Here is a 245,819-nt window from a genome sequence, read left to right on the forward strand (position 1 = left end):
CCTATTTTCTTGGCCTTGTAACAATTTTTACATCTCTTTTCTGGACACTTTCCAAACTTTCCTCTACTTGCTTAAGTTACTGAATCCAAAATTGGACACAATTCTAAGAGAACTCTGAGAACAATGAACTAAAGCATAGTCCTATGTTTGCTCTACCTGCTTATCTGGTCCCCACTTATGCTGTAGCACTACTGAGTCATTTTCCTCACTGTGAAGAAATGCCAGCTTTGGGAAAAAAAGTGGGGGAAACCAGGGATTTTTAACAGTGTCTAATATATTGTTACTCCTACAGTACTGGTCAATTCCTATATGGATGTATTTTGGTTCTAAGAGAGAACATAAAAATGAATGATTTTTTCCCCCTACTAATATCAAGAATTTACAGAGGGGGGGGTCAAACAAATGAATCAATAGCACCTTTTGACTATTCTTGGCCCATGCAGAGTAATATCCTCAGTTAATAAAAAGTTGGGGAGGGACCCATAGGAAATAAGCAAATGAGCTAACATAAAAACTTTACAGCACAAGTTGTTTTTAAAGTTTTTTTAAAAAGTACCTAGCTTTCAGATTTTTTTATTTTTAACTTTGGAGGGATTTAAAGGGGAATACTTGGAATAAAGAAAGAAGATGCTTGTTACTTTAAAAAATACTCTCTTACATCTTTTAGCCTCAGGGAAAAATGTTCATAATTTGCTATTTGAAGGTTCGGTATTTGGTTTGGTTAATGACTTTGAGAGTTATTATCATCATTTCACCAAAATTTTGTTTCAGTTCAGTTTGGGGATTAAAAGAACTTTCAGAATACTTATAGGTGATATTTTATAGCATCTTTGATCAGTATTGTTTTCTTTTGGAAATTTATTTTCTAGTTTCATGGAGTCAGTGAAAAAAATCCAATGCTTCAATTTACATAAATTCATTATCTACTAAATTGATCAAAATAAGCTGACAGATCTGGCTACAGATCCTGTCTCCCACATTGATCAGCAGTGTGACCTTGATAAGATGACTAAAACTCTCTGTGGCTTATGTTTTTTTTTTTTGTGAAGATAAATGTACATGGAGTTCTTAAAACAGGCCTGGAACATGTAGTAATAATAATAATGTTCTTGTATTTGTTCAGTTAATTTGAATTCTAATCCATTCCTTCAAACTATTAGTCATCCCACTATTTTAATAATCATGTCATTGATATAAACATAAAATATCAAATTAATAACCCTTAGAAAATCCAGTTAAAATATTGCTTCTTACGAAACCAAACTATTTTCTTGATTCTTTTCTAACTATACCCAAGAAGTCTTTATTATTTCTTCATGAACCTTTATTGACTGGTGACATTTCCACCTCTTATGACAGTTATTTGTGCCTTGTGCCATGTTTTTTTGCCAAACAGCTTGCCATGATTTTCATCTGTAACATAATTATCCCCCACATGTGCGCTTCTTCCTTCCCTGTGGTTCCAGGATAGTTTTTGTTTGTTTGTTTGTTTGTTTGTTTGTTTTTTAAATAAGAACTTTGATTTTCCTGATTGAGTTACCCATAACATTTTTTTTTTTTTTTTTTGTCTGTTACAGCTTTTTTACTGAGAATTTTCCTAGGTCAATTGAAAACTTGGGAAACATGGGTATTAAGTTTCTTGCTAGTAAAAAATGTAGAAGTGAGCCGTTAACACCAATTTTCCATTTTTCTCTACTAATGGAAACGAAAATGCTCAGACTTTGTAATACACTGTCACTTTGGTGGCCAACAGGGAACCACAACTCTGGTTCTGGACTTGGTCATGGAACCAGCCACACTGACTCTGGACTTGGTCATGGAACTGTCTTTGGACAATGGGACATTAGTAATTATAATGCAAGTGGAAGCTTGATAAGCGCTTTCCTACTGGGCTTGTTTTCTTGGAAACTTGCTCTTGGAACCTAGCTGCCATATTGTGGAAAAGCCCAAGAAGCCACATGGACAGGCCTTGGGAGGGGAGGAATGAGGCCTCTGGCCAACAGCCCTCTCTGAGGTCCCAGCTGACAGCCAGCACTAACTTAACAGCCATGTGAGTGAGTCATCTTGGAAATGAGTAGACCTCCAGCCCCAGCTGAGCTACCCCAGCTGACACTATAGGAAATAGAGACACTGGGTACTGACCAAATTACAGATTATGGGCAAATCTGTATTATGCTATTCTTTTAAACTTCTATGTTTCTGGATGACTTATATGTAGCAATAGATAACTGAAGCATACACTCACTCTCATTCCTGACCTCAAATACATAATCAAAAGAAACTGGCAGCAAACTAACTCAAAGCCACATTGAAGCTCAACAAATGTAAATCTCTCCCGAGAAAGGCACAATTAGATCTTAAGAACAAGCTCCAGTGTGCATTAAATGGCACTTTTATAGTGGGAGCAATAGTTTCATCTCTCTCTCCCTCCTCCTCCTTTTTCCTTTTTTGACACATATTCATGGAACACTGACAGTCAACAAGACACAAAGTTCCTGCTCTGACCAGGCATGTTTCTCCTCCTACCATTCTAATTTTTTCTCAGGCTGTCATAATCATTGATGGATTGGAGTCTGACTTACTTTCTCAGCCTATGCACTGTCCTAAACTGTTGACAAATGATCGAAAGATGGCCGGCCAGCGAGAAGGAGCACATCATTAGCTCATCTTCAAAGACAGTGACTGACACGGATGACAGAAGAATTGAGACCTTAGGTGTGCTCCATTCATACTTAACAGATGATTCTTCCACATGTATATTACATGAAGGTGGAACAGCTCTGCACTTTCCTTGGTGGGGGGCGTGTCTCTCAATGGTCCCATGACTCCAGACTTCCCCGTGGAATGTTTTCTGGCAGCTCTTTGCTGCAGGGCATGGTTGTCTCCAGAGACGGCACACAGCTGCCTCGCTGTGCGAGAGAGTAGGTGGATTTTTGTAGCTGGGGAAGGCTTGAAGGGGTCAAGCAGCTTTTGTCTCCAGCTGGAGAGAAAATAAAATAGGTGGTAGGTTCCAGGCTCCTCTTATGCTGAGCAGCTGACAGGAGGGCAAGTTCTGGAAATCCTGGAGAGGAAGGAGAGCATGTTGTGCTATATATTATTGACACCAGAGCAGGGGAATCACCTGTCACTTCATCAGACAATGGAAGATTAAGGTTTTTCCTTTTTAATCTATAGGGAAACAGTGGAATGTAATACTTGGAAGAACAGGTAGGCACTAGGGTCAGACTCCAGGTTCTTAGTTGTCTTCAACCACTGATAAATCCCATGACCTAGGTCAAGTTGTTTAATATCACCAAACCTCAATTTCCATAACCTATGAAATGGGGAAAATAATAACACCAACTTCATGGGTTTTTGGGAAGAGCAAATGTGCATGATAAATGCTCAATAAACATTACCTATTAGTATTAGCTACTAGGACTGTCCTCAAAAACTTAGCATTTTCCTTCCATTGATTGAACATATTCTGTTTAAAAAACTTTTATTCAGAGTTCCCATCATGGTGCAGCAGAAACAAATCCAACTAGGAACCACAAGGTTGCAAGTTTGATCCCTGGCCTTGCTCAGCGGATTAATGATCTGGCATTGCTGTGGCTGTGGTGTAGGCTGGCAGCTGTAGCTCCAATTAGACCCCTAGCCTGGGAACCTCCATGTGCTGTGGGTGAGGCCCTAAAAAGACAAAAAACAAAACAAAACAAAACACCCAAAAAACAACTATTCTATGGACAATTTTTTTTTTTTGTCTTTTTGCATTTTCTAGAGCTGCTCCCGTGGCATATGGAGGTTCCCAGGCTAGGGGTCCAGTTGGAGCTGCAGCTGCCAGCCTACACCAGAGCCACAACAATGCAGGATCCAAGCTGTGTCTGCAACCTACACCACAGCTCACGGCAACGTCGGATCCTTAACCCACTGAGCAAGGACAGGGATCAAACCTGCGACCCCATGGTTTCTAGTCGGATTCGTTAACGACTGTGCCACGATGGGAACTCCCAGACAAATTTTTTGGATGTGTTCTGTTTCAGTTTTCTCATAAGAAATCTTTTATTTGCAAGTTTGAAAACTTCTAGCTTCAGAAAACCCTATTTCATCTAAAAGTACATATTTTCAAGCCAAATCTCACAAGTCCTTCCATTTGTAAGTATTTAAATGATCTGTATACTCAAGAATCTAAAGCAAAGCATGTTCCTCATAAATCATTACATTGTATAAGTGAGGTTTGTGAGGCAGCTTTGAGTCTCTGGCTGTGGGAAGTTTGGGGTCATGCATCCTTTTTGGAAAAGTCCCAATGTCCAGGGAGCTCTAGGAGCACTACTCTATGGAGAATCTTCAAAGAAGTTCCATGTTAGAATCTTTATTGTCAAGCCAGCCAAGTTCATCTATATGCACACAGGCCAGTTTATTGACAGAGCTCAACAATCACTGTATTCCCCTCCCCTCCTAAAACTCTCTCCCCTCCTTGCCCCCCCTATCTTCTTCTCCTTCCTTCTTCTCACCCCTTTCTCCCTCCCTACATCTTCCTTTTTCTTTTCCTCTTTCTCCCCCTCTCCTTCCCCTTCTCTCTTTCATCATGTTAAGACTTGCATTATTTTCCTTCTTACATAATTGGGGCTGTTGGGTTTTTTGTTTTGTTTTTGTTTTTTACTCATAGAGCACATGGCAATGAAAGTCATCCATGGAATTTTTAACTTTATCCTGTAAAAGGGGAACTTAACTCAATTTACTCTCCATTCCAACTGTGTGGTAAAGACTGGGGTGGAACTTTCTGAGTGTGTCAATCCCCCTTTCCTTTGGTGACTGAGACATGGGAAGCATGCCTTCAAGCTCTCTACATGTGTACGTGAGACCTGGGGACCCTCTAATTAAAGAAAACTAATTAGAGTTCTTCAGTTACTTCCACTCCCGGTATCCACACAGTGAGGATTTGCCAGTTGGTCCCTTGTCTTGATGTTTTCCAGTCCTGTTACTTCTAGGAATGGGCCCAGCTTGGGTGCCAGACAAAGGCAGAGTCGGAATTTCAAGTACTTGTTTTGACCAGATACCTAAAGAGCCCAAATCTTTCTGTTTATTCATAGGTTTGCCTGAGTAGTCACCGAGGGACTGGATCTTTCTGGCTTCCTAGACTTGAGGTGTTCTGTTATTAGCAATGAGTCTGAGCCCTGGAATCTGGAAAAGTGCTGTATGCCTTTACTGAACAGGTGAGAAATGGCCAATTGATAGCCCAAGATGGTGAGGAAGTTTAATTATTTTCATGATCGTTTAACAGCAAAATGCTATGGCTCATTTGGTATAAGAAGCATGGTAAAATGATGGACCTTTTGGTTTTTTGTTTTTTTGTTTTTAAAACAGTGTGATATCCTCTGAATATTCCCCCAAGAAAGAGCTGTGTCTTGTTCCTGCCCATGGGCACCCTAGCACTTAGCACAGTGTGTTGGCAGCAAGCAGACACAGGGTGAGCGCTGATTGCCTGAATGAATGCGTGTTGTGTCCAAAGCCTCATCAGTTGTCATCTAATAAATGTAATCATTTTTGTGAGTAAGGCTCTTAAGTTTGATGTTGACAGAGAGTTTATTGCCAGAGTAAACCTCTGGGTAACAAAATATCTAACTCGTCCAAGTTCTTTCACTCTCCTAGGACCCAGGTGAATAGTGCCTGGGGATGTGGAAATTGCCCAGCTTCTGGGATATCAGAAAGTTTAGAGGGGAGACTCAAATGAAGATCATTGGAGAGGGATTCAAGGGGGCTACACCATCATCCTAAGGTCACTGCTTAGGGTGGCCTAGAAAAGTTCTCATCTTACTCATCATGGTACCTGTGACAGGGATGGGAATTTGATAGAATAGAATAAAAAAGGAAAGTAGAAATTCATGCTTACTTTTCCTTTGTGACTCTGAAGTTATCTGTGATGGACATCTGTGGAAGGGAAAAGCAAAGTCCTTTCTTTTTCAAAGGACCACTTTGAGAAAAAAATTGAGGTAATTTTCAGCTCCCTCTTCCTCTACTTTCTTTTGTATGTGGTCCAGCCTACTTATTGTACAGATAGGAAACTGAGGATTAGAGTGGCTAAGTGACTTCTCAAAGTTATCTAATCAGCTGCAGAGATGGAACCAAAGTCTGGCTCTCAGTGCTCCTGACCACCCTTGCTTCTGTCACCTTCCTATTCTCTCTTTCACCCAGTCCCCCTTTCAGAAGCCTCCTCTCCTGGTCCCTCTCACCATTATCATAACTACAATCCATGGAGAACTCACCATATCCCACGTACTCTGTACTTTCCATGTATTTTATTTAATCCTAACGACTTCATAAAGTGAGCAAAATTAAAATCTCCATCTCGTGGATGAGCCAGCTGAGGTTGAGAGAGGGTAAGTCACTTACCTGGGGTTCCACCTCTAGTGTTGATTCCAAAGCTCTTGCTTTATACACTGTGCCCAGCACCCCTGCATGGGGTTTTTGTTCCTGTGGAATCAACGGGGCTTGCTTTTTTCCTACTATCAGTAATTCATACTTGAGTGTAAATAGCCTGTGTATTTGTTTTCCAGGTATGCCATAAAAAAGTTCCACAAACTGAGTGACTTCAATAACAGAAAATTAATTTTCTCATCATTCTGGAGGTTAGAAATTTAAAATTCGAGATCAAGGTGTCATTAGGTTTTGTTTCTTCTGAGGACTCCCTTCTCAGCTTGTAGATGGCTGTTTTTTTCCAAGGTCTTCTGTCTGTACATGCCTGGGTCCTAATTTTCTCTTCTTGTTTTTTTTTTTTTTTTGCTTTTTAGGGCTGCACTCATGGCATATGGAGGTTCCCAGGCTAGGAGTTGAATCAGAACTACCGTTGCCGGCCTACGCCACAGCCATAGCAATGTGGGATCAGAGATGCATCTGTGACCTATACCACAGCTCATGGCAACGCCTTAACCCACTGACTGAGGCCAGGGGTTGAACCCTCAACCTCCCCCACTGCTGCGCCACAATGGGAACTCCTAATTTCCTCTTCTAATGACACCAGTTGGATTAGGGCCCACCTTGGTGATCTTTTTTTAACTGAATCACCACTTTAAAGACCCAGTCTCAGAGTTCCTGTCATAGTGCAGTGGAAATGAATTGACTAGGAACCATGAGGTTGTGGGTTCGATCCCTGACCTTGCTCAGTGGGTTAAAGATCCAGCGTTGCCTTGAGCTATGGTGTAGGCTGCAGATGTGGCTAGGATCTGGCATTGCTGTGGCTGTGGTGTAGATGGGCAGCTGTAGCTCCAACTGGACCCCTAGCCTTGGAACCTCCATATGCCATGGGTGTGGCTCTACAAGCAAAAATAAATAAATAAATTAATTAAAAAGACCCAGACCCAAGACAGTCACATTCTGAAGTATTGGGGGTTGGGACTCAACATATGGATTTTGAAGCGGCACGATTCAGCCCAAGACACCTGGAATGTTGTCCTTTCCCAGGATATTTTCATCTTGAAGGAAGTCTCTTGGATACAAAAATGTTTAAGCGCAAAGCAATAGCCAGCTTATGCCCAAAGCAAGCACTAGACCAAAGCAGTGTGCACACCGTTTCAGGGGAGGTGGGAAGAATACAGGTTTTACCATCACTTCCCACAGTATTAGCCTGCATGTATGAATTCTCTGATCATTTTAAGGGACTTGGATTATATAAAAAACAATTTAAATGGGTGGTGCCTGTTCACCAGAACCTCAGTGGACACCACACATTTCAACTGATCTTTCCTTCTAGAAGAATCTGTAACCCTCAGAATTTAATGTGATTAGCAGCAATTTTCAAATTCTAGAGGTATCTCAGGTGAATTCCCAGGGTCAATTAATGACACGTCCCCAGAGCCATTTACTGTTTGCTTGAGAGCTATTTGCTGAGTGCAAATAATCCCTGGCCCCTGACTGCAGAGAGGCCAGTTCCTCTTCCTTAGGAAGGCCCTTGAGTTCTGCTTATAAATCCTCTTTTGTCATAAAATCCAGACACAGAGAGCTTCCAGGTACCCTCTGACTTCTTCCTGCAACAAAGGAAAATCAGTGGCGGGATGGATGGACGGTTAATGTCACTGGACTCCAAGCGTTGTCTACCTGGAGCCCCTGGAATCAGGAGTCAATGAGGAGGAAGCAGTGCAGCTTGCAAAGCCGGGGGCCTCCAGGCTTCTCCTCCCTGAGTGATATGGGCACACAGTGGCTCTATTGTCTGAAAAAGAGCTCAGTGCCAGTCTCCTGTCCTGAGGAGTAGAAACCCCTCCCCCTCTCTTCCTGTGCCCACCTCTCTCCAGCCACCTTGGCACCTGAACTTGTTGTTCTGGTCAAGCGGGTTGGTGCAGATGGCATGGTATTTTATTGGACATGTCAAACCTGTGTCCAAAAAGTGTCTGTTTGGTGACATCAGTGCTGACTGATAGGTCCCCTCTCCTCACTCACATTCTCTACCACCCCCAAAGCCCTGGCTTTATTTCCTCTTGAAGACTTCCTGGGTTAAGGTTGTTACCTCTAATTTAAAACAATCCACATGATGGCAAAACATTAACAATAAAATCCCCATCCTCTTATCTAATCCCAACCCTTCTGCAGCTCAGTGTGTGACCAGCATGAGTTGTTTGCCCTTCACAAGTCTTCCTTCTGTGAAATCATCTTGAAGTTCCTGTCTAGCTCTCTCTCTAATAAGAAGCCAACCAAACAGCGTGTGGTTTACCTCCAAGCTGAAGGCTCTATGAGACCCTGTGCCATCACCCCCGCTGTTTGCCAGGGACTGCAGGCTGATTCATCCTGCCTCTGGGCGCAGCGAGGGGGCAGAGGTGCCACTTACTGTGTGCATGGCTGGGACAAGTCTGGGCTTCACCCCCAGTGCTCGTGAAAGCAGGGCAGAGCTTGAGAGATTGGGTGGGCACAGGACAGGGAGTCTCCCACCTTTGTTTTTGATCCTCAGAACACAACAGATGGGCTTAGGATAACGTGGGATCTGCAAGTGAACATTCTTGTCAAGAGGCCAAAGAGGACAATGCCAGGACCGCTCTGTGCCAGATCCTGCTGAAGGCTGACGCTTCCCCTTGGAGGCTATGAGCTGTGGGCCTGTGCTCTGCTCCAGGCAGAGGCAGATGTGCAGAAAGCTCCAGTATTTCCTGGTTTTGTCCACAGCTTCTAGGCACCTTGGCTAGCAAAGAACCATCTAGTCTTCCCCCACCCCTTTTCTCTTTCAGAAAAGCATTCATTTTCTCTTTTCAAAGCCATGACAAAAATGTTTATTGTTGTTTCTAAGAGGGTGAAACCAGAGTGAAGAAGTTTAACTGGTTTCATGGAACATTCTTTCTCCAGCATAGTCTAGCATTTGAATACCCAATAACCTTTGTTGCATCATCAATAAATGTTTGATAAACCTTACTCTGATAACCTGGGAAGGTAAAGATTTGAATGTTATATATTTTTCCATATACATGAGAAAGATATTCCCTGGCTGAGATGTTTCTTATGCCTTTACATTGTCACCAATGCACTCCTAGTCTGTAAATAACATGAGATATTTGTTCATAGAGGTGGAAGGGATTTTTACATGATTCATAGCCATCTGGTTATATAGCAGGAAATGGGATGTTTGGCAGAATTTTTTCTATCCCTTTTTTTTGCCAGTAGATTTTTTTGTTTTCCTGAAGAAATTCAACATGTGTTCCATGGCCTACGACCTGCAAGAGGTCTTGTGCTATTTCTCCATACAACCCGTGGGCTTGTGGCCAAGTGTTGCCGGGGAGCTCGGTGGCCGCTGAACACAGCTGCCTGGAGTTAATGATTCAGGAGCCACCATCTGTGCTGAGTTCTGCCTCCATGTTTGCCACGCAGACAGGTCCGGAGGCCAAGGCCGAGCTCTGGCTCACAAATTAACACCCTGCTCATCCCAAAGCTTTCCAGGTAGAAGGTCCAGCCTTCTGAATGTTAAAGCTTCAGGTGAGTCAATCGAGTCTCATATTTGGGGAGTCTGTCAGCCAAGTTAGTCAGCCAGACAGCATGACACGCTGGTCACTAATATGTGAACGTGGCAAGCCACAGGGCCCTGACGAATCAGCTCCAACAACCTTTTGTCTTGTCTGCATATCCAATCTTCTCTCTATAGTCGTGCGGAAGAGGCTATGATGTGTTTCCATAGTTAAGAATCAGTGTTAACACATCATGTGTGGAGCAGGAAGCATTTGTCCTTGGCTGTGTCTGCCTTTGACTCACTCTGTGGGAATCCCCTTCTAGAAGGGGCCTGACTGGGGGCCCATCTTGAACTGGGAAGATCTGGCCTTTGGGTTGGTCGGTGAGGAGCAGAGAAGGATCTGAGAGATGGCATCTTATGTGCAAGAGGAGATGGCAACAAAGATCCAGGCAGGCTGCCCTGTGAGTTATCCACCCCAAAGAATCTTGGCACATTCTAGGTGTATGACACCAGAAAGGAAAGTAAGGCAAAAAGAAAGAGTTTCAGGCTGAGGGTGAGATTACACGTCCTGGGTAGAGTTCCCCCAACCCATGGCGCAGCTGTGGGTCCCTTTTTATAGGGTGTCTGTGGCTTATGCTGTAGGCAGGAAGGAAGTACCACGATCAACACTTGCCTCAGTTACCTCGCATCATCATGTCTACCAACACACAACATATACTTGGACTGTATTTCAGAATTTCTGAAAACGTCACAGCCCTGGTCTCAAGCTCTGGGTCTGAACCTACGTACCATCTTATGGGGTCAGAAGGGAGGTAACTGAGGCATGTGTTGATCCTAATACTTGCCTCCTGCCTTTCTTCAAGGGGAGGGGCAAAAGTGTGTTATACGTTGTAACTTGCTTTGGTAGTAAATTGGTTATATTTCATAGATTTAAAAGTGTGAAGTGCTGGGAGAAAGTTTGGAAACATTTGGGCATGGTATTTTTTTTTTTTTTTCTAGAATTAAAAAGGGGAGATGTCTTTCTTCCAGGACAATGTGGCTAACGTGCCACCTCCTCCAGGCAGTCTTCCTCAGCTCCCCCGCCAGCAGAATGACCCTTCTGCTGACCTCCATCAACCTTTGTTTGAATCCCTCTATTGTCCTTTGTATGCTTCACCCCCTGGAATTCGGGGTAGATGTCTAAGTTTTCTATTAGGCCACTGCATCACTGAGGCAAAGACTAAATTTTATATTTTATCTCCCATGGTACTTCATTCAGTCCCTATGTGAGGCAGCACTACCTTCGTAACCTGGCTCTACCACCTACTAGCTGTGTGACTTCAGGCAGTTTCCTCAACCTTTCTGTGCCTGTTACTTCATCTCTAAAACAAAATGATAGTTTTATCATGTCTCCTAAATTCTACAGAAGTTAAAATACTTCATAGAATTGAGGTAATAAATATAAAATACTTAGAATAGTGCTTACCACATAGTAAGCATTCATTAAATGTTAGTTATTATTAGTTATATAGGTACCAGCACTTACAAAATACAGACATCTGTTTTATATATTCCATATAAGCTGGCTTCTGCAGATAATTAAACTCTGGCCACTAATTCAAATGGGAAAAGGATAAATAACAAAATAGCTATTCATCTATACCGTAACTCTAAATTATCACATTTTTTAACTTTACTTATTAGATATATCGTTACTATCTGAAACTATCATAAAACTGCAAGCCTTTATGATATCTGTTCGAATTACTAATGATCTGCAATCAAGAAATAATAGATAACTCAATGAACCAATATTCCCTGAACACTTGAAGCGCAAGAATAAAAAACAAATTCAAAATTTTCAATTTCTTACTCCCTTGCATTTTGCCTTATACAATAAAACATCTCATTTCTACCTAAATTGATTTAATAATTTCATTAATTTTGACAAGAGCGAGACTAAAGTTTGTTCTGAGACTAAAATCAATAATATAGATAGAAGTGGAATGAAAATTCTAAGAAAACAGTTCTCTTAGGAAGATAAACACTTTGGAATCATCTACCTAAGTATCAATAATTTGACTGAACTTCTTCAAATAATAAATGCTGGACAGGGTGTGGAGAAAAGGGAACCCTCCTACACTATTGGTAAGAATGTAAATTTGTGCAGTCACTATGGAGAATAGTATGGAGCTTCCTTAAAACAAACAAACAAACTAAAAATAGAGTTACTATATGATCCAGCAATCCCACTCCTGGGCATGTATCTGGAGAAAACTCTAATTCAAAAAGGTAAATACACCTCAAGATTCATAATAGCACAATTTACAACAGTCAAGACAGGGAAGTGACCAACTGATGAATGGATAAAAAAGATGTTAGATATATATACATCTATGTATATAGCACACACACATACGAGAAATAATACCATTTGCAGCAACATGGATGGACCTAGAGATTGTCATAATAAGTGAAGTAAATATGACAAATATCACATGATATCACTTATATGTGGAATCTAAAAGAATCTTTTTTTTTTTTTTTTTTTTTTTTTAATTTTATTTTCCCACTGTACAGCAAGGGGGTCAGGTTATCCTTACATGTATACATTACAATTACAGTTTTTCCCCCACCATTTCTTCTGTTGCAACATGAGTATCTAGACATAGTTCTCAATGCTATTCAGCGGGATCTCCTTGTAAATCTATTCTACGTTGTGACTGATAAGCCCAAGCTCCCGATCCCTCCCACTCCCTCCCCCTCCCATCAGGCAACCACAAGTCTCTTCTCCAAGTCCATGATTGATTTTCTTTTAAAAGAATCTTTTTTTAGATTCTTTTCCATTATAGTTTAATACAAGATGTTAAATATAGTTCCTTGTGCTAAACAGTAGGACCTGGGATTGTTTATCTATGTTATGTATAATAGTGTGTCCCTGCTAATCCCAAACTCCTAATATATCCCTCCCTGCCCTTTCCCCTTTGGTAACCGTAAGTTTGTTTTCTATGTCTGTGAGTCTTTTTATGTAAATGAACTGTAAATAAGTTCATTTGTATCATTTTTTAGATTCCACATATAAGTGATATCATGTGATATTTGTCATATTTACTTCACTTATTATGACAATCTCTAGGTCCATCCATGTTGCTGCAAATGGTATTATTTCTCGTATGTGTGTGTGCTATATACATAGATGTATATATATCTAACATCTTTTTTATCCATTCATCAGTTGGTCACTTCCCTGTCTTGACTGTTGTAAATTGTGCTATTATGAATCTTGAGGTGTATTTACCTTTTTGAATTAGAGTTTTCTCCAGATACATGCCCAGGAGTGGGATTGCTGGATCATATAGTAACTCTATTTTTAGTTTGTTTGTTTGTTTTAAGGAAGCTCCATACTATTCTCCATAGTGACTGCACAAATTTACATTCTTACCAATAGTGTAGGAGGGTTCCCTTTTCTCCACACCCTGTCCAGCATTTATTATTTGAAGAAGTTCAGTCAAATTATTGATACTTAGGTAGATGATTCCAAAGTGTTTATCTTCCTAAGAGAACTGTTTTCTTAGAATTTTCATTCCACTTCTATCTATATTATTGATTTTAGTCTCAGAACAAACTTTAGTCTCGCTCTTGTCAAAATTAATGAAATTATTAAATCAATTTAGGTAGAAATGAGATGTTTTATTGTATAAGGCAAAATGCAAGGGAGTAAGAAATTGAAAATTTTGAATTTGTTTTTTATTCTTGCGCTTCAAGTGTTCAGGGAATATTGGTTCATTGAGTTATCTATTATTTCTTGATTGCAGATCATTAGTAATTCGAACAGATATCATAAAGGCTTGCAGTTTTATGATAGTTTCAGATAGTAACGATATATCTAATAAGTAAAGTTAAAAAATGTGATAATTTAGAGTTACGGTATAGATGAATAGCTATTTTGTTATTTATCCTTTTCCCATTTGAATTAGTGGCCAGAGTTTAATTATCTGCAGAAGCCAGCTTATATGGAATATATAAAACAGATGTCTGTATTTTGTAAGTGCTGGTACCTATATAACTAATAATAACTAACATTTAATGAATGCTTACTATGTGGTAAGCACTATTCTAAGTATTTTATATTTATTACCTCAATTCTATGAAGTATTTTAACTTCTGTAGAATTTAGGAGACATGATAAAACTATCATTTTGTTTTAGAGATGAAGTAACAGGCACAGAAAGGTTGAGGAAACTGCCTGAAGTCACACAGCTAGTAGGTGGTAGAGCCAGGTTACGAAGGTAGTGCTGCCTCACATAGGGACTGAATGAAGTACCATGGGAGATAAAATATAAAATTTAGTCTTTGCCTCAGTGATGCAGTGGCCTAATAGAAAACTTAGACATCTACCCCGAATTCCAGGGGGTGAAGCATACAAAGGACAATAGAGGGATTCAAACAAAGGTTGATGGAGGTCAGCAGAAGGGTCATTCTGCTGGCGGGGGAGCTGAGGAAGACTGCCTGGAGGAGGTGGCACGTTAGCCACATTGTCCTGGAAGAAAGGGCTTTATCATGTAGAGATGGTAGATGTGGGGAAGGGAACAAAGAGAACAATGGCCTCGCATCAGAAGAGTCTGAAGCAAGCCCTAAGACTCCAAAGTGAAACCCTGGCTACCTGAGATTCAGGTTAGAAAGGGCTTTGGGTCCACACTGTGGAAAGCATTACAAATAGGTACATTCCTGGGGAGGAAATGGGGAGCTATGAGGGATGTTGGAGCAGGGAAGCAATACGCTAAAGTAATTCTTTTTTTTTTTTTAATTTTTTTGCTTTTTAGGGCCACTCCTTCCACATATGGAAGTTCCTAGGCTAGGAGTTGAATGGGAGCTGCACCTGCTGGTTTATGCCACAGCCACAGCAACACCAGATCCGAGTCCTAGCTGCGTCATAGCTATAACACAGCTCAGATCCTTAACCCACTGAGTGAGGCCAGGGATCAAACATGCATCCTCATGGATACCAGTTAGGTTCGGAAACCCACTGAGCCACAGTGGGAACTACCTAAAATAGTTCTTCAGAAAGAGAACTCTGCCTGCTACTTTTAGAGTGAATAGAAACACAAAAAGGCCAAAAGCTGGGACAGGTGCTAGGAAGCACCACAGAGCTCTGGGAGAAAGTGCGGATGGAGTGTGGGGGCGGGTGAAGGAGCAGCAGGAAGACATGGGTGCGGGGGTAGGGGGAACCAGGGGCTGAGACCAGCTGTGCTTGGTACTAGTATCCTCACTATCTAGCTGTGTATCCTTTGGCAACTTCTTTCTCTGAGGTGAACAGGGGGATAATAATCCCTAGCTGGCTGCATGGTTATAAGATCATGTGTGTTGGGCCCCTGACCCCGTGTGTGCACACGGAAGAACCTCAACACAGCACCAAGGAGGACTGTCGTCATTGCGGTCATTCTTGTCCTTGTTGCTGGTACTTGAGGAAGGAGAGGCCCTCAAAGCTGCTTCTAAGATCTCAGATTTTTCTGAAAAGGAGGATGGGTGCTTTTGATAGAAAGAAGAAGCACAGAAGCTGGAACAAGCTTGAGGAGGGAAAGAAGAGCTCAGCTGAGCACAGGTTGTCCTTCGCTTTAGACGGAGCTCTGGAGGGTGTCGGGACAGAAGCCCAAGATCAGGGAGTCACCTCTAAAGGGGCACGGTTAACCCTATTAGGAGGGTAGGTTGGGGGAGACCCCAGCCAGAAGCACAGCTCCGTAGGCACATGTGCACAGTCTCTGAAGCTGGAGGTGGGGGCACAGATTTTTTTTTAGCCTGAACTGGCATCTTGAAGCAGAGTTGGAGTCCCACCTCACTGGCATAAATCAATGTGTGTGGAGAGAGAACTGGATGGGCGAATGTAACAAGACTCCTCCCTACACACTTGTCTCAGGAGGCTTGAGAGGGTGCCCTTGGATGGGGAATGTTGCAAATTCTTCTCTCCCTCTTCCTTGGACATTGTTTACTCCAGGGAACAGCAGAAGTTTTAAAGTTTGAAAGCCCCAAGTTCCTGGGAAAAGTCTGGTGGCCCTGGAACTAGGCCTGGGATGGTGACAGGAGGGGCCCTGGACAAGAAGCCAGGAGGACAGAGTTCTGGCGTTGCAGTTCGGCTCCAGCTAGAGGGGTGACTGTAGGCGGACCAGTTATTTACTTCTCCGGGTATCGGTTTTTTTCAACCTATAATTTCTAGGTTGGACTGGAATCATAATAACTAAATCATATAATTCCTTTTAATAATAATACAAAAATCATACAATTCCTTCCCACGCCTGACCCTGGACATCATGGTAGCTCACTTAGGAAGTGGTTTCCAAACCAGGGTGAAAAATCCTAATGTCATTCTTTTATCTCCCTTCAAATCCTCTGGTAGAAAATTGCCAGATCTCTTCTTGTACAAATGATTTAATGGTTTATGAGGAATTAGAAGGACTCTGCCTTTTTGTACAGAGAACAGAAACTCTGAAATTCTGCAATGATATTATTAACTCTGTTATTTTCAAAGTCTGCTATGTACTATATACTTCAATGCGTGCCTCTTAGCAATCAGTTTAACAGTACTTAAAGCCCACTGTAAGCCTGAAATGACTTTAAACATATTTCAAATAAAAAAGAATCCATTACAACATAGAAACTGAAATTCTTCACTCTGCAGAGGATTTTAGAGATTATCTACTCTTCAGCCCCATTCAGTTACAAATAGTGAACGAAAGTCCAGGGAGGTTACGTGTTTTGCCTAAGATCATAGAGCAAACTGAAATCAGAAGCAGCACTCTGTTCAATGATGTATGACTTAGAGTCATAGCTCAGAGGAGATAAGGCAGCATTCACGTCATGCTTATGCAATGGTTGGACAGCAGTTCTCAGACTTTAGTGAATGCCAGAATCCCATGATGTGCTTGGAAAAGTGCAGCTTCTCAAGCTTCCTCCCCAGAGAGTTAATTCCATAGGGCTGGAGCAAGGTCCAAGAATGGGCATTTAACAGGCTCCCCAGCTCATCTGATATAGGATCCTCAAGGGTAACTTTCAAGAAAAATATTGCATTCAGTTAGCATATTATGTCATATATAGTGAAGTTCAAACAGGTCAATTACATCCAACTGATGCTGACCATAGCGGGCCCCAACCAAAGGCACGGGACATCACTTCTGTCTCCTGTAATGCTGATGAACTATGGTACCAAACAGGGACCCTTGGCATTGGTCAGGACCCTTGTCTAGCCTTGGCAAGCCATAGACCCAGATTTCAGGTTGCTGGGGATATATGTGCTGGCTTTTCAAGTCCCTGAGATGGGCTCTCACACTTTCTTAGGTTTGTTCCTCTTTGGATTAAAGATGAACACCCAAGAGAGAACGAACTTTTCCATTTATGTATAACACAGCTTCAGTGCCACTGAAGGTAAGTAATGAACACTCAGACTCTTTTTTTTTTTTTTTTTTTTTTGGAACACGTGCATCAAGGGAACCTGAATTTTAGGTAAGTGTGTGCACTTTGCTACTTATTATCTGTTCGGATCTATTTATTAGCTGTTTGTGTTAGTTAATTTTTTTGTCACTGTTAACAGAAAACAAGGTTAGGAAACCTAGCTCAAGCAAAATTAATTGAATGGGTGTCTTGGAGAACCACAGCCAGGAATGTTCCCAAGCCTCAGAAAAAAATACTGAAACCAGTTACCAGGCAATGAAAATGTAAGCAGAAAGCTGATGGTAATCCCTTACATCTCTTGCCCTGTCAGCCTTCTCTGTTTTGTTCACCTCCCTATGTAGACTGCTAACCATGATCCACATGACATTCCCCAGCCGAGCCACAGTGTCTCCTAATGCTCACCCAGAGGTAACCACTGACAGCATTTTAGAATATATCCCTTTAGGGGTTTTCTTATACATGAATGTATACTCTTAAGCAAAATCAGGATTGCACACTATATATTCTTCTATAACTGATTTGTTGTACCAATCAATAAATGTACAGCAGGAGTTCCCATGGTGGCTCAGAAGTTAACGAACCTGAATAGTATGCATGAAGACACGGGTTCGATCCCTGGCATTGCTCAGTGGGTTAGGGATCTGGCGTTGCCGTGAGCTGTGGTGGAAGTCACAGACACAGATTGGATCCCACGTTGCTGTGGCTGTGGTATAGACTGGCAGCAGCAGCTCCGATTTGACCCCTAGCCTGGGAACTTCCATGTGTCATGGGTGCAGCCCTAAAAATAAAAATTTTTTAAGCTTATTTCCATGTCATCATCTATTTTTCTGTATGTTCATTTTTAATAACTGACTAGTATTCTACCATATAGATGGTCAATAAAATCTCTTATATCCAACTTGATCAGAGTAATACAAAGCTTTTATTTTAATTGACAACATACCCCAGACCAATTATTTCAGATTAAGATGCATTACCAATCTAGAGCAATTTTCTCCCTTAATATTTTACAGGTGCCCACCATCTCCTAACTCAACAACAATTTTTTGTTTTGGTAGTTCAACTTGATCCAGTCTTTCTAAAATATTCAATGCAGGGGTTTTGTTTTTGTTTTTGTTTTTGAGAACGAGAGCGAGAGATAAAAACCTCTCTTTGGTCACTGCATTGATGTACATATTATTTAGTTAAATTACATAATTACAATAAAAACCTGTAGCAATATAAACAGGTTTGGGAACAATCACAACTGATTCCTGGTAAGCATACAAATCACCTGGTAGGAGTCTAAGTGCTGGGTTAGCTGAAGAGAGTTACCAGCAGTATGCACTCAGCATGCTGGGGCATTCGTAACAATACATTTTTGTGAAAAATTGAGACTGATTGTTAATCCAGGGAGCTATGAAGATTTTAAAGACTACTTCTACTGTATAGTCATTTATTTAACTAATTTCCTATGTTAGATATCTAAAATTTTTTTCTCATTGTTAAAAATAATGCAGCATTAAATATCCATGCAGATACTTCTTTGGGGCACTTTCATAATTATTCCTGGAAATGGACCTACTGGGTAAAATTATACACATTTTAAAGAATTTAAATATACATTTTTGAATTGTTCCCCAGAAAGGTTTCCCTGGAGTTGATATTTTAAAATACAATTTAAAATAAAAGAGACCTTTTAGCAGGGAGTCTAATTAAGCGACCAACTCCATTTTTTTGCATGTGACAGGAATTTGAACCTGAGACTTTCTCCTCAAACAATGACTTCACCTCTCCCAAGACGTGGCATAAAAACACCTTCCCTTTGTTTTCTGTGACAATAGCAACAGTTCCCACGAATGAAATTTATTTTTCATCTTGTAATTCAACCCATTTGGTTTTAGGATGTGGCCAGGCAAAATGAGCCAAAACTGCAAGATTAAGGCAACTTGATTTTTAGGCTGTGTATATAGTTGAGCTTTGGGTTTGGCTGACACAAATAGTTTCCATGGTTTGGGAGTTTTTGTTGTAGCAACAAGTTCATCGGGCAGCAGTCTGTAAAATGCAAGGTCCCTCTGCGAGGAACATTTTGAACTCAGAGAGTAAAAGGACCAGATCAGGTGGTGTCTTGGATGGGTTTTCTGGAATGCCCGTCCACCCCAAGCTTTAGGCCAGAATTAAACAGTCATCAATCTCTCTGAAGAGGTTTTTTCCATTGTTTGGAACTTCCCAGTGGGGGAATTTAAGTTGCTAATGCAGGGCTGGAAGGGGGGACACTGGCAGAGGCACATGACTCGGATGAAAGGATATTATCATATTATGGTGAATTAGAAGAAACTGCTCTCTTCTGTATTTGGGACAGGGAGGTGAGTGTCTGAGTGGGGCAGACTTGTTCCCCCCAAGGGTGTTTCTCAGTGGAAAACCTGGGTGCACGAGGCTTGGGAGTGGCTGTAGGGAAATGGGCTGAAGAGAGGGAGGTTAGACAGTGCTGGAGCTGAGGCATAAACATGTGGCCCAACTACGTCAGCTATCACAAGAGCTGAGCAGATGGCGAGAACCAAGGAACTGGGTCAGGGAGTTCCCCTTGGGGCGCAGCAGAAATGAATCTGACTAGCATCCATGAGGATGCGAGTTTGATCCCTGGCCTTGCTCAGGGATCCAGCGCTGCCATGAGCTGTGTTGTAGGTTGCAGATGTGGCTCGGATCCCCACTTGCTGTGGCTGTGGTATAGACAGGCAGCTGTAGCTCCTTTCAAGCCCTAGCCTGGGAACTTCCATATGCCTTGGGTGCGGCCCTAAAAAGCAAAGAAAGAAAAAAGGGGAGGGGGCAGAACTGGGTCAAAATGAGGGCATTTGAATAATGAGGAAAGTCAGGGGTCCAGTGGGATGAAGTCTGGGCATATTCTGGTGAGGTGAGATGGTACTGCCCACTGAGGGCAAACCTTTTCTATAGATTTGGCGAACACTAGGTGGGTAATTGTGCTCATTTACAAAGACCGCAGTGAAATGGGCCTTGATGACCTTGGAGAAAATGCCTGCAAATGGCAGTAGGAGAGTTGGGGAGTTTTTTGAATTCTAGGTTTTGAAAAATGTGAGAGAACAGGAGAGTCAGAGGGACCTATTTCTGGGGAGGTCAGTTATTCCTCATACCCACAGGTCGCAGGGACGAGAAGGTTCTGACTCCCTCTTCAGTCTCTTTCCCAAATGCTCAGAAATGCTGGAAACATCCTAATATTAGAAATTTACTGTTTTGAGGAATGTATAATATCTGAAAGAAATTTGAAAATGAAAGATACAAAATAGGAATATAAAACATGTGTGAGGCAGGGAACTATATCTAGCACTTGTGATGGAACATGATGGAGGATAATGTGAGAAAAAATGTATATGTGTGTATGACTGGGTCAGTTTGCCATGCAGCATAAATTGACAGAACATTGTAAATCAACTATAATTAAAAATAAAATAAAATTTAAAAAGTATGAGATAAGATGGATAATGGAAAAAGAGTTTATCATTATCTTTGAAGTTTTTTGCAGGCTCTTCCTGCTCGGAGAGACTGTTATCCTGATTTTCATGTTGATCATCACCTTGGTTTTGCTTAAGAGGTTGCCTTTATATTTATTTCTCTATAAAATATATTGTTTGGTTTTACCTATTATTTGAACTTTATTTAAGTGGAATCATACTATGTTTTGCAACTTTAAAAAATCAGTGGAGGACCTCTCTGGTGCCACAGCAGGTTAAGGATCTGGTGTTGTCACTGAGTGGCTTGGGTCACTGCTGTGGCACAGATTAGATGCCTAGGCCAGGAACTTCCACGTGCTGCAAGTGTGGCCCCCCCAAAAAATTCTTTTTTAAAATCAATGAAATATCTTGGGATTCTTCCATTTTTTGGGTGTGTCTGTAGTTCATATGTCTCTCTGCCAAATGTCATTGTATGGAATGATTATGCCATGATATAAATTTTATTCTACAATTGATGGACATTTATGCTGTTTCTAGATTTTTCACTATCACTTAATAGTGCTACTGTGAATATTTTTGCATGGGTCTTCTGGTGCATATGTGCAAGAGTTTCTTTAGGTTTATTCCTAGGAGAGATATAGAATCATAGGGCTTGTGCCTCTTCAAATTTAGTGGAAAATGCCAAATTATTTTGCAAAGTGGTCACACCTATTTCAGTTCCCATCAGTAGTGAATAAGGGTTAAACTCATCACCAATACTTGCTATTTTCTGAATTTAAAATTTTTGCTTTTCTAGTAGGCATGAAATTCTATTATAATTGTAGTATTAATTTGCATTTCCTTGCTACTACGAAGTTGATATTTTCAAGTTTATTGGTATATTTTCCTCTTTTATAATGTCTGTTCAAGCTTTGAACTTTCTTCTTTTATTTTTTTATTTGTAGAATTTCTTTATATATTCTGACTATTGAACTTTGGCCAGTTGGGTATGTTGCAAATGTCTTCTCCCAGTTGGTGTATCATTTTACTCTCTTTATGATGTCCTTCAATATACAGAAGTACTTATTATTTTATTTTAGGCTTAAACAACACAGATTTATTTTCTCACAGTTCTAGAAGCTCACGTTCTAGAAGTTCAAGTTCCAGGTGTTGGCAGTGTTGATTTCTTCTGAAGGCTGCAAGGAAGAATATGGTCCATGCCTCTCCCTTGGCTTCTGTTAAGTTGGTGGCAATCTTGGATGTTCCCTGGCTTGTAGAACTGTCATGCATTTATTTTTCACATGGTTTCTCCCCATGTGTCTGTGTCCAAATATCCCATTAAAATGACAACAGTCATATTGGATTTAGACGTCCTCCCCCGTGACACCCAATGATCTTATGTTAATTTGATTATGCTGAAAGACCTTATCTCCAAATAAAATCTCATTCTGAGATATTGGGGGTGAGGACTTCAACATATGACTTGGGAGGAAACAGTTCAACCCATTATAAGGCCTATTACATTTTCTTCCAAAAGTACTTAATTTTAACATAGCTGATGTTTGCCAAGTCTTTCCTTTATAGTTGCTCTTTTAAGTCTTATTTTTTAAATCAAATTTATTTTTTATTAGGATATAGTTGATTTACACTGTTGAGTCAATACCTGCTGTACAGTATAGTGACCCAGTTATACATATACATACATTCTTTTTCTCATATTTTTAAAATGTTTCCTAGTTCATGGTCATAAAGTTATTCCATCTTTTCCCCTACAAATGCTAAAGTGTTGTCTTTCTCTCGTAAGTCTCTAACTCACCTGGACTTAATTTTCCTATAAGCTGTGAGGAAGAGATTCAATTTGATTTATTTTCCTTATGGATAACCACTTGTTCCAGTACCATCTAAAAAAAAAGCTCATCCTTCCTTTACTGTTTTACAGTCTCTCTGCCATAAACCACATGTGTGCTTCATTCTCTTTTACCCCTTATTCATACTCTATTGTATTAATTGTGGTATCTTTATAATAATCCTTGATATGTAATTAGGTAAATGTTTTCACTCTCAGCCTATTTTTTACCGAGACAATCCTCACTACTTTCAGTTCTTTGTAGTTCCCTATGCATTTTAAACACAGCTTGTGTAGTTACACACCTATCCACATACATACAAAAGAGAAAATTAAAAATAACTCTCTTGGGATTTTGATTTACCTTGAATTAACCTATTTTAGGAGAACAGACATCTTTACAATATTGAGTTAACCAATTCATAACATGATCTAATGCTATATTTTTTTATTTTTTCTCTTTGAAATAATATTTTGTAATTTTCTCTGCTAAGGCCTTGAACATTTTTGTTAGATAGTTAGCTCTGCATTTTTAGTGCCATTATAAAACAGCACTTTTAAGATGCTTTAGAATTCTTTTTTCATATATTACATATCTAAAATTGTGAACCTGAACATACAGTATGTCTATTAAAGATTAAGTCATCAGGATTTGCTGATACAGTAATACAGTGAGCTGCTGACATCTTCCATAAATTTGTATGTATACGGGGAATTTTTTTGTAAGAGCTCATATTCTGAAAACCTTATCTTTGGCAATATTTTAACCTGGGTCAGAATTTTCTCTTGCATCTGCCGGGTTTCTGGGCAACTGACTCCAAAACACTTTAAACCAAATATTCCTGTTGAGGAGTTTGGGATGGTCTAGGTAGCATGAAGCCACATGAAATCTGGCTTGTGGCTAAGAATATTTAAGGGAGACTTTTCTCCCTCCCACCCTCCCCACAGTTTGAGAGAGGTACTTTTCATTACACCATCCAGGGGTGGGGACAAGCTTATTTCTAGTCCACTGCTAACTGGACATGTAGCCTTGGGAACCCCAGCTTTGATGGGGATCTCTTACTAGACTCCCCACCATCTGTGAACCCTTTACAGCATGAAAACTGATACTCAGTTTTATGGGGGTTTGGCAAATCTCTGTGAGCAAAAGCCAACCTAAGTGCTCTGCTTACTCTTCTGGCTTCTTGCTTTACATTTAGGTTTTTGGCCTTAGAGAATGCCTTCCTTTCCAGACAGCTCACCAACACACATTTGAAAGATGATAAAAGACATTTTATCCAGGACTTTTGTTGATTTCAGTGGTAGAATCGATCAGGGTGTCTTACCCCCTGTGCTGTCAGAAATGGCTATTTTCTTCACTCCTTTAAGTTGAGGCTTTTGTTCTACTTAAAATGCAAATGTCCATGCTTGAGATAGTATGTGAAAGCAGTATTTCTCGCGGTGTCATCTTGAAACTAATTCCATAAAAGTCATCTGGTATGCTTTCTAAAATACTGATCATGGGTCACATTTCTAACTTCTTGATACAAAAATTGGGATGAAAGGAGGAAGAATTTTTGTTAAGTGTCCCAAGGAAGAATCACGTAGTTATCAGTTGCACCTTGGTAAAAATTAGTTTCAAGAATACCTGATATCTGGAGGGAAAAATGCTTCCTGATATTGATGTGAAAAAAAAAAAAGGCTCTTCTCTGTAAGGATTCCAGTATTCACTGATTTCATTTCCCCGATTGCTGTAGTGGGGGTGATGCCAACCATTCTCACCTACACCTACAGGTTATTTAGTCTTGAAGACAGTGGTTGACTTGTTTTACTGGATTTTCTTGAGACTGCCCAAGGAAATGTGGAGTCTCATTTTTCAGTTATATTTATAGAGAAACCATGAAGCCTCAGAAAGGTTAAATAGCTTGTCCTCCTGGAAATAGGGAAAATAAAAAAACTTTATACTTTCTTATAAAAATGTGTTTGAACATAACTCTAATTATTCTCTTAGGAGAAATTCTTTGAAATGGATTTACTAGGATACAAGGCATACATATTTTAAGACTCCCCATCCCCTCATAAAAAGAGCTTTATTATCCTGATTATAAAAAATTACTGGAATAAGCTCTATGTTAGATATCTGCAGGCCCTTCAGAAAGATTTAAGAAGATATTAAGATTACCCCACTGTTGGAGTTCCTGTCAAGGCTCTGTGGTAACGAAACCAACTTGTATTCATGAAGATGCAGGTTCGATCCCTGGCCCTGCTCAGTAGGTTAAGGATCTGGTGTTGCTGTGAGCTGTGGTGTGGGTCTCAGAAACGGCTTGGATCTATTGTTGCTGTGGCTGTGGTGTAGGCTGGTGGCTGCAGCTCTGATTCAACCCCTATCCTGGGAACTTCCATATGCCACAGGTGTGGCCCCAAAATAACAAAAAGAAAAAAGAAAAAAGAAAAAAAATACTCCACTGTCACCCAGAGAAAACCATGGCTGAACATTTTCATATATTATATGTCTCATTAGATTTTTCTCTTATGCCTACATTTATTTTTCAAAAATAGAATTATCCTGGGAATGCCCATCGTGGGGCAGGGGAAACAAATCTGACCAGGAACCATGGGGTTGTGGGTTCAATCCCTGGCCTCGCTCAGTGGGTTAAGGATCTGGCATTGCCGTGAGCTGTGGTGTGGGTTGCAGATGCAGCTTGGATCTGATGTTGCTTTGGCTATAGTGTAGGCTTGCAGCTGTAGCTCCCATTTGACCTCTAGCCTGGGAACATCCATATGCTACAGGTGAGGCCCTTAAAAAAAAAAAGAATTATCCTGTTTGTGATCTGATTTTTCAAGTCAATATTATATTGTGAATCTCTTTCCATATCTATAAATGTGAGGCTCAGAAAACTGCATCATACTTTGTAGGTGTCATACACAACGTGCTTAGTGTCTAGCAGGACCCCTGATGCTAGCAGCTTCTTCATTTGTTCTTTCAACAAACACTTGTGATCCAGCTTGCCATGCTGGTAACTCCTCCTGGGCAATTGATTCCTATCTTTACAGGAAGGGCAGCCATTAAGCATCCACATTTCATACCATTTGTTCCTTTCTCTCCTTAGTCTTTGCCGGTTGGTTGAAAGATAGAGGCCCAGAGAATCCACAGGCTGAGGCCAAAGATCTAAGGTGTGGTCTCATAAGCTAAGAAGAGTCCATTTCTTAAGAGTTTAAGTTCAGACATACTCAGAAGAAGAGACAGCATAGCAGGAGAAGAATTGAAATGTGATCTTATGGTGTAAGAATGGAGAGGTCATAAAGGACCAGATTTAGGGCACATTTAACCAAAAAAAAAAAAAAAAAAAAAAAGCAGAAACTTTGAGGTAAAGACAAGATATGGAGATGGAGGAATTGAGGAACAAGCAGTCAGGGGAGGGTAGCTGAGTTTTTCATGGTGGAGCACTAGAGAAAAATCCACATCCTCAGCCTGCTGATCCCTCCCTTGGGTCACCTCCCACTTAGGCTAGGGGTGGGCCACCTCTATAGTAGTTCCTACTGTTAGATTTCTTTTCTTTTTTTTTTCTTTTTGCTCTTTAGGGCTGAACCTGTGGCATATTGAAGTTCCCAGGCTAGGGGTTGAATCAGAACTGCAGCCACCAGCCTACACCATAGCCACAGCAACACAAGATCCTTAACCCACTGAACGGGGCCAGGGATCAAACCCACATCCTCATGGATACTAGTCCAATTCATTACCACTGAACTACAATGGGAACAACCTATTGTTAGATTTCTGTTAGATCCCAACTCCCTAGAACTCCATGTTTCCTTATAAAGCCATCCACTAATCTATCCATCCATAGATTGATAGTTTAAATAAGTCTTTGTTCCCTGAAACCTAAAAAAAATAAATAACACAATTATTTTGATCATTTAGACAAAGAGTTACTTAAGGGAGTGGATTTTTAGGTTTATAGTCTTATGTGTATATGTGTGTGTGTAATTTTTTGTTTAAATATATTTATTTCTAATTTTATTGCAATATGATTAGGAGGTTTTCTTTGTGGCTGAGAACAGTAAACATTTCTGCATATGCTAAAGGAACATGCATTCTCAATTTGAAGGTATAGCACTTTAGCTTAATGACACATATTGTTTACTCTGTATCTTTATTTTTTGGTTTATTAATCTGTCAGGAACTAAAAAGCAATCTGTCAAAGTCTTCATTACTGTACTGTTTCTGACCCCCTTTTCTTCTTATACTCCAATTTTCACTTTATATAGTTTGATATAGTATTTTATTTCCTTAAGTGCTTTTTCTATTTAATGTCAGTTTGATGTTACTATGACCACCTTGCTTTCTTTTGTGTGTATTTTTTGGTATGTCTTTGGTCATCCTTCTATTTTTAACTTTTCTGTATCACATTTTTTTCTTTAAGTTTCTCTTGTTGCAGTGATAGGGATTTTATTGCTATTTTTATTGGGACCTATGAAAAAGTCTATGGAATTAATAGAATGAGTTTAGACACTATTTTGGTTTTCTTTGGGCCCAGGGCTTCCCTGGTGTTAAATGTCAGTCTATGACTGAGTTCTAGCTAACAGAAAGTGGTGAAGATCAAGTACATGATCCCTTTGCTCTTTCTGGTCTACGTGGTAATGCTCAGAGCCACCTTTAAACCACAAGTGAAATAGTGGAGCCTCTGTTAACCTAGGACCTCAAGTAACTGCAAGGGGCAGGGCCCCTCTACTGCCAAGTGGACTCTATGTAAAAGAGACCCAAACTTCTATTATGTAAATCCACTCAGCTGCTAATATCATGGCAGCTAGTGTGAACTAATGCTAGAAATGGTAAAGAAAGTGGGTGCTACCATAAGAACAAAACTAAAACATAGAATACTGTCTTAATCATTGGGGAGTGGGCAGCAAGCAAACTGATATTGAAAGCTGGAGCCTGTTATGGCCCAGTGGGTTAAGAACACAGCTAGTATCCATGAGGATGCAGGTTCGATCCCTGGCCTTGCTCAGTGGGTTAAGGATCTGGCATTGCCCTGAGCTGTGGTGTAGGTTGCAGATGCAGTTTGGATCTGGCATTGCTGTGGCTGTGGTGTAGGCTGGCAGCTGCAGCTCTGATTCAACCCCTAGCCTGGGAACTTCTTCTACTTTTTAAAGTAGAAGAAAAAAAAAAACCCTGTACAATAGATAAAATGCCTAATGAGCCCATAGTTCTATGGGAAGAAATTAAATGAAAGAATGCAAGTTCTGTGTGCTAGCTGACAGGGGCTACATTTTGCAAGGTTTTAGGAGCAAGAGCTCAAGTAAGAACTGCCTCGTTTGAAAGAAAAAAAAATAAGAGTCCAGAAATTTGGGACTTTTCAAGTAAGAGAAGTTGACTCTCTTTATAGCCCAAAGGGCAGGGAGTTTGGTTTAAAGAAGATTTTGAGGAATTAAAGCCCTTCAAGACTTAGTCTCAAGGCAAAGAATTCATCAAAGGTGTGGTATTCCCTCCACATAATGAAATTGAGAAAAAGTGGAAATGAGTTGAGTGAGAAAAAAAAATAAATTAGACTTGAGAGTTATGTCTAGGAAATAAGTTTGGGTGTAGTTACTGACATACAGAACTTCCTGGAAGCAAATCAGAAGCTATTAAAGGTTTGGAGAGAATTATATAGCTGAAGAACTGTAAGAACCTGGATGTCTTAGAAACCTCTCTGATCATAAACTAGAGAGGATGATGGATGAAGGTGACACATCTGTGTCACTATATAGCAGTCAAAGAAGGCTTTACAGTGGCCAAAGTGGTCAGTCCCAGTTAGGACTCTTTGCAGGAAGTTTCTGCTGTTTCATAAAGCTGCTTATTCAAGAGGCCAAGTTCTGAATATCATTTGCCCTTCTGCCCTGCCTCTCATCCACAGGTCAGAAAGCGTCCCAGAGCACTAGGAAGGCAGCCCAGGTCTTCAGGCTCTTTGCTCTGACTGCACTTGGCCCAGGCCTTCTGGGTAGCTCCTGTAGAATGCTGCTGATTTGCACCAGAAAAGAGGTTTCAAGGGAGCTGGCCTCATCCATCCTACAGCTGTCTTTCACCTCTAGCCAAATTTAGGAGTGTGACTAAAGTGTCCCAAGGCTCCGTTCACTTCTTTCTTTCTTTTACTTTTTAATTTTTAACAGCTTTCTTGAGCTCTAACTCACACACTATGCAATTCACCTATTTCAAGTACACAATTCAATGATCTTTTGTATATTTGCAGATATGGGCAATTATCCTCACAGATTTTAGAATACTTACATCACCTCAAAAAGAAACATGTACCCTTTAGTTCTCACTCCTTATTCCCTCCTCCCTGCCCTCCAACCCTTAAGCAAGCAGTAATCTATTTTCTATGGATTTCCTTATTCTGGACTTTCATATGAATGGAATCACATAGTATGTCTTCTTTCACTTAGTATAATGTTTTTAAGGTTCATCCATGCCCGGCATGTATCAATACTTTATTTCTTTTATGGTATTCCATCTTATGACTATACCACATCTTGTTTGTCCATATATCTGCTGGTGGGCACCTGAGTTGTTTCTATCTTTTGATTATTATGAATATTGCCTCTGTGAACATTTGGGTACAAGTTCCCTTCATTTATTTCTCAAAAAATCCTTTTCTTCTCAAGGAAGAAGTTTCCACATTACCATCTAGGGCTTTCCTTTAATTTATTTTCATTTTCAATCCATTAGGAATTCCCTGAAGTCCTGGCATACTGATGGTACTCTTTCCTGGTTTCCAGGGCTGCTGTGCATTTTCCCCCACTTTAATATTCTTCTGTAAGAATATTACATAATCTCTAAGGGAAAGATTTTCCTGGATTTGCTTTAAGTACCTATATTTCCAAAGTCTATTGTTGCACCCTTAACAAGAAGATATTGAATATAAGTTACCTGCTTTTTTGTGTCTTTTTTTTTTTTTTGTCTTTTTAGGGCCACACCTGTAGCATATGGAGGTTCCTAGGCTAGGGGTCCAAATGGAGCTGTAGCTGCAGGCCTATGCCAGAACCACAAGAATGCCGGTTCTGAGCGTCGTCTGTGACCTACACCACAGCTCATGGCAACACCGGATCCTTAACCCACTGAGCGAGGCCAGGGATGCAACCGGAAACCTCATGGTTACCAGTCAGGTTCGATAACCACTGAGCTACGACAGGAACTCCTAAGTTACCTGTTTTTTATGACCCAGAGTCATCAACATAAGGCTGAATTATTCACTTAATTAATTAAGGGTCTACTGATATAATCTGTTTATTTCATGAAATGGCCTTAGAAAACATATATTCCCCACCCATACTTACTATAATTGGCAGCAGCTGCGGTACTAATAATTGGAGCACTCAGTATGTAATGAGCCAAGGATGGCAAATGGTAGAGAATAAAACCTATACATTTTAAATCTTCTGTGTTCTAGTTAGGACAAAAATCACACCAATGTATTCTATTGAAAAACTTGAACAAGTACATAGAAAAACGATAAGAGCAAATAATGATAAATTCTCTGAGGGAATTAGCTTGAAAAGAAAGGGGACCAGTGGGAGGAAACTACTGTTAGACGGATCTGGGAAGAATTAGCCAAGGAGAATTTACTATTTAACCACTTATTGCAATAAAATTGACTAGTAAGTTTTAGAAGTGTTTTAAATCTGAACCTTTTCATTTAATATTTGGGCAATAGTTCAATGATGACGTGAAATCAAGCAAGCAGTTTTCAGTCAGTTCTGCATTTCTGGAGAAAAGGTTTTTCTTAATGCTAAATTCGGTAGATCCTGTCCTCCAGCTAAGCATGTTTCCTGCGGGGCAGGTGGCGGTCGTTGGTGCTGTTACAAACCTTTCCCTCCGGGAACTGGTGGGATTGTGCCTCACTGCCCTTTGGAAGTTAGGTGTACCGCATGATTTGCCTTGACCAATAAGATCTGAGTAGGAGTGATTTGCGTCACTTCCGGGAGGAAGCTTTAATAGCCAGCAACCAATTCCTGGTTGCCATAGTTGCCCTCCCAGCACAGGAGGAGAGTGGAGACGTGGACCCTTCATCATCCTGGCTCCCGAGTAAGTATGGCAAGCAGAGCCATCTGCCAGCCTGCGTCTGAGTTGCCTGGCGAGTGAGCTAGAAACCCTTATTGTGCCTGGCCACTGGGATTCTGGAGTTGTTTAGCTTATTCTGACTGATTCAGAACATGAAGCTCAGGATATGGTTACTTTATAAAATCAAGATAAGCCGGACCTTTCTAGGAGTTGCTTCCTCCTCATCTTCACAAGTCTCCAAGCTCCTGGTCCGCATCAGAGCCTCACTGGCTCTTTACCTGGGTGCACCACATGGCCACTGCCCTGCGAAGGAGCCATGGGCCACAGCCCTCCTGGCTTCCAAATCTACCTGCCATAGAGGGGGCTCCTTTTCACCTTTGGTGTATCTCTTCTTACAGGTGGACCTTGAGTCTTGGCCTCTTTATTGTCAGGATTGTCAGGGTTACTAGGACCAGCAGCATTTGCCCTGGAACAGGAACTGAGTTCTTGAGATGGCCACTGTCTTTTTCACTTCAGAGCAACTTTCCATCTTTGCCTCCTTACCCTTTACTGGAGACCCCTCCCAGGTAGTTAAACCCCTGTCCCAGACTCTTAGAGGGGATCTCATCCTGCTGAATCCCTGGTCTCTTTTGAAGGTCCTATAGTTTGTTCCCACCGTTGTAATTAATTAGAGAATGATTCAGGGCTACTCTTTCTTTTCTTCTGTATCAGCAGTGGGGGAGGGGAGGCAGTTTCACCAGTTTCACCTGTTCTTTGTCCTTCCTTTTCTTACTAACTTGTTTTTAGGGTTTAGTAATAAGCTTACTCACATCTGGAGAACTGAGCTGTTAACTCTATGTAAAAAATATCGAGCACTCTCCCGTGGCTTGATATAGGAAACATTTAAAAATAAAAAGCATAATCCTTGAGTACAAAATACTTACAAACTTGTTAAGAGAATGAACTTGTATGTGTGAATGAAAGAATATTACATTTTAGCATTATGTAATCTATCCATAAATTCTATGTCTTATTGTCTAGACAGTTGAAAATCTGGGCAGTAGTTGATTGTGTGCAAACTGCACAGTGTCAGTTTTATTAAGAAGGTAAATAAGCCTTGCTGAGATGTTGATGGAGAAGAAACTACTGCATTTTCTTTTTCATTCTCCAGGGATGTGAAAGAACTATAGTTAAAGCTACTGATTAGATTTCAGAAAAAAAGAAAAAAAGGAAATAGCACAGATCCTGTCACTCCATTGAGTGACAGGAGCTGTACTGAGACACATCAGCCAAGTCCACATGTGGCTACACACAGACTAAGTACTTTAGTGAATGTGCTTTCTCCAATTTCTGTAAGAATTACTAAGAGCACAGTGAAAGTGGAAAACATGGCAAAGTCAATCATTTAAGTTCAAATTCTTGACCTGCATTGTATGGAAATTACAGGCTCTACATCAGGGGCTTTAGTGGAAAGGCAAAGGCAGCCATTTTTGTTAGCCTCCTGTGGATACCCAGTATATTCCAGAAGATGTCCTCTCTTCTAAGGGTATGTGACTTTTGGTACATGATCCCCTTCAGAGAGTCCCGCAGCATCATGCTGTTAAACTCCTTCCTCCTCCTGGCTTTGTTGTGATCGAAAATAGTGTTCCAAAGAGGAATTTATCATTTTTGAAGATTTAAAAGTTTGCATGTGTTGTGTTGCCCTTTGGCAACAATCAGCAAAGCTTATGGGAAAAGAAAGTGTCTCCAAGAAGAGGAAAGAAAAGTGTGAGAAAAATCGGCTGTCATCACACTCCTAGACTTTCTGAGCCATTAATTTAGTTGTAGATTTCTCCAGAACAACTCCCATCTCTAACCCTGCTCTACTCACTCATGGGAGAACAAAAGGTCGGCATTTTCTGTGAACACATCATGCACTGTGACTTGGGCATGGCTAGCTTTCATAGAAAACGGCTGAAAGAGGTAATTCCAGTCCCTGTTCTCCGCCAGGGTCGTCTATATTCACTTCAGCCTGGGCGGCATCTGACCCAGCCCCTTCCTTTTTTTTCATTTAATTTTTTTATTACTTAATTTTATTACATTTATAGGTGTACAACAATCATAACAACTAAATTTTACAGCATATCCATCCCAAACCCTCACCGTCCTTGGCTCTGGCTGGTCCCAAGCAGCACTGCCCATACTTTTGTGCACTGGACACAATTTTAGGTGCACTGGATCCTGCTACCTGGTCTCATCTGTCCCAGCCTGTCCTAATCATCTCCCTGATTATCTTTGCCCTTAAAATCCCTGCACGACTGTTACCAGCTCTCTCTCCTCCACCACCTCAATTCTGCTTTTCAACTCACAGGCTTGACTTGTGACCTCTGAGAATTCCCAGGACTGACCCTTAACACCCCAGTTTGTTTTGGGTCCAGTTCCCATGTCTTATGTTCCTGTGTAACTTTACTCCTTCCCCCTGGCCACCTCCTCCAAAGCACTGCCTCCCTGTCACCTCCATGCACTCGATCTTCTCTTCTGAGCTCAACTCCTGTGTTTCCAGCCAATACTTTGCTGTCTTCTTCTGGGTGCCCATTGGCCCCTTATCTATAGTATTTGCCAACTCACCTTCCCTTTTCTAATTCTCATGTTCCATTTCATCATCACCCCCTCTTCTGTCCACATAACTCCCTCTTCCTAGAGTGCATCCCCTCCCCCTAGGAATGGCTTCTCATCCTCTAGGCTCAGAGTAATACACCTGCACAGAAAATCTGCCCCAGAGCACCCTGAGTAGGGCCCTCCTCTTGTCATCCCACGTCACCCTGATAACTTCCATCATAGCACTTGTCACCACTTGAGATTGTTTTATCTTTTACTTGCCTGTGGTCTGATCTCCTGACTAGATTATAAGCTTCCTAAAGCAGGACCCGAGTCTGTTTTATTTAGCACTAAATACTCCAAGAGCAATGCCTGACCCATAGCAAGAGCATAGTAATTATGTGGTGATGGGATGGATGGATTTTCCTGCCCCTAGGCCCTGAACTTGAGAGATGCATTGACTTTCTCTTCTCCTTTGCTCTCTGCATTGAATCTTAAGCCTGCTAACTCTCTTACTCAAAACCAGGCCCTCATTTCTGGATTATTATCATAGTCTTCTACCTAGTGATCATTTTACCTGTTCCCTCTGCTGTCTTTGTTGCCCATTACTGCCTGATGGGTGTTCTTGAAATATCTGTCATTGCTATTTCTTGTCATTTTCAAAACTCTTCACTTCTTTTGCACCTTAGCCTGACATCGATGATGCCCCAATGTTGTTTTCATCACGTCTTCACTCATGCTCTCTAGCTAATCAAGCTGCGTTTCAGCTGCACTGTTCACACCTGGTCAACACACCTGTGCCCATGTGTTTCCATCACTTGTACCCTCCTCCACCTTCCCCTATCCATCTCTAAGTCCCTACCCCCACCTAGAGTTGTATCTTGCTCCCTCAGAGTTCTCAAAAGATTTTTATCTGGTTCTTAGTGTTGCATCACTTTCCACCTTGTACTGTGGCTATGTATATACACGCTGTTTCCCCTAGGGGACTGCAAACTCCTCCAAAAAAGGACTGTGTATATTTTTTGCACTTGATTTTCTCAGTGCCTAAAAATTTTGATTTCAGTAAATATTTGGTGAATTGGTGCCCAAATTATACCACAATCTCTATGGCATATAAACTACACAAGTAGGATAAGAGATGCCAGGTATTATGACATGTGAGAACGAAAACTGCAGAACAAATAAAGTTCTGTCATTTAGAGCCATTGTGGCTCTCATTTCAAAGAGAGTTCATCTATGGTGGAGACCTTTCTTCTGAGGTCCAAGGTTTCTTCTTTCCTTCCTCTTTCGGGCTTGAACTGGCAGTGAGTACCCTAGCTCACAGACCAGTGTCAGGGATGGGGTCTGGTGGTTGACTTCACGTCTTCGTGTTTCACCCAACTGTCTTAGCTTAGAGTCATCAGAGCAATGTTAAGCTGAGATCAAAATGACCACAAGACATTTAGATATGCCCTGGAATTAGCCTGATGGAAATTGGAAAAGTTACCAATTTTTCATCATCTTCCTTTTCCTCTCTCCTTATCAGACCTTAAGGTCTAAGTCCTATTCAAATTTTAAAATAGACTTTTGTTTTTAATTAGAAAAGTTAAAATAGTTGGTTTCTGAGATCTGGTTGGTCTTTTTTTTCCCCTTGAGGTTCAGGATCATCTTTTAGCAGATCTTTTAGCAGGATGAGAACTAGATTTGTCTCAAGTGCTAGTTCCAGTTGGTTGGTAGAGGCTTCCTGGAGTGCTCTTTTTCCTCCCATGATTTATTGTCTTGTATCTAAGTGTCATGGCATTAATATTTGCCATGAGTGCAATAGGAGGGAGAGGGCACATATGTTCTCTTTGGTCAACATGTGATTACTGAGCCCTTGCTATATGCCAGGCACTGATTTGATTATTGACCACTGGGGATATGGGGACAAGAGAGAAAGGAGTGATTCTGCTTCATGTAGCTCACAGGTTTGTGAGGAAGGCAGACAATTGAATTATGCAAGTGTGAAGAGTCTTGAAATAGGAGAAATACATAGTGCTTTGACAGTACGTGATTGAAGAAGCTTAGCCTTATAAAATGGTGTTATTAACATTCACATTTTACTTATGAATACTAACATGTCCTGCGTCACATAGCCAATAAGTTGCAGAATTAGAATTTTTACCCAGGACAGCCTTTCTTCAAAGCTCCTGTTCCTGCTTTGTTACTGTGGTTTTTAACTTCATATGAAATGTTACAAAAGTGGTATACTAGAGTTGGGCTGTTCAGTCTCAGGAGAGGCAGATTGTATATTTTCAGAAATGTTGCAAGTTTTTTGGAGCTTCTGTTGTGCACAGTGGAAGTGAATCTGACTAGTACCCATGAGGATGTGGGTTCGATCCCTGGCCTCTCTCAGTGGGTTGGGGATACGGCCTTGCTGTGAGCTGTGGTGTAGGTTGAAGACATGGCTCGGATCCTGTGTTGCTGTGGCTGTGGTGTAGGCTGACAGTTGTAGTTCCTATTTGACCCTTAACCTGGTAACTTCCATATGCTGTGGGTGTGGCCCTAAAAGGCAAAAAAAAAAAAAAAAAGTTTTTGTATGTCATGTTGAGCTTGAAATTGATCAGTGTGGGATATTTACATCATAGAAATTGGCATCAAACCAAACTTTTCTTCCCCAAAGAGCTGGTGGTTAAACATTTGCCAGTGTACCACTGGATGTGCAATACTACCAGATTCTTTAGAATTTCACAAAATGTAGTTGGATTTTTATGAAGATCTGGTGTATCCGAACTTATAATGGTGTAGGAATAATTTGGGAGTGTTTGTTAAAAGGGGTTTGGGTTCAGTAAGCCTAGGCTGAGAGCAGAAATTTGTATCACTGCCCGCCCCCACCCCCCAAAAAAACCGAAAAACAAAAACAAGGAAAACAAGATCAGATGCTGCCAAATATGGGAACACTCTTTAGGAAATACTTGAACTTTTCAAGTAAGTAGTTTTCCTTATTTTCCACATTAAAGGAGTGGGTGAACTCCCTAGGTCAGTGTTTCCGATTTAGAACCACCTGGGAGCCAGTATAAAATACCAGTGCCAGGGCTCCACCCCAGATCCAATTAAATCAGGACCCTAGTCAAGGAATGAATGTATTTTGTATAAAAGAGGACTAGAAATAATTAGTGTTTGAAGGACGGATGGTGGTAGATTAAAAGATGGCCACAAAGTCTTTGGTATTCCTCCTACTGAGATGTGGAGTCTATTTTTACTTTCTGTGTGTCTTGTATTACCCAACATTTGCTTCATTTTCCACCCAAGAAAAATGACTTTTATGTAGCAAAGAGAAGAATGTATATTTTGATTTTTTTGGATGTAATGTCCTGAAAATGTCGATTAAGTCTAACTTTTCTATTGTGTCCTTTAGGATCTCTGTTGCCTTATTGATTTTCTGTCTAGAGGATCTGTCCATTGATGTGAGTGGGGTGTTAAAGACTCCAACTATGACTGTATTCCCATCGATTTCTCCCTTTATGTCTGTTAGTATTTGTTGTAGGTGTCTGGGTGCTCCTGTATTAGGGGCATATGTATTGATGATTGTAATATCCTCTTCTTAAATGGATCCTTTAACCATTAAATAGTGTCCTTCATTGTCTTTCTTTATGGGCTTCATTTTAAAGTCTATTTTGTCTGATATGAGTGTTGCAACTTCTGCTTTCCTGTCTTGTCCACTGGCATGAAATATCTTTTTCCACCCCCTCACTTTCAATCTATATGTGTCCTTTGCCCTAAGGTGAGTTTCTTGTAGACAGCAGATTGAAGGTTTTTGCTTTTTTATCCAACTGCAACTCTGTATCTTTTGATTGGAGCATTCAGTCCACTGACATATAAGGTGATTATTGATAGATATGTATTTATTGCCATTTTAAACCTTGTTTTCCAGTTGATTATTTCTCTTTTCCTCTTTTCTTTTTTGGGTCGGATGGTTTCTATTTGTGGTTTCCCTGTTTTTTAAGTATGTTAACCCCTTCCTATATCTGCTTTCTTTAGCCTGATAAACATATAGGCCCAAACACATCATTAAAATAAAAAAAGAATCTATATTTTCTTACTTTCCTTTCCCAAATTGTATGATTTCAATTTTTTTTTAAACATCTTCATGTTTAGATCTGTATACTGGCTTATTTAAGTGATTGCTTTCCAATTGTGGTTTCCTCCATCCTATTTCTTCTTACTTTTTTTTTTTTTATTAATTTAGAGAAGCCCTTTCAGTATTTCTTTTAGAATGGTTTTAGTATTGCTGTACTCTTTTAGCTCTTGTTCATTGGAGAAATTCTTTCTTTCTCCTTCTATTTTAAATGATACTCTTGCTGGATAGAGTATTCTATGCTGCAAATTTTTTCCTTTCAGCACTTTGAATATATCTTGCCACTCCCTTCTGGCCTGTAGTATTTCTGTAGAGAAATCAGCTGATAACTGTATGGGGGTTCCCTTATAATTAATGCTTTGCTTTTCTCTTGCTGCCTTCAGAATCCTCTCTTTAATCTTTAACTTTTGCCATTTTTATTATAATATGTCTTGGTGTGGGCCTGTTTGGGTTCAACTTGTTTGGGGCCCTCTGTGCTTCCTGTATCTTGATATTAGTATCCTTCAGATTTGGAAAGTTTTCAGCCATAATTTCTTCAAATATATTTTCAATCCCCTTTTCTTTTTCTTCTCCTTCTGGAACTTCTATTATGTATAGATTGGCCCACTTTATATTGTCCCATAGGTCTCTTATATTGCTTTCATGTTTTTTCATTTAGATTTCTGTCTGCTCTCCTGACTGGGTGATTTCCATTATTCTATCTTCCACGTCACTAATTCGTTCCTCTGCATTATTCATTCTGTTCATTATTGCCTTTAGCTCAGTTTGTATCTCTGCTAATGAATTTTCTAGTTTTTCTTGGCTCCTCCTTATATTTTCTAGTTCCTTTCTAAAGGAATCTGCACTATGGTTCATATCCTCTCTTAATTCCTTCAGTATTTTCACTATCTTCCTTTTGAACTCAAAAGTCTGTCAGACTGCAGAAGTCTGTTTCATTGTTGACTGTTTTAGGTGAATTCTCCTGTTCTTTTAACTGGGAATGGTTTCTGTGCTTCTTCATCTTACTTGTGTTTTCTTTTTCTGTGAGTTTGGGGAAGCCAAACTGTAGTCTTGTAAGGCTGCTTTGCATTTTTGGAGGGACTATTTTATTTTTGGTGTGGAAATTTGAATATTTTCTGTCTTTCTTCGGCATGAGCAGGCTGTTATCCCCAGGATGCTCAGTGCATTTTCAGGGAGAAGGAGGCAATGGGTAGGGCCAGCAGTCAGTGCCTGGTCATTGGGCTCTCAACAGCAGCAAGGGCCTGCAGGAAGGTGGCACAAGCTACTCCTACTTGCAGGTCCCTGAGAAGTAGTAATGAGCTCTAGGCAGATCTTCAAGGTGACCAGAGCCTTTGGCAGTAGCAGCAGCAGGGTGTGTGAGTTCCCAGGGGAGTGAGAGCAACAACAGTTTGTGTTTGATTGCAATGCCCTCCTCTGAGGTGATTGGAACAGCAGGTGGTGCCTATTCAGGGACCCCTATTGGTATCAGGCCATGACAGCCTCTGGAGTTAGTAATAACTGCAGTGGTTTGCCCCTGCCGCCTGTAGACCTTGCATGAAGCAAGATAGCAAAGCCCACATAGTAGCAAAGAGATGTCTCACATTTTGGGGGGAAGTAATCCATAACATTCAATAAAATGTCATGGACTTTTAAAGAGACCAAACATGGGAACATGAGTCAGGAAACCTTGACTTAATTCCCAGCCTGGATATCACTAGCCCTTATGACATTAGGCAAGTTGTATGTTTTTTCCCAGTCTTATTTTTGATGTTTGTAAAATGAGGACGTTAGACCACATTGTCTCTAAATTCCCTTTCACCTGTGGGATTTTTTGAGGTTGTAACAATGGGTGGAGTTGTAACTATCAACGGGAAGGGATTATTTTCACACACACAAAAATGCACTCATCAATCTTCTCTTCATCACCACTGACTCAGTCTAGATTTATACCCGCTATCCAGGGGTGAAGAACTTCGTGTCTACATCACTAGAACTTAGGGCATTTAGTTTCCCGAGTGTGCCCATTTTAAATGCACAAAGTTCAAGAAGAAAGAAAACAAAATGAAGCACAACATCCATTCTTTCATCCCATAAAGTTCTATAGACGCTTTGTGCTCCCAGTGATTATGTCAGGCCAAAGAGCCCTGAGCCATGGGCTTTTCCAGTGCAATGAGAGATACAGTAGTGAAATTCATGACATCTAAGTTCAGATTTACAATTTGGCAACAAATCCCTCTAAGTCTTCAGAACTCATTCACCTCGCCTTAGTGACATGTTAAGAGCAGAAAGAAAGCATTCTTTGTGTGGAAGCTGAAATATGCTCCATCCTAGATCTGTAAATATAGTCACTCACTTCCTCCAGCTCCAGTTAAGCCTCGCTGACCTTTCCCAAAGTGTTCTTTTTTGGCCTCCATTAATAGCAGAGGATCTAACCCATTTCTGCTAACAATACACATTACAGTTGTCTGGAAAGTTGAAAAGTGGTAGCTCCATGCAAATTGAAATCATTTCTTTAATTCCTTTTTAAAATTCAGACATAACCTCATGTAGAAGTTCATGTATTCCTGGTAAAGTTAAAATCAAACTTTTTACATATCCCAGGGAATTATCAAATGAACTTCCGGCCCCACTAATAAATCAAACCAAATGGACTCCCCAGTAAGAATATTTCTCTCATCTTTCCCTCTGCACAAAAAAGCAGCAGTACAAAAACGAGCTGTATGATGCTTGCTCCCCTTGGGTGGCAGCTGCTAGAAGGCAACATAGCCATTTGTATTCAAGGGACCTTTTATTCCCAGCTGCGTGTGCCAAGCCACAGGACTTGCAAGAATGCTTGGGATGCTTCCTGTGAACTTGGGACACAAAGACTCTGGTGTGGCTGTGAAATAGGAACCACTAAAGAGGGAAGAGCTTAAAGGGACTTTTATGCTTGTAAGATCATTGCTGTTCACATATGGAGTGTGTGTGCATGTAGAAGACAGCTAATGTGTGTGTTTTTGAGGATATAAATAAACACATAGGCATTTATATAAAATATTTTTGAGACAATTGAAGTTATTGTTTTCAATATCTAACCCAGAAGAGTTATCTGTCAGAATGACTCAGTGGGCACTAAGCCATTATTCCTGTGACTGACCAAGCTCGACAAGGGAATTGCAGAATTAAAGGAGCCTGTGTTTTTCTTATTAATAGTTAAACCATGATTCCTGATAAGAGATTTTCAAAGTTTACAAATAGGAAAGTGGTCACTCAAGCTGGAAATTATCCCCAAATAGACTCCCTGTTTCACTCAGTATTGAGCAATTTTGGTAGGCCAGCAGCTCTAGTAGAAGCTGTTTTCTATGCAACATTCAAATTGATATGCTTCCAAACACATCCTATCTCTTTTCAAAGGGCTGTGGAAAGGTCACCAATAATACCACCTGGTACAGAAAGTGAAAGGTCTGAGACATTTTCGTTTACATCAAAGTCAGAGAAACCATCACATATGACAGAGGTCTTGGAGATGATTAATGACTGCATTTATAGTCTCTCTTAATGAAGGCTGTAGTGAAAAGTGAACTTGAGTTTATAGTTCATGGTCCTTAACTGAAACATCATAGATTTAGGCGTTTAGAAATATAGCTATAATACAAACAAGACCTTGGATTTCACCTGAAGTCATTGATAGACTCTGTTAGCTATTTTCCCCTTTATCTATTTTTCCAAATTATAGATAGATTTATGAGCAGTTTGGGGTAAAAGGGACCCTGAGGATAGATTGATTTTCCTCAATGTCATCTAACTGAAAAATAGAGGTTGTATGCAAGTAGAATAGTTTTTAGGTGTCAGGGTAGAGTTCTTGGTGAGATTGCTTATGTGGAGAGGAAATGCCTTTTATTTTATTTTATTTGTCTTTTTGCCCTTTTTTAGGACTGCTCCTGTGGCATATGGAGGTTCCCAGACTAGGGGTCTCATCCGAGCTGTAGCCACTGGCCTCCGCCACAGCCACAGCAATGCAGGATCCAAGCCTCGTCTGCAACCTGCACCACAGCTCATGGCAACACTGAATCCTTAACCCACTGAGCAAGGCCACGGATCAAACCCGCAACCTCATGGTTCCTAGTCGGATTCGTTAACCACTGTACCATGACAGGAACTCCGGAAATGCCTTTTAAATGTGCCCATTTTGTGAAGGTGCCTTTAAGCTGTGTGATCTAAATAAGGCTTGTACTGCACTGTTCCACTTCCAGCCCTGAAGACTGTCAGCACAGTAAGATATTTCCTTGTTTAATTTTCTAATAGTGCTAAATGAGAACAACAACAATAACAATAGTCCTTTTGATTTACAGAATCAAAGAAGACAAGAAAGGATTTAAATTGAGATGTAGTAATGGCATTATTTTTGGGGGGAGGGGTGCTGCACCCAAGGCATGCAGAAGTTCTGGGGCCAGGGGTTGAACCCATGCCAGAGCAGTGACAATGCTGGATCCTTAACCCACTGAACCACCAGGGAACTCCTGTAATGGCACTATTATTTAAATTGATCCAGTTCTTAATGATCCAGCATCGAAAAGAGAGTGGCAGAATTGCTGCCTTTGGTCAAGGTTTAGCTTCAGTGGCTGAAACCCAATTCCCTTTCTAGCCTGACCACAAACATATAGATGATGACTCAGGTGTGGATTCCCAGCCAGCTAAAGGAAACCCTTGATTTAAGATTTTTTTTCCTGAAGGGCTTTTAAATGTGATTAATTCAAATGAAATGCAGGAAAATTCCCTTTTCCTTTCACAAGCAGAAAGGTAGAGGAATTCACAGTGATCTGGAACACGAAATCCTCAGTCATGAGGTCATTCCCCGCTTAGACCTTTGCGAATGATGAGTTGAATGACCTTTCCCAGAATGAAACATGAGAACTAAAGCCTGAAACTCAAACTCAAAGACACCTAAGGCTCATGTTAATTGTTAACTTCATGATTTCCACACCAAACACAGGGCTTACTCTTAAGCATCTCCAAAAAACAATTTTTATTGACAAAAGAAATGTAATAATATCCACAGCCTTGAATACTGAGCCTGGTCAGGGCACCAACTGAGCTGCAGAATCAAGGACTCAGTTGTCTTGGGAGGAATTGTGTCCTGTCTTCCCAGTATTCTGGGGTATGGTGAATGCCAAGGACGCAGGCAAGTCAGAAGTCTCCATGTCTGGAGCTCAACCCAGAGGCCAGGGCCCAGTCTAGCACCCAGATCTAGGTCTTGTGGTCATTTCTTCTGATGGCTTTTGCATTCATGAACAGATAAGTCACAAAAAAAAGGATAAAAAATAGAATCTAAACACATGAAAGTGTTCATAGTCACTCATAATTAGAGGAATACAATGAAAATAACACTGAATTACCATTTCCACCTATTACATTAGCTAAAATTAATAAATTTGTGGCATATTCTGTTGGTGAAGCTGTGGGGAAATAGGCATTCATAGGTATGGGAATTTTCCTGAGTTTCATTTCAATTAATCACATTTAAAAGCCCTTCAGGAAAAAAACAAAACAAAACAAAAAACCAATTTTTTTTTTTTGTCTTTTTAGGGCTACACCTGAGGCATATGAAAATTCCCAGGCTAGGAGTCAAATTGGAGCTGCAGTTACAAGCCTACACCACAGCACCTCGGGATCTGAGCCTACATCACAGCTCACTGCAGTGCTGGATCCTTAACCCACTGAGCAAGGCCAAGGATTGAACCTGCATCCTCATGGAAACTAGCTGCGTTCATTTACCACTGAGCCACAATGGGAACTCCAAAAAAAGGTAATCTTAAATCATGTGTTTCCTTTAACTGCCTGGGAATCCACACCTGAGTCATCATCTGTGTATTTGTGGTCAGGCTGGAAAGGGAGCTAGGTTTCAGCCACTGAAGCTAAACCTTGACCAAAGGCAGCAATTCTGCCACTCTCTTTTCAATACTGGATTTTTAAGAACTGTATAAATTTATTTATTTTATTTTTTTTAGGGTTGCACCCACAGCATATGGAAGTTCTCATGCTAGGGGTTGAATTGGAGTTGCTGCTACTGCTGGCCTTCACCACAGCCACAGCAACATGGGATCCAAGCTATGACCACTGTGACCTACACCACAGCTCATGGCAATGCCAGATCCTTAACTCACTGAGTGAGGCCAGGGATAGAACCCACATCCTCATGGATACTAGTCAGATGCATTTCTGCTGGGCCATGATAGGAACTCCATGTAACAATGTAAATAATAGTGACATTATAGGAGTTCCCTGGTGGCTCAGTTGGTTAAGAATCTGGCATTGTCACTGTTATGGTGCGGGTTCAGTCCCTGGCCTGGGAACTTGTGCATGTTGCAGGTGCAGCCAAAAACTAAACACATAAATAAATACATTCTGAGTAATGAGAACTACATTTCTCATAGTAAGAGAAAGAAGCTATAAATAAAGAAGGGGAGAAGCTAGAATAAATCCTGTGTTGTTAGAACAGAAGGTATCAGCATAAGCTGATGAATACACACACACACACACACACACACACACACACACACACACGTACACACACGTACACACAGATAAAGAAGTAAATAGTTGTATGTGTGTGTGTAATATAGATGCACATTTTTTTCTACTTGATATTTCCTATGCATGATGTCCCAGTAGCAGTGAGCACATTAGCAGCTGAATTTTGGTTTCTAAATACCATTCTTCAAAAAAGGAACCAGGATTTCTTCTAGAAATATTTGACTCCAAGATTAAGCCAGGGAAAATGTAAGAAGCATGGGACATCTAATGGGGCCAGAAAGTAACGAAGTACTCAAAAACTGATGGAGACATGTCAGAAGGATACAGAAACCAACTTGAAAGAGTTCTATATGATAAAAATTGGAACAATTTCAGCAGTAACATAATGATAGTAATGGGTTACTCCCCATAGAATAAAATATCTATGAGTCCAAATTGATATAAATAATAGAATAATTAAGTGGGTGAGAGAGAATCACTCTTCCTTATAATAGGATCCTAATTAATAAATGTAGAAGAAACGATGGAAATAAAAATCACTTTGGCAAACAAGAATAATTGCTGCAGGCCAGAACCATTACTGAAATTGTTGGGTAAAAATATGATAAGAAATAAGAATTATTTTCATAGTTTCAAAGTGTCTCTCCTTAAGATTCCGAAGGGAAAAATGATGTCTTTATGGTGGGAAATTTGACAGACATTATAATAACCAAATCACCAAAAGTAACATCACCAGTAATAAGACATATGGTTATTGTGTATCCCTTGATATAGTAACACTGAGGAGGGCACAGCATAACCTCTATGGTATGCTTGCCAAAAAAAAAAAAGGTATATAATTATATATATATATAATTAAATATGTGTGTGTGTATATGTATATATATAAAAATCATTAGGCAGACCAAAATTGAGGGGCTTGCTACAAAATAAATGGCTAGTACACTTCAAAGTGTCAAGATGGTGGAAGACCAACAAAGACAAGGAACTGTCACAAATTAGAGGAGACTTGGAAGTAGTGACAACCAAATGCAATACGTGCATAATCCTGGATTGGATGCTGAGCCAGATCTTATTTGGATTTTTCCAGTTTCCCACTGGTTTATAGATTAGTATTGTTATGGATATTAATTTCCTGGTTTGGATAGCTGTAGTATGTTTGTGTGTGTGTGTCTTTTTAGGCCGCACCCATGGCATATGGAGGTTCCCGTGGCATATGGACGTTCTCAGTTGAATCAGAGCTGCAGCTGCCAGCCTATGCCACAGCAACACCAGGTCCAAGCCACATCTGTGACCTACACCACAGCTCATGGCAATGCCAGATCCTTAACCCATTGAACAAAGCCAGGGATCGAATCTGTGTCCTCATGGATAATAGTCAGATTCGTTCTGCTGAGACATAACAGGAACTCCCGATAGTTGTAGTATGTTTATATAAGATGTTAATATCAGGAAAGCTGGGTGAAGGATATTAGTAAACTCAATAATTTTTGCAGCTTTTCTGTAAATCTAAAATTATTTAAAAATAAAAACTAAAAAGAAACTACTGGTAATGAAGAACAAAGGGAGACACAAACAACTGGTTTTGCCTTTTATTAGAAACCTTAAGAGGCCAAGTCTTGAATTTTTAACAACTGAAAAGAGTACCCAACCACATATAGTCATGTTTATCTTAATGTAAATCATATTCAAAACTATGCATTCTAAGGGAATGCTCTTAAAAAGGGACCCGAACAGATCCACTAGTTTTTTCCTCACTGGGAGAAACACACAAATAAGATAAACTGGAGAGCTTTTATGCTTATGTCTCAAATTCTGTGGACAGAAATCATATGTGCTATTTCAAGGAGATGCTCTCAGGGTTTATTCAGAGGCCGTTCATTCTCACTTTGTACAGAGCTCTGTCAAGGTTGGCATTCTGGTTTTCTAGCTCTTGATCGGTGAGAAGGGTGTAGTCTTATATCAGACCACTATTGAGGCAGATCCATAGTAAGAAACCTCCATAACGTGTTTACCATATCATGAGGTTTCTAAAATTTGCAAAGGTAAGATGTTTTAGCCTCAGGTAGTTAGGACTGCCTGTTGCCCCTCTGACTTGTGCTCCAGCACACTTCACCTCCTGTAAGATGGCACTGGAGTGGCTGCAGGTATTTTTGGATTCCAGCTAAGTGAAGGAGATTAGGGTTTATTGGCATATATTTGTCTATTTTACAGCCACTTCTGTGCATTGTTAAGTCACTATTAGCTGACCCAGAGTGGGAGTGTCTTTCAGAAAAACCCACATTGTCCAATTTGCTATCTAATTTTGTGTCTGTCATTTTGTGTTCTTAAAGAGCTTCTCCCTTCCCCCTGCTCAATAGTATAGGTTTCAGGCACCTAATCATTTGAATCCCCCCTTGGCAATGACATTAATGTTTGAGAGAAGAGCTAGTTAGAGATGTTACAACAAGGAATTGAGTAGAGGGAAAAACCCTATTCATTTAATGTAAATGAAAGGTCAAAAAACAAAGTTGCTTTGGGGCTGTTTAGTGTGAATTAAGAACCAACAAATTCAGTAGATCCTAAGGCCGTTATTGTATTGAAGCATATGATAATTGGTGTTGGTTATAATGGTCCTGAGTCATGAAGTAAAATTTAAACTATTGACTATGTGATGTTTAAAAAACGTAAGTATGTAATTCATTTAGGGAACATTTCTTTTTTAAATGTTTAAAATGTTGATGCTTATGCATCTCAATCTTCAATGATCCAGAAGACATACCTAAAAATAATTGTTTATCCAAGGATTTGGATGGCCAGGGTTTCTGTAACTTGGTTAGATAAAACTGGAATGTTGGATTACGAACCTTATTCTAAAAATCAAATAGTGCGTTAGACCAGTCAGTTGGATCAGAAATCCCATGATCATGACCTGAATCTTTCCTGCATGCATTTTTAGCATTTTTCTCATAGAAGGGTTGTAATCAAGATAGGCCATCCTTAGCCCTGGAAAACTAAGATTTTGCTAAGGTGCTTTGTGGAGAACAGACTCAAGTAGCCAAAGAGTCCTACTGGCTTAAAAAAAAAAAAAAGAAAGAAAGAAAGAAAAAGCTGAACATGATAGGACACTTATAATTGCACTTATTATGATAATGAACACAATTTCACCTATATGAAGTACCTAGAGTAATCAAATTCGTAGAGAGAGGAAGAAGACTGGTTGTGTTGGTTGCCAGGGTCTGGGAGTTACTGTTTCATGGGCACAGAGTTTCACTTGGAGAAGATGAAAAAGTTCTGGATGTAGGTGGTGATCATAGTTTTGCACAAGTGTGAGCATTCTTAACGCCACAGAACTATACACTTAAAAATGGTTGACTGGTAAATTTTATGTTATATATATTTTACCACAATAAAAAAAAGTAAATTAAAGCAACAATCAATTGCCAATACAAATCGACTGCATACAATGCGTCAAACATTATGTTAAGTGTTACTTCACATGTTACATATGTTGGATTTAGCCAGCACAGTAACTCAATAAAATAGGTATTAACTAGGCCCATCCTCCAGGTGAGGAAACTATGGCCCAGAAAGGTCAAGGTCAGAGAGGGAGTAAAGCAACAGGTCCAGGACTCAACCCCAGGCAGAACAGTGCCATATTCTGGAACTTCAAAATTGGACAGACCTAAGTTTGATCACTAGCTCTATACTTGCCTTGCATATATCTAATAAATGTTTTTATTTTTATTTTTTTTTGTCTTTTTTTGCTATTTCTTGGGCCGCTCCCGCGGCATATGGAGGTTCCCAGGCTAGGGGTCCAATCAGAGCTGTAGCCGCCAGCCTACGCCAAAGCCACAGCAACGCGGGATCCGAGCCGCGTCTGCAACCTACACCGCAGCTCACGGCATTGCTGGATCGTTAAACCACTGAACAAGGGCAGGGATTGAACCCGCAACCTCATGGTTCCTAGTCAGATTCGTTAACCACTGTGCCACGACGGGAACTCCTAATAAATGTTTTTAAAAACTAATCATCATTTTTATGTAAACCGTGTGTGAGAATTTGGCTTTTTCTTTGCCAACTCTTACTTAAAATGCAGCGATTTTTCCTCCAGTGTAATTGAGGTGCAAAAGCCGTGGTAAAGAATTAACATGGAGTTTAGGCAACATAGGAAAGAGCTGGGTTTTGGTGACAACTCAAGTGAAAAAGGCAGCTCCTCTTTTCTTTCCCCTGCAGTGAGCTGATGTTAGGACTGGAGTCACCTGAATTGGCTCTTAGGGCCTTTTGAGCTGGGGCTCAGCCAGGCCTCCACACATATTTGGACTGCTTTTCGATGACTCAGGTTTACTGGAAAGTTCTTCGGGCCATTTAAAAGGGACCCTCTTGAACCACAGAGTTGATTTAAAGCATTCCAGAGCAGACAAGCACAGTAGTAAGGCCAGCTAGCTACGGAGTCCTGCCCTATTTTGCTATCGCCAAAGTTGGGGAGACAGTCCCCTCAGATCCCTGACGTGGAGGAGGCTCGACCTGACAAACTACAGGTTCAGCCAACCTCACCAGAGCCAGGAGCTCATCGAACACCTGCCCTTGCTGAAAATGTGTTTTCCTTGGCCAGCCCACGAGGATTACCTCTCATTCGGCTAAACCTTAGACCAAAAGCTACCCATTTTCTCGATGGCTGCTAGGAAGACCTTTTAAGTATTTCAACCCAAAGCTTTCACATTCGAAACCTCATGCTCTAAACCAATAGCCTTCGACTTTTTTTGCAAATCGACTTCCTTCTGATTACATCTAAATTCTGAATTACATCTAATGTTTCAAAAGTCTTTCCCATTCAAATTCCTGAGTCATGAGAACATCCCCAGGGCTAGGTCTCTGCTTTGCAATCCAAATCGCCTGCCACTTCCCATATGAAGAACTCTGTATCCTGTCCAAGATTTTGGGGGTTCTGCATCTGTTCTTCTGCCTTCCCTCACTTAGGCCCCACTTTCATTCTACTTGGCATCCATTCCTCAGAGACTAAGGTTTGGAGTTACGGCTCTCTCCTAATTTCATTAAGGATAGTGGGTTTTTTTTTTTTCTTTCTATTTCTTATTCTTTTAAAATTTTATTTGCATTTAGGGAAGGGTGTTGAACTGCAATATCTTTCTTCTGTGATCTCCACCTGGAGCTTCTGATCTAGTTTTACTTCCTGTGTCATAATGGTATGAGAGATTGAGAGAGAGAGAGAGAAGAATGTTTAGATATGAACACGTAGAGGTTCGATATTATCTGCCCCTCCTCCTGCGTTGAGGATAGAAGGTACACTGAGGTCCTCCTAGAACTACTGGAATTCAGAAAAACATGTAAAAATCTTAGTTGGAATAATGTGAGATAATGATGTAAAATTGCTTTAGAAAATTGCCATAAATATACAGTGTATTAAATGTGCCCGATAATTATATGCTACTTAATGACATAATTAATCTTTTCTATCTCTATCCACTCCAGTGAATACTGAAACAAACTCTTTTCTCCATCTGAGCACCTGAAATGTCGAGGTTCCTAAGGACCTGCCCGGCAGCAGACTGGCGGTCCTCTATTTGTGTGTGTGCTCAAAACTTCCCACCAGCAGACAGCCCATGAGGAGTCCCATGGGTTCAGGGGCCATTTTCCTTTAGTTTTTTCTGTGAAGCAAGCACATTAAATGCTTCTCATACATTTTGAGAACTTGAAAGCATTTGAGGGTGACAGTGACTATAATAATTGTGATATTGGTAGAAAGAGCTTAGTGTTTTTTGAGGGGATGACCTAAGTTGGGGATCCCTTTCTCCCTCAGTGTCTTTCTCCCTTCTTGGGTCTCTCTTGTCCTTTCTTTTCCTCCCTGGTTTTCCTCTCCTCCTCTTCTGGGCTTTCCTTTCTTTTCTTCCTCCCCCGCTCCCTCCTCTCTTCTCTCCCTCCCCTGCACTCCCCATCTCTGGTACACACGTGTTCCTACCCCTCTTTTTGCTAAACCCTATCATGAATTTCCATACCCTGAGAAATAATACCTTTAGTAACTGTCCATTGTAGTACTAATTAGATGTCCAGGAAGAAGACTAATCTTGAGACTTGCACCTAATAGACTAAATGGTCTTAAAAGTTTCTTCTCTCTCTAATTTCACTCTGGCAAATGCCTGGAGAGCCTCTGGTTTTGCCTGCCTCATGTTTTACTATGTTCTAATTGCTAAATATTTATCTCTTGCCTTTCCCTCCCACCCCAACAAATATTATAAGCTCCTCAGGGCAAGAACTATGCCTTGTAAATTTATGCTATTCTAGTGGCTGCTTAAGAAATATTTGTTTGCATGCTTAACATGTTGACTCTCCCAGGGCACTTAATTTCTATGGCTTGGAAGTAAACATTTCTGGTCGGTTCTCCCTCCTCTGAGGCAGCCTCCTTCAGGGTGACTCTGCCAGGTTCTTTAGTATAATCACTTTGGTATAAAGCATGTTGAAACTCTGTGCTTCACTTCAGAAGAGGAGCAAGAAAACCAACAAAGCGATGCATCCTTTTGTCAGGAAGCCACAGAGTGCAAGACAGAAGAATTCAACAGTGTCTGACCTTGTGCTCTGATGTTTTCCAAGCTCTGATTCCTGGTGTAGGAATCACTGTATGATTCTGACTTCACTGTGCTTAATGAGGCCGTGAAGGCACCAGAATGGGATTAGCCCCTTGGACTTCAGTCTGATGCCCATTGTGTCTCTCACTTCTCCCCTCCCTTGGCCTAGGGAACACACATTCTATCTTGTTCCAAGAAGTAAAGAATGTTTGTTCTCTTTCAACCAATCTCACGCAATCTAATGTATCAAAGATATTCAGAAGTTTGAGCAAAGGCCCTTCTTCCTCTAACTTTATCACAGCCAGGACTGCTAAGGAAAACAGCATATCCCATCAAGATCTTGAAAAGCCCAAGATACAGCTTTTGTATTTCTCCCTGCTGCCAAATCTTTATATTCTCCAAGTGTCAGAATGGATGTGACTCAGCTGTGATACAGCGAAAGATTAGGCAGCATGTAATTCTACCCTCACTCTCTCTCAGCATATGGCAGGATTTGTGGCTGCCAAAATCTAGGCGGGCTCTTGCCTCCAAAAGTGCATGAACAAAACCCCCTGTGTTTCATGAAGGCTGTACCCGCACCAGCTTCAACTGTGTCTGTAGTCCTTCTGGGCGCTATCAGGCCGAAGCTCCAAATGATTGCTCCAGGAATCAAATTAAACTCCAGGACCAATGATTGCTTTTCCCATGTGGGCTTTGAGCCACGGCTTTTGCTCTGACTCTCTACAGCCTCTGTCTCTAGCTTTCAAGAAAAAAGGTACAAAAGGGGACTTCTCTCCCCAAGTTCCTTTGCAACTCACCCCTTACAAAATAAGCAGGGAAGTGTCTCCTCAGCATTTGCCAGAAGCTAGAGCCTGGCTTATCTCCCACTAGCAGAGAAGGAGCAAAGATGATTGCTTTTGTGGAGAAAACTTTTGTGGAGAAATGTTTGGGGGGGAGAGGGGAATCCCCCTCATGTTGTGAGGTCTTTTTTTTAAGTTGTGAATTTTTGTCTGATGGAATGTTTTTCCTGGTAAAAGCCAGACCCCACGCCCCCCCACCCCCAGAGATTTAATGATTAGACCCTCTTGAGCATCCCTTTGAGGGTGGAAGAACGTCCCTACGTTGGCTCCCCAAGACTTATTTGCACAAGGTGAACATAAGATGAAATGGGGATTATGCTTCCCTTCAGTGTTTCCTCTCCTGTTTTTCCTGGACTTGGAAGTCTGTCACAATTCAGTTGTTAGTAATACCTGTGGTCAGTCATTTCGTGAAATGCCAGCCCACACATGTGGGGCTGATGACAATGAAAGAGAGCGAGGGAGTTTAGACTCCTGGCGCATCTGTGTTAAGCACTCAGAAGGCCCTCTCTGCCCTGCATGATGATGGCACAGGCCAGGAGGAAAGCCAGCTCTTTCTTGGCCCTGGCAAGGGTCCCTGACACCTCTTCTCCCTTAGGGTTTTGTTCTTCAGCTTTCTAAATGGCCTTCTAAGTTACTTTAGCGAACAACGCCTGTGTAAATGCCAGAGTGCAGAGGCATCAGTGTGCCTGACAGATCTGGGGTGTCAGTGTTGGCTTTCAGGGAACCCATAGCCTGGGGTAAAGCAGTTCCTCAGAGATATTCCTTTTAAGTGTTCTTTTTTTCCCCCAAATATGCAATGTGCTTAAATATTTCAGAGATGATATAAAGACCATTGAAATGCCTCAGGAGCCTGAAGATGGCTCAACTTTGATTGACTGTCTACTTTTCTATTTGTTTAATGGACTCAGTAAGACAGTAAGGGTCTCTGGCCATCCAGCTGACCATCCGAGCCTCAGTGAATTGCTGCCTAGCTTTACTCCCTGCTGGGAGAAGCTGGAATATTCTGTAAGACAGTGAGAGGCTGAATGGTCCTTCCTTAGGTCCCAACCTGAAAGCATCTCTTTGCTCCTGATCTAATTTATGTGTCCCCATGGCCAGACTGATGTGTGTGTGGGGCCTGAAGCTGAGCCTGCACAGAGCTCAGGCCCACCAGCCTCCTGGAGAGTCATGTGACCACTTCTTAAGTCTGCAGAGAACTCTCCTCCTTCTGCCCTGTTGTCCTCAAAACCATGATTGGGTCTGAGTTGAGAGGTCTGAGTTCTTCCTCTTTTGTGACCTTGAAAGTGGGCTTTCCTGGTCCATGAGAAGGAGAGTAGGGAAAAAACTCCTGAAAGAGAAATGAGAGTTTTTACAAACAGCCAAATCCCCATGACTCTAAAACCATACACTGCTAGTACTAGAAGGAGCCTTAAAGGCCAAACCATCTGGATTCGAAATAGAGGAAACCGAGACCCAAAAGAATTAAGGGACTTAATTAAAGAAGATTTTTTTTTGATACCTGCTAACACCTTATTAGAGACACCATACAGAAACAAATACTACAGGGAAAAGGCAAGTAAAGAATATTTTCCCCCAAAACATCATCTCAGATGCTTTTCATGTTTGTACTCTCAGCTGCATGCACAGAGAAGGCTCTGAAAAAGTACATACCTACCAAAGGATTGTCCAGTACTGTGATTTTGAATTTGCCACTAGTTAACTCATTGAATATTTATGAAGTAATGATTATTATGCTAGTTAGCTGTTCTTAGATTTACAACATACCAGATATTTTTAATATACTGTCTCATTTTTTTTTTTTGTCAGTGCAATAACCAGCTGGCCTTTTTTTAATGGTTATGTACCCCCCCCAAATATATACATGTGTTTTTGTTTTGTTTTTTTTTTTGCTCTCATTTTTAATATATTGTCTCATTGCTACCTCCTCTTGAGAGGTGACATGGCAAACGCATTGAGAGGGTTGGACCTCACCCACTGCCACAGAGCTGAGGAGTAGTGGAGCTAAGATCCCAGCCCAGGGTGATGAGTGGCAGAGCCCATCCTTAACTTTCATGCTGCCTTGAAGAAATGAGTTGTGTGCCTAGCACTGTGCTGGGAGTAGCGGAAGACTGTCAGTCTTCTTGAGAAGTTTATGTTTTCTGGGGCAGCGCAGGATCTGCGTGGCAGCAGAGATTTGAGTGGAGGCAGTGGTTGAGGAAGGGACCAGCCATCACTAGGATGGTTTTCCCAGTGCTCTTGCTTCTCATTTCCATCTTTGGGAAAATTCACTCTTTTTATAAGAGAAAGTAGAGACAGGCTTGAAAGTGGTAAGAGGCTGCTGCCACCCAAAGGGAGAATGTGAGGGAGCAAAGACTGGAAATGCTCTAGCCACCGAGTGGAACAGTGCTTCTCTCTTGTGTACACGGGTACCTGGAAGTTGGAGCTACCTGTATGGGTTCTGAATTTCATACTTTTTGCAGTCTGTAATCCATTCAAAGAACGATGATCTGAGTGGTCTGGAAACCATGCAATATGGTTATAACATTACTTATTCTTTCAGAAATAGTTTAGTGGGCCTCTCCCAGACATCCACTGGTGCTCCAGGCCCTGAGCCTATTGTCCATGACTGATAAGCAGTGTTCTTCACCTTCAAAGGAAGGCTCTAGTGAAGGGGATTAGAGTACAGTAGAGGGAGATTGGGGTGATTATAGGCACTCTGCTAAATCCTAACACTATTCAGATGGCTGTGGAGTGTTCTTTTCCTTAAGGAAAAGATGGAGACTTTCAGCCTGAGAAAGGATAGACATAGGGAGGAAAAGATAGTTGACATCTTGAAGAGAAGGGTCATCATGGGGTAGCAAGCCTTGCGTGTCTTGTTCCTGGAAGAGCTGGGGCAGAGGGGAGGTGGGCAGTGGTCATTGATGTTGTACAGGAGCTTCCACGCTGGCTGTGAGGAGGTATTGAAAAAAGTTATTGGTTCTTCCAATATTTGATAATACCCTGTCCTCATATGAGAGACAAATGGGGCCAGAGATCCAGAACTTACAAGGAGGGTGGAAAGGAATCCTTTGAAGCTTCTGACTCCTTGCATTTGCCATGGTGTGGAGTGGAGAAGCGTAAATGAACAGAGGGCCCACAGGGGCTATAGGGACCAACAGCAAGGCTACATTTGGGCATGGGGAGAAGCAGGGGAACTTGGATAACCATGGTTGACCTCTTAGATTTGGAATTTTAATAGGGCCCTTGGAAAGCATATAGATTGTATTCTAGAAGGGCCTCATCAACCTTGAAGTTCCTAATAAACCTCCTCATTTTGCTGCCTCTCCTGCTCATAGAAATGAGGGTTCTTCTGCATAGTCCAGTGCATGAGCTTAAACTCTAGGAAGAAGATGTACCTATTGGATGTGGATCCAGGATACTTTCCATTGTTTTCTATTGCTTGAGCATATCAGAACGTCCACAGTACCTCAAGGCCTTGAGAATTCTCTGTCTGGAGCACCTCTGTGCAGAGCAGCAAAATACCTACATGCATGTGGTGCCCTGTGTAAGGTCTCCAAGCTGAAGAATCAAAGGAGGGCTGGCATCTCACTTAGAGCCTACACTCTGGGCACCCTGGATAGAGCCGTACTGACTTAGAGGATGGGCTTTTCCTCTTTTGAACAAAGGCTCCAAGAGCTAGCTGCTTCCCCTGCCCCCCTTAAATCCTGCCATCTGTCAGGATCCACATCTAGTTCTGGGTCACTTGTGCCATTCAGCCCCTCCCCCCAAAGCACACACACACACACACAGACACAGACACACACACTACCATCATGCAGAATCAATGGTTCCTTCCTTAGCTTTCTCAGACCTCCTTATTTACAGCTCGATTACAATTCTTATCACAGCCTAAATTGTCTTATATGCTTTGAGAGTATATAACACTAGGTTGACAGTTACATACTACTTGAGGATATCATTTCCCTGTCTTTTCTGGCTTCTAATATTGTTGTGGAGAGGCTTGCATCATTCTTTTTTTATAGCATTTTTTTATTACTCAATCACATTTATAGTTGTACAATTATCATCACACCCAAGTTTTATAGCATTTACATCCCAAACCCCCAACCCACCCCCCAACCTCTCTCATTTAGAAACCGTAAGTTTTTCAAAGTCTGTGAATCAGTGTCTGTTCTGCAAAGAAGTTCATTGTGTCCTTTTTTAAAATTCCACATGTAAGTGATAGCATTTGGTGTTGGTGTCTCACTGTCTGACTGACTTCACTTAGCATGATAATTTCTAGGTCTATCTATGTTGCTACAGATGCCATTATTTCTTTCCTTTTAATGGCCGAGTAATATTCCATTGTGTATATGTATCACATTTTCTTTATCTACTCTGTCAATGGACATTTTGGTCGTTTCCATGTCTTGGCTGTTGTATATAGTCACATAAGTCTAATTGCTGTTTCTTCACAGGTAGTGTGTCTTTTAAGATTCTCTCCATTTTGGTATTTGTAGTTTCATTTTAATGGGATTATTTGTAGATTTCCTTTTATTTATTCTATTTTTTTTCTTTTAGTGCCACACCCACAGCATATGGAAGTTCCCAGGCTAGGGGCCAAATCAGAGCTGTAGCTGCCAGCCTATACCACAGCCTCAGCAATGCCAAATCTGAGCCATGTCTGTGACCTACACCACAGCTCACAGCAATGCCAGATCCTTAACCCACCGAGTGAGGCCAGGGATCGAACCTGTGTCCTCATTGGTATTAGTTGTGCTTGTTACTGCTGAGCCACTATGGGAACTCCCTATTTATTCTATTTTTTAAAAAATTCCTGATGTTTGGAAAATCCTTAGCTGCTATCTCTTTGAGCATTGCTCTTTCTCCATTCCCTCTATAATATCCTTCTAGATTTCCAAATAAATATGTGTTAGACATTCTTACTTTACTCCCCATATGTCTTTCACCATTAAAAAATATTTCCATTGCTTTATATCTCTTGGTTGCCTTTGGAATATTTAACTACATACTCTAGTTCTCTAGTCTGTTCTTAGGTGTTTCTATGCCTAAGTCTGCACATTGAATCTCTAAACTCTTGGAGGTGAGGAACAATATATTTCATCTTATTTGAATGTCTGGGACATAGCCTGTGATTGTAAGCCTTTGCTAAATTGAATTGGTTGGCATGTCTGAGGATAACTATTGGCATGATCTTCATGTTCAATCTAAAGTATAAACCCATGCTGAAATGCAAGTTGGTTATCTGTTGACAAAGAAAGAGGGACCATGGGGGCTCACTGCTTGTGATCATGACATACAGAACTGGTTGGACTGTAATGCTCCATCTGTGATTAAAGGGCAGGTTCAACCAGGCAAAAGAGCGTGGCAGGCTTGCTTACCAACTGTGGCTAAGCCAGGCTCTCTTTTTCAAACAAAACTCCCAAATATCATACTGTTTACACAGGAAATGAGACCTCATGCCAAGCTGCAGACTTAGGGAAAAGCCACTTTTGAATCAGGTTACCTCGTGAAGTTTGATGTAGGTTTGATCTTGACATTCTCTCTCACTTAGAAGTACATGAAGGAAGCTTACTGTCAAGACAAACGAGTTCAGTAAGTCTCAGAAAGCTTGTTCAGACTAGTTGTGGTGTCTCATACCAGGCCCCAGGTAAATGGGGAAGGTAGGCAAGGAGTATATTCAGTCTACCCTTGGAAACACCTGCTGCTCTTGCTAATCGCAGCTGTCCGTCTTTTAGGTCTCATTAAAGTGACGATTCGCCCCTGCTGTCTTATGGAACAGATGTCTGCCCCTCGGTTTCTGTGCCCAGCTGCTGGTTGCCACAGTCATGCAGAGTCAGAGTCTCAGTCCAGAAAAGATATGCATGACTTCAGAGGGAGTTTCCCAGAGTGTTTTTGGCAAGAGGGGGTAGGGCCGGTGGGAAGGGTGAGCCTCTCCCTGTGGCATTCAGTGTCTGGCCCTTGGCCATCCTTCAGTGGGAGGTTCTTGGGGAGAAGCACGAAAATCAGTCTTCGGGGCAGTTCTACAAAAGGACATGTGGTGTCTGCTATTGGTTTTGAGATTCCATCCAATGAAAAAGGAATTTCAGAATACAGTAAATTTTTTCCTCATGGCGTAGGTGATTCTCAGGCTAAGCCACATCTTCTCTTTGTCAGTGCTGGTATAGAATGTGTCAGAGCCACAAAGAAATCGCTGGCCCATTGTTCCAGAGCAGGCCAACTAAAGCCTTGTAGTCCCTAATCTGAAATCCTGTCTTTCACGAGCTTGGTAGTATTCACAGTGATCCCAAAGAATGTCATCAAATGATCATAATTAGACTACACTGAGTTAACTTTATTCTTCTTAATAAATATGTATTAAAAAGCATACAGTAGAGGTATCGGATAGAAGCAATGAGGGTCAAAGCCTGGACGTCAGGAACATTGACTGAATTCAATCCCAATAAAACATAATCCCACAGCTGGATGATTCCTTAGGTCCCCCAGGAGCCACCAGCTCTTAGGTCAGTGGGGAAGAACAGATGGCATCACTGGTAGGTCCCATTCTGATTTCCTCTGCCTGGAAATCTGCTTCATCTCAGCTGGAGATTTCAGCTTTTTCTGATGGCAGTGATTTCCATCTGGGCCTGTGGTAAAGAATAAACCTCTGAACCATTAAAATTCATAAAGCCATTAGCAGTTAATATGTAAAAATCTCTTGAGGTGTTTTTGTGCACATGACTGTGGTCTGTTTTGTGTGAAAACAGTCACACCTGTGGAGAAAATTCAATATACTTATAAAATTTGAGCTCTTATGCCAAGACCCTTTGACTCATTGTCCCAGAGATGAGGTAAGAATTATATGAGACATCAATGGTGAAAATGCTAGTTTGAAGATGATAAATGTCTCTAGCATCTTCTTATGCAGCTCTCTCTAGGGAAATGTGTGGAAGGAAATCTGTGTTAAGATTCTTTGAGTTTCAAAAATTTAGCTAGGAATTACAATACAGTCGTTTCAGTATTAGATAGAAATCTAGAAAGAGGGAAGACCAGAGCAAAGGTCATTGACAGGGTAGACTTCTTGCTCACCCTAAATGTCTTATGACCAGGAGGGTGGTCTCTGACCATTTCTTTTCTCTCTGAGGAAAAGCAACCACCCACTGCTTTGGACAGCATCTGGCATCTTCCCCAAATGAAGGCCAACCAAAATATCCCTCCAAACATTTCTTTGAGAACAGAGTAGAGCAGACATGAGGAACCTACTTCCTTCCAGGATGCAGGAGTGATGTAGGCTAAGAGTGACGTGGGAAGATGGTGAGCAGGTACCCTTTCTAATGAGGTCAGTACCACAGAAAAATATGAATCTGGTATTTTCAGATATTTAGACTTCTCAAGAGATTCTAAGATTTTAGATTTTTATTTTTTATTTTTAAAAATTTTAGTCTATTTATAGCCACACCCCTGCATGTGGAAGTCCCCAGGCTAGGGGTCAAATCGAAGCTGTAGCTGCCGGCCTACACCACAGCCTCAGCAATGCCAGATCCAAGCCACATCTGCAATCTACACCACTGCTCATGGCAATGCTGGATCCTTAACCCACTGAGCCAAGGCCAGGGATCAAACCTTTGTCCTCATGGGTACTAGTCAGATTCATTTCCACTGAGCTGTGACAGGAGCTCCAGATTTTAGATTTTTAGTTGAGATTTCTTGATTTTTAAACATTGATTTTTTTTTCCCATGTAGGCCAAATAAACCATGTCTTTGGGCTGGATCTGACCTGCTCGCTACCAGTTTTCAATACAAATGGATATGTTCCATGAATTTTAGTTGAGGTCACCTAGTGCCATGCATTTTCCTAGATGCCATCTAAGAGTCACCTGCATCTGCTCCTGGGAAGTTCACAATCCAGAGGGGAAGAAAGACTGACTGGCAAGTGGATCATCTGAATACACCGTGGGCTGTGGGCAGCGTACCTGAGGGACATGTCAGAGTACCTGTAGAGCAGACGTGTCGTGGAAGGCCATCTAGAGGCAGTGAGGCTGGAGGATTTGCGTCTTTAACCTTGAATGTTGAGTGTTAACCAGTGAAAAAGGTATGGGGGTAAAGAGATAAGAACACAGTAGGAAGAATTCACAGCTGGAGCTGGGGATGAGCAGTCTGGACTGTGGAAATACGTACATAGCTCAGTGACTGACACAATGTGAGACTGGGCCTGGAGGGTCCAAAGAGGACTTTTCCATGTTAACTTGTTTGGGCTTTATCCCAAGAACAATGGGGAGACTGTGTAATGTTTTAAGCAGGGCAGAGATATGGCGAGATTTCTGTTTGAAAATTCTCTTCAGCATCTGTGTGAAGCCTGAATCTAAGGGAGAAGAGTGGCATCAGAGATTTAGGAGCTAGGATATGACAACAGGCAAGAGATAGGGTATGAGCTGGGGGTGGAGAGGAAAGTAGGGGTTTGATAACTGTTTAGGAAACTAAATTGGAAGGACACGGAGATTGAAGGAGAAAAAAAAGGGGACAGAGCCAAAGATGAATCCCAGATTCTGGACCCGATGATGAGTGGATGGTGGTTAGGGTTACATCTCTGTTTGCCTAGGACTGTCCTATTAATACAGGGAGTCCCACATGCTAGGAAGCCCCATAGTTAGTGAAAATAGTGATGATTTGCTACTCTGGTGATGGTTCTCCAACTAACAGGGGGAATAGTAGAAGATATAAGTTTGGGAGGTTGGGGAGATAATGAGTTGATTTGGAGCATGCTGAATTTGAAGTGCCACTGGACATCCCAATGAGGGGGGGGGGGGTCCCTGTAGAATAAAAAGAGAAGTAGGTCTAGAATGAAACTCTGGAAAATGAAACACAAAAATCCTGATGTCTAAGGGGCACATGGAGAAAGAAAAACCTACAAAAGAGATTCAGTCAGGGGGTGCAGGGAGAACAGACTGAACATGGACTCTTGGAGCAAAGTGAGTAGAGTGTTTTTCAAGGGATGAGCAGACATCAGGGTCAAAGGCAAGACAGATGTCTAGTACCATGAGGAGACAGGACTGTGCCTCTATACCAGTGAACTTAAGGGAAACTCCCACAGTGGTTTGATGGGTAGAAGCCCTGTTGCTCCCAGGGAGGGGAGTGGATGTGAGTTAAGAAAGTGGAGACAGTGGCTACAGTCTAATGACTTGAGAAACTTGAGGAAGAGGGACAAGTGAAGTGAAGCAGAAGGTGGAAGACCATGTGTGGTCAAAGGGGAATTATATTCTTTAAGGTGAATGAGAATTAAACATGCTTATAAACTGAGAGAGGGAAATTGGTAAGAAGAGGAAAATTAATAAAGTGGCCAGGAGAGGTAGTTAATGGATCAGGGCCCGTGGGTGATATGGGTTGGACTCAAAGGCGCAAAGGAAGATACTGGCCTTAAAAAGTGGAGACAGGACATGATACACTCTGGGACGCCGAGAGAGAGGGAGAGGGAGAGAGAGGAGAGAGAGGGAGAGAGAGGGAGAGAGGGCAGGCTAAGCTGATGCTAAAGGAAAGGAGGAATGACTGCCTGAAATGGAGAGGCCCACGATGAAGGGTTAGTGTCACGGAGAAAAGAGTAAGAAGTGAAGACATATTGAAGCAAAGGATGGACCTATTGGAAAAGTACCTCAGCCACTACTTTTAAGAAGAATGAGTATGGAATGAGTATCTAGAGATTCAGAATATTTTCAGATCACAGTGGACAATTTTTAGAGAACCCCTATAAAAAGATGTTGCAGAACTGACTAAAACCACACTAACCGCACTATTTGATTGAGAGGATTATCCATTTATTCTCTTTGGCATTAAAGGATCTGACTCAGATTGAAATAGCATGTATGCACACTGCTATAGACTGAATGTTTGTATCTGCCCAAAATTCATATGTTGAAACCTACTGCCTGGTGAGATGGTATCAGGAGATGCAGCCTTTGGGGAGTGTTTAAGTCATGAGGATGAGCTCCTTATGAATGGGAGTAGTGCCCTTATAGAAATAGACACCAGAGAACTCCCTTGCTCCTTCCTTCATGTAAGGTCCCAGCAAAAACATAGCTGTCTAGGAAGTGGGCCCTCACCAGACACCAAGTCTGTTTGAATGATCTTAGATTTCCAGGTCTATGAGGAACAAACTTCTGTTGTTTATAGGCTACCCAATCCATGGTATTTTTGTTATAGCAGCAGTAAAAGAGAGACACACACACACACACATAAATAATTTACCACTTTCTAAAATAGGGATTAAATCTATAAAAGTATTGTTTTCAGACATGGGCTGAAGAGAAGTTTTTACTAGAGTAGGAGGCCAATGCATAACTACAGAAAGGCAAAGTAAAAAAAAAAAAAATTTCCATTTAAACGTGTGTTCAGTTAGGTTCAGTTTAGAAATTATTGAGGAGCCATTCAAAGCTAATCTTGAGATACACACTTTAAGAGGAAATTACCGCAGTCAATGAAGCAGGGCTCTGCTCCTTGCCAGTCTGTGGGTGAAGCCACAGCAGCATGAAGCCATCAGCAGGAGCCAGTGCCCCGCCAGCAGCCAGCAGGGAGGTCTCCTTGCTGCCCCAGTGAGTCATCTTTGCTCACAGCTGGATGCCTCTCCTGACACAGGGAAATGCCATGGCATTTCACTAGTTCTGCTTATTCTGATCAACGACTAGAAGCCCCATGGATGATGCTTTTCAGGGTATGGGCTTAACCTTCTGCTGCTGCTCTTTTTTTTTTTTTTAATTTTTAAAATTTTTCTCTGCCATAAAAGCAATAATTGCCCTTTGTAGACATTTTGGTCAATCAGAAAAATAGAACTAAGACCAAAAATATTGCCTCTTGGAGTTCTCGCTGTAGCACAGTGGGTTAAGAATCCAACTGCAGCAGCTGGGGTTGCTGCAGAGGCACTGGTTTGATCCCCTGGCCCCACGTAGTAGGTTAAAGGATCTGGTGTTATCTCACCTGTGGCGTAGGTCACAGATGTGGTTCAGATTCAATCCCTGGCCCGGGAACTTCCATATGCTGTGGCTTCAGGCATTTAAAGAAAAATTGCCACTATGTCAAGCAGTGTTCACATTTTGGCACATTTCCTTCTCATCTTTCCATCGTGGTTTTCAAAATGAAGAGGACTAGGCCCTTCCTTTCGGAGAAGATCAGTTAATTCCAGGACAGGAAAATCCTGGCAGAGGCACCAAAAGATCTGTGTTCCAATCCCAGTTCTACCTCTGTGGAGCTTGTGGCCTTGACATCTGGCTACCCTCCCGAAGCTGCTAACCAGAGTCATGAGACAGTGGCGCTGGTTCGCAACCTCCAGAGCCTACTCCAGCCCTCAATGTCATGGGCCTATGATGTTTTAACTCCCCAGAAAAGTGTGCTTTGGGATTTGAATTCTTATTGAGCAGTTGTAGCTCCCACTCTGAAATCCAGTCTGCTGAAGCTGTGACTGATTGATTTCAAAGGAAAGCATTTTGAAATGATGGGACTTCTCTACCATCCTTTTATTAAATCCTGGAAATTTGGGAGAGGGTGAAGCACTGAATGAGGGTGCATCTCAGTGCATGGCACATATCAGAGAATCTGTAATGACACGAGGCTTATGATCATCCAGTGAACTGTATAAACCCAGTGGCTTCATTCTAGCTAATAATTGAATTAAAAATCAGGAGTTACACATTCTTTTTCTCAGACTATCTTCCATTATGTTCTGTCCCAAGAGATTGGATATAGTTCTCTGGGCTTTACAGTAGAACCTCATTGCTTATCCATTCTAAAGGTCGTAGTTTACATTAACTGTACTTAAATTCAATAAAATAAAAAACTGGTCTAAAAATTGGGAGTTAAACCTACTAAATCTGGCTTAGAATTTCACAAACTGTGTTCTCAGAACAAAGAGGTATTCTCTAGAAAAAGAGAGTCATAATCAAGTAAGTTTAGGAAAGATTAGGATAAATCAAAAGTAATGGGCTTCTTTACTGTACAACTTCTTAGGACTTGAAATATGTTTAGATGCATTGGCACTGCCAATGGGCAGATGGAGTCTGCATCCTAAGCTCACCTGATGATGGGAGCACTTAGTCAAGACACACCTATTCACAGCCCAAGAATATAGTCTCCCATACAACACAGTTGGAGCAATACTGTTCTAGCTCCTTCTTCATGTTCCCAAAGAAGTGCCTTTTTAAGGCACCATTTTTGATCTTTCAATAATCATATTATGGCTGCTCTGGTCATTGAGGTAATATCCTGAGCTAAATTTTTCTCTCTCTTTCTTTCCTTCTTTCTTTCTTTCTTCCTTTCTTTCTTTCTTTCTTTCTTTCTTTCTTTCTATCTATCTATCTATCTATCTATCTATCTATCTATCTATCTATCTATCTAACTATCTATCTATCAATCATCTATCTATGTTTGCTTTTTAGGGCCACATCCACAGCATATGAAAGTTCCAAGGTTAGGGGTCCAGTGGGAGCTGCAGCTGCTGGCCTATGCCACAGCTACAGCAATGCCAGATCCGAGCTGTGTCTCCAACCTTCACCATATCTCATGGCAATACCGGGTCCTTAACCCACTGAGTGAGGCCAGGGATCAAACCCACATCCTCATGGATACTAGTCAGGTTCATTACCACCAAGCCACAATGGAAGCTGCTCTGAACTAAATTTTTACAACTCATAACTTCCTTGATATCTTTCTCTCTTTTTAATGATCACACCTTTAGTGTATGGAAGTTCCTGGGCTACGGACTGAATCTGAACCAAAGCTGCAACCTACACCACAGCTGTGGTAACTAACACCTGATACTTTAACTCACTGTGGCCGGGCCGGGGATTAAACCCACACCTCTGCAGCAACCTGAGCCACTGCAGTGGATTTTTAACCAACTGCACCACAGCAGGAACTCCCTTCTTTGACTTTTATACTGTATTTTATAAGTTTTATAGGTTTATATTTGTTGGACTCTTTAAATTTTCTCAAATGTATATTTATCAACTGAGTGCTAATCTCTGCCTGACTCTATATCAGCCTTTCAAGCTCTGAGTTTTGCCCTCTACCCATCTGTATAATCTTGGATGAGTCATTTAACTTCTTTAAATAAGGTCTGGTGACTTGAGGTGATGTCCAGGCACAGAGAACCCTGGCCTAGGGAACAGCTTCAAGAATTGGTAAGCTCAGCATTAAAATGCCCAAGATTTAGGGGAGTTAGAGGAAAAGTAAAGGTCTGGGAATCCTGGTGGGGAAGGGGGTGTGGGACTGTAAAGGGAGAGAGAGAGGAATCTGAGCTCTCCAAGGGCAAGGGCAAGGAAGCAGACCTCCTTCTCAGAGCCAGGTCAGTGCAAAAATGTGAAAGGTCATGTTCAGGATCCATAGACTCTTCATCTTCAAGGGGGAAGATTAGGGCTCAGAATTCAGGAGTGGTCTTGGACCTGGTCACTTTCTAGTACAGCAGGAAACGTGTGTAATGGTCAGGCTTACCTGCAGATGTGTGAGCTAAGCAGGAGGAAGGCAGTTCCTTGATAGAAAGTCTTTGGAAGCCCTGGATTTGTGGAGACTCTGGGTGGGTGTTTCAGCCCAGCTCATCATCCTATGGGAATATTAGTAGATTGCATAAGCCATTTCGAGATAAGCTCTGAGGCCAGCCTGACGTGGAATAATGCTACTACTAATGTGATGCACTTAACAACAATGTGTATATATATATTTTTAATCAAAAGTGTCTTAACTGTTTTGTGAAATAGGTGGTAGAAAAAGGAGACTTCTGCAGACAATTAGTAAAAATAAAAAATTATTCTTGTTCTCCCTCTACCTCCTCCAGACTCTCTTCCTGTCCTGTGGCCTCCTTCCCACCTTTGACTGTGAATTTGCATCCCACTTTTCTAACTCTGGGGAGGAGTATGTGCTGTTTACCAGGGATCTTGACTCACTTTCCTGCCATTTTTGCTGTTATCTGACTTTTTGATCATAGCCCCTAAATAACCAGACTCTCTGGCTTGGTTTCCCGAACTTCCTCCATCCCTTTCATCCTTCCCCCAGTGTTGGCTGACCTGCTGTAAGCTGGTCTCAGGGGCAGAGGGCAAGCAGGGCAGACCCACCCCTGACTTCAGACCTAGAACCTCCTGCCTCCCCAGGCTCTTCAAGTCATGGGATGTGACCCAGGTAGCCTGACCCCCTGCACTCTGGCCTCTTGCTGCCTTGATTCAGCCAGTTTGTCCTGTCTTTCCCTCTTTATTTCACTCCTGACTCTGCCCCAGATCCTCTGCCTTAGGGCACCTGGTACTTCATTCCCTCGCCATGGGGTCCTTCCCATCTCCTTGGCCTCCCACCTACTCTCAGCTTCTCAGCCTGCTGACTGCATTCTGGATTTCCAGCCCATCCTGCTCTTCCTCACCTGCTGGGCCTCTGCTAATCTCACCTGTCTTGATGCTGAGGACTTGTGGTGGGGACCTCATTCCTGGCAGGGAGGGGCACTTTCTGCCAAGAGGGATGTCCATTATGCTGTCTGTTTCACTCTGAGCAGCAGCATAGCGACTCACGGACTGCCTTTATCAAAGAAAGTCAGTTTCCAGGGGGCCCACAGATTTGGATATAAATGTACAGAAAGCTTCACTGATTCCAAAAAAAAAAAAAAATGAACTGAGGCATCAAAATGCTTCAATTATAAAATATTTGTAAATAAACTATATATAAATGTAATTCAAACTTAAGACAATACAAATACTATAAATAGAGTAGAAACAGTAGACAATCTGGACATGAGATCTGGAGAGCTGACTTCCTAGGCTTCACTCTGCCTCTAACAAGCTGGGTGATCTGAGGCAAGTCGCTTTGTTTCTCTGGACTTCTATTCTCCAGCTTTCTCTCCCTGTGATGAAAAGATCCATTCAGTCTATGTATAATGTTCTTCCACTTTAACATAGTAAGTTGCCTCTCAAAACTGCAAAAATGGACTAGCTAAACCCCTTTGGAAACTTCACAGACAAATAAAGGTGCCATATTTCAGAGTTTTTACTGTAATAATAATTGAAAACCTAAGAGGCAATTTAAAAAAATAGGCTACAAATCTTCAAGTGTATGATGACTAGGAAAAACATGATAGAAGAGTAGGTGCTGTGGTTGACAAAGCAGGCAGATTTGATGAGCTTCAAGTCTCTGTGACTTCAGGGGCTTGCTTTGTGCTACATTTCGTAAAGCACTCTGGGAAACTCATATTTTCTATTTGAAACTAATGATGTGTCAGAGAGAAAAAAAAAGTGTTCTTCACTTTCTATCCTGAGCATCCATCATCCTTAAATGTCACAACTGAACTGTGCCTTATCAGATGCCCTGGTCATACTGTAGGTTCCAGGTGTTAGGAATTGGGTGGGTTATGCCATAGCCCCTCACTGTGATCAGAGGAAGGCCCTTGTAGGTAGGTAAAACAATATCCCTTTTGGGAGCTTTCAGTAGGGCAAAATGGCTGATTTATAAAAAGAATGAATGCTTTAACATAGAACAGATGTTTATTAATGTGGAACAATGGGTGAAATTGGGACTATTTAGGAAATCATGGATTTATGTATGAGAAGAGGACCTTGGGAGTTCGGTCTGGGGTTGCTCTGAGATATGCTTGGGTTCTGACAGGATTGTTTGTTTATTAACCTTTGTAAGGTGCCTTGGAATGTAGGCCAGATAAAGTGGGTAAAAAGCAGACTGGCTGCACTTGATATGAGTAATCTGACTCCTTTGTTTCCAAAATTCAGTTGTTCACTCTGTGACCTATTTGGCTTCCTATGTTGTAATTTTTAATAATCTTTTAAGGGTGGAAGAGAGTTGTGTTGATATGAGAGATCAATACCAGCATAATTGTCCTTCTTTCTTGCACGGCCCCTTTTTCATTGCCTCACCCCTGCTCTACCTGCTCTGTTCTCTTATCTGCCCAGGGAAATGTTTGTCAAATGACTGATTAGATTTTCACAGTAAATTGCATTTTCTGGAGATGATCCTGATAGCATTTTCACAGCTTCCATGGAAGGTTCTGAGATTATGTATCTTATCATCAAGCTTTTGGTGTCTTTAGTCTAAACTGCCTGGTATCTCCAGGGCTTAAAAGATTTTAGTGTGTTTTAAATGGACAAGTCCTTTGAAGTAAGGGAGACGGTATTTCCTTGGTCTTTCTAAACTCAATCAATACCACAATATTATCTTTCCAAACCATTAGTGATGCAATTCCAGAACCAATTAGATGATTGATTATCATTAGGAAAACTAGAAGATAAGCAATGTGAAAACAAAGAATTGAAAGGGAACCTGGATTGTGTTCTAGTCTGCATCCTGATTTTTTTTAAATTGGTGTTGAGGTAAGCAAAGGGTGAGTCACACAGTGTCCAGTTGTTGCCAGAACAACCATCCCTCTGGTAGGGAGTTTGACTCACAAGCTATGCTCTATGCTCATTCTCTTTCTTGAGATGTCTGCAGCTGTCTTAGGTTACACAGAGGGCTGGTGGTAGAAAGGAAGAGGTGTGTTACTGAAACACTTAAGCTCCCTTGTGCTGAGAACATAGATGTGACTTTGTAACTTGGGCTGTCAGAGAGATTGAGAGAGCGCCCTTGAATCTACAAGGATGGTAGAGGTCTTCTGGGTAAACACCTCAGCCCCAGCCCTCCTCCATCATCTCTGCAGGTCACAGCATCGGAGGTGCACAAGGCATTGAAGGGACGTATTGAATGGTGCTAGTAACCAGGTAACTACTTTCTCCCATTGACACTTGTGGCTATTTACCCATCACTGCTATCCATTGGTTTTACTTAGGTTCTCTATAGCAACAAAGAGCAAGCATTACTTTCTCTGACAAGCTCTTACCCTCCTCAGCCTTCTCTTGTTGTTATTTTTCTTCTCATAATCTCTCAAAGATGACTGGCAGGTGTTCTGAAATTCCTTGAGGTCCTGGAATCCATCTGATATAGGCCTGGGTACTTGAAGTGACCAGAACCTTTCTCACTAGCTCACTAGGCAAGGGTCTGTCTGGAGCTGAAATTCCCTCTTTGAATTGTTGGTTCTGCCATTTGTAGGCTGCCTGCTGGACTCCCTTGTTGAATCACAAAGAAATGAGAAAGTCCCTGGGCACTTCTGCTTTCTTTCTTCCCCCCTTTATCACTCCAGCAACTTTCCCAGCAAAGTTCTCTGCTTTTCTCCTTATTTCAGATATACCTTAAAAAAAGAAATTGCTGTGAGTTCCTGTTGTGTTTCAGTGCTAATGAACCCGAGTAGTATCCATGAGGGTGCAGGTTTGATTCCTGGTTTCACTCAGTGGGTTAGGATCCAGTGTTGCTGTGAGCTGTGCTGTAGGTTGCAGACATGCCTTGGATCTGCCATTGCTGTAGCGGTGGTGTGGGCCAGTAGTGCAGCTCTGACAGGACCCCTAGCCTGGGACCTTCCCTATGCCATGGGTGTGGCCCTAAAAAGCCAAAAAAAAAAAAAAAAAAGAAAAAAAGAAAAAAAAAAGAAGAAAAAAAAGAAAGCAATTGCTGACTGATTTTGTTGTTGTTTTGTTTGCTTGCTGGTTTTTATGAGTCTCAGATAGTGCTAATCTCTAGCTTTTCTGACACTATTCCAACGAGTTCTTGCTAAATAGCATAAAATGGTACCTAGGACCCTCAGGTAGCTTAAATACTCTTGTTGTTTTGTTAAGACAATTTGGCATCCTAACTTTTTCAGTCAATGTTATAGCATGAGAATCCCTCCTAGTCATCAGAGTTCACTCATTCAATAAACATGTATTTAGCAGCTACTATGTGCCGGAAACAATAATAAGTGTAGGGGTTGTGTTGGAGAAAACAATAGAAACAGGGCTCAGCATTAGAAACTAAATAATTACACAGCTATTTAATTAATCATCATAGTGCCACAAGGGAAATACATGTGGATCATGAGCGGGAATACAGAGGGGATCTTGACCCAGAGAAGACTGGCATGTAGAGAAGATTCCCTGGGCAGCGTGAAGCATAATTTGCTCCACAATCCCCCATCTGGGGATTTATGCTATTTCAAATCTTGGCTGTTTTCAACAAACCTGTAGATAACACCTCTCTGCATAAGTGATATTCTTTCCTTAGGATAGACTCATAGATGTACAATTACTGGGTTAAGAATGTGAATATTTTGTGGATCTTGACTCATTAAAAAGCTTTCTAGAAAAAGCAATGCAGAGTTTTAAAGCTGGTAAAGGATCTTGGATAACTACCTTCATAGAAACAATGGGTTGATATCAAGAAATCAGTAAAATCAGTAAAAGCAATGTCATGAACCTGTCCCCAAGGATGCTATTCAGGGTATTGTTCTCCACCTGATAGAGGTCTTCAAGATGTTGATTAGCAGGCTATAATAAATATGGAAATTAAACATTTAAAAATGATAGGATTTCCCTGGTGTCCTAGCCGGTTAAGAACCTGGCGTTATCACTGCTGTGACTCTGGTCACTGCTGTGGCTTGGGTTTGATCCCTGGCCCTGGAATTTCTGCATGCCAAGGCATGGCCAAAAAATAAAAAATAAAAACCTTATGTCTGTATGATGAAGTGATTTTATGTTAAAAAATTGGGGGGTATGTATACTGTTTGTTACTTTTTCATTTTATTTTTTCTAGTAATACTTTTTTTTTTTTTTAACAGCAAAAGTATTTGTTTATGATACATTGGAAGGAAAAAGCAAGCCCATCCCCAAACGCAGTTTGCGTGACAGCTAGTGGAACCTCCTTGGTCAAATTTTCTTTAATAGACCCAAAGTCCCTTAAGGCTATGTAATGATATTTTCCCCCCTTTCTCATGGGAAACCAATGGGATTAGCAAATTTTAACAACAAACATGTACTTAAGCTATGTGAGATCTATGTGTTCCTTTCCCAGAAAGATAAAACACACCTATTGCAACAATTGGGGCGCATATTGTTTAAAGAATTTCTGTGAGAAATTTCTTGGTCTTGGAATTACAATTGCTTGCTGTTTTATTTTTTGCTCTTTGAATATAGCAAGGTACTTGACCATTGAACCTGCCTGCACTGAGACAACAGGGTTATTATCAGATAAATTATTAGATGCTGCCACTGCTTGTTATTTTTCCCCCAGAGGAAGTAATAAAAGATGTCAAAAAACTTCCCACCTCTGAAACCTTTTGCCAGTTATGTCCATGGAGTTCAGCTGTGGGTCAAAGGCTGCTTCCTTTGTGTTCATATCCCTAATAACAGAGACCAGAACTGTTCAGACATTTGATACAATGAAGAAAGCTCACCAGTCAAGCCCTGACACCAATGTGGAAAATACCTGCATGGCCTTTAGCACTGTACTGGATGGAACATAATGATTTTTGCTGATTTTTCTTAAAAAAAAATGAAAATAGGTTTAGCTCAGAGAAAAGGCTCACCTGTAATATTGGTGAAGGTGTCAACTGAGGGAAACTGTGTTTTCCTAAAAACTTTGTCTACCATCAATTTGCTGGTCAATATAAATATCAAAATTCTTTTTTTTTTTTCTCATTTCGTGTTAAAGGAAAGAAAGGTAGTGATGAATTGAAGGGTGTCAATTATTCTGAAGTCAGACTGCCTGGATTTAAATCCCAGACCCTATATCTTCCTAAGTGATGACCTGGTTCGAGTTACTTTCTTCTCAGTTCCTCAGTTTTCTCACTGATATATTGGAGATAATAACAGGAAAGAGCAAATCCATGTATGGTTCCTAACATGCACAGTTTCTGAACATTGAAGGCAACTCAGTAAATGGTAGCTGTTCTTATGATAAAGCTCATCAGATGAAAGTCTTTTAAAAAGACTGGAAGGAACGAAGGGAGGGAGGGAAGGAGAGAGGGAAGAAATATCACAAAACAATGGGGCTCTTGTCATGGACTTCTTCTCATGTTGGAGAAGAGATTGGGATTTGGATCCAGATACTCAGGCTCTGGGCCTGGCCTTGCCATTCACCAAGTGTGTGATCCAAACAGTCATGTGACATCATTCAGCCTCAGGGTCTTCTCTGCTGTAAATGGAACGGTGTCAGTAATACCTACCTAATGAGGTTGTTGGGATAGCAGATGAGCTAGTGTATGAGGAGAACCCTTGCGAGAATATTAAGAATGATAAGGGTGTGGGTTATTTTGCTCAGCAATTCTTCCTTTGGGGTGGATTTCTTAAGCCTGTGCCTACCTGAACTGGCTTGTGGAGGAGGTGGATCCTTCCTGAGTTTGGGGCTTTGGACTGGAGCTTTCCCCTTCTTCTGGGCTTCTGTGCATCAATTGCTCATTAAGATCAAATGAATAGACCCCACCTACCTGGTTCCTGGTAACTGAGAGGTGAGAGTTACTGCTGGATATCAGCGTGTATGTTTTCTGAGTTGCTTCATCAGAACAATATGCCTATGGATGAGGAAAATCTTGATCTCGGGCCATTCTGCCTTTGGTTTATCAGCGTAAACTTCTTGGGAAGTAGAATTGGAAATTGGCCTATAAGTCATATCTCTTTAAAAAAAAAAGTTGAAAGGGTTTACTCATAGATGAAGAAACAAGCTAAAAACCCAGAGGCCAAGAGTTCCAGTCCCATCTGTGCCATGACTTGTGTGACATTGGGCAAGTAGCTTAATCACTTGGTGGCTTCATTTCCTTGTTCACAATATGTGGTATGACAGTATTAACCTACCTTGCTGGAATTTTATAAAAATAAAATTACTATTTGCCATGTCTATATATTTCAGCTGCAGACTGCTTCCGGGACTACCTAGTTTGGGGTAAGTTGAAAGCATGAAAAGGGCAGCTTTTCCGAATGCGTTTCAACTGCATTCACTAGAATATTTTGCTCTTTTCTCCACGAATTTTCTCAATTCCATTCTGTTAGCTGTTTACTAAATAACAGTACCCTATTGACTGAAAGTTTTTCTTCCGCTTCTAAGGCCATGCTGTTTCCACATTAAAAATAAATACCCAGAACAAATCCATAGGAAAGATCTTGGGAGGCTCTAGGGAAACACTGAAACAGGACATGATGTTGACAGTGCCAGAAACTCTTAAAAATGGCCTTAAAACAGGTGAGGAGTCCCAGTGAGCACGCTGCATATAGACAAGCTTCTGGGCTCCTGATACCTCGCTCTCCACCTGACACAGGGGAAGCCTTCATGTGGGATGTATTGCGTTATTGCTGCAATAACCTTTTGTACTTCAGTATGAAAATACACTCATTTTTTTCCTTGCGGTTTTAATAGAGGACAGTTGTACTACTCATATTTATCTCTGCTCTAACCAAAATCTCAACTTTAATGAGGTGAAGGAGTAAAATATTTGTAAACCCAACACATTGAGAATGGGAGAATAAACAATAGCAGAGAAGATACATTTTTGGAAGATGGGAAACAGATGAAGTGGTATGTAGCTTGAAACAGAGAAAACAGAATGTGTGTGAAAGCCAGCTAACTTGTGCTGGAGAACCTCAGAAAGACTAGAGAATTAGAGTCAGGATTTTCTTTTCTTTCTTTTCTTGTTTTTTAAATTGAAGTTTAGTTGATTTATACTCTTGTGTGATTTTCAGGTGTACAGAAAAGTGGTTCACTTATACATACATATATATCTTTTTTTCTTATTCTTTTCCCATAAAGGTTATTATAAAATATTAAATATAGTTCCCTGTGCTATACAGTGGATCCTTGTTGATTATTTTATATACAGTAGTGTGTATATGTTAATCCCAACTTCCTAATTTATCCCTCTCCTCATTCCCCTTTTGGTAACTAAGTTTGTTTTCTATGTCTGTGGGTTTATTTTTGTTTTGTATATAACTTAATTTGTGTAAGTTTTGAATATTCCACATACAAGTGATGTTGTGTGTGTGTGTGTATATATATATATATATATTTTTTTTTTCTTTTTATGGTTGCACCTGCAGCATATGGAAGTTCCTGGGATAGGGGTCGAATTGGAGCCATAGCCAACTCCCCTACGCCACTGCCATAGCAACACTGGATCCAAGCCACATCTTGACCTACCCCACAGCTTGCAGCAATGCCAAATCCTTAACCCACTGAATGAGGCCAAGTATCGAACCTGCATCCTCAGGAACACTAGTTGGGTTCCTAACCCACTGAGCCATAACAGGAACTCCTGATATAGTATATTTGTCTTTATCTGGCTTATTTCATTTAGTATGATAATCTCTAGGTACATCATTGTTGCTGCAAATGGCTTGATTTCATTCTTTTTTATGGCTGTGATCAAGTTCATCCACTGCCACATACGCAAGGTTTCCAATCAACCAAGAACCACCAGAAATTAAAAGAATGACTCATATTAAAAAAGAAACCAAAGCAAACAAAAAGGAAAAAAAAAACCCTGAAGGAAAGAAAACAATGTAGTGAATATATGGAAAATTGGAAGAAAACCATAATTAATGTTCTTAGAAAATTAATGCATTTTGCCATTTGGGGAAAAAGAAAAAAAGGTTGTTTATAGATCCACCAGAATTGTTTTTCCTGGTTTTGCTTTTGTGATGTTATAAATTTAGTGAACTCTGACTGATGAACAGTAAACTGCACATATTTAAAATATACAATTTGGTTTGTTTTTAAATTTGCGCACACACATGAAACTGTCATGATGATCAAGAAAATGTATGTTTCTAGCATTCCTAAAAGTTTCCTCACACTCTTTTTGATTTCTACTTCCATTACCAGGTAACTATGGGTTTTTTTGTTGCTTGTTTGTTTGTTTTTTACTGAAACTATAAATTAACTTGCACTTTCTAGAATTCTAAGTAAATAGAGTCATGTAAGTACTCTTTTTTGGTCTGGCTTCTTTCACTCAGCATGATGACTTTAAAGTCATTGATGATGTTGGATGTATCAATAATTTGTTCTTTTTGATTGTTGGGTAGTATTCCATTAAGTGACTGTCCACAGTTTGCTTACGTATGAACATGCTGATAGACATTTGGATTGTTTTTAGTTTGGGGCAATAACCCAAAAAGTTGTTGCAATGAACATGTATAACCCTTGTGTAGATACTGGTTTTCATTTCTTTTCGGTAAATATCTAAGCGTAGGATGGCTGGTTGTATTATAGGTGTATATTTAACTTTCCAAGAAATGATCAAACTGTTTTCCAAAGTGGTTGCACCATTTTACATTCCACCAACAGTGCATGAGATTTCCAGGTGTTCCATATCCTTGCCAGCACTAGATATGGCCAGTCTTTTAAATTTTAGTCATTCTAATGGGTATATAAAATTTGATTGTAGTTTTATTTTTCATTTCCTGATGAGTGATGTTTTGTATCTTTCCATGTGCTTACAGGGTGTTTCAATATCATATTTAGTGAAATGTTTGTTAAAATCTTTCACCCTCTTTTAAAAGTAGATTGTCTTAACTATTGATTTACAAGAATCTTTTTTTCTTTTTTGGCAGCACTCATGGCATATGGAAGTTCCCAGGCCAGGGACTGAATCTGAGCCAGAGCTGCACAACACCACAAGCTGCTGCAGTGCCAAATCCTTAACCCAATGAGTCACAGCAGGAACGCCTATAAGAATTCTTTGTATATTTTGGATACAAGTCTTTCATATAGGTTGTAAACATTTTCTTGAATTTGAATATTGTTTCTTTGAAGAACTGAAACTTTAAATTTTTAAAAAGTTCAGTCTATCAATCTCTTTCTTTTGTGATTTATGCTTTTTGAGTTCTAAGAAGCCTTTGCCTCTTCCAAGATCACAAAAGTTTTCTCCTACATATTTTTGAGAAGATGTATACTTTCAGGTTTTACATTTCAGGTTTTGTGTAAGATGAGGACCTAAATTCATTTTTTTCCCTATGTCTATATCCAGTTGATCCAACACTGTTTGTTGAGAAGACTTTTATTTCCTTATGAATCATCTTGGCACATTTGTCATAAATTAAATCATTATGTATGTATAGGTTTATTTCTAGATTCTCTATTGTTTATTGATCCATGTGTCTATCTTCTTGCCAGCACAGAACTGTTAAAATTACTGTGGCTTTGTAGTAATTCTTAAATGTAAGGAGGCTAAATACTCCAAATTTCTTCTTTTCTGAAAGTGGCTTTGGTTATTCTAGGTTCTTTGCAATTCCGTGTAAACTATATAATAGGTTTGTCAGTTTCCGCAAAATAGCTTGCTGGGATTTTGATAGGAATTTCGTTGACTCTAAAATCAGTTTGGGAATAATAATAACCAGTCAATCTTCCAATCCATAAATATCATGTATCTCTCTATTTTAGTTTTGTCTGCAAAGATTGTAGTTTTCATTGTAGAGGCCTTAGAAATATTTTGGTAGACTTACTCTTATTTTTTTTTTTTGATGCTACCAAAAATTCAATTTTTTGAAAGCTTATTTTTAATTTTAAATTATTAGCTATCAGTCTACAAAAATACAAATGTCTGTGTATCAACATTGTATCCTGTGACTTTGCTAAATTCACTTACTGATTCTCATAGGCATTTTGTAGATTATCTGGGATTTTCTATTTAAACCATGATGTCAGCTGAAAATAAGGACAGTTTTATTTCTTCTTTCATAATTTTTCTCTTTATTTTTTCTTTTTTGGTTTTGGCCTTATTTCTAGCACCTTCAGTACAATGTTGAATAGAAGTAGTGTATCTTGCTTTGTTCCCAAACATAAGGGGGAAACAATTCAGTCTTTTATCATTAATTTTAGTTGCAGGTTTTTTTTTTTTTTAAGATGATATTTATCAGTTTAAGGAAATTCTCTACCTGCCAGGTTATACTGAGTTTCCTTTATTCTTTCTTTAATTATGAATAGGTGTTGAATTTTACACATACTTTTTCTGCATCTATTGAAATGGTCTTTCTCCTTTATTTTACCAATAACATAATAATAGTGAATTACATCCATTGTTTTCTTTTAAATGTTAAACCAACCTTGCCTTTCTGGGATAAAATCTGCTTGGCCATGATATAGTGTTCTTTTAAAATATTGGTAGATTTGATTTGCTAAAATTTGTTGAGAATTTTTGTTTGTGCACATGAGGGATAGTGGTCTTTAATTTTTTTCCTGTAAGTTTTTTTTTTTTATCATATTTTGGTATTAGGGTTATTCTGGCCTCATAAAATGAGTTGGGCAATCTTCTCTCCTCTATATTCTGAAAATATTTGTATAAACTTGACTTTTTTTTCTTCTCTGAATGTTTTATTGAATTCACGTTAAAATCATCTGCGCTTTGGGAAGATTTTTTTAACAAATGCAATTTCTATATAGATAAAGGACCATTCAGATGTTCTGTTTCTTTTTTGTATCAACTTTGGTAAATTTTATTTTTTAATAATTTTCAGGGAGTTCCCATCATAGCTCAGTGGTTAATGAACCCGACTAGTATCCACAAGGATATGGGTTTGATCACTCACCTTGCTCAGTGGGCTAGGGATCTGGTGTTGCTATGAGCTGCGGTGGAGGTTGCAGACATGGCTTGGATCCCGAGTTACTGTGGCTGTGGTTTAGGCTGGCAGCTATAACTCCGATTAGACCCCTAGCCTGGGAACATCCACAGGTGCAGTCCTAAAAAGACAAAAGAAAAGAATTTTCATTCATTCTAAATAGTTGAACTTAGTTAAGTTTTTTATATATTTTTTTTATCCTTAAATGCCTGTAGGATCTGTGGTGATAATCCCTTTTTTAATCCTCATATTGGTGATTTGCATTCTCTCTCTTTCTCAAATAATCTAGCTTTAGGTCTGTCAGTTCTGTTGCTCTTTTTAAAATCCAGCTTTTAACTTTGATAATTTTCTGTTTTCTCCAATTTCTAGTCTCCCAATTTCTGTACTTTGTCATGCTATTTTTAATTTTTTCTCCTTTTATAATATGTGCATTTAAAATCTATTTTACTTGAGTTCATTTTCATCCATCCCAAAATATTTCCTAATTTCCCTTGTGATTTTTGTCTTTAGCTCTTGAATTATTTAGGAGGATGTTTAATTTCTATAAAGTTGGGGTTTTCCTAGCTACTATATTGTTATTGATTTTTATTTAATTCCATTGTGGCCAGAAAATACACTCTGCATATTTCAGTCCTCTTTTATTGTCCAGCATATATGGTCTATCTTTGTGAAAATATTCTTTGCACTTGAAGAGAATACATATTATGCAGTTATTGGTTACTGTGTTTCATAAATGTCAATTAGGTGGTGACTGGTAGTATTGTTCACATCTTCTGTGTCTATACTGAAGTTTTATCTCATTTTTCTCTGATTTACATATTGATGGGTGCTAAAGTCTCTTGATATAATTGTGGAACCATTTCTGTCCTTAATTCTGTCATGTTTTTTCGTGTATCTTGAGGCTCTGTTACTAAATGCATACACATTTATGATTATTATGTTTTCCTAACAAATTAGTCCTATTATCATTATAAAATGCCTATTAATTTTTTAAACATTGTTACACCTTCAGCAAGTGGGATTTATTTCAAGGGATCCAAGGATAGTTTAACATCCACAAATCAATGTGTAATAGCACATTAAGAAAATGAAAGGTAAAAATCTTATGTTCAGCTCTATAGATGCAGAATAAACATTTGACAAAATTCAACATCCAGTTATGATAAAAACTCAACAAAGTGGGTATGGAGGGAATGTTTCTCAACAAAGGCTATAATGACAAGATCACAGCTAACGTCATGCCCATTGATGAAAAGCTAAAAGCTTTTCTTCTAAGATAAGGAAAATGTCAAGGATTTTTGACATTTTCTTGACACTTGTTTTTTTTTTTAGCTTTTAAAAGAAACATTCATGACTCTTGGAAAATAAAGATATGATAACTGAAATTTTTAAATATATATATTAAAAGGAGATCTGGAAGATAAAGTGGTAGAAACTTCCCAGTAAGTGAAACAACAACAACGAAGAAAACAACAGTGATGGAAAATGGTGTATAAATAAGAACCTGGGGGAGTGCTCCAGGAGATCGAGCATTCAAATGATGAGTTTAAAAAAATAGTAAAGGTGGAAATTACCCAAGAATAATGTAAGAATGTTTCCACTAAGCGAAAGACAGTTTATCAGATTCAAAGGGCTCGCCTAAGATCCAGCATTGTGTAGATTAAAGAGCCCTTGTGAAATTTCAGAAGATTGGGGTGTTTTAGGGACCCCTTTCCTTTGCGCAACTGCTCGTGGAATGGTTTTAATCATAGAAAACTACTTTTTCAAGGAGAACAAACAGGGGCCCTCCTTTTCAGTTCCTGAGTCTTGGCCTCAGCTCACCTGATCTTAGTCTCACAGCTGAAGCTGTCCTGCCAAGAATTCAGAGCAGCCCAGTTCCCCTCACCCAGACTTCTGGTTTGACTCGAGTCTTGTGAATCTTTGAAATGTTCTTAGGACTCAAGCACTTAGGCGCCAAGAATCTTTGTTTAGCCACTTCAGCAAGTTAATCCCCAGATTGTGCTTGAAGTCTCTTACCAGATTCAATTAGGAATAATGTACTGTATGCTTCCATAGGAGAATATTTGCCCCTGCATGTGATAGGACCTAATGGCTACCCCTAGATCCCTTATTAGTTGATACCCTTGAGCAGTTTGGGAAATAATTTTCAAATTAGGTATAACGAGTTAAATCATTTTGGAGGCCCTCCAGAGAAGGGCACCTTGGCTAAGAGCGGAGGCTCTGGGAAGAAGGGAGGGCCTGAGATTATACTCCTGCCAGTCCTGCTGCTGTTCATGCTCCCCAACTCTCAGATAATTATTTACAACCATTTTTCTGGGACAATCAGAACTTCACACTAAAGTATACTTCTGCGTGGCTCTCAGCCACCAGCCTCCCAGTTTTACTTGTTCAACTTCATACCCCATCTCGTTTTATCATTTGTTTTTTTTTCCTTGCTGTATGCATAGCATGCAAAAATTCCTAGGCCTTGGATCAATGCCGAGCCACAACAGTGATGATGCCAAGTCTTTAACCGCTAGGCCACCAGGGAACTCCCCATCTCGTTTTACCCAACCAGTGGTTAGTTTCTGCAGAAGCTTCCAACTCAAACCATCACTGCTGCTCTTCTGCCGTCACCCCATCTGACTCGGAGCCCAACAGATCACCTCAGTGATGACAGCTTCCGACTCCCTAGAGTGGCCTGGCCAGTAAGTGAGCACAGTGCCTCACACTTGCAGAAGTAGTCTTGTTTTTCCTGTTTGACACACCCTCGGTTGAGGAAACTTGAGCAGGTTGGAACCAGTACTCACTTCATTTGAAGACACTGTCTGGAGGCTCACCAAACACCTTGTGGGCTGGTTCTGGGCTGAGGCCCCAGGTTAGGGCTCCCTGCCAGGGGATTTTCTGCCTTCCAACAGCAGATGTCCTCTCCCTGAGCCTTTCTCTTGCCCCCACCACACGTCTGAGGGGAAAGCCTCATTGTTTCCCATTTATTACCAAAGACTCTTAACCTGCTGAGCCACAACGGGAACTCCATTATACTTTTGTTACTTTTTTTTTTATCCCGGTAAGCCTTAAGATCTTATGTGATAAAACATCTCTTGTCCTAGAGCTCTCCCAGGGTTGTCAAGGGAGTGACACAGATGAAGGCATCCCTTGAAACTCTTCTTACTCATCCTAAGTTAACGTTTATTCAGCACCTACCATGTGTGAGGCACTGTGCTAAACTTGTCACTTATATGATCTCATTTAATCTTAATCAAAGCTCTTAGAACTACCCATTCTACAGATGAGAAAATCCTGGCTTAGAGGATCTAAGAAACTTGCCTAAATATGCAGAGAAAAAAAAAAAAAAAAAGCAGAGATTTGAATCCAGGGGCTCTTTGAACCCAGGAGTCATGTTCTTTATCACTGTACCATTTGTTCTCACCTAGGAAAGACCTAGCATACCACCCACCTCACTGCACAGAGACACCGCGTGGACCATATCCAGGTATGGATTTTAACAAGGTGGACTGATTCAAGTTTCATTTCATAAAGGAAAATGCTTGGGTGCTTATTTGTCATTATCACTGTGATCAACCTGGTGAGGGTAGAAAGGGAAGTTCAGAAATTTCTCTGCCCTCAGAAATTTGAGAGACTAGACATATACATAAGCAGCTAAACACTATGTTATAAAATCTCATTAAGCTTGGATAACAGAAAATAGGATAGGTTGGTGACAAAGTCAACTGGAATCTTCAATGGCAGTTTAGGATCAGCAAGGAAGAGTCAGTCCCCCAGTTCTAGGCAATACATCTGAAGTGCAGAAATTAGTAGGTCTGGTGCAGCTGGAGAAATTTTCATGGATAAGGCTGGACTTAAACTTACCCTGGATCCAATGAGATTTGGGTTGGTGAAGAGGAAGAGAGAGAGCATTCTGAGCAAGAGAAAGTATGATCAGAGGCAGGGAAGAGGGAGTGGGTTTGGTCATTTGGGGAAGCATCAGGATATTTGGGGAGGCCAGACTGGAAGGGAACTCACACTGGTGGATGGTAGAAGATAAATTTGAGAAACGTCTTTAGAGTAATGTTCAAAAGTTTGGAATTTGGGAGTTCCTGTTGTTGATCAGTGGACTAGTATCCATGAGGACTAGGGTTCTATCCCCAGCCTTGCTCAGTGGGTTAAGGATCGGCGTTGCTGTGAGCTGTGGTGTAGGTCTCAAATGTGGCTCAGATCCTGAATTGCTGTGGCTGTGGTGTGGGCTGGCAGCTGTAGCTCCGATTTGACTCCTATCCTGGGAACTTCCATATAGCTTGGGTGTGGCCCTGAAAAAAAAATACGAAAAAAATTTGAAATTAAGTTTGAAGACAACAGGGGATCACAGAAGGCATTTGAATATAGAAAAGATAGGCCAAAAAAAATTCATACAGAATATTTTTTTCACAGCAGTTGGTCATTTCTCCATATCAATGACTGTGGCTGGAGTCAAGGTGTTAACCCCGACCTCTAGAATTAGGGTCTCTTTTCCATTCAGCATTAGAGCCACATTTTTCCTGCCCAGATTTTTTTCCCCTAAATTGAGGGAAAGCCTCATGTGGAAAGTGAGGGCTTGCTCACTGGCTCAGAATAAGGGCTCTAGATGATCTTAGTAATAGGGTCACCATGGATGATAATCCCACTTCCAATATGGGGGTGTGTCTGCTAAGAGAGTGACAGTGCTTGTTCAGCTAGCCAGGACATGCTTTCTTTTACACAAGGCCAGATTCCTGTTCTCTCCTTTTTATTTTCCTAGATTCCAAGCAAACTACCTATTTTTCATTATTTCCTCAGTAAGGAGACTATGTGGTTTACTTGGTTATAAGTTGATTGACATAAACAGCATCCATTTTCTAAGGATGTATATGAATCAACCTGGCTCTCTCTTGGGTATGAGAAATACTTTCTTTTTCTTGGTTCAATTGGATGAACAAGCTTGTCTCCTTGCTGCAAAATTGGGAAACACTATAATCTCAGGAGGAACTGTTGCTGGGGGCTGATTTTACCCATTCTAAATTGGTAATATTGTCAACTGCAGAAAATGTTCTTATCCTCAAGTTCTAGGAAAGTTGTGGCTGGTTTGAATCTTGTAGCTTTCTTTGTCTCTCTGCCTAAGCAGGAGTCATTACAGTGCCATTAGCATAATTCACGGTTTCTCTGTCCTTTGAATCTATGAGTAGCATGAGAAAAATCTGTTTTTCCCTTGTGTTACATTCAAAACCTAATAAAGATACGCTATTTTGGAGTACCTGTTACCATTCTAGCTAGCAGTATTTAAAATTTTTATTTATAGGAGTTCCGTTGTGGTGCAGTGGAAACAAATCTGACTAGTATTCATGAGAACGCGGTTTCAATCCCTGGCCTTGCTCATTGGGTTAAGGATTCGGCATTGCCGTGAGCTGTGGTGTAGTTCACAGATGCCGCTCAGATTCTGCCTTGCTGTGGCTGTGGTGTAGGCTGGCAGCTATAGCTCTGATTTGACCCCTAGCCTGGGAACTTCCAAATGCTGCTGGTGCAGCCCTAAAAAGCAAAAATAAAACAAAACAAAAGTTTTATTTACAAACTTCTCTGTTCCTCAGAAGAAGAGATAGGTAATATCTAAGATGTTTCATTTTCAAATACTCATGAAATTACACAAAAATTGTGTGAAAAAAGGAAGGACAATAAACGTAAGTTTAAGATGGAGAAAGGCCAGATGCCAGGTCCATAGGGAACGTCTACTAATGTGATTGTCACTGAGATGGATTGAAAAACTTATTCTCAAGATTATAAACTATATGCCTCACAAATTGAGCCAGAGAAGCCCAGCTGGTGCTGAAAGAGAATAGAGAGTAAATGTAGAGAGTAAATGTGCCTCGCCTCTTCGTTTTCTCTCAATTATTTCAGGACCTTGGAGATACACTGGCCAGAAAAGCAAATGGTCCAACTGGGAAAAAACTGTCCTCTGAGCCAGCCAGAGTCACATGCAGATTCCAACCTCCCACAAAGCCCATCAATTTCTCTCTTTCCAGATCCGTTCAGAGACCATGGCTCCCAGACCACAGCCAGGCAGGAGGTCAATGGACATGAACAGAGGTGTGTTGTGTCCTGGAATGGCTAATTAGGTAATAAAAAGTAATTGGGAGAGAGGTGAGAAGAAGGCAGGGGCAATGCATGCTTGGATCGCATATGATTTCATGTGCTACCCTCTAAAACAAAACAGCAGTGTCTGCTGCCTCTCAGTTTCTCTTACGAGTTGGAAATTAGAGCAGTGACAACAGGAGGGCCCTAGATCAAAGGCCCAGGAGACCTCTAGTCGCTAAATATCTGGGCAATCCTAAAAGTGGAGGGAGGCTCTGGAAGTGAGTGGGCCCTTCAGGTCTGCTTTGCTTATGCCCAAGAGAAAGTGAGGGAGTAGGAAGATTCTTTTCCAGTACTGTTGTTGGCCAGTGCCAGGCTTGAACATAACTTTCTCTTTTTCAAGATGAAGAGACAAAAAAAAAAAAAAAAAAAAATGCCCAGAGGGGCCTAAGGAAAGAATACTGCAGAATAAGGGAGAGGAAGTTTTTCTATTAAAACTTGAAGCAAGATTATATATCTAAAAATAAATTTCTCCAGAAGAGAGAACAACATTTTAGCAGACGTATTTTTGGTAGTCACAAAAAGCTGGGAGAAGGCATAGCCATGATGAGAGAGGAGTCAGGGGCCATCTGGAGAAAACAGATTGGGATGAAGGAAGATTTGCAAAGGCTGAAACAAGAAATGAGGGCAAATATGCCAAAAGTGTAATAGAATTAAAACCTTACTAAAGAGAGCCATTGCTGAGAAGACATAGATGAAATCAAATCAGTAAAGTGAAAGACAAGGAAAAGGAACAAGGTGAAAATGTTGAGAGAAAAGATAGCAAACACAGATCTAATCTGAGAATTACATTTATTCCCAATGAAGAAGTGGGACAAAATAATGGAAACAATGGTCAAGCATATGTCAGCAGAAAACTTTCCTGAGATGGAAAAGGTTCTGAGATGAAATTAAAATGACCAAATCAAGAGAGAGATGGCTTTTAAAATACCCCAGCCATATCTTTTAAAATACTGCAGTCTCCAGGCTAAAGAAAGAATCTTTCTGGCATTTAGATAGAAATGAACAGATTAGTAATGAAACAAATAGCAATCTGGGCTCAGACTTCCCAACCTTGAAGACTCTTCTAGAGAACAAGTTTGTATCTCACGAGTTCCATACTTCACCCAACAGAATGTTTATATGCAGAGGCTGTAGGTATTCATTTTCAGATTTATAAAGACACTGAAAATATACCCAACATGGCCTCTTCTTGAAAAAAAAATTTTGAATTTACAGTCCAGTTGATTAATAGGTGAACTGCTATGAGGACACATACACACAAAAGTACAGAATGACTTGCAGAGGGCATTGGAGACTCTTCAAAAAAATAAGGGAAGTAATCGTTTTGAATATGGTTACAGAGCTGTATGCAAAACCTAATGCCTACTGTTGAAAACAATTTACTTAGGTCTAAAAACATAAATTAGATGAGCAGAGGCTGATAAAAGAGGAAGGAGGAATATATCACAAGTTATCTACAGTGAGCTGATGGGGTTTTGTTTAGGGGAAAGATATAAAATGCCATCATTTAATGTGAAATAATATTTCCTTTGAGCAGTTTTAGTTTGAAAACTGACTTCTTCAAGAGAATGCTTCTCGCCAGCTTGTCTCTAAAACTGGAATTATTATAGGATCAGATGGGCCATGTATCTGGCTTCAGCTGGCAATGAAGGAAATCCTGGTAAGCTGAGGCTTTAAGAAATTACATAAAGAGACAAGATATAGAAATGGTTTTCTTTCTTCTCATCTAATGTTTTTTTCAAGTGAAGAAAAGTGCTGGCATCAGTGAAAGTGTGCAGTAGTCAGTGGAAACTCAACTAGGATGACCTTTAGTTAGATAAGTTTTCTCATTTGATGTGTTGTTAAAAAATGTCTCTTCCTTTATTGCTTATGAGAGTTTGCTCAGGAATTCATGAATTGCACTTGAGCCAATGTCAGAATTTTGAAATAATTTTTTCTCTCTCTGGTTTTGGCTTTTGTTGAAGCTCTGATTTGAAATGAGAGGGAAGAGGAATCTCAGGAATCCTTACTTGTGGTGTTCTTCATGGAGTGGGTGTGGAAATGAGAAACTGGATATTTTGCCCATGCTGAATATAAGAAATAATTGTGACTTTAAAAAAATACTAAAGCTTTAGTCTAAGTTATAATCTTTTCCCATCTTTTCTGTGAGATTTATCTTTGCTAAATATATGCTTATACTAGCCATAGTTGATAAAAGAAAAAAAAGTCCTGGAAGAGATTTGGAGAAAATCCATCATATTTTGTGTGCACATATTTGGTTACTTAGGGACATCTTGCCACCACCTGATTTTTTAAAACTGAAGTGTAGTTGATTTACAAGGTTGTTTTAATTTCTGGTCTACAGCAAATTGATGTTTATCTATTTTACACCTTGTTCTTTATTTACACATAGTAGTTTATATCTGCTAATCCCAAACTCATAACTTATCCATCATCCACCCTTTTTCCTTTTGGTAACCATAAGTTTGCTTTCTATGTCTGTGAGTCTCTTTCTGTCTTGTAAATACGTTCATTTGTATCATATTTTAGATTCCACATATAAGTGATTTCATATGATATTTGTCTTTCTCTGTCTGACTTCTTTTAGTATGATACTCTCTAGGTTCATCTGCCTTGGTCTTTAATAAAAACAGAAGTCCCAGTTCTTGGCTACGATGGAATTAGCAACCTCCCTACCCTGTAAACCCCCCCCCCCAATATTCTAATGAATTTTGTCATTGACAGCTCATTATGGTTTCCCATCTTGAGTATGTTTCAGGTGTGTAGAGAGTGGATGCAGTGATGGTAATTTAGGAAAAATCACTCAAGGCCGTTTGTAGACTGATTTGTCCAAAATCATTCATTGCTGTATTCTATAGGATTTGTTTAGCATTTATTTGCACCTCGTATAAACATGAGGCCACTTTTACACGGTAGAAATTTTAAAAGCCATGAGCCATCTATATGTACAATCAACCAACCAATCAACTTACAGTGTATGCAGACTCCACTAATCCTGTGAAGACACAGAATAAATAGGAATCTTAGTTTCTGTTCTCAATGCAGTAGAAAGCTAGTTAGGGAGACCAGTGTGACAGAGTGAAATGATGAGCAAACTATCAAGCATTAAGCTGAGTTGTACTGACTTCCTTATGCTCGTGTTTTGTCAACTGTAAAATAAAAAGTTTGGAAAAAAATTTATAGTAAAATTACTTGTCCCAATAGAGCTGGGTGTATAGTAAATGCTCAGCAGAGTTTAGCCCGTCATAACTGCTACTTAATTACTATTATTTTGTAAATGTAATAGGAGGAAGAGAATGATGTGATCAGTGTGTGCTGCAGCAGTGAAGAATATTTAATTCATAATTGTGATTTGAGCTGGGCCTTTGAATGATGTACAAAATTTAGCTAGCTGGTGACCTAAGCAGAGGGGAGGTCATAGGAAGTACGTGAAATAGTAGCTGTAGAGGCATGTGGGTTGCTGCCTGTACAGTTAGGATAACAGCGTGACTGGCTTAGTGGGTGTGTATGGGACTTTGTGGGAAAGAAAATTGAATAGATAGGGTGGGGTGAGATTATGGAGGCTTTACAAGTCAGGCAAAGGGAGTTCGGATTTTCATAGGATCAGCATTGAACTGTCTATACTTGAGTGGAAGGAGTCATGTAACAAAGACAGGTCTGGTAGCGGGAGGCAGGATGGTTGAAAGGAATGGATCGCTGAAGTCAGGGAGGTCAGGGAGCCCAGGGAGCTGTAATCAGGTCTTGGTTGGAGGAATGGAGAGGAAGAGGTAGAGCAGAGGAGCCATGAAGGAAGAAGTGACAAGCTGTAGTAAACCAGCAGAGCAATGAAAGAACAGTTATGTTTTGAGATCCTGTGCCGCAGTTTTTGAGCCCAACACCAGGATACAAGGTTGACAAATAACACATGTCTTCATGGATCAACTGAGGCTGAATAGTTGAAGATGTCACTGGAAATGAGAGTTAGAGATTAGGCAGAGAACAAAGACTAAAAATAAACTGGGAAAGAATATGAAGGGAGAGGTGTCTACTGAAGTATTATTTTAGCTTATATCTCTTGTGTATCTGCATGCCTGCTGTGTAGAAAATGTTTTCTAGGAAGCAAACAGTTTAAAAATCCAGGACTGGTATTCCCTTTGTGGCTTAGCAGTTAACAAACCTCATGGATGATGAGGATCCATGAGGATGTGGGTTTGATTGCTGGCCTTGCTCAGTGGGTTAAGGACCTGGTGTAGCAGTGGGCTGTGGTGTAGGTCATAGATGTGGCTTGGATCCCACGTTGCTGTGGCTGTGATGTAGGCCTGCAGCTGCAGCTCTGATTCTACCCCTAGCCTGGGAAATGCCATATGCTGTGGGTATGGCCCTAAAATAGCAAAAAAATGAAAAAAAAAAAATCCAGGACTGTAATGATCTCTTTTCCTGTGTGTATCCTTTGGGGGTCTCTTTACCTGTGGTTAAAACTGCATCATATTTACGGATAGTGACTGTATCAGTTGGGGGCAGTCTGGTGCCCTATTCCACCTGGGTAGCTGTATATCCCTAGTGAGCTACTGGTCTTTTCTCTGCCTTAGTTTCTTGATAGGTAAAATGGAATAATAATAGTATTTACCTCATAATGATATTGTGAGCCTTAAGTGAGATAATACATGTTAAGTGCTCAGAAAAGGGCCTGATGGATGCCTGATGTTATCTGGGAGGAGCTGTAATAGTGATGGTAGTTGTGGTGGTGGGTCACAGTGCACTGGGGAGGGTAAGTAGGTCACCTGACCCTGCTCAAGGTAAACATCCTAACCCATTGTTCAGGAAATTGGTCTCCAGCAAATATGCTTTCAAAGCATAGCTGTCAAAGGTAATTTGTAGATTCCTGTGAAACCACATGTACAAGACTAAGTAAAGAGCAAATATTTGTGGAGGGGGAGGTGTCTATTAAGGTCCAAACCTCAGGTTTCAGGGAATATCACCTTGGTTCATCATTCATGAAAGGATCATTTAATTAAAACCATGCTCTGCAGGTTACATTCTTATAGGTACAGCACTTGAAAGGTAAGAGTGCAAACACTAGGTGCTTAATGTTTGCAGAAGTATAAAGTGTAAAGGACACAGACACTTCCTGTGAGTTAATATCATCTGGATTTCAGGTTGAACTCCCTTAGACTGTGTTTTCTCTGATCACTCAAAGTTGGCTTTTATTGTAGATCTTAAACTGCAGACAAGTTATATCCTGGGCCCTGACAAGTGGCCAGCTGACAATAAGTGTGTGTTGTCAAAGGAAGGCTCCCAGTCATTTGACTGAAAACTGGAAAGCATTAGAGTGCTATTTGGCACGTGGGCTCCTCCAAATGCTTTCTGGAGTGGGCTGTTCAGCCAATAAATCAGTAACAGAGATTAGGGCATATGTAGAATGGGCCCTTTTGTTTTTCCAGGAACTGTCCCTAATTTGTATTCTGTTGTATTTTGTTTGTTCTAATCGTGGTTGATAATTGCATTTTCCCCTGGGTATACCAGAAGGCAAGCAGTATGGTGATGGGAACCTCAGCTCTTGACATTTTTTCAAAGGAGGTGGAAGTTTCACGGATACTAGAATAGGGATTGTCAGTACACAAAAGAAAGACATGTCTAGCAAGGATGACCACCTGAATTTTATTAGTGCTTTCCATGACATAAGGAGATGCTGCCTCCAATAGAGTTATCTGGCTTTACCTACTTTGAGCTCAAACCTAGATGTTCCCTCAAGCTGTTTGCTGACCACCTGAAATATTTGTGGAGAGGGGCCTTATGTCATGGCAGCTGAGCAGGATGCAGGCCCTCTTTCTAGAGCCAGCCCTGGCTCATATTGTCATGCAAATGGCAGAAGCCCATACCCATGTTTGACTGAAGGCCACACACTCCCTCCAGAGCCAATGCAAGGGCTCCTCAATTCATGTTTCTAGGACAAAGTCTTGGGTCTATATTTGTCCCATTTTACATCTCTCTTCAAAGAGAAATGAACAGAGGATTCAGATTATGCCCTGGAACGTCCCCAGAAGAACATGGTGTGATTACAGCTCACATGATGTCTCAATAATCTTGCCAAGTGTTTAACCAAGCTCAGAAGCATCTGTGGATGGTAGGCTTTTCAGAAACCTAGGACTGCAAGTCCTAAATGCCTCTCACCAACAGCAAGCTTTGAGAAGATGGAAGATGCCTTTCCTCCATCTTTTCACAGCTCACTTACATGAGAAGTTTATTGTCAGAGCTGACATGAGACTTAGATTAGCCAAGGCAGTGTGAAGGTCATACCTTCTCAGAGACTTGGGCTGAGAAATTGGAGGGCATTCTGCATGTCAGGTGAGGATACAGCAATTCTTCCTGAGTCCTCACAGAATGACCTTAGCTTGACTCTTGGCTTTAAATGTGGAAGTTTGTTAATTAGATTCTCATTCAACAGATACACATTTCAGGTATGCGGTTATTACCAATCAAGTGTCCTCATCTTTCTTGATAAGGGGGAGTCCAGAAGATCTTTAAACCACAGATTCCCTCATCTACAATGTGGGAATCACCAATAGTCACATCCCAGGAAGGCTGGAAGACAGCATGAGCGCATGCATTAAAGCATGAAGCATGTTTCCTGTTGTATATTAACGACCCAATTAATTGACCTCTTACTTGCATGATCCTCCTGTTGAGAGCCAGTGTGGTGGCAGATCTCCATGGGCCACCAAATTTGGTGCTCAATCTGCACCTGCAAATTTCTGTCTATTTCTTTTGAGGAACTGAGGCAATTTAACAAAGGTATTAACAATGATTCATGTGCATCCAGGGAGGAGATTAAATCATTTTAGTATAATTTGTTTAGAAGGCAGGATTTCCACATGAAATGGTTAATATAAAGAGACTGGTATTTAAAGGCATCCTTTTAATCATAGGGAAATTTTACTTTTATAGAACCACTCTGTAACAATAGTCGATAATGTCTTTTTTCTTTCTTGTTTTTGGTCCAACATGATTCCCTAGAGACAGTACGGTAGAGGATACATGCTTCCATGAAAAATAATCCCTAGAATAGGAGTTGCTGTTGTGGCTCAGTGGGTTAAGAACCTGAGGTAGTATCTGTGGGGATGCAGGTTCGATCCCTGGCCTTGCTCAGTGGGTTAAAGGTCCAGCATTGCTGCAAGCTGTGGTGTAGGTCACTGAAGCGGCTTGGATCCCATATTGTCGGATGCACCCCTAGCCCTGGAATTTTCATATGCCGCAGATACAGCCCTAAAAAGAAGAAAAGAAAATGAAAAATCCCTGAAATAGGAGTAAGAAAATCTGATTTCTGTAGCTGCTTCCAACATTTATTAACTGTGTGACTCTCACACAATTACTTAATATCTATAAACTTCAGTTTCTTTACCTTTAAGGTGAAGATAATAATACCCATTTTGCCTGCTTTCAAGAATCCCGGTGAGTGTCAGGGCCCCTGATGCCCCTGCTTTCTAGAATTACTCTCCTATGAGACCTCGTCTTTGCTTATTTCCCCAACAGCATCCTCCCATCTTTAGACCCGACTTGACTCATGTTCTGATCCCACAGGGCCTTGCTGTGAAGTAGAGTGAATCATATAAATGTGTGTGAATTTTCCTGGCTTGATATAGCCTCCCTCCCAATTAAGTAGAGATCTAAACTCTCCCAGAAAATTGACTGATAATGCAGTTTCAGGAAATTGTGAGCCAAAAGGGTTTCAGGGGCTGAGTTAGTTTTCTAAGGCTGCCATAACAACGTAACACAAACTGACTGGCTTGAGATAAAAAAATATTATTTTCTTAGAGATGTGGAGGCCAAAAGTCTGAAATCAAGGTACTGGCAGGGCCATGACCTTTCTAAGGCTCTAGAGAAGAACCGTTCCTTCTTGCCTCTTCCTAGGTTCTGGTGGCTCTTGGCCACCATTGCTGTTCCTTTGCTTGTAGTCTCATCACTCCAGTCTATGCAGGTGTCTGCATGTGGGCTTCTTTTCTGTCTCTCTGTTGCTTTTTTCTGGTAACAACAGTGGCCATTGGCTTTAGGGATAACCCTCATCCACCATGGCCCTATCTTAACTACATCTGCAATTAGTTTATTTCCAAATAAGGCCATATTCTAAAGTTCTGGGTAGACCTGGATTTTGGGGAAACATCACCATAGCGGCCCTTTAAATTGTACACTGTGCTGGCAGATAACTATTTTTTTGGTAAGGCAAACTCTAGATCCAGTACCTGCTTGTGTGAGTAACAATGCCGCTTACCAAATCCCCATCCCATTCTCACCACCCCCTAGCTCAATCCTGGTCAAAATTCTGTGTCCCTCTATTGGCTCACCACCCTAACCATAAACCTGGGTGTCCCCTTGGACTCCCTCCTTGTCCTAATTGTTACTCCCCAACCTCCCCATTCCAGCCAGTCACCAGAGCCTACGCATTGTGTCTCCTAAGTCCCAGTTGAATCTTTACCCATGTCTTGACATCCCACAACCAGTGCTGGCTCCTGTGCTATGCATTAGACACTATGTGAGCCCCAAAACGAGGCTCCCTGGCTCTGCTCTTCTTCTCTTGTCCCCATCTGCCCATCGTTTCCTGAGCCTTGAGAAATGCAAATCTGGTCAGCTCACATCCCTGCTGACAGGCCTTCCATGACTTCATCTAATCCCTCAGCTGACGTCCACCTCATGTCCTCTTTCAAGACCTCACATGAGACTTCTCTCCACCACACTGAACACCTTGTGGTTGTCTGAGCTTGCCACGATCTCCCTCACCTCTAGTTCTCTGACACAGCATGCTTGCTGAGCCTGCCTGGCTCACATCTGTTCATCCTTGCAGATTTATCTCAAGCCCATTTTCATTTTTGAAGCCATCTCAGTTGACTCCTGAACTGGGTTCTGCATACCCTTCTGTACCCATTTTATCCTCCTCATCTGCATGCACAGGTGGCTCAATTCATGATTTTCTTGTCTGTCTCTCACACTCAATCCCTTCATGGGGTTTGTCTTTCTTCTCCATATTCCAGATGGCTATATCCTAGGTGGCAACCACAAAACCAGGCACATAGTAGGTGTCTTAAGTGCTGGTCGAGTGAGCGAAATGAGGTCTTCCTGGCAGAATTTAAGACTAGTAATTGGCCAAGTCAGGGCCAATGTGTAGGTCATTCATATGCAATATGGGGCTCTTTCAGACTTCTCAGTTCTACATTGCGGTATTCAATATGTGTCTCCCCAGGGCATACTGTGGTCATGTCCTTTATGAAGGTGATTACATATGTGACTGCAGAAGCATGGGCACAGCTCACCTGAAGATTTTATCTCTATACATCTCTATGTATCTTCATATTTTATTCCTATGACTATATTTTTCTAATTAAGTGAAAAGATTTTTTGACCAGTTAACTTTCCTGAGGGGAGAAGCTTGAGGCCAGAGTATTTCAGCGGTGGGAGACATCTAGAAAGTACCTCTAGTCAAGCAGAGGGATTGCTAAGGAGCATGCCAGTATATTTCTCAAGAATGCCTCCAAATTCTGGGTCTCATTTTTATTGGATTACCCCCTTGACATTCCAATCACATCTGCAAACTGGATCACTTTCTCTCTGGCAATCTGAATGGACTCAGGAGGGGTATCTGACCACTGAGCCTCAGCAGACTGCCATACATACAGCAGCTCTGTGCCAAGGATTCCCAGCTGGAATTGCTCTGTGCATTCCATGCATTGACAGTTTCATGCATTGACTCACTTGTGAATGTCTCACAATGTACCATATCTGGCACAATGGATACAGAGGAAAAGACTAGACTAGTTCCCAGAGGTACCAAATTGTATGCTGTGTTTTCAGTGGTACTTGCACAGTGCTGAGCACTTTCCTGGTCCTTCCAGAGTTCTGCTTATCTGTAGACTGAAACATAAGATGCGTATTTAATGTTGAAAGGGATGATTCCAGTGGTGGGGATGCTTGTCCTTATGTTGAAGATGCCAGTGATTCCCTTCTTTGTCATTTAACATATATCATCATTTCAGATGAAAATCTCTGATGTTGCAGCCCTTAAAAAGAATGATGTATAGTTGATTTACAATGTTGTATTAATTTCTATTGTGCAGTAAAGTGATTCAGTTATATATACTTGGGCTTATCAGACATAACTTAGAATAGATTTACAAAGAGATCCTGCTGAATAGCATTGAGAACTATGTCTAGATACTCATGTTGCAACAGAAGAAAGGGTGGGGGAAAAACTGTAATTGTAATGTATACATGTAAGGATAACCTGACCCCCTTGCTGTACAGTGGGGAAAAAAAAATTTTAAAAAGAAGATATAATGCTACATGGATGACATGGAAAGATGACCCAGATATAGTATTAAGTGAAAATGCAGGTTCAGAATAGTATATGTAGTATGTATATACATAACATGAAATCTTTTTTATTTTTAATTAAAATTTTTTATCAAGGTGTAGTTGATTTATAATATTGTGCCAATTTATGCTGTATAGCAAAGTGATTCAGTTCTATATTTATATATACACACACACATACAAATTCTCTTCTATATTCTTTTCCATTGTGGTCTATACCAGGAGATTGGATATATTTCCCTGTGCTATGCGGTAGGACCTTTTGTTTATCCTTTCTAAATTTTATAGTTTGCATCTACTAACCTCAAACTCCCAGTCCATCCCTCTCCCATTCTCTTCCCCCTTGGTAACTGCAAGTCTGTTTTCTACGGCCACGGGTCTGTTTCCGTTTTGTAGATAAGTGCATTTGTGCCATATTTTAGATTCCACATATAAGTGATTTCACATGGCATTTATCTTTCTCCTTCTGACTTACTTCACTTAGTATGATAATCTCTATGTCTATCCATGTTGGTGCAAATGACATTATTTCATTTCTTTTATGGCTGAGTAGTATGCCATTGAGTGTATAGGTATGTCACATCTTCTTTATCCATTCATCTGCTGATGGACACTGAGGTTGTTTCTACATCTTGGCTATTGTGAATAGTGCTGATGTGAACATAAAAATGCATGTATCTTATTGAATTATGGTTTTCTCCAGATATATGCCTAGGAGTAGGATTGCTGGATCATGTGGTAACTCTGTTTTTAATTTTGAGGCACCTCCATACTGTTTTCCACAGTGGCTGCAACCAATTTACAGTTCCCTCAACAATGTAAAAGGGTTCCCTTTTTTCCTCACTCTTTCCAGCATTTGTTATTTGTAGATTTTTTAAAATGGTGACCATTTGGACCAGTGTAGGGTAGTACCTTACTGTAGTTTTGATTTGCATTTTTCTAATAATTAGTAATGTCGAACATCTCTTCATGTGCCTACTGGCCATCTGTATGTCTTCTGTGGAGAAATGTTGTTTAGGTTTTCTGCCTTTTTTCAATTGGATTGTTTATATTTTTGTTTTTGAATTGTATGAGTTGTTTGTATATTTTGGAGGTTAAGGCTTTGTCAGTTGCATTATTTGCAAATATTTTCTCCCATTCTGTAGGCTGTGTTTTCTTTCTTTTTTTTTTTTTATGGTTTCCTTTGCTGTGCAGAAGCTTGTAAATTTGATTATTTGTTTATTTTTATTTGTATCTCTATTGCCTTGGGAGACTGACCTAATAAATCATTTGCACAATTTACGTCAGAATGATTTGCCTGTGTTCTCTTCTAGGAACTGTATGGTGTCATGTCTTATGTTTAAGTCTTTAAGCCATTTAGAGTTTACTTTTATGCGTGGTGTGAAGGTGTGGTCTAGTTTCATTGATTTATCCAGTTTTCCTAACACCACTGTCTTTTTCCCATTTTATATTTTTGCCTCCTTTGTCAAATATTAATTTACCATAGGTGTCTGGGTTTATTTCTGGGCTCTCTATTCTGTTCCATTGGTTTCATGCCTCTTTTTGTACGGAATACCAAGCTGTTTTGATTACTCTAGCTTTGTAACATTGTCTCAAGTTTGGGAGAGTTATACCTCCTGCCCTTTTCCCCCCCTCAGGATTGCTTTGGCAATCCTGTGCTTTTTATGGTTCTATATAAATTTTGGGATTATTTTTTCTAGTTCTGTGAAAAATGTCATGGGTTATTTGATAGAGAGCAGAGCATTTGATAGAGAGCATTAAATCTGTAAGTTGCTTTGGGTAGTATGGCCATTTTAATAATGTTAATTCTTCCAATCCAGGAGTATGAGATATCTTTCCATTTTTTTGAATCCTCTTTAATTTTCTTTATTAATGTTTTATAGTTCTTAGCATGTAAGTCTTTTACTTTCTTTGTCAGGTAAAACCATTTTTATTTTTGAAATACTGTGAAATGTTGTTCTGGGACCAGCAGCATCAGCATTTCCCAGGAACTTGTTAGAAATGCAAATTCTTTGGCTTCACCACCCAATCCCCACTCTACCATCCTACCAAATTAGAAACTCTGGATGTGAAGCTGGCAGTGTGATCTCTGGTTGGTTCTTATATATGCTCAAGTTGGAGGACCGTGGGTCTAGTGTGTCCTGTCCTAGGATAGTTTGCTACTAAATATCATGTCCTAGGGTCTGTATGGGTTTGTAATACCTTTATAATTTTCATATGGTCCCAGTAAATGCATTACCTATGTTTGTAAAGGATCTTGATTATATTGTTTCTGATTCATAGTGTTCATATATGTATTATCTTTATAAAAATCATTAAAATTAAAAGCCAACAAATTACATGTAGCAAAAAATGCTGGCAACTAGAAGAAAAAAAATATCTGTAGGACTGTGCATTAAGCTAGTGCTTTTTAGACTTTTATGTGCATACATAAGTGGGGACCTTGTTAAAATGCAAGACTGGATTGAGGCCTGAGGTTCTGCATTCGTAACCTGCTCTAGGCCAATACTGCTGGTCTGTGGATTACATTTTGAAGAGCAGATCACTAAAAGTTTTATGTGGTTATTTCTGGAAGGTAAAATTATGGAAGATTTTCAATTTATATATTTCACCTTTGTGCATTATTTGAATTTTATTTTTTACAAAGAGCTATATTCAGAAAGAAGTATAAAGAATTTTAAAATCTTTTGCCAGAATTTGCCTCATTTCTACATCTGTCTGCTGTGCAGGCTTAACCTTAAAAAAAAAAAAAACTTTCTAAGAGTGCAAAAAAAGGAAACTGATTTATTGACCTTATGCCTCCCCATGCCACCCAGATTATTGTGGATATAAATGTTAAAATACAGTGGTGTTAGATGGTATCGGGCACTTGGAAGGGATTCATGTCAGCTGGAATGTTTTCAGTGGCAAGCATCAGAAACTTAGTTGAAATAGGCTTAAGGAACTAAAGGAAATTTTTAAGAAATCCAAAGGGAATGATGGTTTTTGTCATGGTCAAAATCTTCCAATGACATTTTTAGGAACTGGTTTCTTGCTGTGTCTCTAAGCTCTGCTTTTCCTCTGCAATGGCTTTATCTTCATGCTGTCCCTCTTTCCCTAGGATGGTCACCAGAAGCATGAGGCTCTGTTTTATCAGATTAGCAGCCCCTGCAAAATGAGAATTCTTCTTAGCAAGTCCCAGAAATGATCCTGTTGGCACAAACTCATCTCTAAATCTACCAGTGACTCCAAAGGACTGGATTTGGCCACATGTACATTTCTGTAAAAGCCTTGGGGGTGGTACCAACCTCATCCAAACCAGCTGAGAGGAACCTGGAGGAAAACTAGAGTTCCCTAGAGGAAAACTGAAGTGTCAATACAAGGACAAGGTGGGTGGATGTAAATAAGTGAGAGATGATGTCCTGTTATGGTACAGATCTTTCAGCCCAGTTTTATCATTGTACTTATTTGGAAACCAGGTTAAGTCACAATAAGCAGTAAAGAGCAGAGCCAAGATTTCCCACTTTCTACCCCTTTGCCCCGTCCTCTCTACTGTGTTACTGCCCCTTCTGACAAACTAGAAATGAATCAAACATCAAGCCTCTGTAACACTTGCTTATTGGAATATCTTCTTAAACACTGTATTTCAGATATTAAACTTAAAGGAGCTGTAATTGCACATTGATCATCTTTGAATCTCCTACATCGACTGCTCAGAGTAAGAAAACCACATTCCTTCTGTGAGAGTAATCCTTGCTCCTCCTTTCCTCTTTGGGGGGACAAGTTGAAGCTGGATAAAGCAGAGCTGCTGATCTACTTGGAAAAAGTTTGAGCCCTAACCAGGTGATCCCATGAGTGAGGTGGATGTCCTGTGCATGGAGGGGTTCACACCAGCCTCTGATCTCCTTTGTGATCATATTTTATCCCAAGAACTTGATTAATAGTCTAGACTGAGTTCCTCCCTTGGGGCGAGATTGTTGCCCTCCCCCTTTTCCCAGGCGCAGCACTATCCCTGTGGACAGGTATGGGCATGCATCAGAAATCTGGAGGCTTGCCCAAAAAAGTATGTCTGCTGTTTGTGAAGGGGCAATGTAGTAATTACCTGTGAGTAATGCAGGGCAGATCTGCTATGAGAAATTCAAGCTGAAAAAAGAAGGCTTTCCTTTTCTTGAAGGAAGGGTATTGGGTGAACTAATCCCTGCCTTGGGAACTCTCATTTGTCTTTCCCCCAGTTCTGTCCCTTTCTCCCCAGATATTCTTTCTCAAGCACCCAGCTCTGGCACCCAGCAAGCAATGGGAATGAGAAAGAAGTGGCTGGAAGTAAACAGTCCGCTTGCTCTGAGCAATTGAAGTTTTCTTTTGATGGTTCTGGTTCCAGGGGAGGGAGCAGAAGATTTAATCCTGAAGTCTGCTCCCTTTGGAGAGCAGCAGTCTGGCTTCTGGTGGCTTCAGCAGCAGGTAGGAAAAGAACGGTTGTTCTTATATTTTGTCTTTCATAAAATAGGGCTTCAAGGGAAATTTAATGGTCAGTGTCAGTATATTGGGCACAGAGTCAAGAAAGGATTTAAATAATATGATTTCTGTCTGTCAACCATCCCAGACTAATGAGAAGATCTGTTTTCCTGTTGGAGAACCTGTTCCATGATTTCTTTTTGTGGGGAGAGGGGATACCTTGGGTTTTCTGATGTTCGTAGCCATTGCTCTCAGTGCCAGGAAGAAAATTCACGTCTTTATGAATTAGCATCTGTGTTCTCTGCATTTTCACTTGTAGTATATGTGTGTTTCCATATGTGCATGTCCCATTCTCCAGACACACCATCACCTTTGTGAAGAACACTCACAAGAACACAGATGATGATCTGACCAGAAGACAGGCCCCCTTTGTTGCATTGTTTTATTCTAAAAGCTTTTCAAGAGCCAGTCAATTGACTTCTCGTAAGAGACCACCATAAATTTTTTTTTTAAAGGAAGTTATTAGGAGGCAGAAACATTAGGTAAGTGTCAGGTACATTCATATCACATACACACTTACTCTCCGGATTGCAAAAGGAGACTTTTATGTATTGAGAGGGTCATGCACTTCTGTACAAGGATAGAACTTAGTAAAACTAGACAAGAGACCATAGAGTGAAGATGATGAGCTATTACAGAGTCTGTCATAACCAGGGCCCAAGTGCTGTAAAATATGATGCATGCCTCGTAGAAGGGAGTAATAAAGGGAATATGGAAAAGAACAAAATGGACTTCTGTGAGAATTTTTAGATCTTTTTAAAAGCAGATGAAACTTGTGAGTTGAAAACTTACTGATTCAATTCTCAGAGAAAATACTTATGAATTGTGTCATTACATTGCTTTTTTAAATGACCGAATGTCAAGGTTGCCTACTGTTTACCTGTGTGTGGGGTGGAGGGAGGGAGGAAACATTTTTCTCATATTCACTGGGATACAGACAGAAGCTGGGTTATTTTAAAGTCTACTTAAGTAAACACTTATTCTGCTAACATTGTTGGCACCTCTGTGTTGGACACTTAGATTCCTAGGCCTTGGAGATGTAGATAGATAAATAAAATAGATAGAGATATATAGTATATATATAAAGTATATATATAATGTGTATGTGTTTTATATATAATATATAAAATTATGTATATATAATGTGTGTTTTATATATATAATATATATAAAATAAAAATTCATATATATATGTGGATTTCCTGTTCAGTAACCTTTATGTATCTCTTATTAGTGTTGCCAAGAAAAAGACAACCCCAAAGATTTAGTGTAATTACTGTCACGGGGAACCTCAGGTGGCCTGGTTACTGAACTACTTGTGTACTGACCTGCTAGAGAAGTGTACCTGGTCTTCCCATTGGAAATGACACCCTGTTGAAAGTAAACAGTACCTCTCAAGCTTCCTTAAAATCCAGTACTCTGAGGCTGAGGAATTGCAGAGCTCCATTGTTGATTTGGGACCTGCTGTGTGTCCCAAGTTCCCTGGGTGAGAGTGAGGCCCTGGTCCTTAATAGGATGCTTGGCCCAGAGGCAGGGGTGGTGCCTTCTCTTTGCTGCTTTCTTCCCCAAATGCTGTGAGAGTGGGGGTTGGGGAGGAGGTGGGCAGAACCCCCTCCCCTTTGGAGGAGGCTTCTCTCAGTGTCTCCCAGGGGGCCCTCTTTCTCATTTTACACCATGTGTGAATGGCCCCTGAGCCCTCAGCAAACAGATTGAACCTCCTTGCAGACCAGCCCTGGTCCCTCTGCCCTTAGAAGCTGGCTCCTGAGCTCACTGAGGCAGACACAGAAGCAAGGCTGATAGATGTGAATGTTGCCTCATTACCAGCTCCCACCCTTCCTCTTCAATACAGCTGCTGCTGCTCCTCATGGTTGGGAATGGAATAATACCATTCCCCACTCTGGAAAGTGTCTGATTTTTGTCATTGATGGTCCTGGTTCTGCATGTCTCCCTGTTCTGGTGAGAAATGCTACCCTGGGTGAAATGACAGAGCAGAGGGCAAAATCACCCCCAACAACAAAACAAAAATAAGAATAGCACCTACTAATTTGTGAGTACTGGCTGTGTGCAGGCACTGTGCTAAAAGCTTTACATCATGACCTCATTTACCCTTTACAACCACCTCTGAGGTGAGGACTCCTGTTTTTTGCATCATGTGGACAAAGAAATTGAGGCTTAGCCATTTACCTGTTGGGAGATTCACAGCTAAGTGCCTGACTCCAGATTGTTCAAGCATAGCTGTGATGAACGTGACGGTCAGGTTTAGCTTTAACATTGGCCAAGTGAGGACGGTGCTAGGGCAGATGCCCCTCTGGCCCCCTTAGCTTCCCTGCTCTTCTGTGATGCCTCTGGAAATGTCTGCCAGAGACCACCGGGGGGACCAAAGGGCTTGCTCTACTGCCTGTGGCTTCTCTCTACAAGTGGCCTGTCATACCTCCCTTTGAGGTCTGGCAGTTGACATTTATCTTGGTCTTTGTTTACAAACAAGGGCCATGCATCTGGTTCTTTCCTTGCTATTTGGGGATGACTTTAATTCTAAAGGAGCATATGTTTTACTTCCACTGTGCTGATGTTTTGGAGACAGACTACAGCCTTGAGAGGAGTCTGAGAGTGTCCATAACCTATTCCTTCCCTTTCCTTGACTTTCAGCCAGTGTATTTCCCAGAACCTACCCGGAACCTGGAGGAGTTCTCCTTTAGGGATGGTTTCTGTCTCCTCAACTATCACTCCTAGTAGTGTTTGAAATTCCTCTGAGGAAAACTGTGTGAAGTCTCCAGGCTCTGTACCCCTGGCCTCCACCATTCATAAGTCATATCATAGCTCATTTCTGAGGAATAGTCTCATATCTTGAACCCCTTTCTGTTTTCAACCTATAGGTAGACTCTTCAGTAATATGGATTTTGTCTCACAAGACTAGGGATGCCAGGGAAGGGCTCAGATCAGCCCCTGTGCTGAGACCATGGGATTGCCCTTTGGTCAACTTGAGCAACTGCACATCAAGACCCCATCCCCTTAGAATTCTTACAAACTGTTTTTATTGTGTGACTTGGTATTGAACTTATGAAGTATCACCTGTTTGAAATTTGGCCTTCACTTGCTTATTTCCAGTTTCATAGGGTTTCCTTTGTTTTTCATTTTATCAAATGAATAAGAGTTGGAAATTTGAGGCAACAAAAATGAAGGAGACTAATATTAATTGAGCACTTACTATGTGCCAGGTACTGTACTAGCCTCTGTACATGTGATACAACATTTAACCCTAACAGAACCTGGCAAGGCAGAAAACCCCATTTATAGCTGAAAAAACTAAGGATCAGAGAGAGTTAAGCTGCTAAGTGTGATGGAGCTGAAATACAAACATGGGCAGAATTCAAAGCCTAGGTTGCTTCCCTTATTCCACACTGCCTCCACTTTGATCATAAACTCCTCCCCAGTGGACAGAATGGACTCAGATGCTTCATCTTATTTAATCTTTACAGTCATGGGATTTAGGGATGTGACACCTCTTTGGAGGTTGGAGAAACCAAGACTCAGAGGGTGATGCCTGGGTTAGTGGAAATCAGCTCCTATTAAGGCCCGATAGTTTCCTAGTCATCTCAGACAGAGGACTTCCTAAGGAAATGGTCTTTGAGTGAAAAAATGTAACCCTAAGATCCTAATCAATAGTAATATATTTGTATTACTTCTGATATTCCAAACCTTGATCTTAGCAATATGCATTTACTTGCATGTGCCCTACTTTGTGTTTCTTAACAAAAGTCAGTGTCAGTGAAGTGACATGCTTGTCCCTTAAGCTGATTTAGATTTCTACCCAGTTACTCAGGCCAATTCTCTGTTACTGAGCACTTGAGATTGTTCAAAGAATACAGCTTCACTTTTTCCATTGGTAGTTGTTGTTGGTTTGGGAGGGTATGTTCTCCAAAGAGGACATGAGTGAGTCAAATAGTGTGTGACAAATTTGATAGCTCTTACAGCTAATAGCTAGTTTGCCTTCTTTGGAAACCTCATATTGCCACCAGCAACAAACACTGGGACTTGTTTCCTTACAGTTCAAGGATGGCCTGCTCTTTATTGAGCTGAATTAGTTTAGAGTTATCCTCTGCAAAAGTTCTGGGGGTTCTTATCTTAGAAGGTCTGTCTTCCCATTACTAAGCCTTCTAGTTCAGGACCCCACTGAGCAACTAACTGCTGCAGTTTCCTCTAGTCAGAACCATGAAGACCCAAAATACCATGTTCCATGGCCTGATGAAGTTGGAGAAGGTGATAACAGGTAGGGGTAAGCTGGGATATAAAAAGAAATGGGTAAAACCTATGATAAGCAAGTCAGTCAGAGGAGAAATAGAGGATGGGGAAATTAGCCCTTCTGAGATTCTTAAAGACTATAATGTGAAATACATTTATTCATTTCCTGGTTTGTGCTAGAGCTAGCCTCCAAGATGACCACAAATGATCACTGTCTCCTGATATGAGCACCCTGTGTGGTCCCCTCCCACATTCCATCAGGGCTGGTCTGTGTGCCCAACAGCATCCAGGAGAAGTAATTATATGTCACTTCTTTTATTATTTTTTTTTTATTTTTATTTTTTTGTCTTTTTAGGGCCACACCCATGGCATATGGAGGTTCCCAAGCTAGGGGTCTAATCAGAGTTACAGCTGCTCTCCTACACCACAGACACAGCAACACCAGATCTGAGCCACATCTGTGACCTACACCACAGCTCACGGCAATGCTATATCCTTAACCCTCTGAGCAAGGCCAGGGATCAAACCTGCATCCTCATGAATACTAGTCAGGTGCGTTAACCACTGAGCCACAGTGGGAGCTCCTGATATATCACTTCTGATATTAGGTTATAAAAGATGTTGTGGCTTTTATTTTGGCAACTCTCTCTCTCTCCTGGTCCACTCACTCTGGGGGAAACTAGCTGTCATGTTGTGAGCAGTACATTGGCGAGGCCCATGTGATGAAGAGCATGGTGGTAACAGAATTCCAACCAGCAGAGAATTCAAGTCACATCTTTGCCAGAAAGCCTGTCCCATCAACTCAGCTCTCTTCTCTGTTAGACCAGGAGTAGATGCTAGTTATCTATTACAGCAGAACAGATCACCTCACAATAGCACCTGAAAACAACAATAATTTATTTAACACAGTTCTTTAGCTTACTTATTCTTACTCTGGTTTTTCCTGGGCCTACTCAGGTGACTGCAGTCAGCTACAGATTTAAGAGGGTGCACTTTCACATCTGAGGCTTCAAATAGCAATGGATGGAGCAGCTAGGATAGCCTTTCACTGTGGGCTTTATCACAGGATGGTGTTCTCAGAGGGCCAAGAGGTCAAGAGTAGAAACTGTAAAGCCTCTTGAGATCTGGGCTTGAATGTTGTATAACTCCACTTCTGCTACATTTGATTGAACAAAGTGAGTACAAAGAACTTGCCCAGCCCAGGTTCAAAGGGTGGGAAGAATAACCTCTACCCCTTAATTAGAAGATTTGTAAATAATGTGTGGTCATTCTTAATCCATCAAGTGCACCCCCTGGCCACAATTATTTAAACTCTTCCCTTTGGAAAAATACACCCCACCCTCCCAAGTCCCCTCAAATCTCATCCAATGACCTCATTAGGCTCAAAATCTATGATCTTGTGATCTGAATCTGGTCCAGCTATAGATAAGCTTCTAATATGTAGCTCTTTTTCAGCCAGAGATAAAATTTGCCTTCTAGCCTAACAAGTTCCATTTATTTCCTCCAAATTCTGCCTGTAAATGGAACAACACACCCCAAATAAAATGTTGAAACAGGGAATGGTAACCCCAATAGATATTCCCATTCAAAAATAGACTAATAGGCAATAGCAGTAATTGCTCCATAGCAATTCTAAGATCAGTCTGGGCACATATTATGTTTTCCTACTCAAGCAGGCAGGGTTCCTTGATTAGGGTCTGGATCTGCTCTAGACTCAACCCTCTGGGTTCTTGGCTCCATCTTCTGAGATGCCTTTTATTTTTTAATATAAGTGGCTTGTGTTGGCAGCTAAGTAGCTTTCTCAGCCTGCCTACTTATTGGAGAAAGTTGTGGGTCTAGAGGTCTTCTATATTTTTAAACTTTTACTCCAAACTAATAGAATTCCATTAGAAGTTTTATGGATTTTCTGTACATCTCATTATTGCTCATTTCATTAGACAAAATTTATATCCACAAATCTTTGGGAGATAACTTCTCTCTATACTAGTGCTGTGTGATAGAAATATAGTGCAAACCACAAATGTGAACCATATGAGATTTTTTTTTAAGTTCTAAGAGGCAAAATTTAAATAATAATAAGTCAGGTGAAAGCAATTTTAGTAATATATTATGTTTAGCTCAATTTATCTAAAATATTATCTCAACATGTAATTAAATATTAAAATTTATTCATCAACTAGTTTACATTTTTCATACTGAGGTTTTGAAATCCAGTGTGCACTTTACACTTAGGGTATGCTCAAATGGGACTAGCTACACTTGAAGTGCCTAGTAGTTACATGATTAGTGGCTACTATGTTGGGCAGCCGAGCTCCCCAGAATACGCTGAGCTATTTTGAGTTTGACTTCTATGAGTGTTAGAAGTGCTTTTGCCCAGTTTCAATCTACTCGGCACTTACTAAAGTCTTTTGGAGGTTTTAATTAAGGGTCTTACAGCCACATCCTTGATTAATCTTTACCCTGACACCATTTCTTACTTTGAGAATTCTTTGACAGCTGGAGAGGATGGAAATGAAGAGCAGTTTTACTTTCTAACCCAGCAAGTTCTGGGCCCTCCTTATTTCCTCCAAATTCTGCTTGCCTATCAATGGTTCTCTCTTTAACTCATCCTTCTCTTCTCCTTTACCTTATGCAAAGTTAAAAAACAAAAAATCTGTTGGTGCTTCTAGCACTCTGCTTGGAAATGTCTTCAGTTCAAGACTCACAAATTTATTAGATATGTATTTTTAACCTTACAAATGACTACTGATTGTTTTAGCAACATGGGTGGCCTTTTTCCAGCCTCCAAAAAGAATTTCCTAACCGCCCTTTCAGCCTTTGCCAACCATCTGGTCCCAAAGTCAGTGCCTTCTGTTTTAAGTTGGTCTTACAGCAGCACCCCACTCACCAATTTCTGTTTTAGCTATTTGCTACAGAGGAACAACCACCCTAAAATTTGCTGACATAATGATAATTTATTGTTTCTCATGGTTATGTGAGTTGACAGGCTAATTTCTTCTGGTGTTACCTGAGCTTATTTATGTAGCTACCTTCAGCTGGAAGATCAACTAGGAGTAGGGACCTGCTGGGCCTCTGTCTCCACGTGCTTTTCCATCCTTAAGGAGGCTAGACTTTCTGACATGGTGGTGGCAGGGTTCTAAAGGTACCTGCTTTAATGTGCAAGCATTTATCAGGCCTCTACTAATCTCACATTTGTTGATTCCACTGGCCAAAGTAAGCACAAGGCCAAACCCCAAGGCAGTGTGGAAGGGAACTACACAAGGGCAACAGTCCTAGAAGGGAAGATTAGTTGAGGAATAACTAGTGTAAATCTCTTATAGGTGGTTATGGATTACATGAGACGATTTATACATAAAGCACTTTTCAGCATAGTATTACTGCTCTGGGTCTGCCCCAAGTCCCACAGGTAGGTACTGGAATTTGGCACCAAAGTAGCTTTTACTTTGTATTTGGAAAGCTCCATCTATGCTTGTTCTAGTCACAGTCTAACAAGGAACAAGGGGACAGGACATGTTACCTGTCAGACATTGGGCCAAAAGCACCAATGGTGTCAGCGCATTTAATTTTCAACCTTGTCCATTTTGCAGATGAAGAAATGAGGCACAGAGAAATGAGTTAATGGCCCAAGATCACACAAAAAATAAGAGGTGGGGCCAGAGTATGTGCCCAGGCACCCTAGCTCTGAGAACTGTGCTTGTCGTCACTTGCAATCACTGCCCCACAGCTGGGTACACAGAGGGAAGGCAGGAGAGACTAGGAAAGTGGGGGGAAACAAAGTCTGGGGTGTGGAAGAAATGAGGGCGGCATGCCAGAGTCTGTGTATGTTCTTTGCAGATGTTTGGCCCTTTGGGTTTTTTTCTAGAAGCTGTTTTTCTAGAACCCTTACTTTGACGATCAGCTTTCCCAATCAGGGCAGATATACAGGGAAGGATTTTTTTCTAGTTGATCTTGCTTGATTCTCATCTCTGAACTGAGCTTATTAAGTTGAAATATCCTGATGTGTTGTAAAAATAATGGCTTAGTGGCCCTGAACACTGACTAGAGAGTGTGCTGTGTCTCTGAAGACTGTGGCAGGGCTCCCAACACCCTGGTGAAGAACACACAGGTCCCAACAGAAAATAGACACTCTGTGTTCTGCTGCTGCTGTGTTGAGATTTATGATGTGTGCAAGTGCCAAGTTTGCAGGGGGAGAAAAAGAAGCAGCTCACATTCGCAAGTATGTCTCTTAAATTTTACCCAAGTGTTGCTGGAGTTGCACTTTAAAGGGTTTTGGCAGGTACCTATTTGGGAAAATAATGGGGGAATGTTGGGGAAATAAACTAAGGTGGAAGTCATGTGACGGAGTGTGCGTGTAAAGAGGAAAGTTTTGAATGAAGCGAGATCTGTGCTCCTCAAGTGTTTGTTTATGTGAGCACAGAAAGACCTGGGTAATGAATGTGTCTTTGGTTAACAGAGGATGAAGATTTATAAAGGTAGAGAAACATGGAGGCCACAGCAGATGCCGCATTTACATAGTTGGGTGTGAGTCATGTACCTTCAGTGCCCTGAACTCAGAAGCCCCAACAGTGAGCGGAGAAGTGAGCTGTTTCGAGGTTAATCTCTATTGCAAGTGTCAACAGTCTCAAAAGCATTGGCTTAAATTAGGAAGCCGTTTTGATCTTTGACTCTGCAGGGATTTTTGCCGTGAATACTAAAGGGACATTTGCCAGCTTCTCAGGGTAGCCTGTCATTAGGGACGTTGGTGCTCCAGGGAGCTTCCTTTTGCCTCCTTCACAGTAGAAATCATTTCCTCGGCTCAGAAGCTCTAACAATTTGGACTTAGAATCATGCTATGTACGAATAAGGGATGGAAATCTCCATGCCCTCTTCCTTGTCTGCCTTGCCTCCTCATTTGAGGAGTCGATGTCATTTGAAATCAGTGTCTTTTGGACATTTCCAGCAGGAAACATTCTAGGGCATTAGTCATGATTTATCTTGCGTCGTTTCAACACTTGATAGGAGCAATTTATTCCCATGTTCTGCATTATTGGTTCTCTGGCTGAGTACGTGGGGTTAGAATAAGTTCTTTATGCCATAACTCTATAATTCAGATGCCTAGTTTATTTAAGAAACCTTTAATTTTTTGACTTGTAGTTAAGTACATCCATATTTGTAAAGAGAAAAGCCAGCGCAGGCTGCTGAGGTGATACTTATCATAGAGCAAAATATTGCTTTTAAGTTTTATAATTTCCAGTTAAGGCCTTATTATCAAAATAATAGTTTTGGTTCTTTGGTTTTGGTAAGTGTGGTGTGAAATGATGTATATTAAACAGTGGATGTGGTTGACAGTTCTGTCTGGTTCCTGGGCCCAGCCAAGGATGTGTTACCACATGCAGTAGGCTTCTCTGATTTGATGTAGCCGAGAAAGAGGGCTTGAAGGGAGCCAGTGTGAAAAGTAGACAGGATTAAAGGGGAAAAAAGGCAATTTTTAGTCAGGTCAGAGTAAGGTTTTCCAAGTCCAGAGCTTGAATGTAAGCTGCTGAAAAATGATGCTGAGAGCTGACACTCACACTTCTATCCCAGCAGAGTCTCAAAAGCACTTTTTGTTTTTCTAGATAAAGATTTATTAGGATGCTGAAGAGAACAGAGTAGGCTAAAATCACTCACATTTGTTTTACCATGTTTCCATTTAAATTTAAACAGCCGCTTCCTGTACTTTTAATTGAGCAGTTCAAACCATAGCTGAGAAGCCACCCAGCCAATGGCACGGCACCAAAACCTGGCTCCAGGGCGTAGGTTTCAGGTTGCTGAGCTCTGTCTTAAGGCAAACCTGAGTTATGAATATGTCCTTCAGAGGCCAGCAATGACCTTGCATTTTGAATCTCTAGTAGGTGAGCTGAGTCCCACCCCAGGCCAGGTTGGATATTGCTTTGTTGACATGACTTTAGAGAACTCAGAAAGGCTGTTCCACACCAATAGATCTCCCACCCATCTGCCACACCATTGAGGAGTCATTTCTTTGTGTTAACAAATACCTTTTAAACAAAGACTTATTATTTGCACCACGAAATAAGTAGCTTATTTTTCCAGCTGTTATATGAATTTTCTACATTTGATCCATTCTTTCTCCTAACAAACTGGGTACTTCAGAGCATCAGTTTGGGAAAGAGGCTTACAGGTCAGGGACAAGACTAGAAGAGTCACCTACGTGTCAGGCCCGGATGGGGGACTGGGGAAGGGCTCATGAAATCACTGTGGGTATTCTGAGTGCTAATGATTCCCAAATCTATATGTGTAGCCACAGCCTCTCTCCAGAGTCCCAAATCTGTATTTACAGTGGATTTCCCCTTGGCTGTATCTATCTAAAGGCTAATGGGTGCCTTAAGTGCAGTATGTGCAAAACCAAATATATCTCTTCATTTTTGCCCAAATGCATAGCTTCTCTTCTGCTCCAAGTCTTCCTTGACTTCTCCCTCACCTCCCCCTCCCAGTCACGGGTCCTGAATTTTTTTGCTATTGAAGTACAGTTGACTTACGGTGTTGTATTAAGTCCTGAAAATTGTTATCTACCCATTCCTCTGCTCCGTACCTAACTGATCTTTCTTTCCAACTCTCAGCATCTTTACACAGACCATTCCAACAGCCTTTTAATTGGTTTTCCTGCTTCCCTCACTTTCTCCCACTTTATTTCCTCCTTCACACTACTGCCAAAATCAACTTCGTAAACACAGATTTGCTCCCTCATCTCCTCTAAAACCCTTCCTATAACTCTGCCATCACTATGGAATACTCTGAACTCTGTTGTACAGGACATGGAGCCCATCTCCACATGGCCGGGCTGCCTCCTGGCCACCCTGGAACACAGGACTTAGTGATTTTGCTTCTGCTTTTTTCTCTGCATCAAGTGACCCTTTTCCTATCTATCCTGCTCTCACCATTCCATGAAACCTAGAGTAAATATATCCCCATCCTACGTGAAGCTCTCTAGCTCCCCCGGAGAACATGAGACGGTGCTCTCATGTAATGTGGAAGTTCAGTGAGGTCGGTGCCCCCACACAGGAAATGCTCCACTATTGCTTATCATTGAATGAGGGGGATGCTAGTGGAGAAAGAGCTCCAAGAGGTGACAGAAGGTTCCAGAGGGAGAAGAGAAAACACTGAATATTAAATTAAAATAGCAGATGAGATCTATCCAGCCATCAGACTGGAAACGATGAGAAGACTCATAATGCTGAGTGTCAGGGGTGGGTGAGGAAAATGGGTGGTTTCGTTTGCTCTTGGAAGGATGGAATATTGGTAGAGATTTACTTGCTATAGGAAAATTTTGAAAGGATGCATCGATGCCTGTAAAACGATGATAGGATTTGACCCAGCAATTCCACGTTGCAGAATTCATTTTAAGAGAATAATCAGATAAAAATTCAGTGATGCTTAGGTGAAGATTCTTTTTTTTTTCAACCCAATGTCATTTTCTTTCTTTTTTTTTTTTTCGCATTCATTATATTCTTTTCCATCATCATCTACCCCAGAACATTGGATATAGTTCCCTGTGCTATACAGTAGGACCTTATTTTCTATCCATTCTAAATGTAATAGTTTGCACTTATTAATCCCAAACTCCTAGTCCATCCTACTCCCTCCCCACCCCCTTGGCAACCACAAGTCTCTTCTCTAGGTCTCTGAGTTGTGTTTATATATAAAAACTCTTGTGTCCCCTCATTATAAACTAGTGACAACTGAAATAATCGAACTACAGGCAATTGATCAAATAGATCACAGCACATTTTTATCCTGGGTTATTAAGCAGCCATTATAAATGATAATAACATCTCTGTACTTATGAACAAGGAAGGATAATATTTGTGATATAGTGTAGAGTGAAAAAGTTGGTTTTAAAAATATATGCATTCTATAATTTCTCTTCAAAATAATAGCACAGAAAAACTCATGAGTAATATGTGCTACCGTGTCAGCTGTGCTGATTCCCAGCTGGTGGCATTCCTTACTTTTTTCTGTATTTTCTGAATTTTTGGAAATGATCAGAAATGAGTTGTATAATCATACACATGCACATGCCTGTGCTTGCCTGTGCACGTATGCGTGCGCGTGCCCCCCCACCCGCTATTCTGTTGAGGAAAGAGCAGAGAAAGCAGAAAACAACAGGCCAGCCAGTTACCCTGACTACCAGTTCCCAGCTTCATAGTAGCCTCAGGCTGGTGGACATTTAAGGCAGCAGAGAGGCAAATATATCTCAAATCTTTCCTGTTAATTTCCAAGCTAGCCAAGGGTCCATTTGAGGATATCTGGAAGACATTGGGGGCTAAATCAGCTAGTGACCCTGAATAATTCATGGCCTTAGACCTTTTCAAAATTCAACTTTAGGGGAAAATCATTTTTTAAAGTCTTCCTATCAGGAATCCCAGTCTGGCTGAGCTAAAACCTAGCGGGGAAGCTGGCAGTAGCCTCAGAAGCTGATGACCTCGGTCCCCTTCCACTTTCCTTTCCCCACCAACACATCTCAGTCCATAGAGTGCCTGCTGATTTCCAGTCCAATTAGAAGTTCTCCAGAGTGAGTATTTGTTGAAAACACTACCCAGGGGAAGTGGAAATGGGTAGGCTGAGCATTGCTGTGGTGACAAAGCTGAGAGTCAGGTGCAGGAGCCAGGGAGTGTGACAGTAACCTCTGTCTCTTGATCATTCCCCGAACCCCCATGATGGCTTGCTCAGCTCCCTGGGCCAGGCAGGAAATCAGGAGGTGCTATATGCTTGGTCCAGAAATCAGGGTTACTCTGTCCTCCAGACTGCACTGTGCAGCTTGAAATGGCCTGTGCCCTGGGCCAGCCCACGGGATCAGCTCGTCCTTCACTGTTCGTTCCCCTGCATTCTGACCACTCAGCCTCCTCCACATTGGATCCTGGAGTCAGCTTCTCCCTGCTCTAGCCCCTCAGCCCATCCTTAGCTATGAAGGCCGCCAGAAGGCCTGCTAAGGGTGGTATCCAAGCTGCCCTGCCTGGTGCTGCGCTGAGTCCTTTCCCCTCCTCCTGCCTCTTTGGTGCTCCCTCCCCACGGCTGCCCAAACTCATCAATCTGGAGTCCCCACCTCCACCTCCCCCAGGCTGACACTGGCAGTAGTTGAGCCAGAGTCTGTCCCCAGAGCAAATTGTCTGGGAGCTCTGCCAGCTTCTGAAGAAAATCTGCTTTGTGAACAGGGGAAGAAGCCTCTTTTATACTTTCTGCTAATCATGTTATTCACATAAGAGAGCTCCATATATTTCCTTCCTTTCCCACAAGTTCTCATCCTCAAGTCCCTGCTTGTCCAGGAGCCTTGAGGAGACAAGAGCAAAGAAATGAACAGGTGGTGAATGATCAACCTGAATACGAAGGAAAAAGCACAAGAAAGTTTCCTAAAAAAGGTTCAGTTTTTCAGAAGGCTAAGGTATTTTATTAAACACATTTTCCCAGAGCAGAAGAAAGACATGACCTAGCCTTGACTGGAAAGTTTATTTCAGCCCATTATAAGCCTTCTCTCCCTTCCACAAAGCAAACAGGATGAGTTATGTCTTAAAAAGCAAACTATAATTAAGGTCTCTTGTCTACAAGGTTGACTTCTCTGTGATGTTTCTGAGTTGGTTTGATTTTTCTCTGCCTCAACTTGTCCTTTCACTTTTGGCTTTTCTCTCTCTTCCCATCCTTTACTTTCTACCTCTGGTCTTTTCCTCTTCCTTTCCTTCCCTATTTCCAAAGCAAATAGACAAAGTTTTCATGCAGCATAGCTGGTTGCCACAGAAGTGGCACAGGCCTCAACTGTGAGGCAGGTTTGATCCCTGGCCTGGGAACTTCCACATGACGAAGGTGTGGCCAAAATTAAAGGAAAAATAAAAAAAGAAGCAAAATTGAATAGAGGCCAACAGCTCAAGTATGACTATGAAAAAAATGAGTCTTTCATGTTTAAAAAAATGTTTAAAAAGTCAAGCTTAAATGGGGGTCATCCTTCCAGTAATGCATTTAGGAAGTCATGCCCTTAACATTACTATCCCCATTATTCAAAATGTTTACACAGGTCCTCATCTAGAATTGCCTTTGGGGGTGGTTTGCAAGGCACACGCACGCAAAATCAATCTCAGTATTTTAGTTTTGTCCCCCCTTGATTATGTTTCTTCTTCATCATCGGATTTGGCTCTAAATGGCAAATTCTAAGTAGAAAAACAAAAAGTCGCTCTAGAAGGGCCAAGATTCTCTTTGCAACCAATAGCAGTACACATATGTGTGTATATTTTAAAGAAGCCCTGAGGACATTCCCAACGGAGACGATCCAAAATTATCTTGTGAAAACAGAGCAATGATGGAGTCAGGCATAGCACCCAGAGAGGCATTTTGGAAAAAAATATTTCAGTTCAATATATCCGTTCAGAGACATTGATGCTGTTTCATTTTAATCAGTCTTGTTGCTGTGTAGGGAGGCTGTCAGGACCCGTGATGTGCACCAGCATTTGTTTCATGCATTCTCTCATGTGCCAGGCTCTGTGCTGAGCGTGTTCTGTGCAGTGATTCGTTTAATTCTCCCAGGAGCCCAGGGAGAAAATTGAGGCTTTGAGAGGCAGGGAACTGACCAAGGTCACACAGCTAGGGAGTAGAAGACCCACTTTACCCACTCACCAACCTGAGACAGGTCACTTTTTTAGAGCCTGAAATAAGACAATGGATGAAAGCACGTAAATTATTCAATGCCACATGAAGGTTTATACCTATCTTGTGTAGCTGTTCCTCCTTAATTCTGTGTTCTCGTTACTGATATACATATATATTTTTTTCCCCAGGAATGTGTCTCCATTTTCCCTGGAATATTATCAATGTGTTCTAAAAGCAATCCAAGATTTTATTTCTACAGATTTTTGCTCTAGCCACTGGCTTGCTTTGTAGATGTTTCTCCCTTGCCTTATAAAAGAGATCTCTGTAGAACTATTTATCCGTGACATACTACAAGCAGCATACATTACTTTCATAGTAAACCTTGTAGGAAATCTCAATACATAAACATGATGTCATGTGTTCACCAGCTCCATCAAATATGCCCAGTAATTAGTTACCTCATCCAGAACTTGGAGGTCTGCCTTTCCCTTGGGAAGTAAACCTCCAGGGCTAACACCTGAAGGACCCACCTCTGCTGCCTTCTTCAGTTTCCTCATTTTCCCATAGACCTTTGCAGTGACAACATTATCTCTGACCTTTCTGTATGTGCTCCTCTCTCTTTGGCTCATCTTGAGCTTGTGTCTGGATTTTCTCTTTCTTTTGGCTTCCTCCACAGGACCACAGCTCAGAGTGAGCCTAGAAGGCTGCTTGGCAAAGACTGTTAACTTAGCTGCTTTGTTCATCTGCAATGCTCTCCCAAGATCTTCTAAGAAGCCCCACTACTTTCTAAGTGATCCCCAGCTGGCTACTTCCAGTTGCATACATCAAATAAGAAACTGTTGTTCCTCAAACAGAATGGAGGCTGAGATTGATTTTTAGACTCACCAACAATTTTTTTGGTCTTAACTACAATTTTTTTTTAAACTTATAACCTTGGTGGTGTTTTTAGTACCAGCTTTCAAAAATAGGAGGCTAGTGACTAACTCAGATAAGATCGTATCATACAAGCCAGTGGCCATGAACTACCATGAAGAGGAAGGAACTTCTGATCATAGGAATGATGACCTTGACCATAAAAATTCTTCAGGTTTGAGTGATGTATTAGGATAATCCATTTCTAATTGCCATTTATAATTGTGAGGGGGTGCTGTCTTATAGGGACAGTCCCTTTTGTAGGTTGTAGTATACATGAGCATTCAGTGCTAGTCATGGAGCAGTATAAGCGCTTAGGGAACCCTATTATTTCACCATTGTATAGATAGAAAAACTGAAACAGAAAGAAGCTAAGTTTCTTGGAAGGGAAAGATTGATTAAAAGAAGCTAAGTTTCTTAGAAGGGAAAATATTGATTAAAAGATTCTAGGATGAATGGAGTAGTTTCTTTAAATGATAAATTCACTATACCTATTTTATGCTCTTCTAATATTACTTGATGGTATATATTTGCATAGGTGCACAGGTATCATATGATCCTCTCCATCATTTTAGTCCTTTCTAGTACAAGACTGGAGAAGAAGGCATTGAATTTAGGGTTTGCCTTTATGATAGGCTCAGCCACTGAAGTCTAGCCAAACTATCCTTCAAGTTTCTCATCTTTAAGGGGTTGGCATGGATCTGGGAGTGGTAGATAGATAAAAATTATGCACACTAGGTGTTGTGGCAATTTAACTAATATTTTAAAACACTTGGAGATCCTCATTTGAAAAGTGCTTATCCAAAGAACGATTATCATATGATCCCTCCCACGTTTCTGCTCCAGATGTGGGGGCCAAGGTGAAAGGGGTTAACCTAGAGTCTGGAAAGCTCTGCTACCAGAATTATGATGAAAAGCATAGACATTAAGCTTGACACCCCTTGTGCAGAGTGATGGTTTATTTTGGGTTGCTGAAATGCTGCTGCAAATCACTGTGTCCCCAGGAGACAATGTCATATCATCCATCAAGCCTGCCACTGGGGAATTTTCTGCCTCAGCAACTCCTTGTCCTTAAAGCTGGCCCACGCAAGGAAGTCACAACCTCATTCTGATGGAGGCCTAATGTTTCCTATTTTTTTTTTTTGAGATGGATAAAAAGAACTATAGTCTTCAGGATGCAGCACAAATTGGTGGATTCTAGTAGCTGTGGAAGAGAGAAATAGGGAGAAGGAACAGGCTATGAGTCCCCTCTTTAGTCCTTTATTTCAGGAACCCAGTCAGCTCTGGTCATGTGACTAGAATGGAAGAAAAAACAAGGATTAGGGCTGGGGGTGGGCAACTGTAGCTGGCCCTGAGTGAGTTCCTCTCCCTGCTGGCTTGGCATCTCCTGGAACTGACCAGGGCAGCACTGGCACCTGGAGGGCCTCCTTCCCAACACTGGGCATTGGTGTGTGTGGCTATTTGAAGTTAGATGGGAGGCTTCCCACCTCCACTCTCTCTAAATGAGGCATGTCCAATATCAGTTCTGCCCAGCCAGGCACAGTAAGGTTGGAGGTGGGATGGGGAAAGACCTCTACGTACGACTTCCCCCAAGTGTCCCAACAGGATCATCCACATGAGCATCACCTGAAGAACATCCCGAAGCTGAGGGTTTGGGACTCCACATTTTAACAAGGTCCCCAGATTTCCTTGTACCTGGCACATGAAAGGGGCTTATGGTGATGTAAGGTCACTGTTACCATCTCTGGCTCATGGATCGCGTCCCCCACATATCTCTCCTTGCTCCTTGAACCTTGGCTGTGGCCAGTACTGACAACTGATGCCCAAATGCAGTGCACAGAGAGAGAGAGGGAAATAGTTCTCAACATTTTCTCCTACCCCAGCCATTCTTCAAAAGTAATCCCTTTCAACAATTTTTAAGATATTAATAAGATAAGTTGTTAAGACTATGATGACAAGAAGAAAGAGGAAGCAATAGAAGATGCAAGATAGAGAAGGCAGTCATGGGTACTGCTTTTCTTTTCATGTTTTCCCTCCCATCAACTAACAGCAGAATTTTCACATGTACTCTGAGTTCCTGCCCCTGTGATTCAACCATGGTGGCATCTCCACCCTTATTCTAGAATCTTGTTGTGCCTATTTTCCTAGATTGTGCTATAAAGTAGAAATAAACCTATACAACACACTCTGCCTCCTTCAGTGCTCCAGTCCTAGCAATGAGGCTCTGCCCCTTGCTCCCAAATTCTCAGGCATTCTACCTGCCACTCCTGTTCCCCAAACCAGGTCTTAAGTCTGACTTTCCTGTATCCGAGTGTAGGTTCTGGGAGACTCCTCAATCCCCCTTCTTCCACTGAGAACTGCCTACCTCTAACTTGTCCCTTTGCCCAGTGGCAAGGCTCCCATCCTCCACCTTGTGATGCACCACTGCCCAACCACCTGAACTTCAACATATATGCTGTCACCTAACTTTTGGACCCCCACTTTTAGAACAACTGGTGTCCCCCCCTTTGCTGAAACTTGTATGGAGCTGCCCTTGCTCCCTGGGCAATGTCTTGGTCTGGCAGAAACCCCACTGTCACCTAAGCCCACCTCCTACCACCTGTCTTGCCCCTTGATCACAAATTTGCTCCTCTTCCTTTACTCATGGTCCTCATAGGGTTGAGCCTTAGTCAGGGCACTAACTGCGGGGAACAGGCAGCCAATGGCATGGAGAGATTGCTGTCAGGAGACAGAGTAACTGAGCTGCTGCCGATGTTTCCAAGGAGATCCATCCACTGGCTACTTGAATAGCTGTGTAGAGGGAAACCATCAGTGAGGAAGGCTGGTTTATTTATTTATTTATTTTAACCATGAAAAAGCATAAAATCTCTTTACCTAGAGCCTAGCCAGCAAAGTTTGAATCCAAAAAAAAAAGCCAGTTGCTAATACAAATAGAATGTGAGAAGCTTTAGAAAAGTAGAGATTTAAGCACTAGGAAGCTGAGATGCGGCAAAGTACTTATTACAGTAATTCAAAGAGATTGCAGTCAGGAGGGGGCACTTTCTAACCTTCTGGGAGGTCACTGTGCTGATCACCACTGCCAAACATCAGGACAGGTTGGCTCTCGTGCTTGTTAACCTCATCTCCTAGCCCTGTGCAGGGCTGTACTGAGGACAGGAGAAAGTGCCTCCCCATGGTGAATGGGAGAACATGAAGGTTTCTCCTCTTGCCAAAGATCTGTCTACTGGTCAACCTTGTACCTTGAATTCCCTCCTCTAAAGACTAAGCTCAGCTGTTATATATCCCAAGACACCCTCTTAAGAAGTAAAATGTGTTCCACTTGAATTGAATAATAGATCCTCCATGTGCAGGGACTAGTTTTTAAGTTAGTTCTTTGCCATTCGGGCAATTAGACATAGGTCAGGTCCATTTGCAGTGGGGATCAGTGGGAGGAAAGAGTGCAAGCATGCATTGCTAAGTGTCCACTTGGGAGTACAGGCCTGGGGTAGAAGACATCAGAGACAGGGAGGGAGTTGGGCAGTCAGAAGCCAATACGCATGCAAAATGGCACCTCCAGATGCCTTCAGAAAGGAACAGAGTGAGAGTGTGTGTGTGTGTGTCTTATTTTTAGTGGGGTTGATGAAGTGAAATACTAATTTCCATTTGTCTATATTTACAACCCTTTAGAGCCAGATCATCTTCGGTGTATAAACAAAATTAGCCAAGTGCTTGTCCTTCCCTAAATACAGGCAAAATGGACTGGTTTTTAGGCTCAGATAAATAGGAAAAGCTGTGGGGTTAGAACTCGGTATGTTTATTTTTTGATGGCACTTAGAATAAAATGTTCCAAATTTAACATTTAAAAGGGAACAAACAAAGTAACCCATTATGCAAATGATATTATGGGATGGAGAGTCCCTGAGCAAAGGAAGATAAATGTATTTATAATTGCTTTGAACTTCCCCACTGGAAACAATTCTTTGTTCTAACCTGCTGCCAGCCTTTGAGTCAAGAGATGGTGACTTTAATCTAGAACTTGGTCAAGATGACTATCAACTGCCTAACTATAAAGGATCTTGCAATTTACCTCCAAATTGTAATGTTATTTATAATTCCCTTTGCCATTACAGAAAGATGATCATAATAAAAACCTGAATGATGAGCTTTGTTGCATACTTTATTATTTTTGTTATGAAAAATTTGAAACTGGGAAAAAACAGAGACAGTTAAGAAAACAATCTGTAATTGATATACTCCTCCCTCTAAATTACATTTTCCAATGGTTTATTTATAAAAGTTGACCAATTCTGGTTTGAGTGTTTCCATATATACAAGGCCATATTTCTCCCCTGAGGAGTTTTCTGGCAGTCAGGCTAAGAGCAGTAATGAGTTTTCCAATCCAGACCAGCTGGAATCAAGGCTACAAGTACTTTATTCTGTGCAAAGAATGTACCACTTGTCACATAGATATAAAAATTCTTAATGAAGCATTAATAAAGAAAGCTGTTTATCCTTCACATGCTATTATAGAAGCCAAAAGAAGGTAGAAATATAGCTGTTTGAGAAAGAGAGATTAATCAAATTTTTTCTCAGTCATAGCTCTCAACTGTTGGTGTGAAAAATAGAATCTCAAATTTTGTTCAATTACTAAGCCCTGATCCTGAACAAAGTTGAGATTTCCTTCCTTAGGACCCAATTACAAAGTGTACAATTACACCATTGTCATTGAGGCAAAGGCAGATACACTTCATGTTCTGCAAGGCAATGGCCTGAAGTGTAATCCTGCTGCAAGATTCATGGCAAGATGCAGTCGTTTCAGTGACGGCCATGCTTGCAATGAAGGCCATTCTTCAAATGTGAGTGGTTCTCCTGTGCATCCTAATATGGTAGCTCACAGATAGCACTGCCTCACTTTACTCCTTGGAGGGTTGAACAGAGGTGATTAGTAGCTCTAAAGTCCTTCCTCCCCAGTTCCTGTTTACAGTTATCAAGTCAAGGCAGTAAAACTCCTGAAGAGATGTTTCCAAGCTAAGGAGTTCCTCCTGGACAAGTATAACATAAAAACAATTAAGGAAACTTCACCTGTGTAAGAAACAATCACCTCAGCATGTTCCCAAACTCCTTATAAAATAAGGTTTGCATAGAAAAAGGAAACTTGTGTTATGGCTTGCATGGGGCTCATCCCCATGGAGTTAAGGGAAGCACTGTGTTAAAGGTTTATTTGACAATTGAATTTTCTTTAAAACTATGCAGCGTATACCCTAAAGATAAACTTCAGTAAGGATAGTTTGTCTTATTTCATGGCACAACAAAGGGATATTATTTAAAAATCAAGAGGAAAAGAGAAATGTAGACCTAGATGTAGACTACCATCATGGCACCCCATCAGTAAGAGGGGTGTCCTCCAAGGGCAATAAAAAATAATGCTAGAGTCCACCTAGTCCATTTTGTAGTTAAGTAACTGTAAAATCTTGGGCGAAACACTTACCTTCTCTGAACCTCATTTCTAGCAGCATAGAATGGGGATATGTGTATTAACACTACTTGTGGCTGTTTCTTGGGGGTATTGAAAGGTTCCAGTGGGAAAATGTATATGAAACTGTTTTATAAAGTATATTTAATATTATTTGTTGTAGGGGTGGTCAATCTTTTTATTATTGACCTTGCCTCTGCTATAATCTAAGAAGAACGTAATTTTCTTGTGACCCTCCTCATTTCTGAGGTCTGGTGCATTATCTCCCAGTTTGGAAAATTTTAACTATTAGCCTTACTCCAAGTATTAATTGGCTTCCTGGCTGGGAAGATATGGATTATCTTATTGCTACCATAGCATTGTTTTCCCTTGAGGTTTAACTGTCTGTTATAAAAAATTTTCCCGTCATAAGAAACTCACCCATTACGGAAAATATGGAATACTCAAGCAAGGCAGCCCTCTCTGACATTTAGTTCATGCATGCATGCATACAGTCATTCATACATTAACTGCATTTAATACAAACCTATATGCCCATACTGAGCCCAGCAGATGAGTAAGATTCCTGTCCTCACTTTTCTCACTGTTTCTTTAACAGTAAAATAAGTATTTGATGCATGGTACCCCAGACATTTCTTGCTTTTCTAACACAGTGCTTAGGATATGGTACATTTAAACAAATATTTGAATAAGCCACAGGCCACCCCCTTTCTTAGAAGAAAGGACAAACTCACTGGGTTCCAATTTTGAGAACCAAGAGGAGGTTTGGGTTTTTGGAGTCAATGTATCAGACATTTCTATTCCTGAAATCTAGAACAAGACCCAACTTTTCCCTTAGTTTTCCAATGCAACAAGGAGGTCGTGGTGACGCTCGCACTGCAATGAAATGGTGTTTGTACTCACTGCTGACTCATCCTGTGTAATAAAGAAGACTTCCTGTGGTGATGTATTGGAGAGAAAGGAAAAGAGTGAAGGTGGTCATTGAGACAGGACATCCTTTAGCAAAGAATTTGGGGAGCAGGATCACCGATGAGCCTGGGCCTGATAAGCCCTGGGCTTTTTTGCCACAGATGCACTATTAAGCAACATGATTTGCCTTGGTGCTGTACATTAAGAGATATTCATTGCACTCACGAGCAAAGCTTATCTGTAAACAGATGTGCCCACTATATCCTAAGGAATGGTATTTCAACATTTCTGCTCTTTGAAAGACAGCATTAAGAAAATAAAAAGGCAAATCCCAGGAGGGGAAAAGATATTCACAATACACCTGTCAAAGAATTTTTTCTCCAGATGTACACAAAACTTTTAAAAACCTAATTTAAAGGTGGGTGAAAGGTTTGAACAAATACTTCACCAAAGAGATGTATGAATGGCTAATAAACACATGAAAAAAATGGAAAAATAGTCATTCTCATTAGTCATTAGGGAATACTTTTTTTTTTTTTTTTTTTTTGCTTTTTAGAGCTGTACCTTTGGCACATAGACGTTTCCAGGCTAGGGGTCAAATAAGAGCTACAGCTGCCAGCCTACACCACAGCCACAGCAACACTAGATCTGAGCCATGTCTGCGACTTACACCACAGCTCACGGCAACACTGGATCCTTAACCCACATCCTCATGGATCCTAGTTGGGTTCATTACTCCTGAGCCACAACAGGAACGTCCAGGGAACACAAATTATATGCCACAATGAAATACCACAATACACTCACCAGAATGGCTAAAATTAGAAGAGATGTGAAGCAACTGATGCTCTCACACATGGCTGATGGGAAGGTAAAGGGTGTAACTACTTGGGAAAATCCAGGCAGTTTCTAATAAAGTAATCAGTAGTACTCACCAATTCCATTCAGGTGTTTTACTCAGCAAAAATGAAAACGTATGTCTATGCAAATATTTATATGTTAATGTTCACAGCGGCTTTTTCCTTAATAGGCAAAAACTAGAAACACCCCAAATGTCCATCAAGAGGTAAATGAACATACAAAGTGTGATATATCCATCCAATGGACTTGAACTCATCGCTTAAAAGTAGTGAACAACATGGATAAATCTCAAAAACATTATGCTGATCAAAAAAAGATAGACACAAAAGAATATTCATTTTTATGATGCCAAAAAAGACACATCTAATCTATAGTAGCAAAAATAGGTCAGTGGATTTCCAGGCTTCGAGTTAAGGAGGGTGTTATTGCAAAGAGATTGAAGAACTTGTTGAGGTGATGAAAATGTTCTGAAACTTGATTGTGATGCAGTTACACAGGTTTATATTTGGTGAAACTGTATACTAATATAGGTACATTTTATTATATATAAGTTATGGCTCCATACTGTTGATTTTAAAAACTGACCTTATTAAAGGATATACATAAATATACTAAAGTAGAACTGCGTCAATGTATCTGTATTACATATAATTTGCAGTAAAGTAAGTGTTTTTGTAATAATAGAATGTAAGTAGAATGTAAGGGCTATTCTAAATAGTAGAATGTATTTAGTGAGTATAGTAGTGTATATCTACTATTCTTTTTTTAAAGTGATTTTTTTCTGTTATAACCGGTTTACAGTGTTCTGTCAATTTTCTGCTGTACAGCAAGGTGACCCAGTCACACACACACACACACACACATACACACATTCATTTTTCTCACATTATCATGCTCCATCTTAAGTGACTAGATATATTTCCCAGTGCTATACAGCAGGATTTCATTGCTTATCCATTCCAAAGTACTGTTCTAATAGTAGAATGTAAAGAGATAAAATAAGTAGTAGGTACTTTGAAAGAAGTGTTACCTGCATATTCTTTCAACAATCATACAGTGATTTGTCTCAGAGAATATGAAACAGAAGGCACTTGAATGTTCAGGAACATTTACATATTTCTGTCTTTTATCTTCCAGTAGAGAATATACAGCCTTAAAAACAAGGACTGGCATCATTTTTGTTTAAATTCATGGCAGAGAAGCATTGATTTGTTGCTAGAGGTGGGCAGGTTAAGAAACTTAAAAGTGCAAAAACCCCAGCCAAGAAGTATGTCTTAACCTTAACCCAAAGAGGAAGAAATAAAAAAGCTTTGCAGGGGCCAAGTGTTTGGAAATGATAAATTTCCACTAAAGAGATGCTATGATATGATGGATTAGTCTCCCTGGGATGCCAAATTCAATGAATTGCTCTGTGTACTTTGTAGATTTTAGTCTTGGCCCCAGTTATTCCCTTCCTTTTCCCTGGAGTACACTCCGGGTCAAAATCTCACATCTATTCTATAGAAGACACTGAGATTCTGCTCAGATATGAGTCAGTCCAAGATAGAGACTCATGGTCTACCCACCTCTCTCACTGGAATCCTGGCTTTGTAAGTGACACGTGGGGAGTTTAATACATACTATGAAATGATAAGGTCTTATTTCATCGCTAAAATTCTTTTTCCCTGCTTTTCTTTAACTCACCAAGACACATTTGTAAAGAGCAGAAGTGATATTTATGTGCCATAAATGCTTATCATCAGACAAATCATATTTTTGGTTGCATGTGTCTTAAACCTACTTATTTATGTAGACCTTTCTCCTAGCAGTGTTGAGAACTCAATACACAACCGAAAATGTGGCATATAGAATGAATAATTTTAAATGTAGTAATCATTTTAAATATACCAGGATTAAAGGTCATTTAAATGACTCATCTGTGGAAATTTAAAGTGAAAAGATGACATTCTTAATTTAGCTGTTCCTTAGATTTGTTCTTCAGCAGACTTTCTAAAGTGGCTTAAACACACTTCATGCTGATTTATCCAAGATCACTCATCAAATCAAAAATGGATTCTTATATAAAATGTCTTATTTCTAAACACCAGAAAAATAATCTGGTCTTAACCTAGAAAATTTTAGGTTATGAATGACATGCAAAAAATATCATTTTAGTTGCATATTTTGAGCGTGGCTATTTTTATGTGAAGACATAAATCCAAAGAGAAGGGACAGGAGTGAAATAGCGAAATGATGGGCAATTTAAACTTAGCCTTCGAAAACAGGCTTTACATGTTTCAATTAGCTTTGCTGTTTAGGTGTCTGTCCATCCCATTGCTGTTATAAAATCCTGCAGCACCATGTTTCAGGAGTAGTAGCACCATAAGGAGAACGCCTGTTTTTCCCTTCTACTTTTTTTTTTTTTTTTTTTTTTTTTTTTTTTTTTTTTTTTAGAAAGGGCTCTAGGAAATAGAGCATGACTTTAAAATTCAGTCACATGTATCTGTGTCATCATAAAATCATGTATTTGACTGATTTCTGCAAGCATACCCCTTTGGGGATTTGGAAAAAGAGTGTCCTCCTGGGACTGAAAATACTTCCTATGCCAGAAATTTCTCCAGCAACTAGAGCAAATTAGATTTGGCCTGGAGGACTCAGACCTAAAAGAACTCCCACTGTGGGCAAAGTTAAAATATAATAGAAGTTGAAAATGTAATGCAGAATATAAAATTGTATATGCAATATTTCAGCAGCATGTGTGTTCAGATTGGAACAGTGCAGGGACAGTAGCATGGCATCTAGGCAAAGATGGCATGAGAATTCTTGTATGCTTCCTGTTTTATAAAAATGTAAGTTGTAAATGTGATCTGCACAGGATAAAAACCATACAGAAATACAACACAATGTAAACAGTAGTTATCTTGGGAATTAGAACTATAGTTCTGAAACCTCTATTTTAAAATTTTTAAGCAATAGAGGTGTATAAATACATAAGCAGAAAAAATAAAATAAGCATTTAAACATAAAATGATAGGCTCATTCAAGCTGTTTGATTCTGAAGATGAAAGCAGTATGTGAACAAAAGTGATTTTTTTTTTTTTTAACTGTAAGCAAACCTAATGCCTTAGTGAAATGATATTCAGGCTGTTTTGAGTAATGAAAGTTTTTGTAACTATAAAATGTTATGCTGATGTCCAGTGCATAAAGCAGGCAGGAAAGGAACTGCTGGGGGTAGGGCACAGGGTAGGAATGGAAGACCAGCAGAGCCATCCCTTCAGCCTCCTGCAGCCTTGGAAGACACCTGCCAGGAACCTGGGGCACTCAGAACAGACTGGTAAACCACTGTCTGTGGCCATGGCTTGGGAACTAGGCGATTAATTCTTCAAGACAGAACCTACACAGTTGATGTTTTTGGCACCTGACACAATGCTGTGGACATGGTTGGTCTTCCTAAATGTTTATGTCATGGCTGCCCTGCCAGCTTATTTTCATTGGCCATCTGGCCTTTGTGATGGAGAACATGATGGTGACAAGGTCCTTCCAAATTGTTTGTTTTGGAATTCCCCTAGTACCTTATAACTCCTGCATGGATCAAGGAGGCATTGAGAACCTTAAGTCTTGCTTATGAAGTGAACCACTGAACACACATACAATTTAGGCTCCACCTAAGTGTAAAAGCAGACTTAACTCACGTTGCTTGTATTCAATGTTTACAGCCTGGGAGTATGTTATGGAGCAGTACTGTTGATGGAATTATGCACAATAAAATGCATATGGTGGTAAGCAGATGGTTATTACAAAGATGAGGTAAATGTGCTTTGCAGATTATTTTATGTTACAAAGTCAGGGGTAAAGCTTCCAGAAAGATGTGTGACAGGGGAAAGGGTCCAGATGCTCAGACCACACATGCTTCTTGCTATTTTAGAGTTACCCATTTTCCTACACACACACACACACACACACACACACAGTATTGTGTATATACACACTAACACACATGGTTTGCAAACACAGGGTAGTAACAAGCCTGAACTCTGAATTCAGACGAGTTCAAATCTTGCCTCCCATCTAACTAAGCATGTGACTTTGGGAAAGTGAGTTTACTTTTCTGTGACCCAGTTTTTTTCCTCTGTAAATTGTGGGTGAAAATGTAACTATTTCTGTTACAGATTTTTAAATGTAATGTATAGCTACAACTTAGAATAGTGCCAGACACACAGCAGTCACCCAATAAATGTTATCTTTTGGTCATTTTTATCATGATGTCCATGCTTATTTTCTGGAAGGAATTGTATAGAACTTTGATTGGAGTTTCTTGGGGAAGAAGTCTGCTGTAGGTATGGAGAGGACCATTCCACTCTGTACTGTTCTCTACTATTGGATTTGCTCATCTTTCATATGGATCACTTTTATTTTTATGACAGCAGGAGTTAGGGTACAGGAAGATTTTTAAGTTTTCTTTATACATCTCTAGTAAAGAATACATAATCTAGGCTAGACAGATGATAGATAAATACAGATTTTCTTAAAATACAAATAGAAGAGGAAAAGCCCCTTCTTTCTTCATGTGATGTTACATCTTTTACATTTTTAGCCCCTAGTACATATCATTCTGGTGGCCCTCCTCTCCTTCTGTCTCTTGCGCTCATGGAATCATGGTCCAGTCACTGACCTCCTGACTTCCAGCTCATTTTACATTTCTTCTGGAGCAGGACACACGTTGACACTCTCCCATACACTTGCTCTGAAGGGAAAATCAAAACATAGAAAATATTTATTATTTTTGCTCCTTTAAAAGAAGGGCACACGCATCATTTGAAAAGTTCTCCATTAGGCTTTGAACTTTGCCTTCAGGAAGTCAAGTCTTTAGAAAGTGAGGGATGAGTAAATACAAGAGTGCAAGCAGATGTTGAAACCACCACAAACAGCGTGAACGCTGAGTCCTGAGGGGGATCCAGGAGGGTCAGGAAGAAAGTCAAGGAGGAGGCGCCTATTCCAAGAGGTGAAGTACAAGAGGAGAGGGCTGGGTCTTTTGTCCAGTTATGAGTGGTAAGTCATAACTTGGTCTTTTCTTCTTCAGCAGCCCTCCCCCAGGGCTGTCCCTGCTCTAATAGCAACTATCCTCTCCCAACTGAAATCTACAGTTCAGTGGTAGGCTCTAAACCAGAGAGTCAAGGGGACATGCTGAAGAATACAGTTCTTTGGATTCAAGTGGCGATTTCCTTTAGAAGGTTGAGCAGTCACTGTGCCACACTGGTGCCCCTCACCCTCATCCTTATGTGCTCAGAACTCCCAGTGGCCATGGCTTGTTTATTCAGAGACTTCATCTGGTGTCTGCAGCCCACTTTGCCACACACTCTGCAGGCAAAAATTACCGTCCTCTAGGAGTAGTTCTTCAGTCCCTGATAAGAATTGGGATGTAAACACTCCAGCAACCTTGCCCCTTGGGAGATGGCTCTGCGGTGTGTGTTCCCCCAGAAAAGATCCTGGTTGCCTGCAAAGATAGCTTCCTTCCCTTCCCTTCCCCGTCTCCCTTTCCTGTCACCCAGTGGTGCTTTCTTCATCTTCCAAATAAACTTCTTTATAAACCTCAAGTCTTGGCCCCAGAATCAGCTTGGAGGGAGCCTAAATTAAGACTCATGAACAAAGCACATTTGCCAACAAACAAAACATCACTTCTTATGTTTACTCTCCACTGGACCCTCCCCTCTCCATTTGCGAGCGTGTCTCTGGCAACTCCGATTCTGCGTGCTCCTCTGCCTCTCCCTGAATCTTGAGGGCTTTGAGAATGTGCATTGTGTCTCTCATCTTCAGATCTCCAGGATTCAGTAAATGCTTGCTAAATGGATTTTCTGTGGGCTCTGCCACCCTCCAGGGAGAAAGCCTCAGCTCGGAATATTTTTAAAAATTCTGTGTGAGGAACAAGCTAGATGAATCTAGGGGAAGGTGTCCTGGAAGAGAAGCAACACTAATAACTTCCGCAGTTGAATTTCACCCCTGGCCCTGGGTAAAGCACAGGCATGTGCTTGGACTTCTGAGTCTCTAAAGTGAAGATTAAATAACACTTGCCATGATTTAGTGCTGGAAAAGTGCTTTGAAACTTCAGTGAGATTCTATATGATTAAAAGAGGAGCCACTGTTCCATCATTTAAATAATCTCATTGGCAAGGACCAGGCATTAATCATCACAGCCAAGTATTTTTATATTCGCTGAACATCTTTCATCTGAACATCACGGTGGTTTATAAACACTCGCTCAACATACTCCTCATGACAACACCCAGACTGGTCCTTCACATGAATTAATAAAGCGAGGCCTGAGAGAGTTAAACAGTTTATTCACAAACATCCAGAAACCAGGGCAAGAAACGGGTTAACACTAGATGAGTTAGTAATCAAGAGAGCCCTATGTAAATATTTGGGTGGATGAATACAAGTAGATCAGATAGGCGGACCCATAAGGCAGGCAGCACTGTTTTCTTTCTTTGTCCCTCTCGGAAGCAATCTGCAGTTCCTTATGGGGTCTCCAGGAAAACCTCCACGAGGAATAGGTTTCATGAATTATGAAAACCTTACAAAATATTTAACAGTTGCGCAGCTCCTCTCTGCGCTTTCCAAAGAAGCCCATTTAAGCAGCTCGATATATTTTATGCTCCTGACAATAAAAATAATTGCACCTTCCAGCCAGATAAAGAGGAAGCCTGCTGCACCTTTATGGAAGGCAGATGGGTGAGGCTTACACTGAAAACGCTCCATTACAGTAAAATACGATCCCTCCGTCTGAGCATCTGTTTTGTGAACAGAGCAGGAACCTTTTGTCAAGGCTCAGTAGCAGACCCCTCCCTGCCCCCCCCCCCCCCGCCCCCTCAGCAATCACCATTTCTTCCTACTGGTGCCCTGGGATTGGCGAGTGAATTCCCACTTTAGCCCATGGGTTACCTGCTGAGAGGTGTGAGTGACTTCGTGGCTCACAGAAACCTGTGCTGTCTCATTGGATGGCTCTGATGTCCCGATGCCTTTATATTAGAGTAGAATGGAATTGAATCGTGTCAGTGCAGAGAGACCTGCCAGAAAAACTGGTCAATCAGTGGAGGAGCAACCAGGAAGCTCTGTGGAGTACCTCCCACGGCCACACGTCCCCACTGGCCATGAGGGCTCAGCAGAGCTTTCCCAGCAAAGGGTGCTGCCTTCTCCTCTGTCAGTTTCATGGTAAGGGCTCTCCGCGTCTATGGCCCTTGTGCCTCATATTCAGAAACTTACTGTAACCATCACAAGCCATTCTTTCTGAGACACACAAAATCAGTTGTCTCTTTTGTGGGATCTGCTGGCAGAACAGCTGCAGACATAGAAACGTGGTATTCTGTGTTTCTTTTTCATGCCTTTTCTCTAAATGAGGAGGGAAAGTAACACTTTACAGTGTCTGAAAACATATGAACTATGGTGGTAGACAATCTAGGGTTAATCCTGGCTACTGTACTTCCCAGCAGCGTTGTGGCTTTGGGCAAGTTCCCTAACTTCTCTACACCTTAGTTTACACATCTATAAAAATAGATAATAATAACAACAATAATAACCATAACATCTACCTACCTTTCAGGGTTGTTGCAATAATTAAATGAGTTAAAACTTGTAACGCACATAAAGGACTGCCGTTTAATAAGCATTACAGAAGTGTTTGCTACTTAAAAAAACACAAGTACACTCATACATATGCATACATGTATGTGTGTGTCCTGTATGAGTGCCTGCTGCTTTGTCCAAATACTAAGCTTTTATTTGTGTATTTTTTATATTCCCACTAGTAGTCCTCTCGCCCTTATGGATGAGGAAAAAGAACTGAAATCTCTCCCCAAGCAAGTAGTAGGTATCAAACTGGGGTTTTGTTTCCTAGTCCCAACATCTCACCACAGATGACTCTACGTCGAGAGACACAGGTCTTGAACATCTCATCCAGCAAAGGCACCTGGCAGCCATGTCTTAGAATGAAGAACCCACACAGCCATTTTTATTCCTTCTTCTAGTTAAAGCAGACGTTTCCTGTGGCTGGAACAAATGCCAGACTGCAGGATCTAAGAGAGATTTTGCTGTTCACTCCCAGCTTTATGACAAGATGCCTCGAGTGAGCCACCTGGTTACAGGCAGGAATGCCTGCAGTGGTGTCTGGAGTTGCTCCTACTGGCTCACGAGAGCTAACTGACATTTTTAAGAATTTTGTGAGGCAGTTGTTAAACAGCGCCACTATTAAAAATTAAATTTATCAACTTACAAATAAATTTTATTCTAAATGAAGGTAATAAATACTCATCAATTCCTACTTATTGTACTACATTTCACTATTATCTATACTCTAGAGGTTACAGACATCTATTGTATCTGCATGACAGCCATACTATATGATGTTGCACCACTGTGTATCCCTTCCCAGCTCCACTTTCAGTGGTGGCACATTGGAAGCTTAATACCTACTATAGAGAGGTAGGTATTAAGTGGTGTGTTCACACCACATAAGCTGGCAAATGCTACATATCAGGATTCAACTTCCTGTTTTGTTAGTTATGCAGAATTAGTAATGGGAAAATGTTAATAATGTAGATTAAACTTAAAAGTGTGTTGCATCTACCACATAATGCTTACTAATTTTTGTAACTTTACGATGTGGAGACCTAGCAGACACCACTACCCACAAAGTGATCAAGGTTAATATCCTCAGTAACAAGATATGTGGATATTATGTACCTCTTAATGTCCTCGGTCTGGCCCAAACTACTTTTCCAGGCATAAGAGCCACCATTTGCATCCTCACTGTGGCCTGGACTCACTTTTTGCCTTCCTGCCTTATTATATTCCTGGCCATCACCCCAGTCCCGACTGGAGTAACTTCTCGCTTTGTCTCTGCGCAGATGAATCCTGCCCCTTTACTGGGTACAATGTCAGTTCTCAGTTCTTTCTTCCTCCATGAAAATCTCCGCAATGTTCCTTCTTTCAACTCCTATATTACTTCCTATGGTGCCATTCATTTGGAAATTACAGGATATTGTGGGTTGTTGGATTGTGTTTGTCTGCATTTTTGTGAAATCCTCCAATGTGACTTTAAGATCCTAATAGCAGAGACTAACTACTTAGGCATCTATAAATCATGCCAAAACCTTACTCTGTATTAAATAAATATTTGCTGACAGCTTTTAAAAACAAATGACAGATATACAATTGAAGTTCTAGATTTCATTACTTTCTTCATTCTTAAACTTTAAGCAAATTACTTGTCTTCAGGAACATTTTACTTCTGAGTCTTTCAGATAGAAGGTTCACCATCATTTTAATCTGTATTTGCATAGAATCTATCATCCGATGGTTTCAGTGCTAAAAAAACACAGTTCACCTTCTAATGGTGATAGCAGTAAGCACAGCTCAGCCTTAAGTTATCCTAAAGCCCTCTCAACCTCATTTTGTAAATTTTTGTCAACCCAGTGCCTAGTACACTGGCTGGCTCTCAGTAGACCCTTAGTAAATGCGACAAGCACTCAGCCTTTTGAGGTCAATAAACAATGTTCTCCACGAACAGTTTGGAAAGCAGTGTGTCCTACACACAGTAACTGTGTCACCTCTTCCATGTCTGCCAGTGCTTGGGTTATACACCTTTTGCACCTCTCTCGATTTTACCTCATTATAACCGAGTGATAGAGAGGGCACCATCCTGAGGACCCACCACGCCATGAGAACAAAGCTAAGACCCGCTTGGGCTTTCATTGTGATTCAAGAAGAGCCTGAACTTTCTGGGAAAGGCCCAGTTGATGGTGGGAGCTGCTGTACTTCAGGGCCTTTGGCAAGTACTTAGCAGTGTTTACAGGATTTATTTCTCAGGGTGATTTGATTTACAGAATAGTTGCCTTAAAGAAAAAAGAGCCTAATAAAAACAGATTCCACATTGCATTTGTATGAGTTGTCCTGAATGGCATAAATTATTTTTCCTGAGGCTATTAGCTCAGTCTAAGTAAGACTCTGGTATTTCACGGGAGCTGAATGCAGGGAGTTTATGGCTGCCTGTCTGCCTAAGACCTGACCCACAACTGAGTCTCACCAAATGCTAATGATCTTCAACCCATTTGCTATACTGGAAACTTGGAAATAATTATCTTCAGACATTTCTATCTGGTTGGTCATACCTACTAATCCCAGCTTTTAAGAATAAGAACATCTTCTTGAACACTATCAGTAAATGTCATGGTCTCAAAATGAGGGCAGTACTAAGTCATCAGGCCCAGGTTTTCTGCTCTTTCTGAGGATGCCATCCACCCTCCACCCATCACCATTCATCTCTTTCCTAGGACTCCATGTTCAGAGAGCATCTTTGGGTCTTGGCTGAGGTTGTGCCTTATGTGACTGTACACTGGCCAGCTCCCCTCATTTTCAGTCTTCATTGCAGGTGACTTTCCTCAGTGCCAGTCCCTTTATCTCTGTCAATTATAGTGAGACCAATAGGAGGAGAGCGTTAAGAGGTCCAGCAGAATTGCCACTCCCTGGGAAGGTGGGGAGAGAACTTAATTTGCAGCCTTGGGTTGACTGGTGTTGTGCTGGGGTGAGGCAACTCTGCCAGCACCTTGCACAAGCCAGCAGGCAAGTCAGTGGTGGGTGGGGGCACAGAGAACTCACCCCATTCCTGTCTGCCTGCACAGACTTGTTCACACAGTTCAAATGGCTGTAGATCAGTTCATTCTAAAGGCTCCTCACTGGTTATTTTTCTTCCCAAACCACACACTTAAACCAACTTCCTCCACATAAGCATTACATGTTCAATATCACTTCTAAAGAGGAGGAAGATTTTCTCATTCTACCCATAGTCACCAGTACTTGAAAGTCACTGCTGGATGATTGGACAATGAGTTGTTTCTGGTGATGGCTGGATTTTTATTAGAGAAGTACCTAGAGCTTGTATCGGGAATTCCTTCCCTGGGGGGCCATCTGAGATGCTTGCTTTTTAAGACCTTTCCACTTCTATTTTGAATACCTGTCGGGTCTATATAAATATCATTCTCTCTCTCCCTCCTCTACCCAGACAGAAGTCACTTTATTTAGCTTTTCCTTCTTTAATATTTTCCTTATAGGGGTTGTCAGTATCACTATGCTTCCCTTGAAACTGAGGATTAAAATTGTTAGCCTTCCGGAAGGGATGAGTACTTTCTTTGTCATGAGAAAAATCAATATCCGCCGCCACAGGAAGTGGGACAGGGGGCAGCTGGACAGAGACCTGCACTTCAGCAGAGTAGCAGGGTCGTCTGTGTGACTCAAAAGGTTATGCTTTTCCTGCTTGTTTTACAAAAAAACTGATGAGCCAGGCAGAGGAACAAGAGCACAGATAAAATGAGAAACGTGTGCCAGGTACTCTCCAGTGGAGAACATGGCCCGGGGGCAGCCGCTGAGCTGGACGCAGTACCGCTAACCAGGGGGATCCTCCTTGAGAGGAAATGGAGATCCCACTCCCGGGAAAGGGAAGAGCCGTGGACAGTCTGTCCACAGACAGGAAATGCAGCTCCCCCCCCCCACACGTGAACTATGCAGTGTAGATATTCTGGATGGTTCTCTCTTCCAAGGCTCAGGGAGCTGCAAGGACATTTGGAGCCTGCTCAGTCATCTTTTGGTTGAGGCGGGGAAATTCAGTATCTCTGTACTTATAAGACCTGAAAAGGTCTAATAGTTCCCCACCTTTCTAACCGCCCTTAAAACAAATTGAGATAGAATTTACATACTTCATCCCTTTAAAGCATACAGCACAGTGGTTTTTCATGTATTTACAGATATACGTGGCCATCATAGCAGTCAATTTTAGAGTCTTCGCCACCTCAAAAAGCAACCCATCTTGTTTAGCTATCACAACCCTAGCCTCCGTACCGATTCAATTTGCGCAGTCACTAATCTACTTTGGGGATCTCAGAACTTGCCTACTCTGGAAATTTCATATACATAGAGTCATATAATGTGTGATTATATGATTGTGACTGTCCTCTTTCATTTAGTAGAATGTTTTCAAGGGTCCTCCATGTTGTAACATGTGTCAGCACTTCATTCCTTCTTATGGGCAAGTAACATTCCATTGTGTGGATATACCACATTTTGTTTATCCACTCACCAAGTGATGGACATTTAGGCTGTTCTCTCTCTCTCTCTCTCTCTCTCTCTCTCTCTTTTTTGTCTACTATGAATAATGCTGCTGTGGACATTCGTGTACATACGTTTATGTGGCTATGTTTTCATTTCTCTTAAAGTGAAATTGCAGGGTTATATGGTAACTCTATGTTTCATTTCTTGAGGAAGTAACAAACTATTTCCCAAAGTTGTCCTGCCGTTTAAAAATCCCACCAGCAGAGTTCCCACTGTGATGCAGAGGGATCGGCGGTGTCTCTACAGCGGGAGGCTGCAGGTTCACTCACCAGCCCAGTGAGGTAGGTGAAAGATCCAGTGTTTCTGAAGCTGTGGTGTAGGTTGCGACTGTGACTTGGATCTGATTCCTGGACTGGGAACTCCCATATGCCACAGGGCAGCCAAAAAAGAAAAAATAGGAAGGAAGAAAGGAAAGTATAGATGGGTTCTGATGTCTCCAAATCCTCCACAATAATAAGTAGGCAGTTTTTATTGTCTGTCTGTTTAAATGTTTGCCTCTCTGGTAGATACAAGTGCTATCTTATCATGGTTTTGATTTACGTTTCCTTTGTGAGTAGTGATGTGGAGCATCTTATCATGTGTTTATTGGCCATTTGTGTATCATCTTGGAAGAAATATCTATTCAAATTCTTGTTTGAGGGGTTCAGGGTTAGTAAATGCAAACTATAGAATTTGGAGTGGATAAGCAATGAGATCCTGCAATTTAGCACAGGGAACTATATCTAATCGCTTGTGATGAAACATGATGGAGGATAATGTGAGAAAAAGAATGTAGCTATATATGTGTAACTGGGTCACTTTACTGTATAGCAGAAATTGACAGAACATTATAAATCAACTATAATAAAAAATTAAAAAATTAAAAAATTAAAAAATAAAAATATTCAATTCTTTTTATGCAACAACTAAAAAAAAAAAACCCACAAATTCTTGTCCATATTTTTTAAAGTTTGGGGAAATATTTTAGTTTCTAGTTTTGATCACTTATAAACCAGCCTAGCAGTTTTAGGGATAGTATTTTTCATGGTGGAAGTGATATAGGTAATGTAGTTTTTTATTTATTTGGGTGAATTTTCTTTTTAAATAGATTGTTTAGATCAGTTTTAGGTTCACAGAACAATTGAAAGTGTAGAGAGTTCCTATGTACCTCTTGTTCCTACACATCTATAGCTTATTTCGCTATTTGCTATTTTCTACCTATTCATCCCACCCTCCCTCCAGCCCCTGGAAACTACTAATCTTTTCACTGTCTCTATAGTTTTGCCTTTTGTAGAATGTCATGTAGTGGGATCATATAGTATGTAGCCTTTTCCAGATTTGCTTCTTTTACTTAGCAGTATACATTTAGGCTTCCTCTATGGCTTTCATGACTTGGTAGCTTATTTTATGCTGAATAATATCCCACTGGGTGGATTTACCTCAGTTAATTTACCTACTCACTTACTGACAGACATCTTGGTTACTTCTATATTTGGGCAGTTATAAATAAAGCTGCTATTTATAGCACCTATGTGCAGATTTTTGTATGAAGATAAGTTTTCAATTCATTTGGATAAATACCAAGGAGATCAGTTACTGGATCATATGATAAAGGTATGCTTAGTTTTTTAAGGAAGTACCAAACTCTGTTCCAAAGTGGCTGTACCATGCTATATTCCCACCAATTGAATGAGAGTTCCTGTTGCTCCAAAACCTTGGCAGCATTTGGTGTTGTCAATGTTTTGGACTTTGGCCATTCTATTGGATGTGCAGTGGTATCTTGTTTTAACAATTCCCTAATGACTTATGATATTGAGTATCTTTTCATATGCTCATTTGCCATCTGTGCTTTTTTAGTAAGGAATCTGTTAAAATCTTTTGTCCAATTTCTTTTTTTTTTTTTTTTTTTTTGTCTTTTTGCTATTTCTTGGGCCGCTCCCGCGGCATATGGAGGTTCCCAGGCTAGGGGTCGAATCAGAGCTGTAGCCACCGGCCTACGCCAGAGCCACAGCAATGTGGGATCCGAGCCGCGTCTGCAACCTACACCGCAGCTCACGGCAACGCCGGATCGTTAACCCACTGAGCAAGGGCAGGGACCGAACCCGCAACCTCATGGTTCCTAGTCGGATTCGTTAACCACTGCGCCACGACGGGAACTCCCTTTTGTCCAATTTCTAAATGAATTGTTTGGGGTTTTTTTATTTTTGAGTTTTAACAGTTCTTTGTACGTTTTAGAGAAGAGTCTATTATCAGGTATATCATTTGTAAATATTTTCTACCACTCTGTGGCTTGTTTTCTCATTTTCTTGATAGGGTCTCTTACAGAGCAGTTTTTAATTTTAATGATGTTCAGCTTATCAATTATTTCTTTCATGGATTATGACTTTGGTATCAAATCGAAAACATCATCACCATACCCAAGAATGTCTCCTATGTTATTTTCCAGGAGTTTTATACTTTTCATTTACATTTAGATCTGTGATCCATTTTGAGTTAATTTTGGTAAAGGGTATAAAGTCTGTGTCTGTATAAAGATTCTTTTTTTTTTTTTTTGAGTGTGGATTCTTGGTCTTTATTGTTGAATTGTAACAGTGCTTTATATATATTTAGATATAAATCCCTCATCTGATTTGATCTCAAATGATTTGAGAATATTTCCCCCATTCTGTGAATTGTCTTTTTACTTTCTTGATTATAGAAGTTTGTAATTCTGTTGAGGTCCAATTTATCTGTTTTTTATTGTTGTTACCTGTGAATTTGGTGTCATATCTAAGAAACCATTGCCTAATCCAAGTTTAAAAAGATATACTCCCATGTTTTCTTCTCATAGTCTTATGATTTTAGCTCTTTGTTTAGGTTGATGATATATTTTGGGTTAACTTTCTTTTTTTTTTTGTCCTTTTTTGTCTTTTATAGGGCCACTCCCACGGCATGTGGAAGTTCCCAGGCTAGGGGTCTAATCTGAGCTGTAGCCGCTGGCCTACACCACAGCCACAGCCACAGCCACAGCCACAGCCACGCGGGATCTGATCCGCGTCTGCAACCTAGACCACATTCACGGCAACGCCAGATCCTTAACCCACTGAGCAAGGCCAGGGATCGAACCCGCAACCTCATAGTTCTTAGTTGGATTCATTAACCGCTGAGCCATGACAGGAACTCCCCTTCTGAGTTAATTTTCGTATGTGGTGTGAGATAGAGGTCCAGCTTCATTCTTCTGTATATGGATATTTAGTTGCTATAGCACAATTTATTAAAAAGGCTTTTCTATTAATTGTCTCAATACCCTTGTCAAAAATCAAGTAACCATACAGGTAAAAGGATTTATTTCTAGACTCTCAATTCTGTTTCATTGATCTATATGTCTTTCTTTGTACCAGTACCACATTGTCTTGATTACTATAGCTTTGTATTAAATTTTGAAATTGGAAAGTATGTGTCTCTCAACCTGTTTTTCTTTTCTATTGTTTTGGATATTCTGAATTCCTTGATTTCCATACGAATCTTAGATCACCTTATCAATTTCTGCAAAGTAATCATCTAGGATATTGACAGGCATTGTGTTGAATCTGTAGATCAGTTTGGAGAACACTATAATCTTAATATTAAATCTTCCAATTCATGAACATGGAATGCCTTTCCATTTACTTGGGTCTTCTTTAATTACTTTCAACAATGTTGTGTAGTTTTCAGTGTACAAGTCTTTGCACTTTTGTTAAACTTGTTCATAAGTATCTTATTCATTGTGATGTTATTGCAAATTATTGTCTTAATTTCATTTTCAGGTTGTTCATTGCTAGTGTGTAGAAATACAATTGACTTTTATACATTGATCTTATATCTTGAAACCTGGCTAAACTCACCTATTTGTTCCAATAGGTTTCTTCCTTTTTTTTTTTTTTTTTTTCTTTTTTTTAAAATGATTTTTGGAGTTCCCGTTGTGGTGCAGTGGTTAATGAATCTGACTAGGAACCATGAGGTTGCGGGTTTGACCCCTGGCTTTACTCAGTGGGTTGAAGATCTGGCATTGCCGTCAGCTGTGGTGTAGGTTGCAGATGTGGCTGGGATCCTGTGTTGCTGTGACTCTGGCATAGACTGGCGGCTACAGCTCAGATTAGACTCCTAGCCTGGGAATCTCCATATGCCACGGGTGCGGCCCTAGAAAAGACAAAAAAAGGAAAAAAGAAAAAAAATGATTTTTATTTTTTCCATTATAGGTGATTCATGGTGTCCTGTCAATTTTCTACTGTACAGTAAAGTGACCCAGTCACACATACACATGTACATTCTTTTTCTCATATTTTCCTCCATCATGCTCCATCGTAAGTGACTAGATATAGTTCCCAGTGCTATACAGCAGGATCTCATTGCTTATCCATTCCAAAGGCAATAGTTTGCGTCTATTAACCCCAGGTTCCCAGTCCATCCCACTCCTTCCCCCTTGGCAACCATGAATCTGTTCTCCAAGTCCGTGAGTTTCTTTTCTGTGGAAAGGTTTATTTGTGCTATACATTAGATTCCAGATATAAGTGATATCATATGGTATTTGCCTTTCTCTTTCTGACTTACTTCATTTAGTATGAGAGTCTCTAGTTCCATTCATGTTTCTGCAAATGGCATTATTTTGATTTTTTTATAGCTGAGTAGCATTCCATTGTGTATATATATACCAAATCTTAATCCATCTGCCAGTGGACATTTAGGTTGTTTCCATGTCTTAACTATTGTGAACAGTGCTGCAGTGAACATACGGGTACATGCGTCTTTTCCAAGGAAACTTTTATCTAGATATATGCCCAAGAGTGGGATGGTAGTTCTGTATTTAGTTTTCTGAGGTACCTCCATACTGTCTTCCATAGCAGTTGTACCAATTTACATTCCCACCAGCAGTGCGTAAGAGTTCCCTTTTCTCCACACCCCCTCCAGCGTTTGTTACTTGTGGACTTATTAATGATGGCCATTATGACTGGTGTGAGGTGGTATCTCATAGTAGTTTTGATTTGCATTTCTCAAGTAAGCAGTAATGTTGAGCATTTTTTCATGTGCTTGTTGGCCATCTGTATATCTTCTTTGGAGAATGGTCTATTCAGGTCTTTTGCCCATGTTTCCATTGAGTTGTTGGCTTTTTTTGCTGTTGAGTTGTTTAAGTTGTTTGTCTAATAGGTTTATTTTTTGGTAAATCCATCTACACTTACACTACTCTTATCCTTAGTCTCTGCATCCTACCCTCTCCAATCATCTTTCAATTTTGTCTATATACCAGTCTCCCTCTTGTCACAGGGCATTAGCACATACTGTTCCTTCTGCCTGCATGCTTCCACCTGGTTGACTCATCCTTCAGTTCTATCTCCTTGAGCTGCTTCCACCTCAGTCCATGTCTGGTCCTTTCATGTAAGTCATCATAACAATGTGTTTTACCTTGACCAACACAGCTTATGCTCTCATTTGTGTTACACCTTGACCAGTGTCATTCTTCTCCAACAGGTTGTAAGCCTCCATCTGATTCTTTTCACAATTATAATTCTTACTACTATGCCTTGCATACAGTGGATGTTAACTAAACTACTTATTAAGTGAAAAAAAATGAATGAATGGTTAGCATTGGAGGAATATGGCCATCGTTAAGAACTTTGGGTGGGGTGAAGGGGGGATGGATGGAAGAACAAATCGAAGGTGGGACACATACCATCTGTATAATACAATCAATTTATCCTCCTTCTGGGGGATTAAGTTCTCAAATGGAATTTGGTTGTCTTTGGACAGCAGAAGCATTGAGTGTATAGCTGGCAATGTGGGTTTTCTTTTCTTTCTTTCTTTCTTTTTTTTTTTTTTTTCCACTTAATCTCCTTACATGGTGGTGGGAAACCCAGAAAGGAAAACCAAGTCATCTGAGTCATTTTGTAGATGAATAACTACAGTCTGATTTCTTGTTTGCTTTTTACCTTTCCTAAGGTACAGCTGACTTGTGGGGGGGGGGAGGGGGGAGGAGGGTTTACAAGATTCATCTATTTTTATTGCCGAATTAATTCAGTCTAACAAAAATAGGGAAATCCCCAACCAGTTGTTCCAGTGACTAGCAAGAAAAATATTTTCTTGGAACACTGTAACTGAAAACGCACATTGTGTGCTGGCCTTGTGAAAGAATTCTAGAGCCTTCCAATCATGGCCCACTCTGAGTGCTTCACAGATATCACTGACAAGAGTTAGAACAGGGTTTTGTTCCTTAATTGTAATCCTCTTCAAGTCTGGGTTCAACTCTAGTGATTCAGATAGAAGTATTGAGGTTATAAGAGAGAACAGAGGGAAGAGTAGCTAAGGGGTCTGGAAAATAAAGCAAAGATGCAGCTTTGTTGGTATGTGATGGCTGGTCCTATTTTTTTTTTTTTGAATTATCCAAAAATGAGTTAATTCAGAAATAGCAGAGGAATTGCAATTCAGGAAATGCTTGTTGTACCAACTTACAGGTGAGTCCCTTGTGGATTTTGGTGAAAGGGCTTCCAGTTGTCAGGCCAAACAGAAGGCAAATGTTTGCATGTGGTGAAAGAAGGTTGAGAAGGAGAGATTTTTCACTTTGAGCTGTATTTTGGATGATTCTTACACATCTGAAATGGAGTTTTGTTCCAGAGATTTTGAGATCTTTTAGATAATAGTGAAACACTGCCTTATAAAGTGGTAAGACCATCACATTAGGGAGCATCCTGCTTTGTCTTTTTATCTCCATGATCCGGTACAATTCCTGGCTCAGAGTGTGGGGCTTAGTGAAAATTAGACCATCTTAAACAAGACAATGTAAGCCAAATCATTTTTGCAAACTAGATTTTATAGTCCAGTGAACTAAGCTCCTTTCCCATGTTTTTTATTTTATTTTGATACTCATACCTCCATTCTGCCACCCATGCCACAGGGTGAAAATATTTAGAATATGTAATTCTAGTTGTTTAGGATAGGTAATTAATTATTGGTACATTCCATAAGTAAATAAATCATTGTTTTACTTCCAGTAAAATAATATTTAAAGGAAAATGACTCAAAAGTGAAAAATACATCTTACTAGGGTTTAAATATCTTTAAACCCTCCTAGCCCTGTCAAAGGAAATTTTCAAATACTAGGCATTTATACTGAAACAAGAATGGAAGAGGAAATTTGTAAAAGCACAAACTCAAATGCATTTACCTACCTTCTTAAACTGATATGTTAAGGTTAACACCATGTAGAAGCTACCTGCTCTTATCTTCTTTCCTTCATATTTCCTCTCTAACAAAAGAACTAACTTACAATTTGGAGTTCTTTCTTCAGAACTCTTCCAGTCTCTGTTGGTGTAGATGCAAATGTCTCAGAACTGAGGATTTTTTAATGTTTGTGGGCAAGTTTTCAGTTGCTGCCTAACAAAATTCTCTGGGACAAAATCGTGGCACACCTCCAAATCAGGATGACTGCACTTGAGTTTCACAACATGCAAACTGTTATATCCTTAAATGAGTCAAGACCATTGAATTTGGATTTTCTTCCTTGGATTTCCTCTACACTCAAAGCTTGGCCTAGCATTACATTCTGTTTTGAGTCCATAAATATTCATTGAGCATTGATTAAGGTACTTTTCTAGATTCAACAGAAAGAATGGTATTCCTTTTTTGGGCACAAAGCTCCTGTTTTCATGGAGTTTACATCCTGGTAGAGCTTATTGTAACCTTGATCTACTTAAGAGCTTAGGATTTAGTGATTGAGATTGAACTTTTTTCCTTTAACATTTGCTGGCTGTATGACCTTGAATAAGTCACTTAACCATTTGAAGACTCATTCTCTTCATAGTAGAGTGGAATAAAAATAGTACACATCTCTTAGGGTTGCTCTGAGTATTAAACGGGGATAGGGGTGGAGAAGTGGAAGGAAGAAGGAAGTAAAGAAGATACCCAGTGGCTTTTCAAGAACCTTGGCTCCGTATGGGTTTGAGCAGAGGTCAAGGAAAATCCCTTGTTAGGATGTAGAAATATGTGGATAATTTTAGACTGTGAAGAAGGAAGCAGTAGAAAAAAGTATTGAAAACATGAGAGAGAGAGGAAAGGCTATCAAGGGCATGGGCGAGATGAGCCTTAATTGTATAACAGGACTGTGACTCTAGACGTCATGGGACATTTTGAATGGGGAGACTGTTCACATGCTTGTGTAACCAGGCCCTGGAGAAGTATCATTTAAAGTTGTTAACCATTTTCATCTTAAGAAATAAGAACTTTTGAGGAGTAGAGTATGATATCACAGATGTTTTCCATGCTAAATTATGTGATATGAGGCTCTTATCATGAAGTAATTAAATAACTGTAGAGACAGTATATCGGTGTTTCTCAAAGTATGTTCCCAAGGCCACTTGCACCAAATCACCTGGGTACTTATCAAAACTACATGCACTTAGGCTCCATAGCAGGTGCCCCAGAATAGGATATCTGGAAGTTGGATTTGGAAAACATCATTTTTATTTTGGTAAAATGCATATGGCATAAACTTTACCATTTCAACCATTTAAAAGTGGAAATTCAGTAACATTTAGCACATTCACCATGTTGTACAACCATCACCACTATCTATTTCCAAAACATTTTTGTTACCCCGAAAGGAAACTCTAAACCAAATAAGTAGCCACTGCACCTCCTCCCAGCTTCTGACAACCACTAATTTGTTTTCTGTTTCTATGGGTTTGCCTCTTATGGAAATTTCCTATAAATAGAATCATACAATATATGACCTTCTGTGTCTGGCTTATTTCACTTAGCATGTTTTCAAGGTTTATCCCTGTTGTAGTGTGGATCAGTGCTTCATTCCTTTTTAAGGCTGAGTATGCCCCATTCTATAATATACCACATTTATTTCCAGCCATTAGGTGATAGACATTTGGGTGTTTCTTCTTTGGCTCTTGTGAACAGTGTCTCGGTGAACATTTGTGTACAAGTTTTTGTTTGAATATTTATTTAAAGTTCTTTTGGGGTCATACCTAGGAATGGGATTACTGGGTCACATGGTAATTATGTGTTATTAAGAAACTGCCAAACTATTGTGGACAGTGGTTGCACCATTTTACATTCCTGCTGGTAACATAAGCGTGTTCTGATTTCTCCACATCCTCATCAATCTTATGTTGTTGTTATTGTTGTTTGTTGTTGTTGTAGCCATGCTAGTAGGTGCAAGGTGATATTTCCTTGTAGTTTTGATTACATTTATCTAATGACTAGTGATATTGAGCATTTTTCATGTATTTTCTGGCCATTTGTATATGTTCTCTGGAGGAAAATCTATTCAGGTCCTGTGCTCATTTTAAAAAAAATTTTTATTATAGTTGATTTATAATGCTCTATCAATTTCTGCTGTACAGTAAAGTGACCTCGTTATACATACATATATGTGTGTGTGTATATATACATATATGTAAGTGATATCATATGGTATTTGTCTTTCTCTTTTTGACTTACTTCATTTAGTATGAGAGTCTCTAGTTCCATCCGTGTTTATTATTTTTTAATTATTCGCCTTTTTGTTGTTGAGTTGTAGGTCTTTATATTTTATATATACAAGACTCCTGTAAGAAATATGATTTACAAATAGTTTCTCCCATTCTGTGAGTTGTCTTTTTACTTGATAGTATCCTTTAATAAATCACGTGTGTGTGTATACATATACATACATATATATATGTATATAAATAAATTCTTATTCTCACATTATCCTCCAACATGTTCCATCACAAGTGATTGGGTCTATGTCCCTGTGCTATACAGTAGGACCTCATTGCTTATCCACTCCAAATGCAATTATTTTCATCTACTAACACAAAATTCCCAGTCCATCTCACTCCCCCCACCTCCCTCTTGGCAACCACAGGTCTGTTCTCCATGTCCATGAGTTCGTTTCTTTTCTGTAAATAGGTTCACTTGCGCCATATATTAGATTCCAGATGTAAGTGATATCATATGGTATTTGTCTTTCTCTTTTTGACTTACTTCATTTAGTATGAGAGTCTCTAGTTCCATCCGTGTTTATTATTTTTTAATTATTCGCCTTTTTGTTGTTGAGTTGTAGGTCTTTATATTTTATATATACAAGACTCCTGTAAGAAATATGATTTACAAATAGTTTCTCCCATTCTGTGAGTTGTCTTTTTACTTGATAGTATCCTTTAATAAACAAAATTTTTTCATTTACTTAAATCTAGTTTCTCTCTCTCTCTCTTTTTTTTTGCTTGTGGGAAAGTACCAAAGTTGCTTATGATTTTTTTGTTATGATTATACACTAAAGCAATACACTCTCCTACTGAGAGAATTACCAGATAGTATTACTATCTGTTGAGAATAGTATATTCCTAACAGATTTTTTAGATGTGTATATCTAAAAGCAGTAAAGAAGTTACACACATTTTATTAACCTGTACTTTTTTCAATTAAAAGATACTTAAATATATTTTGTATAAGTATTGTTTCACCTTTAATTTTGATTATAAGTAACTTTCATGTATTATTTAGAAAGGTCAGAGGAAAAACGCAACAAAGAACTGTCTAGTAATCCTTACTTACCTATTCTAGTTCCATTGCTCTAAACATTTACTTTGATATAATCTGTTTGTATCTCACTTCCATTTCATTCACCAAAAATCTATTGAGCATCAACCACATGTCAGACAAGGTGCCAAACACTGAAAATAGAAAGATAAAAAGACACATTCTCTTTCCCTGTCTAGAGTCTTGCAGGATACAAAAACATGAGAGCCGAAAAGGATCATGCCACATAGGAAGTTTGCATAGGAGAATTAAGACCAAAGTGTGGTGGGTTACATCCACACTTTGGTGGATCCTTTAGTCAATGGGTTTCAAAAGAGGCCTTTTGAGCAAGGGGATTCCACGAATAAACTTAATTTTTAGAAATATAATTCTGACAGCAATGTGAGAGTGGTTTGGACTAGAATGGACAAAAACCAGTCAGTAAAATCAGTAAAAATGGGTATTTTGTCAATCAGTCTTTCTCATATCCTTTTATTCAGCCCTTAGAAACATTCTGTAGTGTTTTAAATATTGACATGAGGTGGCTTTTCTTAAAATTTTATCATGGAAAGCTCCAAACATAAAAACTCTTTGACTAGAAAATAAACTCTATGTATACGCACAACACAGATTCAACTTTTATCAACACACAGCCGATCTCATTTTATCTATGTCCTCTGCCCACATCTCCCTTTGTAGATATTTTCAAGCATATCTCAGACGCCATACCATTTCGTCTATAAATATTTTATTATGTGGCTCCAACGGATAAGAACTCTTTTTAAAATATAAACTCAAGCAGTTCCTGTCGTGGCTCAGTGGTTAATGAATTCAACTAGGAACCATGAGGTTGCGGGTTCCATCCCTGGCCCCGCTCAGTGGGTTAAGGATCTGGTGTTGCTGTGAGCTGTGATGTAGGTCGCAGATGTGGCTCGGATCCCACGTTGCTGTGGCTCTGGCGTAGGCCGGTGGCTACAGCTCCGATTAGACTTCTAGCCTGGGAACCTCCATGTGCTGCAGGAGCAGCCCTAGAAAAGGCAAAAAGACAAATATATATAAACTCAATATGATTATCCTACCTAAATAAAGTTAATAATAATTTCTTAATAGTTTGAGGATTTTAAAACTCAAAAATTGATATAACTATTCACATATAAATTCTATCATATTTCCTATAGAGAATATTTTTTCTTTGATACCTTTGGTAGGGGATGGAGGTATGACCAAGTTTCCTAAAAACTAAAATGATGCTTCTTAAAACATACATCAAATATATAGCTCCTAGAGCTACATTTGGTTATGAGTTCTTCTACTACATGTATCTAGCAGGGAAGTTTCTACTTTGTTATACATTTATAGTTTGAAAATAATGTGTATAGATTTTTCTTTACTCAATACTAATTCCTCACATTTATTTAGTACCCTGAATTTTCCAAAGAGCTTTCATGCCTGTTATCTAGTGAACCCTAATAGCTCTGCTCTGCAAAGTTGTTATCTAATGTTTACAGTTGTTACCCATTTTACTTTGTTGTGGCTTTCAGACTTAAATTGAAATAATAATATATAAAAAATTCTTTACTTGCGAGCCAAGAAAGACTTTGTAGTCAGACCCATATAGGTGATGAAAGGGAATTACTCTGGGTAACAGCTTATCAGCTGTTATAATTTAATTTTCCATATTATGGGAATATTTGGTACTAATGCACACACATAAACACACACACACAAACAGTATGGTGAAATCCATGGTTTTACTCAATATTTTTAATGGGCTCAAAACCCATGCACAAATTTCCTGAAAGCCTCTTGGAAAGGCTCATAGTAAGATTAAGAAATGCTGTAACACTTGAATTAGGACAGGGTTTAGGACTGAAGCATACTGATAAATCACCCTTAATTGGTGCTCCATTTTTTTAAAATCATTTCTTCAATTTTCGTTAACATTCCCAGACATACTAGACATAGAAAGATTATCTTCAAAACATTCTGTAGTAGAAGAGCTTGGTGACTGTTACTCAGTGGTAATACAAATGTCATTTTTATTATAGATTCTTGCTCTTTATCCATAAAACATAGAAAATTCAAATGCTCTTTAAATAGTCCCACTAAATATAATTTATCTAATGTAAGTGCTATTTGAAATACTTTTGTATTCCCATATGCTTTTCTCAAACAGATAGTGAAAATCTGCCCCATGATTAGAAAGGGAGATTGAATGTGGGCCCTGGAGCAGGATGAACCTGGATTTACAAACTGCTGGGTTTGGATAAGCTGCATAGTGCCTGTGATTCTGGTTCCTCCAGTGTTGTATTGGAGTCTATTAAACTGGCTGCCAAGGTCTAATTGCTGTATGTAAGAATTTTTCAAGCCAGTGTTTAAACCGTTGGCTGCTTGAAATCAGCTATAGAGGGAGTATTTATACCACAGAAACTGGCGAACTCTTTCAGTCCGTGTTCCCTCCCTAAATTAGGTTCCTAGACCCAATTCTAACTCTGTGTGTGTGTGTGTGTGTGTGTGTTGGGGGAGACAGTGTGTCATTTCCCTCACATCAGTAAGCAAGCTTGGGTCATCGGTTGGGTGTCCTACATTTCAACTTGATTCTGATACTATCTACCGGAGATAGCATCAGATTCCTCAGGTTTAGTCCTATGAGACTGCCTGCCCCCCACTTCTTATTGACTGGCTTCATCAGGGGTTCCCAAGACTCCCTACTCGGGTTTGATTAATTTGTTAGAGTGGCTCACAAAACCCACTTACTTGCTGGATTACTTATATTACTTACTGGATATCCAGTTTATTATACAGGCTGTAATTTAGGAACAGTGGGATGGAATTGATGCCTAGGGCAAGGTATGTGGGGAGGGGTGTAGAACTCCCGTACCAGGAAGCACATCATTCTCTCCATATCGCCATGTGTCCACTGTCTTGGAAGCTCGCTGGACCCACTCTTTTCAGCTTTTTATGGAGACTTCATTACAGAGCTATTGTTAATTAAATCATTGGCCATTGTGATAGATTCAACTTCCAGGCCCTCTCCCTTCCCCAGAGGTCAGGGGGATGGGACTGAGGGTTCCAAGGCTCTCTCATCAAGTGGCTGGTTCCTCTGCTGACCAGCCTTCATCCCTAGGTGATCTAGGGGCATTCCTAAGGCCGTCTCATTAACGTAACAAAAGATACCTTTATCACTCTCAGCACTTAAGAAATTCCCAGGTTTTTAGGAGCTCTGCTAGAAACAAGGATCAACACCAAATATGTATTTTATATATGTATGTCATATTCCAAATCAAACTATCACACTCCCATCCCCCAGAATTTGTTTGCTAGCATACCTCTTACTCCTAGGTAGGTTTAAGGATGAAATGAATCAATTTATGTCAGTATTTTGCATTATGCTCCCCATACAGAAAGTATTCCAGAAAGGCTGACAGTTATTATTATTATTTTTATCATCATCATAATCATTCCATTAAAAACAAGTGCAGCAACCTCTCAATTGTTTACTTATCAAATCAATCAATCAGCTATGTTCTGTGTTTTGTCTTTCGCCCCAATCTGACAACTTTACTAGTGGCACACTAGGGACTAGTCTCAGACACAGAGAAAAAAGCAGTGAAAACCTAATCAACTCATTGAAGTGCTTATTAGCATCTTCATCCTGACAAAATATTTGATGAGAGAGAAAAAAAAAGGATGAAAGTTATGAAAACAGGGAATTATATCTAAATTCAAAACATTCACCTCCACTTTTGTCTTCCTTGAGACAGCTTATTAAATTTCACTATTAAGTAGCATTGAACAATTTTTAACACTTGGTCAAAAAATCTGATAATTCTGGATTTCTGTAACAAATCATAGAATTCTTGATCCAAAGTATCTTAAGCTAAAGAGTGAATTATTGGCTCCAAAAGTAAAAATCCAGGAATAGGTCTGTTTTCAAACATGGCTCACGGCAGGGTTCTTACCAGTTCATAATGCTGGATTTCTATGCTTTCTACTGTGTCAGCCCCCCTCCCAGTATCCATTGGAAAGGTCTTTCCAAAATCATATTCACCAGGAAAGAGAAAACTGCTTTTCTTATAGTCCCTGTGAAACTCCTGAAGTTCACTCAGAACTGTCACATTCCTGACTCTAGTTTAAGAGCCCGAACAGACTGTACCCAATAGGGTGGAGATAATTCACCCTCCAGTTAAACTGGGGTATTATTACTCTAGGAAGATGAGGTGGAGGGGAAAAAAGGTTGGGCAACCAAAAAAAAATTGTCCACTGTATGTCATTGTCACTATAGTTGAACCAATATCAACAGCTCATATCCATAATAAGTACACTGCTTGACAATATCCGTCTCAGGCTGGGTTTCAGTCTTGCATACTTCTGATGCTATTAAAGATCTTAGTTATAAAGATGAATGGAGATAGTATCTCTGTAGGGAACAGATTTTGAGAAACCCAAGTAAGAGCGTTTAAAAGCCAATGCTAGCAAAAATTTTTATAACACTACCTGTTAGATTTCAAATGAACAGTTCAGATAATAGAGGAATCTTCCTAATATGCTCTTAGTGCCTTCCTTGTTAACTAAGAACCAGAGTCCCTCGATTCTGAGAGGGCTTGACAGCAGTAACATAGTGAAAATTGAGGGAGATAAAAACTTTGGGTGTTCTGTAATGGAAAAAGCCGTGGGCATGCAGAAATTCCACAGAGTGTTTGGCTGTCAATTAGTTTGAGAATTTCATTCTAGGAAAGTAAGTTGTAACTCTCGTGTTATGGAGAAGTTTAAATATTTATACCAAGGGGTGAAAAAAAGAAAAGAAAGAAAGAAAAGCACAAAACCCTCTACCCCCAGAGCACCCACCACTGACAGGTTACATAATTCTGAGATCCAAGGTAATATATGGGTCTCTGCATCATGGTCTCTGCTGGGAAGTTGATGTTTCTGTTCCTCTTGGCTGCAAGTTTGCTCAGCTTGCGCCTGATGTCATCCTGATTCCTAACTCTTCCTTGAAGCCACAGGCTATAATGAATGAGTCACGGAGGTTAACAGGCAGCCCTTTCTGGTTTATATCGTATGCACATCCTGTAATAGTCCTGGAGTGGCATTCCATGATTCATATCCTAGCCTGGTGTGCCCTAACCAAATGCATCTTCTGGCGATGAACATTAAGAGCCCCACAGTGCACATTAGTATGGAGCAATTTAAGTAAACCATTTTTTTCCTACCCTCTGAGAACTTTCTTATGGTGTCCTACTCAAATATGATTTGTTTTTAATCATTGTGATGCTCAGCTTTACCTTCATCATTAAATATGATGTAATAATCTTGGGACTGTGCCAAGGAAACACCAACTATAAGGAGAGTTTCTTTGACCCCAGAAAGGCACATCTGGAAGCATTTTGGAGTGTGGGCATATTTCCCAAAGATTTTGAGATTGGATTGCTCTTGGTGTGACCCTGAAAAAATATATCAGGTCTTTGGTAATTGAACAAAACTGTGTCCCAGCCCGGGCTTTGTAAACAGTGTTATGTAATATTCATCTTGGAATACACAGGATGTTAATGAGGTATTACTATGAAATAATCTTTTACTAAAAAAATGCATGCCTAGCATCAAATAGTGGAGCTCATTACCACTTTCTTTTCTCCTAAGAAAGAATGATACCCAAAGATTTCTGGATCTTAGAAAGAAAGGAATTCCTATTATTTGCAAAAGCAGCATTAGGACAGTATGGCTACAGCACCAAAGGACAAGTGTCACTTAAAATGTGGCAAAATTAAAAAGAGGCATTGCCAGAAAAAAAATGGAAGTGCTCATGATTGCTAAGCCCTATAAGTAATGTAAACATATCTGGCATCTGTCCCCATTTTTTTCCTGGGCCCTTTTAAATGAAAGAGTCGTAATTCATTCTTAATCACCCACTAGGTGTTAGGTACCCTGTGGCTGGTAGCCATCAAAATTAATTGCAGGTGCCTCTGCGGGGCTTCAGTATAAGGCAATCATGATCATGATGAATTCCTAACACGCTCTGCCGACTTAGGGTAATTAACTCTGGGTCCCTCCCCTTGTTCTGAAGTGCGTCTAGTTCTCAGTGGATTTCTGAAGCTACATTTTGCCTTTTTTGAGAGAAAATAGAAAAAAAATAGAAAAAAAAGATGAACCCTACTCAATTTTTGGCTCGGGGAAGTGTGGGGGAAGGTAGGGGCGGTACAAGTTAGAGCCTAAAACACTGCTGTAAAGATGTTTCCCTGAAGCAGGAAAAGAAAGTGAATTTGGTCATGGTATATTTACCCTTGACTTTATGAAAATTGACTCCTTCTGGTGTTCAAAAGTCCAGACTTCAATGTCATCTTGATTCACTATTAAACCTTGGCTTTCAAAGTGTGATCTGAGGGCTGGCACCATAAGCATTACCTGGAAGCTAATTAGAAATGGAGAATCTGGCCACCCTGACTTGAATCAGAATCTGCAGTTGAACAAGAACCCTAGGTGACTTGTATTGACATTGACATTGAGAACCACTGATGTAATGCATGCTTGTGGTATTTAACTCATTTAAAGAGCTTACTGTTGTATCTAGGAGGTGTGATTGGCAAGCAGACCCAGAGGAAATGGGTGCTTTGGAGCCGGGGCAATCCCCCTCCCCCCCGCACGGTCTTTGAATTCCCAGCACATAGCTCATATATTGAGATGGATGACTGATTGGGTAGATGGGTTAGTGGATGGGTGGAAGACTGCCTGAATGGATAGACTTATGGACAGATGGAAGGATGGATAGATGAAAAGCATAATACTCCCTCCAAAACAATCTTGAAAGAAAAAGTGAGTATAAAAAAATCAAAGCAAAATTTGGCTTTCCTTATTATTTAGGAAAGGCTTGCTTGAAATTACAACTACAATATAGTATAACTTGTCAGGCCAAAAAAGTCTTGTATTAGGAATTGATTGAACATTTCTAGGCCTCCATCAATCTAGGAAGCCAGGTTTGGTGTGTGGAAGGGTGTCTTCCAGCAAAGAACCTTATCCCTTCCCTGAACTCATTTGATGCTCTGCATTTGTGCCCTCTATGGCTATGTTCCTTTTTACTGGCTATGCCCCACCTCCACAGCTAGAGTATAACCCTTTTAGAGACAAGAACGGTGCCTTCAACATTGACCACCCCTTGCACCCAGCACACATCTGCTGACCTGAACCACCACCATCATGGTGCTTGCACCATGTCTACTAATGAGAAGAGCCCTGTGATAACATGAAGGCCTTCACTCAAAGAGGACCAACCTCTCCTCCTTTTCTCATCCTTAAATTCACCTGGTCACCAGTACCTTTTCCTTTGGAAGCAGGGATTATGTTCTTTTAAATTGGTTCATTTTCTTTCAAAAAATTGTTGGATGTTACAGCCAGCAAAATGGTAGAAACAGTAGGTCGCTTATTTTTCTCTGACACGGGAGCAAAGTGGCAGTTGTATCTGTGTGTCAGTGCTGCCCTAGGCAAGCGTTCTCTCTGAGTTGCATTGCCAGTGCTGGCCTCAGCAAAGAGCAGCTGAGGAGGAGGCAGAAGGGATCCTGAGACAGTGCTTCATGATGTGGGGGTAGAAGCAGGGTTGTAGAGTAGATGGAAGAAGCACTGGACTTGAAATTAGAAAACCTGGGTTTGAACTTCAACTCTCCCATTTACCACTCATATGACCTTGGGCAGTTTTCATAATGTCTACAAAAGCACATGATACGGCAGGCCATGCTCACCAAAGGCTCATGGGCTCTGCCTCTCTGAGCTTCAGTTTCCTCACTGTGATGCATATGGTGTCTCTTTAGTACTGGGCATGTTGAACATGCATAATGGATGCTTTGAATTCCTGTCCTTTATGCTGGTCCTTGGTGTCACTCGCTATTTGGCATCCTGTACTGGCCCTCCTTGGAGTTACGTGTTCTGTCGGATGACTTTCATTTGCCCATCATTAAAATGGTCTGAAATCATGGACTATCAAGCAGACCTTCCAACACCCAGAGTAGTTTCTCCCTCACCCTCTACCCCCACCACTGCTCCATCCCTGGTTTATCCCAGCACCAGTATCTAGATCCACACCTTGCCTCCTCCCAACTTAGAAATGTGTCCAATTCACCACAGCTAACTGACCTGTAGACAAATCTCAGAACCAGGAGGCATTATTCTTAGGGTAACTATTCTCCAAACTTTGAAGCAAATATTTTTATAAATAATTAAAAAAAACCCTCAAAACCATATCTAAGTTCATTATAGAAGAATTAAAAAAAAAAATACAGGAGTTCCCTGTCATGGCACAGTGGAAATGAATCCGACTAGGAACCACGAGGTTGCAGGTTCTATCCCTGGCATCGCTCAGTGGGTTAAGGATCTGGTGTTGCCGTCAGCTGTGGTGTAGGTCGCAGACATGGCTTGGATCCAGCGTTGCTGTGGCTCTGGCTTAGGCTGGCAGCTGTAGCTCCGATTAGACCCCTAGCCTGGGAACCTCCATATGCCACGAGCGTGGCCCTAAAAAGAGACCAAAAAAAAGACAATAAATAAATTAATTAATTAATTAAAAAAATAAAAAATACAGATCATCAAAAGGAAGAAAAAGACTTTTCATAATTCTGTCACACACAGGGAACTATTATGGCATCTTGGCAATATTGAATAAGCTTTGAAATATTTATATAAATGAATGTATACTATAATATGAAAATAAATCTATTTTATATAGGTAAATACACAAATAAAGTCATATAATATAAAGTATATTGACATATATCATGTAAATATATGTTAATATACTTTGAGTATGTATGTTTAACTGTTATATAAAAACTATCAGAAACCACACTCACAAACACATACAATCTTTTTTCAATATTATTTATTTTAAAAATTATTAAAAATTTTTATACAATTTTGGAGTTCCAGTTGTAGCTCAGCAGAAATGAATCTGACTAGTATTCATGAGGATGCAAGTTTGATACCTGGCCTCGCTGAGTGGATTAAGGATCTCACGTTTCTGTGAGCTGTGTTGTAGGTCGCAGATGTGGCTCGGATCCCGTGATGCTGTGGCTGTGGTATAGGCCAGTGGCTATAGCTCCAGTTTGATCCCTAGCCTGGGAATGTCCCTATGCTGTGGGTTTGGCCCTAAAAAGACATAAAAAATTTTTTTAATACAATTTTAATGGTTGACTTCCATTTATAGTTATTACAAAGTATTGGCTATTTTCCTCATGTTGTACAATACATCCTTGAGCCTATCTTATCCCCAGTAGTAAAAAAACTTTATTTTCCCCTCTCCCTGTCTCTCTACTGGTAACTACTAGTTCCCTATATCTGTGAATCTGCTTCTTTTTTGTTATATTCACTAGTTTGTTTTGTTTTTCAGATTTCACATATAAGTGATATCATATAGTATTTGTCTTTGTCTGAGTTTTTTCACTAAGCATAAAGCCCTCCAAGTCCATCCATGTTGCTGAAAATGGCAAAATTTTCTTTTTTATAAAAGTCTGAGTAGTATTCCATTGTGTATATGTACCACATCTTTATCCATTCATCTGTTGATGGACACTTAAGTTGCTTCCATATCTTGGCACTTACAAATAATGCTTCTGTGAACATTGGGGTGCATGTATCTTTTTGAGTTAAGAGTTTTGGGTTTACTCAGACATATACCCAGAAGTGGAATTCTGGATCATATGGGAGTTCTATTTTTAGTTTTTTGAGAAACCTGCATACTTTTTTCCACAGTGGCTATACCAATTTACATTCCCACCAAGAGTGTATAAAATTTACCTTTTCTTTACATCCTTGCCAAATTTGTTATTTGTATTCTTTTTAGTGATAGCCATTCAGACAGGTGTGAAGTGATATCTCATTTTGGTTTTGATTTGCATTTCCCTGATGATTAGCAATGTTGAGGATCTTTTCATGTGCCTGTTGGCCATTTGCATTTTCTCTTTGGAAAAATGTCTACTCAGTTCCTCTGCCCATTTTTCAACCAAGTTGTTTGTTTTTGGATGTTGAGCTGTATGAGCTGTTTTTATATATTGGATATTAATTATTTATTGGTCACATCCTTTGCAAATATTTCCTCCTATTCAGTAAGTTGTCCTTTTTTTGTTGTTGATAGTTTCCTTTGCTGCACAAAATCTTTAAGTTTAATTAGATCCTTTTTGTTTATTTTTGCTTTTATTCCCTTTAATTTAGGAGACAGATCAAAAATATATTGCTGCACTTTATCGCAAAGGGCATATACACAAAAACTTAATGTACTTGGGATTTTATGACCTGCTCCTTTTTCACTTGATTATTGCTCATGATGTTATTGAATATAAATCACAGTTTAAACAAGTCAGTGCCTAGAGCATTGCTTATCCCACAGAAGTGCACAATAAATACATATGGAATAAATGAGTGAACATACCCTAATGTATAAATTTTGAGTTTTTCTCTGTTGGATTTTTTTTTAAGTGGGGTAGATTTGTTGATAAATTTTCAAGAAAGGTTTTACATGAAAGAAAAGGCCTCACTAGTCACTAAGATGGACCCCCAATAAAGGTGGGTCTTTACTAATCTATTATAATTTTTCATCCCAGAGCTACACACAGATTTAGAATTGGTATCCTGTCTGGATGAACTTAGCATTGTAAATCTAAAAACACTTTTTTTTTTTCCCTGAAATTTGGGGTTTTTAGTACAATGTTTTCAAGGATTGGGCAAACGGTTCCAAATGTGACAAGTGTTACTTGGGTTCCCTGACAATAGGCATAAACCCTAAGGCCTCTAGGGACCAGGCAGGGATTTTACATAAGAATTGACTAGACATGATACAGATGTATACTCTCTATGGTCACTCTGCCCAACTGGCGTGTCCACTCCCTTCCAGAGGGCAACCACTCCCTTCCAGAAGGCAACCACGGCTGAACCACGGCATGTACTGATAGGGGACCAAGTAGCACCAGAGCTTCTGATTTTTTCAAAAGGAGCCAAACATTTGAATATTTATGTGAAGTTCCTAATTCGAAACTCATTTAGTTTACTTTTTTTTTTAAACTACTTTCTTGAGGTCTGATTGACATATAAAACCTGTACAAAATTAATGTATACAGCTTGATGAGTTTTTTGAGAAAATACGTTTCCATGAAACCACTAGTACTGTATGCTGTAAACATACTTAAACCTCTGAAATTTTCCTCCCATCCTTTTAATTTATTATTCTTATTTATTTAAAAAAAAACTCTTAACATATGCAAGTCAAACAATATCCACTTTGGAATGTTAAACCTTGGGATTGGGTTCAGGAACTGTTTAAATTACCAGAAAGACCTCAGATATTTGAATGCCAGGTGTAAGAGGCTTCAAGAGACTGGCTGTACTTGCCCACATCAAGGGGCACAACATGTCATTCTTATAAACCAGACCTAGATTCTCAGTGGCTCCTGCAGGAAGTCATAATGGGTGGAAGGAATCCATAGATGTCAGTTCTGCAGGGCAATTACCATAGTTAACATTAGTTCGAACAGAGGAGACTGCCAACAGTTTTGACTTGGCTCAGTGCAATGGCAAGTGGACCAGAAAGAGGTCTTAATATATTGTGAATAAGCTCTTACTTCAGAAAAGATCTCTGGGATGACATTATAAAAACCCCTAGGTTCCCAGATTTACCTTCTCTTGGAGGTCTACTGGAGTTAAAACTCTACATACAGCATTTAAAAAAGGAAGCAAATGTCAAAAACAGATGAATCGCAGCCAAGTGATGGGAAATGCTATTTCAGGATAATAGCCTTAATAGCATTTGCACAATGGTCATTAAAATATATTCTTTCCTATAAATGCCCTTAACTCTGCAGGATGGAGACATGGCTTTAATCAGACCGGTTCTTAGATCCAGTTAGATCAGGATCCAAGCAGGGAATTATGCGCTGCCTGATCAACATGGGACAGAAATCCAGAACATTGTCTTTTAGAGTTAAAATGTTTTATGAAGGATATGGATAGTTATCTTTATGATTCAGCACGTGCAAGTATTAGAGTTGATTGAAGAATAGAGATTGACATAGTCACTATCCCGGAAACTTTGAATTTAATTTCAAGGGACAAAGGATCATAAATCCACAACTAAAGGAAAAGAAGCACAAGAAAGGGGCACCCCAAATAAAGTGATACTCACTGGAGTAGCCACTTTGGGGGCAGTGAGTACACGTGACTCTGCTCTCAGTCTTGAAGTAGCAGACATACTCACTAAACTACTGGGGCTCAAGCCTAATCAGGTGGCCCCTTGATGCACTGTAGTCCATGGATCCTCCTTGGGGTGTCAAGTCAGAACTAGACTGGACCTGCAAGATTGAGGAGGCCTCAGGAACTAACTTTTCAGATGTCTGAGAGATGTGAAAAGTTACTCCCTAGAAAATTTGCCTGAATGAGGACTCCTGTGGATCTTCCAGAATCACAAGAAGTACACTGAGGCAGAAAGGGTTGCCTTCCCTTAGGTATTCTCCAAAGCAAGCACTAGTTAGGATTTGTAGTGTATTCTTTCTAATCCAGCCCCTTTGTAAACCAGCCCCTCGAAAGGCCTCAGGAATCTGGACCATCCCACATGATTTGGTCCTGTACTGAGGGAGGCTCAACTGACCTTTAGTTTATTATTGGACACTTTCTTTTTGAAATGATGGCTCTGGTGATTGAATTCCTTTTTTCTTCATTTTGAGGACATCCCTCCATCTGTCAATTCTTTCAGTATACTTTTAGCGATTGCCTGCAATGTGCCAGCGGCTGTGCTAGGTGACAAGGATAGAAAAAGTAATCCAGACACATGCAATTCCTGTCTTTAGAAAGTTTGTAGTCTCGTGGAGGAGACATATTCAGTACTCCCACAGATGGTGAATAATTATAATCAGGATAAAGACTACGAATCTGACATTTCATTTGTACCTTTTTGTCACTTCCTCTCAAGCCCCACCTTTTATACAACCATTGTTGTGCCAACATATTCCAGACAGCTTTTGGCCAACTTCACAGAGGTATAATTTGACAGTGTCTGTCCTCAACCAATGGCTACTTCTTGCTTCTTGCCCTACAGCTTCTCTGATGCTGAAGTGTGAGAACTTGCTCAAAGCTCACAATTATCCAGCCTGGAGTGGGAGTTAAGTTGACACCCATGAAGACAGCTGTAATCAGTGGGAGACTAACGCTGATAAATTAATGCCTTCTCTTTTTATCCCATGGATGGGAAGTTCTAAGATGTCTTTCATAAAACTCCTCAAAATGTTCTAGCAGTATCAATTATCAGTTGTCCATCCAGTGGCCACATCAGTGATGCATACTTATACTGGCTTTTCTCCCTGTTTCATTCCCCTGCCCCCTCATTTCTGCTTTCTAAGATCAGACTCCAATTAAACCACCTTCATGTAAGCCTTTCTCAGGCCCTGCTTTCAAGGTTAAGACATGTTTTGAAGAAGTATAATGACTCTGAGATTGTGTGTGTGTGTATGTGTGTGTATACACCCATGAGAACACACACATACACACATATACACATCAAGGGAACCTAACTGAATCTGGAATATAAGGGAATATAATAATGCTTTCCCTGCTCTATTCATACACATTTTTAATTGCCTACTCAATAGTCATCTTCTTTCCTGCTAATAGAATCTTGAGGAGTTCCCATCGTGGCGCAGTGGTTAACGAATCCGACTAGGAACCATGAGGTTGCGGATTCGGTCCCTGCCCTTGCTCAGTGGGTTAACGATCCGGCGTTGCCGTGAGCTGTGGTGTAGGTCGCAGACGCGGCTCGGATCCTGCGTTGCTGTGGCTCTGGCGTATGTTGGTGTCAACAGCTCCGATTAGACCCCTAGTCTGGGAACCTCCATATGCCGCAGGAGCGGCCCAACAAATGGCAAAAGACAAAAAAAAAAAAAAAAAAAAAGAATCTTGATTTTCCTCATATATTTACCCCTTCCCCACCCAGGGAAGCTCAAAGATATACTCTATTTGGTCTAAACCAATTATGGTAATCCCATGTAAATGACCAATGGTGGATCTAGAGATGAACTTGTGACCCTGTTTGGGCCTGCGAAATACAAGAAGTCTGCTGAGGGCTTCTGGAAAATTTTCTCTTTTACTCCAAAGACAGCAAGTAGATGCTTTCTGTATCTATATATGACACCAAGACCAGTGTCAAACATCTGGGGTGTTGAGGGTATCTAGACCAAAATAGCATGGCAGAAAGTTGAGAAGATCTTGGATTTTTGATGTGTTATTGCATCACTTGAACTAGCTAACAATTTCCTTATTGTTTTAGCTATTTTAAGCTGAGTTTTATGTTAGTAAAGAAAGATTACCTTTCCTATGGGGTGTATACCTGACGCTACAGCCGAAAACATCAGAATTGAAACACCTGTCTAAAGATAGGAGAATGGATCACATTTTCATTAGGGATATCTACTAACTACTTCTAAGAGATAAAAAATCTCTGAAGGATACCATTTTCCTGGTGGCTCTTTCTGATGCTGCTTTGGCCATGAAGGAGTTGATGTTAATGAACAGCTAAGAGAAGAAAAGGTTTGAGGTTTACCAAGAGGAAGAGGGGCAGGGCATGAGTCAAAAAGGAGAGGTCAGACTACTTCCACCTGAGCATCTAAATGGCCCCCATTAATAACCCATTAGCAGCAAGCACACCTAGTGCCCAGATATTGGTTTCTAAGACCATTCTGCAATAAAAGGAATCAGGAATCCTTGGAAAAAATGAATAATTCAAGGGTTGGGGTAAAAATATGCAAGATGCATCTAGGCATCTTATAAACCCAGAAAGTAAGAACGTCTTGAACAAAACAAAACAGAAGAACTTACAATGATATGGATAGTTCAGAAAAACAAAGGAGCTAATTGAAAGAGTTCCCAAGGACCAAAGCTGGTACAATTTGACAAAAAAAATAAGTGGTATTTAAATTATAACCCAAAATAGAAAATAATTATCCATGAATCCATACTGAGCTAAATGTGTGATTGAATAAATAAAAAGGAGGAGAGAACAATTTCCATGCTGCAAAAGTCCATGCAGTTTATGTAAACACTCCAGCCTCAAGGAGGTAGAGCATAACTCCCCATCCCTTAAATGGGGGCTCTGCATGGTTACTGCCTTCCAAAGGGTACCATATGAAAAAGGGAAAAAAGGGTAATATTACCATGGAGAAACTTTACACTCACTACCTCAGCCAAGTGATCAAGATAACACCAACAGTGATGCTCTGTTGATATTGTTTATCCTTGATATGATGGGATGAAAATGGCACCATATTTATGTTGTCTTCCCCCAAACCTATGACCATAGGCTAAGCATGAGATAAACACCAGACAAAACCCAATAAAGGGGCATTCTGCAAAATAACTGTCAAGGTCATTAGAAACAAGGAAAGTCTAAGAAACTGTCAAAGCCAAAAGGAGCCTAAGGAGATATGACAACTAAATGTAATGTGTTATCTAGGATGAGATCCTGGAGCAGGAAAAGGACATTAAGTAAAAAATTAAGGAAATCTGAATGAAGTATGGATTTTAGTTAATAGTAATATATTAATATTAGTTCCTTAATTGTGATAAATATACCATACTAATATAAGATGTTAACAGTAGGGGAAACCAGGCAGAGAGTATGTAGAAAGTCTCTGTATTATTCTCACAATTTTTCTGTCAATCTAAAGGTATTCTAAAAAATAATTTAAAAAAATAGCACTCTGGGCTGCATTAGAAAACACTAACACTTAATATTCCACATACTGTGAACTCTTCTCTCTAGTGCAAGATTACTTTTTTTTTAATTTTTTTTTTTTTTTACTTTATAGTTGATTTACAGTGTTCTGTCAAGATTTCTCAAGTAACTTTCTTGGTTAAAAGTGCAGTGATGTGAAAACTTAGGCATCATTTTACCTAAGGGCTACCAGATGGCTGTCATCTGGCAAAGGCATATCCCCTTGACTTTCTAGTTGAATATATCATCTTTAGATACATGTAGGTGAGAATTTAACTTCCAAAGAAGAGTTGTACTGATTATGTCTATCTTAATAATGTGATAAGTTTAATAGTTTCAAGTGATAACAATTAGTGCACATCATAAATATACAACTTAAGATAGTTCACAACAAATTTAAACCAAATTTTATGCTCTGTTTTTCATTCAACAAGTAAACAATGCTCACCTACTATGTGCCACACAATACTAATATATACACATATGTAACTACTTATATATAGTATATGTGTATATAAATCTATAAATATTTAATTATATTATTATGTATGATTTTATTATACATAAATATATAAACATACATATATTTTATATATATTTAAATCATATGCCTTGATTCTTATAACTAGGTTGTGCAGTCATTGCCTTTGGAACTGATTAATTCCAAACACTTAAAAATTGTAGATTTAATTGCATACTGATGTGATCTTCCCCTGGCTATAAAGGTAACTGATAAATTATAGTTGTATATTAAAATAGAGAGAGTACTCTTGAAGTTGCTTTTAACATAATCACATGCTGAGTTCAGTTTACTTCCAATGTAAGGTCCAAAATTCTTTGGATGATTTGTTCAAAGGTTGGAACAAGTATGCAAAGGCACTTAATCACCCCCTGCCTTCTGATATAGTCATTTGTACCTACCTCAGCTACTCATAAGCTCCTTCTAAGCCAGGAATAAACATAATCTGCCTTTGTATCTTCCACATAACTACCACAGTGTCTTACATATTGCAGATGTTCCATATGTTTCAGTGAATGAATTAAACAAAATTTACCTTTCTGTTCCTATGACTTAGCAGGATACTTGATGGGAAATCATAGCAAACTCAGAATGCACCATCTTGGAGTTCCCATTGCAGCTCATTGGGCTACAAACCTGACTAATATCCATGAGGATGTGGCTTTGATCCCTGGCCTTGCCCGGTAGGTGTTGCTGTGAGCTGTGGTGTAGGTCATAGATGAGTCGTGGATCCCGCATTGCTATGGCTGTGATGTAAGCCAGCAGTGGCAGTTCCTATTCAACCCTTAACCTGGGAACTTCTATATGCTGCAGGTACACCCCCCCCACCAAAAAAAAAGGAATACACCATCTTGATTACCTCTTCTTGTTCACAAGCATTAATGGTAAAATTTAGGAAGCTATTGTTTGCTTGGTGTGACAGATTGATGTATCTTAATGCATTGTACATTATATCTTTTAATGTACATTATTCACTTTTCATGTCAATCACTGAAAATTAAAAGGTCTTAACAAGTGTCAAAACATTTCATAGCACCAGTTTACTTTGCAGGATTTTATATCATGAATTGTTGAGATCCTTAATAATCAGAGTCAAACCTGAAGCTCTGAAATTTGCTCTGTGGTGATATTTGCTTAATTGCTTAACTAGATGGAGACTCAGTCAAGCTTGTGTTTCTCAGCAACTCTTATTTTTGTTCCTATTGTGCAATTAGACCAAATCCTTTTGTGGCAAGACTTCTCTTCCAAAGGAGAGTTAGTCCCTAATTATGTTCACATTTCCCAATTCATACTTCCTCTGATTGTTAGGAGGGTTAATGTGCATCTTGTATGTGGCATAGTAAGGTCTCATTTATCATTGGAGAGTGAGGCCCCTCCCTGTTTCTGTCCTATGCTGCTCTAGCCCCTTCTCCACCCTCTTCATTGCTCCACAGGGCTTCAGCTAAAACATCTACATAAGGGGCTCCCAAACCTAGATCTAGATCTCTCACCTTTATCCTAAACTCCAGATGCCTGCATTTCTACACTCTCACATTTCGCTTTTGGAAGGACCATATTATTTTCTCCCAGCATTTAGCAGGATATCTTGCGTACAATAAGGAAGGTAATAAATAAGCAAATGAATACATGAATGTATGATATGGAAAATAAATAAATGAACATATAATACGGAAAACTGAAGCTTTCTCATTTGCTAACAATTTTAGCCATTTTAAATCGGAAACCTTCAAAAATGTCCTAATTCCATGCCTTTTTCAACAAAAAAATACTAAAAATAATTTTACCCTTTTTTTCTTAACTTAGAGATCACTATTGTGAATATGTATGTTGCTGTAATGTACCAGAACACAGTAGCCCTTAGGTGTTATTAATCATTTGAGAGAATTTGCACCACCTCCAAGGGGATCCCTTTGTCTGCCTCTTCTATTCTTTACTCTTAGGACATCAGCCATCATCCCTTGCTGCCACCTGTGTCTGTGCCTCCAGTATCCATATCCAATCCACTTGACCCACCACTGCACTTCTCCTTGCCAAATTTTATGATTTAAATTGCTCTGAGTTAAGAAACCCAGTAATAGCTAAGTTTTTAGACACTTCTAAAGCAAAAGTAAACAAGCTCAAAGCAAGGCTCTGAGGAGTTGTTTTATTAGAACAGTGCATGGATTTGTTTAAATCAGTTTTGCCCACGCTGCAGCATTTTTTTTTTTTTGGCCCCATTTCTCAGCTTAATGGTGTTCTGGATAAGTCACGTTGCTAGATAAGATACTGTTGCATATAAATACGGCTTAGCAAGCAGTACTTCACTTGGTTTGGGGTCTACTCTTTGACCCTAGAGAAGATGCCAACACTCACTTGGAAAAGAAATAAGATATGTAAATTCACTGAGAAAATATCATTTATTCCTTCTATCTTTTTCTGTTTATAGGTTATGATTTTTGCCTCCTTCTGCAAGACTTCAACAGTCATTTTTTTTTAGCGTCTGTCCAAGTGTGGTCCTCAGACCAACTGCATCGGAAAAACTTGTGTCGTACATTATTGTGTAGATTCTTAGTCCTGACCAGTCCATTCAGAATCACTTGGTAGTGGGTTCCAGGTATTTGCTTTAAAACAAACAAACAACAACAACAAAAAACAGAGAACAAGACAAGTTCCCCTGGTGATCGATTCTCTGGATGTACTAGGGTTTATCTGTTGAGCTATTGTCTCCTCAGCAGGCTTCAAGATTCTCCCCCACCAACCTTCCTCTTACCACTGTGTTTTCTTTTCCTGTTTCATACATTTTGCTTATCTACTTTATCTTGAATTTTCTGCTCTCCAGACCCTCCGGCTTCAGTACCCTCAAATATCTTCTGTTGAACATTCTCTCCTTCATTAATCTCTTTCTAATCAAGAATAAATGAGGTGACCACTTTCTTTCTGTGCATAGAATTCCTGCCATCTGCTTGACCACCTTCCTGAACCTGCATGTGTAAATGGATTACATTAAATATTGGAAACATTTTTTCTGCATGTTTTTAAGAAGTGAGTTTAAGTGATTTGTGTTCATAGGTAGAAGGAACCAGGCTTATCTATAGTCTTTTCACTGTAAAAAATAATTTATAATTTTCCTGTCTGCTCCCCTGTATACACTTCTGCTAGTCATTTGTCTTTATATTTTGAAGTTATCTTATTTTAGGACTGTGTTTTATAATCCTTTTATATCTCAAATTATAATGGACAGTAGCAATCTGCCATATAGTTATCAACATGGGATAAATACATGCTAATCTATATTTTGCATTATGGTTTTCTATATCCTAATCTATACTTGAGAAAGCAGAAACTCACCTATTACAATGAAATGGGAATAACCCAACACAAAACTAAGTGTAATACTGTACGTAGTTTTAAATATTCTCTGATAAGAAACTCTTAAAACTTTCATGTTAGTGTCCCATATATTTGCATAGCAAACTACATACTGAATGGAGCAGTAATAGTTAGAAATGTAGTAATATTCATGGGGTAGGCAACAGTATGTTAGAACCAACATGGGAGAGAGTTTAAACTCTGCTGGGCTTCGTGTGATGGTCAAGTGGGCAGGTGATCTCCAGTGAATCCTACAGTTTTGCCTTGATCCCTCTTTTCTTTAGGTATCCAGAGTCCTCCAAAAGGAACTCTCCTACCCTGACTTGTCCTCCCGTGAATTTCTCCAAATTCCAAATACTCTTGGTCCCTCCTCCATACAAGCTTCCAACCCATCATGTTGATTTTAGGGAGAAATGATGTTTGCATTTTCAAAAACAAAGTGTATTGAATGAAATTTTGGATTGTTGACTTCTATGAAGATCATATTCTTCAGCACATTTCCCTCCCATCAGAAAACTCTGAGTTAGCAATTTGCCATCCCACTTGGAAATGTCACAGTTTGAGGGAAAATTGAACTAAATTGGGTACAGAATATCTGCCCTCTGAATCTAGATAACCCCTTTCAGATGCAGTCCTTCTGCAAGAGCCATTTCCACCAGCTGCACTTCAAGGGTGAGTCCAGAAGACTCTGATGAATCTAGCTAGTCATTGCATGAGTCCAAAAGGAAGAAATTAATGTGACTGCAATCCTTTTATATAAATGACAGCATCAATTTCTCAGGCTATCAATATGGTTTTTCTCTTGTAGCCTCTAACCCTAACCCTATTACAAAGAAGGCTGTTTAATCATTGAGGGCTAGATTATGGAATTGAGTGAAAGTAAACAATTCAATCTGAAGGTCTCTTCAACATTGGAATGGGCCTCCTTTGTACTAAAGCCTGATGTAGCCCAGAGCTAGGAATGTGTTGTAAACCACCAGTGCTTAGAGAGCAGGAAAAAATTACCTTCTATAGACAACAGAGTCTGAAGCTGTGAATCATACATTTAAAGTAACAGAGCTGTAGGCAATAGCTGTAGACTTGTAAAGAAAGATAATGTTAAATTTCACAATAGTCTTGGGTATTTTTTTAATGACTTCAACCTAACATTGACCTGCTGAGCTTCAGAAGAATGGTCTTGAATCTAAGAGTATTCACTTCCCAGGAAGGAAGGTTTCCATGTTAATGGATAAGCCAACTTCATTTAGTGAAAATGAGGGTCAAATATTTCTGAATAATGCCTATGATACTTTCAGGCTGCTTTAATTGAGATTTTTCAGTATCGTGACCCAGTGAAAATAATGTGGAAGAAATCTGTTTAAACTCATTTTAACCTTATCCTAATTAAAAAAAAAAATCAGTTATTCAGTTAATCTCCCCCAGGGAAATCTGATCTTTAAAAAGATCCCGGTATTAAACCATTTAATAAAACTATGTTTCTAGCGTTGCCAATTCACTTTACTTTCCTATTCTGTTGAATCTGACCACAATCAAAAATTTCCACTTTGTTCTATTTTATCAGCCAGGGCCCAGGTCTGGCACCAGTCTCTCCTTCAATTTCAAGGTAAGCTGAGAAATGACAGTTTGAGAAGCATAGACCACTGCAAAGTAAATATCCATCACTCACTCCCATATCTCTCTCCTGCTCCATTCCTACATCCGTGATCTAAAAATGAGTATCTCGATTTCTTGATCAGAATGTTAAGTATTAACCAGAGATTGCCTGGATCTGGGGACTAATACAAATAGGACAGGAGATTGGTTCTAGGTCTCAGCCAGGTAGACAAACACATCTCTGTCCAGGCATCATGCATGTGCCATTCATCAGATAGTGGAAGGTGGCAGGAGCATTGTTCAGGCCACATGACATGCTGGGATCTTCAAGCTGGTCCAGGTATATATACTACAATCTGGAGACATAATCTGATGAAAACCCTGGTGCCGACATAGTTCAGAATAAGTAGAAGTGCAAGTCAGTTTTGCATGGTGACTGCGTGAGTCCCCTGAAGTATTAGCCTAGATGAAGCTTATTCACTTTACTTTGTATAAAAGATCACTCAAATTATCCTCTCTCTCTCTCCCCTCAACCTAAGTGCAATTTCTGTGCAGTGACTAAGTCACACTGGCTTGGGAATACATAACACAAGGAACATTGGATTCTGTACAGGCTTTCTCCAGCATAAGATTTTATGACCTGAATTGAATTAAACATGGTAAATTAATTAAGAAATGTAATTTGCAGAGTTTCTGCTGTGGCACAGTGGGTTGAGGATCCGGCATTGCTGCAACTGTGGCATAGGTCACAGCTGCAGCTCAGATTCAATCTCTGGCTCAGGAACTTCCATATGCATTGAGTTCAGAGTGCAACCAAAAAAAAAAAAAAAAAAAGAAAGAAAGAAAGAAAAAAAAGAAACGCAATTTGCATTATGTGATTATGGGTTATTCTGGTTACTATGCAGCATTACAAACAACCCCAAAACTCGATGGCATAAAATAACCATTTATTGCACTCTTGGATTCTTTGATTCGGGAATTCAGATAGGACACAGGATAGTGTGACTCTTTCTACAATGTCTGGAAACTGAGCTAGGGAGACTCAAGAGCTGGGCATAACTTGATGACTAGGGGCTGAAAATGATCCTGAGGCTTCTTTCTGGCACATCTAGTAGCTGATGTTGACTGGGGGCTGGGAGTTCAGGGGGGCTGCTGACTGAAGTGCCAATGAGTAGCCCCCGCAGCATGACAGTTTCACAATCGCCAGACTTCTGACATGGTGGCAAGTTCCTCAAGAGAGCCCAGAGGAAGCTGCATGGCCTTTTCTAATATAGTTTCTATAGCACCTCTTCCTCAGGAATGAGATTATTACTTAGAGCCCATGCTCAAGGGGCAGGGCAGCATCAAAGACCCCTACCTCTCACTGGTTACAGAAATTTAGATGTGTTTTAATATGTCTTAAAATCACTTCATTCATATAAATCATAACTCTTAAGAAATAGAGTCCTAGTAGAAAAAAACTATAGTAGTTGCAATACAAACAATACAACCAAACATGTTTTTTAGTAATGATAGGAGATAAGGAAGATGAAGGTGAGGAAAGTCAATACTAATACCGACGGCCACTGAAAATTCTTGAGAAATCAAGCTTGGACAAGTCCAAATTTGTTCACCGATTTAAGGTTTTATAGCTATACACTTAGATATATTTTAAAGCAGCTCTGCTTTCAGAATTCCTGCAAGATAAATAATAGTTCTAAGTCATAAACTTCCTAGGTTCACATTGCCTTTACCTCTTGAAAACCACTGTTTTAGGAACAGACTTTTAAACTTTGGATTGTGGAAACTTTCTTCTCAGGAGGCACCTGTATACAGATTGCATTTATTCTAGCTCTTTCGACTGTTTGTACTACTTACTCTGTGTTACTTCACACTCCACTTTCTGGAAATGAGAAAGGCCCTCATTTCTCTCCAAGCCTTATTTGGTCATGTTCAAGGTTTACACTCCACTTTATTGAGTCTGTCTCTGCACTGTGCTCATATTTGTCATCACTTTTAAACATTTAAATTCCTCCATCCGGATAGTCTCCTCATCAGAGCGAGGGAAACTGCATTCGTGTTGGGGTCTTTGATCTTTGAGGCACGACATGATTTCAGTTTGTCTCAGTTCCTCTGTCTCCTTTCTGCAATAATGAATTTGGGAAGAAACCTGTAACCTTGTTTTAGACAAAGATCGCTTTCTTATGGTTTGCAAATGATGAGATGAAAAAGAAGTTGGTCCCTGTGAGAAGAGAGGAGGTAAAATGGAGCGACCAGCAGGGACCCAAGGAGATTAAGTGGCTTCCGTTTTGTGCAGAGAGCTCTGGGATCCGAGAGAAAGCTGACCAAGGAAGGACAACTCCAACAGAGATATTCTGGATGCTGTAGTTCAGAACAATAGGTGGTTTAAAGGATATAATTAACAACCTTCTTCCGAAGAGCAGAACAACAGCCTTAGAAAAAGGGGTCAAGGGCCCTTTTTAAAAGGCCTTAGGGCAACCACCTTCTTCCAAGTAGAAAGGAAAGCAAATGTTTAAATAAGCAGTTTACCTCCTAGTTACAGAATGACTTCACTTACATGTAGGAGTTTGCATTTGCTAAAATCAAGTACCACCCTGTCACTTACAGAAACAAGCTGATCAACATGTGCGATATTTTCAAATTAAGAATCTAGGGAATCTCATACTGAGTGAAATGAGCCAGAAAGACAAAGACAAATACCATATGATATCACTTACAACTGGAATATAATATCCAGCACAAATGAACATCTCCTCAGAAAAGAAAATCATGGACTTGGAGAAAAGACTTGTGGCTGCCTGATGGGAGGGGGAGGGAGTGGGAGGGAACGGGAGCTTGGGCTTATCAGACGCAATTTAGAATAGATTTACAAGGAGATCCTGCTGAATAGCATTGAGAACTTTGTCTAGATACTCATGTTGCAACAAAAGAAAGGCTGGGGGGAAAATGTAATTGTAATGTATACATGTAAGGATAACCTGCCCCCCTTGCTGTACATTGGGAAAATTAAAAAAAAAAAAATTAAAAAAAAAAAGAATCTAGGGAAAATATGTGTACATGTCCCCTATGCATGTGTTTGTAGAGAATCAGAAACACAGGGAAATTATCTTCCATGGGAAGAGTGATTGCAGACTTGATCTTGTCACTGAACTCACGATGCTGTCCTCCCCAGCCTGGATTCACTCCTGTTTGTAAAGTCAATACCAGTCTTGAGTGAAGGCTTCTGTGGAAAAGCTTTTCTAATTCCAAAGTCATCATTCATTTAAAACCCAGACCTCTCTTTGGCTCTTTGGATGACACTGCCTTGGGGCCTCCTCCCTTTGTTCTGCTCTGCACACAGAGAGAGAGGTGGAGACAAGGAAGATGAAAGTTTTTGTCACTAATGCCTGGCAGGACAAGTCCAGCAACTTTCAGAACAATGCAAATTAAATGGCCAAATTACTCATTTTTCCCAAACTGAAATCTCTTCTTCACAGAAGTGGTTATACTTTGTGTAAACTTACCAATCACCACTGTAACTCATGGGCGGGGGTGGGGGTGTAGGTGGGGACAGCTGTAGTTGAGCACAGTGCCAGATTAGCCCACCAGGTTCAAGGATGGATGGTGTGAGGCGAGGGATACTCTTGCAGGCCTCCTGCTCAAAGGAAGTTGGAGATTTGTTTTCAAACACTTAAAAAGAAACAACCTTTCTTGGTGCTTGTCTTCAGAAATGGACAGACTTTTTTGATGGTAGTGGTCGGGATAGTGGTGGAATGGTTGCTCTTGTTTTGTTTGGATGGATCACTGAGAACCAGAGAATGTCAGGGCAGAAAGGCACCCCAGAGACCCAGCCCAATCCCGTGTTGTTAACAATGAAGGAGAGAAGCCTTGGGGAACAGCAGCAGCCCTGGAAGTAACAAGGCCTTAGATTGAAGGTGTGAATGAGGCACATCATTATTATGTCTAACATGACTAATTATTCTGTGTCATGTCCTCTTTTATGAGACTTTTTTTTTTTAATAAGCAAAATCTTAGCTTATAGTTAAACAGTAGCCAGGAAAAGTCTGTTTTTCTGTTGACCTCCGCTGCTGCTAAGGTTTAGTTTCTGAGTTTTGGTCCCATGTATGAACAACCAATTCTATATGATTGTCAAGTGATGGAAATATTATTGAGTTCTGGTTGGTTGAATGTACTTGTCATCCAGTTGGTCTGAAAAATTGCTCATTTCCAAGTCATAACAGCTGTTGTTATGAGCCAGTTACATGTGGGTTTTATATTTTACGCAGGTTCTGAGTTTTAATTTATTCAAAAGTATTATTTGGATTCTGCAGAAGAAATGCTCCCAAATACATTGTATTTATTTATTTATTTACTTATTTATACTTTACAGGGCCCTGCCTGTGAAATATGGAAGTTTTGAGACTGGGGGTTGAAACTGAGACTGGAAATGGGATGGTCCCAGGAAGCTCAAAGCAGTTCTTTCCAGGTTTTTTTTTTTTTTTTGTCTTGTTTTTTGTTTTTTGTTTTTTAGGGCTGCACCCACAGTATATGGAAGTTCCCAGGCTAGGGGTCAAATAGGAGGTGTAGCTGCCAGCCTGCGCCAAGCCATGTCAATGCCAGATCTGAGCCTCGTCTGCAAACTACACCACAGCCCACTGCAACACTGGATCCCTGACCCACTGAGTGAGGCCAGGGATTGAACCCACATCCTCATGGACACTAGTTGGATTCATTTCTGCTGAGCCACAACATAAATTCCCAGTTCTTACTAGGTTTTGATAGAATCTCCAATTTCTTAAAGGGAAAATGGAAATTATGCATTTTTTTAATTATTTCATTTTTTTCCATCATAGCTGGTTTACAGTGTTCTGTCAATTTTCTACTGTACAGCAAGATGACCCAGTCACACATACATATATACATTCTTTTTTCTCATATTATCATGCTCCATCATCAGTGACTAGATATAGTTTCCAGTGCTACACAGCAGGATCTGGTTCCTTATCCATTCCAAAGGCAATAGTTTGCATCTATTAACCCCAAATTCCCCAAAGTCCATCCCACTTCCTCCCCCTGCCTCTCCCGCTTGGCAGCCACAGGTCTGTTCTCCAAGTCTATGATTTTCTTTTCCATGGAAAGATTCATTTGTGCTGTGTATTAGATGCCAAATATAAAGAAACTATATATTTTAATGTAACATCTTCCAAGTTGTTACTGTTGACAGCTAATTCAAATTTGCTTAAAAATATTGCCAATGTTGCTAGAATAAAAAAAAAGAGTCCTTTGGCCCACTGGTTACCAGTTTGAAACCTCCAGTCCCCCTGCAATGGTATTTAGTGAGTGGTATTAAGTTGTATAAACTCGTGCATTTATTTTATAAATAAAACACAGAGAAAGACCACCCATCTTTTTATACAAATCATATGCATCCTTTAGTCTTTACTTTAATCACCTCTTTCCTAAAGCTGTTCCCAGCTTTCTGACATCATACATATGTACAGTCTGCATTGCAAAGTTTGTGCTTAACTCTATCCATTCTTTCCTTGCTTCTAATTTCACATGTGCAGACTTCACTCTTACAGTTAAACTTCATTGAAAACTCTTCTAGGGCACAATCATATCTAATACTTCTTTTATGCCAACCTTAAAATACAATAAATGTTTGTAGTTGGTACTTTTATTCAGTAAAGGAAAAAGAGAATAGTCTTTGCTGACACAGAGAACATAGTTATACTAGAAAGGAGCTTCGTGTCTTGAAGTTCCTGAATTTCTAGCCTAGGCAGGCTAACAAGTTCAGGTCTGTGGGCACCTTGCCCTGCTGAGCTGAGAAGTACCGGCTTGCCATAAATTTTGAAGAAGAAAGCACTTGGCACAATAGCTATGAGTTTATCATGTCTCTTCTAAAATAAAAAATATTGTAGGATATGTTTAGTCCAGTGGCGATGACGTCATCCTTTACAAGTATTAACTTTGAATGTGAAATTTTCTGTGCCAACTCTTATCTGCAGGAAACCTTCCCTCGATCTAGGCACTCAGAGAAAGGTAGGCTTAGTTAAAGAAGGTCAGACTCATGTTTTGCATTTATAAGTCAGAACTCTCTGGACCATTTCAGAGTGATTTGGAGAAGCAGAGGCATAAAGTGTAATCAGCCTTAATCCAGAAATGGGTGTGGTGGGGGAGAAGTGGAGCTAGCATTAAAGCCCCAGAAATGACTGACCACTATCTTTGCACCTTTACAAAAGTGAAGATGAGGTGGCTGAGAAATGGCACACACAGCAAGCAACTTTTTGCAGTGTCCCAGACATTAAAGTTATCTCTCCACTGCCAAGAGCAGGCTGCAAAGCCGGAAAAGCTGGACATGAGCTGTGAATGTGTCTGGGAGTGGGCCTAACATGTGGTTTGAATTGGCCAACACCACTTGAAAGGAAAGAAAATGGAATATGTATGGATTCCCTATGGATCCCTTAGTCCCCTGAGCTTGACATGATGGGGGATACAAAGGCAGAGGTGAGGAGACCAGCTCTGCTGTGAACTGACTGCCCAGGCCAAAGAAAAACATTGTATTCACTCCCTTACTTGTAACTACTGATAAAATACTTTAAAAATGCTTTTACTGAAAAAGCTCTATCTGGTTACTCCTTATCCTCACAAACCACCATACACATGTGCCTCTCATCTTTATAGTTCTTATAATGTCTCTATATTATTTGGTAATCTATAAAAAGAAATAAATCATCCAATAGACAGACCACATCCTTGCATTAGGAAGCAGATTTTGGAATGCAAAAAAAAAAAAAAAAAAAGTGTGATGCTTTGGTTACTAAAATTTGTCCCTTAACTTAGGCAAACAATACCTGGGTTAAAATAAACATTAATTAACATTGTTAAGAATGTTTAGAACTCTGGTATCATCACTTTCTGTTCAGTAGAATTTATTGATAAATCATGCAATTTCCTTTTTTGCTAGTCACTATGTTGATCTAATCGTATCTTCATCTGCAATTTAAGCTGCTAATAAGAAGTAATATAGAAAATACAACTCGTATATCCTTGAGATAATGGTGTTTACACTGTCCAAGTGAATATTAATTTCATGATAAAATAATTTATATTTCCTTTCTTGATTGCCTCTTACCTTTGTCTCAACAGCCTTCCCATCCATTTTCTTCTGAAACTTCTGATTGAAAACTCACCAAATTTCACCAGATAAGAAGTATTAAATATGAACCTGTAAACCTTGTTTCAAAAGAACCCAGGTTTAGAAAATCCAAAGATGGTGTCAGCTTTGGACCAATATTTAGAATGTTAACTGGAAAAGATCCATCAGGATCTCTAATCATTTTAGAGCCATGGTTCTGAATGGCCATGGTTCTGATACCCCCAGACCAACAGCGTCAGCACCATCTGAGGAACCTGTTGGAAATGCAAATTCTCAGGCCTTTCTTATGCTTTAACAAACCTTCCAGATAAGTCTGATGCACACCCAAGTTTGAGAAACACTGCTTTAGATAGGCTTCATGTACCAAAGTAATGGAAAATGTTTCCTCTGATTTTTGGAATTTGATAGATTTGTTAGCTCTTCCTTTCTTTTCTCCATTGCCTTTTCCTCCTTCCTGCAGGTGTATCCATTCCTCATTTAGCAAGCCAAATTTTGCATCACAAAATCTTAGCTTCATTACAAACATACTGTATTTACAACTTAAATGCTGCCTAATATGAGATTCCATCAAACCTTAGTACCCAGTAGAAGTTCTCAACTAATTAACTGATTTAAATCCTTGTTTAGTTTTGAGAAAGACAACTTCTGTAAGTCACAGAAGACACAGCTATAAAAGGGTGCCCATCTTCTAAGATCATTACCTTTTATACCTGGTATCCATAGGAAATTCTCTTTACAAGGAAACTTTTATGAACTGGAAGTATTGCGTTGTTACCTCTAGAGTCATTTGCAAGGGACTGTGTTGTCCAAAAGGAGCTCACATTCTGTTATAGTGTTTAGAATACATTTGAGTTCTATGCTATATCCATTATCTCCAATTCAAGTAGCCAACCTGGATAGCTGCCCAGCAGCTGTTTCACATCCACCTTTACTATAATTTGCTATAACCCTGGGAATACTTATGAATTATCTACTAAATTAAAAAGAATGTGCATGAGGATGCTGCCATTCTGAAATAATTGCTAAACGCTACCGCCATAATGCCTTTGCTTAAGACACCCCTCATTTGCAAAGATATACATTGTTTCTTCTGTTTAGCCAGCATATTTTTTTCATCAGAGTCACTAAGACTCACTTTCCTCATTTATAAAAGAGAGATATTTAGAATATACTCATTAGTATTGTTGTAAGAAATAATGAAGAAAATCTAGAAGCACTTAGCACAGTGCCTGGCTCAGTAAACCTCAGCCATGATTAAAGACAATTTTATTAGTAGAATTGTAAATTCAAAAATGTCACATCAGGTCTCATCGCATTACAAACAGGCACATAGGGGAGAGATCAAGTGTCTCTACCTTGCATGATGCCACCACAACTACAGTGTATTTTCCACGGAGATTTATTGTTGTTGGCAGCTCCCCATTTTCTATTCTCCTAGTTCCTTGGCCACTGGGACTCCAGTATGGGGCCAGGTAGAATTAGGGACACTTGTAAGTGTGGAAATCCACTATCCATAACTCACTTGTAGGGCTAGGAGAGCACAGAATAGCATCTGCTGTTAGTTCCTTTAATACCTACCAGCCCTTTGGAGCAAAATCCAAAAGTCTAGTTGGATGACCCATGTGTAGCCATTGGAAGATCAAAGGACCTGAAGAGGACCTTGAAAGGTGATTTACCTCCCTGGCCATTATTCAACTTACAAAACAAAGCACCTATCCAATTTTTAAAGAGTTTTGGAGAAGGGAATTTCCCTAAGCTTTCATTAAATGCTAATATAAAGAGATAAAAGTTACATTTGAGTATGAAATCCCATTTTGGCATAAGTTTAAATATTTCTTAGAGAGAATATGCTAGGAAGGTCCAGTTCCATCTCTGACAAATTACCCCATAGATGACTTTGGCAAGGGAAGGGATGCAGAATTAGGAGAGGAGGTTCTTGGAAGAGACATTAGGATTACATAAATGTCCAATAAACAAGAGATTTCTGAGTTTGAATTAGTGACATGAGCAATGAGAAACATCTGGAATCTGTACTTATTTTGCTGGTCAGAAACACAGTTTTGAGGTACTTTGTTGAATTGTTTACTTTGTAAAGACTTATTAGAAACAAATGCTTAAGGTGGTTGAGGAGTGAATGGAGTTGAATTTGGAACATGAAGTCCTTAAAGAGAACTCTTTCATTTCAGAGAGTTTCTACTTTCCATCAACTAAGCTTAACACCGTCTCTTCAAACAAGTGCTTTTGTTCCATTTCCATACACACATGAAGAGTCAAAGGCTTACAGACCCATTTGAAATTTAATAGTAAATTTCTGGAGAGAAAGGGGGCTCATTTTCTCCATATGCCTAAGTAATTTATATGATTCTTCCATAGCTACCCCCACTGCCACAGACACAAATAATTATCTAAGAAAAGGGGGATCTACCTAGATGCTGGCCGTTACTTTTTTTATGGACACAGCTTGGGTTTACATCTTTCTTTCATTTCTGAGGAAGATTAGTTCTATAGAGAGGCTTCCAGCCAAGACAGAGGAGGGAGTACCGAGAGGGGTTATGGGTTCCTTAACCCCGCTGTGGTCTCAGCTGATGCTTTCATGTGCCCTTGCTAGACCCTTCAACTAGACACCCACTAGAAGAAAAGCAGGTGTTACAGGCCAATGAGGTGACCTTGTGCTGGAATTCCAAGGAGACCACCTCACAGAATTATTTCATGCTGATGCCCAGCTCTGCCTTTCATCACCCGTTCTGCCTCCATGAGGTGAGGAAGAGGAAGAAGGGGAGGGCTGGTAAAAAGGGACAGAGGAAATATCTTAAGGTGACATAGATATTCCAGGAATACTTGCCTCCCTCATCAATTTGCTGCTCTTCTTGAGTACTTTACAAAAAAGCAAGTATTGTGAGGAGTCAGATCTCAGGGAGACCTTAGGATGGAATTGTGTATTAGGCATCATAAGCTGTGATAATAAAATTCTGGTGATGTACTGAATTCTCAGGATGGTACTGCTGGGCCAGTTTCACGATGGTCTTTTATAGCTGACTTAGAAAGTTGTATTAATTTCAGGTGTGCAGCAAAGTCAGTCCGTTATACATACCATGCAGGTCTTTTGTATTCAAGTTACAGTTATAAAGATTGTTCCCCATGTCTCTTGTTTTTATATACACGAGTTATTAAATTCAGGAGTGTGGACCACCTTACTTTATAGGAGGCAAGGTGGAGGGCAGATGACCACTTGCCAAGGTCATCATTCTCCTAAATGAAGCAAAGAATTGCAATTTATGGACCTGACCACAGGCCTGGCTACCTCTCTAGCCAAGTAGCCTGACCCTAAAATGACAACTAGGGGCACTTTGTGGTGGGGGAGGGGGGGGGGGGGGAAGAAGATAAGGTTGCTTTCTATAACCCAGAAGCCCACAATATTTAGTTGTTAAATTCATCATCCTGTTCAACCTATTTTTTTACATCTCTTTCAAGAACAAGTTTCATAGAATTACTAGTGTGTGTTTTCATGATGTCTTTCATTTATGCAAAAACTACCTTTGACTAATCTTTGGGGAAAGTCCCTGGTGTGCTTGACATGCCCTGTCCCTTCTGGCTTTGTAAACCCCAGCCCTTTCTGCTTTCAACCTTCAGCTTTTCAGACTGAAAGGTACAAAGAGTTCCCCCCCATCATAGGGCCATCTGGTTCCCTCTTCGGGATGTTCCATGGAGTTTATTGGCCCAAAGTATTCCAAGCATAGAACAGGGTATGTGCAAAAATAGAATATAAATATTCAGAGAGCCTTAAAAAATACCATAGAAAGAGGTCTCTCTCTTTTTTAAGATCTATATGCATTTTGGATTATGAAAATAAACTGCAAACCTGTTGCTTTTAAGCAAGGCCAATTTGGATTTTTTTTTTCATCGCAGTACAGAGCATATAAAAATAACTCTTTCATGCCTGGAGAAGTGGTGTCCCATCATTCACCTCGAACAGCTACTAGGAACATGTTTATTAATTCTGTCTTATTGCTGAGAATGGCTTGCATTTTCATGTTGATTTGATTTATTATTTCATTTTAAAATATGGCCTACCTTTTAATTTTAGGATCCAGAGACAGTCCTAAAGTAAAAATTTGGAGGAAAAGAAGAATTGAGGCCAATAAGTGATTCTACTTTATCTAACAAAATGAAATGATTTCTCTAAAAGACAGTCTGTGACTATCAAGGCAGTTTTGTCTGCACTCCTTGGGCATCAGGACTTTTGATCTCGCATCAGCTGGAGGTGGGAGGGGTGTGTGGCTTTGACTTCCTCCTGCAGGTGCTCCTCTCAGCTGAGGGCTTTCCCTTCCAGGTCCTCCCAAGGTCAGGGCTGAAGGAAGGTATACCTGGACTTGCGTGGTGCCTATCAAACTGTTTCTGTTTTCACCAGAATTGCAAAACCTAAAGATTTTACAGAACATTTGGTCACGAAATGCTTTCTTTATGAAACTCTCAGAGATGTGCTTTCCCTCTTTACCACAATGACAGGAATACAGAGCTTTCTCATGATTTTTTTTAATGGGATTCAGTTATCCACACCACAGGGCCTTCAGCTGTACTTTAGAATTTGCTAGGTCTCTGCCTCATTTTTCATTTGCAGATGTTGGGATCTTTCTCTCCCTCCCCCTCTCTCTCTCTGTGAGAGTGTGTGTGTGTGTGTGTCGGCCTGTCTGTCTCTGTCTTTCTCTCTCTCGCTCTGTCACAACCAGCAAGAGCCTTTGGACATGAGCTGCATCTTTGTGAACATGAACCCAGAAGTAGGAATTCCTAAACAGAATAAATACCACCTACTTTCAGGCAGTTTTTAATCTGGTCACACATTCTGTAAGAAAATAGATGTCCATCGAAGGCCCCTGTCAGCACCAGGCAGCTGGCAGCAAGCAGGTGTGGCCCTGAGCCAGAGCAAGTCCAGCTTGAGCCCTGTGGTCAGCAGTTGCGGAGAGGAGCAGCGCACAGACTGGAGTCAGAACAAGCCAAGGATCAGAGCAAGTCTCGCGCTCACCATCCAGGAGAATGATCCATAGGAAGAGTGTCCAAGACTAGGGCCCACAGGGTCTGCAGAGATGAGGCCTGAGAACACATAAAGCAAGCTTATGTGCCAACATGGAATAAAGCATCTAATCATTTCCTGCTTCTAGCTTCTTCCACCCTCCAGTAGTGTAGGCAGCAAACCCAGTATGGGGGTACAGGGAACTGGGATACAGAACACAGGCACAAGGGATCAGACGTATTACTTAGGGACAACATAGAGAAAAAAGAACTCCTTAAAAGCACACATATGAACATTAATGCACTGTGCCAAGGCAATTCACACTGACTGAAAATTCCTGTCTTCTAGCATCACACAGGCCTATCTCATCTTTTTTTAAGTAGAAAAATTTAATTTTTTTAGTTTTTTATTTTATTTAAATTAAATTTTTTTTTTTTTGGTCTTTTTGTCTTTTTAGGACCGCACCCTTGGCATATGGAGATTCTCAGGCTAGGGGTTGAATTGGAGCTACAGCTGCTGGCCTATGCCACAGCCACAGCTACACCAGATCCAAGTGGCGTCTGTGACCTAAACCACAGCTCATGGCAACGCCGGATCCTTAACACACTGAGTGAGGCCAGGGATCGAACCCGCAACCTCATGGTTCCTAATCAGATTCGTTTCTGCTGTGCCACTATGGGAACTCCCCATAATTTAATTTTTTTAATCCTATCAAATTCAACATAGGCCTCCTTCTGTGACAGAGCTTTTTTTGGTCTCTGCAAGTGAGTGTCACCCAGTATGTCCTTCCAGCCCTGAACTCGTGTCCTCCATCTTTTCTTTGACCCTCAGCATTTTGTCCCTTGACCAGTCCTCAGGGTTTCCATTCTTCATCATCTGCAAAAATCTTCCCTGTCTTCATAGTCCAGATTGGGGCATACTGCAGACGGGAACCTCCCTGTATCAAATTAGTGACTTTGACCATCTTGCCTGGCATGTTGTATAAATGTCACATGGAAAACAGGTCCTCGTCCTGATTCCATCTTTCACTGGCCATGTACATTAGGCAAATGTCTTCTGTTTCCTTAGCTTCTCCTGCCTACTCCTTTGAGCTGTTGTAAGAATCCGATGAAAGAATGGAAGGGGGAGGATCATAAATTTTAAAGCACCACAGAAGATATTCTTACAATAAAATATGGATCCTTGGCTCACATTGGGGTGGAGCTGAGCATCCTCCAGTAACTCCTTTGCCTTGTTTGTGTAACCTCTGGTGAAATATTAGCAATTGTCGCTAAGTGGCATCCTTTGTTTCTTCTGCAGCATGTTCACAGGGAGGTCACATCTGCCGTGAACCAATACTTCTCAGAGGGTTGGAGTGGAAAAACATGTAGCTGAAGAAACATTTCCTTGGGGCCTCTGGTTATACAAGACATCTTAGATAGGAATCATTTAAACTACTCTAACCCAGAAAAGAATAACAACAAGCATTATGAAACCCAGAGGAGAAACAGCCAATAGTGTAGCACCGTGATGCCTATCATTTGAAGTTTCCATTCACCCATGTTCTGTCTCTTGTAGCCATCATCATGAATACCAAGTTTAATGAGGTCCTACTAGTTCAATTAAATCTCAACACATATTTTTTCCTATCAAATATGTGCCAAACAATGTAACCCTGTTTTTCAATTGAAAATAGTGCGGAGTTCCCGTTGTGGCACAGTCGTTAATGAACCCGACTAGGAACCATGAGGTTGTGGGTTTTGTCCCTGCCCTTGCTCAGTGGGTTAACGATCCGGCGTTGCCATGAGCTGTGGTGTAGATGCAGACGCGGCTCGGATCCTGCGTTGCTGTGGCTCTGGCGTAGGCTGGCAGCTACAGTTCCGATTAGACCCCTAGCCTGGGATCCTCCATATGCTGCAGGAGTGGCCCAAGAAATGGCAAAAAGACCAAAAAAAAAAAAAAAAAAAAAAAGAAAGAAAAAGAAAATAGTGCTTTAAAACTATTTGAAGATATGACAGTATGTTTGCAATCTATTTTGGGGTGATAAAGAGGAAGGTTAAAAAATAGAACACACTCAGATTAAAAGCTGATTCTGATGGTATGATAGGGCTGATTTTCATTTCTCTACATGTTTCATTTTTATTTTTTTTTTTACTTCATTACTTTGGGTGTTACTCTCAATAAATAACTCTTGTCATAAGGTAACCATCTACAAGTAATAATTAAGACTAATTTCACAGCCAGGAGATGACCTCTTTAGCATATATAATCTATTGTTTTGTTGTCTGCAATTTTTCATCCAGAGATGTATCAGAAATGTTTTGCATGCTCTGAAATAATTTTAAAACATTATTTGTATCAGCTAAACAGTATTTCACTGTACAGATACAAATTCTATATTCCATTACAAAAAAAAAAAAGTGCCAAGTCCTGTGCTAAGTATATAATGATGAGTAATTTACAGATTCTTCCTTAAGAAACGCAAATACAGATGAATACACACATTAAAAAAATAATGTTCAATGTGATCACTGCTATAGGGAAGATAGGTTCAAAGTGCTGTGGGAATACAGAAGATGGAGCAACTCAGCAAACTCTGTATGAAAATTTGCCTCTAACTGGGGCTTCAGGGATGAATGGAAGTTGGGTGGAATGAGTACAGGGCAGTAGTTTGGCACATGGGCTGTGGGGCCAGCCCAACTGGTTCAGATCCTTACATCCCAACTTCGTAACTTGGCTGAGTTCCTTCTCTTTTGATGCCTCAGTTTCCTCACCTATGCAATAGGTATGATACTAACAGCCTATTCCAAGGGTTACAGAAATGAGGCAAGGCATGGGGAGCACTCAGAGCCAATTCTGTCATGTGGTTAATCACTTAATAAGTAATAGCCATTATTATTGTTATTATTGTTCTTCACTAAGTCAACAAGCAGGAAAGAGATTCCTGGAGTTCTTAGAAACTTAGTCTCTTAATTTAAGGCATTTTTAAGACCATCATTATCATTACTAATAAAAATAAAGCTAGAATTCATATGCCATACCTTAGATACTTTATGTATGTAGCTTGACTTTTTAATTCTTGTAATAATCCTGAGAATCAAAAAATTTACACTGAAATATGAATAACACCATAAAGAATATGAAGTAAGTGAAAAATAAGTTCATATAGGCTAGATGAAAGAGAATTACATAAGGAAGGATATTTACAACCTCACAAGGAGGCAAAAGTCAAAGGGATTTCCAAATGGTGAGTTTAAGCCAAATGTGGTCCCTGGAGTGGGTCCTTATTTGTTTGTTTTCCTTTTTGGTTTTTAGTTTTTGTTTCTTTGTATGCTCATTGCCTTTAAGCAGGGAGTACCCTCTCCAATTTGCTCTAGTTCCCACCACTCATCTCATGCCCAGCTCTGCAAAACATTTGGGGGCTGAAGTTTGTGACGTGTGGATAAGAATCTAGAATTTTTTTGGCAATTGCTCACATTTGTTGAATGATGTTTTCATGCCAGGCACTGCACTAGGTACTTTCAGGCATGTGCACGCATAACATCCTAAATAAGGTGTTATTGTCCCCAATCTATGAGTGAAGAAACTGAGTCTAAGAGAGGTTAAGCCTTTAAAGAAGGGAAGGATCAGAGGCATTAAAGCTGAAACGTGTATGATGTGTTCTAAGACTTGTTTGGCTGGAAGGGAGGATCCATACAGGGGAGTAATATGAGTTTGGGTGGAAGAGGTTGGATGACCTTGAAGGCCAGACTTAGGAATTTGAATGTAGCTACAGGAAGCTAATAAATGACAGGTTTCCTTTTCTTCTTTAGAGTTTTATGAAAACTCACCCACAATAAACATATAGGCTGCCACAGAGTTTTCTCTAAAAGCAGGAAGGATGCCAGCAATGGCTGATGTTATTCAGTTGTCTTTGGAAAACGTCCCACTATAGGCAGGCACAATCTTTCACCTCTCATGACAGCATAAGGGAGGAGGGACCTTCCAATAAATATTTTCAGTTGAGTTTTCTCCATATATTTATGTCACTTTAAAAAAATGGTCATCCAGCTTCCTTTCCTGGAGATCTGATGTTTAAGTCTTACACTGCAGATTGCCATAAAATCAAGAACAAATTCCTTAACCTTGAGTTCTAAGTTCTTCATGATATTGCTCCTGATTGCTTCTCCACCCACATCCCCCTCCACTCCCGTGATTCTCCCCAACTGTGCTAATCCTACTGTACCAAAATTTCTGCAAAAAATCTTCATCAGACCACATGCCACCCCCTAATGTCTATAATGCTTTGCACTTCTTCTTTTTTTTTTTTTTTTTTTTTTTTGCTTTTTTAGGGCTGCACCCATGGCACATGGAGGTTCCCAGGCTAGGGGTCGAATCAGAGCTACAGCTGCCAGCCTACACCAGAGCCACAGCAATGCTAGATCCAAGCTGCATCTGCAACCTACACCACAGCTGATGGCAATGCTGGATTTTTAATCCACTGGGTGAGGCCAGCGATCGAAGCTGCAACCTCATAGATCCTAGTCGGATTCGTTTCTGCTCTGCCATGATGGGAACTCCATGCTTTGCACTTCTATGGCACAGCTTCTTACCGGGAATGTGCTTTTGGTCTACATTAGACCATAAGCTCCATGAAGGTAGAGACCCTTGTTCCCTACTCATTCCTGCATCTGACACATCCAAGCACACAGTTAATGCCCAACAGCAATCTGTCAGTGAGTAAATAACTAAGAGAGAAAATAAGTATTCTAATCCCTTGGTCTTTACTCATCAACGGACCCTGGTCTTTAACTCGCTAGTGGGTTTTTCCTCTCTCATTGTCTACCTGGAGCCCCACCACCAACTTAGTCATTGATTTCCACATCACTCTCCAGATCTAACATAGTCCCCATCCCATCCATTTACATGTACACACCACCACCAAAAACGACAGTGTACTTTGTCTTCTGCCTCCCTTCTGGTAGTCATTTGCCAAAAACAACCGTTGCCTGTCAGATTTCTGTTGCTCGTGAAAGTTTCCTAGGTCTCACAGTTCCAATTTCCTTTCAAATCCAACAATTATGTTTCACTGGACTCGACTGGAAAAAGAGACAGGGTGTGGGCACCCTAAAAACATCTTGATATTATGGCATTGTTGCTGGCAGCTTCTGGAATAGAGGGGATGTTTGTGTGCTTATAGCATGTATGTATGTTTGTGATGTAACAACCCACATACACATATAAGACCTGGGATGGTCTGGCTCACTCTCATGGAATGAACAGCCTGGAAAGAATGCATATATATATATATATATATATATACACACACCTGCCCATTGGAAAGGGATAAGCCCTAGACAGGCAGTGCCAGCTGTGGGGGCTCAGGAGTTCGGCCCAGCAGACCAAACCTAGTAGTCCAGTCCCAGAAAGAATAGTAGTTTTTGCAGCCTAATGGGTATACCCTATGGGTACTCACTCTGTTTGAATCACTGTGCTAAAGTCTTTACACAGGTTAGTTCACTTATTTCTCACATCAGCCCCATAAGGTGGGAGCTCTTATTACTCCTGTTTCACAGGTAAGGAAATCGAGACACAGAGAAGCTAAGCAGCCTGCATGAGATTACCCAGTAAGTGACAGAGTCAGGATTTGAACCCAAGCATTCCAACATCAGAACTCCAGCTGGTAGGGAATGGTTCAAAGCAGGTGCCCTTTGATCACTGAGAGGTAGAATGTAAAAGCAACACACACACACACACACACACACACACACACACAAATACACACACTTGATTTTACAATATAGCTCTCATGACTGAGGAAAACAAACCCATTAGGTCTTAAAGAATATGTAAGGCAGAGAGAAAAGACATTTAAAAGTAGCTCTTAACAAGCTGCATTTCTCAGCATGTCTATAAATTTGTAAATGTGTTGTGTTATACATTGAGGGAGCTCAAGGGAGCACAGAGCTGTCACATATTGTCCTGGTACTCCCTGGAATTGTGCAGTGCACAGACCGCTCAGCCTTACATGATGGCCCCTCAGACTTCTTTATCTCCATGGATTAACATAGGAGCCAAATAGAAACCTATTACAGGGTTTGAGCTAGTGTGGCCCTAAAAACTAAATAAAAGAAAATGTGGAAATGATAAACTGACAGTACCGTGAAAAGCAGAAGTCTATCCCAAAGGACTGCAGAGTCTCTCTGCCACCATGCCTTCCCATTCAACTACTATACCAATGTACCATTGTCACTTAACCTGTCACTGCCCCCCCCATCCTCCTATACTTCCCAGGCTGTAAAAATGCTTCTCCTTTTTCCTCAACCTCTCCCCCTACATCTTTACCTACTACCTCCTTCAAGACCTAGACACTCATCCACCCAGCATTCATCCATTCATTCAACAAACATTTTTGGAGCACCTCTCATTCCCTAGGTCCTGAAGAAGATGAAGAGTGACAAAGATGAGGGAGGCATCCTCAACTTTCAAGTTGTTCACAGTCTTAAAGGGAGAATTCAACAACTAACGTTCTCTCCAGGAAGTTTTATAATTATTCTCTTTTGTTCCCCCAGCTAGAGGAATTTTTATGCCTTAGCAGCATTTACAGTGCATATCCTTATGGTTTAAGCAACAATTTCAAACACTTAAGGCAAAACAAATACATTGTAGAGAAACAGAAAAAATTTTGAAAGCTGTAAATCAGTATTTTTATATGTCTGTGTCTCTTCTGGGATCATTTTGTGAGGAGGCAATAAAATGCTAAGTTAAAGATGAATTAATTTTCTCCAAATACTTGCCAAGTTCTGTGTTTCCGGGATGCAGAAGTCTATGAAGTGCTCATGAAAAGTTCAGTTGAGCAAAAGAAACTTATACTTCATTCTAGCCTGGAAATGATTTCTTTTTTTTCTTTTCATTAAATATGTGAGGCTTAAACCAAATAGCTATGCCTAGTGTGAAAATAATCTCATCCCTAAAGACATAAAGTAACAAATTATTTCTGGGAACCATAGCAGGTGAGACTTTTTAAAAATTCTTTGCTCTGAATATGAAATCCCAGCTGGTCATGCATGTTCCATCTGAGCCATGAAGGCTCATCTTAGTAGATTGTAAGATCCTTTAGAGCAGGAGCTGTATCTTATTTATTTGTTTAGCCCAAAAATTCAGCATACAGCTCAGTAAGTATTTGTGAATGTGTTACACTACTGATCAGAGTAGAAGTCTATGTTTTCTGATATCTTGTCAGACTCCCTAATATTAGAGAAAGTAGCATTAGAGTTTTTTTCCCTGTTTGGGACTTTTGGGGGCAGGGGCTGGGGAGGGCAGAAGGGGAATTGTTTTGCTAATTTTTTTAAATTGAAATGTAGTTGATATACAATGTTGTGTGGGTTTCAGTTGTACAGCAAAATGAGTCAGTTGCATATAAATAAGAATATATATATATATATATGTAGTTTTTCAGATTATTTTCCATTATAGGTTGTTACAAGATATTGAATATAGTTCCGTGTGCTATACAGTAGGACCTTGTTGTTTATCTATTTTATATATAGTGATGTGTATCTATTAATTCCAGATTCCTAATTTGTCCCTACTTCCCCCTTCCCCTTTGGGGACCATAAGTTTGTTTTTATGTCTGTAAGTCTATTTCTGTTTTGTAAATAAGTTCATTTGTATTATTCTTTAGATTCCACATATAAGTAATAGCATACAATATTTGTCTTTGTCTGCCTTACTTACTATGGTAATCTCTAGGTCCATATATGCTGCTGCAAACGGCATTATGTCCTTCTTTTCATGGCTGAATAGTACCCTGTCGTTTGTACATATGTAGCTATGTGTGTATGTGTATGCATATTGTTTATCCATTCATCTGTCAGTGCTTTATTTTGGAGATATGTCATTAGCCAGTAGAGACCAAGATGAAACCAATGATCTTGTCCATCAAGACAGTTTAAATACTGACCCATTGATCATCCCATTTGATGAATAGGGCTATTAGATGAGCTTACTTTCCCCGTGCTCAGCCCTGAAGAAAGTAACTGTAGTCCCAACTTGAATACACTTATTACTTTAAAGTTTTGCAATGCTTTCACTTCAGGTATTATCACAACCCCTTCTACGGCTCTGACCTCACATCTAGGAAGTTCTGGGCCTTCTCACCAAACTTGCTAATGCAGCCCTATGCCCTGATCTGGATTCCTTCTGATATCCAGGTACAAACAGGAAATGGCTTATGAAGCCATGCTTGGTCTGAAAAACACAATATATATGTCATCTCACCTTGAATGGAATGTAGTATTTCATGTCGCTACCCTCTTCCTGTCCACCTTGGCATTGGCATTCTGTTTGACTTGGTGGTAAGAAATGTAACAAAACTATGTGAAATTTTCCTTCCAGAGCACTTCTTGAGGGAGCCTAATTGCTTTACAGGAAATTTGGATTGTTAGTATGTTTGTGAAATGCCCCTTCAGTCCATTAGTGAGAAGGTTCAAGGCAAAATAAACACATTTTGTGTTGACCATATTTAGAACCTACTGAAAAAAACAGAGACTAGAAAGATAAGTTGATGAAGTAAGGACATTTTTATCATTTTTATTCCACTCATATTTTTCACTTTCTCCCTTTTTCTGTAATAACTTCTCAACATAATGGCACTCTATACATTTTCAGAGGATTTTCATTTTATTATGGTACCAGTAAATCCATTAGATATTCTTATTCCCAACTCTTACAGTTTGGCTATAAAAATTCAAAAAGAAACCAAGATATTAAGGAGAAGCCAGTGGCCACAGCTGCAGGGTCTTCTGTTTGTTTATGCCATAAGTGTCTTCATTTGCCAGATTAAAATGGCTTAGAGTTGCTGTGTATCATGTAGGTCCTTCAGGTGTGTGTTTAGAAGAAGAGCCCTGGTGGCCATGGTCCGAGTTGCCTTCCATGCCCTGGGCACCACATCCTCTGAGTTTTAACCTGTCATCTGCCAATGCTGGTGGGGATCGCTGCATTAACTCTATGCCATTGTTCTAATGATGCAATTACAAAGGGGCTCTTATTGATCTAAATAGACTCCTCATTTGTAAAATTAGGCATTTGGTGATAAAAGGAGCGCATTTTTTAAAAAAGAAGTATGTTGGAAGTTCCCGTTGCTGTTCAGTGGTAATGAGCCTGACTAGTATCCATGAGGACGAGGGTTCCATCTCAGGCCTTGCTCAGTGGGTTGAGGATTCAAGGTTGCCATGAGCTGTGGTATAGGTCACAAGACTCGGATCCCATATTGCTGTGGCTGTGGCTTAGGCTGGCAGCTGCAGCCCCAATTCGACTCCTAGCCTGGGAACTTCCATATGCCACAGGTGTGGCCCTAAAGTACGAAAGAAATGTGTTGATAAAGATGTATGTCAGATGCTCAAGAGCTATAGTTTTTTAGTTCTTGCTTATACATTATTGTCACTGTTTTCCTATTTTTTGATCCATCACAAGGAACAAATGTGGCTTTTCTTCCTCAACAGCTGAAGAAATATACCATCCATTCTAGGAGTCATAGTTAAATGCTTCCTATAAACCAACTCTTCCTAAAAATAAAAAAGTACCCATAAATACAGAGCTGATATTGGATTGGTATTTTTTCTCCTTTTTTTTTTTCTTTTGATTGATAGTAGTATCTTCTTGCAAAACCAATTACAGTAAGATAGAAACTAAGTAAATGGCATGTGGTACACGAAAGATGTTGGGTATATTTGGGCTCATTCCTCCAGAATTATATAAGATTGATTTTTACACTTCTTCCTGTTAAGTCCGGATAGTAACTCATTCATTTTTTCACTCATTTACTTAATTCATACATTCATTCAAAGTACAAATTAAGAACCAATTGTTTGCCGGACATGAAAAAAATACAAAATAGTGAAAATCCTTGCTATTTACTAGGGAAGACAATATCTACATTCATGAAACAATTTGATTCTTGCACTTACTTAAAGTGTGTGATGTTTGGTTATAATAACAAATGATATTTATATAGCATTTTCCATGTGCCTGAAACTCTTTGTGTTGTACATATATTAATCCTCACAACAATCTTTACCAAGGAGCATCTGTTATGATCCCATTTTATACCTGGTGAAACTGAGGCATAGAGATTAATTAACTAGCAGCTAATAAGTACAGAGCCAGGATTTGAATCCAGGTAATCTGGCTCTAGAGTTTGGACTCTTTGGCCACTATATACCAAGCACATAGATTTTTTTTTCTTTGAAATAAGAATGACTCATTATTTAATGATTTTTGAAGCATTTTTCTGAATCATCCACAGAGAGGCATTGATTATATTTTAAAATTCAACCTAAAAGATGTATCAAAGTACATCATGTTTACTCACACATTTTTAGTTTTGAAGCTCTAGAAAAGGCTTTTGTCATATTTTACTGTGATTAACATTTGTGGAAAAATAATGGTAAAATACAAAATGCTCAGGATCTATATAAAATTCATACAAATCAAGTCATCACAATTGTACTTTTTTCCTTTTGCTTCTGTATTTATAGTCCATGGCTGTTAAGAGTACATATAAATCACATTTTTATGTATGGGGAACTCTGCACATACATTTTATGTAGAATTAAAATGTTGTAGCTTGAGGTTATTCAGGGAAGCTGTCAGTGGAAGATATGATTCTTGAGCAAAATCTTGGTGATGGACTGAGATTTAGGCTATGAAGAAGTTAGAACTGTCCTTTCTGGGAAGCAAGAAGAGCGGGAAGAAAATTGGGGATTTGTTCTTTTTATGGCTGAGTAGTATTCCACTGTGTATATATACCACATCTTCCTAATCCAATCATCTGTCTATGGACATTTGGGTTGTTTCCATGTCTTGGCTATTGTGAATAGTGCTGCAATTAACATGTGGGAGCATGTGTCTTTTTTAAGGAAAGTTTTGTCCAGATATATGCCCAAGAGTGGGGTTGCTGGGTCATATGGTAGTTCTATGTGTAGATTTCTAAGGTACCTCCATACTGTTCTCCATAGTGGTTGTACCAGCTTACATTCCCACCAACAGTACAGGAGGGTTCCCTTTTCTCCACAACCCCTCCAGCATTTGTTATTTGTAGACTTATTAATGATGACCATTCTGACTGGTGTGAGGTAGTATTTCATGGTAGTTTTGATTTGCATTTCTCTAATAATCAGTGATGTTGAGCATTTTTTCTTGTGCTTGTTGGCCATCTGTATATGTTCCTTGGAGAAATGTCTATTCAGGTCTTTTGCCCATTTTTCAATTGTTTTGTTAGCTTTTTTGCTCTTGGGTTGTATACATTGTTTGTATATTTTAGAGATTAAGCCCAGGGGGAGGGAGTGGGATGGATTGGGATCTTGGGGTTAGTAGATGCAGACTATTGCCTTTGGAATGGATAAGCTATGAGATCCTGCTGTGTAGCACTGGGAACTATGTCTAGTCACTTATGATGGAGCATGATAATATGAGAAAAAAGAATGTATACATGTATGTGTAACTGGGTCACCATGCTGTACAGTAGAAAAAAAATAAGGTATTGGGGAAATAAAATAAATAAAAGAATTAAAAAAGAAAATTGGGGATTTGGAAATGAATGTGGTGTGGTTGGAGGAATTACTCTTGCACAATGGTGTGAGAAAACTTTTTTATGGGGCCTGGGTACCAGGCTTAAAAGTTCAAACAGAAAACTATGGACAAGTGTAAAGTCAAAGAATGGACTCATTCATATAATTAATTAAAGCACTGGAAGTGGCCTTGGAGAGCATCCATTCCAACTCCTCCTTTCCTGATTGTAGAATCTAAAGATCCAGAGGTCATTCCCAGTGTCACTTACCTAGTGGCAGAGCTAGAATAGAGCACAGCTGTCCTGATTCCTTGTTTAAGCTCATTTCCAGTGTTTGAGACCACTCTGGGATGTTCACGTGGCAGAGGCACTCGGCTCAGCTTAGAAGGGAGAGAAGGAGGCAGGGTGACCTGTGAGGCATTGCTGCCAAATTCAGGTGAAGCTCAAGAGGTTCAGGGGAGATGGGAAACATTCCGAGAAAAGATTGGGAGAATGTGATTTGCTATCACAAATAAAAGAATGGAAAGTGCTATGGTGCCTCCACATTGGCGTAGCTTTGACAGGAATATGGATGTTGGACATAGAGGTCACTTGAGCTTAGAGATCATCAGTGCCTATTAATACCTGTGAGAGCGAGGTGACTTCTTACAGCCAGTCCCCATGGGATCCTCTGTAACATGCTGATCAGATTCCAAGGCCCTCTGCAGTTTTCCCATTAAACATTTGCCGCTGTCATTAGTGTGTGAGCAGGTCCTTGCCAAAACTGGGAGATGACATTGAACTCAGTTTTGCTTTGATAATCACTGTCTGCTCCACCCTGGTCTTCTTCTATTTGCTGGTTGCTTCCACTGCCAGTCAGCCTTATGTGCGTGTACTTTCCCCAGAAGTAGAGCAGAAGAGTGGTAAAGGGGTAAGCACTGAAGGCAGGTGGCCTGAGTTTGAATCCTACTCTACACCTCTTTCCTTCCATGATTTGGGCAAATTGCTTAACTTCTTGGTGACTCAGTTTCTTCACCCATAAGATGACATTGTAATCATTACTTACCTTCTAGCAATGTGAGTGTTAAATGAATGAATCCTTGTAAAGCCCTTAAAACAGAACTCACATGCAGCCAATGCTGAGTAAACAGTAGCTATGATTGCTGCTATTCTGTGATCCACTCTGCTCCATTAGTTTCTGAGGGGTTTTTTGTTTTGTTTTGTTTTGTTTTGTTTTTTCTCTGCAACAGCCCAGAGAGCTGGAGTTCTTCTTTCCCATCAGGTACCCCTTTCCCTGTGTCTGCTGTTGTAACCTTAGCATGTTTCATTCACCACGGGAATCCCCCTCTGCTTCTCCAGCAAAGGTTTCCCTAGGCCCCTGGGTCTTTACCACATCTGAGTCCCCCACTGGTAAACCACTCTTCACTCTCATACATGTACAATCCAAGTTTGTCTGGGGAAGGGCAGGGCCTGAGAACAACCCCTTTCTCCATTTTCATGCAACCTCACAATGTGAAATTGTGATAAGGCCATCCTGCTTTTACCAAAGGGCACTCAGGCTAAGCAGGTCACCCTGTTCTGGAGTTCTTCTGGTTAAAGGTTCAAAAGTGAATCCCTTGCTTCTGAAGCAGGGGTGGGAAGGAGTTAGAAGCAAAGAGAGAGGCCACTGGATTGAGATTCACATCCAGGCTTCATATCTACTAGTTGTGTGACTTTTGTACACCTCTGGGTCTTGGTTTCCTCACTTATAAACGTAGGGACATCAATACCTGTTTTGCTATTATAAGGATGAAAGATTATAAACCTTTGGAAAGTGCAGTACTTAGCACCTAGTAAATGCTTAATAAATTATGTTGTTATTGTGATAACAATTATTACTCTTTACAACAGACTCTTGTTGTTGTTGTTGCTATTAATACTATGACTCCATCATCCCCCAATTATGAATATACCCAGTGTTTAAAATATAAAGCTTTTTCAACAAGGTGAGATCTGTTTTTGGTTTTAGTAACTCAACCAAATCATGGCTGGTGATGACAGGCAATGTCCAAAAGGAGAAGCCATCCAGGCAAAGCGGCAGCCAAACTGTGATCTTATTGTTTTGATTTCATGTTGAATATTGGCTCCTTTGGCTGGAGGTGCCAATAACAGGGCCACCAGCCAAGAATTTCAGTCATCTCTATAAGGCCAGATAATTTCAATGCCTCGGTATGCTGAAAGAGCAGAAAGAGCTGTTTGAAGAGACCTGCACCACTATAAGGTCTCAAGTCACTATGGTGGTACTACTGCCTGCCTTATTTCTCCCTAGTCTTTATAAAGATATCATAGAAAACATAGCAGCCTTAGGCTTTTTGGATAGGTCCCTGAGGCACATGAATAAGCTAGACATGAAATTTTACAGCTGTTGGTTTCATCTGCCACTCAGCTTTAAAAGTAGAGTGAAGTGACTTCTCTAGAAATGCATATGAAGTGGCAGTGACACCCCCAAATCCCTAAGGGGGCCTGTGCAAATGACTCCAGCTTCACTCCTGTCCCTGTCCATGAAGATAACCTTGAAGGTCCCTCTAACCAATCTGAACTGCAGTGGCATTCTTTTTCTTCCTCTGTGCAGTCAACAGAAAAAGGCAAGGCTTAGGTTTGCAGCAAAATGGAAATTAACTCCCCTGGTCCCCACTAGTCAAGGGCTGTTTGGGTTAGAATTCTAGCAGACTATTTTTCACGCATATTATCTTTCTTTTTTATTATGTTCTCTGGCATTTTTACTGTCTATATTACTCTGTTTTCCTCTAATTTGATCTCAGACATTTTAATAAGTGAAGTTGCATTTGATCCTAACAAAACTAAGCATAGGGAGAGATTTCAAATAAAAACGATGGTTTACAGATCTCTACTTGATTATGTAACAAAAAGTCTAAATTATAAATACAGGGGGCAGAAAAGCTGCCCTCTGATGAAATATCTTCTAGGATCTGAAAGAATCAGACCCAAAGAGGGATTCTGATTTTCCTGTTCCTTTCAAGTCAAATTTTGGTGGATAGCCTTAGATTTTCTAAAGCTACTTGTACTCTAGTGTACTCCAGCCTTCCCCGCATGCCCCCATGCCCACTCCTGATATGCCACGTCTATGCCTGTCACAGCTCTTGCTTGAAGGGTATTGACTCATCTAAGCTGTAAGAAACTAAATGGAAGGGCATAGAGATGCTCACAGACTCTATGGGAAGGCCAGATGAACCACACTCAGAATTCAGACAGGGAACAAAGGAAGCTCACAACTCAACTCCCTCGTCACATAAACAGCTTGCCACAATTATTGCCATCTCTTAAGGATTATACGCTGTGGCTGATACCATTGCCATTGAGCAGAGTGAGCCCTAAACTGTCCAGGCTTCTCTTTTTCACTCCAGTATTGAAGCCCTCAGTGGGAGCACCTAGTTGGCCTCCCACCAAACACAGTGGTGATGTCCCCAAATACAGGAAAAGGATTTAGATAATGGGCAGCCAAAAAACGATGTTCACCTTCCCTTCCATCTTCCTCTACCTGCTCCCATTCTATCTTAAGTTAAGTATAAAGCTTCTTTTTTTAAATCTTTTTAAAATCCTTATAGTACTGTTATTCCCATTTCATGGATGAGAAAACCAAGCATCTTAATCCAGGATGCCATAATAAAATGCCCCAAACTGTGTGGATTAAACAAGAAGCATTTATTACAGTTTTAGAGGCTGGCAAGTCCAAGATCAAGGTGCCAAAAGATTCAGCATCTAGTGAGGACCTTCTTGCTGTATCCTCACAAGGCAAAGAGCACTCTGGTCTCTTCATCTTCTTATAAGGGCACTAAACCCAAGGGGAGGGACCCAACCCTCATGACCTCATCTAAACCTAATTACCTCCTAAAGAACCCATCTCCAAATGCCATAACATTAAGAATTAGTGCTTAAAATACGATTTTTTTTTTTTTGCTTGTTTGTTTCAGATTTTAGGCAGATCCAAATATTCAGTGTGTAGTACCAGTCTTAGGTTAAGTTATGGTAGAATTTTATAGAGAGTACTTATCACTTCTAGATTTTTGCTCCATGTACAGGTTTTAAAACACCACTACCCATTTTATTTTGTCTTTTATTATTTGTTAACAAAATTTTGTTTTTGTTTTTCTTTTGCCATTGGAGTTTTTTTTTTTTATAGTGAAACCTTAAATCTCAATTTCTAAGGCAGATAAAGGCAGAGCTGCTCAGAGTTCCCTGGTAGTGCAGCGGGTTAAGGATCTGGCATTGTCCCTGCAGTGGCTCAGGTTGCTGCTGTGGCGTGGGTTCATTCCCTGGGCCCTGGAACTTCCCCATGGTGTGGGTGCAGTCAAGAAAAAGCAAAACAAACAAACAAACAAAAAAAAAAAAACAAGCAGCAGAGCTTCTTGGGTTGAAGAGTAAGGGAGAACAGAAGCCCATCTGCTCAGCCTCACATTTCTTATTCCCAACACACGAAGCACCACAGAAGTTTGGAAACTGCTGTTAATGCCCTCATTAAGAGAGGTTGCCCATTCCTAGTCCATTTCCAGTTACTGTCCTTCCTACCCAGACTCAGGGGCAGAACATACCTCTGAGTTTAAATAAAGAAATAACTGTTCATACCCACATTTGTGGTCATGGTCCAACATTTCTCAAAACATGTTCCATAGAACCCTTGTTCATTGGGATATTAATAAATGATAACCAAGAAAAATTAAAAACAAAAATTTTTAATGTTGCATTTCTTACCTTAGCTAAATATGTGGAAAACAATAGTTTTGTAAAAATCATAAGCATTTCTTACCTATGTGGAAGGACTCTTAGAGAATATTGTGACATTCCAAAGAGGAGCTATGGTGTCTAGAATTTTCCAGACATTTGACCAGAAACCTATTTTTTGAATGGCACTTCTCAGGACCAGTTTCTGGAATTTGTTGGTTTTGTTTTATCTTCTAATGCCTACTAACTTTTTGGATACTCTTGGAAGCAGGATGAATTGGTTGTTACTCAGTCTTTTTCTCACAAGTGTTCTTATAAAGCTTTTAAGTCCCAGAGAAATTGCTAAATTCACTCAGGAAAGGTAGACCCCTGTGGGTCCCTTAAGTCTGGTTTATGTAGCAGCATTTAACTGTAAGGTAAGGGTGTAGACAGTAGCTCAGGAATGCTCAGAAAAATCTGAGGCCTGGCTATGCTCAAGATACTAAGAATAGCTATTACAATTCTCTAATTAAAAGAGGTCTATAAAGCTCAATTAAAAGAGGTCTGTAAAGGCAGAAAGGTGAAGGGAAATTTGCTTTCAGATTCAGTGTTTTTAAATCCTGGTGATTATTTACCCCTCAAGGGGAACAGAGGTATCTCCAGAGGTCTGATCCAAATGCAAGAAGGAACCAAAATTCTGGAAAAGAAATGATCTAACCAGGTGGAAGGTGCCCAGAGAGGACATTTGTGAATTACAGTTCTACTCTGTCAAAGTCAAATGGGTAGCCTGATTTATAAAAGACTACATTGCCTTTTGCTTCAGATGAAACCTGCTCAGCCTGGAATCTAATCCCTTCCTCAAGCACATCTTTATCTCACCAATTCATTACTCACCTTAGATAAATCGGTTATCCAGATGTGAGCCTCAGTATAAAATTGGAGTAATCCTAACTGCTCTGTCAACCGTCAATTCTGAGGCTGTGTTGAGAATCAGTCATGTTGATTAGGACCAAGACTAGCCTCTACTGCACCTTTGTGCTGGTTAGAAAAAGGTATCCCTTCTGGAAGTACCCAGCCTGCTGGCTCAGGCTTGGCTGGTGTCATAGGCTAGATGTCACACCTCAGAAATTTTGTACAACCTTCCCAATTGCACATCTGTTATCAGTAGATGCAAAAGAATTATGTAAACTGGAAAGTGCTTTCGTCAAGCAGTGTTATAGAGCAGTCAGGGGCAGGACCCCATAGATCTGGGTTCATTGCTGGCTCTGCCACAACAGCTGTGTGAACTGGGCAAACTCAGTGAACTTTTTGAGATCCAGTGTCCTCATGTATAGGAATGGGGATGACAGCATCTGAGATTTGAAGATTAACATGAAAAGCAGTCAAGAGTTCCCATGGTGGCCTAGCGGTTAAGGAACCTGACTAGCATCCATGAGGATGAGGGTTTGATCCCTGGCCTCGCTCAGTGGGCTAAGGATCCGACATTGCTGTGAGCTGTGGTGTAGGTTGAAAACGAGGCTCCAATTCCGCAATGCTGTGTCTTTGGCATAGGCAGGCGGTTACAGCTCCAATTGGACTCCTAGCCTGGGAACCTCCACGTGCCATGGGTGAGGCCCCAAAAAGATGAAAAAAAAAAAGGAAAAATATAAAAGAAAAGCAGTCAATATAGCAAGCACTTAATAAATACTAGCTATTATTATTTTTAAGCTTAGAAAAATGGGCTTTTGACATTATCGTCATTTTAATTCTAATATAGATCCTATGTTCCCGCCAGATTAATCTTCTCAATGTAACAACGTTCATTGGCCAGTCTGTGCCCTTCACTCTTCTGCTTCTCACTAGGAAGCAAGTCACTCTGCCAATCCATAGCTCTCCTTCTACCAGTTCCTTGTGATCAGCCCTTTTCCTGACCACATACATTATTCTATAATATTATTAGAGACTTATTAATATCTTAGGTATTGTGCTGCATTTTAAAAAGCAAGGTACAAAATTGTATATTCGTAACCTCAATTTTGTAAAAAATTAACTGAAAAAAATATATACACCCAGGCATTCCATGCTTTGCACAAGCTCAGTATACATGAATTTCAGTTACCATGGATTTGTTGAATAATAGCTGTCTCTCAACAACACAGTTCAATTTTTAGTTACTCCAGCATACTATCTGTGAGTAATTACATAAAGCAAAACCTCACTGCTAGCAATTTAGTCTGCAAATGACTATGTGAATGACAGATACATTTCATTACCTGTTACATCACTTCTTTCCAAGTCTGTCCGTCAATTGGCCACTGCATGGCTGTTATTCAGTTTCACATACAGACAACAAAGTGTGTGGTTGTGTTGCCTCCTTGTTTCCCAGTAACAGACTTAAATGGCATTTTTTAAAAATGAACAATTGAAGAGAGAATTGGTTAAAAAATGATACAAGTGCAGTACAGAAATTAAAAGTGACAATGGATGTAAAATTTGAATCAGTGTAACTGGATTTATGGAAGAAATGTCTAACCATGGGGTGTTGTTGACCCCGCTGCTGTTTGAGAAGCTCTAGATAAAACTCTAGCCAGCGGAACTTAGGGATTTGACAAAAATGAGAAAGTGGGGAAAAAAAAGGATGGAAATGTCCCAGAGAAAGTGATGCTGGCCAAAACAAACAATAAACAAACAACCCCTCCCCACACTTTACATTAAAGGAACTCTAAGAGATACTTCACATCATTGAAAGTGCAAAGGATAAAATGGTGAAAGCTGATCCAAACTTAGAAAGAAATATGACAATTTGCCAAAGCATAGAAAAAATGACCTCTGAGTATCATAAACACTGAAAGATAGACAAGCACTACTCAACTGCTTTTGCAAAGAAATAAAACATTTCATTCTCAGTGTATTTAATATTTTAACTTACAGATAACTAAATATGGATTTTAAATTTTCTATTTGTCTGTACCTTTATAACCAACAGTAAGAGAATTTTTAATGTTTTGACAAAAAATGCTCAAGGTCACAGAACACTTGGACTTTCCTCACTGATTATTAAAATGGCTTTGCATGGTTTCAGGCTGCATGGTCACTTTTACATTCATACGCTGTTATGCAAAGTGACAACTGCCTATACTTCTAACTCCATAGGAAAAACTGACTAGGAGTTCCCATCATGGATCAGTAATAATGAACCCAGCTAGGATCCATGAGGATGTGGGTTCAACCCCTGTCCTCGCTCATGGGTTAAAGAATCCTGCATGTGAGCTGTGGTGTAGGTTGCAAATGCAGCTTAGATCTGGCATTGCTGTGGCTGTGGTCTAAGTAGGCCGGTAGCTACAGCTCCAATTTGACCCCTAGCCTGGGAACTTCCATATGCCATAGGTTCAGGCTTAAAAGGACAAAAAAAAAAAAAAGAAGTATAGATGAAAGTACACCAAAAAGTAAAAACTGGTATTAGAACTATAACTGATTTTAACCCTCTCCTCTGAAATTTTCAGTGTTTTCAATTGTTCTATATTTAGCACATATTACTTTTATAATCTGAGAAGAAACTCTTATTTTCCCCCAAATTTGCCTTAAAATCCAGCTCCATAGGGAGGATAAGATGCCTTTGATTGGCCCTCTCTGCTCTGAGCTCAGAGCCCCTCAATAAAGTATAATAAATAAAAGGCCTTTTTGCTGCTTAATTCTATAAAGGCATTTGGGTTATTGCCTGTGTTTTTTTTTTTTTTTTTTTTTTTTTTTTTTTTTTTTTAGTGATTTCAACAAGATAGACATTTCTTGTGTAGAGAGACAGTGTTTATAATATTACCCTCCAACCCCCTGGAGCCCTGAACAGTGTCCTACGTAAATAATAGTGCTCAGTAATATTTCTAATCCATCTTTCAAAAACCTGCCAACAGTTGCTGGGGAAAATTATCCCAAAAGCATCAATGAACATATTAGATGATATTTTAAGTGATTTTAAGTAACTTCATATAAAGTCTGTAGGTGTTCCGCTCATTTAATTAAAAACTAAAATTTTCTCCTCCAAACAACACAGTTGAGAATCTAGAGGACTCTAAGTCATGATGGTTGCATTTTTGTTTTCCATAGTAACTTTAATTCAGCCTCAGAGTCTTGATACATTTCTTTGAACTACAGCAAGTGGGGTTAAATTTTTTATCTATGTACACATAGAAGTCAAAGTTAGGATTGTTATGAAAGCCACGATTTCTATTCCTTACTATTGTTCATTAAAAATTAACAAGCAATCTCACAAGTGATTTTATTTTTCCTTATCAAATATATCATAAATAATTTATGTACAAAACTACATCTATTTAAAACATACAGTTGAGTTTCCATCCTGGCTCAACAGTAACTAACCCGACTAGAATCCATGAGGACATGGGTGGGTTTGATCCCTGGCATCTTGCTGAGTTGGTTAAGGATCCAGCATTGCTGTGAGCTGTGGTGTAAGTCACAGACACGGCTTGGATCCCACGTTGTTCTGGCTATGGACTAGGCCGCCAGCTATAGTTCTGATTCAACCCCTGGCCTGGGAGCTTCTGTATGCAGTGGGTGCTGCCCTAAAAAGACAAAAATAAATAAATAAACAAATAAAAATAAAACATACAATTGAATGGCTTAATGACAGCTGTATATATCTGTGAAATCACCATCTTAATAAAAAATACTGAACATTTCCAGCATCCCCAAGATTCTTCCTTCCTTTTGCTGTCAATTCCTCCCTGTGCCGCGGCCCCAGGCAACCGTTGATCTGCTTTTTATCACAATAGAGTAGTTTGCATTTTACATAAATGGAATTATACAGCATGTACTCTTATGTGTCTGGTTTCTTTTTCTCAGCTGATTGATTTTAGATTCATCTCCATTGTTCTGTATTTTGGTAGTTTATTCCCTTTATGTGCTGAGTAGTATCCCATTATATAGATACACCACATTCTGCTTATCCATTCACCAGTTGATGAACATTTGGGTTGTTTTCAATTTCGGATTATTGTGTATAAAGCTGCTATGAACATTTGGGCCAAAGTTTGTATGTGGACATGTGTCTTCATTCCTTGGAGTAGAATTAATAGATTGTTTGGTAAATGTATGTTTAACTTCTTAAGAAAGTTCTACATTGTTTTCCAAATTGGTTGTACCTTTTAATATTCCCACCAGCAGTGCATGAGAGTTCCCGTTAATCTTCAGCCTCATCAACACTCGTTATTGTTAGTCTTTTTCACTTTACCCTTTCTTATGACAGTAATGATATCTTGTTGTGGCTTTAATTTGCATTTCCCTGATGACTAATCAAGTTGAGCAACTTCACATGGGCACAAAATAGATATCTTTTATGAGATGTCACTGACGTGTTTGTCTTCTCATCGTTGAGTTGAAGAAATCTTCACGAGGACTTCCCGAGTGGCTCACAACATAACTTCTTGGCATTGCTTCTACAGTGGCTGTGGCTCGACCCCCAGCTCGGGAACTTCCATATGCCACAGGTTTAAAAAAAAAAAAAAAGAAATCTTCACAAATGATTTTTTAAATGTATGTCCTTTGTTAAAAATATATGACATGCAGGAGTTCCCACGGTTGCTCAGAGGTAATGAACCCAACTAGAATCCCTGAGGATGAGGGTTTAATCTGGCCCTGCTCAGTGGGTTAAGGATTCTGTGTTGCCATGAGCTATGGTGTAGGTCGCAGACACGGCTCGGATCTGGCTTTGTTGTAGGCTGGCACCTGCAGCTCCAATTTGACCCCTAGCCTGGGAACCTCCACATGCAGTGGAAGCAGCCCTAAAAAGACAAACACACACACACACACACACACACACACACACACACACACACACAGTGCAATGAAAGACAAAATTTGTGCCTTTCTGGTTATAGCACCTGACTTCTTTTTAATGAAGTCACTCTCCAAGTTGGCTCAGGCTTAGGCATGGGAGCTGTGGGATGTCACAGAGATGGCAGGTATATAATGCCATTTTTGTCACTCGGTTTAGCACACAATGTATTTGGCAGTTTCTACCTAAACCACCTTTTCATTTTCCGTGGTATCCTCCTGATAAATTGCCTTTCATTGCATTGCTGTGTAACCACACCTCCACATTCAGAAAGAGGCGAGTGGGGCAGAGGAGAGTAGTAGAGGGACTCTAGCAAATCACTCCAGATTTTCCCTTCTGACAAAGACTTTTGTAGTATGGCCTCTAACCCTGCCGAAGAAACTCTGTCTTCCTTCCAAGACTTGACCATTCACTTTTCTAAAGAAGGTGGTGAAAGCAAAGACAAACAAATTCTAACTTCAAAATATATTTCGAATTTTCAGCTCCCCTAACCCTCACCCCAGCCTTTTTGATAAACACCTCCTCTCTGCAGGCTTATTAAATTGTACCTGTCACAATTTGGAAATGAATGACTGCTTGCAGGGTTGTGGCCATACCAGGCAGCAGTTGGCTGCTGCCCATAAATTCTGGGGCCTCTCAAGGGTCTTTCTTCAGGTCCCTGGGAGCCTGGGAGTATGCCCTTAGCACACACATGTGCCATGTAGGGCAAACTCCTGCTTTCCAATGACAAATCCAGCTGACCCTCTCTGGCCTGCTGGAGCTCTTGGGCTTCATTCCAAAACAGAAAATCTAGGTAAACCCTGACTCCCATTTCTGGATGCCAGAACACTCATTTAGTATTTTAAATACAAAAATGAAGGTGACAATTTGAAATGCGTTCAACATAACTTTATGAAACCCATCTCTCGACCTCTAGGAAATTTCCATTCCTCCTTCCCAGGAACAGAATCCTTGTATTTTCTGAACAAAGATAGGACCAAATAGCCTGGCATTCACAGGTATACATTTGGGGACAACGAAGCAGTGTGTATGTGAGGTGGGAATATCAGGCTGAATTATTGATGGAACCTAGATGAACTCAAGGCATTTCTAAAAACTTTTCCATAGACTTAATAAGACAGGAAGTGAGTACACATTTCGACCCTCTTCCACAGCAGGACTTTAATTCCCCCATTACACTTGGAAATGGGGAACATGTGGCTCAAAGGTAGTGAACGTGACTAATATCCATGAGGATGGAGGTTTGATCTCTGGACCTGCTCAGTAGGTCAGGGATCTGGCATTGCTGTGAGCTGTGGTGTAGGTCACAGAAGCAGCTGGGATCCCGCGTTGCTGTGGCTGTGCTGTAGGCCAGCAGCTGCAGCTCCAATTAGAACCCTAGCCTGGGAACTTCCGTATGCCATGAGTGTGGCCCTAAAAAGATAAAAAACAAAACAAACAAAAAAACCTGTTAAAATGTTAAGCAAAAGCAAAATGGACTGATTTCAGTTTTCATTCCTTCCATTGGAGAAGGTGCTGTTAAAGAAACTGCCAAAACTTGTGTGGAAGAGAAAGAGCTGAGTGATAACCTGTTGTTAACTCTGGATAATCAAGTGTCAACAGAAGAGGGAGTCCAGAACTGTGCCAGAAACAGAAAGAGGGAATTTGGGGTGTTCTTACAGCTTTAGTATCCCCATCCCCGTTTTATCCTCAGCCCTCCGCCCCCACCCACCCACCATGGACCAGTGAACCAGGGCTCTTGGAATAGACAGACTAATAAGTAGATGCTTATAAAATATGATTTGAGAGTTGCTGAAAGACTTACCTTGCCAAAGCTACGTCAGTCCCTTTACTCCAAGGGCCTGAAATTCTACCTTCTAGAGTTCCAGTTTTAGGCTCGGGAATTATTGCTGGAAGATCCTTTTGAACTCAAATTTGTTCCCTGGGAACATAATATATATTATGAGCTCCCATTTCTCCAGATTAGTTTATAAAACACTTTAACTTTCTCTTAACAGAGATTGGAGTATGAGCACTCTGGAATAATGGAAGAAAAGACTGGTGAATTATGATTATATTAGAAAGGATGAGAAGACAACCTGCTTCCAGAGTGAACAGAAATATGAAAATATCTTAGGCAGTGTGAAGATTTGCCTCTGGAGCAAAGTGTCAGAAAGAAAAAGAATATTCAAAGAGAGGGGCAAATCAAGCTATTTTGGCCAAAGCAGAGGTGAGAGGAAGGCCTTCTGTTTCATGGAAAAGGCAATTGATCAGGGTGACTTGAAGGCAGTACTTGGTATCTGTTGTCTTTTCCATGATAGACATTATGACAGGTGTTCAGTGATATTTCATTGTGGTTTAGGTTTGCATTTCCCTGATGATTAGCGATGTTGAGTGTCCTTCATGTACCTATCAGCCATCAGTATGTCTTCTTTGGAAAAATGTCTATTCAGATCCTTTGCAAATTTTTAAATCAGGCTGTTTGTTTTGTTTTTGTTTTCGATGTTGTATTAATTCTTTGTATATTTTGAATATTAACCCCTTTCTGGATACATATTTTTCAAATACCATCTCCCATTCAGTAGGTGGCCTTTTCATTTTGCTGATAGATTTCTTCCCTGTGCAAAAGCTTTTTGGTTTGATAAAGCCCGATTTGTTTACTTTAGCTTTTGTTTTCCTTGCCTGAGGAGATATATCCAAATATATATGTGTGTGTGTGTGTGTGTGTATGCGTGTGTGTATATGTGTGTGTGTGTATATATATATATATGACTGATGTCAAAGAGCATAGCCTAGTTTTCTTCTGGAATTTTTGTACTTTCATTTCTTTATATTTAAGTCTTTTAATCCATTTTGAATTTATTTTTGTACATAATGTGAGAGAGTAGTCCAGTTTCTTTTGCATGTAGCTGCCCAGTTTTCCCAACACCAGTTATTGAAGAGGCTCTCTTTTCCCTTATTGTATTTTCTTAACTCCTTTGTCATAGATTTAATTGACCATATACATGTGGGTTTATTTTTAGGTTCTCTATTCTGTTTCATTGATTTATGTTTCTGTTTTCTCTCTAGTACCATACCATTTTTTGTTTGTTCTTTTTTTGTGCTTCTGGTATGTGATTTTATTGTTTAAAATTATTCAGTTATTATTGTAAGATCAAGATATGCATAATATGAGGAATTTATGCAGTGTAGAAAAGCACAAAAATTGAAGCATTGAAAATCATCAAATTCTATCCCTAAGAAATAACACAAGAGTAAACCTCACTTAAGACATTTTTCAGTTACATGAAGGAAGAGTAAAAGATAGACTTCCCTACAAATGAAAAATTGCAAATCCTATTTCTAAATACAATTTAATTCAGGTATGCAATATGAGAAAAATGAAATTAAAGGAAGTGTTGAAATTCAAAATCGGGGTATTGATAACAAATTGAAATTTATAATGGAATAATCACAGTTCAGGGATACAAAAATGGAGTTGAGTGCCATTGAACCATTGGGCCTTGGACACATCTACAAATCACTGAACACTTGAACTCTCTTTGAACTCAGTACCATGCTGCTTTGTTGACTCTAGCTGTGTAGTATAGTTTTAGATAAGGGAGCATGATACCTCTAGCTTTGTTCTAAGATTGTTTTAGCTCTTTGGGGTCTTTTATGTTTCTATACAGATTTTGTAATTATTTTTTATACTTTTATAAAAAATGCTATTAGTATTTTGACAGAGGTTGCATTGAATCTGTAATTGCCTTGGATAGTATGGTCATTTTAACAATATTAATTCTTCCAGGCCATGAACCTAGTATTTCTAGTATTACATCTTCCTTTTCAATTTGGATTATTTTATTTATTTTTCTTGCCTGATTGTTGTGGCCAGGACTACCAATACTATGTTGAATAAAAGTGGCAAGAATTGATATCCTTGTTTTGCTCCTAACCTTGGAAGAAATGCTTTTCACTTTTCACTGTTGAGGATGGTGTTAGCTGTGAGCTTGTCATACATGGTCATTATTATGTTGAGGAATGTTCCTCTATACCCACTTTGTTGAGAGTTTTTGTCATGAATGGATGTTGAATTTTGTCAAAAGCTTTTACTGCACCTTTTGAGATGATAATATGATTTTTATTTTTCAATTTGTTAATATGGAATATCACATTTATTGATTTTCAAACATTGAATCATCCTTACATCCTTGGGATAAATCCCACTTGATCATGGTATGTGATTCTTTTAATATATAGTTGGATTTAGTTTACTAATATTTTGTTGCAGAGTTTTGCATCTATTTTATCTGTGATTTTGGCCTGTAATTTCCTTTTTTGAGATATCTTTGTTTAATTATCAGGCTGATGCTGGTCTTATAGAAGGAGTTCAGAAGGCTTTCATCCTCTTCTATGTAATTTTTTTGAACAGTTTGTTAGGATAGGTGTTACGTATTTCCTAAGTTTTGGTAGAATTCACCTGTGAAGCCATCTGGTACTGGACTTCCATTATTGGGAATTTTAAAATTACTGATTCAATTTTATTACTGTGTAATTGGTCTGTTCATATATTCTATTTCTTCCTGGTTCAGTCTTGGCAGACTGTACATTTCTAAGGACATTCTGATTTTATTTTAATACTAAAATATTGCTAATAATTAACTAATGGTATTTGAATATGAATGAAATATGAGTTAGCAATCACGAATTTATCATTTTTTTCACTTTGCAGGGTTTTATGTGTATTTGGGTTTGGTTTGCTCTTATAAAAAAATGTTTTACTTCTACTAGTGTTGAGATCATAGCCACCTGCTTTTTCTATAGCTATGAAATATTATGTCTTGGTGCTTGCAGAACTAATGTTCTTACTGATTTCCTGTCCTTGCCCTTTTGATTAAAAAGCAGCAACAGTGAGAGACAAGGCCTGGGACTGAGAGTTTCTCATTATTTTTATGTCTTTTCTTGTCACAGTAATTCTCAACCCAGACTTCACATCAGACTGAATTATGCAGCTTTTTAAAATTGTGGTATTTCCAGGGGGAGAGCCTGCCGTGTGTGTGTGTGTGTGTGTGTGTGTGTGTGTGTGTGTGTGTGTTTTAAATTCTACAGGGAATCATGCTCAGCCAGAATCAAGAATTCCCACTTTATTGACCTCATGAATATTTGCAAACAGTTTAAGTCTGGAGTTGGAAGTTGATTTAAAGCTATTTTAAATTGCTGCTTACCATGTAAGATCCTGCCAAATGATCATATCACAATATTTTGTGTGTGCTCCTCTCTCTGCCTGATTGTGTCTCCTGTTGCTTACATAAAAATTAGATGTAAACTCCTTCCTAAATTACCCATGTGGCTGAAGGTATAAAGCGCCCTTGAGAATGACTTTTTAAATGTACTCCCTTTTACAAGGGAGGAATGATTTGCACCCTGAGGGTGGTGCCCCAAGCCTCATGGTTAAGCAGTGATGCTTCTGTGGCTTGTGACCACAGCTTGTCTTGTAGACACATTGGTGGATGAGAGAGTTGTCCAAAGCGGAGCCCCACTGCCCTGGTTCAAAAGTTCATGGGCCCAGAAAAGGCAGTGGTGCTGTAGAGGCCAGATAGAAAAGCTTTCTTTCACACAAGGGAATGCAGAGAAGCAATATGTCTGGGCAGACAGGGCCCTGCATGGATACATAGGGGTCCTCAGATTTCCTGCTCTATTGGTGCATGTTTACATACTACACAAATGCTTTCTCCTTCAAGAAAAATTTCATAGCATTTGATGGGCAATGTGAATGTTCCTTTTGTAAATATATCTAAGGAGCCTAATTGGAATATGCAAAAAAGGGTGCAGTTATGAAGTAACATAACATATGGTGTACGTGTGTGTTCATTTATTCATTTTTCTGACACGTGATAAATACTGCAACAGGTGTTGTCTACTGTGTAGCCAGGCATAAGCTAGGAGGTATGGGAACACAGAGGTAAGTCCGAAATTCATCTGACCTTAGAGTGCTTACCTTGTGGTTTTAATGATAAAAGCTATGTATAAGGGCAGGATATGGCACAGGGCACAGGGCACAATTAAAGTTCTTTGCTGTTTCAGAATAAGGAGATTGACTTGAGCTGAAGGCAATTAGGAGAGGCTGTCTGGAGGAGATAGCCCTGGACCATAAGTGTTTGGTGGGATTTGGACAATAGTAAGCTTGGGAGAGGGGCAGCTGGGCAGCTTTCTAGGCATGAGATAGAAGATATAGGGCGCATACAGCAAATTTGACCAGGATGCGAGACGTGGAGAGAGGCACTTCTGACACCTTCTAGAGGGCCATCTTGGGAAAATTACTGAACCTCTCTGTGCCCAGTTTCCTCATATGTAAAATGGACATGATGATAGCCCCTCCTTCCTGAGGCTGTGTGAGAAACAAGTGAGTTAATGTAGGTAAAGTACTTAAAACATTCCTCTGTATGCAGTAACTCTTCTGTAAATGTTGGCCCTGAGTTATTATTAATGACGGGGGTAAAGAGATTCCAAGACCAGATAAGCCAAAAGGTCCTTCTGGGTCCTTGCTAAGGACCCAGCAAGCAAACTCACTAAGAGTTCTGAGTGGCCTCCTGATGGAAGAGGCCAGCTTCCCAAGGCCACTATACCGCTAAAACCAGGGACAATTTTGGAGAACAATGTGGGACAAAGGCCTGCAAGCAAAAAAGCCTCTGAAAACAGAGGGCTGTGGCTTCTAACTTTTGCTGTTAACGTTAATATGGCGTTTAAAGAAAAGGAAAAAAGGTTAAGTCATCCTTTTAACTTAACCTCTCTATTTTAAAAATTGTCTAGTTTCAATTTCCTTCAGTTCTTCTTTTGTGTCTTCTTTGGCAAATAAAGGACTTTTTTTTTAAAGAGAGTGAGAAAAAAGTAGCTTTGCCATAGATAGGAGAAGAAAGTATGAGAAAAAAAATAGCCAAACCAAAGTGGAAAAACAAAACTAACAGAAATCATCGTTACAATCTGTAGTCACAGACACAGAAAGTGGCCCCATCCATTCATTCCCTTCATGCCCACGGCAGAAGCCCAGGAAGAGTAACTGAGAGCTCATGGGACATACTGTTGGGACTCAGGGTGGGAGGCTGTGCCCCTCCCTCACTTGTTGTCCCAGCTCATCACCTTTTCAAGGCAGGCAGGACCTTCCTCAGCCATTCTAGGCCTTTCTCCTTCAAGCGTGGGAATCAGGTTTTAAATGACAAATGACCTCCCAGGTAGAATTCTCTTTGTTAAAAGCTGAACAAAATGCCCCCCCCCCAGACCCTTCCACATCCCTAGACTGGGTTTCCTTTGTAGTCTGGACCCTACTCTGAGTGACTGTCAGGTCCTCAGTCTTCAGAGAGAGACCCAGTATCCCCGTCTCCATATCATCTCCCAGGACCAGCCCGATACCCATCGCACAGATTCCTGACTGTTCTCACCTGCAAAAAAAAAAGGTGTCAGAAGACTTGAAATCCTCAGTCTGAACCCCCTACACTTTATAAATACAAGATGACATTGTTACTGTTCTAATCTTTTTTTTAATTATAGCACTCTCATTAATTTTTTTCTCCAGAAAGTATAAGTAAAAATACAACTTGGTTTGTCCCCCCACTTTCTTACCTCAAGCTCTCCTTTAAAATGCCAAAAGGAATGAATTACTTGAACACAGACACAGAATTATTATGGTGGATAGCGAAATAAGATCTGTGGAAGCTCAGGAGCTTAATTTTTTGCTTCATTCCGTAACATATTTCAGAAGAGCACCAGTAATTGGAACATTATTTATTTATCAACAGGGATCTGGTCTACTCCCTTTGTAGTTAACTTCTGAGATCCACTTGACTCTTGCCGAGTGCTGTAACTGTGGTGAGAAAGGCTGGAAACCAATGTAAAATTACAATTACCAATGGGAGAAGATTTCACAGTGGATATTTATCCACACTGGCATTTAGCCACCAAACTCTGGGTCTTTCTTCACAGCTCCTGACACATCCATTTGTAAAGCAGGTTAATAATAGCATCATACCTACACCCTCACAGTTATAGCTAAATAACAATTTCCATGATAAGCCTTTATTTGCCTGCAATTGAGAATTTCAGACAGCAATTTTATCTACAATATCTAAGCCCAGAATTTATTTTTGGCTTTCTCAAAGAAAGTCATACCCATTCAACTCTGCCTGACATGAGAGAAAAATGTTTATAAGTACAGAGTTTAATTAGTCAGGCAATTTGCCTTTCTCTAAACCCTCAAACCCTGGCCACTGCCAAAGGCAGGAAGCCAGATGAAGTGGAACCATGGTCAGATACAGGAAAGCAATATCAATGGCTTACAGTGAGCTCTAGTAGCCTTGGTTAGTAATATGCATATTATTTTAATGACCTATTAATGCTTTCCATTTAAATGAAAACTGGGCGATTAAAGAAAAACAATATCTGGGCAGCAATTTTTAGAACAAAGAGGGTGTATTTTTTACCCTTTGCTTTCAGCCGTCTGACACCCAGATGTTGACCTTCACACTGCCTTTCCTAGACACCGTCCTTCTCCTGGCATTTCCTGGGCAGACCCTTCCCCAGCCTTCCCTGTGCTGGGGTGGAGTTGAGCTCCAGCTTGTGGCCAACTGGGGTTGTGGTTGGGCAAATGGCTGACAAACATCACTGCAGATAGCCCCCTCAGTCCAAGCTTGGTTTTGTTTTTCAAGGCCACCGCCTTTCTTCCCCCTTCCTCTAAGTCTTCTGAGGAGGCTTTCACTGCCCTGGAGTTTAGGATGTGCCTTTAACGAAAGAAGGTTCTTATGACTTCAGTCTGGGTAACCTACCTTCCTCTGTCTCTTCGGTGAGAGACCTTTGCAGGAGATGTTTTCACATCAACACACATTGCCCTGTTTTCCGTTGCTTGTCAAATGGTTGCCTTAGAGTTAGTGGTCAAACTCCCTGGCCCAGTGACTAAAGGACTTGTGAAGGCATTTCGTTTGGCACTTTACAAAGCTCTGGCTGTTTAAGGACAGGCTCAAAACTACCTCCAAATTGGGTTGCTGCTTAATGCAACAGCTCAAGTAAAACCGTAAAGTAGGGACTCTAACTGGATGAAAGCCCTGAGCCCCTTGGGATATTATGAAGCCATTATCCACACAAGGCAAAGGGTAAGGCCCTATGTCTACCAGTGTATAGAGAAATGCCCCCAGATGCTGGGGCTTGATACCATTGGGCAGGTACTTAATAGTCTCCATCAGAGCTTAGCCATTTAATTTATTTAACAGTTCTTGACAGTTAGTAGCCTCTGATTTGAATTTTTAATTTTCTTAGTCCTGCTTCCCCAATTAAATTGACTCTTGAATGACAGCAGGCGAGGATGGGGGATGGCACCGACCCTTACAGTCAGCCCTCCATATCCACTCGCCACATGAATGGCTTCTCCATAGTCACGGTCCCATCCTCAGATTCAGCCCATTGCAGATTGTGTAGGACTGTATATTTATTATGGGGAAAAAATCCACATGTAAGTGGACCTGCCCGCTTTAAACCTGTGCTGCTCTAGGGTCTCCTGTAGATAGTAAGTATCCAGTAGAATAATCATCTTAGCCTTCTTGGCCAGCCTCATAACAGCAAAATCAGCTTCCTAAATAAAGAACTTGACATCCTGCTACTCAAAAATGTCCTTAACATCCAGCTCCCTACATTTGTGTGTTTTCTTTTAAATGAGAATTCCCAAAGAGCAGATTGGTCCCTGACAATCGCTTCTTTTTTAAAATTTATTTTATTGAAATAGGGTTGATTTATAGCAAATTAGACATACAGCAAAGTGATTCAGTTACACAAATGTATATATTTTTCACATTCTTTTCCATTATAGTTTATTATAGGTTATCAAATATAGTTCCCTGTGCAATACAGTAGGATTTGTTGTTTGTCCATTCTGTATACAGCAGTTTGCATCTGCTAAACCCAAACTCTCAATCCATCCCTCCCCCTCCTCCTTCCCCCTTGGTAACCATTCCTTTCTTTTCTATGTCTATGAGTCTTTCTATTTCGTAAATAAGTTCATTTGTGTCATATTTTAGGTTCTACATGTAAGCAATGTTGCATGATATTTGTCTTTCTCTGCCTGACTTACTTCACTTAGTATGATAATCTGCAGGTCCATCCATGTTGTTACAAATGGCATTATTTCATTCTTTTTTATGGCTGAGTAGTACTCCATTAGATATGTATACATACACCATATATACATATATACACCACACTTTCTTTATCATTCATCTGTCAGTGGACATTTACAGATGTCTTAGCTATTGTGAACAGTGCTGCTGTGAACATTGGATGCATGTATATTTTCAAATTAGAGTTTTTTCCAAATAAATGCCCAGGAGTGGGATTGCTGGTTCATATCCTGCCAATCATTTCTTAATGTGAACTATTTTGGTCAGGTGCTCCCATAAAGAGAATTGAGGAAAATGGAAGTAATTTTTGAACCTGTGGAACTCAGCAGGGAAGTAGTCAGACTATGAAAGAAGGACTTTGGGGCAACCTAATGTGTATATGTGTGCATGGTGGGGGGTCAGGGAGCAGAAGGCAGAAATTATAGGAGAAGGAAGGTTTGGAAAGAGAATTCTTACTGATTTTGTAACTGGGTCTGTGGCTTCTGGTGTTGTGCTCCAAGCCTGAATGGATGATTGGAGCAAGGGTGGGCAACCTGCAGCCCGTCACCTGTTTTTGAACGGCTCACAGGCCAAGGATTGTTTTTACATTTTTAAACTATTTTTAAAAGTCAAAAGAAGAATAATATTTTATGACACATGAAAATGATGCAAAATTCAAATTTCAGTGTCTATAAATGGTCTGGTTGACACACAGCCATGATGATTCATTTATGTATGGTCTGTGGCTGCTTTGGTGCTGTAATGCAGAGTTGACTAGTTATAGCAGAGCAGATGCCCACAAAGCTAAGATATTTAGTACCTACCCCTTTACAAGTGAAGTCTGTCAACTCTTGATTTAGATAAAGTTTTCTTGTTTGTTCCTTTTTAGCTTTAATGCTTTGAGGTGGTAACCTTTTATCATTCATAAAACAGGTAGACAATATTTCCTCCCTATCATGGCTAACCATTTGGTATTGGTTTAAGTATGGTACATCTACACAACTGAATGCTGTAGAATAATTTATTGTCATATAACTATCTGCCCAACATTAACCCTTTGTATAGCATGAACCCCTAAAAAATGTTCCAATCAAAAATATCTTCAGGGAGTTTCCAGTGTGGCTCAGTGGTAATGAATCTGACTAGTATCCATGAGGATAGGTTCAATCCCTGGCCTTGCTCAGTGGGTTGAGGATCCTGCATTGCTGTGAGCTGCAGTATAGGTCACAGACGCGGCTTGCATCCCATGTTGCTGTGGATGTGGTATCGGCTGGCAACTGTAGCTCTGATTCAACCCCTAGCCTGGGAACTTCCATATGCCTCAAGTATGGTCCTAAAAAACCAAAAAAAAAAAAAAAAAAAAAAAAAAAAAATCTTCAAAGACCTATACCAAAATTTAGACATGTTATATCTGAGTGGAGGAATTGCAAGTGATTTTTTTCTGCTTTTTTTCTTTTCTGTATTTCCTATGTGATTTTCAGGGAACAAATATTACTTTTATAAAAAGGAAAAATATATAATGAAAGACTCTTTTTCCTCTGATGGTTAGAAAAATAGAACAAGATTATAACATACTAGGTATTTTTCATCTTCCCCTAAGGAGAAAAAAGTGAGTTTTCCTTCGCAATGGCAGAGCAAGGCCTTAGCATTGAACCTCCCTTGTTTAGAAACTGGGCCTGCGGGTCACTAGGTCTGTGATCTGGAGTGAACCACTCACTCTCTCCAAGCCTTACTTTTTCTCTAGTAAAGAAAAAAAAAAGTCCTCTTCAGGCTTTTTCAAACATTAAATAAGACAATGCTTTCAAAGCTTTAAAAACAACTAACAGGTCATGTAGTGAGAGTTACATCAGCACTAAACAAACAAACAGACAAAACAAAACTACCAGTTTCCAACATACTTTATGAAGAAGATTTGCTATAAAGATGTCCTGCCTTCCGAGTGGTGTCCCTTCTGACAAGTCCCTAAAGGCAAGTATGTGGAGTGAGGAGCAGGGGGAGCGGAGGCTGGAGCAAGAGAGCAGTGAGAGCAGGAGAAGTCCAGGAGGAGGGGAATGGAGTGGTTCAGAAGAGCGGCTGGTTTTGTCCTTTTGTCAGACAGTTTCCATTATGACCTTCAGCATTTGGGGACAGCTAGATTTCTGGGGGAAGGAGGGTGGGCAGAATGTGTTGCCTGTGTGTGGTGGAGTGGGTCTTGGAGGAGAATTGTTCCAGAAGTTCACAGTTGAACCCCACAGTTTTGAATGTCTGTTAGAAAAGTACCTGGCACCCCGAGATGTGTAAGGCGGCTCCAGAGCCAGCTACAGTCCCCCAAGGTGGGTGTAGAGAAGTGACTTTTGGGAGAGGCTTTGGACAATTGATCCTTTGTGTGTCCACCACATTTTCTAGTTTAAGTAAATAGCATTCTCATATTCTCAGGCTTAGCATGGACGAAGATCATTACTACATTAAAATAACCTCTTTTGAGGAAATGGGCCAGGAATAAAGAGTCACTCAAAAATCTAAAGTGAGAGGACTAGATCCAAGAGCTTAAGAGAATGGGACAAGAGAAGATTTGGTGGCCCATTATCTTTCTCTCAGCAACACCAAGGAGCAACCCTTGGGTGGGATAATGCTACAGCTACGAGGAAGCTCTGCAGTGTGCCATGTTCTTCTCATCCTCCTGGTCCTTCTTGGTTTCCATGGAATATTGAACTTTTCTAGGTAAAAGTTCACTTTTGAAGTTCCCTGGTGGGTCAGCAATTAAGGATCAAGTGTTGTAACTGCTGTAGCTCTGGTTACCATGGTGGTGTGGGTTCAATCCCTGGCTGGGGAACTTCCCCAAGTGATGGGCGTGGCCAAAAATCTGGTTGATTTTCTTCCTTTACTGTCTCCCAGGCCCTCTCTATATCCATACATTTCCAACTTCCTAGACTAGTTCACTGGCATCTGAATATGACCCAGGCCTTGGGATTATATCCTTGAAGTGTCAATGGCTTGTCTGAGCTGCAATCTCTAGGTATATGAGGGCTAAAACAAAACAAATCCAGCCCAAAGCAACCATTTTTTCATAAAGTTGACTCTATCGCTATCCCTTCCCTGCCTTGTCACTCATCTAAGGCATTACACAGTCATTTTTTCTATACTGCTTACTTCTCTGCAGGTTTCTTTACATATATTTGCATGATGTTATTTATCCTAATTTTAGGAAGGGTCTCCACAGGCAGGCCTTTGCTACATCAAATAAGACACACAAATCATCCTCTCTTAAAAAAGTTCATGCCTCAAGTATTTAGAGTCTTAATAATTACATTGCTTATGTCTTCCTCCAAAAGATAAATGTTCTTTTTAAATATACATTCTCTCTCTGCATCTCTTAAGGATATATATTTAAAAAGAACATCTTGAGGATGCAGAGAAAGAATATATATCATACTGTAAAAGGCACTTCAGTGAGGCTCCATGCCCCCATCTGCAGGAAGGGCACCCCCAGTAGACCAAGATTATGGAGGATTTATTTTCTATAGGGTCCGAGAGAGGGCTCTTTCTATGACTGGGCCCCTCTGTGATTGGAAGTGGTATGTGGACCTTGTGAGGATTGGAAATGTGATGTGGGTTGTATTATCCATTCTGAAACCTATTGAAAAGGAGGGTACCTACTGTCACAAAATCTGTAAAGGAGATTGAATGGGGTGGGTCAGGAGAAACTAGACCTTCTGGGTCCTGGAACTTCTGGCCTTCCCACTGGTGAAGCTGGGTATTCTGAGCTACTCCTAGGTGACCATAATACCCAGCATGACCCAGTTGTCTCCAGACACTGTTGTCTCCAGAGGGTCAGAGGAAGTGTTATCTTCATGGAGTCTTGACAATAAAGCCAGAAGCATGGTGGGTCCACTTCCAGAGGCTAAGAAAAGTGTGTTCCCTCCAGGGTAAGATAAAGACTGTCCTCTGCCACATTCTTGAGTCACAGCAGGGTACCTGGAAGTCCTCTGTAGAGCAGCCAGAAACATGACCTTAGCTCTTCATGCACCCTGCAGCATCTCCTTGGGCTTCTGACTTGGAGAAAGAAAGAGCCTCATTCACACATTTCATCACACTTACACATACATACACAGACAAACACACATTCAGTAATACACTGCTAAAAACATTCACAAATGCACACACACACACAGTCACCTACACAAACACACACACAAAAGCACACATACTTATGCACACATATGCAGACACCAGCTGGATACTGTGCTGGTCTCCTTTAATAAATTATGTCAAGCCCCCAGCTCTCACTCACCACCTTGGTCCTAATGATACACTGACCGTGAGCTAGTGTCCAAGTGACTCTAGCTCTCCTGGGATCATTCTATGGATTGTCCCTATCCCAGGAGCTCTAGGGTTGAGTTTCTGAAACCAGTGCTGAAGAGTGTGGAGCTGACACTGGGGAAAGTGAGGGGGACAGAGGAAGGCAATGCCTCCCCTTCCTTCATCTGTAGAAGTGTCAGCACCAGTGATCTCTCCACTCTCTCCTGGCTCAGGACAAACTGTACAACCACCAGTGTGTGTGAACACTTGTGGTGGGAAGTGTATCAAGTATCCAGTTAAAAATGGAGGGGGGCGATGAGGGCATTTGTTTTGATGATTCAAGAATGAATCGGCACTGTCACTGAAGCACCAGTTCTAATTCTCCCTGACAAAGAGACAACAGGGGTCATCTTTCACTTTTTTTTTTCTCTTCTTATTTTTAAGATTTTTATTTTCCTATTATCATTGATTTACGATGTTCTGTCAGTTTCTACTGTATAGAAAAGTGGCTGTCATACATACATACATATATATATACACAAACATTGTTTTTCTCACATTATCCTCCATCCTGTTCCATCACTAGTGACTAGATACAGTTCCCTGTGATATACAGCAGGATCTCATTGCTTATCCACTCCAAATGCAATAGCTTATTCATTTTTCTCTTTGTCATTACCTACTAGTACATGATTATTACAGCATTGTGAAAACTTCAACAAACATTAAGCCAACATCTCTCCTACGTCTGGCCCCCTTCTCCAAGACAGCCCGTGTTAGCAGGCACTGTACAGTCGTCCCAACTGTAGACTGTCTGTCTGGTGGTGTTTTTTTCCTGACACAAATGGTACCCACTGCATAAATTGTCTTATAACTTGCCATTTTTCCACTTAATTATATGTCTTAAAGATCTTTTTATTAAGTGATTTTTAAAATATGAAACAGGACAGTGAACTTCAAGTGAGGGGAGGCTTTCCCCACTTCTGCCAAGTGCCACGCTGGGCTTGCGGTTCTGTCCGAGATCCCTGCTGCTGGGCTCCCACCATTTCCCATCGGATGGTTACAGCCCTGGCTTTGCAGTGCCTCTGGGCTCCTGCCCGTCTGCTGTGGCCACGTGAAGGAAGCAGAGTCGTCTTACTGTAATTATTTGAGGTCTCTGGGCAGTTTTCTGTGCATCAAATCCAGGAACACAAAACAGAAGAAAACCATTATGCCCCAAACCCAGCTATTTACTCTCTCCCACACAGCGTTTTCTGGGAAAGGGAGACAGCAGTCATCTGGGAAAGGGACCTGCCACCATCCTCAGCCCCGTCCCAGAGCCCTGATCCCCAGAGAGCATTCTGGGTTCCCAATAGGGCCAACCCCTGGCAAATGGGACCTTTTTTCAGGAGCAATGGCCCAGTGATTAGATGGTCAGATGTGATCACACTTTGATTCCTCAGATCCCGGTTCCATCGCATACTAGCTCTAGAACTTTTGGTTAAATACTTATTATTGTCCTCCTCATCCTTTTCCGAGTAGATGTAAATTGTAGCTAGTTTGTGGGGTTTGGGGTTTTTGTTTTTGTTTTTTTTTTAATGGCTGCACTCATGGTGTAACCTACTGGAATCAAACCCGAAACTCCACAGTGGCCTGAGCCGCTACTGTCAGATTCCTAACACATTGCGCCATGGTAGGAACTCCTTTTGTGGTGGTTTTGAGAAGCTTAAGGGAGGGAATACATGAAAAGTCCTTAGCATAAGGCCTGGCATATAGTAATAATTCCTTAAGAACTACTAACTACTGCCTGAGCCCTCCCTTCCTCTTCCTTCTCTTCCACTTCTTCTCAGTGGTTCCACCTGCATGTGTCTGCCCAGGGCATCACCCTTCCCTATTCAGGTGAGCTCACAATTCCTGGGAACTCACCTGCTGCCCCAGCCTGGCCCCTCCCCTGGGGGGTGCCCCGCACTTTTGCTGTCACTCCGCCTTTCCTCAAACCCCAGAGTTGCTTATACAGAGCCTCACTCAACAACCATGTCCAGCTACTGCTTTTACTCCCTCACCCATTCATCATTTTTTCCAAAACACATGTACCTACTATGTGCCAAGCACTGAGAGAGATGAAGGGGTCAAAAGAGACATAGTCCCAGCTCTGAAGGAGGCCCAGTCTATTGGAGGTTAGAGACCAATCAGCTGACCATTACAATGCAAGGTGACAAATATGAGCTCTGGTGGCAAGGTGTGTCCAGGAGGCCTCAAGGAGGGGCCAGTGTTGAGTGCCTTCTCTACTTTTGAGGAGTTCCTCTAACTCTCCCTTCCAAACCTCTGACTGAATTTCTTTATGCCATTAATTACATTTTTAATTTCTAAGTCTCCTTCCTTGTTCTGATTATTCTTTTTTCATAGTTGTTCTTAAAAAGTGGATGGAAATCAGCCAGAAGTGGACACTTGCACCAGGGCAGATTCTAACAATCTGTGCAGGAAACTCGGTTCTGAATACCCCAGCCTCCCAAGGTCAGATTCTCTGTAAGATCCAAGGAGACAGGAGGCCAAGCTGATAAATGCAGTCCTTCCTTCCTTCCATCAGGTCATTGCATCAATATTATTGACTGCTGTTGCAGGGTATGGTTTGGGTGGTTAAGGGCCTGGTCTGTGCTTTCAAGAGTTCATTGATGAGGGAGTTCCCTTTGTGGCTCAGTGGTAGCAAACCCAACTAGTGTCTATGAGGACGCAGGTTCAATCCCTGGCCTTGCTCAATGGGTTAAGGATCTGGCATTGTGGTGAGCGGTGGTGTAGGTCACAAATGCGGCTCAGATCCCACGCTGCCATGGCTGTGGTGTAGGCCGGCAGCTACAGCTCTGATTCGACCTCTAGCCTGGGAACTTCCATATGCCATGGGTGCAGCCCTAAAAAAGAGTTCACTGATGGATAGAAGAGGTTAGCACATGAAGGGTTACACCACCAAGGAGTGAGCGCCACCTTCATCAGAGTGTGGATTGACCAGGAAACTGTTGAGGAAGAAAGAGACAGATGGGGAATGAGGCTGGGGGATCAGAAGATAATATTTTATTGCTGAGTCTTAAAGGATAAGTGGTAATTCACCAAGCAGAGAAGGGGCCAAGGAAGTCGCAAAGGGGGAATAGCATTCCTGGCAGAGAGAAAGGCATGTATTAAATCAAAGAGGTATTAAAGGGCTTAGGGCCTGTTTGAGACTGGTGAGAAGTTCTCTGACTAGAACTCCGTGTTCTCTGAGTCGGGGAGGCTGGGTAAGGAGCAGGCACTGGCAGGAGCTGGGCCTCTGGAGAGACTAGTGGGTCTGTCATGTTGAGGATTGGGGCTTTTTCTTTGTGGTTCTTAAATGCTTCTCATGGACCCTTTTGAAAATATGATGAAAATGACAGACCTTCTCACCTCCTCAAATGCACATACACACAAAGTTTCAGAGCTTAGAGGATCCGAAGCCTGTTCTTCTCCCTCGGCTAAGGCAGCAGGAGAGCCCCTGATGCTTTTTAGCAGGAATGTCCTGTTCAGATGTAGGACTGACTTCTGGCTCTTTCATTTCCAGCTGTGTTGTGATTATCAAGAGGAAAAAGAGATAGTGCTTGTACTCAGCTGGCCATGACCAATGAGACATCTGTTTAAAATTTTTTGTACTACTTAGAGTAAAATGTTTAAAATACAAGCTTTGAAAACCAATGTTTAAGTTTAAAACAAATATCAAATTGGGGTTACACATCGAAAGAAATTAGAACCAGAATGGCTAAAGTCCCTAAAACTGGGGTTAAAGATTTAAGCATTTAAAAATAAGTTTTCATTGACCAAGTGTAGTGCCATGTGCCCAGTGTTCCATTATAACATTCTCTACAAAAGTCATACTATTCAGAGTATGTGTTGTGGTCCTGGTTTATGTAAAAATGGAAAGAGTGCTGAGTCCTGGTTTGGAAAAACTGTATCTGCCTCCTGGTCTCAGGGTCCAAGATGGTTCAACGCTCTACAGACTAGGAGGCCAAACGCTTCCAAATTGACTCAGGTGTTTGTTTTTTAAGTTGTGACATCATTGAAAAGAAACTTGAGGAAAACAGTTCATAGCTGTGAGCTTGACCTTTCTGTCAACATATGGTTGTGGCATTGGGTAGATAGAATGCAAGTTTCAAAATCCGCTGGCTTGCCTAAATACAGGCATATAGGAGAAATTGGATTTGGGGCTTGATGGTAGGAGACTGTCCCAGAACAAATAAAATTATTGAGAAGAAGTGAAATAGTCTTTCTATTGCTTCTTGGCTTTGTGATATAGAAAACTCACATTTTGTGGATCTCCAGAGAGTGTCATGGCCAGGAATCTCTTAGGAGAGGGGAAAGGAAGAAGGAAGCTAGGGAGGAGCAAAAAGGAAACCACAAATGGGAGATCTTAAGAACTTTGCATTTTATTTATTTATTTATTGTCTTTTTAGGGCTGCATCTGTAGCACGTAGAAGTTCCCAGGATAGGGGTCGAATTGGAGCTACAGCTGCCAGCCTATACCACAGCCACGCCATGCCAGATCCATCTGAGCTGCGTCTGCAACCTACACCACAGTTCACTGCAATGCTGGACCCTGAACCCACTGAGCGATGCCAGGGGTCGAATCCACGTCCTCATGGCTACCAGTTGGGTTCATTACCCCTTAGCCATGATGGGAACTTCTTAAGAACTTTTAAAATTTAAATTTTCTTAAAAGCACTGTGAGGTCTTATTTTGTTTTCATTGTTGTTCTGTTTAGTTTTGCTTTGTCTAGTGTTCCCAGAATTTTCCCTAGAAATGTATAGAGCGACTTTGGGAAAAGAACTCCAGTGCAAGAGAGAGAGGGCTACTGAAACATATCCTCAGTTTATGGCCAGGTCTCCGTTTCTTTTTCTGTGGCTTTTGAGAACATTGGCATCAATCAGGGCAGCATTAAAAAAGACATATGCAGAGATCCCATTGTGGCTCAGCAGTTAATGAACCTGACCAGTATTCATGAAGATGCAAGTTCGATCCCTGGCCTTGCTCAGTGGTTTAAGGATCTAGTGTTGCTGAGAGCTGTGGTGTAGGCTGAAGACATGGCTCAGATCCTGTGTTGCTGTGGCTGTGGCGTAGGTCGACAGCTACAGCTCCGATTGGACCCTGAGCCTGGGAACCTCCATATGCCTCAGGTGCAGCCCTAAATAAATAAATCAATAAATGAAACATTAAAATAAAATAGAAAAGTCAAATGCTTGAGTCTCCCTCCTAGATATTCTGATTTAGGCTCAAGTAGGACCTAAATGTCAAGATTTTGAAAATCTAAGTGATTGTAAAGTGAAGCCAAGGTTGAGAGCTACTTTTTAGTTACTATCTATTTCATATATTTTGTGAAGGCAAATAACTTGGGTTTCTAGTTACAATGCAGATTTGCCTCAGTAGACCCAAGAGTCTGCACTGTTAATAAGCTCCAGGTGATGTAGATGCTGCTGGCCTGGGGGCACCACTTTGAGAAACGATGGACCAGCGATCTCTGAGGGCCTTTTGAGCTAGTATTGCTATCATTCTACCAAGTGGGTGAATTTCATGCTTTTAAATATCACTTTTTTAGAACTCAGACTACTCTGAGCCATTGATAGACTGTTATTCAGCCATGAAGAATTATGTTTATGAAGATTCTATAGTAATAATGGAGGAATGTTTATGTCATAAGGAAAATGAAAAGAAAAACCAGTGGCAGTTTAAAAATTAATATGTCAGGCAAATAAAAAAATTCCTATAAAAAATTGGGAAGAATTATATCAAATGTTAACAGTGATCTTGATATTTTTATTTTTTATAGTTTTTGAGTATTCCATAATGAATGTCACATACTTTCATAATGAACAAAATAGGTTCAAAAGAAATGACTAAACATCTGCAAGTTGAAATAATATAATACATTAAACACATACATATATCTAATTTTGTGTTTGTATTTGCTTTAATTTTATATTCTCCCAGCTTTACTGCAGTGTAACCTATAACATATAAATTTAAGATGTACGTTGTGATGTTTTGATACACAGATATATTGCAAAATGATTACTGCAGTAAGGTTAATCATACATAATTGCTTTGTGTGTGTGTGTGTGTGTGTGTGTGGTGAGAACATTAAAGATGTACTTCTTTTAGCAGCTTTCAAGTATCAAGTACAGTGTTGTTAACCATGGTCACCATGCTGTACGTTATATCCCCAGGATTTATTCATCATATAACTAGACGTTTGTATCCTTTGACCAACATTTCCCCGACTACCCGGTACTAGTGACCACGGTTCTACTCTGTTTTAATTAGTTCAGCTTTTTCAGATTCTACATATAAATCAGGTCATTCAGTATCTGTCTTTCTCTGACACGTCACTTAGCATAATGCCCTCAAGGTCCATCCATGTTGTTGCAAATAGCAGGATTTCCTTCTTTTTGTGGCTGAATAATATTCCATTGCAAATATTGCAATTTCTTTATCCATTCATCTGTTGATGGGCACTTGGGTCATTTCAATAGAATTTTACATTAACAATAAGTACAGCTAATGTAAATGTCTTCTTTTAATAGATAAGAAATCTCTAGGAGAGACAGAGCTAAGGCAAAACTATTTTCATTGTCATAATGTGGTTCATTTAACTAAAAATTCTATTTCTGTATAAACTATCATCTTCATGCCTATTGAATAACTCAGGGAGCATTTCAAATTGTAAGTAGTCACATGAGACAGGGGAACGATGGCTAGGGCAAGTACAAGGACGCTTGAATTCTTGTCTGATCTTACCAGGTGACTAGCTATATGACCTTGGGAACATTGCTTAAATACTTGGAGGCCTTATTTTTTTCTCTTCTGTACAATGGGTATTAATAGAAATGCCTGCTTCATAGAACATCATGAAGATGAAATGAGATAGCAAGCACTCATTAAGTGAGGACTCATGTAACTTTTGAAGGTCTTGATTTGCTCATCAGGAAATGAGAGATTAGACTAGAAGGTCTCTAAGCTTCCTCGAACTCTAACTTGTAAGGCTGGAGCACTTTTCTTTTGAGCAATTTATAAAACGAGATTACTTGGAAATTCTCTGGGTATCTGATAAATTTGTACAGTTCTTAGCACTGTGCTAGGCAGCAAGGACAAACAGTGAGTAAGTCAGAAGAGCTCACGGTTAAACAACTCGATATGATATGATGTGTGCCCTGAGGGAGACATTTATAAAGGGCTCTGAGCATCTCAAAGTGGTTGTAGTCGAAATGGTGATAACATGTGTCTTGAAAGGCAAGGGGAAGAAAAGGCATTCAGGTAGAGGCAAGCGCACATGCAAAGGCTTGGAGGGATGAAAGAAGACTGTGTGTCTGGTGTGACTGGAGCACATATGGGCGCGGTTGGGTGGAGGGGGTGGCAAGTGAAGGGGAAACCTGGATTGAGATGGTTCACTGAGGACCTTTTTGGCTACAATGAGGACTTTATGACAATACTCTTTGAACTAGGGATTAATAAAATCAGCTGTGTGATTTTAAAATGAATTCTAACAATGGTGAGGAAGGTAATCTTGGAAAATGGAGGTGGGGTGAGAGGTTGTGACAATAATCCAGGCGGTTGCAACAGAGAAACACAAAAAGCTGTATTAGAAAGACTGATAGGCCCATACCAGTACATTGTTTGCGTGTACTGGTATGGGCAGGGAATGAGGAGAAGAGGAATCTAAAGGTGCCCTTCAGGCACCTTCTATTTGATTTCAGATAGAAAACCAGGAGGGCAGGGTTGGTGTGAGACATGCTAATGCATTCCTTTTATTTTATTTTATTGCTGCACCTGCAACATATGGAAGTTCCAGGTCCAGGGACTGAATCCAAGCCACAGCTGCAACCTATGCCACAGTAGCTGTAGCAACACCAGATCCTTTAACCCACTGCACCAGGCCAGGGATGGAACCCATGCCTCTACAGCCCACACGAACTGTTGCAGTCAGATTCCTAACCCACTATGCCATAGCAGGAACTCCAACATATTCCATTTTTAGATGGAGAACCCAGTTACACAGGACAGATTCATGGATATATGTCCCTCTAAGAGTGGTGAAGTGATGGGTGCATCAATGTTTGTCTCTGAAAACACCATCAGTGTTAGAGATTTCCAAGGCAGCATGTTTCCCAGTGTGGGCCAAGGGCAGTCTTGCCAGCATCAGAGCCCCCTGATAGAGTGCTGGGCTCTATCAAGACCCTTAGAAACAGAATCTGCAGCATGAGAGATGAGCATTTACCTCTCAGCATATCTCTCTTTGCTCTAAAAAAAGGCCTTTAAAACTGATGAAAGCTATAGACACAGTACCATCCAATAGAAATATAATGTGCAGTACATAGGTAGTCTTGGTTTTTCTAGTAACCATATTAAAATAAATAAATAAATAAGTAAAGGGGTTCCCATTGTGGCACAGCTGAAACAAATCCGACTAGGAACTACCAGGTTGCAGGTTCAATCCCTGGCCTCGCCCAATGAGTTAAGGATCTGGCGTTGCTATGAACTGTGGTGTAGGTTGAAGATGAGACTCAAATCCTGCATTGCTGTGGCTGTGGTGCAGGCCGGCAGCTACAGCTCTGATTCAACCCCTAGCCTGGGAACCTCCATATGCTGCAGGTGCAGCCCTAAAAAGCAAAAAGTAAATAAAAATAAAAACAAGCAGATAAGATTATGTTAATCATATTTTTATTTTTAGTCAAATACACACAAAATATAATTTCAACATGAATCAATATAATAATTATTAATGACATATTTTACATTCTTTTTATCATGCTAAGTCTTCAAAATCCAGTAAGAATTATAACAGCACACTTCAGTTGAATGTCTATCAGGCACTCAGTAGCCATGAAGTAGTAGCTTCTGCATTAGACTCTGTAGCTACAGATACTTCCCATTCCTCTGCTTTGAAAAATATACATACACACAAAATTTTTCTAGAATTTCTGAGGATGCTCATAGCTCCTTAAGCATATCCATATTTAGTTAAGAACTCTTGTTTTGGGGTTCCTTGGATTTTTTGAGAACTCCTGAAAATAGATGGCTTTCTTCCATATTGTGAGGTTAATTTTAAATATTCTAGTTGTGTAGATTATAAAGTAAGGTGCACCGCAGAATGCTAAGAATTCATTCTGGTGCATAAAAGAAAGGATTAAACAAAGCTTTTTGTTTTGTAATGGTGCAATGGACCGTCTACTCTAAAAGGCGAATTTTTATATTTTTACGGGGCACACTGTTGGTTGCAGGCTTGATTTATTAACTCTATGGATATTGTCTCTGGGCCAGACAGAAACAAAGTGTTATATGCAACATTTTCTAGGTGGATAATTTTAAACACACTTTTTAATTCAGTGAATTTTAAAAATAGGTTTAGGAGGTTTCCTTTCCCCTTGTCGTGGTTATAGACAGACATATTTCAGAGAGACAGCCTGGGGCACCACTCCTTTTCCAAACTCCTATGTGTCATTGCTTTAAAGCAGTTCCCTTATAAAAGACACTTCTTTCTGAGTCTCGGAAGAAGTATTTTTAGAGAAGGCATCATGTTGTATTTGAAAGAATGACCCTTCCTGTAACTGGCCTGTTGGGGTGATTTGGTTGTGGTCTCATATAATTTCAGGCCTGTGCCAATGATCTGAGGGCCATCAGCCTATTTCCCAAGCCTCTAAATCAAGGGCGTTTGGTTAATTGCTCACAGGTGTTTTCCTGTGCTTATGAATACATGCAGTCTATTTTACAAAACTTGGCAGAAGGAAGGGCCATGCGGCTGAGGAGCTTCTTAGATTTACTCAGCTAATTAATCAGGCAGAGTAGGGATTTGGCTTCTCTGTTGAGGGAGCAAAGCTTTTGGAGTATGCCGAGGAGTAGCCTGTACTTTTGAAGGAGAGTTTAAGGGGAAAACAAAAGGAAACAGAGAAAAACTTCAGTAAGCTAGCTGCTGCCCGTGAGAGCTCAGTGTGGTGGCGTAGCCTCTTCCAGCTGCTTTGCAGAGCAGCATCAGCTCTGGCTCTGCCAAGAAATGGTGCTGGATTCTAAAATAAAGCGACTGTGTCAGGGTCTGAATTTTAATCTCTAAAACTGTAAAGTACAAGCCACACTGTTTCGTCTTTTTTCTGATTCCTCATGATCATTAATGTTGGGGGAATGGCCTTGGGAAGGATTCCTATATTGAAGTTGTTTAGAAATTCACCCTGGTGAGTTCTCCTGTGGCACCGTGGGTTAAGGATCCGGAGTTGTCACTGCAGCAGCTTGGGTCACTGTTGTGGCACAGGTTCAAGAACTTGGAACTTCCACATGTTGCAAGTGTGCCCAGAAGGAAGGAAGAAGGAAGAAAGAAAGAAAAAGGAAAGAAAAAGGAAAGCAAGCAAGCAAGCAAGCAAGGAAGGAGATTCACCCTAAATAAGTAAATATGATATTATTCTCTGGTATAATATGAAATCCAAAAGAATGGTTCTATAATTGCCCCCAAGGCCTTTCTATGGCAGTTATTCATGGGAACAAAGCAGCGGGGCTTGGTTAAATGAAGTTCACCTACGGCCAGTTAGACCACATCATTCTGCTTAAGGAGTGGAAAACTGTTTTGCAATTCATTTCAACAAGGTTACGTGAATTCCTACAAAAAGCCAGATGCCAATGTTAACAAAGATGAAAATGACATGGTTTCTGCCCTCAAGGACCTTACCTTCGAGGGGAGAGGAGAGAAAAAGAAGCAGAGAACATCAGAAGTTCCCATTGTGGCTCAGTGGTAACAAGCCCGACAAGTATCCATAAGGACATGGGTTCAGTCCCTGACCTCACCTAGTGGGTTGGGGATCCTGCATTGCTGTGAGCTGTGGTGTAGGTCGAAGATGCAGCTCAGATTGGATCTCTCATTGCTGTGGTTGTAGCAGCAGCTGCAGCTCTGATTCAACCCATAGCATGGGAACTTCCTTATGCTGTGGGTGCGGCTCTAAAAAGCGAAAGAAAGAAAGAAAGAAGGAAGGAAAGAAAGAAAGAAAGAAAGAAAGAAAGGAAGGAAGGAAGGAAGGAAGGAAGAAAGAGAAAGGAAGGAAGGAAGGAAGGAAAGGAAGGAAGGAAGGAAGGAAGGAAGAAATAGAGACTGTCAATTGAATGTACTACCTGCTATAGGAGAGTCTTGATCAGCCAGTGAATCTGGGACTCTTTCCTGGAGGGCATAGCATCTGGGCCCAGTTATGAAAGATAAGTCCAGCTGATAAAGGTTACTCAGGGAGAGAATTGCCAGAGAACTTAGTGGAGAGTGGATGGGTGGGAGGCTGGAAACATAGAGATGGCAATCCCTGGGGCTGCTTTTGCAAAGATGAGGAGGACTTAATCTTGCATCTAATCTGAAGGGAAAGAGCCAGTAGAGGGAAAGAGATTAGAGATGCAACCAGGTCCTGGAAGACCTTGGAGGGTGTGAGAATGAAGGACACAGCTGTCCTGGAATGGAGGGATGCTTCAGCCCTCCACAGTAAAGGACAATAGGATGAGTGGACATGTGGAAAAGCTTGTGAGCAGATAGGAGTTTTGGATGCTGGTACCTTACCACCTACATTCTCTAATGAAGTAGGAAAGTCCTCTGCTTTAAAGCAGTGGTTCCAATACTTGGTTGTACCTCGGAATCATCTGGGGAGCTTTAAAAAATACTGATGCTTGGATCCACTGCCAGCGAATCTAATATAATTGGCCTGGGATGCAGCCTTGGCCCTGGGATTTTTCACAGGTCCTGGTGTGATTTGAATGTGTAGCCAAAGTTGAGAACTCCTGGCTTAGATTAGAGTTAGAGGGCTGAGGAAAGTAGGGAGGAGGTCTGGAAGAGCCTCTGAGGAGAATGGAAAGGGAACTGGGGAATTAAAATAATTGGCAGCCAATCTTAAAGCCAGGTGAATTTTTTGTCTTTTTTTTTTTTTTTGGTCCTTTTTAGGGTCACACTTGTGGCATATGGAGGTTCCCAGGCTAGGAGTCAAATCGGAGCTGTTGCTGCCAGCCTATGCCAGAGCCACAGCAACACCAGATCCAAGCCACATCTGTGACCTACACCACAGGTCACGGCAACGCAGAATCCTTAATCCACTGAGTAAGGCCAGGGATTGAACCCACAACCTCATGGTTCCTAGTCGGGTTCGTTTCTGCTGCGCCACGACAAGAACTCCAAAGCCAGGTGATCTTAAGACCATAAATGTCTGAGCACCTTCATCAACAAGGACTGATTGCTTCCCTCTGGTGCAGTGTTATGCCAGCCAAGGAGGCTGGTGGAGGGACTGGTCCTGAGGTGGGTGTTGCACAAGCTGGAGGGAATTGCAGTATGAGAACTGCAGTCCAGGCTCGGCTTCAAAAAAAGCGAGGCAGGCAGCAGCCCAGCCCAGTTCCACCATAATCCTGTATTTCTGCTGGTGCAAGTTCTTATCAGTGGGAATTTGGACCAAAAAACAAGCAAGTCAACAACCCAGTGGGCGAAGCAAGGAGACAAGATGATCCAGCTCTAATTGCTGAATAATCTAGATGTGACTGTACCTGCTTACTATAAGTGTATATGCCATCGCATATCAAGAACTCATTTATTTCCTGCCCAGCCCTATGTGAAAATCACCTTTCATGCCTATGAAATAAAAGGCCAGAGTGTGGGTGATGGTGGGTATGGCTCTCCCGTTTGTCATAGAAAGCTTGTCCCAGCTCATATGAATGCTGTGTGATAGCCCCTTTATTGCCCCTGGGGATGGGCAGCCTTGCTCTTGCTAAGGCAATGACCTATTATTGAACCATTTTGCATGTACACAGTGAGTCATTGTTCTGGCAGAATTCCCTGCTCCACACACATTTTTACCCACCTTTGGAATGTGGGAACATTGACCATGTATATAATAGCCTGGCAGAAAAGTGGCTCTGTCAGAGGTTTTCCTACGGAACAGCCGGAGGGGAAGCCAGGAATAGGAGAAGGGAAGGGAGGAGGGAGGGTAGGGAAGGCCGGGACAGGGGATGGAGAGAGAAAGAGAATGATTGCCAAAAGGAACCAGAATTCACGCCGCCTGCAGTGATCCTCAGCACAGGAACCCTGACTGGGTAAAGCTTAATATGGCAGTGATGTGACCAACATGAATACGTGCCTGTCATGTAAAAAACATCTAATTACGATGCATATATGTATATGTTTGAGAACCTGGGCATGTTACCTAACCTCCATTTCCTTAAAAAAAAGGAATATCACCTACCTCGCAATGTTGTTATAGGGATTAAATGAGTTAATGTAATTGGAACACTCCTGGAACATTATAAAAGAGAAATTAATGCTAATCATTGCTGTTACTATTTTTCTGTGTGTCAGGCAGCTCTGAGGACATTAACTCACCTTTCATAACTTATTTTGCTCCTTTAAAACTGTTTTACTGGAGTGTTCCTGTCATGGCTCAGTGGTAACAAACCCAACTAGTATCCATGAGGATGCAGGTTCGATCCCTGGCCTTGCTGAGTGGGTTAAGGATCCGGCGTTGCCGTGAGCTGTGGTGTAAGCCAGTGGCTACAGCTCCGATTCAGTCCCTAGCATGGGAATCTCTATACACCATGGGTACAGCCCTAAAAAGAAAAAAACAAACCAAAAAAAAAAACTACTATCTGTAAGAGAGGAGGATAAAATCATCTGATTAATAGGAATGTCAATGTAGGGGAATTAGAACACTCATGCACTTTAAAATAAAACATACAGTGTATACATGAATTACAATGATCTATTTATTCACAAATAGTGAACACTTATTAAATGTCTGCATATTTGGTGTATATATATATAACATTTATTATATGTCTGCACTATTCATAAAGTTATTGAACATTTATTATATGTATATTAGGGCATGCATGGTGTCTGCCCTCCTAGGGCTTATGGTCTACAGGAGAAGCTAGACATTATATAAGATAGAATAACACAATATAATGTAATATACATTATATTATAATTTTATATATATTTAATATAATTTACATGATATAACATATAATTATATACATATATTGTTATATAAATATACTATCTATACAAATTTATGTATGTAAATTTACAATTGTGGTGAGAGTTTTGAAAGAAAAAAACCAGTTGTTAAGTTTGTGCCTCACAATGGGCACTACCTATGCTTTAGTCTGGGTACAAAATTTTCTGAGGATTGTTATTTAGTTAAGACCTGCCTGATAAGGAATGTAGTCTATGTTTGGGGCAAGGGGGTAGAGATGGAGAGGAGGAGGAAATGTTGCAGATGAGTTTATACCCCACAAGAAGGCCAAAGGCAGCTAGGCTTTAGGGAGCCAAGGGAAAAGTGGCAAGAGATCTAGACCTACATGAGGGAATTTGGAACAGGAGCACAACTTGCTCCTGTTTACTTCTCTAATAGGTCACTCCGGTTGGTGTGAGCAGAACAGATTGGAGAGAGGTAAGGGTGGAAGAAGAGAGTCCAGGTTGGAGGCGAAGAAACGATGATTGCCTGGGAAGGCTGGAGTAGATCGAGATGGGAAGCAAAATGGTCAAGGTTGAAATATATTGTGGAAATGAAATGGGCAAGACTTGGTGAATGGCTCCCAGGTTTCTAGCCTGAGATGTTGGGTAGATAGTGCATGAGGAAGACTATTGGAAGAACAGGTTTGGTGGGGAAGATGATTAGTACCTGTGATTTGTTTTCAAAATCATTTCATTGAGATGCAGATTATTTTAATCCATGGCTTCAGGAGAAAATTATTATAGTACAACTATAAGTGCTTATTTCACAAAGAACTGACAAATTTCATCTGATGCAGAAACAGATAGATAGACAGACAGACAGATATAAAGCTCCAATATTAAAGAAATTCAAATGATCCTTGGACTCCCTATGTCTAAGAACTTGAAGTAATTAGTTGTGAGTCAAAAAATATTGTCAGTCGTCTGGTAGTTTAGTACCCTCTTGACTTATTTTGGCATTAAACTTAAGTATAAAGATTACAGCTCTGTGCACAAAACAGAAATTTCTCATGATAGAATTTCTGTACTAAAACTTCCTGGTCTTGATTATCTATGAAATGAAGAGTCTTCTTGAATTTATATTAAAAGATGAGTAGGCACAATATCTACATGAAAGCAGAGCAATATGAAGAAACCCCTTATGTTTCCATATAGGCACAGGAAGCCAGGGCTCAACAAGTGACCAGCTGATCACAGTGTCTCTTTCACATGCTGCTCCTGTGGATGACTGCTTATTGAATTTCACAGCTGAGCTTGGAGATACAAAGTAGGAGGAGGAGGAAGAGGAGCAGGAGAAAAGAAAGAGAGGAATGAGGCAGATAAGGTGGGAAGGGGGAAGGGAAGGGGAAGGATGGAAAGTAGGGAGAAAAGAAGGGAGGAAGCGGGGGAAAGAAGGAAGGGAAGGAGAAAGAAAAAAAGAGAGAATATCCTGACTTTCACTTCTAATGTATCGGAAACCAGTACATAAAGAAAAAAAAATACCATTTGGAAGAGTAGTCATAAATATGACCAGAGAATTTCTCCCCAAATACCCCATAAAACAAACCTCTCTACCATCACCACCCTCCCTAACTTAAAGCTCCAAAGACAGATGGGGAATCACAGAATATTCCAGACTCAGAGTGTAAAGGTCTATGACTAATGAACAGTTTATGGCTGGAACCTAGGACACAAATCGGTCCAGATGTTTGGGGAGCTTCATGCTTCCCAGCAGCTGGTCCCCAGACCTACCAATATTACATCAGTGACTTTATATACATTCTGGAATATCTGAAATAGCTCATCAGCTGGATTCCATGTGTTTTCTTTAGGGATAAGCATTACTCCATGAAAACAAGTTAAAACATGAAAAGAGAGATGAAGCTGAGAAAAATTGACAAGGACTTTGCTTATGACAACTGTATTTAATTTGCCCCCAGAAGATCAGCAGCTATTTCCCCTGTAGTCAACAGTGTCACCCATGCCCTTTTCACTTTCAGGGGTGACTGATAAACAGCTGTGTGATTGGGAAGGTTAATTCACCTTTATGAGCCCCAGGTCCCTCATCCTAAAATGAGGTGACTGAACTAAATAGTCTCCGTGAGATTTCTTCCAGGTCTGTCTTTGTCTGACTTTGACCTGCCTCCCTGGGAACGCCAGGCTTGAACCCCATGGGAAATAGCTTGACTTGCTCGGTGGAGGTCATCCAAACCCGATTTCCACTCGCTTTGTCCCATGACTTCTACTTTTAAGTTGGCCTGGGAACTTCTCCTCTAAAATTTACAGCTGGATGAAATAAATCCATCAAGGACGGCTAATTAGCCTGAATATAGTTGCCAGCACTAACTTGTGAAGGAACTTCTGTCAGGATAAAAGGAAATGATTCTCCCTAGACCCCAGAAAAGTTCCACTGATCTGGCACACGGTTTGGGATCTGGTGCCAGGACCGAGGTTGGTGGTGGCGGTGGGCAGGCGGGTGGTGGGGGGGAATCAATTATTAGGTCTTTTTTCCCTGAGAAAGATATGATTCCAAAGTGGAAAGGCATAAAAGCAGCCCTGTGTCCTTATACTTAGGATGACTGATAAAGAAGGCTTTACCAGTCAGATACTTGCCTGGGCCCCAGGAAGGCAGGGCTTCTGCAGCAGCAGCTGAGAGCCATCAGCCTCACTTCAAAGGATGTCACCCTTCCAGGAAGCCTTGCCCACACCTCCAGTCTTTCTCTTGCTGGATCACTCCAGCTCCAAGCAGTGACTGTCCAGCCCCAGGACCACCTGGCAAGACAGGGTCAGACACAAACCCAGGCCACTGCCACTCCCATCAGCCTCAGTTATTTTCCAAGTGCTCCCACTAACATCAGTGACACAGCTGCTGTGGGTCAACGTCTGCAAGCCATGTTCCAGATACATTGTTGGTTGCAAGCTGGCACCAGCCTTAGCGATCTGGACAGTGCACCCACACTTGTCCTCAAGTTCTGACTTTCCCAGAGACAGTTCCCAAATAGGAAGTAGTAAATTCAGGAAGAGGCAGGATCTGGGCCAGCTGACTTGCCAGGGTTTGCTGATAGAATCAACTTTGTTTGCTGCAATGGGGCTTTCACATCGCCACATTCCAGTGCTGTAGTATAATTACTTTAAACACAGAGTGGCATCTAACCACGCCACTGTTTATGTGCCCAAGTCAGCACTCAGAAGAAACCTTTTGATGTTAGCTCGACATTGCACGTGACTTTGGCAGGAAAAATAAGCTTGGTTGTTTTAACTTGACGCCTGACTCAAAGCCTCTGAAGTGATGTGTTGGATCTGGTAGACTGCCCCCATGGAGCTGTGTAGTTGTCCTCACTGGCCCAGCATGCAGACCAGCTTCACACAGGGGCAGAGCTTTTCTGTATGGCTTTCCTGCTTATCTTTCTCTAGCAGTGATGAACCAATACAGTGTGACCCACCAAGGCCCAGCTGTTGCCTGGACAACACTTCCTCAGCCCCACAAGCACATTCAGATTCAAGGCTTCACCCAGAGGACGGGTACCCAGTTGATCTTTTTAACTAGGCTGAATGTCTTGCTGCTCCACCCTGTAGGTTGTTTTAGAAGATGGGTGGATCTTCACAAAAGCATAACTGAGAGGACTAAAGCTACTGGATTAGACGGTATTACTTCCAGATTCTTGGATGTCTAATTGAAAGAGGCCTTACACACCTTTGACAAATTTTTTTCTTAAAGTCTTAATTTATGGAATACTAAAACAATGACTTTTAACAAGATGGAAAAACACACAACAGGATCCTTCCTTGCAATCTACAATAAGTAGGTCAATGTGATTACCCCCACTTAAAAATCAGGAATCAGAGAGTCTACCAGCCCTACATGGGGCAGAAAGGCAATGAAGATGCACAGGTTAGAATTGAAAGCCTCCCACTTGGGACCAGCTTGTGTGGTTGCAGAAGTGTCCAACATAAATGGGATGACCATACAGTCTATCAGGCAAACTTGGGCCAGTTTTTTTTAGAATGAAAAAGAAATTATTAAATTTTAAACATGGACCCATATCTTATACCACTTGTAAAAAATAACTTTAAGTGGATTAAGAACTTAAATGTAATACCTGAAAGCATGAAACTTTAAGAAGAAAACATAGGAACAAAGCTCCTTGACATGGGTCTTGGTAATCATTTTTTGGATTTAACGCCTGAAGTATAAGAAACAAAATAAAAAATAAATAAGTGGGACTACACCAAACTAAAAAGCTTCTGCATCATCGGAGTTCCCATTGTGGCTCAGAAGAAACAAGTCTGACTGGCATCCATGAGGATGCAGGTTCCATCCCTGGCCTTGCTCAGTGGGTTAAGGATCTGGCATTGCTATGAGCTATGGTGTAAGGCAGAAGGTACAGCTCCGATTCAACCCCTAGCCTGGGTACCACCATGTGCCACAGGTGAGGCCCTAAAAAAAAAAAAAAAAAAAAAAAGCTCCTGCAACATCAAAACTCCTGCAACAAAATGAAAAGACAACCTAAGAAATAGGAAAAATACTGCAAACCATATATCTAATAAGGGGTTAATATCCAAAACACATAAAGAGCTCATACAACTCAATTGTAAAACTGTAAATAACCCAATTTAAAAATGGGCAAAAGATCTGGATAAATATTTCTCCAAAGAAGATGAAAAGCCATCAGGTGCATGAAAAGATGCTCAGCATCACTAGTTATCAAGGAAATAAAAATTAAAACCCCAATGAGATATCACCTCATACCTGTCAGAAGGACAATCATGAAAAAGACAAGCCATAACGAGTGCTGGTGTGGCTGTGGAGAAAAGAAAACCCTTGTGCATTTTTGGTGCTCAATGTAAATTTGTGCAACCACTATGGAAAACAGCATGGAGGATCCTCAAAAGCTTAAAAATAGAACTACCATATATCATTCCGCAATTCCTTTTCTGGGAAGTAACAAAAAACAAAAACACTAACTCAAAAAGATATCTGTACCCTCATGTTCATAGTAGCATTTTTTTCAATAGCCAACTCATGGGAACAACCTAAGTGTCCATTAATAGGTGAGTGGATAATGAACCTGTGGTATATATATGATGGGATATTATTCAGCTATAAAAATTGAAGAAATCCTAACATTTGCAACAACATGGAAAGACCTTGATGGCATTATGTTAAGTGAAATAAGTCATATGGAGAAAGACAAATACTTTATGAGCTCACTTATATTTGGAGAAAACAACAACAACAACAACACATCAAACTCATGGTGTTGTGACTAGTTCAGTAGGTTAAGGACACGATATAGTTTCTGTGAGGATGCAGATTTGATCCCTGGCCTTGCTCAGTGGATTAAAGATCTGGCCTTGAGGCAAGCTGCTGTGTAGGTCACAGATGCAGCTCAGATCCAGCTTGGCTGTGACTGTGGCATAGGCTTCAGCTGCAGCTCTGATTCAACCCCTAGCCTGGGAACTTCCATATGTGGCAGGTGCAGCCTTCGAAAGAAAAATAAAACAAAACAAAAAGAAACTCGTAATAAAAGAGATTAGATTTGTGGTTACTAGAAGTGAAGGGTTGGAGGAGGAGGAATTGGAGGAAGGTGGTCAAAATGTACAAAGTTCCACTTATAAAATAAATAAATACTAAGAATATAATGTACCACATAATGACTATAGCTAACACTGGGGTGTGTTAAATGGAAAAGTTGTTATGAGAAGATCCTAAGAGTTCACATCCCAAAGAGAATTTTTTTCCCTTTATTCTTTTCTTCCTTCTTTTCATAGTAGCTAAATGAGAAGATGGATGTTAGCTGAATCTGCTGTGGTAACCATTTCACAATATATGTAAATCAAACCATTATGCTGTACACCTTAAACTTATATAGTGATTTGTGTCAATTATTTCTCAATAAAACTGGACAAAATGTAAACAAGAATAACAGGCATAACCTGGGACTCTCTGGCAAACCAGAATGTACATTCAAGTCCTTCTTCGGAAGCATTTATCGGTGGTACCACACCTGGATGAACTATGAATCCAGTGAAGCATAAGCTTTGTGTCTCTCACTTGCTCCGATCCCCGTGAATGCTGGGAGGGAGACCAGGCTTGTAAAGTGTTGTAGGTACAAAGGAAAACCAGATTGCAATCAGAAAACATCTCTATGTAAGCAACCCTGGTAACTCCTCTAAAGATATTTTAGGAAAAGTCCCAAATCTCTAAGGCTTTGGTTACCTGTGGTGATTTCTTTTCTAAATAATTATTCATTTTTGGAGTTCCCGTCGTGGCTCAGTGGTTAACGAATCCAACTAGGAACCATGAGGTTGCGGGTTCGATCTCTACCTTTGCTCAGTGGGTTGACGATCTGGCGTTGCCGTGAGCTGTGGTGTAGGTTGCAGATGCAGCTTGGATCCTGTGTTGCTGTGGCTCTGGCGTAGGCTGGCAGCCACAGCTCCGATTTGACCCCTAGCCTGGGAACCTCCATATGCCGCTGGAGCGGCTCAAGAAATGGCAAAAAGACAATAAATAAATAAATAAATAAATAAATATTCATTTTTGTACTTGATTTTGCAGACATAATTTTTTTCTTGAAGCGTGTCCCCCTTTCTACCCATTCACCCCCACCCAAGTTGTCTAAGCCTCAGGCTCCATACCTTGTGCTATGGGCACCTGTTCAGGTGGGGCAGTCTGGGGAGAGCAATGGGGATCAGCAGCATCCCACAGGGTGCAAATAGGCTGATTCTTTTCCTCACCGTATGTATACCAATGAAAATAGGACAAAATGGTCACTAAGGGCAGCTCAAGAGAAGAAAATCAATCTCCTAGCTGGAGCGGAGGGTCATAGATTTAAGAAAAGAGGTAGCTGTAGTCCTGACCCCAGTCCTTAGTTATAGGAAGAAATACAGAAGAAAATGGTTTCTTGTATGTTTGTGAGCTTCAGGTCCTTTTATAATCCCCACTCGTAGTTATTTCCTGCCCTAGATGAGAGTCAGTCCCTGACCCCGCTTGTGCCGCTGCCCAACCCCCAACTCATACAAGCTCTACTCCTGTTCCTGGATATTTGGCACTATTCACAGAACCCTGAAGACTCATCCAAAACCAAGCTTTCAGAGTCCTTCAATTGAATTTTTTTCCTTGCACTGACTCGTAGTGTATCTTTGTCATTTGTCATGAGATCCTGGGTTTTCTTGGATGTGAGATGGAAATAAGTAATGCTGCCAGGTCCTTGAAAAAGAATAGGAAATCAGATTTTTAAACCAGCTGATCTCTACGTGTTAAAGCAACACCGTAGGTGTATGGAATATGAGGAAAGAAGAGGTGATTATTAAAACAACACAAAAATGGTCTTGGTGGATACTTGGTCATACTTCAATAAGTGAAATGAGATACACTTGTTTTTATCACCAACTGGATACACTGCAGAATCTTTGCTTCAAGGAGTTAGGCATTTTAAACCATTCTGCTCTCTTATTTCCCGAGTGCCAATCAAGGCAATGTTCTTTTAAATGTGTTTCTGAATTCCACAGGTCCAAACATTCAACTACATTATATTATGAAAACTAGAGGCTGGCTGACAACTCTGAAAGCTATAATTCTTCAAATCCCTCAGCTCTCTTCCCGCTCTGTCACTTTCGTATTTTTGCAAAGGTCATGCACATTTTCTCATGCCTCTGGACATGCTGTTTCTCCAGTTAGAATGCCTCTTTACATCTTCTCCTCCTGGACCACTCCTCCTTATCCTTCAAATTTTTCCCAGCTATCACAATTTCCTGGAAGATTTCCTGAGTATTGCTGCCCTCCGTCCATCAGCATTAGTGCCTCATTCCTGATCACATCATAGGACTCTACCCTATATTTATCATCTGCCTCCTCCACCAGACGAGGAGCAAACAGAGTGTAAGGACTGTGTTTACTACAGTTGTGGTACACAGTCAACGAATGTTGAATAAATGAACAAATGAATGAAAGCAAGAAGGTGTTGTAACTCACTTATAAGGCATTAACAAGGGTTTAGTGGCTCTGGAAATAGATTCAAAGAATTTCTTGTGAATCTTATTCTGATGTTTCCTGACTCAGAAACTCTAGCCCTTATTGGGACTGCCCTAGAGTCAATATTATTCACAAATTCGAATAAAAGAAAATGTCAAGGGTCTGGGAGACTCTGAGTGATATATAAAAGAGTAAATTGGATTCTGATTCCTGGCTTTCAATGTTGCTGCCCTCCTAAAAGCAAGATGGGTTTGTAGGGTGTGCATGGATATAATATCCCATGATGGAATGTATGGAACAATGGGGTCTCTCCCATTGCTCTTTTTAAAACAGCTTCTGTGAAGCACTGCTTGTAAGCAGAGTCTGAAGCTGCTTTAGTCCAATCCCAAGAGCCCAGAGGGATATTTTTCTAAACTGCCCTTCTGAACCACAGCAGTGAGATACCTAAATATCAGCACCAACTATTTTATGCTCAGCAAGTTAGTAAAATGATTTTTTTTTCTGTGCAAATTAGAGCCAAGGAAGCTTGGGAAAACTTGTTTGGAAGGCCAACATGCTTTGTTAAAGCTCACTAATAGAATTGCTTGCCCCAATCTTGCACAAATTACAAATTGTGTAATTAAACACACTGGAAAGTTTTCAAGTTGTCCAGGTAGCAGGGTAATGGTAATGACAATAATTACATTGTATCTGGAAACCATGCTTGAAAACTGTAAAGACAGTTAATGCTCTTTGTCTTGTTAACATTGAAGATGTCAACACTGTTATAACATTAAAACCACATCATTTACTGCCCACCCTGTCTCTAGCATAGCATGAGCTGTGAAATAGCACCGAAATGCAGGAGTGAAGCAGGGCAGTCCAGGGCACTTTCATTACCAAAATCAGTATTTTGAAAACTTGGTATCATACTTCCAACAATCTGCATGTTTAAAATGGGATGAGTGTGTGTGTGTATGTGTGTGTGTTGGGAGAGGTGGTTATATTTGTTTTCCCATTTAGCAGAAACAAATTCAGAAGAGGTTCAACCATTTCAACTGTTGCATTTTCAGAGAAGAAATGACTGAAACTGAAAACAGAACCCAGAAATTCTGATTTCTAAACTCATATTTGTCCCATGACTCTTCTGGGATTTCCCCTTAATTTTTTTCCTGGAAAATAGCAAAAAAAAAAAAAAATAGACATATTTCTATCCATGACAGGATGCAGTCCCTGCATAACAGGTGGCCCAGATTGAAAGTAACTTCTTGGGTATCATGATGAGCTGTCATGGGGTAAATCACTTGATTGTGTGAATCCTTTTGCTCCCCAGCACAAACCACATCACACCAACCAGGTGGCGGGGTCCTCACTGTCCTTGGATTCAACACGCTCATTCCCAGTTCCAGAGATGCCCTTCCCTGTCTTCTCTGCTTCTCCAAACCATGACTTCTGTCTGGCTCACCAAGGCCTCATTGCATTTGTGGAGGCTACCCGAATTCTCATCAGCTCTAACCAGGCCCTTCTCTAAATTCCTCTAGCACTTACTGTCTGAATCACTCTTCTTAGAACTTCATTCCATTCTCCTTTTCTCTTTACTGAACTATGAGCTCCTGAAGAGCAAGGTGTTTGTCTCACTTTGGAGAACTGTCATTTCCTATGCTCATGTTATGCATTAAATAGGCAATTTAGGAGCTCCTGCTGTAGCACAATGGGATTGGCAGTCTTGGGAGTGCTGGGATGTGAGTTCAATCCCTGGCCCAGCTCAGTGGATTAAGGATCTGACATTAGGTCACAACCGTGGCTCAGATCTGATCCCTGGCCCAGGAGCTCCATATGCTGGCAGGCAGCCGAAACATACCAAAGGAACATTTTAAAGGAATTTAAGATATGATGATTTATCTTTAGTCAAATGACTAGTTTTAATTACTTAAAATATATGCATATATTTAACGTGACAATGTTCTTGATTCATAATTTCCTCTGTGTATTTCTCAGTGGAATGGATGCCAAAAGCTTTGCATTAAATGTAACTGAAACAGAATTGCTGCTTAATTAGCTCGGGTGACCTGGTAACTTGAACATAAATGGTCCTTTTATTTTTAGCCACTCCAGTAGTCTGGCAAATGAAGAGTCTGAAATGTTCTGGCTTTCTGGAGAACTTGTAGCTAAAATTCAGGTGAGTACTCTGTAAAAGAAGAGAGTCCTATTCAAGAGTGTCTTCTATCCTGGCAAATGATCTGTAAAGCACTGAAGAGGAGACCCATGTGACTCAAGGATAGAAATCTACAAAGAGCTGACTTGATGCCTGTTCCTGAGTGAGTCATATGCCCTTGTCCCCTTTGTGGCTTCTCTATTTGTAAAAATGAGTGTAATGGTTTTTATAAGATATGATCATGGGGTCTATTTAGATGTATAGTACAGTGAGGACAGTGGCTTTGGAGTCAGAAAGACCTGGACTTGAGTCCTGATTGTACTACTTACCAACTGCCAGTTTGAGTGGAGAATCTCTACGTATCTTTACTTTCTTCATTTGTAAAATTGGGGTACTTATTGTTCCTATCTCATAGGGTCATTGTGAAGATTAAATAAGGTGACTGGAATGTCACAATAACTCAATAATTATTAGCTATTATTTGTAAAGTACTCTAAGCTTCTTATAGAAAAAAACATGTAATATAAAATCTAAATTGTTCAACTGGCAGATTGGTTTGGGAGGGGGCTTTCAGTTTTAAGGAGATTTTATTTTTTTTTTTTTTTTTTTTTTTTTTTTTTTTGTCTTTTGTCTTTTTTTTGTTGTTGTTGTTGTCGTTGTTGTTGCTATTTCTTAGGCCGCTCAAGCGGCATATGGAGGTTCCCAGGCTAGGGGTTGAATCGGAGCTGTAGCCACCGGCCTACACCAGAGCCACAACAACGCGGGATCCGAGCCGCGTCTGCAACCTACACCACAGCTCACGGCAACGTCGGATCATTAACCCACTGAGCAAGGGCAGGGACCGAACCCGAAACCTCATGGTTCCTAGTCGGATTCGTTAACCACTGCGCCACGACGGGAACTCCAGTTTTAAGGAGATTTTAAATAGGCTTCCACTTTAAATAAGCACTGTATGCCAAATTATCTGATGTTTTGTGTGTGAAATTCACACAATTTATGATTATTTTTTATATGCCTATAGAAATACAACCATCAGTATTAGGAGTGTGTCACATTTACCTACATTTATGGTAACATTGCTCCCTCTCTTGTGATAATTTTCCTATGAAATACTGGGACTGTATGAAGTAAAAGGGAGAATTATTAAATTAGCAAGTCCTAAATTAGTCAAACATCACTATGTTTTCAGATTCTCACCCACGTTCATTATCTTCAATAATGTAAATTGCAAATTAATAATCTTAGCTTCTTAGGTATATGTTTGTGAATGAGACCTAGAAAGAAGCTTTATAAGTAACTAAAAATTAATGATTGAAGGATAGGGTTTTCCTTGGTTTGAACTGTTACATTCGGGGGTTAAGACATTTTGGAAGGTCTGGCCAGATAGGATACCCTGGTGCAAAGATGACTGAGAAGCACAGCCCAGAGGAAGTTGGAAATCAAGAAAAACAGGAGTGGGAGAGGGCGGGGCAGGCAGAGACGGCTGGCCAGGACAGGAAATAGAAGGACAAGCATATTGGGTGCTGGTTTGCAAAAGCTCATACCATGTAGGTGCGTGCTCCATTTCCATTCCTGACGTTGATGCACAGAAGTAGCTCCAGTCTGCTCACTTGCTCTCTGTGCCCTCTTTTCTGTGGTTGATGTCACCCAGTCCTGGTTCCCTCCCCCTCTCATGGCTCCATGCCTCACCCAGTCGGAAAGTTGGAGCATGAGGGTTATTTACCATCAGAGTCAGAGAATGCATCTTTGAGCTGAAAGACAGATGTGTGCCTATTTCCAGGAATACACCCTGATTACCATATTCTTCACAACCTCTGAATGCCACTTTTGATAAGGAGATCATCTCCTGAATTGCATAAAAATAACCATTCTTTTTAAACAGCTTTATTGAAGTGCTATTGACAAATCATAAAATCTATTTTAAATGTACAATTTAAGGACTTTTTAATAAATTCATAGAGTTGTATAATTATCACCACAATCCAATTTGAGAACATTTCCAACATCCCCCAAAGATCCCATATGCCTGTTTTCCGTTAATCCTCACTCCTACCCCTAACACCAGATGACCACCAGCATGCTTTCTGTCTCTATAAATTTGCCTTTCTAGACATATACATGAAATCATCCACTGTATCTTTTGCATCTTTCACTTGGCATAATGTTTTTGGTGTCACCCTTGTTTGCAGCATGCATCAGTAGTTTGTTCCTTTTTACTGCCGAATAGTATTCCAATGTCCATGCACAACTGATAGATGTTTGAATTATTTCCAATCTTTTGCTATTATGAACATTCACATACATGTCTTTGTGTGAATGCGTGTTTCCATTTCTCTTTGGTAGATTCCTAAGAGCAAAAGTGCTGGATGAGGGAGTTCCCGTTGTGGCTCAACAGTAACAAATCTGACTAGTATCCATGAGGACTTGGGTTTGATCCCTGGCCACACTCAGTGGGATAAGGATCTGGTGTTGCCATGAGCTATGGTGAAGGTCACAGGCACAGCTCAGATCTGGTGTTGCTATGGCTGTGGCATAGGCCAGCAGCTATAGTTCCAATTTAACCCCTAGCCTGGGAATTTCTGTACGTTGTGGATGCAGACCTAAAAAAAAAAAAAGTGCTGGGTGAGATGGTAGTTTTAACTTCTTAAGAAACTGAAATTTTTTCCAAAGTGAACAACTGTATTTTACATTTTCACCAGCAACATATAAGAGGGTTCCAGTTTCTCCACATCCTTGTTAACACTTCTATTGTCTGTCTTTTAAATTACACCCGTTCAGTAGGATCTTAAACATCCTAAAATGACCAGAGGTCACTTGTCAACTCAAAAGAGGCCCTTTGATGTCTGTACAAGCAGAAAAGGAGAGCTTGTTAGCTATTTCTTGTTTGGTCAATTAGAATAAGTTCACACACACACACACACACACACACACACACACACACACCCCCTTCTAGCACTTGATGTGAGCAATGGTAGAGGCTTGGTGCTGTCGTCTCTCTCCAGCTAGCATGCAGCTGCTTCTTCTGTACACCACCTCCTCCACTGCAGTAAATTGAACAAATTCAAGAAAGACTTTTTTTTTTTTTTTTTTTTTTTTTTTTTTTGCTTTTCAGGGCTGCACCTGTGGCATATGGAGGTTCCCACGGTAGGGGTGGAATTGGAGCTGCAGCTGCCAGCCTATGCCCTAGCCACAGCAGCACTACATCCTTAACCCATTGAGCCTGGAATCTAAGCCATTTCCTCAAGGATACTAGTCGGGTTCGTAAGCTGCTGAGCCACAGTGGGAACTCCCATTAATTCTTGATTTTCTTCCCCAAATGATGGGATTGGGTGATCAGTAATGCAGGCAGAAGGAAAGAGGAGAAATCAGAGAACCGAACATCTGTCAACTGCCCACACACTACATATGAGATAAGCATTTTCATTTTTTCGTATTATGAAATTCTGTAATCCTTGAGATAATTCAATAATCACCTTTTCATAGGTGAAGAAGAGAGGTTAGGCAAATTGCATAAGGTCACACAGTAAGTGAAGCTGGGATTCAAGCCTAGGTCACCTAGTTCTGAGCCAGTTTTATTTCTCTGTGCCAGCTGAGAAGAAATAAACAGGGGAGGAAAATTCTAAGAAACAGGGAGAAAAAGGTTCATGTAAATGTTAACTAGTGAGAAAATATAACAATGAGATTTACGATGGTCAATTATTATACCTAAATTACACAGTCAACAAGTAGCATGTGTTTTGGGGCTTCTATTATTTCCATAGTTGGGTACCTATTTGTACATGAAGTTCATACCCTGGGGATTAGGAAGCAAACTCAAAGCCTCAGGGGGAATGGGGAGGCGTGGTATTCCTGCTTATTTGATTTTCTCCCTGCTGAGAAAAGATTGTTCATTCTGAGCTCTTGCCCAGATAGTACAGAGAAAATCCACAGAGACATTTTTACCACCCAGGGTGAGAAACTGAGAAGTTCCAGAATTAAACTGGTACATTTTTTTGAGTAATAGTTCTGCTTGCCTCCAGTAAGCAGGATCTTTGCTGATGTCATTGCCACCCACCACCACCTGGCATCCTGGCATGGTTGCGGTCATAGCAGTAGGTAAATGAGCATTTAGAGGAGGTTACAGAATTGTACTTGGAGGAACTGTCTCAAAGAAACATGTTTACAGACCTCACAGTACAGACCTCCTTCATCTCTGTCCTGAAGAATATTTGATGTATGTGTTTCTTACTCCACTTTTTCCATAAATGTTTATGTATATGGTTGTCATGAAAGAAAAAGTAGTAACTCATCTTCAGGATTCAAGGGAAATGGCACAGCCTCCCCTTAGAGCTTCTTTCTCTCAGAGCATCAAGTCTAGGGCTGTTCATACTTAGCTTAGGAAGTGGTAAGAGGGACGGAGGCAAGAGATGAGAACACAAGTAACATTCTGCTCAATTACTTTTTCTCAACAGCCAATACAAACCCCAGTTATTTGGGGATTATTTGGATTTTCACCAATTAAGTCTTCAAATTTTAGGGCTTTAAATTAAGTCCTGACTCTGGCAGCAAGTGGTTACTCAGCTCATATTATGTACTTAATAGCTCTTATCTCTGAATGGAAATAAAAATGCCAGTTTACACCACAGGATCTCAGGGTGAGGGGAAAAACTAGCAAAAGCGATGACAAGGTACTTTGCCAGAATAAATGTTTATTTGTGTACCTAATGAAAGCAGTGATAATAGCAGCATAGATCAATGCACATCCTTAATGACATTCCGAAAGATAGCAGGTGATCTGTGATGGGAGGAAGGAAAAAAAAAAAACCCAACTCCATAATTAAATATGTTTGGGAAACACAAAGTTGAAATTTGTGCAACACCAAAAAGACATTAATATATTAAATGTGTTTTATCAGCCTCCAAGAGAGGGATGCTATAAGAGGATTTTCTGAGCTGCCTGAAGAGAAAAACTTTTAGGAGTTCCCCTTGTGGCTCAGTGGTAACAAATCTAACTAGGATCCATGAGAATGCAGGTTTGATCCCTAGCCTCTCTCAGTGGGTTAAGGATTCAGCGTTGCCATGAGCTGTGGTGTAGACTGCAGATGCAGCTCAGATCTGGTGTTACTGTGGCTATGGTATAGGATGGCAGCTGTAGCTCCAATTGGACCCTTAGCCTGGGAACTTCCATATGCTGCGGGTGCGGCCCTGAAAAGACCAAAAAATAAAAAAATAAAAGAGAGAGAGAGAGAGAAAACTTTTAATCATAGGAACATTTTGCAAAACATTGTGGGGAAAGATGACAGAAAACTTGCAGTTTCTTAGGAGTATAATTTCTTGTCGCAGCCAGAGTTCGCCTATCTAGGCAACTCTTTCAATTTCACCCCACTTCTGTCTGATATCTCCAATAAGGAGCCACATTGGCATATCCATAGAACCTGGACAGATATTGAAAGAGGCCTTCCTGCTGGGGTTCGGTGGGTTAAGAGGCCAACTGCAGCAGCTCAGGTCGTTGCAGAGGTGCAGGTTTGATCCCTGGCCCAGGACAGTGGGTTAAAGGATCTGGCCTTGCCACAGCTGTGGCATAGGTCCCAGCTATGGCTCAGATTCAATTCCTGGCCCGGGAACTTCCATATGCCGTGCTGTGGCCATAAAAATTAAATAAAAAATAAAAAAATAAAAGATATTGAAAGAGAAATGGTACCTGTGACCCTGTCTAAATCTGAATTATGTTCTAAGAACCCAGAGAGCCAGCCTGATTGAGGTACTGATTAACGGTGGTTTCATGTGAAAGGGGAATTCTTCATTTAAAAACAAAACTAAAAAATAAACAAAGCCCAGCTTGTGTAATAACTACATGCAGTGCATGGAGCTTGTTTGGACCTGGATTCCAACAAGCCAACTTATTACCTACGAAGATATTCTGGGATTAAGTGGAAAGTTTTGAAGGCCAAGGAATTATTATTAATTGTGTTAGGTGTGATCATGGTAACTGGTTATCTTAAGGACATACCCTCAGGTGTTTAATGTGAAATATCATGCTGTTTAAGATTTTCTTTCAAATACTTCAAAAAGTAGAGCAAATATGGCAAAATAATAACCATTCAATCTAAGTAATAAATACATAGGATTTTTTAACAATATTTTTCTCTAGGTGTGATTTTTTTTGATGATAAGTTGGGAGTTTTTTTAATGCAGATTTATTAGTACTAAACCTCCAAAAGCACAGTCTCTGGAGATGGACCTGAAAGTCTGCTGCTGTTTACCTCCTCTTCTCACTCTCCTTTTCAGTCATACGACATATCAGAGGTTTTGAGTTGGGAAAGCTGAGATCCTAGCTTGCTCTGGACTATTACAGCCTTTTGTACCTTTCTGTGTCACAGCCAGGTACTTGGTTTTTTAAAGAGCTTACAAAGAAGTGATATGGGTATATGAGGTAGTTTTAATACAGGAGAAAGTCTATTGCCCAAATATGCAGCCTGCAGAAGCGAACAATAAGTTCAACCATCTCATTAAACAACTGAGTTTAACATGACTTGTTTCCACTGATTAGTTTTGATGCTTACTGGTTGTAATACAGACACAACAATGCGGGTTTGATCCCCGGCCTCGCTCAGTGGGTTAAGGATCCAGCGCTGCTGTGACCGTGGTGTAGGCTGGCAGCTGTAGATCCAGTTGAACCCCTCGCCTGGGAACTTACATATGCCGTGGGTGCAGCCCAAACATAAATAAATAAATAAATAACCCTAAGCAATTCCTAACATGTGTACTTTAACATGTACTTTAAAGTGCCTTAGAGAGAATGGCCACCATGAGTGATTAGCATAATAAAGATGTATCACACTTCACATACTAAATCACTGTCAACCTCAGAAGTGACATTTTTGATATATCTTTTAAAAGAACATAATGATGAATACGTAACCTCAGTGCATGCAGAATCCAGGCTATTGCTCCATATCATCTGTACTTTTAAAAAACCATATCATTGTACTCTCTAAATGTTATGGCAGAAGGTTTACAGAACACGCTTGAGCACCATGCTGTGGTGCATATGGTCTGCAGAAAGTGAATCACCAGCATGATTAGCTACATCCTAAGCTATAACACCCATTAAATATGGATCTGTGAGCTGTTACCATTTTTCTGAAATACGTTGATATGGACTCATAGCAATGTTTTAAATGCTTGTCTGTTCCCATCTGAAATCATGTGGCATGCCACAAATTGTACACCTTAGGAAACATCAACCTAATTTAAGAGCAGCAAGATTATATCGGATCCTTTGCTAAGAAAGAAAGGGAAAAATTATTCCTGAAGGGGAAGAAGTGCTGTATGATATTTGTGTGACCTGTATCTACCTCGGTGCCTAAAACCTAATAGGCATGCAGTACAATCTGTTTGAGTAAATGAATGAATGCTTATCATGTCTCTAAATTATCTCTAACCCCTATTCTCAAAACCAATTATGTGTCAAGGTAAAGGCTTTAATCAGAGCTCTTAGCCCATGAAAATTAAATTGCTGAGCCTGGCCCCTTTGTTGGAAAGGTAAAACTCATGAAATTCAAGTACTCTTGGGAAATCCAAACACATTTTCATTAACCAATGTATGTAATGGGGCAAAAATAAATTTAGATAAATTTATTGAAATACATGGATATTAGCTTTTGACATTTCCTAAAACCCTGGAAAAGCCAATGGAAAATTCTTTCTCACGGATTTGGAGGCAGCTTGGTGTAAATAAAAGAATGCAGACCGAAAGCCCGGGCTTGAATACTTTCTCTGCTACTGGTTAGCTATGTATAACGAACCTGACTAGTGCCCATGAGGATGCAGGTTCAATCTCTGGCCCAGATCTGTGGCTCTGGCCGGCAGCTGTGGCTCCAATTCAACCCCTGGCCTGGGAACTTCCATATGCATCGAGTGTGGCCCTAAAAAGACAAAAAAAAAAAAAAAAAAAAAAAAAGAAGAAGAAAAGGTGAGATTAAACTCTCTTTAATTTCCTTCCAGCTCTAAAATTCTATTTTCCGATTCTCCTCCTCTCAGAGACTCCTAGGCAGTGTTGGGTATGAAGCTTCAGGTCTTTTCCAGGACTAAGAAGGCGGAGCCTGGCATGGTCCAGTGTGTGGACCCAGAGCCATTCTGATGACATGAGCCCAGGTACTAGCAAACACAATCATTGGCATATAAGTAAAGGTTCTTGGTTGTTCAATTTTCAAACAAGTATATTTAGAAAACAATTGAAAATAGTCTCATTTCCTTTACTAATTTAAGTAAAATTTATTACAAGACAGCATATTTAGCTGTTAAGTTCTCTGCAGTCTAACTGTTTGTGCAAACCCTGGCTTTAGAACTCAGACAAGGAGAGATGTGCTAACTAATCTTATTGCAGTAATCATTTCACAATACGTATTTGTAGCAAATCATCACACTGTACTCCTTAAACTTATAGCATAGTATAGGTTAATTATATCTCAAAGCTGGGGGGAAAAAATCTTAGGACAAGAGGCTTCTCCATGACTCAATTACCTCATCTTTTTTATTATAAAAAGGGGGAAAATTGCTATCAACTTCACTGGTTTGTGAGAGGCATAAGCTCAAATAAGAAAAACTTGCAAAGCACTTAGAGTGCCTGACATATAGTAATCACTCATTAAAGTAGCCACAATTGGTCTTTTCCAAATATCCTTTATCTAGGAAATAACTTTCTTTTTTCCCTGCTAAAGAATAAATGGAAGAGTTCATGTGGTGTGTTCCTACCCCTTACTCTGACCTGTTCACACTCACTTCTGCAGAAGTGAGGGAAGAATGTGGGGATCATTGCCTGACTGTCCCTGTCCACTCCTACCCTAGGGTTCTATTCCATTCTGCAACCAACTAAATTGCTTCAGTCAAGTCATCAAATTTGCCCAAAGCTGACTATTTTCTATCTGGTTATGTGCTATTGACCC

At 40.3% G+C, this 245,819-nt stretch overlaps 1 long non-coding RNA gene across 4 annotated transcripts; it reads left to right on the forward strand.

Moving 5' to 3' along the window:
* On the forward strand, positions 19,414-237,476 carry LOC102162767. 4 transcript variants are annotated; one of them, XR_002346888.1, is made up of 8 exons: positions 29,580-30,635; positions 79,932-79,990; positions 82,527-82,590; positions 84,176-84,298; positions 96,077-96,344; positions 96,606-96,673; positions 97,334-97,413; positions 236,844-237,476. It is a non-coding gene; the product is annotated as an uncharacterized LOC102162767 (long non-coding RNA). The 4 variants fall into 4 exon arrangements; XR_002346890.1 differs by lacking the exons at positions 82,527-82,590; positions 84,176-84,298 and having other exon boundaries at positions 29,588-30,635; XR_002346889.1 differs by lacking the exons at positions 29,580-30,635; positions 79,932-79,990; positions 82,527-82,590; positions 84,176-84,298 and adding an exon at positions 19,414-19,665.

This window comes from Sus scrofa, chromosome 1, assembly GCF_000003025.6.
Source record: "Sus scrofa isolate TJ Tabasco breed Duroc chromosome 1, Sscrofa11.1, whole genome shotgun sequence".
Lineage (NCBI taxonomy): Eukaryota > Metazoa > Chordata > Mammalia > Artiodactyla > Suidae > Sus > Sus scrofa.